The sequence below is a fragment of the Schistocerca cancellata genome, chromosome 2 (genome assembly GCF_023864275.1).
Source record: "Schistocerca cancellata isolate TAMUIC-IGC-003103 chromosome 2, iqSchCanc2.1, whole genome shotgun sequence".
Classification (NCBI taxonomy): Eukaryota; Metazoa; Arthropoda; class Insecta; order Orthoptera; family Acrididae; genus Schistocerca; species Schistocerca cancellata.
The window spans coordinates 897,572,216-897,860,573 of NC_064627.1; the positions used below are offsets into that span (position 1 = coordinate 897,572,216).

The 288,358-nt window shown below is 44.1% G+C and overlaps 1 protein-coding gene and 1 pseudogene across 1 annotated transcript; both read left to right on the forward strand.

The window, feature by feature from the left end:
• The first annotated feature begins 46,407 nt into the window (after window positions 1–46,407).
• Window positions 46,408–170,687, forward strand: LOC126159641 (segmentation protein Runt-like). Its single transcript, XM_049916565.1, has 5 exons — window positions 46,408–46,840; window positions 82,709–82,822; window positions 137,739–137,906; window positions 147,811–148,044; window positions 170,128–170,687. The coding sequence occupies exons 1-5, from the start codon at window positions 46,408–46,410 to the stop codon at window positions 170,685–170,687; spliced, it is 1,509 nt and encodes a 502-aa protein (XP_049772522.1).
• Window positions 170,688–204,056: 33,369 nt separating this feature from the next.
• On the forward strand, window positions 204,057–204,174 carry LOC126163771 (5S ribosomal RNA; annotated as a pseudogene).
• Window positions 204,175–288,358: the final 84,184 nt, after the last annotated feature.

A 288,358-nucleotide genomic window follows, 5' to 3' on the forward strand; every position in this document is an offset into this window, starting at 1 on the left:
TGTAATATTGTGTGTTGATAAGTAAAGTTTGTATGTTGACTGCAACTGACAGGGACTCAGTTTTCCCCCTTTCCATAACCTAATCCGCTCTGTCCTGCTAGCGCAGGCGTTTCAGTCGTTTCACCTATTTCCTGACGGCGGCACAAGACCCTTCAGAGTTGATCGTTACACCATGAGGGAGAAGATCATACCGCTTCAGAGTCCCAGAAGAAAATTGGCATGAGCCTGCCGGAGTGGCCGAGCGGTTCTAGGCGCTACAGTCTGGAACCATGCGACTGCTACGATCGCAGGTTCGGATCCTGCCTCGGGCATGGATGTGTGTGCTGTCCTTAGGTTAGCTAGGTTTAAGTAGTTCTAAGTTCTAGGTGACTGATGACCTCGGAAGTTAAGTCCCATAATGCTTTGAGCCATGTGAACCATTTTTACAACCGCTCGCTCATAGAAAGATCCGTACCTAGAGATTAGAAAATTGCTCAGGTCACACCAATACCGAAAAAGGAAAATAGGAGTAATCCGCTGAATTACAGGCCCATATCAGTAACGTCGATCTGCAGTAGGGTTTCCGGAACTTCTACTGTCTTCGAATATTATAAATTACCTCGAAGAAAGTGATTTATTGACACATAGTCAACACTGGTTCATAAAATATCGTTCTTGCGAAACACAACTAGCTCTTCACACTCATAAAGTAATGAGTGCTATCGACAGGATGTCAAATTGATTACATATTGTTAGATTTCCAGAAGGCTTTCGACACCGTTCCTCACAAGCGTCTTTTAATCAAACTGCGGGTCTGTGGAATATCGCCTCAGTTGTGTGATTGGATTCTTGACTTCCTGTCAGAATGGTCACAGTTCGTAGTAATAGACGGAAAGTCATCGAGTAGAACGGAAGTAATATCCGGCGTTCCCCAAGGAAGTGTTATAGGCCCTTTATTAAAAAAAAATGGCTCTGAACACTATGGGACTTAACATCTGAGGTCATCAGTCCGCTACAACTTAGAAATACTTAAACGTAACTAACCTAAGGACATCACACACATCCATGCCCGAGGCAGGATTCGAACCTGCGACCGTAGCGGTCGCGTGGTTCCAGACTGAAGTGCCTTGAACCGCTTGGCCACACGGCCGGCATAGGCCCTTTATTGTTCCTGATTTATATTAACGACATAGGAGACAATCTGGGTAGCTCTCTTAGAATGTTTGCAGATGACGCTGTCATTTATAATCTTGTAAAGTCAATAGATGATCAAAACGAATGGCAAAATGATTTAGATAAGATATCTGTATGCTGCGAAAAGTGGCAAGTGAACCTGAATTAAGAAATGTGTGAAGTTATTTACATGAGAACTAAAAGAAATCCGCTAAATATCGATTACGCGAAGTCACACAAATTTGAAGGCTGTAAATTGAACTAAATACTTAGGGATAACAACTACAAATAACCTTAATGGGAACGATCACATAGATAATGTTGTGGGTAGAGCAAACCAAAGACCGCGATTTATTGCGGAACACTTAGAAGGTGCAACAGGTCTACTAAAGACTGATTACAGCAAGCGTGTCCGCGCTATTATGGAATATTGCTGTACGGCGTGGGATCCGCATCAGGTGGGACTGACGGACGACATCGAAAAAGTTCAAAGAACGGCGGCTCGTTTTGTATTAGGGGAAATAGTGCCACAGACACGATATGTGAATGGAGTGTCTATCATTAAAACAAAGGCGTTTTTCGTTGCGACGGGATCATTTCATGAAATTTTAATCACCAATTTTCTCCTCCGATTGCGAAAACATTCTGTTGGCACCAACTACATAGGGAAAAGTGATCATCATGGTAAAATAAGAGAAATCAGAGTTCGAACAGAAAAATTTAAGTGCTCGTTTCCTCCGCCCGCCGCTCGCGCGTGGTATGGTAGAGAGACAGCTCGTAGTTGGTTCGTTGAACCCTCTGCCAGGCACTTTATTGTCAATAGCAGAGTACTGACATAGATGTAGATGTAGAAAATTGGCCGAGAAAAAAAAAGTTTTGTATTACTTATAGAATGTCCCTAGTCCTCCGTAGGACGAAAGAGGAAGGAGAAGTAGAAGAAGAAGAAGAAAGGGAAGAATATTAACTGAGTATGATCTCCAGAAATAGATATATTGCATATAGATACTTAATTGTAAATAGAGATCGGTCACTGATACCGAAACGTCACGTTAAAACTGTACATAAGGTAAGTATAAAGTACGTTTTTTAACAGTGCAGTGTATTGTTTCCTAAGGCACTCTAAAACTGCACTAACATTAGTTCTATTTGTATTATACGAAATAAGTTAGGTCTATCTTAATAAAACTGTCGTACCAGTAACACGTAAGTGTGGTGTCTGGGGTCCAATGGCTCGACGACAAGCGCCGTGATATTCATCAGCAAACATCAAGTTGGCGGCTCTATCATCTGTCCTATTTTCTGTATTTTTTCCTTATAAATTATCAAACAATTTATTTATATTACCAATTCATGAATCAGCTATTTTATTTTGAACGAGTAAAAAGCTGATTCAGCAAGAAAGAAAGGACAGTAAAAGAAATGGCGCGCCTGCAAGTGGCGGACACGGACAATGGAGCTTGTGGGCACACGGCTTGTTAGGTGCCAGCTTTCATTCCTCCATGCTCGGCGGACAAACGGAATGGTAATTCCCAAGAAGCCTTGGGTATCGAAGTGGTGCCCACAATGCGAACGATATGTATCGATCATTCGACTGTCTACGCGTCAGATTTGGACACTGATTTGTGCGTTGACAACTCAGACGACAAATGACGTGGTTTAAAATGAATATTACAAGAAATTAAACCTTAATACCACTACTCTCAGTTTCAGCAGAGTAATGAAGGTATCAGCAGATTGACTTATCTCAGTCGTCAGCGATATCCTCAGCATGGGGAATGTGGGGTGAGGTGCAGGCAGCTTGGAGCATTTCTTTCTTTCCATAACTGGGATAAACCCAATAACGTCTTTGAGTAATATCGCGAGAGTATCACGCGAATGTGATTGTTCTGAAAGTCTTAAATTTTAGAGATATAGGCATTAGAAAACGTATAGTTCATCTTTCTCCTCTGGTAAATCCTCTCTCTTAATGGGTGGATCTAGTGAGTTTTTTTGAGGTGTGCCTGGATGGATCGTCTGAAGATACAAACGTCACTGAGTAATTCACAAACCAGCCATCGAAACCCTCGTTTTTCAGTTTTTGAAACGATCAGTTATCACTTTTGTATCTGGAAGAATGAAATGCTTTTTAAGCGGCACCAAAGTGGTCTTACTCCGAGAGTAAACGCGAAGTATAAAACTAATTGCGGATTCCTTTTCTATCCCACCGAACCAGGTTTTAAGACGTTGCACTCTCTAGTATTCTCTAGTGGCCGCTACAATCTTGTTAACGTCACCGATGGGAACACTTTCTTTAGTTACAGTGACATAGCACACCTCCCAACAAAATCCACAATAGTTACAGACTATATTCGCAGGCAGTTCACTTTCTCAAGCTGTCACTTGCACTTTATAATCTCTTATCCAACACAAAACGACAGATAAGCTTTTCGCAATGCTGAACTTCGAGTTTTCGAGCCAAGTGTTTCTTCCAATCGAGGCCCTTTTTTGTGTTTCGCACAATACAGCAGGACCAGGAAGTCTAAGTCAGCGTCTTTTTATAGCGTTTCACGCATGATTCACCGCTACAATCAACGCAATTTCTCGGTTCAGCAGCAAACCATATTTCCAGGAGAATCGTAAGCATTTATCTAGTGTACATACGCGTGGAATTAAATTGCGCCACGTAAGAGTATTTGAACATAGTGTTACAAGAGATACGCTCAGGTTTCGTCACAACGTTAAACGATATTCCCTTGTCAACTCCCAAAACAGTACCAAACCTGCCGCCTCGACAATCGAACGTTTGACGTGTATTGCTGGTATTGCCGGTGCAACTTCGGTACCCAACGCCGTGGATACCCAAGGTTGGTTAGAAATTACCGACGCAGCGGCTAACTGTCGAAAACGCCCCACCATGAGAAACTAGACGGTGAGTCTTAAGCCGAGCAGCAAGCGGGATAAATGTGTTCTATCATATTCAGTCGCGTTCGCTCTGTTGAGATATCGTAGTTGGTCTTCTGTCCCTGAACCGTGAATTTACTTTGAAAACCTTTTCTTAAGAATTTACTTTATTTACTAGCGATTCATCAAGAACATTAAGACATTTAATCACACTATGTGAACGTGGAAGTAGTTGCCAGTGGGTAACTGATGAAAACAAATTAAATTTCTTTCAACAAATGGAAATTTTATTCCTAAAAGCCCTATTTTTAGCCCTTTTTTAAAAGAGATATAAAATTATTAATCAGAAAGCACCCTCTGTATATTAAGTTACAATTTATTCAGAGGCAGAAAGAACCAATTTGGACAGTATGAGCTTTGGGGGTGAGAACCTTGCCGCTCCCTTTTGACACGGCCGCAGTCACGACCGCTCACAACAACCTCTGAAAGACTACACTGGTGAAAATCTGTAACACACCAGATTACTATAAACTAAAAGTTTTAACAATTCACACAAGCACATAATCTATGCACCCCGTAGGGTGGATGGAAATGGTACAAAACGCTAACATGTAAAAAAATGAACTTGCCACCGAGGGTGCAACTTGATTTTAAAAAAAAAAACTCTTACGGTGGAAGGGTGGCAACTTTATATACTAAAATGACCATTTAAATAAAAACCCATCAAATGCAGTCTTACATAAAATATACAAACATGCTCTACATTACACATATACCGCCTCTCAAGATGATAGGCAAGATAAAAACATATTTCAGGAATTCGGCCGTTACACTTCAAGGAATAAATTCGTTAACACCGAATCCGACAAACATGGCAGAGGCAGCTGTTAACGTATGGCAGACCGACAGACAGACAGACAGACACTAACTGCGGACGAGAGGCAGACGAGCAAGCTGGCGAAGAGAGACTGACCAAGAAACACGTACAAGTTAACAAATAAATGAAACATATCACGAATCACTTAACTTCTAATAAACTGCGATGTCTGGCGAAGACCTGGCGCAGGACCCCCAAAACGCTCTCCCGCTGCCAGCCGCTTCAACGGACGCATGAAGGTGCGCCGATCGCCCGTCTCACGGCGTCGCAGCTCGCCCCGGCCAGACCGATGTCGTGGGTTGACTCCTGTTGCTCTCGTGTCGGTCGCGAAGCCACTACCCCTCGCTATACGGCGCGGCCCACCGGACTGACGTGGCGACATCACATGCGCCGACGCTGCAGACACACAAGTCATATTGTGTCTCAGCGCGTGACCGACCAACCGATCGATCCAACCGCCAATGACCATTGCCTGAACAAACTCGAGCAGACTGGCGGCCTAACACATACTAGCACTCCGGACGACAGACAGACACTGACTGCCCCACACTGACCCGCCTGACCAACTGACCAGAGTCGCCGCCTAGCGAGTTTTTTGGTTTTTTTCCCTTTATTTTTATTTGAACACCTTTACAAAAGGTGGGCTGTCAGAAGCATCCGACGCCGCTCTTCAGCCACAGGTTTCACATTGAAAATACATATAGAAGACACAGAAAAGACTGAACAAAGTGGCGGGCAAAAAACAGTAGACACAGAATACAAAAAACACGAAGCCGTTCACACTCGACAAAAAGCACACTATAAACCATCGGCACGGCGCACAAACACTGACGACTTCGACGGCACAGGTGAACGTAGGAGCGTGACGGCGAACACTAAACACAAACACGATGGCACACACACGAGAAACTGATGAAGGTGATCTCCGGCACGCGGTTGTCCACGTAACGTGTGCGAGTCCAGGGACGTGCCAAGAGGGGAAGAAGGGGGAGGAGGAGGGAGAGGGGAGAGCAAAGATGCCAATGGCAGAGAAGATGGTAGCAGCAATGGAGGCATGGGGGTCGGGGAAGCCTGGGGGACGGAGTGGGGAGAGAGGGAGGAGGGAGGGAAGGGGGAGAGAAGGGAGAGAGGGTGCCCATAGGAATAAACACAGGAAGAGGGAGGGAGGATCAAACTTGGTAGGAGGGGTAGATGGAGGGGAGGAGGGCATCATCAGGGAGGGGGAGCTGGCGGAAGCCACCTTGGGAGAGGTTATGGAGAGTGGAGACATGGAGAGCAGGTGAGACGTGGAAATACAGGCGCGGTTGCGGACGGGGGCGGGAGTGGATGGGAGAGACCAGTGGGTGAGGAGGATCGAGTTTACGGGAGGTGTGGAGGATCCGTATCCTTTCGAGGAAAAGGAGGAGGTGGGGGAACGGAATAAGGGCGTACAGTATCCGCGTGGGGGAGGGGAGACGGATGCGATAGGCGAGGCGAAGAGCATGGCGTTCTAGGATCTGAAGGGATTTGTAAAAGGTAGGGGGAGCGGAGATCCAGGCAGGGTCGGCGTAGCAAAGGATAGGGCGAATGAGGGATTTATAGGTACTGAGGATGGTGGAGGGGTCCAGACCCCATGTATGGCCGGAAAGGAGCTTGAGGAGACAGAGTCGGGAGCGTGCTTCGACTTGGATCGTCTGGAGGTGGGGGTCCAGAAGAGGCGACGGTCGAGGGTGACGTGAAGTTACTTAAGGGTGGGGGTGAGGGTGATAGGACAGCCATAGATGGTGATGTAGAATTCGAGGAGGCGGAAGGAAGGAGTGGTTTTGCCTACAATGATCGCCTGGCCTAGCGAGCTCATCGCGCCGCTTAAATGCACGTGAACAGGCTACCTTTCCCTTTTCCCACCAGAGGGAGACACCAAAGCTGCGATTGCCACAGCGGCACCACCCCCAGAAACGGAGAGCGACTGCTTCACACTACGCGCTGTGGTGCGCTTTTCAAAACAGCAAATCTTACCACGGCTCAGTTCCGTTGTCATTTATTTCGATACCTGTCTTTTGGAGATCGTGTGGCGACTGATACGAGAGACCGCAGGTGCACGGCTAGCCGCGACTGTCACCTTTATCTCCGGAATGGGGTGAGACGGCGCTCTGGATTACTACAGAGAGAACAGCTAGCGGAGGGCGTCGTTACGGCCACGTGTTGAACGGCAGCAGGCGTCACAAGCGGCGGTGGCGGCGGCGGATATCTGGAAGCCAAGCCGGTATCGACCGTGGCGTGCGAGGCGGCTCCCATTACCGTCGTAATGGGCCATCTGGCGGCGGCCGACGTCTCCAGGCAACGAGTCGAGAAGCTCCGGTGTCGGCGCGACCAGCTTAACGCTCATGGGCCCCGCCTCCAGATAAAGCCAAGCCAGGCGCCGGCAGCGGTCGCTGCTGCCTCTCGCCCAACCCTTGCTGCTTATACACCACCACCACACACCTCCCGGTTGATACAGACCGTCCCGTACATTCCACGAAGTCCAGTACACAGCCCCTCTCTCTCTCTTTTTCAAGTTACAGCTTTTCTGGTCGTGGTCACGTGCTAGTCTCATCTGTTACAAGTGTTAAGGGCATGCCATTTTCAGTGCCACCTGTTCTATCAGCCCTCCAAATCCTTGAACGTCATTCACTCCGCCTTGCTTCCCGCATTGGTTTCCATTTCACCACATGCATTCTTTACCATCTCATCATTTTCCTACCTCCCCTCATTCACATCGAACGCTTTCGAACAACCTCCCCCAATTCGACTCCAATAATCTCCCTTCTAATTTCCTATCATTGTATTCTGCAAAACCTCTACCGGCACATTCCGCAAACCCTCTATATTCCACGACCTTTTCCCACGAAATATATACTTAATGGCGTCTGTTCTTTCGGTCATAGTTCTGGCAATATCGGCCATGACATTCTTCTTCTGTGCGGATGCACACATATCCCCCGAACTCTTACGGGACTTGGTAAGATTATCTTCCACAGGTAATGAATGTGTTGGGGTGGGACACTACGAATGTATTGTGCGGACGTACAAGGTGAGAATGTGGGTCTCGCGGGAGGCGCGCGCGAGATAGTCGCTGCAGTCGCACTATCCTCTGTGCCTTCGGTGGCTCAGAAGGATAGAGCGTCTGCCATGTAAGTAGGAGATCCCGGGTTCGAGTCCCGGTCGGGGCACACATTTTCACCTGTCCCTGTTGATATATATGAACGCCCATCAGCAGCTGAAGGTATTAAATTAATTCTAATTTCTCAACTAAATGTCACCCGTCTCGCTATTCCAGACAATCAAATCCTCACAACGTTTACCCATCTTACCAACTACAAATCCACCTCATCAGGACTCCCTTTTCCTTACCGTCTCCGTCTTTCTCTACCCCTTTCCTCTTCTCTCCCCATTGTTCCCCACCCCATCTCCCCCTTCACATTGTGGCCTTACCGACACCTTCCTCTCTCACATCACCCACTCATTCTTCATTGATATTACCCATCAGCTTCAATTTTTTGTTCTTCGTTTACATTGTGTATTAAATGCATTTTTATTGTTTTCGTTTCACGTTTTCGTACTCCTTCCTTAAATTAAAACACTCTAACTCCGTCCGAATAGGCTTCGAAAATCCCAACGGTACTGACCGACCGCCGTGTCATCCTCATACGACTGGCTTCACTGGACACAGGTATGAAGGGACATGTGGTCAGCACACCACTCTCTCAGCTGTTGTCCGGTTTCGTAACCGGATCAGCTATTTCTGAATCAGATAGCTTCTCAATTGGCCTCACAACAGCTCAGTGCACCACGCTTGCCATCAGCTCCCGACAGACCCACACGGTCACCCGTCCACGTTTTAGCCAAGCTCGATACCGCTTAAGAGCTAATAAGATCAAGTTTCGCACGATTTTCAGGCTGTTGTCAACAGCGCAGATATATTTGACGAAGTCCATAACACAAAGCTATATGGGGTCCTCTTACTGTACTACTGGCCTCTTTTACAAACCATTATCTGGTACGAAACTGAAGAAATACGCCTACATATCACAAAAACTGAAACATAGGAAAGGCGAAATTACGTCAATAAGGATCAAGTTGAAATGTAACATGACAGTGTGTTGGAAACCGACAGGACGAGCTGCGTACGTCTAGGCATGTACCTACACGTATGCAGGTCGTCCTGTCGGTTTTTAGTACCATGTTATGTTATTTTTCAACTTGAGTCTGAGTGGTGTATTTTACTCAATGAGTGTGTCAGTACCGGCCGCTGTGGCCGAGCGGTTCTAGGCGCTTCAGTCCGGAACCGCGCTGCTGCTACGGTCACAGGTTCGAATCCTGCCTCGGATATGGATGTGTGTGATGTCCTTAGGTTAATTAGGTTTAAGTAGTTCTAAGTCTCGGGGACTGATGGCCTCAGATGTTAAGTCCCATAGTGCCACAAATTCGTTTTTATAACTTTTAAAATCTCCTGTACATATTTCACCATGTAATTTACTGATTTATGTTTTTATTTTGTCTTTGTGGACATTACATATCCTTTGGCTGAAGAGTGTATCGTTGATAGCCCACCTCTACCCACATGGAGTGAGGGGATGAAATAACTATAAACAGAAAAAAGTAGCTGTTTTCTTCCGTCTCCGAGATTTCAGCCACATCGTCAATAAACTTCCCATCAATCTTACTAACACAATAAAATACTGGGTCTAATTCTCGACTGCAAAGTAACCTGGTGGAGGCATGTAACAACCACTCAATGAAAAGCTTATCACAGATTAAAATTAGTGGAACTATTAAGAGGCTGTACATAGTATTAAATCCTTCCACAGTCCTCCAAACTCATCCTGAGCATCCTCACCTTTCACAATGTAGGCTGGATGCCCGCACCTCCAGAATTATATCAATTCTCATGAGTCCTAGAACGCCCTCTCGAGGAACGAGGGGGTTGGGGGAGGGAAGAGGGGGGGGGGTCTTTTGTCTTTTGACTATTTCGGTGAGGTCCGCATAATTTCCTCTCTTCTTTCAACCACTTTATTTCAGAACAGCACTGTTATCCTAAATCCACAATTACTTGTTGGCTGTCTTGCAAACTCGATCTTCCCCTAAAGTTTTTACCTTCTACAGCTCCCTCTAGCAGCGTGGAAGCTGTTCCCTGATGTCTTAACACAAGTTCTATCAAGTCCTGTCCCTTACTCATGTTAGGGTTTTCCACATACAACTTCTTTCGCCGATTCTGCGGAGAACTTCATCATTCCTTATTTTTTCAGTTTATCTAATTTTCGACATTATCTATTGCACGGCATCTCAGACGCTTCGTTTCACCTTTTCCCGCAGACCATGCTTCACTACCATTCAGTGCTGTGCTCCAAAAGTACATTCTCAGAAATATCTTCCTCAGATTACGGCCGATGTCTGATACTGGCAGACGCCGCGAGTGCCGTCTTTGCCGGTGGTAATCCGCTTTTTGATGCTTCCTTGCTTTATTTATCACTTGTTATGTAGCTTCCAAGATAGTAGAATTCCTTACCTTCGTCTACTCAAAAATGTTCAAATGTGTGTGAAATCTTATGGGACTTAACTGCTAAGGTCATCAGTCCCTAAGCCTACACACTACTTAACCTAAATTATCCTAAGGACAAACACACATACCCATGCCCGAGAAAGGACTCGAACCTCTACCGGGACCAGCCGCACAGTCCATGACTGCAGCGCCTTAGACCGCGCAGCTAATCCCGCGCGGCCTTCGTCTACTTCGTGGTCTCCAGCTGTGAAGCTGATCGGCAACTGCTCCTCTCTATTTTCGTCCTTCTTCGGTTCTGTACTCATTGTACTGTTCATTCCATTCAACACGTCCTATAATTATTCTCCACTTTCATTAAAGACAACAATGCCATCAGCGAATCTTACAGGTGTCCTTTTACTCTGAATTTTAATCCTGCTCAATAACCTTTCTTTTAATTTCGTCATTGCTTCTTCGCCGGCCAGGGTGGCCGAGCGGTTCTAGGCGCTACGGTCGCAGGTTCGAATCCTGCCTCGGGCATGGATGTGTGTGATGTCCGTAGGTTAGTTAGGTTTAAGTAGTTGTAAGTTCTAGGGGACTGATGACCTCAGAAGTTAAGTGTCATAGTGCTCAGAGCCATTTGAACCATTTGAACCACTGCTTCTTCGATGCATGGATTGAATAATATGGGCGAAAGGCTACATCCCAGTCTCTCACCCTTTTTAATCCGCAGAATTTGTTCATGGTCTCCCATTTCCATTATTATGGTTCCCTCTTGGTTTCTGTACATATTGTTCATTATGCGTCTTTCCCTATACCTTAATGTTATTTTTCTCAGAATTTCAACGATCTTGCACCATTTTACAATATCTAACGCTTTTTCCAGGCCATAAAATTCTATAAACATGTCATGATTTTTCGTATGTGATTCCTTTCAGCTACTTAGATGGATGAACCGAAAGCTGCGATAGTTTTCATACTCATCTGCCCTTGCTACCTTCGGAATTTATTCATCTGGTCAGAAATCGCTATCTTCTTGCGGTTGAGCCTCAAAATTTCCATTCTCAGAGTTTACAATTTCTTTACCACGTCCTAAATTATGCCTTTCGACGTTTGGCCTCGTAGCATCTTATCTTTTCGTTGCTTATTCAGTGTTTCTCTGATTGTTACCTCGCGTTTCACAGTCAGCTCTCGGAAAAAAGGGCGAGGAAATAATTCGGAATCTTTTGCCAGTTGAGAGAACATTATGACACTTTTTCACTTACAGGGCACGTGTCCTGCGGATATAGCCTGTGTGTCCTAAATGAAGTGGATTCTCTTGCCTTCTGCGTCCTCTTACCGTTGATAGTTGTTATTCTTCCGCCTTCTAGGTGCCGTTGCCCACCCCCAAGGAAAAAAATTTGCTCTGCAACTCTGTCCACTCCTCCGCCCACCTTGACAAGGCCGTGGGCCGAGCGAGGGTGATTCCTCATATTGGAAACGTTCACTCGCCACTGGTGACGGTTTTTATTCAAATTCTGAGCAGTGGCTGGGTTCGAACCGAGCACCAGACATACCTTCAGCAAATCCTATACGTCTCACAAACTGACTATATACCTTGCTCTGTAAAACTTAAGGGTGAGATAGATGAACTAGTATCACGTATTATCAACTCGGTGGAAGTAATGAAAGTACATGTTGCCAGAGATCTCCTAGTCGTGCACAGAAAGCTGTACGTCACATGACGTGATGTCAGCGTGACTATAGGCCTAAATGAGAACGGACCCGCAACACGAGACAGTTGAAGGAACGGGAAAAGAAAGTGTGTGTCAATCAACGAGCAGTTATTTTGCACTGTGATGGTGTTCTTCACTACAAACTGCACAGACAGAAAATTTGGATGACCTCAAAATGAAAAGAATAATCGGGAAACTGGAAGAAGGTGAAAGAAGACCGAGTGTAGCCCAGGAATAAGGTACTCCTAACATCACTGTTTTCAGGTGCTTGGGGAGCGTTCTGGGCCACAAGCACTGCTACACGAATGGGAGGATGTCGTCGCCAGCAATCAACGACGGCAACATATGACAGCTACATTGTGGTGTAGGCAAGACGGTACCCACGTCAAACATCGGGTGTAATTTTAACCGCATTTAACAGGACTGCAACGCTCACCGTCTTACGCTCCACAGTGGGACACTTCATGGGGGGGGGGGTCTCTTTGTCTAGCGTGTTGTGTTCTGTTCACATCCCAAGTCGGCGACACTGTTTGTTATCGTGCCAAGAGCATAATGGCTAAAAAAATGGCTCTGAGCACTATGGGACTCAACTGCTGTGGTCATAAGTCCCCTAGAACTTAGAACTACTTAAACCTAACTAACCTAAGGACATCACACACATCCATGCCCGAGGCAGGATTCGAACCTGCGACCGTAGCGGTTGTGCGGTTCCAGACTGTAGCGCCTTTAACCGCTCGGCCACTCCGGCCGGCCAAGAGCACAATGACTGAGTCGTCTGGGAGTGGCGTCGCTCTCAGATGAGAGCAGATTTAATCTGAGCAATGATTCTGACGTACCCTCATCCGTCGAGAGACGGGAACACGCATTGCGCCAAGGACCATTGTCGAACGTAATCGTTTTGGTGGTCTAGGTGAGATAGTGTGGGGAGAAATGATATTAAATGAACGCACTAACTTCCAAATCTTTGAACTCGGACACTCACCGATCAGTTTTATTGTGACACTGCACTGACCAGCGCAGCTGGAGGAGCTCTTGGAAAGAGAGAGTATTAGGCGAAAGGACTGATCTACCACTTAAATCCCACCGAGCCTGTGTCGGATGTGTTGGGGAGACGTACTGCTGCAGTACGTCCACATGCACCAAAGACCATCCAGCCCTTGTCAGCCGCTCTGGTGGAGGTGTGGAACTGCCTGGCACAGGAACTGCTTACCAACCTTGCGACCAACATGGGAGCACATTGGAGAGCATGCATTACTGTCTGCAGTGATCACACAATCTATTAAGGAAAATGTCCTACCTTTTGTAATGTGCAGGAAAACATCACAAATTGCGGTGACTTCAGTGTAATTACTGTCTTTGAGTAAGACTGTCACTTCTATTCGTTTCCCCACATATCTCTTTCATTCACTTTTGGGCTATACTCTAAAATTTCTTTTTGTGCAAGGTCCAAGTATCTTCAGGATATGTTACGTGGCAGTGACACATCATGAGAAAGTTATTTTCTTCCTTACGTTTTGCACACCAGTGTTTATTGGCGGGCTTCCTGGGGATCCTTGTGCATCCCGCATCTCATCCTCCGCAATAACCTATTTTCGTGTCTTCATGGGCCAAATTTCTATTAGCCATACTCCTTTCTACCATATGAAAACATTTAAGCCGCGATCTTCCGCTGCACCTTCTGCACTATGTGATCAAAAGTATTCGGACACCACCAGAAACACACGTTTCTCATATTAGGTGCATTGTGCTGCCACTTACTGCAAGGTACTCCATATCAGCAACCTCAGTAGTCATTTGACATACTGAGAGAGCAGAATGGGGCTCTCCGCGGAACTCACGGACGTCGAACGTGGTCAGGCGATTGGGTGTCACTTGTGTCATACGTCTGTGCACGAGATTTCCACATTCCTACACATCCCTAGGTCCTCTGTTTCTTATATGATAGTGAAGTGGAAACGTGAAGGGACACGAACAGCACAAAATCGTACAGGCAGACCTCGTCTGTTGACTGACAGAGACCGCCGACAGTTGAAGAGTGTCGTAATCTATCCATACCATCACACAGGAATTCCAAACTCCACCAGGATCGACTCCAAGTACTATGACAGTTAGGCGGAAGTTGAGAAAACTTGGATTTCATGGTCGAGTGGCTGCTCATAAGCCACACATCACCCTGGTAAATGCCAAACGACGCCTCGCTTGGTATAAGAAGCGTAAACATTGGACGAATGAACAGTGGGGTAACGTTGTATGGAGTGACGAATCACGGAACACAACGTGGCAAACCTATGGCAGGGGGTGAGTACGGCGAATGCCCGGTGAACGTCATCTGCCAACATGTGTAGTGCCACCAGTAAAATTCGGAGGCGATGGTGTTATGGTGTGGTCATGTTTTCCGAGCAGGGGGCTTCTACCCCTTGTTGTTTTGCTTGGCACTATCACAGCACAGGCCTGCATCGATGTTTTAAGCACCTTCTTTCTTCCCACTGTTGAGAGCAATTCGGGGTTGGCGATTGCATCTTTCAACACGAGCGAGCACCTGTTCATAATGCACGGGCTGTGGCGAAATGGTTACATGACAATAACATCCCTGTAATGGACTGATCTTCACAGAGTCCTGACCTGAATCCTATACAACACCTTCATGATATTTTGGAAAGCCGACTTCGTGCCAGGTCTCACCGACCGACATCGACACCTCTCCTCAGTGCAGCACTCCGTGAAGAATGGGCCGCCATTCTCCAATAAACCTCCCAGAACCTGAATCTACGAATGCCTGCGAGAGTGGAAGCTGTCATCAAGGCTAAGGGTGGGCCAACACCATATTGAATTCTAGCATTACTCATTAATGGCGCCACGAACTTGTAAGCCATTTTGAGTCAGGTGTCCGGACACTTCTGATCACATAGCGTATTTGGCGGTCTATATACACTCCTGGAAATTGAAATAAGAACACCGTGAATTCATTGTCCCAGGAAGGGGAAACTTTATTGACACATTCCTGGGGTCAGATACATCACATGATCACATTGACAGAACCACAGGCACATAGATACAGGCAACAGAGCATGCACAATGTCGGCACTAGTACAGTGTATATCCACCTTTCGCAGCAATGCAGGCTGCTATTCTCCCATGGAGACGATCGTAGAGATGCTGGATGTAGTCCTGTGGAACGGCTTGCCATGCCATTTCCACCTGGTGCCTCAGTTGGACCAGCGTTCGTGCTGGACGTGCAGACCGCGTGAGACGACGCTTCATCCAGTCCCAAACATGCTCAATGGGGGACAGATCCGGAGATCTTGCTGGCCAGGGTAGTTGACTTACACCTTCTAGAGCACGTTGGGTGGCACGGGATACATGCGGACGTGCATTGTCCTGTTGGAACAGTTCCCTTGCCGGTCTAGGAATGGTAGAACGATTTGTTCGATGACGGTTTGGATGTACCGTGCACTATTCAGTGTCCCCTCGACGATCACCAGTGGTGTACGGCCAGTGTAGGAGATCGCTCCCCACACCATGATGCCGGGTGTTGGCCCTGTGTGCCTCGGTCGTATGCAGTCCTGATTGTGGCGCTCACCTGCACGGCGCCAAACACGCATACGACCATCATTGGCACCAAGGCAGAAGCGACTCTCATCGCTGAAGACGACACGTCTCCATTCGTCCCTCCATTCACGCCTGTCGCGACGCCACTGGAGGCGGGCTGCACGATGTTGGGGCGTGAGCGGAAGACGGCCTAACGGGGTGCGGGACCGTAGCCCAGCTTCATGGAGACGGTTGCGAATGGTCCTCGCCGATACCCCAGGAGCAACAGTGTCCCTAAATTGCTGGGAAGTGGCGGTGCGGTCCCCTACGGCACTGCGTAGGACCCTACGGTCTTGGCGTGCATCCGTGCGTCGCTGCGGTCCGGTCCCAGGTCGACGGGCACGTGCACCTTCCGCCAACCACTGGCGACAACATCGATGTACTGTGGAGACCTCACGCCCCACGTGTTGAGCAATTCGGCGGTACGTCCACCCGGCCTCCCGCATGCCCACTATACGCCCTCGCTCAAAGTCCGTCAACTGCACATACGGTTCACGTCCACACTGTCGCGGCATGCTACCAGTGTTAAAGACTGCGATGGAGCTCCGTATGCCACGGCAAACTGGCTGACACTGACGGCGGCGGTGCACAAATGCTGCGCAGCTAGCGCCATTCGACGGCCAACACCGCGGTTCCTGGTGTGTCCGCTGTGCCGTGCGTGTGATCATTGCTTGTACAGCCCTCTCGCAGTGTCCGGAGCAAGTATGGTGGGTCTGACACACCGGTGTCAATGTGTTCTTTTTTCCGTTTCCAGGAGTGTACAAACACATTTTTGAGTGTTCTTCCTTGCTCGATTATCATTAAGTTTTCAAACTAGAAATGTTGTCTACAATCTATTTCAACAATTATGGTATCTTTCTTGTGTTTTATTTCTCGTACAGCCTCACTGTTCTTGTTACAAACAGGAAATACTTGATGACCGTTTTAGAAAGTCGATTGTTACAGATTCTATCTATTTGCGGTTATTCTCCGTAATCATACATAACTCGTGACCGTAGATGGTAATCGGCTCAATTTATATAAGGTATGACCAGTTGAAAAGGAGACCTTCCGTGTAGCGGCGTTGTATACAATTCCTGAGGGTGAAAGTGTTTGCTGAGAGATGACGTGGTGGGACTCCAAGTTGAACAAATGGAGTTACTGGCTTCCGCTGTAGTTTCCTGACATACGCACTTCGACGCATGATGGACCCCTTGCGATCCGCACAAACGGTGGTTGTCCAAAGGATCGAAGGATGGAAGTGGTGTACTGAGACCAGTGTCTCACATGATGCATAATTTTCCGCGTCAGAGTTATGAAGGAGAACGTGTAAAAACTGAAGACATGCCACGCCCAGTGCAGGCTTACGTTGTCACCAACTGTAGAACTGCTAATACGAAAAGGAACTGTGCCACACATAATCCACAAGAAGTTTCGATGTGGCAAAGTTTGTGCATTTGTGTACCCCAGCATCTTTCATAGTATGAGAAGTCAGCGAGAATGAGCGTTTACCTGAACCATTTGTTGAGATACATAGATCAAGGAATGAATTTCATTATTCGGCTTTTGGGGTATGATGAAACGTGAAGTACCACTTCGACCCTACCGGCATTCTAATGGGCATGGAATGTCGGCTTCTCGGTTCCCCTCGTCAAAGGAAAGCACAGACAGCCCCGAAGGCCGAAAAAGTGATGCTCAGTCTCCTTTTCGATGAAGAAGGACCTCTCTTCATTTACTGCCTAGCACTGCCACATCCAAATGCCATGTAGTAAAGCTATGCCCCACCTAATCCACTTTCACCTTTGTAATAGAGTTGCCTACACGCAGGGGGACGGGTAGTGACGTCATCAGTGAAGTCATCAGTCTTAACAGTGATGTGACACACTTATTACTAGGAGATAACGCTCTTTTCGCCCCCTCTCCTCTCTACTCATCTCCAATCAATCACAATACAAAATTAATTGCACTTATGTTAGAAAAGGATTTAAATCCCTTCCCCACTCCCTTCTACACTCCCCATCTCCCCCTCCTTATCTCTAGCGAATCGTAATACAGTATTAAAAATTCAAGAAGGTGGAAACAAACCAATTCTCCGTAGCTGAGAACGAAACGTCAGGAAGAGGAAGTTCTACAGATCGACCACGGCAACTTAGCCCGGAAGTGTTTACTGATGAAGACGCCGGCCGTGAAAGCCTACATGGGAGGAAACCAATTGTGGTTTACACCACACATCCCCTTCCCTGTATCTTCATCCAGTCAGAGTGTAGTATTAAAATGATATGCAAAAAATAAAATGGTATTAAATTTGCCAATCCTCTTCCCTCCTCCTCTCTTTGCCTTTGAGAGCCAATCAAAGCGTCCAAGATAATGTAAACAGCGTAGTACTGGAGAATAGCACAGCTGTGTTAACGTAAGATCTCTCTTCCCCTCTCTACCTCCAGCCATTCATAATTAAGTATTAAAAACCCGAAATGATATAAATAAGTGTTTAGTATATAAATATTGTATGGTTAGGTTATCGATGCAGCAAGACGTTGGCTCCAACATCGACCAATACAGCATTATCTTAGGGGCATACAGACCCTGTCAGTAAGGTGGCGTAAGACCGTCACATTGAATGTAGATTATGTTGATAATGTGAAGAATATTTCGGTAAAAAAAATTGTTGCATTACATACTGAAATTCTGAATGCCCCTCATGCAAGTGGGATACCCATGTTCGAGTAATAGTCTGGAAGAACTTTTCAAATGCCACTACTGTGTCAACGATCTTTACGTAAGACAGCTGATGTCAATTAATCTGCATTCAGCAAACTAATTTCGAATTAATGTCATACATCTGTGGCTCATCATCAGCGATGTCTGTTCTTTTAGATATGTATGTATGAACTGCAGCAGTAATGTGCAGGCATGTTTTGCAATTTAATAGAACATATCTGCACATTTTCATAAAAAAATACACGCAGTTTCTAATTTCTTTAACTTGAGGTAGAGAGATCAAACTAACCTGTAGGGTATTTCAGTTGTGCCGGTAAGTCACCTCGTGTATTTTGATAAGTAAAACAGCCACCTTGGATTTGGAGATATTTAATTTGAGGGTCTGTTATACCTTCCATAATGTGGTTCAGATATTGAGGCCTGGTCGTCGAGAAATGTAGCTTAACATTTTGGTGAACAGTACGCATAATTTCTGATTTCTTTAAAGTGCCGTACAGAGAATGGACTAAGCACCTCAACTAACCCATAAGTTATATCAGTAATACCAACAAGCAAGCCACATGTAATTTTATAAGTAATACAACCAACTTACATTTGAACATATGTATTTGAACGTCCACTGAGCCTTCGAAAGTGTGGTACAAATATTGAGCTTTAGTTGTTAACAAGTGTGCTAAACCTGTAAGTTACGTCAGTTGTGCTAATATGCTAGCAATTCTATATCAATTCATTAACTTAAGAGCAATTAAGTTACTAAAGAAATGCCGCATGCGTTTTCTACTTGAAATACTTATACGTTTTGATAAATAACACGGCTAATTTTATTTTGATGCGAAGATCGATTTTCTTTCAGAATCAAACATATGTAGTAGTACTTGTTTATTACAATACCCAACTCGCGTGTGTTTCTGCACTCAAAAGCTTTACTAATTGCGAATAATTTTATATTACTGGAAAGATCGAATTTTCGTTCACGGTCTGAGATCTGTAAGTGTTCTTGCATATTACGATAAGTAGTCTGCACCTGTTTTGTGCTCAAAATCTTTACATATTTTGATAAAAATTTTATTTTGGCGCAAAGATAGTATTTTTGACAAATTGAGCTTTCCTCTGTGTGTGTGTAACCTTATCAGTCACTGTCTTCCATCATGTTGTGCGTTTACATCACCTATTTTAAGAATTGAAAAGTTATGTTTACGTAGTTTAAGTGTTACAACAAATTAAGGATCTTGTCAACATGCTTTCTTCCACCTGAAAAGATGGATGGACAGTTTTTTTTGCCTTGGTCACATTGTGTGTTTGCATTGTACTTGGGGAATTACCATTAGATGTTGGTGTTGATTAGTAGTTGATTATAGAAAGGAAATACGTTCTGTAAGCTTTTTTGAGCCTTGGCACCTTAGTTCCAATTGGTGAAAGTCCCAGCTTTCCTAAAAAGTTCGTTTTAGTACATAAGTTCCAGAAGGCCTATATCACACGTAATAAAAAGTAATATAGGCCCTCAGCAACACTGATGACATATTTTTCTAAAGCAGGTGATGATACATTACCTTCTTCCCCCGGAGATGGTTCTTGGTGAGATGAAATATTACTGAAAAACATCCATAGTGATGATAGTGCTATCTTTGTACCACCAGGAACAAAGCCTTCTGTAGCCCTAAGATCAAAATGCCGATATCTTTTGTATTTCAATAAATATTATAGACAATTTAGACATGGAACAAAATTTCCTGGCTGTGTACAGAAACTTCTGCAACGTTTTCTTTTAATTTGATCTGCGTTTAAAATCCATATTTGGACCATTAGTATTGATCTCGGTATTGATTTAGATGACTTTTATGAAAAGCAAAGGAAATACAGTCTAGCAACTTTTATAGATCCTTGGAGCCAGAGCTCTGGGCGGTAAATATCGCCGCCTTCTTCAAAACTTCATGTTTGTACATAGCCCCATTTGGACCTCTAAAGAAGTGTCACGTCTCTGCTCGGCCTATTACTTTTACACACATGTGCTTGTGTACTGTTAGAGGAAGTAAGTATTACAGAAGAGATGAAATTTACTGATGTTTGACAAACACTTCTTTTTTGTGAAGTGTAAAAGAGATATAGAGATGAAATTTACTGATGAGGTGGTACATTATTTGACATTAACATTTTTAACGAAGTATAAATCAGAGAGCGAGAGCGCGAGAGAGAGAGAGAGAGAGAGAGAGAGATAATATTTGTTTATGAGGCAGAATTGTAGGTGCTTATGTGTTTAAACAAATAATATAGATTTTGAAATGCTATAAGACACCCTTTGGACAACGTATTTTTTGATGCTTTGTGTGCAGTATGAGACGATAGGTACAGTATTTGGCATGAACTTTTGAAAACAGCCCTCAGTTGAAGTGTGCGTGTTCGTGTGTGTGTGTGTGTGTGTGTGTGTGTGTGTGTGTGTGTGTGTCTGTGTGTGTGTGTGCGAGTGTGTTTGTATTTCTCTGTGCTGTATTAATTTAGAAATAATGCAAATCATTCAGATACTTTTGAAGGTTGCACAAGAATAACACGCTTTGGATACCTTTAAAAAAGGCGCCATCTTCGATTGCAAAGTGTAACGGAGCTAGTTCCAACAGCTTCGACTATTTGAAAAATTTGGGTACGTTTTGAACTTATCGTAATTGGGCTAATTCGATACTTTTAAATTTTATCACCACTTGCATCTTATGTACTCCTGTTTTTGAATTTCCCATCATCTTTGATTTAGTGACGACTGCAGTGCTGACTAGCAGTGGCCACTGTGGTCTGTAGCCACCATAGCCGTACTACTTACATGCTAAGCAACACCTACCAGACGGCTATGAATGTGTGCGCTTTAATAACGGTGTTAACTGAAAATGTAATAAATAATTCATGAACTGGGATTCTGACGCATTTGTATCACACAAAGGAGGAAACACAGGATACGTCTGGATTTGGATAACTATGTAAATCGATGTCAAAATCCCCGAATGGTCTACTGAAAACACGCAACGGACGAAACACAGGATACGTCTAGCTTTGGATAACTATCTAACCTCATGCTAAATCCCCGAATGGTCGACTGCAACCTCTTCTTTAGATTTTTGTGAGGTAAGTTATTCATGTAAATGAAAGATTTTGATAGAGAACAAACAATGTATTTACCTTAATAGTGTTCAAAAGTCATTATATATATATATATATATATATATATATATATATATATATATATATATATATATATATCAGTTCATGATATCCAGTATTACAAATTTACTCTCTCTGATGGACACAAGTCCAGATCATCCGCTCTTAAAATTCTGCCATCTCTCTCCCCACATCCACTACTGCTGGCGGCTCACCGCCAACTGCGCAGCACTACACGCTGGTAACAGCCAACTGCCCAACGCTACAATAGCGGATATTCCAACAATGCAAACCAGCCACAGACTGCAAACAGCACAGTCAGTGATTTTCATATAAAGCGCTACATGGCGTTACCAATATAAAAACCTAAACAGCCTACTTACAACTGGAAGTTGGCTAGCTGGCGCCAGATAACAATCAGATGTCAACACTAACCAATGCCCTGTTCACATGCTGCTGGACAAACTCCACCCCAACAGTCAGCAATGCTGATAAGGTAAAGGTTTCAGAATAGTGTCGGTAGCGATAGCCCGGGTGTGAAAATGGTCAAATGAAGGCTGTGTGTGGAGTGGGGAGAACATTTTACCAGATATACCTTTCCCATCCTCTTGAATACCATATCCACTTAGTCTGCTCGTGGAATCAACAGGCATAAATATAGCCATTAGTCTTTAGCAATAAAAATGGAGAATCAGCCAGTTATACAGTATGAATACTTTGTTGTTAGTACAACCACCCTTTTAAATGGTTGCTGCTTAAATTCTAACAACCTCTTCAGTGACCAGTATTAACAATACGTCTGATGGCTGTCATTTTCTTTTAGAATGTGGGTGGTTTGATTCCATGTGTATTATAATGTCTGTAGCTGTCTCCCTTCATTTTCTGACAGCAAAATTAAAAACAGTCTGTATATATCAACACATAATAGTAATTAACAATACACACTCACATCTGAAGACACATCCCTCAACTCAAAATGGATGATATCAAAACCAACTCACGCACAAGGTTAGTATACACTTTACAAAACATGAAAATATATACTTCAAGACAAATAGCATGACACAAATGAAACTAAAAGTCGGACAGAAAAAAGGATAAATACAACAGTACAGGAATTAAAATGTAATACTGCACCACTGAATATATTTCGATTACTGCAAGAAATTTTGACATCGGATACGAAGGACATATAATAGCACTGAAGAGTGTCATTCCCACTCCACATATGCAAAAAAAAAAAAAAATCACCACCACACTGGGTTAAAAATAGGCATAGCTATCTTATGCCATAACAGCAGAAGAAAGGGACTGCTCACTCTGCAGGAAAAGTATTCCATAGAGATAGCCAAAAAATAAAAAAACTGCTCATGGACCAAAAGAGCAATAACAGGAGAACAATATTCAAACTAATTCACTGTTTATAATAAAAATGGAGCCACAAGCACACACATTCATATACAGTGTTACACCACCTACCCTCCCTCGATCCCCATTCCCACACCCACTCACTTCTCACCATCAGTTCCCATTATCCCTCTGTTATCCCTAAAGCATATGAGTAAGAACGTGTGCAATGTCCTACAATAGAGGTTATTTGCAGAGAAAAGTTTAAATATAACATGTAACTTAGAATTAACCGGTATGATCTACAGCTTGTACATACATAACAACAAATGGGTGCACGAATAGAACATAAAATGAATTTAAGTGTAAAAAGCATAACCATACTGCTATAAATATAAATACTTGTAGTTGCATTTAAGTAAGCTGCCAAGAATCACTATAGACCTCCTATCAAAATACGTGCAGGGTGTATTATAATTAATGGTGTTAGTACTTACAGTTGAAAGTTCATGGTACTAGTAGCAAAAAAGTAGCAGTAAATTTGGGCTCTAAAACACATATCTGAAGAGCTATGAGCACATCTTCATCTTCGATACTGTGAAACAAATCTGTTCTGCTGCAAGCTCTTTGTCTTCCGTGTTTTGGAAGGATCAAAACAAGGGAAAAAGTCCAATGAATATGGGTTCTAAAATGCGTACCTTAGGAACTATAAGTGCTTGTTAGAACAGGTGTGTTTCATAATAGCAAAGATGAAGAAGTGCTTATAGCTCATAAAGGTATGCTTTTAAGAGTCCATGTTTACTGAGCGTTTCTTGCAACTGGATGCATTTCCGCCAGTTATTATGATGCCCGCATTGCATGTCCGCTGCTCGTGGTCTCGCGGTAGCGTTCTCGCTTCCCGAGCACGGGGTCCCGGGTTCGATTCCTGGCGGGATCAGGAATTTTTCCTGCCTCGAGATGACTGGGTGTTGTTGTGTCGTCTTCATCATCATCATTCATTCCCATTACGGTCGGAAGAAGGCAATGGCAAACCACCTCCACTACGACCTTGCCTAGTAAAGCGGTGCGGGTCTCCCGCATCGTTCCCCTACGCTCTGTAAAGAAGCATGGGACTTCATTTCCATTTCCATTTCATATAATTACATAATTTTCCGTCCGTTATAGACTGTTGAAGATGCCTAGCATGGGTAGGCGATACATGTTGGCACACACAAATAAATTCACTTGAAAAAGTGAGATTTTTTAATTACATGATAGGCATAATTAAGACATTTTCATATTCTTCCAGAACCTTCTTGCTTCTGAAGGGGACGAGAGGTGCAAGGCACACTACAGTGCAGAACTAGGTAGCGATTTCTGGCGCAGTGAGGTGACGATCAGTTGGAAGCTCAGCCAAACAAGCTTAAAGATTAACACACTGTATTATAGCTCATTATATTATAGCTGCAACTGCGGTATCGCTGCTCAATGAACACACCACTGTTTGCGCGGCTGGGATGGCCTATGCTAAGCGTCTTCTGTTGTCAACCTTCCCTGGGCTGCACCGATATGCCCACCATTGTGGACACCATTGTCGACAAACTTAGCAAGTGCAGCCTGCTTCCTGCTTTGCGGCTGCCTGCGTGAGGCACCAGCAGCATGAATGGTAGGAGACAGGGACTCTCATATTGGATGTCAGCCTATGACCAAGGAATTTGCCCATGCAAGTGGCAGGATGAGGCACCTAAACACCCTCAGGGACAGGGGAAAGTCAGCATCTGCAGTGCGAGTGGCCTGAGGTGCTACCGTCCAGGGCAGGCGTCCAGGACCTGTTATGTAATGCTGAAGGGTGCCCACCAGTGGTGAGCACTACGCCCAGGAAGTCGGACTTAGTACTCAGAGATGGTATGGCAGTGGCTAATACCTGTACCAGCTGAGCGCTATTTCATGTCGACCCAGTACCCAGTGTACCCCTTATATCATGGGAGGTACTGCCGGACTAATCGAATGCCTGCTAAAGCAGAAGGGCATTTATGGTCAGCTGTAAACTTGTATAGTGGTGCCATTTTATGTCATGTGCTCAAAACACGATAACAGCCCGTGGGTGTGGTAAGAGATTGCTGCTGTGAAGTCAGATCATTGTTTAGCTGATTCGACATTACTGGCCTCAATATAGGAACTGATGGGCCAGTGACCGTTGCAGTGAAGTTATGACTTCCTTTACACCTGTGGCTGTCTTGCAGCCACTGTGGCAGTGCCACTATTTTCTGTGGTCGTGCTCAAAATTTATTAGTTGCACTATACTTCTATCTGTATGATTAATGGAATTCTGCTTTTGTTATTGAAGCACCCACAATGGGATGAAGAACCAAAACAAAACTTCATGGTTTGAGAGGCTTTTTGTTATTTCAGTGGTTACACAATCGAGTCAAATTTACAAAGAACTTGGCAGTATGAGTCCACTTAACAGAATGAGGTTAAACCCTCTCTGGCCTGGATGCGTACGCTAACGTGGTTAGGAAGGTTGTCATAAAGCTGTTGTATTCCCTCCCGAGGCAAGCTGGCCCATATCTATTGTAACTGGTTCTCGGTAACATGGACACTGGCAATATGATGGAGCTGATGTCTGACCTGGTACCACATGTTCTATTGGGAACGGATCTGGGAGTCTTCCTGACCATGGAAATACGTCATCAGGCAGACTGTTCATAGAGACTCATATTGTGTGTCAACAAACATTGTCCTGTTGGATAATGGCACCACGTAGTTCTAAGTTCTAGGGGACTGATGACCTCAGATGTTAAGTACCATAGTGCTCAGGGCAAATGGTACCACAACACTGTCACATACATAAGAGGTCATAGCCACACCTTTCGCTAAAGCGGACCGTGAGAGTGCTCACTGTGACGTGTACTAAAATCACTTATTCACCTCACCTAATAAACTAAATAACTATGTTAAATGTCATCTGTTTTATTCCAAATTTGGTACATGACCTTTTGTTATTCAGACGAACTTTGTGTCAAAATTTGATACCGCTACCTATAATAATTTCGGAGATATGAAAAACCCATTAAAAAGTACTTAACCGACACTTACGAAAGTAAATTCTGATAGGAACAATAACAGTTTGAATTTCTTTTGTTACTTGAAAACAGCAGTAGCACTCTCATTATGCTGATTTATTTTATAAAGATTTTCAATTCTAAACTTTCGATAATTTTTCTTTCGTAATGGAAATAACAGTTTAAAAGTTAATATTTATGTTTTTTGCTAGGGTGAGAGTAAACGGTAGTGAATGTGTGTATGTGGGACATACGTCAAATTTCAATTCTATATTGTATTAGACCTTACGTAACTAGCAATCGTTATGCCACCAGGGTGTCATGAAAACTGTAAATCCTCCTAAATGGCGGATGACGTATGTCTACGAGTGTTTGCTTTTGTAACAAGGCAGCCAGAAAGGTAATAAGAGGATAATCAGTTCTAAAGTATATTTCAAGCATAGTTTTCTCTTGGTTTTCGTTTGGTTTGGTTTGGTGGAACATTTTGTTAATATTTGCAGAACGAAATGACGTAAATATATCTGCGAATGTTAATTGGAGTAAAACAGTTTAAGAGCGAATATGATCTTGAAAGATTGATCTGATTGGCGGGTCGTTTTGATCAACCAATCAGAGTAAAGTCTTTCCCGCGCACTGGAATGAGTTATATGCCCTGAAAGAAACGGCATTGAATCAGTAGTGGACTAGCTGTCGCACGAGAAGGTCCTGTTAGACGTGTCCGAAGAAAGTTATTTGTAAAGTGAAGAAGTGACTGTTATTTCGCGTTCGGTTTATATCACCGTGCAAGCAGATCCATTTACAGACAGTTCTATGAAGTATGGGATACTTTGTAGTGTTTGTTGTAGAGAAAACCGCATGTGAAACTGTCGGCTGGCGTGACGAGTTCAGTATGCATTTAAAGAACATTATTTTGGCGAACATCTTTTGAAGAATCCACTGAAAAGGACCGAGTGTGAAACTCATTTCGTAGCAGAGTATTGACTGTATTAATCTCGTAACATTTCGGGTTGACTTAGTACATTTTTGGCTGTCTTACATGTGATATAAGCTGCATGAACTAGTAGTAGATGTGCTATCGACGTAAATGTGGGCTTGCTGACACCATAACTAAAAGACAATAAAAAAACACTAGTATCGAGAGGCCGACATTTTCAATGAAGGAAGGAAGCATCTACTTTTGCCCGTTATTACTAGAGATTTACAGGTTTATTTTGTTAACTGAGTTACACGGACTATGCAATCGTAAATACGGACGATGGTTTTCTTCAACACTGCTTTTAACATCGTCTACATATAGAGGATCTATACAAGGGCGATGTACTTGAGGACAATATTATGGAAATGAAAGAGGAAGTAGATGAAGATGAAATGGGAGATACGATATTGCGTGAAGAGTTTGGCAGAGCACTGAAAGACCTGAGTCGAAACAAGGCCCCGGGAGTAGACAACATTCCATTAGAACTACTGACAGCCTTGGGAGAGCCAGTCCTGACAAAACTCTACTATGTGGTGAGCAAGATGTATGAGACAGGCAAAATACCCTCAGACTTCAAGAAGAATATAATAATCCCAATCCCAAAGAGACCAGGTGTTGACAGGTGTGAAAATTACCGAACTATCAGTTTAATAAGTCACAGCTGCAAAATACTAACGCGAATTCTTTACAGACGAATGGAAAAACTGATAGAAGCCGACCTCGGGGAAGATCAGATTGGATTCCGTAGAAATGTTGGAACACGTGAGGCAATACTGACCCTACGACGTATCTTAGAAGAAAGATTAAGGAAAGGCAAACCTACGTTTCTAGCATTTGTAAACTTAGAGAAAGCTTTTCACTAAGTTGATTGGAATGCTCTCTTTCAAATTCTGAAGGTGGCAGGGGTAAAATACAGAGAGCGAAAAGCTATTTACGATTTGTACAGAGAGCAAATGGCAGTTACAAGAGTCGAGGAGTATGTAAGGGAAGCAGTGGTTGGGAAGGGAGTGAGTCAGGGTTGTAGCCTCTCCCCGATGTTATTCAATCTGTATTTTGGGCAAGCAATAAAGGGAACATAAGAAAAGTTTGGGGTAGGTATTAAAATCCATGGAAAAGAAATAAAATGTTTGAGGTTCGCCAATGACATTGTAATTCTGCCAGAGACAGCAAAGGACTTGGAAGAGAAGTTGAATGGAATGGACAGTGTCTTGATAGGAGGGTATAAGATGAACATCAACAAAAGCAAAGCGAGGATAATGGAATCTAGTCAAATTATGTCGGGTGATGCTGAGGGAATTAGATTAGGAAATGAGACACTTAAAGTAGTAACGGACTTTTGCTATTTGGGAAGCAAAATAACTGATGATGGTCGAAGTAGAGAGGATATAAAATGTTGACTGGCAATGGCAAGGAAAGCGTTTCTGAAGAAGAAAAATTTGTTAATATCGAGTATAGATTTAAATGTCAGGAACTCGTTTTTGAAAGTATTTCTATGGAGTGTAGCCATGTATGGAAGTGAAACGTGGACGATAAATAGCTTAGACAAGAAGAGAATAGAAGCTTTCGAAATGTGGTGCTACAGAAGAATGCTGAAGATTAGATGGGTAGATCACATAACTAATGAGGAGGTATTGAATAGAATTGGGGAGAAGAGGGGCTTGTGGCACAACTTGACTAGAAGAAGGGATCGGTTGGTAGGACATGTTCTGAGACATCGAGGGATCACCAATTTAGTATTGGAGGGCCACGTGGAGGGTAAAAATCGTAGAGGGAGACCAAGAGATGAGTACACCAAGCAGATTCAGAAGGATGTAGGCTGCAGTAGGTACTGGGAGATGAAGAAGCTTGCACAGGATAGAGTAGCATGGAGAGCTGTATCAAACCAGTCTCAGGACTGAAGACTACAACAACAACGACAACATAGTACCTACGAATGCATAGCAACGGATGGTGAACGAATGCTGTACTGAGGTAGGTGTACATTAATTTGCATCTTGCTTCACTCAGTGCTGAAGCGAACTTTTTAACACTGCTCCGCCGCACCCTCTGTGTACATTTTCCATAACTGTCACTAAACCTCCCTCCCCCCTCCCCCTGCTCCTTATGGTAATGGCTGTCACTCTGTAAACTAACCATCGTTGCTCCCACCCTCTAAACTGACCATCACTCCCCAACCCCCTTTCCCTGTAAACTGATCACCATTGCCCACAGACTGTAAAATGACCTTCATTGCCTCCTAGGTGCAATCACAGATACCTTGTCAGTTGACCATCATTGCCCTCATCCTGCAAACAGACCATCATTGCCTCACCCTATATTCTAACAATAATTGTTCTCAACATATCAAGTAACCATCATTGTACCCAATTGCATTTGGTGTAATGGCAGTCACCATAATACGGCAGTCACCATAATTCTTCAGACCATCACTGCTCCCAATTACGTTTGGGTTAATGGTAGACATCCTGTAAGTTTACCATTATTGCCCCACCATATAAACTAATCATTATAGCCCCACTAGAGCCCATCTTCGCTGTAACATGTCAATGTACAGGGAAATTTGCTACAATTTTCTTGTAAGATTAAGTATTAAACAAATTGTTACAATTGTAATGTATGGAGCTGTTTGTTATAATTTTACTGGAACCTATGTCCGCCCCCGGTAGCTGAGTGGTCAGCGCGACAGAATGTCAATCCTAAAGGCCCATGTTCGATTCCTGGTTGGGTCGGAGAGTTACTCCGCTGAGGGACTGAGTGTTGTGTTGTCCTAATTATCATCGTTTCATCCCGATCGACGCGCAAATCGCCGAATTGGCGTCAAATTGGAAGACTTGCACCCGGCGACCGGTCTACCCGATAGGTGGCCCTAGTCACACGACATTTTCATTTTTTTTTACTGTAACTAGTAGTTCAAATGGCTCTAAGCACTTTGGGACTTAACATCTGAGGTCGTCAGTGCCCTAGACTTAGAACTACTTAAACCTAATTTAACCTAAGGACGTCACACACATCCATGCCCGAGGCAGGATTCGACCCTGCGACCGTAGCAGCAACGCGGTTCCGGACTGAAGCTCCTAGAACCGCTCGGCCACAGCGACCGACTTACTATAACACCGAGAGCAATTGGTTTTACAATTTTATTTTAACATGAGTGTTTTCGTTACGAGTTTCGTACAATATTCCAAGTTTTCTGTAACATGGTTAATGATTACGTGTGGGGGAATTTGCTACATCTTTGTTGTAACATGGAGGGCAGTTTGTTATAATTTTGCTGTACCTTTGGGAGCAATTTGCTGTAACATAGTGCAGTTTTGCTGAAATATGTGGTAATTTTTTACAAGCTTCTTGCAACCTAGTGATTTTTGCAGGAGGAACGTGTCATGTAGCCTCCATCCATGATAGCAGAAAACAGCAAACGGTTTGTAGTGCGAGACAGAGCTAATAATTGGGCAACCAATCCCAAGTATAACTCAGGTCACAATGCTGTGTTCAAAAGAATGTGCCCAAGTATGATCGAGGCCATGCTTTTCCCAATGTGCGAGCCACCTTTTACACGAAAACTAGACCACTTCGTATGAAAACGTTGTAAGAACGTCTCGTTACCTGTCCTTTGATCGTTGCTGACTTCTGTTGTCAATTTGAAGAATTGTTTCGAAGTAAACAGCAGTGAATGTAACGGCTGCTGTCACGACTAACTTAGCCAATGTGTGATCTTGTTGTCACGAGTTTGATGTGAAAACACATGGGGTTCCACAATTTTGTGCAATTCTACTACAAATATGTCTCGGTAGTTGAATGAGCAATAACTTTTGGAAGCTGACGAGAAAGAATGCAATGAGTCTGGATGGAGGTAAAAACATCTGAGTGGGAAAATACTGAAGAACTTTCATATTCAGGTAAACTACGATTGGCTACAACTTTTCACCACTAATATTGCTGCTACAGGTACTGCTGTTGTAACTACAATTTATCTATATTTTATTTAACTTAATCTCGTCTTTCTTCAGATTAATCTCATAATGCAGCAGTATCCAGTACGAGTATCCAAGATTTGTTTGGAAAAGACTGATAAGAGGAGAGGGGTGGAAATGGAGTGGAAACTGAAAGGGACAGATTTATTCATAAGGTATATTCCACATTTTATTGATAATTTTTTAACATACGGTTACAAAAAATTTTAATCACAAGATCGACAGGAATCCTTTAAAAATTAGTGAGAAAAATTTGAAAATTGTAACAGGAAATACAGAAGGAATAAAGGAATAAAACAGAAATACTAAAGCTGACGAAATGCCAAGGTTCAGTGAACTGAATGTTAAACGCCTTACATAAACAAGGGTAAAATAGTAAAATTAATTTTATTTCAACTGAAAGGACATTCAAAACTCAGCCAACAAAGATTTCAAGTGGACTACCTGACTCCCAGCCAATAGCGTATCATGATCTTATCTGCTCTAATAACATCAGATTACCGGTCCTAGGCGCTTCAGTCTGGAACCGCGCAACCGTTGCGGTCGCAGGTTCGAATCCTGCCTCGGGCATGGATGTGTGTGATGTCCTTAGGTTAGTTAGGTTTAAGCAGTTGTAAGTTCTAGGGGACTGGTGACCTCAGATAAGTCCCATAGTGCTCAGAGCCATTTCTACCATTTTTGAACATCAGATTAACAGTGGTTGAATGTCCGACCAGCAAAACCCTCAAAACAACCTCAATTACAGGCTAGACAACAGTGACCAGTACAACTGATAAGACCAGTACAACAGATAAAACACACAATTAATCACCGGCTTAAAACATACGCTTTTAAACACTACGGAATTAAGGCATATATCCAATAAGAACACGTAACTCTTATGAACTTGACCCAAAAGGGAACGGTACTATCACAATGACCGAACTGCAGTATTACCTTTTGCTTTAGTAACTTATCCACTCGATACTGAAGGTGAATCAACTGTCATTCCGGTGACGGCAACTAAAAAAAATGGTTCAAATGGCTCTGCGCACTATGGGACTCAACATCTTAGGTCATAAGTCCCCTAGAACTTAGAACTACTTAAACCTAACTAACCTAAGGACATCACACACACCCATGCCCGAGGCAGGATTCGAACCTGCGACCGTAGCAGTCCCGTGGTTCCGGACTGCAGCGCCAGAACCGCTAGACCACCGCGGCCGGCGACGGCAACTAAAATTGTTAGACGTGCCGAACATTACAAATCAGTCTCATTAACCACCTTCAACAACTCTTGGAGTAAAAAGTTCACAAATTGCTCACCACGCAATCTTTTCTCGGTGGCAACTTCTACATACGTTATGAAAGTTCACCAAAATTCGTAAGTTCATGCTGCCTCCCTTTCTGAGAGACAATTCCGTACAACCAGCGTCGCTTGAATTTTGACACCAATCTTGATCCAAGTCCGTCGCGCGGTCACAAACACAAACGCATACACACACACACACAAACTCACTCACACACACAAACACACACACATACACACACACAGATCTTAGACCTCACTATCATAAGAACTAGCACTAGAATACTAATTTGATTTTTTACTGCATGTTTTGCCAAGAAATTGTCTTGTCTTTGATCCACTTAAGTGTGCATGTCGATTGTAATTACACTCGCCTTTCTTTGCTCGCAAGGACAATTCCCCATTACAACCCCCTCAGATATAGTGGTAAAATGGCCCAGTGGATAGCCTGTCAAAAACTGAACACAGATCAAGAGCGAGAAGAAGAGGACGGTGTACTGAACCGGCGAAAAAAAAAAAAAAAAACACCGGCCAAACGGTTCTTGGAGGCAGAACGCTACCAGCCTGCCGCCGTATCATCCTCAGCCTTTAGGTGCTACCGGATGCCGATACAGAGGGGAACATGGCATGGTCAGCACACCGCTCTCCCGGCCGTTGACAGTTTTCGTGACCGGTGGCACGAGTTCTCAATCAAGTAGATCCTCAGTTGTCCGCACAAAGGCTGAGTGCACCCTGCTTGCTGACAGCACTCCGCAGACCCGGACTGTGACCTATCCAACTGTTAGTCAAGCCCGACAGCGCTTAACTTCGGTGATCTGACAGGAACCGGTGTTACCACTGCTGCAAGTCCATTGGCTACTAACCTATGACAAAAGAAGTGCAATAGGAACCATGAACAGCCTAAGATCAAGACGTGTAACATCGAGCGACTTCTTATGGCCACTGCGTTGTGTTCACGTGGTCACGAAAGGGGGATATCCGCGTTCATATCTACTCTGGGCCCATTGTTATGAACTGTCTGTACGGTGATTGACGTGTCTGTTCGCTATAGTCAGGATTGTGTCTGTGTCGTGGCGTGACGTCCGTTCACAATGGCGAGGTGTAAGGAAGGGTCCTGCGGGTACCTCCTATTTGTTCTACACTTGTAACGTGTTTTTACTCTTGGGTTCCGTTTTGGAAGTCTTGACTCATGGATTCCTTTGTTGTAACGTAGTTCACATCCGTTTATTTGTTGTTTTCATTTCTGTTCGAGGTCTATGCAGCATCTCGCCTACTCTCACTGTTCATCACATTCTTTTTTAATAGTTCAATACACCTTGTTCCTGTTTTCATGCTTGATCTGTGTTCAGTTTTTGACGGGCTGTCCACTAGCCATTTTACCACTAAATCTGAGTTTTCCTTGTGAGAAAAGATAGGCGAGCGTAATGACTATCGACATGCAAACTCACTTTGATCAAACAGAAGACAATTTATTGGCAAAACAAGCAGTAAAAAATCAAATTAGTATGCTAGTATTACTTCTTATGATACTGAGGTCGAAAGATTTGGAGGCAGATGTGGCCATGCAACAGTATGCCGTCCCACACCATAATATCTGGACCACCAAAATGATCACGTTCGATAATATTCCTTGCTGTATGACAGGTTCCCACCTGTCATCATATGAGCGTACGTCCAGCATTGTCAACATGAGCGCTTTGGTAGTCCAAGTATTACGGTGTACGGAGGCAAAATAATTTTTTATTAATATATTATTACTTTTTAAATAATCAATCCTCTGAGGTTTAATGCAGCGCGTGACGAATTCCTTTCCTGCCCTGTTCACTTCACCTCAGAGTAGCTCTTGCACTCCACATCCTTTATCGTTTGTTGTGTGTATTCTGATCTCTGTCTTCCCCTACGGTTTTAAGGCTGTACAGCTCCCCCCTGTACCATGGAGCATATTTGCCTGACGCCTTAACGCATGTTCTTTCATCCTGACCCTTATTGTCAGTGTTTTCCATTTGTTCCTTTCTTCGTCGATTCTGTAGACAATCTGCTTGTTCCTTATCTCATCAGTCAAACTAATTTTCAACATCTCAAGCGCTTCGATTGTCTTCTGTTCCGGTTTTCCCACTTTCTTTGATTCACTACCATGCAACGTTGTGCTTCAGACGTGGCCGAGCGGTTCTAGGCGCTGCAGTCTGAAACCGCTACGGTCGCAGGTTCGAATCCTGCCTCGGGCATGGATGTGAGTAATGTCCTTAGGTTAGTTAGGTTTAAGTAGTTCTAAGTTCTAGGGGACTGATGACCACAGATGTTAAGTCCCATAGTGCTCAGAGCCATTTGAACAATTTTTGAACCACACTCACTAGACTGTTTTTCCATTCAACATATCCTCTAATTCTTCCTCATTTTCAGTGAGGATAACAATGTCACCAGCTAATCCAGTCATTGACATCCTTTAATGCTGAATTTTCATCCCACTTCAGAATTTTTCTTTCAGCTCCGTCACTGCTTCTTCGATGTATGTGACAGTCGTACTAACCTCCAAATGTTTGAAAACGGTACACATACCGGCCAGCGTAATCGTAACACTGTACTTCCTCCCCATGTGCATCTTTTTGGGGTTGTATTCAGTCATGACTCCATTTTTGTGGATGACAGTGTGCGACCCTGTCGAATAGTGCAGATGGATGAGCTGTCAGAATTTTTATTTATTTATCGTATGGCAATACAGACACTTAAGAAAGAAACAGACAAATCACTAATATAACAAACGCTAATAATTGCAAACAAACATTACTGATATAACAAAGTTTAAGGATTACAAGCAAACATCAAGTCTATTAATATAATCTATGGACTCTGGAGCTGTGACCAGGAAGTCGTCGGGGCTCCTATTATAGGCTCTTCTGGAATACTCTTCAACAATTTGGCTGAAGGTCTGACTTTCTCCGCAGTCACACTGAGGGGATAGTATTTTACCCCATTTATACAGGGAGTAAGCACATCTGTCATGACGAATTCTAATCCTGTTTAGAGTGGACCACGTTTTACGTGGTAGGTCAAAACCAGGTGGTTTTTGTGTGATGCAAGGCATGTTATGATTGTGCCATGCGTTCCATTTTTCAGACCATGCGTTTGTGATACTGAAACCTTCTTATACACAGTTCCTTGCTGTTCTTGTTGGCGGGTTCCTAGATCGAAGCCTATTAGTGTTTGCAGCCTCAGTGTCTTGGTGGATTGGCAGGCTTCGATTTCCTATGATGTTTTTGTATTCATGAACAAGGGCGTCAGTACGTCGCAGGTGTGGCGGCGGGATGTGGCTTAATATTGGGAGCCATTGCGTTGCAGTGGGTTTAATTACTCCAGAGATCATCCTTAGAGTGTTATGCAACTGGGCATCCACCTTTTTTGGATGTGGGCTGTTTAGCCAAATCGGAGCACAGTATTCGGCAGCCGAGAATACAATTGCTAAGGCAGAGGTGCGGAGAGTGGAGGCCTTCGCTCCCCAGGTAGTACCAAAGAGCTTTTGAATAATGTTGATTCTTGTCTTTAATTTTTCGGCAGTCTTTGTGAGGTGCTCTTCAAAAGACAGTGTTCTGTCCAGCGTCATGCCCATGTACTTCGGAGTTTTATTATGCCTGAGAACGGTGTTTTCAAATCGAATGTTGAGTTCCTTTCCAGCGAGTTTGTTGTTGAGATGGAAGCAACTAACCTCTGTTTTCGAAGCATTTGGTTGAAGTGCCCACTTACGGAAATATTCACCCATTATCTTCAGGTCTTTCGTTAGGACATACTCAGATGCTTCAATTTTGCTACATCTTGTAGCGAGGGCCCAATAGTCAGCATACCCAAACTTTATTGATTGTGTTTCCGGCGGGTCTGCAATATAGAGGCTAAACAGCAGTGGTGCGAGCACTGATCCTTGTGGTAAGCCATTCTTTAGTTTTTTGTTGGAGCTGTAGTCAGTGTCCATACTTATTTGTAACACCCTATCATTGAGCATGTTGTCTATTAAGCGTGCTATAGTTTTGCAAGGAATTACTCGAAGAATTTTGTACATGATGCCTTCTCTCCACACAGTCTCGTAAGCTGCTGAGAGGTCAATAAAGGCGACTGAAGTTTTCAATTTTCTCTGGAATCCCGCCTCAATGTAAGTAGTGAGTGACAACACCTGGTCAGTACAACTTCTTCCTGGCCGAAAGCCTGCCTGTTCAACTGGGATCGCCCTGAACAATTCTGGGCTAATTGTGTTATACATAATCCTCTCTAGTAATTTGTAAATTAAAGACAGCAGGGCAATTGGTCTGTAGCTTTTTGGGTTGTCAGCTGGCTTCCCAGGCTTTAGAATAGCTATTACATTAGATCATTTGAGTTCTTGTGGGATATTGCCAGTTTGCATGATGTTTGTGAAAAATTGAGCCAACCGTACTTTTGTATACTTGCCTCAGTTTATTATGAATTCAGGGTGAACGTTGTCGAAACCTGGTGCCTTTGTTGGTTTGACATCTATCAGAGCTTGGAGTGTAAGGCTAGTACGCGTCCGTAGTATAACACTATACGTGCACCCTGGGTAACGCTAAGTGCACTAGCACATACTGGCAGTCAGATAAACTGAGGATCTCTTGACTATAAGACACTTTCAGTAAGAGCTGTCAGAAAGAGTGGCTATTTGGCGAATGGACTGACGTCTCCGCTCCCCAGACTGAAATCCCATCAAACATGTGTATGATGCGCTGGTGAGACGTTCTGCAGCATGTCCACATGCTTCAGCGACCAGCAACCACTAGTTGTCGCCCATCCTATTAAGAACCATGTTTCACCTTTTGTAATTTCCAGAGGGCCATCATAAGTCACAGTGATTTCAGTGCAACTGTTTTCTTTGAAGAAAAGTGTCATTTCAGTTTGTCTCATCGTGTAATTATCCCAGATAACATCTGTACCGTACTGTGGCAGCTCTTTCTATGTACGGTCTAAGGTTCAACGAGCTATTTTATTTGACGGTTAAAAGTCATGCGAAAATGACTTACGTCCTTAAGTTTTGCACACCAGCGTATTTCAGCGATTTCTAATCTCATTTTAGCGTTGTTGCTATTATACAGTGTTTCTTGTCCTTTTGCCAGACTTATCTCCAGACCAGTTCCTTTGTACTTCTCTACTGAAACTCTCTGCATTTGTTTGTGTTGGTCTCGTTGCTGCGGGATAATTCCTACGTCAAAAACATACGGTGAAGCAAATCTCGGTCGACCCAGTCAAACTATCGTAGCCAATTTCGCTACTTCCCTCGACGCTATTTCTTCGAACGGACTAAGCAAGGAAGGGAAAAAGAGCAGGATTCCCGATTTTGCCTTAAATTAGTCTAGCAGTTCTCCGTGGACGTTCGGGCTGCATTTATATTTTCCTCTGCGCGCTTTTATTAGCCTGTTACTCTTCACCGTCTTTAGCCATGTTATTGTTCCTTTAATGCTACGATATGCCGTACTGAAGTATTCTCAATTTTCCTCAAGTATCCGTCTTTCAATCTGTACGAAGGTGACTCAAAAGCTAGATTAACAAGTTCACTGAGAATAATGGTTTTTAAGGAAATCGAAGACATACACGACGTTACTAAGGCACTTGTACATATCACGTTTCCACCTAGTAACCATTGTCGTTGAAGCAACTTTTCCAGCTGTCAAAACCGTCATAAAAGAAATCAGGGTCCAAGTTTATTACCCATTTAACTGCAGTCTCAGAAAGTGGCGGCTGGCCAGGCACAAAGAGCTGAAAGTCGCTTAATGTGTGGTCCGGGTGGTATTGAGGGGTGTCCCAGCATATTTCGTTGGTAACGTAGCGTCAAATCACGAATAGCCGAGGCTGTATGCGGTCGAGCGTTGTCGTGCAACGCAGCACTTTCCGGAAGCGATCCCACCCATTTCTTCCGAATCGCCGAACCGTTCAATCGCGGCTCATTAACTGGCAGCAGTCACTGTCTGTCCATGAGTGAGGACTCTGACCAGCAACATATCCTACGTGTCTTACAAGACACGGATCATTCCCAGTACAACTTGTAAGATTCTTAGCTTGCTTATGCTGAAGCGCAGCACAACTTGCGGTGCATAACTCTTTTTGTACGAAGGCTTTATAAGACGAAATACGGCACGAAACCAACGACAAGATTAAGGTAATAGCATCTCTCACGGGCCTATTAGTACCCTGTGCGAATTAAATTCCATACCTTGATAGAAGAGACGGTCAAAGCTGCAGCTTAGTTTAGGTAGCTACGCGGTTGCACTTCGAAACACCTTTTCAAGGAAAGAATGAAGATTGAGTTTAACGTCCCGTCAACATAAAGGTCATTAGAAACGGAGCACAAGGTCGGATTGTGTCATGGGTGGGGAAAGAAATCGGCCTTATTCTTTGAAAGAAGCCTGGAGCGATTTAGGGAAATCACGGAAAACCTGAATCTGGATGGCCAGACGCTGGTAGTAGTCCCGAATGCGAGTCTAGAGTGCTAACCACTGCGCCATCTAGCTCGGCCAAACACAGTTTCAAGACGATGCTGATGAATACATGGTCTATAACTGAAGTGCTTAGTAATGTTTAGCACGATAGTGGTCCATACTGCCTTAAGTTCAGACTTCACCGGCAGTCAATAAAACTGAATTTCGTGCTGAGAGTCTTCAAGCAAGATAGATCTGTTACATTTTAGGTAAGTTTTATATTTTATTCATTTGTGTATCAAAAATACACTACTGGCCATTAAAATTGCTATATCAAAAAGAAATGCAGATGATGAACAGGTATTCATTGGACAAATATATTATACTAGAACGGACATGTCATTACATTTTTACGCAATTTGGGTGCATAGATCCTGAGAAATCAGTACCCAGAACAACCACCTCTGGCAGTAATAACGGCCTTGATACGCCTGGGCATTGAGTCAATTAGAGGTTGGATGGCGTGTACAGGTACAGCTGCCCATGCAGCTTCAACACGATACCACAGTTCATCAAGAGTAGTGACTGGCGTATTGTGACGAGCCAGTTGATCGGCCACCATTGACCAGACGTCTTCAATTGCTGAGAGATCTGGAGAATGTGCTGGTCAGGGCAGCAGTCGAACATTATCTGTATCCAGAAAGCCCCGTACAGGACCTGCAACATGCGGTCGTGCATTATCCTGCTGAAATGTAGGGTTTCGCAGGGATCGAATGAAGGGTAGAGCCACGAGTCGTAACACATCTGAAATGTAACGTCCACTGTTCAAAGTGCCATCAATGCGAACAAGAGGTGACCGAGACGTGTAACGAATGGCACCCCATAACATCACGCCAGGTGATACGCGAGTATGGCGATGACGAATACACACTTCCAGTGTGCGTTCACCGTGATGTCGCCAAACTCGAATGCGACCATCACGATGCTGTAAACAGAACCTGGGTCCATCCGAAAAAATGACGTTTTGCTATTCGTGCACCAAGGTTCGCCGTTGAGTACACCATCGCAGGCGCTCCTGTCTGTGATGCAGCGTCAAGGGTAACCGCAGCCATCGGCTCCGAGCTGATAGTCCATGCTGCTGCAAACGTCGTCGAACTGCCCGTGCAGATGGTTGTTGTCTTGCAAACGTCCCCGTCTGTTGATTCTGGGATCGAGACGTGGCTTCACGATCCGTTACAGCCATGTGGATAAGATGCATGTCTTCTCCACTGCTAGTGATACGAGGCCGTTGGGATCCAGCACGGCGTTCCGTATTACCGTGATGAACCCACCGATTCCATATTCTGCTAACAGTCATTGGATCTCGACCAACGCGAGCAGCAATGTCGCGATACGATAAACCGCAATCGCGATAGGCTACAATTCGACCTTTATCAAAGTCGGAAACGTGATGGTAGGCATTTCTCCTACTTACACGAGGCATCACAACAACGTTTGACCAGGCAACGCCGGTCAACTGCTGTTTGTGTATGAGAAATCGGTTGGAAACTTTCATCATGTCAGCACGTTTTAGGTGTTGCCACCGGCGCCAACCTTGTGTGAATGCTCTGAAAAGCTAATCATTTGCATAGCACAGCATTTTCTTCCTGTCGGTTAAATTTCGCGTCAGTAGCACGTCATCTTCGTGGTGTAGCAATTTCAATGGACAGTAGTGTATTATTTACTGTTGTGTATTATATTGCGCGTGGATTTGTAGATCGCCTATCGATGTGAGCATAGGACTTTGTAATAGCCGACTTTTTGATATTTTAACAATCGTTAGCGCCGTGAAAATAATAACTGGTGCCCTCCTTTGAAATTTCGGCTATGTTACATAATGATTTGCCTGAAACAGAATATTCGAGTAGTAACGCATTTCAAGATTTTGAATATGTATAACGAATTTTAAATGGTGCTTAAGTGGATGACGTGTTCTAGACAGAGACAGTAATGCCCGCATTGGCTATAGATAATGCGATTTTACGTACAATATCTCATGAAGAAGACGGTTTTAAAACCGTCGAAACCTTAGTCAAGGTTTAATAAATGGGTATCTTGCAACTGGTCGGCTATTATTTCTAATCCATTGAAGGTAATTCATTCCAGCCAACATTGCCTGATGAAGGTCCAACGCCTCACCTTTTACTACGTCTACAGAATACGAGCCCAGTGTATGAACTAACTGGCTTAGGCTCGCAGCCTGGACCCATTTGTTTGCTGTTAACTGGGTTGGCGAAGACGACCAGCAGAACCAGCCCTTCATCTGGTTCTGCACACATTTTTCATCAGAGATCGAAGAATTTGTAACCCTTGCTTGGTAAGTATGACTTCAGGTCAGTACAATTTACAGAAATTTGCGATATTTTCCGATGCCAAAAATGATTTAGGGAACCCGCAGAAAACCAGGGATATCATTGCCTCTGCGTCTTAATATGAATCCATTGTCTTAACTAAGTGACATAGCAACCTGGATCCACTGCTTTTTATTAACTGGGATCGCGGGTAGCATAGCCAGCCGTTCGTTTGGTTCTGCATTCATTTTTTCTCAACAATCGAAGAATTCGTAATCGTGGCTTGGTAACCTGTGGACGTGTAGCTACCAGTTCCATTTCTGGTATTTTAGGGCACTGTTGATCTGTGTCCCTCTGCGTTTTCTGTATGTATGGTTCGCTGCAAGAATGGTCCATTTTGTTCTAGCCAACGTACGACGTAACTCTTTTAGAAGGCTTGTTTCATGTCCCCCGCTGTTCTACAGAGAAAATATGTTAATCGGACTGATGCAGTCAATTGAACTTGAGCAGACAGAATCAGAACAAAGCAAGTGACAGTAAAATTTAGGTCTCAAAATGAAATGGACTCAGTGTTGTCCTCAAATGATGAAAGGAGATCAAACCTATGATGGAAACCATGACCTTTGGATAATTATGTCTTGAAAAATGACAACGTTCTATGGACTGAGCGTCATTTACTGAAAGGATAATAATGTGACTGAAATTAACGCATCCATTTCGGAGAACTGACATACCAAATAACATAGAGTAACTGTTAACGAATGATGTGAACGTATAGGATATTCCAAGTTTACTAGGCACTCAATTGAAAGGGAACAAAAATATGACATATTAATCAGATTCATCATTGCTGACAGTTTTGGAAGTTAATAGGATCGCTAAATTAATGGCATTTCCCCCTGTTTCGTCCTGCGACGTTTAAGTTCCATAATCGAACAATCCGTATTACGCAGCACGACGAAGGATACTTACCACAGAATCAGCTGTTTCTTGTCTTCGTGACAACGGAGTTTGTTCATTGTGTTTGACCATAAGATGATGACCCGTACATTTCCAAGTGAAGGGAGTCAATAAAATGTTACATCCTGAACCTACGTCTTTAAAATCTATCTGTCAAATTGCACTTCACCAGCGACAAGCTGTGCGTGCTTAAATTAAATACTCCGCGAATACCATTAGCGCAACGTCAGAGACAGTAAAAGCATGTCTTATCACAAATTTATGGGAGTTTACATTACTGCTGGTAGAGAAATATATTAATGTATTCTGAATGCACAGCTGACAATGAGCTGAAACTCTAAACGTTCGGTGTTGTACTAAACCAGTTATTATAACTCACATATCATAATTTACTACATGTCTGGCGATTGGATCTGCCTTTCAAAAAGCTATAACATCATGGCATCTGCATAACCTAATGGCCAGCCGATTATAAGCGGAAAAAAGAAAAAATTGTGATGCCAGTTTGGCTAAACAAGTATTGCAAGTATTGGTGACGAACAAAGAGAAGAAATAAATGTCTCCCCGTCAAGAGCGACATTCATATAGCTTACAGAATTTGACGTGGGAATAAATAATAAAAAGATTTATTTATGGTGGTAGAAGACTATTTAATAATCTATTGGTAAAGTAAAAAAGAGGCCGTACCTCAAAGTATGGATCTGATTTTATTCATATTAGCGATGAGCAGTAAAGAGCACAGTGGATTGTTAGTTAATGTAAAACCACTTTTATTCTTGTCATTCAAATAACTACGTTTACCTACAACGATTAATATTAAATTCTGCGCAATAAGATAGTCGTCTTCAGGACCCTCCAGGTATTGCAATCTCTGCAAGTGGCCCACATGTGCTATGTGAAGGCGATTATCACTTATCAGAAACCAGTGGCCAGATATGCACAGTTCTTTGTTAACGTGACTGCAATAAATGTGACTTAATGCAGTAGTGGCCAATAATTTTGATGTCCCATATACGATTGCTGATGCTTCCGCTCTCAATAATGTAAACTGTGATTTTTTTTTTTTTTAGATGGAAGTAATGTTGAAGTATGTATATGTGAAAGTATGTGTGAAAGTATTAAATGAACACTTTGATGTTCTGTACAAAACAAGCACATACTGTTCTGTTTTCGAACCGACAGGTTCATCCTCAGACGGCGGTTGATGAAAATTTAACTTACGCTGTATATGTGATATGGTCAAAGTAGAAGCGAGGCGTTACTCCAAAGGACTGATCTACTTTTATTCATATTTGCGATGGATAGTAAAGAGCATAGATTTTCGTAGTGGCAAAAGTCACTTGGGATAGTGGTGCTGTCGAAAATCCACCACCCCGCAAAAAAGGATCCGCCACCTCAACGAAAAACAGCCATCTTTGCCTGTACAGCACCAGCTAAATGTAATTTTAAAACTGTACAACCATCTGTAGATGTACCTTTTGGCTCTAAACCGGTAACGGTGCTATTTGTTTTTAATAACAACAAATGTTCGGCTGACTGTAACCGTGACTGTCTGTTTAGAATGCGTTTCGGGGACTTGCCTCCATTATCAGGTGGCATTACCCGTGTTTAGTGGGAAACCACCTCATGGAATACATCGTTAGTTTCCCTGGAGTTGGTTTCCTATCAAACACTGGAAATACCACATGATGATGGATTGAAGTCTTCGAAATGCATCGCAAAAGTATACGACGTCGAAATATGTAGACTTAAGTTACTTTGACTGAAGAATCCCTTTAGTGGATTAGTAAGAAGAAATGTTTTGGAAGTGGAGTGGCAACCTGTAGTCCCGTGTGTGTTCACAGTGTGCTTTTCACATGTTCAAATGTGTGTGAATTCCTAAGGAACCAAACTGCTGAGGTCATCGGTCCCTAGACTTACACACTACTTAAAGTAATTTGAACTAACTCATCCTAAGAACAACACACACACCCATGCCCGAGTGAGGACTCGAACATCCGGCGTGAGTGGTCGCGCAGTCCGTGACATGACGCCTCTAACAGCGCGGCCACTCCGCTCGGCACAGTGTACTTTTCTCAAGAGCACTGTATTCGAGCTTAAGTCATCCACTGTTTACAATCATTACGAGACATGTTACCAGTATTTAGCGTTTACTGGCTAACAGGCATGTTATATGTTTTTATTTTATTTCATAGGCAAAGATTATTGTAAGTCATACAATTGTGATAATTGCTTTTATTTTTACGCTAATGTAAACACTGGTCTTTTTTTTTTAAGAGGAACAACGTTGACACTTGAAGTGTGTAGATTTTCTTGTATGTACGAGTATCAAAGCGCTAAGAGAATCGCTTCTTGTTCTGTACAAAACAAGCACAAACAATTGAGATTTCGAAACGACAGTTTCATTTTCAGACGTTCATTGCACATGATAAGCCAAAAAAATACGTATGTCTCAGCCATACGTTTCACAGTGTTTGTTGTTATGTCTCTAGCTCAAATGCGATGCTCACGAGGAAAGTACACGTAGAAGATACACAACGCTGCAGGTATGAAACATCAGTTCCAAAAGAGATCTCTTTACCAATCCAGCGATAGATATTTCGATATCGTTAGCCTCACAGAAGCAACGCAACTGTGGAAATGGACCTGATGATGGAGACAGCTCTCCGAAACGCATAGAAAACAAAAACCTAAAATTCAGAGGTTGCTCACTCTGCTGTTTTTATTTCTATCAGTAACAGTGGACTGTTGCTGTTTTTACTGTTTTGTATGAATCAAACTCAGTATCCTGACGATGGCGCAATGACTGGAAAATCTGTTCGAAATAAACAGATATTAGTAGGACAAAAACGCTGTTTGTTTTTCAGCCTTAAATATATAATTGTTCTGCCAATAGGTGACGGAAGAATTCATACATATTGTGGAAAAGAATAATCGCAGATCAGTCGCCATTGGGAAAAAAAGAAGCATAATGTCTGTAAAAGAGAGTTAGAAATAACGACAAGAATCGCAGCGATGGTTTAATGTATAATACCACAAATGCTTTTTAACTGTTTTGATTACAACGGTGAAGAGTGTTGCGATCGAATATCGGTGTAGTACACAGAAGCTAATTAGCTCACTAGATACCGACAGAGCTGTTTAGTTGTTACGCCTGTTGTGTTCCCCATGTTTCGTCGCAAGAGACCTTCCGAGCGTGTGCGAAGAACCGACGTTACCTTCCGCTGGCATCGCGCCCGCGGTACTGAAGCAGGCTTCCCGCTAGAGGGCGGCAGTGCTGCCACAAGACGGTGCGGGGCGGCGAGGGAGGGGGAAGAGGAGCCGCCACCTTGCCCCATTCTTTCCCTCGCCCAACCGGATACGTGAGGCCGGCTTTAGTTCGCCGGTTGGCCGCAGAACGCGGGCGGTGGCCACCGCACTAACCGCGCCACGGATTGGAGGAGGGCGGCGGCTGCGGTGGGAGCACACCGGGTGGGGGGGCAGCGGGGGGGGAGGGATCCGGAGGGGAGGGGATTCCCCCGTCTCTGTCGCGCAGCCGGCGGCGCGCGGACTGCGCTCTCTGTCGCGCCGCAGCTGGCGCGCCCGCATCGTAAAACAGGTTTTTCAGTCACGTCCCGAAAAGGAAGAGAGGGGGTAAAAAGAGCGCGCGTGGGGAGGCCGACGCGCGAGGGTGGGGATGGCGCGGGGCGCGTGGAGTGCGGGGGGCGGTGGCAGCTCGGCGCGGGAGGGGCGATATTGACGAAGGAAAAAGTCGTCCCCTCACCCACCCTCCCAGTGCCGGCCTGTTTGGCGACACGGCAGCATCGGCCGGGGTGGGCGCGCGCGCATTTTTACCAGCAACAGGAGCAGGCGTGCCCGCTGTCGGCGGCGCCCGTGTGTGTCCGGCGTCGGCGGTTTCGGCCAAATCTCGCCCGTGCGTGCGTGCGCGCGCCAGCGTGTTCGATTTTTAGCCCTGTTCAGGGGGTCCGCGCGCGCATACCAGTCTGTCGCCCTCCCCGTCCGTCTCTCTCTGTCTCTCTCTCTGTCTCTCTCACTCTCGCTCCGGCGCGAGGACCACGCAGCGAAAAGCGCGCGCCTGGCTCCGGCTTCGGCCGACTTCGGAAAAGTTCGGAGGCGGCTAGTGTGAAAGTTGTGTGCCGCGGCGGTGTGTCCGAGGGGGCGAGCCGCAAGCGACGTCGCGCCGCGCACCCCGGCGTGGGTGGGGGGAACACCACCGCCACCACCACCGCCGCCGCCACCACGGCTAACAGTCTTTTTTTCGGTGAGACCCGCTGGGGATAGCGGGAGAGAAGGAGCCGCTAGGAGGGAAAAAAAGCGCTGGAGGAGGGGGAAGGGGGGAGGCGAATATTCTCACCACCCCCGCGGGGCGCGACGCGGCGACAGCAGCAGCAGCAGCAGCAGCAGCACCAGCCGTCAGAGAGCAGGCGGCGCGGGGGAGTCGGGAAAAAAGTGTCAGTCTGCGAGGACAAACATGCGTGGCCGGCGCGGGGACTAGCGGCCGGCGCGACACCCAGTGCACAGTGTCTGGTTTTATATGAGCTCGGGCGCGGCGCCGTGCCGACAGCCGCAGCAGCAACAGCAGCAGCAGCAGCAGCGGATGCATCTGCCGGCGGCCGTGGACGCCGCGGGCGACGGCGCCGGCTCGGCCGTCAGCCGGTGCGTGATGGCCGGCGAGGAGGCGCTCGCCAGCCTGCACGAGGCGCTGCAGGAGTACCACGGCGAGCTCGTGCAGACGGGCAGCCCCGCCGTGCTCTGCTCGGCGCTGCCCTCGCACTGGCGCTCCAACAAGTCGCTGCCCGTCGCCTTCAAGGTGGTCGCGCTCGACGACATCGTCGACGGCACCCTGGTGACGGTGCGCGCCGGCAACGACGAGAACTTCTGCGGCGAGCTGCGCAACTGCACCGCCGTCATGAAGAACCAGGTGGCCAAGTTCAACGACCTGCGCTTCGTCGGCCGCAGCGGCAGGGGTGAGTACGTCGGCTAGCGCCGGCGCCGGGTTTCGAACCTGGCCCCCTCCTCTGGCCCGCTGCGCGCGTGTGCCCCGCGCAGTCGCGAACCGCCGCCTCTGGCGTCGCTACTGCGCGCCGCACCTCCGTGCTACCTGCTGCCGGACGAGTCCGCCTTCACGTAGACTGCCAGGCCTCCGACAATAACACTGTGCTGACAACAGTCAACAATCGCGCGCACTAATCAGCTGATCACACTTTTTCCGCCAGGTTGTTGAAAAATACCTGCATCTACGCTCTGCTCACTGTAGTGAAGCGCGTGGCATACGCTTTGTAGCTTACTACTGATCAGGGCTCTTCGCGTTCTTTTCCTGTATGAAACGCGGCTTGAATTCCTCTGTGCGAGCTATAATTTTGTCTTTATGCTCCCCACCCAGAGAAGCGGCATGCAAGTGTTTATAGTATACTGATACAGTGCTTGAACTGTGTCGGTACGCACCCGTACGCCGAACCGCTACCTCTGACGAAAAAAAAGTCATAACCGTAGATTTTGAGATGCGGTATGATAGAACTTTCGCTGCATTTGAAGTGATGAAAACAAATATTGTATTCACACCCCTAAAATGCTCAGAAAAGCGTTAAAATAACGTTTTAAGAGCTGTAAACTTTCAACAGCACCCTCTGGAAGTCACAGTACCGCAACTCGATTCCTATATTCCTTACCGAACGTTGCTTCTAAAACTTGCTGAGTACGCTTTCATCATGCGTCAGATTAAGCTACCCCTTACGAAAAATAGTGGAATTCAAATGTCCGAACGGATTGCTTCAGCGGAAGAAAACAAAGTAATTTTAACGCAGTTCGTATGACTCATTTCTTAACTTGACCACTGAACAAAAAAAAAAAAAAAAAAAAAAAGAACCGTCCTGAACACTGTTCCAGAATTTTACGCAGACTTGACGTCGTACCTACTGAACGAAGATCTTTCGATAGTGAACAGTTCAGTAAAAGCTACAAATGATTTGCTTTTTACGCCTCTGTAGTTTCAATTTACAATGCAAAGAAGGTCGGCATAGTTCTTTACCAGAGCCGAGCCTACCTTGTGATAGCTTTCGTCACTGTTTCTACCGATACCTTACAAGAATAATAAACTCAAACATCACCTACAGGACGCACAGACACTAATTAGCGGGCAGATAAACCGTCACATGTTGCGTCTTATTTGATTCATCTGACTAGTTTCGGTCGTCAGACGCGAGCATCGTCAGGTGTTCGTTACCTCAGTGACTTTGTGTTTTCGGTGTCGGTGAGCGGAGCTTTGAGTATCTAACTATTATCGCTTATGCAATGAATAATTGAGGATGCACGTGTCTGATAAGCGAAAGTACTGAAATACCTCGAATAATACGCGACCTAAGGGGGTTTGTCTGTACATTTCTTCTAATTCAGATATCTGAACGAGTATTTTCAACGAAAGAAAACAGTGAATATCGATCGATCTGGTACTGAAAGTAATCCCGGTGCTGTTTGTGCTCCCAGTTTCTTAACTTTCGGTGCTTCACGCCCACCGATTCCTAAACGTTCGCAGACATTCGTTCATTTTCTCCGAAGAAGAGCTGTTTCGGACACCATAAACTTGTAAATAATAAATAATTTTTTCTGCTAGTGTAGGTTACAATCAAAGAGCAAAGTTCTTTGTCAGAAGTAAAAGTAGATTCTAGTTACCAGTGCTTTACAGCTAAATTTCTGGTTCCATGAAATGCTCGTAATGCGTCCCCGATTTGATTTTAAAGCACTACATTTCAGATTGTTGGTACTGAATAATTAAGCCATATCCTGCATGTGTTTGTAATGGTAATATCTTCTACGCATTTTGTATGTCCATTGTCAGTGATAAAATGCAAGATGTAGTTCAATATTCTGACGATAAATGCGATTGCAGTATTGAGTAGCTCCTTAGGTTTCTGAGATCGGAGTTGTTAGGCTACCGCTTGTTCACATAGCTGTTTGCGGATGAAAAATTCACTGAATTCTTCAAGTTAGCGTATATTGTGGAAAAAGAGTATTTCCACCATTCTTTTCGAGGTACTGTTGTAAACACAGTACTCTGTATACAATTGCAACTGATTCTCAAAAAGTAGGGACGTCTCAGTTCCTATATTTTTCCCATAAAACTTTCACCACTATTTCAGAATATATTCAGCATTTTCTGAATTTTGGTCGGACGATTACCATTGTCAAGGCAATGAAATTTAAAACACCAGAAACAGTTTTTTTTTTCATCATACCTTCGTGAAAACATTATTGCACTGCAACTCTCCTTCATCGGTGAACGGCAAAATATCGATAATTCTCTCAAAATAATTGACACATAGATGCTGGTAATGTACTTTCCGTTACAAAATTTGAGGCCTTGAGTCATATTATTGACAACTCATGAAATGGCTGTTATATTTTGCTGCTTTAGGTTTTTATATTTCATTGCCATCGCCCACCATAGTGATATCCTTACTTTTATTTTGTGGGAAAAAATACTGAAGTCTTCCTCTTAATCGGCCTCATCTGAATACTACATCTGTAATATTAAGTGTTATTGGATTGAATCTGGTTAGACCACAGCATCTCCCGTTATTATCAGCTGGAGCGTTATAATCGTAGACTGGAGATCACTTTCATGCACCACTTCCAATGTATGTGGAAGAAAACTATATTTCGTAACATACATTTAATTTTACTATGTGATGGTTAAATGTTTGTGTTGTTTGTGATGTTAATATTAAGAATGACTGTTGACTGCACCAGAAGAACGTGTTCGTCTGTCTGTTTGAAGTGGCGATTTTTGCGCCACGTTTTTGAAGCTGATAAAAATTGTACTTGTAGAGTTAGTTTTGTTTCTCGATGAAGACATAGGCAGTAACGGTTCTGTGCTCTTCAGCGTAAACATTGTTTGTTGTTTTCGTGAGAATCGTCGATAAATTATTGATAACAGAACTGACATTTTATATACATACACGGCCCTGAAATTCTGTTTATTACCCCTTCAAACGGTTAAATGACTGATTGATGCTGCACACCGCCATCTAATATTACCGCATAATTTCATAGTGCCGTCCGTTAATTTCATTGCTCCACGGCCGCACTTTATTAGTTTACAGTTTCTGTGACGTTGGGTCGTACAGTGACAACATTTGTGTAGTAACAGTTTTGAAGCCGTGGAAGAAAAGAGATGGAATGAAGGAAGGATGGAAAATTAGGGTTTAATGTCCCGTTGGCGATTAAGTCATTAGAGACGAAACACAAACTCGGATTGTGGAAAGAGGCGGAAGGAAATGGGTCGTGCCCCTTTCAGCGGAACCATCCGAGCATTTGCCTTAAGCGATTGTGATAAATCACGGAAAACCTAATTTTGGGTGACCTGTCATATATTTGACCCACCGTCTTCTAAAATCGAATTGAGTGTCTTACCACTGCGCCACCATCTTTATGGTTCATCAGCACACATACCATAATTCTCACTGCAGTTTCTTTTACGTTTCTGACATACGGGAAATAATATGCAATTGATAGAACTTCTAATTATTGGCACCTGGAAACCATCATTGTGCAGCCTCTTTCCTGCTTTTGTGCGTAATAGAGCTTTTGCAAATGTGGGCTTCTTAAAAGCGTCGTTCGCGATTTGTTGTTGCTCACAGTATCAGCTACAGAACTGAAGAAATTTGAAGAAGAAATCGAAAATGAACAAGTGCAGTTAGAACATGAACACTTGATCTGTAAACAATGTGCCTCAAAAAATTTGGGAACAGAACAAGAAGCAGTCGCTTGATGACAGAACTGATTTTTTATAACTACCTTACCAGGATAATGACACAGTACCAAGAAGAAGATTCACCGGCATCGATTAAGCTACAAGATCTGCGTCTCACCAAGCTTAAGCTACGTGCTCGCTGGTATCTCCTCACTTAGCTGAAGTTCAAAATTCAGTATTTCTAGCCCAGGGGATATTGTGTGTACTGAAATTTCGCAATATTTCGTCTTCTTCAGGCGATATTTTTACCGAAGAGGATGATCAAACAGCAACCAAAAACTCTGGTAAACTAGATTAAAAGGTAAGAAACTTTGTCACAATGAAATGGATAAGTTTTGTTCTGAGGCAACTATTCTACTCAAAAAAGAACGTCTTCTGTTTTCCTTTTGCAGTTCGTTTGGTGTTTCTATCACGAATTGACTTGCTAAATATCAGTTTACACCATATCCCCCCCCCCCCCCCCCCATGCTGATCATGTTATGGGTAGAAGACGTAGAACAAATAAAATTCCTGGTTGTGAAAACTCGGGGCTCCCATAATTAGATATAGTGATTTGGTCCACATTATGTATGATACCTTAACTGAGATTCCATCCTAACGTGAATGAAGCATTGTAATGTGCATTTTTTTCCCAAGAAGCAGACTAAACGTAAAGCTATTCCCGATATCTTTAAACTATTTGCAGAGGAGTCTAATTTGAATACCACTGCTAGTAGTCCCTTTATGCAAAGTGTCAGGATAGATGCGCATCAAAAACTGCTAATTCTACAGGCACTGTAGTACGTGGAACCGTAGTTTTGACTTGTAAAACGGCACTGAAGTAGTTCACAGTAATAAATTTGAGGCTGATGAATACAAGATGTGACGGAAACCTCGAAAAATAGGGGAGAATTAGTGGGAAAAGAAAGCACTCTATTTCCCATCACGCAAAAGCACGGTTACAAATCTCAAGAACCTGAAACATAATCCTACAACAGTAATTTACTTGGTGGAGAGTAAGAAAGTAGGCAGCTCCTCTCCCCTTGCAAACTGAACTTTTTCACTATGATTTCTGTAGCTGATAATTCTCACTAGAAGCGATTAATAACAACACTCTGAAATCATAAAGCGGAATAAACGATTTGAACTTCTGAATTATGATATTATTCCGATTTCCCATCTTGCAGGAGATGGTATTTTTTTCTTCAATAAGCCGCACCCCTCATGTCCAAATTTAATTTCTGTACAGGCCCAGCTTTTTCTCGATCGTTAATTTCTCTGCAAATATGGGAATTGCATTCTTATGCGTCTTCAACCATTTGTGGAAGTATAGGGGGTATGTTCTCGAGGAAGACATCACGAAAAGACATATCTGTAATACCAAAAGTACAGGAAAACGAAGAAAAAAGCAAGGGATTTTGGAAATTAGTCATAAATTTCGATGTACATCTTCCACGTAATAAGCCACTTCTCGTACAAATGGAGCGACAGACCGTTAACGCTAAACTGAAATACGAACAGTGTTCGAACATCTTTGATTGCGATGTTGCACCTCAGTTTGGCAAGAAAGGGAAGGGATTACTTAGGTTCGTCTAAGAATAGCAAATACAAACTGCGGTCTATTATTTGAAGATGGATACTCCGGGATTCGAAGGAAGTAACAGGATAAAGATACGACGATATTACAGACGAAGCAAAAGCTCGGCTGGAGAAGGAAGCGGGAGTGTGTGTGTATTGGGGAGGGGGGGGGAGCGCTACTGAGCCATTTTCCATGAACTTTCCTGCCCCTGCTGGCATTCCGTCTAAAACGATTTACGTGAACTGGGAAAAATCTTCATATTCTGGCCGAGTTTTGTTTCTGAAAGGAAAGTCTGTAAACTTTTGTTAAACAGCGCTGACAGCACATAATTAATGGGTTGGTCACCGACTTAAGTTGCAACGTCACCTTCAGATATTGTAATTGATTCTATAATAAATGACAAGATGTAGCAGTTTACTTCTGGGTGACAATTTGACAGTTACATTTTTGCGAAAAAATCATTTTCTATTTGGAAAGGAATGCAAATTGGATAATTTTCACCAGAAGAAAGGTTGTTCTTTCTAAAGAGGAGTTGAGATGAAAACGAGGAATGCTTCTGTTCGCAGAAATCAAACGTCAAGTTAACAACACAAGAGTAACAAGAGTATGCATTAAATCAAGAGGCGGTAACACTCAGCTTATGTAGTACATTACTTCTAAGAGGCTTTACATGTCGCCACACTCTCTATAGATTCTTTCACTAGCAGAGTCCTTGCAGTTAAAAATGTCTGCACACTGCAGGAAAAATTATCTCGATTCCACACTTGCATAAAAGACCATCACAGGAAACTGGGTGCCCCATATAAGTGAGTGAAATAGAAATCGTCAGCCTGGTTGGACAGACGAAAAATTACTGTCAATAACACCGGCAGATCCTCAATAATTACGAGATATTATAATGGCACTAAAAGATTGAACTGAATATCACGAAAGGAGTGCTTTGATTAAAAAGGGCATAAGGGAGACAGTCTTCCCCCCTCTAAAGTTCAACCTGTAAATGTAAGAAACGGTAAAGAAAATAAAAGAAAGTTTCAGAACTGGGATTGAAATTGAGGATGAAGGGAAGTATGATAAGAATAGCTATTGACACTTTTATGCTCTGAGAAAATACGAAAAATTTACAATACTTGTTGAATGCAGTGAACTCACATAGTACAGAAGACACAACAATGAAAGTATTGAGGAGCAGCAGAAACACTGTTAGCGACAAACTTATGAAAACTGGTGCCACGTAGCAGACAATGTACGAATTCACCTGTCTGTCAAACAAAATAGCTCATGGCAGATTGACTAAGGAGGACACAAAAAGAGTAGCTGCACGGACGAAGAGATTACTCCCCCCCTAAAAGAAGAGTGCTAGTATGAAAACATAGGACTTGATATGAAAAATAAATTCATGAGAAAATACGTCTGGAACACAGCACTGTATCTAAGAGAATCATGGATTGGAAAAGAAACGGAGAATACGAGAATCGAACTCTTTGAGATATGGTTTACACGAGGATGTTCAAAATTAAGTGAACTGATTCCTATAGAAACGAGGAGGTTCTCCGCAGATTGGCAAAGAAAAACATATGACGCGAAAACATTGGCTAGAAAAGGGTACATGATAATAGGACCTGTCTTAAGACGTCACAGTGTAGTGTTCTTGGTACTAGAGGCAAATATGGTAGAGGAAAGAAAAACATATGACGCGAAAACATTGGCTAGAAAAGGGTACATGATAATAGGACCTGTCTTAAGACGTCACAGTGTAGTGTTCTTGGTACTAGAGGCAAATATGGTAGGGGAATTCTGAGATTGGAATGCATAGAACAAATAGCTGAGGTCACCGAGTGTCGGAGCAACTATGAGAAAAATAGACTGCAACAGAAGAGGATATCGGGACCGTTCGCATCTAAGCATCCAGAAAGCTGACAGGCCAACGAAAGTAAATATTCGAAATTTTGCTCAATTTTTGGTGTAACAATCGTTAAGTAAAATTGCAACTTAGCTGTAATGTTCAATGGAAAAGGAAATGCCGCGTGGCTAGGGCCTCCCGTCGGGTAGACCGTCTTAGGTATGACATTGCGTCGCGCTGACCACTCAGCTACCAGGAGCGGACAATGTACAATGAAACAATAAGCAACCAATTGCATAAAGGAAATTTACTTTCTTCACCGGTTTCGGGCACCTAGTGCCCTTGCTCAGAAGGTTATGTCCATCACATTATTTGCGAGTGTCAATAATAAAGTACATGCAGCACGACGCCATGGTCCTAAAAGATATATGCAGGAGCTGTAATGTCTTTCATTGTTGTTGCAGTCTGCAGTCCGAAGACTGGTCTGATCCATCTCTCCAAGCTAGTCTGTCTACATTGTAGGAGACCCTTCATCTGCCGGCCGGTGTGGTCGTGCGGTTAAAGGCGCTTCAGTCTGGAACCGCGTGACCGCTACGGTCGCAGGTTCGAATCCTGCCTCGGGCATGGATGTGTGTGATGTCCTTAGGTTAGTTAGGTTTAAGTAGTTCTAAGTTCTAGGGGACTTATGACCACAGATGTTGAGTCCCATAGTGCTCAGAGCCATTTGAACCATTTTGAACCCTTCATCTCTGCATAAATAATACAGCCTTTGCCATTTGAACATTCTTAACGTAGTCAAGCCTTGTCTCTGTTGCATTCATAAATTACACACATAAATGTGGCAAAAAGAGAACCCCCTATTGTAGAAAGTACTTGCCGTCGCTGTTGCTTGCACTCAGCACCCACACAACCTCGTCACAGGAGCAAATAGGGTTAGGCAACACTGTGGCAAAAGGCAACACAGATTATAAACAATTCAGAATAATTTATTAATGGAAACTTCACAAATAGTTAATTGGTGCGTGGTAGAAGTGTTCAGAAGCACTAATCTGTCTTTACCTTTGGTCGAACCCAAAATCCAGTGAACGATAACTACGATTACTTGTAGAACGTCCAGTTGGGCTCTTCTTAGCGGCGACTGTCTTGAGGGTGTTAGGTGCTGTTCACAGTGCTGATATTGTCTGGGCGGAGCAGAGTATGAGCTTTTGGCGTTTGGAGTGTGGACGTTAACTTGAGGACTACTTGTGGGATGTACGTTCTGCTTAATTCGATTCAGCATCTTTTCGTCGGTACCCGATCTACCCAGCCACCCTTCAGCATTCTTCTACAGCACATTTCAAAAGCTTCTCCACTCGTTCTGTATTAAGTGTTTATCGTCAACTTTTCACTTCCATACAAGGCCGCACTCCAGACAAATACCTTCAGAAAATGATTTCTAACATTTAAATTTTTGTGCTACGTTAAAAAAAGTCTCTTTTTCTGAAACGCTTTCCTCGCTACTGTCAGTCCGCGTTGTATGTCCTATATGCTGCTCAAAGGGCGAAACTCATCTGCTACTTTTAGTGTCTCATTTCTTAATGTAAACCGTATTATTTATTAGCGTATTGTACTAAATACTCAATTTGGCAGGTCCATTTTTAATGAGCTCCTAGCCTGAAACTATCTGAAAGCCAATAGCAGGAAATATGGAAGGGCATTTCATTTGAGATGGTATTTCACTCAGATTCTTCCTCCTCCAAACTAAACGCTACAAGTGATCAGGAGTGTTGATAAATTATAAAGAAATGTGTTTTGGAATTCAAAGTTAAATCGGCTTCTACACACAGTGTTGCTCTAATACGTGAAAGCAAAGAAAAGTTGGAACTTAAGGACAAGTTCTCACAGAAATGCTGCAAGGAAAGCAGGGTTACAAATTAACGAGGACAAATCATAGTACATGGTGTTGAGGAACGCACTCATTGATGGTGTCCCATTGACAATGGATGAATTCACTCTTAAAATAGTAGACCTGTTTAAAAATTTGGGATCCATCTTTAGCGAACAGAATGAAATGGAAACTTGGATTAAGTCAAGGGTCGCAACAACAAAAGGACATATTTTAGGTTACGGAACTTGTTGTGCAGTAGAGCCCTGACGAGAAATTTTGAACTCAGGCTACGTTAGAGTGTAATTCTCCCTGCAGCTCTACACGGAAACATTTACATTGAGGAAAACTGATGAGCAAAAACTAGTCTTCGAGAGAAAGATATGAAGGAAAATATTTGGCCCCGAGGGAGTACTCCAGTCATAGGACTCGAGGATACTGAAAAATTAGAGCTACACTCACAAGCCGATTTTGGCCAGAGGTTGAAAGAAAGAAGACTGATGTGGATTGGGCACCTAATTAGGATAGAAGATAGAAGACCACAGCGAGTAGCTTTCTCAAGACCGCCGCGCGGGATTAGCCAAGCGGTCTCAGGCGCTGCAATCATGGACTGTGCAGCTGATCCCGGCGGAGGTTCGAGTCCTTCCTCGGGCATGGGTGTGTGTGTTTGTCCTTAGGATAATTTAGGTTAAGTAGTGTGTAAGCTTAGGGACTGATGACCTTAGCAGTTAACTCCCATAAGATTTCACACACTTTTTTTCTCAAGATCAGTGGACGGCGAAGGAAAGGCATGGATGAGATGACAGGGTGATATCAACATGGATGCGGAGGCGCTGGATCTGAAAAAAAGGAGAATGTATGACGAAAGCCGTGTACAGTAATGATTCGTGGAGGAATGTAGGTAACACATATGGTATGCCAGACCAAAGCGACAATTAAGAAATAGGAATAAAGATTTACCGGCAGGTGACTTTAAGTGGATCAGTCACTAAACTTACTTACGAAAAAATTATTTGTTAAATGTAATATTCAGAATCAATCACTGGATCGCAAAATTTTTTAGGAGAAAGACACCATTCAGCAGAAACTGTAAGCGCTCCGAGTGTTAACCACAATTCCCCTGGCACTGTCGGAACATTCATTGCTGCCAGGTTTCGGCAGAGAAGCGAGCGCGCCCGGTCCTTGTTTGATGGCTGCAAAATCGGGCATCGCGTCGGCGCCGCGCGGCACGCGGGGATCAAATATTTATCTAGAGGCCGCCCCGCCGGTGACAGCGCGGGGCAGAGGACATTGTTTCCAGTACTCAGTTAATACGGAGCTCGTTTGCCGGGCGCGGCGTGCTATTTATTTTTCTCTGCAGAAATCAGAGCGCCGATGGTCGCCGTCGCTGGCGTCCCCCCCTGCGCTCCGCCTCCCTGCCTCGCGCCCTCTCTGAATTGGGCAGATTAACACGGGCACAAAGTCGATCATTTAGCTCGACGTGGCGGCGCGCAGTCGATATCGATTGGGGGAGGGGGCGGCGGGCCGTCCGGGACGCCCAAATGACTCACCGGTGGGCGGCGAGGAGAGGTGGGTCCGGCGCGTTATGAGGCGAAGCGCGGCCCTCAAGAATCCAATAACACTCGAACCAACACGGCTTATATTTTATGCAAACAGAGCGCGCGCTCGCACAGTGGCGGGGCCCCGCCGGCTGCCGACTGCCGGCTGCGGCTGACAGCCCGGCCCCCGGGCGACAAATTCACTCGTCCGGCGCGACGGACCGCCTGTCAAGCGGACGCGTCGCGAATTAGCGGGTCTCGAGTCCGGCCGGCGTTCCCTGTCGGGCGCAGCGCCGGGCGCGCCGCCGCCCCCAAACACGCTGTCACGCGAGTGTCAGGCGTCGTTCTGCAAGGACCGGAGGCGGCGCCGATGGAGCGTCATTTCCACTGGCACGTAATGGAACAGATCGAATTGCGGAGTTCCTCTTCACTCTCTACAACGTGCTGCGCACCTGGAAATCACTTCGCCCGAATACGATTTGGTTGCGTACGATTTGTTTGCACTGTGCCCCAAAACTAATAAATATTTAAGTACGAGGCGTGGTTTTTTAAGTAAGTACCGTTTTGAAATTAAAGAAAGACGTGCTAAGATACCTCAATAATTTTGTTTTTACATGAGAGCCTGTATCTCAATCTAGACTACTGGCCATTAAAATTGCTACACCAAGAAGAAATGCAGATGATAAACGGGTATTCATTGAACAAATATATTATGCTAGAACTGACATTTTCACGCAATTTGGGTGCATAGATCCTGAGAAATCAGCACCCAGAACAACCACCTCTGGCCGTAATAACGGCCTTGATACGCCTGGGCATTGAGTCAATTAGACCTTGGATGGCGTGTACAGGTACAGCTGCACATACCACAGTTCATCAAGAGTAGTAACTGGCGTATAGTGATGAGCCAGTTGCTCGGCCACCATTGACCAGACGTTTTCAGTTGGTGAGAGATCTGGAGAATGTGCTGGCCAGGGCAGCAGTCGAACATTTTCTGTATCCAGAAAGGCCCGTACAGGACCTGCAACATGTGGTCGTCCATTATCCTGCTGAAATGTAGGGTTTCGCAGGGATCGTATGAAGGGTAGAGCCACGGGTCGTAACACACCTGAAATGTAACGTCCACTGTTCAAAGTGCCGTCAATGTGAACAAGAGGTGACCGAGACGTGTAACCAATGGCACCACATACCATCACGCAGGGTGATACTTGTTTTCATGCAAAAATGAAATTATTGTGATATATTAGCACGTCTTTTTTTAAATTTCAAAACGGTACTTACTTAAACACGCCTGGTAAAGTCGTTTTTACGTAACATTTCATTTATTGCACACTAGCTACTGCTTTCAAACGTATTTCAGATCAAAGTTTTGGTCTAAGGTACTATATTGGAGAAAAAGTCTATAAAACGTCAAAAGAGTTCAAAGTGAGAAACAGTACTTCCCAGACAGTATTTTGGTATTGTAGAGAAATGAAAGAAGATGAGAGACATATTATCCTGATTACCTGAAAGCAACCTTAGAGTAAAGAGAGTGTTGACTTTTCAGTAATTTTCAGACTTCCGCCTTTAGTTAGTCTCGTAATAGAAAGGTAATATACAGGGTGTATCAAAAAGAGTCATCCGATTTGGCACGTCTATATTTCTCAGACTAGTAAACACATACCGCGAATTTTGATTTTTGATCAACGAGAAACTCAAAATGTTTTTTAATACCTTTTCATACGTTTTCAATATGTCATGGTTAAGATGCACGGCATTTGTCAATTCGGTATTCTAATTGTTCCCACACCGCAGTGAGCATGTCTTGAGTTAGAGCTTCCACAACTGCTGTTATGCAATGTCTCAGTTCACTCACTGTTGTTGGTAATATAGCCACATAAAAAGGGTCTTTTATAAACCCCACAAGAAATAATCATATACAATCAGGTCTGGTCACCCTGGAGGCCAGTTATGTAAGGCTGAATCATTTGGTCAAGTGCGACCAATCCATCGTTCAGTAATCCTGTGATTTAATAATTCCCGCACTTCCAGATGCCAGTGTGGTGGTGCCCCATCCTGTTGGTAAATTAAGTCCTTCGAATCAGTCTCCAACTGTGGGAAAAGAAAGTTCTGAAGCATATCGAGATATGTGCTTCGTGTAACAGTGTTCTCGGCAAAGAAAAACGGACCATACACCTTTCCCGTGACACCGCACGAAACACATAAAATTTTGGAGAGTCCCTCTCAGTCGGCCGCTGTGGGCGAGCGGTTCTAGGCGCTTCAGTCCGGAACCGCGCGGCTGCTACGGTCGCAGGTTCGAATCCTGCCTCGGGCATGAGTGTGTGTGATGTCCTTAGGTTAGTTAGGTTTAACTAGTTCTAAGTGAAGGGGACTGATGACCTCAGATGTTAAGTCCCATAGTACTCAGAACCATTTGAACCACTTTTTAGTCCCTCTCACGCTATACAACTTCATGTGGTTGTTCTGTACCCCACTATCTCACATTATAACAGTTCACCAATCCATTTAAATGGAATGTTGCCTCATCACTAAATACTAAGCGTGGAAGAAAACCGTCAGCCTCCATCTCGCCAAGAACGAAATTACAAAACAAAACACGTTGTTGTTTGTCACCTTCACGAAGAGGCTTGTCGCAGCTGAATTTTGTATGGTTTCATGTGTAAACATCAATGCAACACACGCCAGACGGACATTGGGGGCATGTTGAGCTGTCGAGCTGCACGGCGAACGGATTTCTGCGGACTCCTTGTGAAACTGCAGCATATACGTTCGACTTCTGTGTCAGACACTCGGTGCGGCCGGGTGATTTGCCTTTACACAAACAACCTGTTTCCCGGAACTGTTCATGCCATCGTCTAATGCTCTGTGTTGTAGGAGGATCTACACCATAATCAGTACGAAAGTCACGCTCAACAGTTATTACTGACCCGCACTGCGCAAAACGTAGAACACAAAACGCTTCCTGTTGTCCCGACACCATTTTTACTAGAACTGAAGTGGGCGCACACTGCTGCTACCTAGCGGAACCATGTAAAACTCGAGACCTTGCTCTTACCTTGTTCACACACATATCTCAAATAACAAAGTAGTTGCTTTTTTTTATCGGATGATTCTTTTTGAAGCACCCTGTATTTTCTTACTAGCCGACAACCCAGGCATTGCCCGGATATTTATTTTGCCAATTTTCTATTAGAAAAGGACCAAAAAATGAACTGTGTTTGTAGCGAAGTATCGAAAAAGTTTCATTTCCGTGTATTTATGAGAACGCCTTTGAAATTGTGAAACACCGGTACAAGGAAGTATGCATAATGTACAAACGTAAAAGTGCAGTATGCATATTACGGAACATGATCCCGGACACTTTCTGTACGCTGGGAGCAGCTCCTTTGCGTGTCTGCAACGCGAGTTTGTAAACATCTTTATGGCAAAGTCTCTTTATAACTCATAGACGGTTACTGTTTTCGCATAGAGTCGTTTGCGCTTCGCAGTTGAAACGTGTCAAAAGCGCTGCCAAGTGACGGGGATTTCCTTAATTTGACGCAACTCCACAATGTCTTAGTAGTAAACAAGAAATTTATTAAAACTTCATGCATGATACTAATTTGCGCCCATCTCAGTAATCAGTAATGAAATGTCGTGTGGCGAGGGCCTCCCGGCGGGTAGACCTGATCGCCTGGTGGAAGACATTTGAGGTGACGCCGCTTCGGTGACTTGCGTGTCGATGAGGATGAAATGATGATGATGAAGACGACACAAACACCTAATCCCTGAGCGGGGAAAAACCTCCAACCCAGCCGGGAATCGAACCCTGGTCTTCTGGCATGACAAGCCGGCGCGCTGTTTCACTCAGCTACGGTGGCGGACAAGCACCTGATCCGTAGTTCAAGAGATATGACGTCACGCATCTCAGTGTAACGTCATATCTCTTGAAGTAAGTATCGGAAAGTATTTGTTGTAAATACATTCAGTGCCATAATTATGTGGACATGTAGATTTAAATGTCTTGCATCTCAGTGTCTATGACGTCATATATCCTGAACTATATGTCGTATCATGATATGCTTTTGTAGGATTTAGCGGCATATGTGGATACTGTCTGCAGAAGCTGTTACGAATACAATTAGTAGCACGGAAGTGATACGTTTAAATGTCATGCATGATGGGTCAGTTTTCACGCAGCTCATTGCTTATGACGTCATATCTGCTGGACCATGTTACGTGCGCGGTTGTTACCCGCACAACGATTTTTGCCTAGCAGTAAAGGATATGTATGTGAAATCGCTCCAGTGACTTCATTTTTATAATATGTATTGATTTAGAGACCCGTTTTCTGGTATTTTAGAAACAGCGAAGTAGGTAGGATGTAAAACCCAGACTGACAATAGCAAGAAAAGGATTTGTGAAAAAAGCCATTTTTAACATCAAATATAAATTTAATGGAAACTTATAAACAATCGGGCTAGCGGTCAACATGGATAAAACAGACTATCCTGTTGCTGAAAATGGACAGGGGAAGGATTTGCGATTTGAGTTTGGCCAGGTAAGAAATGGACAGTGTGAAGTGGATATATCCCGCAGAATAAGTCAAGCGAGGGTAGTTATTACACATTAAATGATATCTTTTAGAGTCGGCACGTAACCAAAGATCAAAGAAAGTAGTGCTACATGGTGTCGTTGAAAGCAGTCTGATATATGGTTCAGAGTTTTAGGATATTGGAGAGCCAAAGGAGGAAAATTGGGCCTGTCAAAATGGAGGATTTACGACGGAGTGTGAGAGCGACCCGCCTGGATCGGCTGAAGAATGAATGTGTAAGAATGGAGATGGACGCTGCGGAACCAATTGCAGATAAGACTGGTGTTCCAGTGCTGACATGGCATGGACATGTCTGACGGATGGAATAACAACGATGGCCGCACAACTGATCTTCGCTAGGAAGGAGGAGCCGAGAGAGGCCGAGGGTAACATGAGCAGAAACTGTAGTCAGAGCTGTAGAAAGCAGAGGTCTGTCGGAGGAAGACTGGTTCCGTTTACAGTGGCCCATACACGCTGTACATTCCTCACAAACGGACGTGTTACGTGCATAGCATTCCATGTGAGTCGAATTTCTGTCCTAGATTTTGAATAATTTTGGTTGAACTACCAATAGTAACTTTTGGTTTGGCTTTTAATCGGATTTACGACATTTAGAAACAAAAAGATGTCTTCTGATGACCTAGAGTGCGGAAAAATCTAGTTTCTCCATGAGTCTGATCGCATGTCAAGCTATACGTCTCCAAGTCACTTCTCAGATTAGATGATCAGGAGACTGGATGAATCTGTGGGCTTAACAACATATATAATAGCTTGATCGCAAAAAAGAAGTGGTTCGAGGATATTAGGTCAGGCACTACATCTTAGTTCAGCAGAGATGAAAGAGGAAGTAGAGTTTATAATGAAGAAATTTATGTAAACTACGAGTACTTCAGGACTGCAAGATGAAGATCTGAATGTAGGGTGGCAATGGGCATTGCATACTCACTGTCTCAAAATCGACTGTTGCTGAAGTCATCGACAAAGATCATCGATCTACACGTTCCTTCATTACGTGATGCATTGTATGTGCTCGCATATCATCACTGCACACGCCATTCCTACGATCCCAAAGTAAGTGACGTCTTTCTGAAATCGAAGAGACCTGTTTCTCTCTGTTTTGAGTAGTTTATCGTCAAAAAATACATAGGAATGTTTTTCGTGTGTCTTAAGATTATCATGGTATTTTATATATTTATTCAATCCAGATGGGTTTGTTAATTGAGGAGAATAAGGCGAGGTTCTGGAATGGCTTATAGACACGAAACATTCTTTCACGGATTTCACAGTCGAATATGAAGCAACAAATATAAGTTGAGGGTGTAACTGAGCGAACGAACACCAGTAAGAGCGCAAATAGAGGTGAGACAAAAGTCCATAAAAAACTTTTTAGTTCACAGGAGAAGATCGCATGTCCAAAGAAATAAGATGGAACTGAGTGACAGACTAAAGTAAACTAACTGTATTCATAGAGAACTGTTTCATAGAGAAGTAGTAACATAGAAACAAAAAGAACAGCAGCGATAGAAAAGGACTGTACATCAAGAACGGAGAAAAGAAGGAGTCAGTACATCTTTGTGAGTGTATTAAGACTACATCACAGAAAGCAAGACAAATGCATTCTGCGAACTGATTTTGCAGCAGTTATTGACTTATTCATATTCATATGGCGGATTTTTTATTTGCAAATAATATCTCGTATGGAATCTTTTGCTCATTGTTTCGATTTAGTAACAGCAAATTTTTGTTTTGTAAAATTCTTTTGCGCACTTACCCTGCAGAAGAACAGAGCTCTGATTGGCGATGTACAAGTGACTGTTTATATCGTGTGATACCTGAAAGAAAATGCACTACCTCATCCCATCATATCTGTAATGGCTTTGCCTCTATTAGTGCGCATTAATAGACAAACACCTAAACGATGGACATAACCAAACACCAAAAAAATCTCTCATTTTTTAAGCGACGCGTTTATAGACTTTCATTGTGTTATTCCAGGAGAAAGATGATGAAATGGAGGAAAAAGTCAACGATGTTTTCATGTTCAGGATGCGAACAGAGAGTACAGAATCTTCTTTCAGTTGGTGGCTTTTACACTATCGATATTGAAATACTGCACTTGTTGTCTTTGTATAGTACTTTTTGAGTGTTGCGTCTGATTCATCTTGTGAATCACTATTAGTCGAGCTGCACGACTTTTTTTGACATATGTCACTAATTCAGTATACTTTATTCCAAACAACTCATTTCATCGATGCAACATATATTCCACGAGTTGTTGAGTCAGAGGTGGATGGCTCGCGATATAAGCGCTTTCTGTTCATCATGATCGTTTAATAACGCAAGAAACTCTTGCTTAAGTGTAACAATAGAATAGTTTTCATTGCTCAATATGTTCGAGTCTCTTAAAGCACTACTTGGTTACGTTTTTAGGAGGATCGTGGCAAGAGGCGCAGATCTGTTCGTATTCAAAACATCTGAAATTATCTGTAGATCTGATCCCGTGATCTGAACATTTGCCGATTTCCTCCCTCTGACTCTCTCTCTCTCTCTCTCTCTCTCTCTCTCTCTCTCTCTCTCTCTCTCTTTGTGTGAGCAATAACGTATGACTGTGTTCCTTTTTGTCTAGGCCTTTGACATTTTAGGTAAATGCTCAGCTTTTCTTTCAGTAAACAACACTGTAAAAAGCAAGTTCAATGGTTCAAACGTCACTAGAGTTAGGACACGGTTTTCCCCTGCTTAGACTCCCCGACTCTCAAAAGTGACATCGCATTAAGTCTACACGCTACAGGTGGCGAGAGGGACAGCTGAAAAATAATTAAAAAAGGAACAACTAATGTCATTCGATAGAAATTAAGCACTGAAGATAAAGATGAACTTACGTAAGCAAGAACAAGTGTTTCACTTTCGCCTTCTTGCTGCCACAAAATGTATATACATCATGTGACTACATACGTTACTGTTTTACAAGGATCGAGGGGACCGTTCGCAGAGTATACTGTCTCACATATTTTTGATCTGAACAGTAGATACATATTTTCAGATCAAAATAAGAGTTAACAAGAAGTAACCCAAAAAGAAACGAAGACAAAGAATTTCAAAAACATGGCATACCGCAAACAACCTAGCTGTGATAGCCAAGTCTGATTAAATTATTGCCATTTTAGATGTATGCCTTGCTCCGGAAACGCATTTCCTTTTAAAGTCTGTCTAGAATTGTTTTTTGCTTCAATATTTTGCCTCGGTTTAAGAAGAAATATTCTTTATTTGCCAAAGACTGAGCCATTCATTATTCTTCCACAATAAATACAAAACATACTGAAACACGCTACAAAAAGGCAATTTACCGATCGTGCTGTCTTTGCTGGTTTTCTTACTTTACACACAATTAGCATCATTTAATAAGAGGAATTCATTCCGAGACAGACGGGCAAATCAGTATCGTTCGTCCGCCCGCCGTAACTGTACTTAGCAGTTTACGGAGTGTACTGAATAAGTTATTTCCAACTCATAATAAAGCTATAGCTACTGGTATGGCGTAGGAATCCACTTGCAGAGATTATTTGAGAACGTTTGGCTGTTTAACATTCTTTCCATCGAAAACTCACAGGGAATACAGACTGGCGATTTTGGAAGAAGTATTTGATTTATAATTATGTATTTTCTGCTCATATTACGTTATCACAAGCCAGTAATTTTGATCGTATGAAAGGTGTAAGTTGCGATAGAAAGTAGTATGTTGTAAATGTCATCATGAATATTTTGCAGAAGTGTATCCACTTCGGCATGGAGATATCGAAAGAAAATAGATGACGTCTTTAAATTAGGATCTAAATGTCATTTGTCCCGTAAGGGTCCTTCAGCACTCTAATAAGTTGAAATTCTACGAGCATGATCACACCTTCATAAAGAACCGAAAATAGGTGTTGGAGATGTCTGTGCACGAAATTAATCCTATACTGACGACTGTTGTCGGATTTGGGACGAAACCATCCAGTGCAGCACCTACTCAAATACTTCTTTAAAATGTAAACTTTGTACAACAGCACAATGACAGCTCCCGACAGAAGAATATCGGGATTTGCGGTTCTTACTACCATGCGCAATACTTATAATCACTGCGTCATCTAATTTCTGATTCGTCATGAAATCAAAATATATCTGGTGAGTTTTAACGAGCCGAAAGCGGGCCCATCTAGGTAAAACATGGTACTTCATCGATCGGTAGTCCAGTACAGGTTGGCATCCCCCATCTGATCGCTCACCCTTGTGCCACTCAGTGATGGTACACACATGTCTGGCTGGAACGAGTGAATACCAACCCCACAAAGTCTCCCTGTCCTCGGTTCAGTGTAGTACTATTCTGCCCGTGGCTGTGGCATGCGCAGACCGCTCTTGAGACGGGCTCGCGAACTTCTACTTCGAAGCAAGGTTTCTGGGTAAATCTTCTGGATGCCCAGCGTGTTATTACAACTTTTAGCACGTTCTACAGCCAAGAGGAGTACGGAAGATTCGACGAAATATTTCTGAGCGTAGCCGCGTGGCGTTATGATGTAAATTAAAACCAACAACGTTGTTGCACACAAACTACTTGTGACCTATGCAACTGTGAATGTCCTACATTCTTCTTGTGATAGGGACAACATAGCATTCCTAGCGTTTGACTGGATACAAGATCGAGAGGGAGGAGATGTAAAACTTCATTACAAGAAGATTGTAATTTTAGCTGTGACTGGCGAATAAGGGAATTGATGCTGTGACGGACCGACGTTTACGCAGACCTCAGTAACACCTAGAAGCTGTCATCATATTTCTCGGAGGATTAGAATGTTGCGTTTGCTTCATCACAGTTTGGCGAATCCAGCCGTCCCGTTGGCTGACAATGTCTAGCAATTAGGAGTTAAAAATTGGCGTCCCCATTAAGTTTTGCAATCGACGATTCCTCCAGTCCGCCACATGAATGTAGGGGTGAAACAATAGCCCTCTGGTCATCTTTGTTTAAATATCATCTGTTTACAACTTGACAGTGACTTCCCATCACGACTCCTGTGATATATCAAAATTCGGTGTCACTCGACCCATTCGGTCATCCTGGCCTTATTACAACCAATTGATAGACTATTATCAAAGATGTAACATTATTTTGATTACACGTGACGTGGCTGGAATGTTGCCCCGTTTCTGTGCACAACCAGAGTAAGTTTACGGCAGAGGGGTGGCGAACGATACGGTTTACGCGGTGAAGGTATTTGGAGACCTGAGGGAGAAAGTAAGTGACAAACTACAAGAGCTGTATCCACCTCGTAACCAGGAAAGTAACCCAGCAACTGACATAGGGCTGTGGGTGTATTGCAGCTTAATATGCCCACTGTGAAGATATGTTGCCAAATCGTATGTAAATAGCTGCAGACCATCCAGAGTAGACTCCTGAAAAGAGCCCTGCATTCCGATTTTACGTTCCTAACAGCAGATCTATAGATCGTCACAAACAGGGATAAGCTGAGAGAATTAAATGGTTCAAATGGCTCTGAGCACTATGGGACATAACTTCTAACGTCATCAGTCCCCTAGAACTTAGAACTACTTAAACCTAACTAACCTAAGGACATCACACACACCCATGTTCGAGGCAGGATCGAACCTGCGACCTGCGACCGGCCGGCCTGAAAGAATTAAAACGTTAGCTATAGCCTATCGAATTATGAACCATAAATTACAGGTTCAAAATACCCAAATCATTAATCTTAGATTAATGACAGAAACAGCTTATAGAAGACAGGAAATGAATAAACTTAAAGATATCAATAATCAATACAAACCAAAAGGCAAGTGACATAAGACAAAAGTTTTCGCTGGCTCAGTCTTAAGGCTAATAAAGAGGAGGGCGCAGGATGTCCTTGACGTACCGTTGTGCCGTCAGAATTTCCTCAAGCACTACCAACCATGACCTGAAGTCATATGCGGTGGCTGTCCACACCCTGACGCCAGTATTAACTAAGCCGTGCGTCTCCAAGTAATTGGAAGTATGGGAAATCTCGATCTCTCTGCACGTCGCCACGATCCTCGCCGATGACGGCCATCCGTGATGGTGCGAAACTGTGATTCGTCGTGAACACAATACGACGCCATTCATCAGCAGCCAATGTCCTCCGATAATGGAACCATTCCAAACGCAGCCATTCCTGTTGTGATATTACGGACAACCTACACATGGGGCGGTAATTACCCAGCCCGGCTGCCGTTAGTCTACCACCAACAGTGCGGAGTGACACGGGGTGTCCGTTACTTGTTTTCCGATTGAGGATTGAAGGGGGGGGGGGATGCAGATGTGAAGGAGTTATTATATACTTGGTGCACAGTAAGGCGATGCTCCCTTGTGATGGTCGACCGGAAACTTGACGAAGAGTGTGCCTACCTTTACTTTCTGCAGTCCCACATCGGACCATTGTCAGATGCGTATGCCCCGGAAATCTGGATATTTCATGAGTCGATCAGCCGGCCAAAGGGAGGCTCACATTGAGGTCTCTTTCAAACTCTGTCAGGCCCCCATGAAGCGTCCTTCATAGCGATCACCCAACGTTTTGTGCTCGTCACTTCCCTTATATGTCCTGCCAGGACAACAGTAAACACGAATAGCTCTAAGGTACCCTGGTGACCGTTGTACCTGCCATAGTGAATTGCAACTCTAATCATTTACATACCTACCAATGGTGAGTACTTGTACGAGCTTACATTGACATCCAAACACGTCTTCTGGGTGCTTCATTTGTTTTTTGTCAGAGAGTGTAGTTAATTAATCACCGTAGACCACCATAATGAAGTTCCACCCTTGTTTGTGGAGTGTACCCAGCATACTGAAAGCAAAAGATGTACTGGTTGCCCATGTAATCAGAATGGATGGGCAGCCAGTGCTTCATTCGACCAGGTCTTATGCACACCAGCTAAAATCAGCAACGCACTTACCATGGTAGAAACATGTGCAACAGAGCAACTATACTTATTTATTTAGTTATGAGTCAGTAGAAGTTGGCTAAGGTCGCTAACACACTTGCTGTTAATAATAATTTTGAAAGTGTGCGTTTAAATAAGACACCAGAAGGAAAGAAAGAAAAAAGGAAACTCCACCGTTCTGGCCACATAATGGACAACCGTGTCCGTCCGACCGCCGTGTCATCCTTTTCCAACTGCGTCATTTGGATGCAGTATGGAGGGTCGCGGGATCAGCACACCGCTCTTCCACGCGCAGTCGGGTTAGCAGACCTGGTGCCTCTGCCACTCGTCAGATGCCTACACTGGGCTGTAAGCACCCCATTCGAGTCCTCCTACAAAGGAAATATCCCTGGCAGCAACGGGTATTTAAGCTGAGTCCCGCGCAGGGCACTCACCGCTGCCTCGAGGACTTCATTCTAGGCTAATGCTTTGTAATTTTTCTGCAGTGTGGCGTAGGTATATTGAAGACAAACACTAGAATCCAGTGACTGTCGGCTGCGAAACGACATTATCTTGGGTGATTAGCGGACCGCGTAAGCAGACGAGGGCTGCAGTGTTGGAGCCAACCAGCCAGAGGCGGCGGCGGCGGCGGCGGCGGCGGCGTCGCCATTAATTTGGCGATCGGGGGCGGCGTCGACTGCACGGTCGGCGGCGGGCGTCGCACCTGGCTCCCCGCCCACAGCATTAACGGACACGCGTTATTGGGTTAAGCCTCCAAAGCCCCTCTAAATTAAGTGTTATAAAATATAGAGCAAGCGCCGGCAGCTCGGATAACCACGCCGCCCATAATGAGGGATGCTGATGGAAAATTGGAACGCGCCGCTAATTAAAACGTTCATTTCTGAGTGCGGGCCCGGCCTTGCCGTCCGTCGCTCGCCCGGCGCAAGTATTTAAACCTGGGCTGCGAGGTCGGCCGTAATTACCGCGATCGAAGCGACACTCTGCGAGCCGGCCGGCGCGAGCGGGCGCGCGCCTGCGTGCACGCAGATTTTTTTTATATTATTTATCCGAAACAAATTTCGTTGTTTTCGTTCGAGCGCGCTCGCGATCGTTTCACGTGTAACATTCAGGCCTTTCCACTCGATGCGTCTAAATAAAACACGAGTTTCCGTCCCCCAAGCAATTTCCAGGGAATTCCTGCTCGAAACCAACCTATAAACTACGGTGCTGACTGCCGAATACCTGATTTCAGTTGATTACGCGTGGTAGTCACCGTATTTGATCGAGGTTTTTGCGGTAGCATTCCTGCGTCAAAAAGTTTTCGTCGCCCCAGAAGTGCCATCCCACACAAAATCCATCGGACACAAACGTCTGCCCATTTCACTCTGCGTTGTTCCTCCTCGAGACCGTTTTGGTACAAGGGGACTTCAAAATGCTTCACATATCGACTCGCGCTAATACCACAGCTCAACAAGATTGGTGACGCATTGTCAGAAGAGGGCACATGTTCTGGGTTGTCAGCAGACAAGCCTCCGTTGCGGTACCTATAACAGGTGCATCACAGTGCTTAAGAGAAATGGCGCGGCAGCTGGAAACGTAATCTAAAGTTTATGTACATGGGACAGTACGCGTCTCATGAACAACACATCTAAATTGCACATCGGTTCTCCCTGAAATTCTGGCGGCATGTGGACCACAGGCAGTGTCGCTTCCAACCGTAAGGAAATTGTGCCGGCAAGTTGATAGAGGCCGGACAGACGTGGATAATGCTGATCTGGAGGAAAGGCCATCGATGTCGACCACAGATGACAATGTCCAGGCAGACGCAGATATTCCGACGATGAGGACGTTTACACAACGATTGTCGTATGGACCCGTGGCTATGGGGCGAATTTTAATGGTTGAAGAATTGAACAATTATACAACATTCCCACCGTTATTTACAGAGACTTTGTGGCTATGCTGGAAAATATTCTCGTATATTTGTATCACATTGATGTGTAGTGCAGAAATCAATAAAAGTAACCTTCCTGAGGCTACAGGGAAAGACAGCAAATCATTTGCATAAATGAAAAGTTTATTCAAACCCCTTCCTCTAGGTTTCAACGTCTTTAAAAATTTCTTCTTCAGAGGAATGAATGGTTACACTTTCTTACGTAATGTAGCCGAGGTACGTTAAAATGTAGCCTTAATGCACCAATGAAACGTATCTTATGGTTACAATTTTACCGGACCTCAACAACATTATGTAAACAGTGTAACCATTGATCCTTCTGAAGAAGACTTTTTAAAGACGTCAAAACGTAGGTGGAGGGGTTTAAATAAACTTTTAATTTTTGCAAATGATTGACAGCATTTCACTTTATACTCACAGTGATTTATTTTTACAGTTGATGACCCAGCCACGTTCGAGATTTTAAATAAAAATGTTTCTTGGGTTGCCCAAATAATGTCTTCTTGTAACGCACACTAGCGCCCAAACTAATTCCATGTTCTGCATCTGCTTCTACATGACTACTTTGCGGTTTACAAGTTAAGTGTATGATACAGGGTTCATAAAGCACTTCCAGATTATTTATCGACCCGTCCACTCCTGAAAATTATGTGGGAAACGTGAACACCTAAATCCTTCCGTCAGAGCACTGATTTGTTACGACTTATTACGATCGTCATTTTCCCCAATGTATGTGTGAAATAAAAAAAAAAATTCGTGTTCGGAGGAGAAAGTTGCTGATTGGAATTTCGTGAAAAGATCTGTCCTCCTTGGTTTTAATGAATCCCAGTCCATATCCGTGAAACTGTCTGCTCTATTTAGCGAAAATGCAAACCTAGCTGCCCATCTTTGAACCTAATCGATGACCTCTTTCAGTTCTGACTGGTAAGGATCCCGTACAGCACAGCGTTCGATACAGTTTCGCAGCGTGGCCTACTGAACAAAATACGAGTGTTGGATTGTCAGACCAGCCCTGTATCTACACTAACGAGTTTCCAGTGGACAGGGCAGAAAATATCATTCTTAGCGTCGCGCATACGTATGTCTGGACATACCCAAATGAAGTGTTATAGGACCATTTCTATTCACAATGTTTTTAAATTATCTCATGAATAACACCTTGATAAACAGGGGTCTCAGGGAACGGTGGTGGTGTACAGAGAAGTTACGACGCTAGGAAATTGTAGCAGACTTCGGAAGACCGTCGGAGTATCGATGCTCGGTGCAGGGACTGGCAATAGACTCTCAACATAAACAATAGTCGTGGCCTGAGGAAGGCCGTTGCAATTGAGCCGAAACTTCGGTTTTAGTTTATTATTGTTGTTAGTTTTTAGCAATGACGCGGCATAATACCCAGAAGAATTTTAATCACTTTGACACCGGCCGCGGAAGCCTACGTTCTTATAATAGAACTTGTTGCTCATTGACAGGTGTAGAGATCCGAAGAACAATAATGACAGCATCAGATCACGTCATGGCCTCTCCGTATGTTTTCATTTCAAATAATATTATCATACAATAAGAGCACAACACTACCCCACCGTGGTTTTTCAGTTCGACACAACTATACAAGACACATTTCTCCAAATCCAGACACACTACGGCCTCCTTGCGTTTCCAGCTTTACATCTCTGATAAACATTAATGACAGCAGAAATGCAATTACGACACACTCAGCATCACAAGTCATCTCATGTCGTGCTGCGGAATCGTTGTAACGGAAACAATCTTCCGCCCTTCAGCGTGGCTCACAGCTGCCGTATCACCTGCATGTCCACAACTACCGCCACAGCCATACGACATCCGCATTGCAGCCAGCCACACCCCGTCCAGTTGCGAACTGCCTCCCCGACTGCACAGCACTGTACTGCTTTTCCAGTCCACATGCTTCTGTCGGCATCAAGAAACTGCAGCTCTTCCAGTGCAACACCCTCAACTGACAGAGGTCCATCAGAGGTCCATCAGTAAGGACAAGAACGCACAAAGGGCTAACCCAGACGCCACCGATCACAACAAGGCTTGTCCACCACTGCCCACAGCCGCCCCGGCGCTGGCTCAAGTTTTTGTCGTCGGTTCCGCTTCTTAGTAGGGATTCTGAAGTCCAGTTGCTACCTGATGCCCGCAGCCATCATTCAGCCGTCTAACCAGGATCCGCTGTTCGGCGGCTAACAGATACGGCATCTCTGGGAGGTGAATAGGACCCTATGGCACGCCCTGCATGGCACGGAACCGCACCCAAGGTCCTGTCCGCAGCTGGTGCACACGGGACCCGGAGCCATCTTCAGAATATTGTTGCTTACGCGTCGTACCACTAGATCAGAGATGAGGTCCGTAAACTCACTTTAAACTTGCCAGCGAGTCTCGCGACGTCATCTCCGAACTCGGTCTCTCCGTTTGCCAGTAGACTCGACTCGAGATTCTCGGCCGTAGCACTCATGTCACTCGAGTCTGTTGTCGGGTGCAAGTGGACTCGATTCACTCAGGAAGACAGTGAGTACACGAGTTCACAAGTATAACCGCGGACACCTAGCATTCCCGCTAGATACGCAACCGTTCTGAAAGAAATGTCCGCCATTAATATTAAATTACTATTCATATATTTCAAACAATCGTGACTTCGGCAAGTTGAAACGTCACAAAATATCTGACCTGGCTAAATGACAGGTTGCTCCAAGACTTTAGCTCATATAATGCAGAGCACTCTTTTAAAAATTCGTAATTGACCACTGTTTTGATATTGTTAGAGTTTTTACATGTAACTGATTAGCTGCAGTCCTACAGGGTGGGACAAATGAAAGTGGCCTGGATGAGTGGATACCACTGGATCTGAATATATATCCCAACAGGATGGAGAAACTGCCTATACAGCTTGCTGAACCTTGGAGCATATTTGCACGATCATCACGTCTGACAGACAGATTTGTTACCAGAGGTCAGTATGGTCTCGGACCTGGCTGGCCACCCAGGTCACCTAATATGTGACTGTGCCATTACTCTTTGTGGACGCACTCAGGTCTAGGATGTATCGCAACAATCCTCATAGTCTTCAAGAACTGCAGCAGAACATGTTGACTGAGAGTGCCACAATTCCAGCAGTCCAGCTTCGATCCGCCTTCAGTAACTTGCTAACCAGGGCCCAAAAGTGCCAAGAGCACTTTTAACATCTGCTACTGTCAGGTTACTATTGTATTCCCTTTCCTCTGCTGTGTTTCTCTGTATCCTGGAACTCTGTTCTTCAGGTCACTTTTATTTACCCTACACTGTAATACAGCAAGTGAATAAGCAAGCAAATATGAAGAGTATATGATAGGTTTTCATGTTTCTCTTTAGTTGTTCCATAACATTTTCATTTCATATTAGTTTGCTTAATGAAATAGCATTCGACAGTTTTCAAAGTTAAATTAAGGGCCAAAACGTAGGTTGATGGTTGTTATTACTGTTGTGATCTTCAGTTCGAGATCTGGTTTGATGCAGCTCTCAAAGCTATCTAATCCTGTCCAATGCTCTTCACCCCAGCGTAACTACTGAAACCTATAATACATCCATTTGAACCTACTCACAGCACTCAAACCTTTGTCTCACTACAATTCAGCACCCCCACTCCTCTCTGCAGTACTTTCTTCTGTCATAAAATTGATGACCCCTTGACCTCACAGGATATGTAATATCAACAAACATATGCTTTTAGTCAGGTAGTGCCACATAATTCTTTTCTTCCGACCACCACTCAAGTACCTCCTCATTAGTTATCCGATCTTCCAATCTAACCTTCAGCACAGTTCCTTAGCACCAAATTAACATTCCATGGAAGTATCTTCAGAAAAGTGTTACTAATACTTAAATTTATATTCACTCTTAGCACATTTATCTTTTCCAGAAATGTTTTTCTTTCTAGTGCTGCTCTGTACCTCCTCGCTACTCTGTCCATCCTCAGTTATTTCGCTGGCCAAATAGCAAAACTCATCGGCTACTTTTAGTTTCTCAGTTGCTCATCTGTTTCTGTTTTAATGTGACCACATACGCTTTTGCTGATGCTCGTTTTATAACTTTTTTAAATGTTTTAGATTACCACAGTTTTCACTATCGCTAGGGCAGTGGATTAGCTGAGGTACCAAGTCTATAAGCAAGCAAACTATAATGATTATGTGAAAAGTTGCCGTGTTTCTCTTTAGTTGTGCCCTGAGGTTTGCGAAAGGGGCAATTGTTCAGTTCATACCATCTCACATTTGGATTGCACGTTCATTTGTTTAGCGGGGACACAATCGCCCGTTTATGAAGGTAAGACATGAAAAAAAAGGTGAAAGACAAAATTTGATGGCGGTATTTAACGAGAAATACAGCGGCACAGCCCTTCCTAAGAAGATTCGAGTTCGCGTGATGAGAAAATTGAGTTCTGAGACGGGGCTCACTGGAAACGAATCCGCCGCAGGCGTTCACGTGTAGCATTTAGCAACAGAAGCGCATTACCCGGTGGCCTCGCAACGCTTCTTCGTCGCCCTTTCAGGAGGTCACTCGATTACCGCGACCCCATCACGGTGCAGGCGTTTTTACACCAGTAACTACGTTTGCAGGCAGCGCCGGCTAATACATCGTAATATGGACAAAACAGAAAAAACACACACACACTCTCTCTCACGCACACAGGCACGACAAAAAATGCACAGCCGTCGCGTTGGGCTAATAATGATGTATTTGGAATAACACGCATCTCTCAAAAATCTGAAATAATGCGATTACGCAAAACGCTGTTCCTACTCTCAGTGCCAAATCTATGCATCGCTGTAATGGTATTCAAATTGGCATGATTGCGAGCGCTGTGGACTAGTATTAAATCAGTGCGACACATGCTAATAATCCGGCCCGAGGGGTGGGCGAACAGCGCTCGCCTCTCTCCAGGGACGCCGCTTCGACTCCCGGACGCAGTGCGTACCACCGCCAATTGCCCAGATCCATTGCTCTGTTAATGGTCGCTCGTTTCCTATCAGAGCTCTGCCGTTCGAGAACAACACGCTATGTAGCGAACTGCGAACTCACCAACACTCAGAACAATCCCATTTCTAGTTCTCCATTTGGTCTCGATTTCCAGCCACTGCTCTGACTAGCATTACGCTTACCTCGAACCAGAATAAACGAAAGGCAACAGTGATGCACTCTTTATCAAGGACTGCCTTGATCGTTCACAACATTTCGTATAAAATTACTTTTTTTTAATTTATTAACGTTCGGAACATGCCCATGCAGTTAACTCAGCACAGGAAATGTTAATTTACAATTGGTTTTGGCAGTTCATGGGAGGCATCTTTTATTCGTACGCTGGTACAAGGTGAGATAGGATTAACAAAGGACTGATTCGACATAAAACAAGATCTACAATCAGAATATACTAAAACGAGTAAACAAGACGAAAACGGAACACATAGTGGTAGTATGCCATAAAAGTGATATACGTAAATCGATAAAAATGATAAATTGATGTTCGCAGCATTTGCGCAGACATTTGCGATTGTCCCAGTTCAGCCCATATGAATGATTATACGTCTAAATTAACGATAAAATGTTCTTTGTGTGTCTTGTGAGAATAGTTTCAAAAGCTGCGGATAGAGAACTGAGTATTTGGACAGGTCTATAAGTACCATCTAAACAGAACGGGAAAACAGCTTCGAAAACCAGAGTCTGCAATCAGATATATATAAGACTACAGGAGGTACATAGTGGCATAGATTTAGAGGCTGACCGTTCCATATTCTGCAGAGTAGTACGTGGGGATACAATCATTCAGTTGAGCTTTTGGTCATCCCCTGTCGTTCTAAGTACCAAGAGACGTAGATTAGCAGCACTGGCACTGTTGACGAAGTTGGCGTCTGCTTGGGAACTGACGACCAAGAGAACTTGCAATGATTAAAGTTCATCCCCGTTATAGCTGTCGTGAAGCTCCTTGATGTTAGTACCTTATTTTACTGTGGTACTCTTGGAATCGTGGTATGAACTAGTGTGTAGTGACTACCTTTGATTTGAGATGTCCACGACCACTCTTGCCTGTCCGAGGTCAACCGCTTTCTGATCGTGAGTATTGTATCTATGAGTAAGTTTATCATATTTAACAGATCCAGCCAGAGATACTTGCTTCGCTAGGCATTTCCAGGTACCCTGACTGACCTTTCATCCATACCATCGCGATTTGCGACAGTTCCTTTGCAACAGAGACAGAACGTCAACAATTGCTGCAACTGTGGGGTTGGTACGACTAGTATAATGTTTCTAGTCAGTTGTAGGGCTGACATGCTATCGGAGATGATGAATATGTTCTGTGTTCTGTGTACTAACAGTAGCGCTTCCATCCAAAATTGCAATCACCTCCACTGTCATAATAGTGGAGTGTAAATCCAGTTTATATAGCCCTTTTTATTTGCTTCGCTGTAGAAGGGGACTTTTCCACACCTGATGCCTTAGTACCTGAATCTCCACATATTCAGCTGCGACTGGTGGAAGTTGCTTATTTATCCAGTATCTTCCGCACACACAGTGGGATGAAAATTAGTGGATTCTTTCGTCATGCGGCTCTTATTCATCGAAAGAGGATCGCAGGAGGAATTTCTTGCAGAGGAATATTCGTCGCGGCTTTAACGTTAGTTCACTCGCTTTAACCAGTAATGTGTTTGTTGGGGTTGAATGTATACAATTACTTCAGTACTGTACCACCACACAGCCGTCCGCTGTGGTCAAGCGGTTCTAGGAGCTTCAGTCCGGAACCACGGGGCTGCTACGGTCGCAGGTTCGAATCCTGCCTCGGACATGGACGTGAGTGATGTCCTTAGCTTAGTTAGGTTTAAGTAGTTCTAAGTCTAGGTAGCTGACGACCTCAGATGTTAAGTCCCATAGTGCTTACACCCATTTTAACCATTTTTGTACCACATACACCCGTTCTGTAAATAAGAAAACAATACTGCTGTCACTGTTCTGTTAAGTTAAAGTTTCTATAGATGCCTTACAGGTTCATTTAGTAAGTACAAAAGCGTCACGGAGATGCTCAGCCAACACGAGTGGCAGACGCAACTAGAGAGACGTTCTGCACCACGGTGTTTTACCGTTGACATTCCGAGATAACGTGTTCCTTGAAGAGACAGCAAATATATTGCTTCCTCCTAAGTATATCTCGCGAAAAGATCATGGAGATTCGGACTCACACGGAGGTACCAGCAAACGTTCTTCCCTCTAATCATTCGTGACTGAAACAGGAGAAGGAGATAATGGTAGGGGTAAACTAAGTACCCTCCACCACACACCGTAATGTGGATTACGGAATATAGATCTAGATTTATATTTCTAGCTTTTCTCCGCTGCTCTACACTCACACAACTCTTCAACTGAAGAGGGTCGAATGAGTGACAAGTGTGTATTTTCCTTGTGTTTCCATTTTTGTTTTTTACTTTCAACTCCAGCAAGTGGACGACTTAGTTATCCCTGATACCTGTATTGTGTGGTAGTACAGGAAACCCAATGTCGGTTTTCTGTTACGCTTCCACTGACGTCATGGTTACATGAATTGTACGCTGTGACACACGTGTTATTACAAAAATACTTACAGCTGGTGACAGCTTCGTAATGAAAATGTTGCAACAACGGCTATCAAGGTGGTTGATTACCCACTACTAGTCAAACAACATTCATTCGATACAGTTTTTTGGAACCGCACGACCGCTACGGTCGCAGGTTCGAATCCTGCCTCGGGCATGGATGTGTGTGATGTGCTTAGGTTAGTTAGGTTTAAGTATTTCTAAGTTCTAGGGCACTGATGACCTCGGAAGTTAAGTCCCATTGTGCTCAGAGTCATTTGTACCATTTGATACCGTTTTTATTTTGATTCTGGACAAAAAGCTATTTCGAGTGTTCAAGATAAACGGAACACCCTTTCTTCCAACATCTAACAGAGTAAAAAATTTGCATTTACATCTACAGATACACTCTTCTATCAACCTTATTGTGCACTACTGTCACTTCAACAAGCATATTAACTACTGCCGTTCGTAAGGGTATCAACGGATTATATTCTCATGTTATGGATCCAAAATCACAGATGTTAACCTATTGCGCACACAAGGCGGAAACGAAGTTCGACAAAATTCAGGAGGCTGTTCTGGAGTAATTTCTGGGTAGTTTGGTGTAAGGGCTATCAGATGGCTCTTTAGAGAGTTACTGCATTTCGTTTGATTTCTTACCCCCCATCTACCTTTTTATGTGTCTGAGATGAAAATATCTGCATAAAAAAGCCAATGCCGATGTTGTAGGCCTGCGCCGCATGTCTTGTTTGGAAACGAACTTGTCCCATTCATTTACGGACATTACTGTTGGCAACAGTAACATCTATTTTACTCTTTGCCCTCAAGTTGCCTTTTAGTGCTGCCCGGTTCTGTCTGGAATTTGTTTTCAGGCAGTGGTTGGTGTAAGTTTACATTGATGCACAGCAGTATGGATAGGTTTCTTGATAAAGAGTTGTGGTTTCACTAAAGATAACTAAGCTAACAAACCGAAAACTTACAATTACAGAACGTTACTAGGGACACGGAGATCATGAACACCTTATACCCAAATACTCGAAAGATATATAAGAAGAACTTTCGAAATTTAGTCGGTTGGTTCTCCTGCGTAAACTATAGTTTCTGTGGCCTCGTGCGTTACAAACGTTCTCATAATTTCTTTCTCACACCGCCGGTTGCAGTTGCGATAAATTTTTATCCAGCGCCAACGTTTTTCGCTCTCTTTCAAAGCATCATCAGCGTTCAGTGTTACAGCTTTCTACATATTATGGTGAATTTTCCCAGACATCAAAACAAACATGTCTTCTGTTACATGTCACCACTGATTCATTTTTACAACGCTTTTCGGAGGTTGAGCCCTCCATCCTCACGTGTATTTAAGTGGGTTAAAACGATATGTATGTGTTATGCTACAATTTTTGGGTGCCTGTGGCACTCACTATTGGAAGAAGACAAAAACTGACACTATCTTAATGCATGATTCATAGTTTTATGGAGTCGTTGTTCGAAAAGATGAACAAAAATATAAATTTGAAAGTAAAAATACCTCCAGTGTTCAATGACTCCTTTTCCCGTCGTCTTACATCACTTGCACCAATACTCTTGATAAACATTGAAAGGAGGAAGCTGACACCTCGATCTAATAAGTGGAAACAGTATAAGACAAGACGAAACACTATTTTGAAATGAGTGTTCGTACTGACATTTCTGAAACACATCCTAAACGCAGTATTAACAGAATTTATTTGAGAAGAAGAAACTTGCACTTTGAAGTCAATACAGAAGTATTCTCTGCTCCACAAACAGATCTTTCTATCCCATAGATAATTTGTACGGTTTATTCTTGAGTGAGTTCCAAATTTCAATTTTACTATTTTCCAAGAGGTGTGGATTGGTTACGGATTGTACGAACTAGATATATTCGATGGCCCTTATTGTTCACAACTGAAATAAAAACGGAGACCTCTTGCGTACACAGACTACGTAAGTTATTCCTCAAAACTCACCAGTTATATCTGACTGTAGGTGTCAATATACACTATCGGATTACGACGTTGGTCTAAAAACTAAAGTTACTGTGGGATATTTTCTGCTTGTGGCAATGACAGCAACGAATTGTAAATAAATATTTTTAAAAAAGTAATGCGGTTAAAAATGAATTATAGTACGATACTTATCGATTATAGCATCACTGAAGACTCTTTGTGGGATTGTATCAAGATCAAATATTTAGATAGACAACGTACAGTAGTAGCTAGCAATAAAACACACAATGCAGCGGCTCTACGACATAAGAAGCAACAAGAGAAATCATTTGAAATATATCCCTGAGTAGTAGATTTCATGATCCAGTTCTAAGTCGGCTAAATATGTGTTGGCAGTACAAGAGCTTAACCTTGAATGAGGAACTTCCATGGTATTGGTTCCGTGATTCACGTGAAGCGATACATCCAAATCTTCATAAAACCGGCTGGAATACGTTTAAAACGGACCAAACATGGCTCGGAAACTCGGTTTTCGTATTTCTTTTACCGCTGTCCAATAAATAAGGAACTAGCTTTCTAATAGTCAATGCTTCACCTAAACTGTAGGCTACTACATCTACTAATCTGCGTATTTTGTCAATTATTTTTTGCATCATTAATTGTTCGTAGTTTATATCGTGAACTTTCCAGTTGTTTTGGCTGTTGCTGCTGTTTCGGAACGTCTTGTATGAGTATCATCTTTGCGAGAAGTCAGGCTGTGTTTCAGATCAGTCACTCATTTCGTAATTGTTGAAAACATAGGTGTGGACTCCTTAGAAATCTTCACCAACTTTAGAAGAATTTCTTTCGGCGATAAACAGCCAAAAGCAGGGAATTGTACGAGGTCAAGAAATTTCAGTTAATCCATATTGACGAAATGCGGACCAAGTGCCTAATGGGCTGTGCAAACATATCAGGCAAATTTCTCGCTATTCCGCGTTACAAGAAAACCAAATTTTCATTGATATCAACGTACAGAGAACTAATCAACATATTTCAAACGCGTACACGTTTGTTCACTAACCCTCTTTATTGTAACGGTCCAAACGTTTCTTATAAAGCTAGTTGTTTTTGTTAAGAAGTGAGGCGTATTGTTGTAATACTAATCACCATAACACTCTAACACAAAAGTATTAAACCACGGAAGATCTTGGGATCTTCTGTGTGGGTCCCACACTTGTGGCGATTTTACACTCACGTGAACAGACAACCAAATTTTTTCAGATTTTTTCCTTTTAAACATATAATTTAATAAGATATGTTCCTCTTGTCTGATTACGTCACTTGATCATAGGAACGATACCAGGAGCGATTAAACATATAAACAAAAGGTGCCGCCGGCATTTCTGATCGCTGTCTTCATATTTCAATAAGTGCAGCCCCTTCTTTTATTTAATTTTTTAGACAATGTGCTTTCTGCAAACGCCTACTCGATACAACGTCCCTGTGGGCAGTACGCGGATGAAATTTTGTTTGCAGCACTGCGCTATAACAACGAATAACTCATTTGCTACCATGACTAATCAGAAGTCGTCCAAGTTAAAATCAGCTATAAGGGTGTATTCAGGTATACCTGTACAATAATACGAAGTTGTTTTGGAAACCTAATAAGTAAGCACATCTACGCAGACAAAAATCACCTTTCAAGCACAACACAATAGAGAAACGTTAGTTTGCTTCGAACGTTTAGCGTAAAAATAATCCTAGTTTTCTTATCATTGTCTTGCGAACTGCGTTATTTTGAACTTATTTCTTTTGTACGCATCAATAATATTAATAATACATATTTGACGTCCTAGGACCATTACGGCTGAAGAACAGAACGCGCAATAATTTCTCGATAATGGCTCTTTTCAGTTCTTTCCTCTCAGTTGTCATATCATAAAAAATAAGCGTGAAATGTACAGGTTCCGAAAAAAATGAATACTCATATCCTCAGCATTATCAGCCTAGGTGACAGTAGTTTCATTATTTACAAGTAGTTATTCAATCAATTTTCGGGCATGCAGACCGATAGTAATTAAAAATTCTCCCAGTATCTCGCATAAAAACTGCAAAATTATTGTACAGACGCGTTGTATTTCAACTTCAGCGTGAAATTTACGAGTCCCAATTCAATAAACTAGTAATCAGTAAATTGTCCAGTGTGATGCACAGCATGTAATAAGTTGTGTAAGTATTACAATAGATGTTGTTTTATGAAGTTATCTGATACATCTGTGGTTTTGTTGCAGGGAAGAGCTTCTCGCTGACCATCGTGATCAGCTCGACGCCTTTCCAGATAGCCACCTACAACAAGGCCATCAAAGTGACGGTGGATGGCCCCCGAGAACCGCGCACCAAGTCCAGTAAGTGCACCACTATTGTCATTTTAGGGATACTGGCGGCTTAGAGGAAAACAGGAAGCTCTTGTAATGACAGTATGTTATATCGAGAAGAGTAGTGATTCTCGACGGACACCTCTCTCCTCGAAATCTGAGAATAATCTTCGGTCAAACTTTCCGTCTCTGTATTAGAATTACAGTTCTCTGTATTTTAATTCAGGTTTTGAGTTTCATTTTCGGAGCTTGCTTCCGTTGTCAGTATCTTGATGCATACTGTATCTCATTTAACATTTTTACAGTTCGTTCCAGTCTTTTGCGTAACTATCCACATTTTGTGTTTTGTTTATTATTTTTCCCCTATGGCTGACATGACAAGTAAATGACGACATTGAAATCAAATACGGAATTATTTTCTGAAATTCCGTAATTTGAATTAGTGTTACGGAAGAAATACAAATTTCGGAAGCGTTCCCACATATCAATTTCCATGTTACATTATTGATAAATATTACGTTTTTTGTGAATTTTGTGACATCAGGTGGTAAACAGCCTCGTAAAGTTAACTGAGGTGTTCCATCTATTGATACAATTGATGTTTCATGTTTACGATATCTTCAGTAACTTCAATAAAGTCGCTGTGTATGGTGGTCCATCACTGACGTCAAAGTAGTTTCCGGTCACAATGCGCACACCATTTACATGTATATTATTCCGTTACTTCTTCGACTGTCAGTTGCTTTCCTGGCGAAGACAATGAGCGATGTCAAAAACTTTCATTTTCATAGAGAATTAAGGCGGTCACAGTTAATGCCGTAGAGTTTCGCTCTGATATTTATCTGTTTCGACTACTTCAGATAAAAGTTGACAGCATTTGAAGCCAACACAATAAATTCTTTGAAAATTCGAGTAAAAAGATAAAGTAAACCCATTCAGTTTTAGATATGCTTCTGTTCACTGACAAAGCGAAAGCTATAGCGCAAATGAAGATAGGGATGGATGAAAATAACAGAATACTGCAATTTCGTTAATGCTTTCTTTGTCCCATTCAAAATCTTCATATTTTCTATCTAATCAGAAGATTCGTTCATGAAACTAGTGTCTGGATTGCTCTGAACTGTTTTCCTCCGATTTTTTTCGTCTTTACAGATGCATTATGTTTCTTCACCCTCCAGTATACTAAGTGTAGCAAATCATGTTTCAACTAAGACAACAGGTATCTTAAACCGGTAGCAAATACTTGATGTTGTACCAGAGAAAGAAAATGTACTTGCGGCTTTCCAGATGTCTGAAATTGACCGAAACTGGATGAGCATATCAAACATGCCTCAAGTGATAAAGCGTCTACCAAAAATTAAGAAATATTCTCTTTTTTAAAATATGTACTAGAATGTTGGCTGCCGTATAAACATGCAACCAGCTTTATTCCAGTCGCAGACTACAGTAAAATTTCTACGATTTCGCCAGATTGCTCGTCTTTATTCTTGTGATCTCCACGTGAGATTTAATATTATGAAGGCCGTGCGACTGTTGCACTGTTTACCTTGACCAGCGATTGATAGAGTCGTCTTTCTCACAACGAATTCAATTTCATTTCGTATTTTTTTCTCATTGGCTGCGCCAGAAAGTTATAATCCTAGCAGTGCGTTTCTGTATTTCTTCTCTATCTTGGTAAGTTGCGCAAACAATGAAGTAGTAGTCTACAATTTCCTAAGGTTCCTTAATGGATGCACTGCGCTTCCCCTAATTGCTCCAATAAATCTAAGGCTTCACTTCTGATTTCCTATTAGTCATTTCATGCCTTAGTTAACTTTTTTATCACTTTATTGGGTTAGCCTGAGACTGTGAAACGATATGAGAGGCTCAATAAGTTTACCAGCAATGCCGTACACTTAAACCATTATATAATTTCCCTTTTTTATACCGATTATCCTACATTGATCCACATTTAAGCATTGATACCGTTAAGTAACGAGTAGTGTCGAAAATCGGATCAGCGATAGATTTAACATGAAAATTGGGGACTGCAAGGTAGACTAAGTGAAGAAATTCTGCTACTTTTGAAGCAATGCAACATATGTCGGACGATCGACGAGGACATAAGAAGAAGACTGGCGCACCAGTAGAGAAAATTCATCGTTAAAATAAGTCTTCTAAAATCAAAATTTGAGAAGGAATAATGTGAGAATACATATCTGGTGTGCAGCACTGTAATGAAGTAAATCATGGACTGTCGAGAACCGGTAAAGAAGAGTGTTGAAGAGTTTGAGACGTGGTGCTACTGGAGGAGGTCGACAGTTGAGTTGTCTGACAAGATCAGAAATGAAGACTCCTTCTGCAGAATCGGCGAGGAAATGAATATATGGAAGACACTAATTAGAAGAAGGGACAGATAACAGGACATGAGAAGAGCTTCAGTGGTACTTTCCAGTGCCATAGAGAGCAAAAGCTGTGGGGGAGAAGTTAGATTGGAATATATCCAGCAAATAACTGAGATCTTTGGGTGCAAGAGCTGCTCTGAGAAGAAGAGGTTGCTGAAGGAGTCTGACATCAACCGTGCGTTCCATTCTTCCCCCCTGCCCCTCCCTCCCCCCATTCTTGAAAAAGTAAGTTAGTCATGGTAGTAGATGACATAGTAGGAATTGTATGAATGGACGGTAACGACGACACAATACTTACTTGCTCGTCCAGTATAAAATATAAAAGCCTGAAAATTCAACCTGTGGGGTAGAGTACAAGTACTCAGAAAAAAGCAAAAAAACTTATGTATCACCCTCGATCGACTAATAAACTGGAGTAACAACACCGGACTGAAGACTGCGGCGGTAAACAACAAAACTGTCAAGATAGACTCATAGAGCCTATAACAGGGACGGAGGGTGAGGGGGGGGTCGAGAGGGGGGGGGGGGTAATTGCAGCAGGCGCCAGTGACCCTGTACATACACAAAATGTTCATGTGGGCTGTCCCGCAACACGTTGCACAGGAATGGATCGATCACGAAGCACCACTAACAAGGATCGTATCAGCAAACAGAAGAATGATGAAGGCTGGGTACTGCAGCAAAATTTAGATATGAACTAACAGCATCCGTACACATAGTACTAAGCGTCGAACGTATCCTAGACGTAGACAGATTGATCTGGCAGGCTGAGTACTCATTATTCCTCATGTTTTACTGTCCCTGTTAACGTATATCGGCAAAACGATACTTTTGGGTCGCTATGTCGAATGGCCCACGTACAATTCCACTTTAAAAATCATTTTGTTTGTGACGGGAAACAAACCGAAGCTTTCCATCGACATTGAGGTCGCACTAAAGATGCGATGAGTAGTAGGTTTTGGGCCGATTCCAGCTACAAGTTGCAGAAAGGAAACTACAGATACCTGCCGAAACACCAGAGAAAATGCACCTGAAGACTGTTAGGAGATGCACCCTGTATACCAGTAACAGCGTTAGAAATAAGACAAAGAATAATCTAGGAAACAGAGTCGCACCAAATGGAGGAAAACAGAAACTGGAACGTATCGAACAAATAATCGAAGACGTTAGGTGAAAGTTCTACTCTGAAATGAAGAGATTAGTAGGTAACTATTAGCAGTCCGGATCTCATTAGTCAGAAGACGGAGGATCTGAACGAAACACTGTTGTAGAGATTAGGCATTATTTTACAGTAATAAAGCGCCGAGACACTCCTGTTGACAACACAGTGGATGTTAGAGACTTGGTTGCCCTTCCTACCTGATAAATCATTTATGTGTATCGATTCCAGAAAGAAACCTCGGGTCTCATTACAACAACATCAAACGCCGCAGGGTAAGAGGCTCGTTTACGTGAGGGCAGAGCTCGGCCGGTAATAGCCGAACGTACAGGCTTTTGGAGGAAGCTGCGCGGCGCGCGATAAAAACACCCCGCCCCCGGCTGGTGGGACGCCGTGGGTCCGCGGGTCTGGCTTGGAGGCTGCCGTGTCGCCTCCACGGGGAAGCTCCCACGGCCTCCGCCCCTTCTGCGCCGCGGCGGAGTCTGCCGGAATGGCCCGGATTTCGCGCGCCCCTCCAATTGATCTCTCGATATTCCCCCTACCCCTCCCGCTGCCCTTCGCCGAGCGCGGCATCTCATCTGGGAGCGGCCGTATCCCGGCGGCCGATAGCCCAGAAAACTAACCTCCGCCAGCCGCGCATCGCCCTTGCGGAGGCGATCGCCGCCCGCAGTACCGCCGCCGCCGCCCGCACCGCCCCCACCGCCCTCACCGAGCCACCCTCCCTACGCCACACCCGGCGTTTCCTCAGCTCGTCTTCCACACCACGCGAACCCTAGCTGGGGAACCTGCACTGGTATCCCTAACCTAACGACTATTTATCTTTTGTTCCTTGCTAAAGGTTACTTCAGAGATCGTTCCGATTTTGAATCGAATAGTATATTTTTGTTTAGCGGTTGCCCACACTGTCTTCTAACATTGCGGTTTCCATGAACATCCGTCTGCTGTTGTGTAGTCTATACAAACGATGCGAAGAGACCTTTTGGCTCGTTTGCAGGTGATGTTCTCGTTCACCTCTACTAAAGCCATCAGAACATCAGAACGAATTACAAAATGATTTCGGCAAGGTACCTGTTATAAATGTTCAGATATGTGTGAATTCCTAAAGGGACTAAACTGCTGAGGTCATCGGTCCCTAGACCTACGCAATACTCAGACTAATTTACGCCAAGAACAACACATTTACCAATACCCGGGAGAGGACTCTAACCTCGGGCGGGAGGGGCGTGCAATCCGTGACATTGCGCCTCAAAACGTGCGCCCACTCAGAGCGGCCAACGTATCTCTATGGTGCGACAAATAGCAATTAACCCTCAACAATAAAAAGTGTGGGTTTCCGCCATGGGAGTACTGGAAAGAATCCCTTAAATGTCTGTTACACGATAAATAGTACAAATTTAAAGTTTGTCGATTTAGCTAAATATCTAGGGATTAAAATTACGAAAAACTTAAATTGGAAGCATTGCACTAAAAATGTAGTGGGGAATGCGAAGCAAAGTTTGAGTTTTATTGGCAGAAGACTTAGAAGACTCAACAAACCTGCTAAAGGTACTGCACACAGTGCATTTGTCCATTCTCTGCTAGAGTATTGCCGTACAGTACAGGATCCTTGCCAGGCAAGAATGACGGAGGACACGGTAAAAACTGAAAACAAGGTCAGTTCATTCTGTTTTATTGCGAAATGAGGTAAAAGAGTGTCGAGGATTTGACGCGCGAGGTAGTATGTCAGTCATTAAACTACAGGATTTTAGTTGTAGAGAGATATTTTCAAAAAATTTCCATCACCATCTTTCTCCTTCGAATGCCAAAATAGTTTGTTGAGTCTGTGTATGTCCATCTTTTCATAGATGATTTCCAGACTCGGCTGTTCAATACAGCATGTCAAACCATACACCTGTCAGCCGTCTGATTTTCAAACTGTTTTTTTGTTAGGTTACCAGTTTTTCTATTTACAACGCCATCTTCATCCCCATGACCGACGTGTAGGAAGACTCCAGCCTCGGTTCCGATCAAAACAGGGGCCAGATTTCTAACAGTCGGCAGATGATGGTTGAAGTGCTCGCTGTATCAAGCAGAAATCTGCATGTACCAGCATTTGAATTCTGGCCCTTATTTGACGGGAACCGAGGTCGGAATCATCCTACACGTCGGTCAGTGGGCCTCAAGATGGCGTAGTAAATCGCCGAAACTGGCAATCTAATAAAATAACTGTTTGGAAATTAGGCCGCTGAAAGGTGTTCGATTTGACATTTTATATTTCGTTGAGTCCAACCTACATAGGAAGAAATGAACAACGTAATAAAATAATGGAAATCAGGACTTGCACGAAAAGATTTTGGTGTTCGTTTTCCCCATGTGTTATTCGAAAGTGGAAAGTTGGAGATGTAATTTGAAAGTGGTTCGATGAACCTTCTGCCAAACATTTGGATGTGAACTGAGGGGTAGTGATGTAGATGTGGATTGTGGCTCCAGTCTGAATTTCCCGAATTTCTTAGTTGTGTACGTAACAAAGGAGCAGTTTACTATTGCTCAGGGTGTGATAGTAGTGAAAACATTTTATCAGAACGGAGAAAGTTGTGCAGCGACTGCGAGACGTCTTCGCGCTCTTCTAGGCCGCAATGAAGCACCGAATGAATCAATAGTTCGCAGACTTTCTGTACAGTTCAACGAAACGGGTCCAACCAAAGAAATAGAGTATGCATAGAGAGGCACTGGCAGGTTATTTAGCGCTCTCTGCGGTGCCACGCTGTATTGTTATGTGCCATATTTTCGGTAGTCATTCTGTGGTTGTTCTAAAACCGAAATAGTACGTGCGCGGACTTACAAGCTATTGCAAAATTTCTTTTAGAAGCCATTCTTAATGTCTGCTCAGCGTATAATGACATGCACAAAATCAATAAAATTACAAATACATCTTATTTCAAGTGACCACTGTTTGAAAATATTGTGTTAGTCGTTTCGTACGTTTTGTTACACAATCACAGAAAGAATTTTCACATAATTTACTTTGTGCGAACATGTGAATTTATTATTTTACCCAAGGTTTCGTAATTTCTTTACGCACTATCATTAACATGCTCCTTTGTTTGGACTTAGGAAAATATGGTGTAAAGTTACTCAGTTTACTTCATTCTTGGTCACGCTTCACGCTTTAGCCTCTCCATGGTATTTTATCTATTTGGGTTCAATAGTCAACATTAAGTGCCCTGGACGCCCTCTTTCTGGCCGAACTGTGCAAAACATTGCGATCGCTCATGACAGTTTGTTGTTCCACTGACGTCTGTTTTTCAACGTTCCCGAAAATTGGTAGTAGCATACCCTTCAGTACGGCGAATTCTCCAGCATTATCTCCATTACGGGTCTTATAGAATTCAGTTAACGCAGCAGCTGGACGGAGTCAACCGTGAGAACAGGCGACATTCTTGTTGACTGACTTCTGAGAAGACGATAGGAAGACGACGGCTTTGCGACGTGACATCTTCATTCACAGCGACTGACGATCTATTGCGGTTTTTGAAGGGGCAGCATCATCGCTCCTTATATTTTTGGAGAAGAGGCAGGTCAAGCTGTGACGTTTAATATAAACCGATACCATGCCACGCTAAGAGATTTTTTTGTGGCCTCATTTCAATGGAATGCACGTCCAAGGCTTGTGGTTTCAGCATTGTCGTTCCACCTGTCACGCTTCCCTCGAGACAATTAAGTCGCTCCATGAGCGGTTTCCAGATCAAGTCACCGCGCGCACTGGTGACTAACGGTACCCACTAAGCTGATGTGACTTAACTGCTTGCGATTATTTTTTGGACTATCTTAGATCATTGGTGCATCTCAATAAACCCTGAATTATCGGGGCGTTACCTGAAGTATTTAGATCCGTCGTTTGTTAAGTGCAAGTGAAATCTTTTCAGACAGTCGAAGCGAATATCTTATTTGTTAGAGCAGTAGAGAAGGCCATATGCCAGAAATAATTTTTCATACCTTAAATGGGAAGGTGTGATGAACATGTTTACTTATGATGTTAATGTTTAGAAAAAAAGAGTACATAATTTGATATATCAAAACTGGCGCACTTTTTTTGAAGAAAGCTATACTAGTTCCGAGGTCGCACTTGCAATCTTAAGCAGTCTTCCACCCATCAGCCAAGCTGACAAGATGTAATCCGGCATTACCACAGCCCATTCGCAGTGACAGGTGGTGATGCCGGATCCCACCCTGACGGCTTGGCTAATGGCTGGAATAACTGCTTGAAACTGGGACTGAGACCGCGAAACTAATGATAAAGAACGAAAGTTATTAAAAAAATCAGAGTTATTTCAAGAGAGCCTTTAAATCTGTAGACAGAGAAACAATAAACCGAATCGCCGTAGAATTTGGTGTTAAGGCAGTTTTAGCAAACACAAAAATGAATAACAAATACGATATAAAAAGTGAAATTTATGGCAGGAGTATGTAAGCCACTTCAATAAAAACAAGTGTTCGACAAGGGGTTTTATTCATTTTTGTGTTTGCTAAAACTGCCTTAACACCAAATTCTACGGCGATTCGGTTTATTGTTTCTCTGTCTACAGATTTAAAGGCTCTCTTGAAATAACTCTGATTTTTTTAATAACTTTCGTTCTTTATCATTAGTTTCGCGGTCTCAGTCCCAGTTTCAAGCAGTTATTCCAGCCATTAGCCAAGCCGTCAGGGTGGGATCCGGCATCACCACCTGTCACTACGAATGGGCTGTGGTAATGCCGGATTACATCTTGTCAGCTTGGCTGAAAAGTTTATTAGATCCTAGTAGGTCAATCAAAAGAGAAAAAAAGGGCAAGTACCTGGTCAGCCTTACGGACCCGGAAATTAAATTATCCTTCCAAAAAATTATAGTAGCCCAACTACTGCTTTTCGCGCCTGAGATCCGAAGTAGTCCTCTCAAGATTTGGACGTGATTTCCAATGTGATTACCGAGCGAGGATGGCGATTCTAATCCGCGTTCGTCGATCCAGATCTCGGCATTCCGGTATTTCCCTAATCCGTTCAAGATAAGTGCCGGGAAAGAGGCTCAAGCGATTCCCCTTCCCATCCTTCCCAATATGACGTTAAACTTCCGTCTATAATGATGTCGTCGTCAACGAGACTTCTAACGATAATACTGATTTCTCCAACGTCACTGGTGGCAGGTGAGAAATAATGACAAAGGACGTGCTTGCTACCGAGAACTGCACCCGACACCGGTAGTGTATAGCACATTTGAACATTACTGACGAAATAAAAATTTTATGAGCTATATGCATACTACACAAGCCATCTTACGATGTATGGAGGAGGATACCATCAGTACCGTTACACTGTACAGTGGCACCAAATTGATGTACGTTAAGAATTTGAAGACGGCAATTAAAATTTGGTAAAACTAGTCGTCCGTTTGCATTTTTCATGCGATATGGACTAAATAAAACTTCTCCAATGAAAAGATTATATTTTTCTTTTTAATAAGTGAATTATTAAAGAATGTTACTTTATTAGCAAGACACTTGGTCTGATGACGACTCTTAAAGATGGAAACCAATAAATTGTCGTGTATCCACCTAATGCGATCAAGGCAGATGAGAATAAACGTGTCGGGAATGTTCTGCTACGGGCACCTACCGAGATTAGGTTTCTTACACTTATGAGTTACCCGAATCTGGTGGTATTCTTGAAGAAGGTGTTCCGGTAAAAATGTTGCAGAATGCTAGGGACGGCGGAGGAAAGGAAGAAACGACCACCACGGGCGGCGGACGGCCGCTGCATTAACAAGCGTCGTGGGGGAGGCCGAGGGGATGGAGGAGGTGGTGGGGGTGGCAATTTTAGCGGCAGCAAGTAGCCGCCCTCACGCCGCGCCGCCCGTCTAATTGCCTTGTTCGTTGCCATGGAGATTGCTAACACACACACAGGCGGCGAGCGGCAGTAATTAGTAGCACATGAGGTGGTGGTGGTGGCGGCGGCGGCGGCGACCACCCCTCTGGTTCACCTCTCTCGCCCCCGGCTCGGCCCCGGCCGGGCAGTCGGCGGGGGGCTTCAAAAGAGAAATCAGTCCAAATTGCAGGGAGCTCCAGGGTCCGAGTTTACAACTGCTGTGCTCTCGCGCTGCCACACAGCGCAGAAAAGGGGGAGTCGGAGGCGCCGGCTCTGGCAAAGTAGCACCGGCGAGGGCCGTGCCAGATATTTTTTAATGCGCCGCAGAGGCGGAGGAACGCGTGTGTGTGCGCGCAGAGAGCGGCTAGCAGCGGAGGCAGAGAGAGCGAGAGAAAGAGAGCGTCGAGAGGGGGCGGAGCTGCTTGCGCCGGGGGCTTTTTACTTTGATGCTCTTTATTCCGGGCGCGGATTCTGTATCGCGCAGCTTTTAACACACACGCTAATGTAAACCGCGACCGGCGCGTCGCAAGGACAAGAAACGCGGCATCACACAGGGGCCCCCGCTGGTGTTAATAACACGGCGTCCGCGCGACGCGCTCGCACACACACACTGACGCGTACACGCTGACACACACTCGCGCACGAGAGAAAGAGAGTGCCGGGTAGATATTGCCGCAACAAACGGCGAGCATCGCCGGCCGCGCCCGAATTAATTGGAAACCGGGCTTTATTTGGGCGGCCAAGTATTGCGTATTTAAAAGGGCCCCCGACAGGCGCCTGTCGCTGCTACGTCACTTGGCGCGTCGAGAAGGAAGAGGAGGATGGGAAGACCGAGAGAGAAAGGAAAAGGAAGGGGGAAAAATTGGTGTCCGGCCGTTCCCTTTTGCGGCTGCTTTGACGTGCGAAGGATTCGTAGGGGGTCGGCAGAAACAGCAGTCTCGTGCGCGTTGCCTTGACTTGTCAGCTCCATTGACGTCTGCTTGGCAGACTTTGATGAGAGCCCGAAGTTATCTGTACTCCTGAAGGGTTGGAGGCGCATCCTCACTGAGTTTCCTTCCATCACATGATATGTAGCAGCGTAGAGTGATTAACGCGTAAACGCCTGCATGAGCCACCAGTGGCTCGCGCCAAATCCTACCATCAGGCGGCGTGTACCGCCGGTGGCTCACGTTAGACGCGTTGTGTACCACCGGTGACACACGCTAGACTACCAGTTATGCTACCAGCAATGCACTAACGTACAATGTACTACCTATCAGCCAGGCGTAATGTACAGACTTTAATTTTGCGTAACCCTCCAACGAGAGACTTTCTAAACAAATAAGATATCACATAATTTGTGATTAATTTAGTGTAAAATTATTTTATGCGATCTGTCGTTGTTTTAGAAGAATGGACTTGCGCTACTTTTAGAATAAAATAGTAACCTAAGGTTTTAATACTACGACAGTAAAAGCAGCGCCCCCCAGATGAAGGAAAGCGTGCAACACCCGCGCCACCCAGCAGCGAGAAACACAATTCTCAGCTCATTAACTTTTCATGTCGGGAATCACTGTCACCTAGAACTTTTTAAAGGGCATCATATTCGTCGTTGACTGTAGTAATTATTTATTTCATAACTGCAGTTTCGGCCTTTAAGCCATTTTCAAGAGCAGTGCAAAAGATTTTGCTTCAGCACATGCCAGTATTTAAAATCCTACGACATGTATGCATGTTATCGCCAAAAGCAGGCGTTTTCATTGTAGATATATAGTAGCATCAGACGAGTATGAAGCTATGTACGTTGTTACGATGATACGTATACATGACGGAGGATTTTGAAGTCTGACACGCGCTGAAGAAAAATCTTTTGCCGTACCACTTGAAAATGTCCCGAGGTGAAATAAATAATTTCGACATTCTGTGACGAATATCATGTCCGTTAAACAATTATACATATAGCCGGTACCCGAACTCCGCAACTAGAATCAGACTTGTGATTTTTCTATTGTCCACTCCTCACAAGACATATTGTAGCAGTGTAGCAATGTTAAAGTATAAAGTACTGTTTCATGAGTAGAAAAACTATCCTGCAATGTTCGGATAAAGTATTAGTAGGTTACTGCTTGACTCTGTCACATCGATTAGGTAAAAGTCCAGACGTAATAATGCAAAGCGACATGAAGGGGAACGGGAGCGTGAGGTCAAATTATTTCGAAATTTCTAGGGATGTACATTACACCTGTGTGAATCCATTAGTGAGTATTGCTATAGTGTTTAGGATTCTCACCACGTAGGGTTATGGAAATACGCAGAAGCAGTTCAGAGGCGTACCGCCAGATATTTTGTTACTGTTAGTTTGATCAGCACTCATATATTAAGGAAATTCTCCGCGAAAAATGTCAATTCTTAGAGGGAAGAAGCCGTTCACTTCGAGAACAACTATTGTGAAGGTTTGAACCAGCGTTTACGAGGCACTGCAAATGACATGTACTGCCACTAAGTGTCATCCCGCATAAGGATCTCAAAGACCAGATATATCTCGGTTATTACGGAAGGAAATATTTATTTCTCCCTCACTCCGTTTGCGAGAGGTGCAAGGAAGGGAACGACCAGCAGTGGTCAAAGGTACCCTCTGCCGTGCATCGTGCACCATGGATTGCGTAAGACGTATGCAGGTTTAGATGTAAATCATTTTTCTTAAAAAAAAAGAAGTAAATAAGTAGGTTGCACATATTATAGCAGGCCAAGTAACTGCAGTTAAATGCTGCGCTATATTTTAAATCGAAACAAATTATGATACTATTTTTCAACCTAGTCACCAAATCTCTATAAACAACTGCTTGATCGTAGGAATCTACACATTGCTTACGGAGCCATTCGGGAACTGCTGTATGAATGCCCTCATCGTTGAAAAATCGCAACCCCCCCCCCAATCCCCGTCAGAACGTCTTTTCAACTTCCCGAAAAGATGGAAATCTCATGGTTGAACATATGGACTTCCCGATCAGCATCACTCCTGTCCTGCGCGGCCTTCATCAAATTGGTGGCATCATTTCACCACGGATGCGACACTGCATTATTTTAGTCCGTAACCCGCCAAAATTTCACTGTCAGTCTGTCTCTAGTTTAGACGTTTTGCCCACAAGAATCGTACTGTCCGGCGTACTCTAGAATACGTTTGCACTTGCTGCGCCATTTCGCTGCCACACTGACACCCACCTGTTATTCGTACGGCAGCGAAAATGTGTCAGCAGGAAACTCTGAACACGTACCGTATTCTGACAATGTGCCACACTTTTTCCGCAGTAGTCTCAGAATGGGACGACATGTGTCATTTTCTTAAGTCCCCACGTATTGAATAACATGCTCCAATTGCTGTTAATCTGCGCTTTGTGCGAAGCACACTTCCTTAAGTGCAACTTGGCATTACCCACTTTTTCATTTCTTTTTACATTTTTTTATAAATACTTGTCGGTCCTTTTTCCTTGACAGATTTTGACACTCAACCTCTATTTAGCCGAATGTAAGAGCCCGTTTGTGCCCTTTCCGAGATACTCACAAACGCTAGGGTCAGCTGATAGCCACGTAGAGTTACAACGAGAAAGAAAAGTCTCGCACGCATTTGCTGTTCCCCAAAATGCAGAGGGTCCGACTGCCCAAATACATGAACTTGCTCTTCTACTTACTAAGTAAGTTGTGGAATTCGCATCGTGGTTTTTGGCGTTCCTAGACCTTTTCTAGATTGCTACTGAGTTTGTGTCTGCCAGTGGTCGGGGTGCAAGAGAGAAGGAGAATCAGCCCGTGCCTTTTCTAGTGAAACAGCTGCCATTAGACTGAAGGAAACCACCGAAAACCGAAATCGAAATAGCATTTGGTGATTTCAACTCCGCCGTTCAGATTGCGAGTCCACTGTCGTACCACTGCGCCACCTTAATAGGCAAAATAATTTTCCAAGATGTACATAGCATGCCATGCAATATTTTTGTTACTTATACGTATTGCTGCCGTAGCTTCAGATCTCTAGATGGTTTATTAAATTAACCGAACCCAGTAATCAGCATTACAATTTGTGCTTGTGATCGTGAAGGGCAGAAAGCATTATCTTGAAAAAAGTAGTGCTGAGTTGTCTTACTGGACACTGAGTCCTTTCTTATAGAAAGATCTGCTGACACAAGATGCACCTTAAAAATTTCCTAGGGAAACCTATATCTTAATGATAGTTGTCACCTAACGCCGAACGCCCTAAAGCACGACTAAACTAGAATTGTTGGCTGCAGCAAGTCGTAGAATGCACAAAGCCTAAACGTCTAGCCTTGTTACAAACTGCGCAAGATGGCAGAGAGGACGTGTGTGATTTTTACGGGAAGAAAAGTATTGGTGGTGTCACATGATCGATTAGATCGTCAACCAACGTGACGAGTGACAACGAGGAGCATGTGTGACAGATTCTGTCACAAAAGGGGCGACTGACGCCGAAATTTATACTAAAGAAATAGAATGTTAACTAGAATGAGGTTTATTCCATCATTCACAAAGATCTGGGAAAGTCGTACAAATCGACGGACGAACAGGAGGCACAATGAAGGGAAACTGCAGAACATTTCACTGACAGGGAAATCGTAACCAGGTCATTTGGGCACGGAATTAGGTAGGTAATTATCTTAGCAGTATTGTACACGTGTCATCATCAAATTTCGAAAGATATTCAAGGATATCTGATAATAATCCCGGAATTGCTTCAAATGAATTCTTCAGTTTCACGTGCGCAATAGTCAAGAGCGTATCTAAACAGTGAAGCTCACTTTGAAAGCAAATACAGGTATTTTCTTCGTATCTTTCATCTGCTTTATTTCGTTATACAATTAACCTAACATTTTGGACGCATCGTGTTAATACGCATTTATGGAGTAAATAGCCTACATTCCAACAAAATGGAGTGCTGAAGAGGACTATAAAATTTTTTGTCTGATTGGATACTACGTGATTACTCATTACGGCGGCCGTAAAATACTGTATTACTCATGGAGTGACCCCTTTCAATTTTATCCATGTCAAACGTGTTTATTATTCATTGTTAATGTCAGTCAGTTTGGGCATATGCCAGTAAGATATAATTCTGAGTGAATTGACAACTATGAAGAAAATGTTAAGAGTGCTTCAGTTCCTGAGTTTCTCTTGCAACCAAAGACATTCGAATGCCTTAATGAGCATCATTTCCGAAGCATTCACCTGAATTGGCACGAGTAAGTGGACGTTTCAAAAAGCTTCGAAATTTCCAGACTGTCGTACTACGAAAACGATGGGCACAAAAATCAGGTGATCATAATGATCTTCGATGCCTCAAAAATCCAATAACATCTTTTGACATTGAGAACTCACACTTCTATAGAATAAAGGCTGTAATGACGCCTCTCTTCAGGGATGAACAGAATGAGACTGCGACTCGAAGCTGTTTACGAGGCTTATTATTTTTACTGTGCAGTTTTTGAGTTTTCTGTCTCTTTGTCTGTCTGTCTCTCTCTCCCTCCCTCTCTCTCTTGTCGATTACTTTAGAAACTTAGCTCATACTTGGTGAAACTAGTTGCATTAATATCAACAAATATTAGCACTACACTTTTAGTGAGTGTTTCATAATTTCAAATAATCTTTTAAACAAACTACACAAAATGATATTACAATGTCACGAATGATGTCATATGTAGCAAGAGGAATAACGGCATTTCAAAAAATTTATCGGAAGAACTACGTCCAGAGCTCCGAAAAAGTGTATTTAAAGTTATTTTCTGATGTGTTCATCGTGTTACAAGGTTTACGCCTTATGCTGTCTACATTATTTGTGTCTTGTTTTTTTAGTAATGACAAGAGTGGACTAGGAAATCCTTATATTCAGACCATTAAAATCAGAGCACAGACATATTTTACTAAATAATATGTTTGTATGCACTTCGTTTCACGCTGTACAATTCAGCCGTATGGTGAAAAATACATTTCATCGTAGTTCTACTTTGTGTCAAGGGAAATTGGAAAAGTTACGAGTACTTGTTTGTGATAAATTTCAGACTCATTTTTCCTCTTTTGCCACTGCTCTTGTCGACACGAAAGAGTTCCAGAAATCCACTGCTTTATCAGCTTTAAATTCTAGTGTATTTTTGTACGTGCTTATTATGTGCTAGTGCATCCGACAAAACGAAGAGCTATCCGTAAAAACTAACGAGATCAAGTGTTACCTCGTACATTTGGCATTAATTCCACCTATCACATCCTGCTGCGAAAAGGTTTCTGATTAAGTTCGTGTAAAAAGCTCTAAATCGCAGGAATCCTGTTGGTACAGCATTTAGATTTTTAGATTATTGCATGAATTCTGTCTTACGGGCTGAATTTTTTGCCAAGTATTTCACAACATAATCTTCACACAGGGTAAAAAAAAAAAAAAAAAAATAATGTTTGGAACTGCATCGAAGGGCGCTCAAGTTATAAGCGCTAATTCGTTTGTAATATGTTATGAAACCTTATACGCTCTGACGTGTTCTACAATAGTGCTCGATTGTTTCGGATTAGAAATGATATCAAACGTGTTTGGAAAGCTTAGCTACATTTCAGCTTCTGGAAGGGCAAGTAGAATTTTTGCCTGCAGCAGTTCGCGAATCTTGCTGAGTGAATAATTTAGTTCACAGTCCTCCAAATTTCATTCATGTTAAGGTGAGGAGGATAAATTATAATACGTGCAGCACATATTCAGGCGTATAAATACTATTTTGCCCTCCCATGTTCCATCCCCGAGCGGAAGGTGAAAATGACCATCAAAATGGGAGACATGTTCTTAGACTTACGTCATTATTATTTACAAAATGGAATTCTAGGTCAAAGTTTAGATCGAAAAAGTATTTGGGGCCAGGTGACGATTATTGTGATTGGGGAGATACGTAAGCAGCTATTTGTCCTTACAGTAAATTTCAGTGCTGACTTCCATGCTAGTCGTTTCCAGCAACGTTGCGCTAACCGAACTGGAAAATATTTTATGAACAGCAGCACCGCACGTGTCTCTGGAGAGTGAAAAAAAAAAAAAAACGCCGGTTTACATTGTGTCATATTCTCGCAGCACTCCAGCATAATTTCCGCTGTCCGTACAGCACATGGCAGAAAAAAATCAGCCGTGTTAAATGAAGCGCGCACGAAGCATAATAATCACAGCTGGTAAAATTAATCTACGTAGAGCGTATCTACTTCCCGTGTTTGCGAAACTCCCTCGTTTCGATTGAAATTCCGTAGGCGCGACGCATTTGAGAGCATATTCAACAAGTAAACACAATTTACCATAATTCGGCGCGAGATAGTGGGAAACTTTTAATTCGTCCACCGATCCGAATTGATGTCCTGAATTATCCGCTGCATTTTTCACGAAAAATCAGTTGTTTCAACCCGCACCCACCCTCCTCTCCCCTCCCGTGCCCCTCTCCCTCCCGGTATCATTGAAAGCTTAACAACATTGCGAAATGTTACATATAGTACCTTGCACAAACGGAAAAAAATTGAATCTGTGTTCCATTCTGCGTGGGGAGGAAGCAGCTGCTCGCTCGCTATCCTAGCGATGCCACCGGAAATACGGGCTGACGGTTTCACCCAACGGCAGACGTTTTCACGGCTTACCAACGGTGGAGAATTCACGTATTTATTTTATTCCTTTACATGATGGGCAATAAGTCTGTTGTCAAAACTGTTTTTGGAGCATTAATACTAAACAAATGATAATACAAATTTAATATCAAAACAGAAAAAAATGTAGTGATCAGTGAGCCTACGTAAGATGCTCAAAGTCGTTTACTTGCTGTTCTCAGCAAACACTGAATCCTTTCAACATTAATTTACAGATTTTGTCGAAAATCTTCCAGGATTGTAGATTTTCAAATTATGATTGGATTCGTTCCCTCAAATGCTCAATCTTAAAGGAAGAAACCTTATTTTTAACATACCCCGGACTGAAAAATATGTTGGAGTGATATCTAGCGATCGTCTGGCAGTTCATTCATCAAAGTTTTCATTTAAAACGTCTCTCACAATAACTCCATATTTCGGGGTTGCTCCACCTTGTTCCTACATCAACATTTCCTTAACTGGCGGCAGATATTGAAAAGTGGACTACTTTCCAGTTCTAAAGACACTTCCTGAAGCTTATCTGGGTAATTTGCCTTAGTGACTGTAGCGTTAAAAAATAGTGCTTGTTTAGCCCTCCGCTGAAAATCACTGCTCATACATTCACTCTAGGTGAGTTTAACTCTGTCTCTATCACCACATGTAGATTTCTATAATCCCAGTAGACACAGTTGCCATTCACTTTAGAAGACGCTCCGCCGCTCCAAAGAATGCTTTTTAAAACTTGGCGTCGGCTTCATGCTGGATTGTGTACACATAGCAGAATTTCGTACGCCTGTTTGGATCATCTTCATTTAGGCCTTGAAGGAAAGCAGCCCTGCATGGTTTTAATTACAGATTTTTCTAAATCCTTCAGAGACTTCTTCTAGTTATTCCATATTCATAATTTTTCTTTGAGATTTAGTCGCACATAACAATGTTCGCCGACGTTGATATTCTCTTCTGTGGTAACATACTTCAATCGACCTGAAAGAGGAAGCTCCAGTGCTGATCCAGCGTCTTCAAAAATTAAATTAAATTTGCGAATATCTTGTGGAGATGGATGGCGGATGATTGGGAAACGTTCCCCCAATAAACAGCAAACATCACTTTAATTATTGTCATTTGCCCACCGGTTCTGCAAAACAAATACATACTGTTCTGGAGTCAACTCTCAATTATTTGTTACTCAGATAACTACAAACAAAACAAGCTCAAGCTGCTAGGGTCTACGAGTCAAGTTCACAACTGACTACCATTACGCTAGGCAAAACATAGTCGAAGTGTTATTAGTACAAAAAACTAGCCCCTGAGTTGAAACTTGTTCCATTTGCAACATTAATCTTTATTTAGGTAGTAACCCCCAAGAACAATTCCATTATCTGTGACTACGAATGCGAAAAAAATATTGGGCAGTCTAAAACTGTCTTTGAAAGTAATTTTAAGAAATCTTTTCTTATTGAACGTGTATTGATCTTAAGTAAACTTGCTATTAATTAACACAGAATATTTACTGTTGCGAGTTTGGAAAGAAATCTGGTGTTCTGTTACGGAAAAATGAGCACTTAAATCTTACTGCGCGAGATCTGATTTCTATTATTTTATTACGACGATCATTTCTCCCTATGTACATGGTCGGAACCGGAGGAGAAAGTTGTTTATAGGAATTTCAAGAAAAGATGCTGACGCAACGGTAAATGCCTTTGTTTTAATGACTGCCCTCCCAATTCACGATCATGTCCACAGCACTTTCTCCCTTATTTTACGATAGTACAAAACGAGCTGCCTTTCTTTGAACTTTCGATGATCCAGTTGCACAACTGAGGCAATACACCATAGCCACGGAATTTGATTGGAAGTCGTTTGTGAGAAACGACGTCAAAAGCCTTCCGGAAATCTGAAAGTATGGAATCAGTATGACATACACTGCTGATAACACTCATTACTTGATGATTATAAAGAGCTAGGTGTGTTTCCGAAGAACGATATTTTCTGGATCCGTACTGACTATTTGTCAATAAATATTTTTCTACAAAGTAAACCTCAATGTCTGAACACAGTACATGTTCCAAAACCCTATGCAGATCGACCTTAGCGATATGTGTCTGCACTTCAGCTGATTACTCGTATTTCCTTTCTTCGGTAATGGAGTTGGCTTTTTCAACTTTACAGTCTTTAGGTATATATCTTTCTCCGAGTGAGCGATTGCGTGTAATTGCTAAATATGGAGCTATTGTGTCAGTATACTCGAAAGGAACCTGACTGGTATACAGTCTGGGCCGGAGACCTAGCCTTTCTTAAGTGTTTTATGCTGCTTTGTTACACCGAGGAAATCTACTTCTGAGTTACTCATGTCAACAGTTCTTGGTTCGAATTCTAGCATATTTACTTCGTCTCTTTTGTGACAGGAATTTCGGAAAACCATGTTTAGTAACTCTATTTTAGTGGCACTTCCATCAATAACACCACTATTGTAATCGCGGAATGAAGATACTGATTGCGTCTTGCCACTGGTGTACTTTACTTTCGATCAGAATCTCTTTGGGATTTTCTGCCAGATTTTCAGACAGAGTTTCGTTGTGGAAACTGTTAAAAGCATCTCGCATTGAAGTTCGCGCTCAATTTCGAGGTTCTGTAAACCTAGGCGAATCTGGGGATTTTGCGTTCTTTTAAATTTGATATGTTTTTTTCGTTGCTTCTGCACCTGTACCTGACGCTTTCACTTTTACTAAACGAACTTGTGACGAAATGCAGTGTTCTTCTTTGGATCTCTGTTCCTTCAATCAATACGTTCCAGAAGGATGAGCAGTAATCAAGTAAAAATCGGACGAAGGTTTCGTAAGCTATCTCCTGTTATGAGCGGACAACACTTTCCGGGGATCCTTCCAGTGAGTCTCTGTCTGACAAGAGCTTTCCGTGCACATACTCCAAGATATTTGACGGATGTGCCTACTTCCAGCGTTTGTTTGGCAGCCGCGTAACCATTCAGTAAAGATGATTTCCGTCTATTTATGGCCATTACGTCTGAGTTGTTCATGTTGACTGTCAACTGCCAATCCCTGCACCAAGCGTCGATCCTCTTCATTTCTTTCTTCATTTCGCTACAATTTCTTATCGCTGCGATTTTATATACACAACAGCATCATCTTCGAACAGCCTCGTGTAGCTTCCGATGTAATTAATAAGGTTTGCAAATTTACAGATGTTGTGATCATTGTTAGAACTCCCTTGAGCCATTTTGTCACGAACTTCTCAGTCTAATCACAAAGCTAGTTTGGTATCCTATACTCTCATATTATACTTTATCATATTCATAAAAAATTCTTCTTAGACAACTGAATGTTTTATCTGTGTGCAGCGAACATATTTCGCCTATTCATGCTAGGCATATTCAGCGACCTATAATATAAAAATATTATTTAATTATACATGTTTTGACATTGGATCTGTAGCAATCGTTTGCAGCACATTTAAATTATCTGTTTACAAAGGGTGTATTGTTGTGTTTTATATACTTACATTCATTTTTATGTTCTTTTTACGTATCCATGCGTTTTTTTGTATGTGCTAAACGCACATAGGATTACTTTGGTACATACGTTCGCAGCGTTTTTCCACAAGTTTAATAAACACAGCAGATACAAGAAACAGAAACGTTAGTCATCAATAATGCATCCCCCATGACTCCTTACGACAGACTCTTAGACTCCGCGACTGTAGAAATGACATAGTTTTGAGGCGAAGAACTCGTAGAGCCACGTTCGGAGCTCATTTGTATCCGGAAAGAAAGTTCCTTGAGGATTGTTCGATAGAGAGAGGGAAAGGTGAAAATCTGAGGGCGCAAGATCTAATGAATACGACGGACGCGGAATGACTTTCCAACCCATCTCCTGTGTAGTGTTTTCTGTCAGACTAGCAGAAAGCGGTGGGCGTTATCGTGGACTAGCATAATTTCGCAGTCATCCGGATCGTTGTTCTTGGACTGCGTCAGCAATACGTCTCAGTTACCACCATGAATGTCACCAGTTGATGGTTACACTTCTCGGAAGCAATTCGTAGTACACCACAGCATCGGTGTTCCACCAGATGTACAACATTGTCTTTTGTGGATATGTACCGCTCTTTGTATCGGAAGCTGCTGCACTGTTTGGGCCCAGTCATTCGTTTCTTCTCCCTACGTTAATATAAAGATGTCATTTCTCGCCACCAGTAGCTATGCTGGATAGGAACGGTCTGTGTTGTTCACGAGCCAATTGATGACGAGCAAGCGGAGACGCGCATATGGCGGCGATTTGATTTTTGTGATTTTGGCTTAGAGCACCTTCCCCTTTTGCATGAAAATGTCACACGATCATGAAATGATCACAGTTCATCACATTTCCCAGTTGTTGCGTATACTCACGTGGATCGTTGTGGGTTAACGCTTTTAAACGATCTGCGTCAAACCCTGAAAGTGTTCCTGAACTTGGAGTCACTAATGCCAAACTGTCCTCCCTGAAAAGAGAATACCATTTTGTTGCTCTGCTCTGTCCAGAGGCGTTATCCCTACTTACGGCGCAAATGTTTCTTGCTACTTCCGTTGCTATCACTTCCCTGCTAAACTCAGCCTCAAGAATATGTCACAAATGTTCCGATTTCTTCATTTGGCACTCCATTTTCTAGCTTCCAGACCTCCACTATCTCCAAATGTGAAGAGGCTGATATGTAAACTCAAATAACAACAGTGAACTACAAATGAAAATGACAATCTATAAAAAGCAACCGAAGTACCTAGGTGCAAAACAAAAACCCTACGAACTTATGCACCATTCTGATACATACAGGTAACACACGGGTACTCGAAACTTAACGTAAGTGTAAAAAAAAAACTATATATTCGTAAATAGATCAGTTAAATGAGCAGCCAAGAATCTGAATAATTTTTCTGTTTTGTAATAGACCGTTGAAGATGCTTAGCCAAAATAGGCGAAACACGGTTGGTACACACCAATAAAACATTCAGTTTTAAAAAACGGATATTTTCTTATCTATATGGTACAACGTATGGGAGTAGCAACTGATAACACGGCAAGTATTAACAATATTACAATCTCGTATTCTGTTCACCATCTTCTCGGGAAAACACGTCAGAACGACTTCAAGCATGCCTATTCCCCGGCGGAACCTCAGCGGTGATGTGCTTTCGCTTCCCTCGTGAGGATACAGGCTCCCAGGTAGATGCCATTTTCCTTGACTTCCGGAAGGCGTTCGATAAAGTTCCGCGGTGTCGCCTGATAAACAAAGTAAGAGCCTACGGAATATCAGACCAGCTGTGTGGCTGGATTGAAGAGTTCTTAGCAAACAGAACACTGCATGTTGTTCTCAATGAAGAGACGTCTACAGACGTTAAAGTAACCTCTGGCGTGCCACAGGGTAGTGTTATGGGACCATTGCTTTTCACAATATATATAAATGATCTAGTAGATAGTATCGGTAGTTCCATGTGGCTTTTCGCGGATGATGCTGTACTACACAGAGAAGTTGCAGCATTAGAAAATTGCAGCGAAATGCAGGAAGATCTGCAGCGGACAGGCACTTGGTGCAGGGAGTGGCAACTGACCCTTAACATAGAAAAATGTAATGTATACATAGAAAGAAGGATCCTTTATTGTATGATTATATGACAGCGGAACAAACACAGGTAGCAGTTACTTCTGTAAAATATCTGGGAGTATGCGTTCGGAACGATTTGAAGTGGAATGGTAATATAAAATTAATTGTTGGTAAGGCGGGTGACAGGTTGAGATTCATTGGGAGAGTCATTAGAAAACAAAGGAGGTGGCTTACAAAACACTCGTTCGACATATACTTGAGTATTGCTCATCAGGTCGGGTTGACAGAGGAGATAGAGAAGATCCAAAGAAGAGCGGCGCGTTTCGTCACAGGGTTATTTGGTAAGCGTGATAGCGTTACAGAGATGTTTAGCAAACTCAAGTGGCAGACTCTGCAAGAGAGGCGCTCTGCACCGCGGTGTAGCTTGCTGTCCAGGTTTCGAGAGGGTACGTTTCTGGATGAGGTGCCGAATATATTGCTTCCCCCTACTTATACCTCCCGAGGAGATCACGAATGTAAAATTAGAGAGGTTCGAGCGCGCACGTAGGCTTTCCGGCAGTCGTTCTTCCCGCGAGCCATACGCGACTGGAACAGGAAAGGGAGGTAATGGCAGTGGCACGTAAAGTGCCCTCCGCCACACACCATTAGGTGGCTTGCGGAGTATAAATGTCGATGTAGATGTAGAGGTAAACAGCTTACGTAACTTCCTGGCAGACTGAAACCGTGTGCCGGCCCGGAATTCGAACCCGGATCTTTGCCTTTCACAGGGAAGAGCTCTACCAACTGAGCTACCCAGACACTACTGACGGCTGCTCGTCACAGTTTTACTTCCACTAGTACCTCATCTCCTCACTTCCAAACTGGTGGAAACGCAGCTGTGAGGAGGATCGTGATTCGTACTTGGGTAGATCAGTCACCCTCGGGGCCTTTCTTGCTGACTATAGTTACCTCCAGGTAGAACTGTCGAACATAGGACGTTCATAGTTGCATCCTACAACAACGCCCATTCAGTGAGGTTGAACAGAAATACCCAGCAATACGGTGGAGGAACGTTTGGTATGCGTTTCATCACTCCTCACTTCCTACGGCGATGCTGGCCCTGTGGTACAACGTGATGAACGGCAAAGTCCTGAACCGTCAACAACTGGAGGCCATCCATCTCGTAGACACGTCGCTATGCCGCCACTGCATGTTCACCTACACAGACGAATGTCGTTCGGTTCGTGATACAGCGATTGAGTGTTCACTTTTAACGAAGAAAATGTTATTCATGTTGTTGCGTACCACGTACACAGCAATTAGGTTCACCGCCCTGCTTATTCTGGAAGAGAACTGTCACCCCCCCCCCCCTCCCTACCCCAACCAGGACAAACGCTGTGAACTGGATAAATGAATAAAAGGGTTGGCGACACATCATTCTTATCAAAATGGTCATAAGGATGTCTTTGAATTTTGGTACTTACTAGCAGAAGGACATACAGAGATACGAACAATATAGAACACGTTCCGGCCATTATTGAGGAGCATTATTAGCACACCCTCCGGCTAGATCGACTGTCCCAGTTTCCAGACGAAGAATATGAAGATTTTATTTATTTAATCGTATGCTTAGGGTCCCCCGTCGGGCAGACCGTTCGCCGGGTGCCGGTCTTTCAATTTGACGCCACTTCGGCGAACTGCAGTCGATAGGATGATTAGGAGGACAGCACAACACCCAGTCCCTGAGTGGAGAAAATTCCCCGACATAGCCGGGAATCGAACCCGGGCGCAGGGGATTGACAATCCGTCACACTGACCATTCAGCTACCGGGGGCGGACAATATGAACATAAGGTTAAGTTAGAAGGCCTGAGTTACTCAGGGGTCTCTGTTACGACTTATCAAAAAGAGAATCTGGATTCATACACTGGCTCGCTGCAGGACCTGGTTTTTGTTTGCTGTCTGGTATAAGAAGGGAAAGGGCGCGGCATTTCCCCCTATTTTCCTTTCCGTTCAGATTTTTGGAAAGAATGTTTGTAACCATGAAATTTATTATGTCTAAAGTTAAAAAAAATAGTTTGCCGATTGCACAGTCGACTGCAGAGTGAAAAAAATGGTTCTGGAAACAGTCCATTTATAATCATCGCGTCGTCGACGGGTCACTAATTAATGATCATTCTTCTTTTCTAGGATGGTGATTATCGCACACGGTTGTCCGTCTGTGACTAACGGAGGGGGGCGGGATGGAGAGGGGTGGAGTGGGAGGGGGGGCGGTGCGGGGGCGGATGGCGCGGCCTCCGCCGTGGGTGGCTGCTGCGGCGGCGGTAGCGGCTGGTGTGAACGCCGCCCGCCGCGACGACTCAGAAACCGTAAACCGGCTTTAATTGTGGCGCGCCGCCTTTTGAAGTCGAGACGCGGCGATACTAAAACTCGGTAAACACGCGCTCGAGCACACACAGATACACACACACGAGCGCGTGCACACACGGGCGCGCCCGCGGCCGAGCCGCGCTCGCTTACTCGCAGCCAGCCAGCTACCGCCCTCGCCGTCTTCCGTTACTGGCGCCAGTCGCCGCTGGCGCCCCACCCGCAGCCTTATTTATTTATTTCCGCCGGAACGTGATTCGGCCGCCGGCTCCGGGCACCGGAACACAGCTTAGACACACGGCGCGCACGCTCTGGCGCCGAGGAATCCGGCGGCAACGCGTCATCCCTCAAAGGAAACACAGTGGTCTTACTTTGGCCTCCGATACGGATCCCCCTCGGCGAGGCAGGATCTACTTTTATTTATTCTTTTCCCCGATTCCATACCACCATGTAAGAGCCTGTAATCATTCCTCGTCCAGAGATATTCTGACGTACCTATTTTTCCTTCTTCTTTTTAAGTCAACAGTCTCCCACCTAGTTTCATGAAGTCACGTATTTGTTTCCTCCGTATGCCAACTTTCTCGTTCCTGCCACTTTCCTATTGCAAAACTCATTTTTCAGGGTTCCATACCTCAATCCTTGTAGGATAATTTTGTTGTCTGTCCGTCTGTCTGTGTGACCGACAGTTAAAAACCCTTCTTATCAAGTAGAAATTTATGTCACTTACCAAGATCAACGGTTCCTTAACGCTGTAAAGAAGTGAAGCTTCTGATTCAATGTGACCAATAGTTTCGGCTATTTATGCCATATCTTTTCGTACCTACAACCTCACTCATCACCACGTTAGTTCCTCGGCGGTCGAATCAAACAAGAGATACGGCCGTTTACGTCACATGAACCTGTAGGAGACTTCCTGTTGACGTAGAATCGTGGTTTGGCAAGATGGAAGGTTTCGCAGTAAAAGTACATGAAAAAAAAGATTGAGAATTTCCCATTGTATTACATGAAAACTTTTTTTTTGTAATCTCTTATCCGACTGTCTGTCTATTCGTCCATCTGTTAGGCCCCTTTTCCTCAGAAACGCGTAGACGTGTCAAGCTGAAATTTATGTCTCATACTGAGGTCCATGTTGGAAAAAGATTCAAAGTCAGTACTTTCAAAAGATACGGCCATTTATGTCACACATTTTGGTACTCTCTCATTAAAACCTATAGAGTACCTCCTAACGGTTTTTTCAAGAAGCGAGATTTTACTGTACAAGTAAAGGGAAATATCAGAAATTATTAATTTGTAATTATATAACTCGTAAAAAAAATTTTTGTTATCCGACGTCAGGCTTGAAATTAAAACATTCTCGAAAGTTTGGAAGGCCTGGGACCGATATGTTGCGAATATAGATGTCGTTAACAGGCAAAAATCATTAGGATTTTTTATTTCCGGAATGGATGAAATATCTACGCACATAATTAAGTCTGTACGGTACCATTAGTGCTCGAGTGCTACTCGCACCTGGCCAATTTTTTTCTTTCTGTCATCAGTTTATTAGCTCGTACCCATCTGGATACTCGCGCGCGTTAGCACGTCGCTTCCCGGGTTTTAGAGCCGAGGGCCGGCATACCGCCCAGCCTTGTTGAGGTTCCTAGACGGTTTCCCACATCCGACTAGGAGAATGCTGACTAGTACCCATGTCCTGGCCGGCCGGAGTGGCCGAGCGGTTCTAGGCGCTACAGTCTGGAACCAAGCGACTGCTACGGTCGCAGGTTCGAATCCTGCCTTGTGCATGGATGTGTGTGATGTTCTTAGATTAGTTAGGTTTAAATAGTTCTAAGTTCTAGGGGACTGATGACCTCAGAAGTTAAGTCCCATAGTGCTCAGAACCATTTGAACCCATGTCCTGTGTTTGAGACCATGTAGGAAACATTTACAAAACGTTCCCCACTTGCGCATTGGATAATATTAGACGCAGTCGGATGGTGTGCAAATAATCCGTTCCGAAGGAGAAGGGTGAAGTGGGAGGGGAGGCGTTACGAAGGGAGGGGCATTCCGCTGTCCTCTACCACGTTCATTGCCACATCAAGAATGTAATGCTGACCACGTGAAGACACTGGATAAGGCCAGCAGAAAGAACGAGCCGTTCAACTTGTTTGATGCAGCCCCCTTACCTTCTAGTATTCTAATCTATTTTACTTGAATGCAAACTGATCATAAGTGCAGATAACTTGTAAAATTTTATATCCAAAAAATAATTTTCGAACATTTATGAGATCATCTTCAGACATGGCATGCAGAATTTACACATCTACTTTCGTAGCGTAACGCCTGGTACTGCCTCTGTGACGAGATTAGTGGTACACTTTAGCCTCTCAGCATGAGTGATTATCAAATATCACGTTGTGTCGAAGAACTGATTTCATTTTGGAAAGAGCTGAAATTTTCACTTCCTAGAAACAGCTTCAGACTTAACACGTCATACCTCGACAAGTATTGAACTCAACCAGACACTTTGATATTTTTTTCTTTGTTTTTCAAAATACCTCACTTGGCGACGAATGTTTCCAGAGTTGCGTATCGTATGTGTTTGTGTGCTTGTAATAGTATAAGCTAACTGAAAACGGAACGTTTTGCAAACTTTGTCAATATTTAAATCGTAACAAGGGGGAAGTTTATAGTCTCTATCCCCTGCAAAAATTAAGTAAAAAGTCTGAAATTTACACATGCCAGCAGTCTACACAGGGTCTCAAAGCATTTCAAAAACCTGTTACGTCAACACTTTCCAGCCTACGTTCGACATCAACGTGTAGTAGCCACTCCCAGACGGCAGTTGGCAGCACTAGCAATGGAGAGTATATAAAGCGTGTCGGAGCGACGCAGGAAACAGTGCAGGCGATGTCGTAATGGGGAAGTGATTTATCTGACGTCCAAAAGAGCATGATTATTGGCTTTCGGGCTCAGGGAAGAAGCATTTCCTAAATGGCTAAGTTTGTTAACCGTTCGCGTACCGCCGTGGCTAAAGTATTCCATGCATGACAAAATGGCGCTATCTGTACCCGGCGTGGGGGCAACTGCGGTGCGCGTGAAACGCAGTAAAGTACATTCGTTGTCCAGGATCGGGTACGAAACATAATAACGTACGCGGAAGGTCATCAGCATCATAATAAAAAACAATTATGATCAGATTTCGAGTAAGTCCGCAGCCATATGACCGTGTCGTGCATAAGAAAAACTACGGACAATCAAGGGAGGATAAGGAGCACGGGTTAAAAAAACTGGTGTTTGCAAGTTTCAAGGATGCTCGATAAAATTTACAGGATTTGCATGATAGGGACCTACTATGTTATGCACATAAATTTGCGCGCGACATAGATTACAGTGATTTCAAAGGAATCAATGGATGGTTGCATAACTTCAAACAGTGCTGCAGAATTCGCAGACGTAAGATAACGAAATTTCAAGCACAGTGTCAGCCTGAAGATGCGTAACTGCGGTATCGGCCCGACGATTTGTAGATGGGATAAATTAACCTATCGCACGGCAAGGAATTTGTTTTCAACTCTGACCAATCGAGATTTGAAGGGGAAATGCATATGAAAGGAATCCTAGAAATTAGCGGTACCAAGAAACTTGTATCACGATCAACTAACATCAGTTTAGCCATTGATGTCAGTTGATCTTGATACATCCGTATAATTATGAGGCTGTGAATCTAGATGGTAAATGGGCTGTAAAGTTACATATTGTGCTCCGAGAACTTGGAAGTGCTCTGCCTCTGATTCTTTCTTGTGTGCGTGATATTGCAAAAATAGTACGGAATATTTACGTCATGAGAGGAAAAATGGTCATAAGAGAGCTACAGCCATGGTATGAACACTGCGTTTGGACAATAGCTGGTCAAAATAACGTGCTTTTGCTTGATTCCTGGTCTGTGAATAAAAATCATTCTTCTTTAGAGCAAACTATCCCTCCTGAAAGGCGTGTGACATTACAGTTCATACCACTTGGAACCATTGGACAAATTAGCCTCTGGATTTTTGTTTTTTCCATGCCTATAGAACATATTATCACACTATCTGCAGCTACACCTTAGAACATAGTCACTTTCACGATAAGCTCCACGAAAGACAGTTTTGCATTCGTTCCATGCCATCACATCCCACCAGTTCTCATCACCCCATTGCACCAATAAGATTCTATAAATATTCTTTAAGAGTGGATACCCAGCCGAATATCTTGCAGATTTGAAACTTCTAAGGAATTCGCCTTCGATCTTGATGGTGCGAACCTTTGTGATCACTGTGGCTCGGCGTTCTCCATTCGGTGTTCAGGGTACAAGTTAATGGTTTGTCGACGATGTCCAAAGAAGGTTGATCTCTGCACGTCCCGGACAGTCATTTTCTGTCGCCCTCCTGATGCAAATGGTGATTCATTAGCAGCTAATATATTTCCTGTCATAACTGTTAACACAATACTTTCAAAGGAGCACTGCTAAAGACTGAACTTGCGACCTCGTACTCAAGGGATTCCTTCTAAGTTGCGCGACTGTATATGTTAGTCTGTGACATTACCGGGTCGCAGTACTCGAGTAGTTCCGAGAGGTTCATTGCGCACGTCATCGCCACAGCCATTTGCCGCGCACCTCGGTGCCAAATTAGGGTGCCGATGGAGGTCTCAGTAAAGCGAACCAGCGATACGGCGCGCGCAGACGCCTCGCCGTGTCGGCCGCGGCGATAAAGGGGGGCCCAGCCTGCGCCCGCCGCCGTTTCGCCTAAACTGCGCCAGGCGGGGCGTGGCGTGGCAGATCGCAATCTCTGTCGAGGGAGCCCGCCTCCCGGCGTCACAATGACGGACGCACAGTGGCGGCTGCGCGGGGCGCGCTTTCAATTGCACAAAGTATATCGCGCCGGTCGCAGGCGGTCGAATTAATGTTGCAGTGGGTATCCGCATTCAGACCGCCGTCCGTGTATTTAAAGCGAGAGGGAGAAAAAAAAAAAAAGGAAATTGACAGCGAGAGAGAAAGGAGAAGAAAATGTTTTCATTGGGGCCACAAAAGAAGCCAGCTGCAGCAGAGGGAAACGGAATGGCGCCGCCTTTGAGTTAAAGGGCCGAATATCTGTGTGCTCCCCGGCCGCGAAGATTTGAATTTTAACTGCCCGCTTAGCGGGACGAGAACTGCACACGCGGCTCCGCACGGGGCGCTCACAGGGGGGAGGGGGGGGGGGGAGAAAGAGGTAATTGTCGCCGTCACAATACGCTGGACCCCAATTGCGGCAATACTCGTGACAAAACCTACTTCGACCGCTTGGCATAGCTAAATTGGTAAGGAAACCCCATACCGCAATTCACCCTTCCCTCTCTCTCCTCGACACGTGTGACAAGAAAATCGTATCTGCTAACTGAATAAAGTACTAGGTTGTTGTATAAGTTCGTAGCGTTTTAATTACTGCAATCAGAGAATGTGTGGAGGAGAATATGCGTAGGTGCTACAATGACCTCAGCATCTACCTCTATTCAGACAGCCAGGCAGCCCTGAAATCATTGGCAGCTCCTGCAACAAGATCTAAGATTGTTGCAGATTGCCACAGGGCTCTGGTGGAGCTAGGGGGAAGCAATAGGGTGAACCTAGTGTGGGTCCCTCAGGGATCTGTGGCAATGAACAAGCCGATAGATTGGCTAGGATGGGGGGCATCAACTCCATTTATTGGACCGGAACCTGTACTGACAATCACCAATGCTATGGTCAAATTAGAACTACGGAACTGGCTTAGGAAACAGCACGTAGAATATTGGACCAAGGTCCATAAACAAAAACATGGTAAGGTAATGATGCCGAAGCCATGTTTCAAAAGAAGCTCTGTAATCCTGGGATTGAACAGGAAAGAGATCAGACTCATGACTGGAGTGATGAACAACTATGGGAATTTCAAAAAACTCCTACACACAATGGGTATAACGGAAGAGGACCCTAAATGTAGGATCTGTTATGAGGGTGAAGAAACTGCATCACGCCTAATCTTCGAATGCATGGCATTGGAGAGTAAAAGATACAGAATCTTCAGGACAACTAGACCTGAGGAAATTGTGTCTAACAAAAAACTGGTAGAGTGACTCCGTGCACTATTTAATGGCACTGGTTGGCTTTACTAGATATACAGGGAGCGATACCGCACAATAAACCTAGTTTCGGTGCGGGCAGTGGCGAGTCGGACCTACGCTGTTTTAGCTCCCCTGTTAAAGTCAATCAGTCAATCGTAGCGTTTTTGTTTTGCATGTTGGTATTCCGGACGCTATGGGTTTATTCATCGATTGTCATTTTTTCCTTACAGTCTGATGTTGCTATTTGAGAATAGATATATCCAGTTTGTCATTTTGAGATAGTGAGCGGGGCCGTGGATTCTACAAAACAGTGTTCCAGGTGGAGAAATCGGAACATTTTCGAGAAATTCTTCTGTCTGAGTTCAGTAGAGGGGTGACAGCAGCGGAGGCAACCAGAAACATTTGCGCCGTGCATGGGGATAATGCCTTAGGACGTAGCACGGAAAGAAGACGGTTTTCCCGTTTTGAGGAGGATCATTTTGACATTGGTGACTCTCCGCGTTCAGGAAGACTTTCACGGTTTGACGAAGATAGTTTAAACGCTTTAATCCACAATGATCCTAGTCAGTGTACTGGAGAACTGGCAGATGTGATGAACTGTGCCGGCCGCGGTGGCCGAGTGGTTCTAGGCGCTTCAGTCCGGAACCGCGCGACTGCTTCGGTTCGAATCCTGCCTCGAGCATGGATGCGTGTGATGTCCTTAGGTTAGTTAGGTTTAAGTAGTTCTAAGTTCTAGGGGACTGATGACCTCAGCTGCTAAGTCCCATAGTGCTCAGAGTAATTTGAACCATTTTGATGAACTGTGACCGTTCCACCACCGTACGACATTTGCATGCAAAAATCAGTTGTATGGGTAGCCTGCTGTATGCTCTAAGCCAAAATCACTGAAATGATGAACATATGTGGTTCTCCGCTTGCTCGTCATCCATTGGCTCGTGAAGAACACCGACCATTTCTATCCTGTATCGTTATTGGTGACGGGAAATGGTGTCTTTATGCTAACAAAAGGAAATGAAAGGGATGGCTGAGCCCAAACAAAGTAGCAACTCCACATACACAGAACTACGCGAATCCACAAAAGATAACGTTATGCATCTGGTGGAACAGCGACGGTGTGGGCTACCACGAATTGCTTCCCCGAGCTGTAACCATCACAGCTGACATTTATAGTCAACAACTGAGACGTCTTGCTGACGCAGACCAAGAACAACGACCAGGAAAACTGCGTGAAGTGTTGCTATTCCAACAACGCCCGCCGGCTTTCTGCTGGACTGACAAACAACACATACAGGAGTTGGGTTGGGAAGTCATTCCGCACCCACTTTATTCACCATATCGTGTGCCCACAGATTTTCATCTTTTCGCTCTCTAGCTAACTACCTACGAGGAATTTCCTTTCCGGAAGAAAATGCTCTCCGAACGTGGCTCGACAGGTTCTTTACCTCAAAACCACGTGATTTCTACAGTCGCGGAATGGAGAAGTTTCGCCAGCGTTGGTAGACTGTTGTAAACAGTGAAGGAGGATATTTACTGATGATTGAAATCTCTTTTATTTGTATCTGTTGTGTAACTTATGGGAAAAAGCTACGAACTTATGCACCTGTCCATTAAATGGCTCTAAGATAGAGACATTCCTCTCTGCGGCACTCTGCAGTGACCTGAAGCAACTTTTCTATCCTTGACTCTCTGGCAACAAGTGACTACGTATCGATCTCCCGGCGGCAAGATTCCAATCTTAGCTGGATCTCCTAGCATAGACATCTCGCAGACCATTCGCAGCAGACCTTGTGAGTTTCGAACCATAATAATTTTACAACTAAGTTTAAATAATTCCTACTGTTGCGTATTTGGTCATAGTTAACAGCAATGGTCTGGCACGGAAAGAAACAAAAAATCTCTCCCACTACCTGACACGTTCCTAACACCGGTCAACTGAAAGGATTGCACATAGACAAGTGTGGGAAAGTGGACCTTCTACCGAAACAATTACTGTGACCTAGTTAGAGTCCCCGTTACTCAAATTTAAACGATCATTCCTTTGTGGCGTCACTCCCACGACCTCAAGTTCTGAGTGGTACAACAGACTTTTCAGATTTTTATCTCTCTAAAAAGGATCACTCCTAGCAAGCCTGTTGAGACTGAGGAAGCTTTACTGGGCAAGATTTCTCGCTGCCTGCGACACTGATCAAACGGAGCTGAAGATGTTAGAACAGGTATGACAGAACTTTGAGCCATGATGCCATGCCTGCACTGACGCTGAGAGACGCCATTTTGAAGAACAGTTTTAAATTAAGCAGCTTCTGAAACTTTTGCAGGTAAATGGAATTCGATGTTACCATACTGCAGATTTGTCGCGGCCTTTTATCAGTCCAGCGACAGGTGAAATTATCGGAGTGTATTGAGAAGTATTCAGCGAGAATTCTGTACGTCATTATCAGGGAATGGAAGTTGGGGCCCTTAATTAGGCGCTGCGCGAGGATAACGCGACAGTTAGCATATTTTTGGTTATACCTTTCGATTCGGTCGTCTGCTGACTTGTGTCCCTTACCTCAAATTGATACACTTATTCTTCGACATCATCCCAGAAAATTTGTAACATCATATGGAATCACCCTGCATAGTGTCCTTCCTCTTGCTTTAACAATCGCAGTCGACTAGAATGACTGGTTTCACATATCTTTGCTGTTATTTGCCTAATTTTCTCTCCAGAAGCTCTATGGTATCTGTCCGTAGGTCACTGTAGGGCGGCACTAACAAGGAGAGGTCCTAAGCGGTGGCACCGGTGTTTTGAAATCATCTATACGGTGAAGGACGTTAAGGGCCCCAGGTGTCTCACCCTGCAGACTTTCCCCCTGGTAGGCCCTTGACTGCGAGTAATTCATAGAAATAATTTCGTAATTTCTCATGATGCTCAACAGCTTTAAAAAATGGATGTTTAACAGACTGGTTCTGCAGCGTAATGGTTAATGCATAGGCCTAACACGAAATGTTGTGGGTTCGAAACTCGCTATGTGCTTCGAAATTATTTGTTTTTTAAATCTTTATCGAAATGGCTTTGGTCATTATTTTTACTAAATTAATTGGTTTAAACGTATTTTTTTTATTCCTGTTAGTTCGTCATGTGATTTTAATGATCAAATTATTGTTTTCATTTACTCTTATTTTTCTATCATTCTTTTTTCCACTACGAATCTTTGTTTCAGTGCGTTTAATTAAATCGAAGTTAATACGAATAATTTGTATTACCTTCGACTGAATTTCTTCCGTTTTATATTCCTATGTTTTTGTCCATGTTACTGCATTCATCGTTTCTGTTCCTCATTTTGCTTCAGTTTTGTTTTATTTGTAATACCCTCTTCTGTTTAAATCTTCATCCGCATTACTTTTTCTATAACCCGATAAGTTTTAAGTGTTTGTATGACGATAACCACCCAAAACAATGTACGTCTTGTAACGAAACATACATTTCTCACACCACTGACAGTCAACATAAAGAGATTATTTCGTCTTCTGATGTAAATGATATTTCAGCAGGTTCAAATATTTAACTATTACGATAATAAATAGAAAGAATTAACTTCATGTACACAAACATATCACGCGGAAAAAGAATGCTATCAAGAAATATGGAAGCAACTGAAAAAATTAATTCAGTGATTGACATAATGTGACGAAGGAACAGAAATAAAAAAGTTACCTGTAACCCTATTAATCGAATAAAAATAATGACCAAAGTAATTTCGATAAATATTTAAAAAGAAAAAGTATCCAAGCACCTGATGAGATTCGAACGCACGAAATAATGCAGATGGAGCCTGGACCTTAACCAGTACACTGTGCAACCCGTTTGTTGAACATTCCTCTCCCAAAGCTGTAGAACGTCACGCTAGATTCCGAAATTCTTCCCCCGTCGTTACTCGCAAAAGAAGGCGTACCAGGGTGAATGTCTACAGAATGTGATACCAGGGACCTTAACCTACATCACTGTGCAGATTATTTCAAAAAGTCGATCCCGCCGGTAGGAATCTCTCCTTATAAGAGTACACTACCTAACCAACACTGTGTCTAAGCTTCAGTTTTGCCTTACACTCTTCTTAATGCGAAATCTTGACTTTCCATTTCGTAAATTATAATTTGCTCCACTTTTCACAGGTCTGTTCATGGCTGTAAAAGCATATTGGATTTACTTTGCGATCTTTTAGCTACAAACCACAGCCGAAAGTCTGAGTGAGCGGTGGTAACTAGGTCCAGGAAGTGCAGGGCAACGTTAACCGCTGACAGGAGCAAGGGCGTAGCCCAGGCAGCCGCGTAATGTGGGTCTGGCGGGGCGAGTGGGGGAGGGATGGGCGGGGGGAAGGGGGGGGAGCTACGGGCCGGCCGGCCCACGACTAATTTTGGAGCTGCATTCCAGGCAGCGCGGACTGCGTGGCGTGCCGTGGTGTGGCGCGTGCCGCAGGCAGACGCGCGGCCGCCTGAAAACCCGCTCCTACACGACCTGCCCCAACAACAATTGCCGTGCTCCACCACAACAACAAGTAGTTCGCAGTACCTTAGCAACCAGGGAGCGAAAATCAGTATGGGTGGGCAGGCACACGATAGGAACGTCCTTGTACAGCTTACGCAACTGCTAACAAAAGATCTAATCCTCCTGTAAACATCTCATTTTACTGCATGTATTCGTTACTCTTCGTCTTCTAAAATTTCATTCAGATGACAAAAGTCATGGAATATCTCCAAATATCGCCTCGGATCGCATTTTTTCTGGTCAGGTGCGGCAACTCGACGTGGCATGGACTCAACAAATCGTTGCTATTCATTGGAATATATTACACTAGAACTGACATGTGATTACATTTTCACGCAATTTGGGTGCATAGATCCTGAGAAATCAGTACCCAGAACAACCACCTCTGGCCGTAATAACGGCCTTCATACGCCTGGGCATTGAGTCAAACAGAGCTTGGATGGCGTGTACAGGTACAGCTGCCCATGCAGCTTCTACACGATACCACAGTTCATCAAGAGTAGTGACTGGCGTATTGTGACGAGCCAGTTGCTCGGCGACCATTGACCAGACGTTTTCAGTTGGTGAGATATCTGGAGAATGTGCTGGCCAGGGTAGCAGTCGAACATTATCTGTATCCAGAAAGGCCCGTACAGAACCTGCAACATGCGGTCGTGCATTACCCTGCTGAAATGTAGGGTTTCGCAGGAATCGAATGAAGGGTAGAGCCACTGGCCGAAACACATCTGAAATGTAACTTCCACTGTTCAAAGTGCCGTCAATGCGAACAAGAGGTGACTGAGACGCGCCGGCCGTAGTGGCCGAGCGGTTAAAGGCGCTACAGTTTGGAACCGCACGACCGCTACGGGCGCAGGTTCGAATCCAGCCTCGGGCATGGATGTGTGTGATATCCTTAGGTTAGTTAGGTTTAAGTAGTTCTAAGTTCTAGGGGACTTACAACCACAGCAGTTAAGTCCCATAGTTCTCAGAGCCATTTGACTGAGACGTGTAACCAATGGCACCCCATACCATCACGCCGGGTGATAAGCCAGTATGGCGCTGACGAATACACGCTTCCAATGTGCGTTCACCGCGATGTCGCCAAACACGGATGCGACCATCATGATGCTGTACACAGAACCTGGATTAATCCGAAAGAATGACGTTTTGCCATTCGTGCACCCAGGTTCATCGTTGAGTACACCTTCGCAGGCGCTCCTGTCTGTGATGCGAGCTGATAGTCCATGCTGCTGCAAACGTCGTCGAACTGTTCGTGCAGATAGTTGTTGTCTTGCAAATGTCCCCATCTGTTGACTCAGGGATCGAGACGTGGCTGCACGATCCGTTACAGCCATGCGGATAAGATGCCTGTCAACTCGACTGCTAGTGATACGAGGCCGTTGGGATCCAGCACGGCGTTCCGTATTACCCTCCTGACCCCACCGATTCCATATTCTGCTAACAGTCATTAGATCTCGACCAACGCGAGCAGCAATGTCGCAATACGATAAACCGCAATCGTGATAGGCTACAATCCGACCTTTATCAAATGGTTCAAATGGCTCTGAGTACTATGGGACTGGCCGACCAAGGTGGCCGAGCGGTTCTAGGCGCTACAGTCTGGAACCGAGAGGCCGCTACGGTCGCAGCTTCAACTCCTGCCTTGGGAATGGATGTGTGTGATGTCCTTAGGTTAGTTAGGTTTAAGTACTTCTAAGTCTAGGGGACTGATGACCTCAGAAGTGAAGTCCCATAGTGCTCTGCTCAGAGGCATTTGAACCATCCTCTTCTGGTAAGTGAAGTATTGGGGGTGCGACATTTCTACCGACGCACCGCGTTAGCACCGCAGTCGGATGTGAGCTGCGGGCTACCGACGCAGATGCGGGTGAATGCAGAAGGCGGACAGGCCGCGGCGTCATCTGCCCGCCAGACGGCGCGAGGCTGGACTCAAAGCGGCCGCCCGCCCGCGGTAAACACAGCGCGAGGCGCGCCGCGTAAACAGCGAAAAGCCGACAGCAGCGTCTCCGGACTACTGTGCCGCGCTGCACGCTCGGCCGCCATCCTCACAGCTACACCTAGCAGCTTCCTGGCAGCGCGCGGTTTTACCATCCGCCGGTCAGTGTGGCGGGGAATTCTAGCACGACCTGCCTCGATTTATTTGCTTTTAATTTTTGTAAAATAGACGTCTTAACGAGGGATGTTTCGTTTCATGGATGTTAGTATGAGGACAGTTTCATGATTCATTTGCTCCTGCCTATGGATTTTATGCTACCCGTGATGCTTTCAAATACCACACACAAATTTTCATAGTCTCCCACTCGCTCCTTGCAAACTGTTGGTCGTACAGAAGAAATAAGCAGGACCCTTTTGTAGGAAATATAATGTAGTTAAATTCTGTACTGGGTTACATTTCCGCTAGAGGCTGTAGTTTTCGAATTATTCAAGAAAAACGTACAAAAGCGACCTTCAAAAGCGTTTTTTTTTAATAACTCGAAAACCGTGGCTTCCCGCGAAGTCGTGTCCCAGTAAAAGATTTCACTACGTTAAATTTCCTACCAAAATGCCGTGTACATTTTTTATGTGGGACTTATGATTTCCGCAGAGCGCGAGAGAAAATTAAAATCTCGCATGTGGATTTTGAATGCCCTGCAGATTGCGTAAAACCCCTAGTTGGGGGCAGCTGAATCACTCTCTGTAACTCTCTTGACTTTTGGGGCCGTTGTCATACAGGTAAAATCTTCCAGGTTGTTAGGCTCCTTGAATTCCGTCTCACACAATAGACATTTCGACCCCTCTTCTAGGATCTTTTTCAGGATCTCCTGGTGTTCCCAGTTAGCAGAATATTGACAAAGATTTCCTTGCATTCTTTCTTCAGAATACGTACCACTTACCAAGACGTTGGGTGCTATGTGTTACCCGAACGTATTGCATGTCAGGTCTGGTGGTGGGTGCTCTTGGGGTTGGGTTGGGTTGTTCTGGGGAAGGAGACCACACAGCAAGGTTGTAAGTAGGCTGTTTATATTTTCTTATTGGCAACGTTACGTAGCGCTCTGTATGAAAATCACTGGCTGTGCTGTGTGCAGTCTGTGGCTAGTTAGCATTGTTGTCTGCCATTGTAGTGTTGGGCAGCGGCAGCTGGATGTGAATAGCGCGTAGCGTTGCGCAGTTGGAGGTGAGCCGCCAGCGGTGGTGGATGTGGGGAGAGAAAGGGCGGAGATTTGAAATTTGTAAGACTGGATGGCATATTATGATTATTAAGGTAAATACATTGTTTGCTCTCTATTAAAATCTTTCATTTGCTAACTATGCCTATCGGTAGTTAGTGCCTTCAGTAGTTTGAATCTTTTATTTAGCTGGCAGTAGTGGCGCTCGCTGTATTGCAGTAGTTCGAGTAACGAAGATTTTTGGTGAGGTAAGTGATTTGTGAAAGGTACAGGTTAATGTTAGTCAGGGCCATTCCTTTGTAGGGATTTCTGAAAGTCAGATTGCGTTGCGCTAAAAAAATATTGTGTGTCAGTTTAAGCACAGTCCTGTATAAATGTTCAAAGGGGACGTTTCAAGGTCATCGGTCTCATCGGATTAGGGAAGGACGGGGAAGGAAGTCGGCCGTGCCCTTTCAAAGGAACCATCCCGGCATTTGCCTGGAACGATTTAGGGAAATCACGGAAAACCCAAATCAGGATGGCCGGACGCGGGATTCAACCGTCGTCCTCCCAAATGCGAGTCCAGTGTCTAAACCCTGCGCCACCTCGCTCGATCGTGGGTGCTGTACTTAAACTTTTGGTTTTGAATGTGTCTTCTTTTGGGCCATACTTTAATTTTTAAAATTTGATCTGATTTGGGCTTACTGCCTGTCCACTAGGGCCACGGAGAGCTAAAAGCAATAAGCCTTCGTTGCAGTTACCTAAGCGTTGTTTTCGGTGAATGTCGCGATATACTGTACGAATGTTCTGCGTGTTCTTGAATCTCTGTATCACTTATTTCTCCCCCGCAACTTTTCGAAGACAGGAAACGGGAAATTACTGTCGACGTTGCATAAGAGCCTGAGAGCATTATTCTGGATGCGTTGGACTCTATTAACAAGAGTTTCATTTCAGCTGCAGTTAGTTCCCCATATAGGACACGTGTAGGTTTTGACTGATCAAATCTTCGCTCTCTTTAGTCCGCTGTCTTCAGAGAGAGCTGCTCTATCAATGTTGGTGGGTAAAGGGCTCCCAGGGTGGCAGGAGTTTTCTTCCAGGTGCCGTCCATATGAGCTAGGGATGAGGTGTGACTCCTAGATATTTTGCTGTCGTGTGCATCGTATGGGGATGTCTAGGAAAGTGGTGTCTCCTATATTCCGTTAAAGACCAATATCGCGTTTGCTTATTGATTGGAGTTTTCCCGCTCTTGTTCTGAAGAAGTGCGGTTGTTGTTGATGTGGTCTTCAGTCCAGAGACTGGTTTGATGCAGCACTACATGCTACTCTATCCTGTGCAAGCTTCTTCATCTCCCAGTACCTACTACAACCTACATCCTTCTTAATCTATTTAGTGTATTCATCTCTTGGTCTCCCTCTACGATTTTTACCCTCCACGCTGCCCTCCAATACTAAACTGGTGATCCCTTGATGCCTCAGAATATGCCCTACCAGTGGGGTTAGTGGGTGAAATTTTTCCGCCTATCCGGTGAGCCATCGTCATCGGATAGGTAGTGAAAGAAGCAGAATAAGAGACATGGAATGTTGATCAAAATGTGATTGGTTGGTTGTTTGATTTGGGGGAGAGGCCCCAACAGCCAGGTCATCGATACCACCGGATTAGGGAAGGATGGGGGCCTTGCCCTTTCGAAGGAACCATCTCGGCCTTTGCCTGAAGCGATTTAGGAACATCACGAAAAACCTAAATCAGAATGGCCGGACGCGGGTTTGAACCGTCGTCCTTCCAAATGCGAGTCCAGTGTGTTAAAGATTGAGCCACTTCGCTCTCTAAACTATGATTGTCGTACCACTGAGGTGACTGTCTGGTAGTTGTTCCTATTCCTCGCACACCCTTGATGGCGGTAAGCCACGAAGCTGGAAGCGAATTGCCGTCATCTCTATTCAAATTACATAATTTCTTAGAAATCTCTATCATTTCTCGGACTTCAATTCCCTAAATGGCTCTGAGCACTATGGGACTCAACTGCTGTGGTCATAAGTCCCCTAGAACTTAGAACTATTGAAACCTAACTAACCTAAGGACAGCACACAACACCCAGCCATCACGAGGCAGAGAAAATCCCTGACCCCGCCGGGAATCGAACCCGGGAACCCGGGCGTGGGAAGCGAGAACACTACCGCACGACCACGAGATGCGGGCAATTCCCTAAATGAAGGATTCCTAAGCTCGCATTCGTACGTTGTTGAAACCTATATCTAGGACGCAGTTCTGCTGCTCCGCTACCGTATATTTCACACTTTAACGGTGTGTAGCATTCGTGATCCCTAATACGTATTTTTAACCCAAATAAACCCACATTTGCACAACAAGCACGGGAAAACTCACTTCTATAAGTGAAGCTGCAATGACCTTTATTACATGTAGGTTTCGCTCACTGGAAAATCTATAGTTACGTACAAGGACCTATCCTCAAGCATCTGTATGATTTTCTATTATTTTTGAAAAGAGATCGCTTCTGAGTAAATTAGAATTTAGGTCGTAAAACATGTTGTATCTGAACAGTTAATCTTCGAGTCTATGTAAATGAATGATGTCTTTAGAGAAGAAACTTCTCCTAACCGGCAGGACCTGCTCACCTACTCTTAAGTAAATGTGTACTAGCTGTCTGTTTCGAATATCTGATCATCTTCAGTTATCATTTACAACAGCCTGAATGGAAAAATATTTAATGTGGCGTCAGATAAAATAAACAGTATCTTGCATAAATGCCAGAGCAAAAAAAAAAAAAAGTAATCTACAACCTGGTCTAAACGTTTTTTACAATTCATGAATGTGTGCTCATGACAGAAACTGATGGTTAGAGATTTATTTACTTGCAGCTCTTGGTGCTTCTGAAATGTCAAGTTTTCAAAATGGCTCTGAGCACTATGGGACTTAACTTCTGAGGTCATCAGACCCCTAGAACTTAGAACTACTTAAACCTAACTAACCTAAGGACATCACAAACATCCATGCCCGAGGCAGGAATCGAACCTGCGACCGTAGCGGTCGCGCGGCTCCAGACTGTAGCGCCTAGAACCGCTTGGCCACTCCGGCCGGCCTGTCAAGTTTTCAGCTACTTACGAGCTATGGGCACCATCTGCACAAAACATATTAATAGGTGTTGTCCGATTATCGGTTAAGAAAAAGTTCAAAATAGACACGTTTGAAATTATTCTCCGATTTCGTGCACACTGCAAACGCCGTTTATTGCACCGGAATTAGATACCCGAGATACCCGCTGCTTAGCACACTACCCATTTTACAAAAACTATCGCGGTTACAAAAGAGGGTGGCAATGAATGGTCGTTGAGCACTATCTGCTCGGGAAACTGGCCGCTTCCTGTACCACGCTGTTTCCATTATTTTGTCAGTCCACTACAGGTACAGAGGGCGTAGCCACTACAACAAAAATGTAGCACCATAGAGAGCGTCACTGCGGGCTTGTCCGCTCGCGGAAATCGAAAGAGTTGTGTGCGCGGATATGGGAGTCAGACACGGAAACTGGCGCCGTGCCGGAGGGCGGAATATTATACCGCGGCGGACCAGCGCGGCGGGCATTTGTAGTCAATCGCAGCGGAAGCGACCGTTTTGTTTGTGCGGATGGCCACCAGATGGCTGCCCGTAATGCGCAGCGCAGCTGTTTTATAGGCGGCGGAACAATTTGTTTGGCCGTTGTTTATATTGATGACGGCGCGTATCTTAGCGGCCGAATCGTTCACAGCTGCAACGTAACACTGTGTTTAAATTCAATCGGAGTGAGGGCGCTACAGTTTGTAAAGCGTTCCGTCGGCCTGCGCGTAATTAATTACGAGTGTACGTTTCCCGCAGCACGGCCGCTCGCTACAGGGACCACACCGCGCCTCGGCTCTGCCGCGCGAATAAATTTGCAATCGGGACGCGATCTACTTGGCAACGGTTTGCAGGGCAAGAAATACGTGTCACTGTTAAGAGCTGTGAGCGCGGAACCAAGCGATGACGCCGAGTCCGCATTATGAGTTAATTTTCTGACATGATACCAAATTTAACGATAAACAGCTAAACATTGATAAAACTACGGCGTCTATACTGACGGATTTGTTAACTCACCATAAAGGATATCCTTTCTTCCAGGAGTGCTAGTTCTGCAAGGTTCGCAGGAGAGCTTCTGTAAAGTTTGAAAGGTAGGAGACGAGATACTGGCAGAAGTAAAGCTGTGAGGACCGGGCGTGAGTCGTGCTTCGGTAGCTCAGATGGTAGAGCACTTGCCCGCGAAAGGCAAAAGTCCCGAGTTCGAGTCTCGATCCTTTCTTTCAGGAGTGCTAGTTCTGCAAGGTTCGCAGGAGAGCTTCTGTAAAGTTTGGAAGGTAGGAGACGAGATACTGGCAGAAGTAAAGCTGTGAGAACCGGGCGTGAGTCGTGTTTCTGTAGCTCAGATGGTAGAGCACTTGCCCGCGAAAGCCAAAGGTCCCGAGTTCGAGTCTCGGTCGGGCACACAGTTTTAATCTGCCAGGAAGTTTCATATCAGCACACACTTCACTGCAGAGTAAAAATCTCATTGTGGAAGTACGTCGCAGTTCTCAAAATTACGACTTCTGTTTGATCCTTCGATAAACCTATGATGAAGTGTTTGATTCTGGTACTCTTCACTAATATGTAATTTGTTGCTTGTTCTAGGGGACTGATGACCTCAGAAGTTAAGTTCCATAGTGCTCAGAGCCATTTGAACAATTTTTTTTTTGTGCTTGTTAGTGCGCTGTGGATCTTAAAAAACACGGACTGAAATATCCTTTGGTCGTGCGTACAACGGTAGCTAATAAATAAACGAAAGATTGCAACCATGATTCTGTCCAATTCTCGAGCTTTCGCTTGTCCCGCGATCAAGTGAGGTGCGACGGTACTGTTACCAATAGGGCTCTTACCACTGTGATTCATTCTGTCGATAACAATTACAGTCACTTTATTACGATATATTTAGTTAGTTTGGCTTTTAATTCTTGATTAAATGTCTTGATCGTTTCACCTTAATGTTGATGTCTTGTTTCCAAAAAAATGTTCAAATGTGTGTGAAACCTTATGGGACTTAACTGCTAAGATCATCAGTCCCTAAGCTTACACACTACTTAACCTAAATTATCCTAAGGTCAAAGACACACACCCATGCCCGAGGGAGGACTCGAACCTCCACCGGGACCAGCCGCACAGTCCATGACTGCAGCGCCTTAGACCGCTCGGCTGCTGTCTTGTCTTCGAAGTGATTAAAATCTTGTAATGTTTTATCTATTATTTTAAAATGTGAACAGGGATTGGGTTTTTCATTTCCAAATCTCTACCGCCTCTCCTAAGCAAATAAAATGTTGTATTGAGTTCAGTCAAGTAATATTTTAATATTTTTGATTTTTTTTGGGGTGGGGTGGGAGTGCGGCATTCTCATCTTTGTTACCTTTACTTAAAATCAGCACAAATTATATCTATATATCCCTCTATATCGGTACTGTTTGAGAACTAGTGCTCTAAATTTGTTCAAACACAATAGCAGTTCGTGCGGTGGCGGGATTTAATTACCATTTCCTCAAGTGTTTTACCAAACTGTCAGATTAGAGTCATAGTTTGTTGTTGTGGCTAGCTCGTAGTTTCTTGCGTATCCCTTGTATTCGCGCCTCCTGAGTTAAATGTCACGTGATTGTTCGAACAAGCTCGATAATGTATCGAAACCTGCAGAGTATCATCAAATCTAGAGCCGTTCGAAAGCGAGTATCGTTTGTCCAGTCCCTACGCGGGACATTCTCCTCCACTATTTCGTACAGTAGCACGCAACACAAAATATTCAATACACGTACAGAAAATACTAAATTTTGTCCTGACAATAAGGATATGTTCCAAGAAGTCAATTAAAGTAATTCTAATGCCTAATTCCTACAAAGGCTTCAAAAAACAATGCTGTTGACATATGTAACGACACACCTAAGCGTTGTGGAGGAGAATGGACAACATTGTGCCAATAGCAAAGTAACTCTTTTCTGTCTAGCGGAACATCTATGTCACATAACATTCTGCCATTGTTATCTCTTTTTGCCAACAATTAATGTTTGGTGTACCAATTGTTGTAGGTCTCTCAGATAAGAAAGTTTTATCGCTGATATTTAGATGGTTTTCTGCCAGTAGAAAGCAGAAAAAGGACAGTGTCCAATGCTTTAAATTCTTGAAGACTCTTTTGAATAGGATTATGTTTTGGAATAATGAGTAGGTGTTATCTTCTCTCTCAATGAATAGCACAAATTTTAAATTCTTTGCTTGATTATGGTGTCAAAAGTTCCACAAATTTGTAATACAGGTTAGCCACAAAATGAAATTCATTGTAATGGTTCCTAATGCAGTTTTTAATTGTGTGTTGCACATATGTTACGCAAGGCAGAACAGTCAGTATAATAAATTCCTTGTACATTAGAGGCCTATCTCTTAATGACATCCTTGCTGTTCTTGAGAAGGAAGAAGAAGAGGCTGCCACAGATATATTTATTGAACCTCCGGAAGCTAATATGGAGACGGATGAAAATTCTCGTGAAGAAGATGGGAGGGGGAGGGGGGGATGGAACAGAAAGATAGTTTTGGACCAAGCAACTTCATGCTGGTTCAGAAGCGGTGTTGACCTACAAAAACAGGTTAGGTGGTTAACCTGAGACCAGTTGTTCTCATTACGATAAACCAGCCATGACATCTATCCAGTGAGATCTGTGAGCCGTAATACCAGACAAGAGAAGAAAAAAAATCTCTTTGCCCGAACCAGAAGTAATTGGCGAACATAAGAAAAACATGGGGGAAGATGACCAAATTGACAAAAATATAACTTTCTGTAGGTTGAGTATAAGAGGAACGGGGGTGGCTAATTTTTACGTGCTTACTGGATGTGTCTGTACAAAATGCGTGGCTTCTTTACAGAAGGATAAATATGGCACAGCTGCAGTTTCGGTGCGAAATGTCAAATGTTACCCGAGTTTCAATGCAAAAATCCCTTTAGGGCCTGGTCATCCTGCAGGATTTTTGGAAATTTGTGGTAAACTCCTGTGGGATCAAACTGCTGGGGTCATCAGTCCCTAGGCTTACACACTACCTAATCTAACTTAAACTAACTTACGCTAAGCACAACACACACTCCTATGCCCGAGTGAGGACTCGAACTTCCGACGGGGTAAGCCGCGCGAACAGTGGCAAGGCGCCTAAGATCGCGCGGCTACCCCACTCGGCAATTCGTATCAAAGTAGAGTGCTGCATGACATGAGGCATGACAAGAAGAATCGTGTGGTAGATATGGTGCCACAGAAAAAAGAAAGACGACCCGCCGCAGAACCTGCAAAGGATCTACAATAACAATGTGCTGCAAATGTGATGTTGGTTTGTGCATAGAGCGTTTTGTACTATATCACAAAAAATTAGTGCTGTTGCCTAAACACAGTATACTGTAAGTGGCATACACTGCACTATTTTGTTTACTGACATGAATTTCACTTGAAATGTATGTTATGCCTAGCGTGACATATATGTTACACCCCTTTTCCTTAAATCAGTAATCACTTTTTTGTTTAGCTTGCTGTAGCACGTTCCATTGCTGACATTAAACAAATAAATACCTGATTTGTTAAAATCAGAAGTGAAAATTAATTCAGGCAAAAATGGGTTAAATCTATGGCCAAACCCCCGTTTCTGGTCACAATTTTCCGGAAGTTTCCCTTAGTCATCAGACGAATGCTGGAAATGGACATCTCCTCCCAAATAAAGATTCTTCCAAAATGATCTTTACAGTTTCGATCACGTACATTTCAGAAATGGGGATAGGTAGAAAAGCTGTTTGCGACATAATCGTCACACTCACCAAATGTCTTCTTTTGTCAGTTTAGAACTGACAAATATGGCCATCCTCAGGGGATGGTAATGTATGTAGAATGTTGGATTGAGATCTGACACACAGGTCCAGCAGAACGTCCGTACACGTTACAGAATCACACCACCATCATGTACGACTGTCAGGCAGGGATAGACAAGGTTCAAGGAATCCGTAAGTATCATGGAGAGGACGAGTTCTGGGCGTCCGAATGAGAGTGATGTCTATGAAGAACGGGTGAGAGAGACATTAACTATCCACAGCCCAACCAAATCAATCCGTGAAGCGTCTCGACAGTTGCAGCTACTCCAAACTTCTGTACAAGGGGTGCTACACGAGAGACTGAAGCTTCGTGCATACAAGGTGCAGCTGGTACATACGCTTCAATCTGATGACACATAGTTTGAATATGATGATTCTTACGCACGAGGTGTGCTTTCACGTGTCCGGGACGGTGAACCGACACAGTGCGATGGCCTGGGGCTCTGAGAATAGCCCTCTGCAGTGCGTGAGTTTCGCGCAAGAGTCCAAACGTAAACGTGTAGTGTAGTTTGCTTCATGTTCGTGTGGTGGGACCATTTCTCCTTGTAGAGGCTTCAGTAACCTCTACTGTTTATCTGGACGTGTTGGAACAGTCTGCATTTCCATACGTGGAACAGCTGCAACCTTACATCATGCTACAGCAGGACGGTGCTCCTCATCACTTAGTCTCGATCGTTAGGAGAGTTTTGGACGGCACATTTCCCGAATTAGCAGAGTAGGACCCATGCCCCGATCCCCAAAGTCTCCATACATAGCCCCATTAGATTACACTCCTGGAAATGGAAAAAAGAACACATTGACACCGGTGTGTCAGACCCACCATACTTGCTCCGGACACTGCGAGAGGGCTGTACAAGCAACGATCACACTCACGGCACAGCAGACACACCAGGAACCGCGGTGTTGGCCGTCGAATGGCGCTAGCTGCGCAGCATTTGTGCACCGCCGCCGTCAGTGTCAGCCAGTTTGCCGTGGCATACGGAGCTCCATCGTAGTCTTTAACACTGGTAGCATGCCGCGACAGCGTGGACGTGAACCGTATGTGCAGTTGACGGACTTTGAGCGAGGGCGTATAGTGGGCATGCGGGAGGCCTGGTGGACGTACCGCCGAATTGCTCAACACGTGGGGCGTGAGGTCTCCACAGTACATCGATGTTGTCGCCAGTGGTCGGCGGAAGGTGCACGTGCCCGTCGACCTGGGACCGGACCGCAGCGACGCACGGATGCACGCCAAGACCATAGGATCCTACGCAGTGCCGTAGGGGACCGCACCGCCACTTCCCAGCAAATTAGGGACACTGTTGCTCCTGGGGTATCGGCGAGGACCATTCGCAACCGTCTCCATGAAGCTGGGCTACGGTCCTGCACACCGTTAGGCCGTCTTCCGCTCACGCCCCAACATCGTGCAGCCCGCCTCCAGTGGTGTCGCGACAGGCGTGAATGGAGGGACGAATGGAGACGTGTCGTCTTCAGCGATGAGAGTCGCTTCTGCCTTGGTGCCAATGATGGTCGTATGCGTGTTTGGCGCCGTGCAGGTGAGCGCCACAATCAGGACTGCATACGACCGAGGCACACAGGGCCAACACCCGGCATCATGGTGTGGGGAGCGATCTCCTACACTGGCCGTACACCACTGGTGATCGTCGAGGGGGCACTGAATAGTGCACGGTACATCCAAACCGTCATCGAACCCATCGTTCTACCATTCCTAGACCGGCAAGGGAACTTGCTGTTCCAACAAGACAATGCACGTCCGCATGTATCCCGTGCAACCCAACGTGCTCTAGAAGGTGTAAGTCAACTGCCCTGGCCAGCAAGATCTCCGGATCTGTCCCCCATTGAGCATGTTTGGGACTGGATGAAGCGTCGTCTCACGCGGTCTGCACGTCCAGCACGAACGCTGGTCCAACTGAGGCGCCAGGTGGAAATGGCATGGCAAGCCGTTTCACAGGACTACATCCAGCATCTCTACGATCGTCTCCATGGGGGAATAGCAGCCTGCATTGCTGCGAAAGGTGGATATACACTGTACTAGTGCCGACATTGTGCATGCTCTGATGCCTGTGTCTATGTGCCTGTGGTTCTGTCAGTGTGATCATGTGATGTATCTGACCCCAGGAATGTGTCAATAAAGTTTCCCCTTCCTGGGACAATGAATTCACGGTGTTCTTATTTCAATTTCCAGGAGTGTATTTTCTTTGGGGCTTAGCGAAGAATGCTGTCTACCAGACCGCTGTGCGGGACCTGCAGGAACTGCGATCTTGCAAAGAGAAGCAGTTGCACACGTTAATACGGATGTGTTAAGTCGGATATCGGAGGAACTGGGATATCGCTTACAAAGTCTGCTTGCTGTATTTGGAGAACACATTGAAATCTGTTAAACGGCTAGTAACATTTCAGATGTGTGTGAATATTATACTGCAATGTACCCCCATTCGACCAGTTCCCATTTGCGAAATATACATGATCAAAGTTGTAAAGATCATACTGGATCACCCTATATTCTCAGCTGAGTCTCCCTCTGACCTACCACTAGCCACCTGGGATATCGTGCTGAAAATAACAACACTCTACAACGACCCGCCAACTCTGGAGGGAATGAATGATATGCAAAAATATGCGCAGTACATATCGAACAAGTCATGAACTGTATATGCGTTAAGATGTATACTTTTACAGATACTAGCTTTTGAAATTTATTGCTTGGGAAATGACGTTCCAGAACTTACATAAAATAATTCTCATCTCCAGTTTTTTTCTGGAGGTTTCCCCAGGCTGTAAGGAAATACTAGAACTGTAAATCCCTTCCCAAACATACCCAATTATGACTCCCTCTGTACCTGGCACGTAGCTTTAAGACGAGGCATTACTAAAACAGGTACCCCCCACCCTCCCCCCCACCTCCCAGGTAGAATATGAAAAGTAGTAAAATAATGAACCATTACAGTCTCTTGGTAAACTTCCTGCATTGCTCAGTGCGAATCCAGTATCTCTGTTAAAATAGTTCATGCGTTTGAACAGCCGTGATGGTTGCGTCCCTGTAGCTTGAGTTATGGATTGGAATCAAGCACAAACATCAGCGGCACAGTGCAAGAATGTAGAAAAATCTATTGTTGTCCAAGAAAATTGTAAGAATAAGCACAAAATCTTGCTTTTAGCCCCCAGTACCATGTGATTATATGAAGCACTCACTTTGAGTTAATTTGTTACGACAATAAATTTAAGTAGAAACTACAAAAATGTTGAGAAATTTTTTATGAAATAAATTGTAACTAACTGTAAATAAGTTACCGTGCTCCCTGTGAGGGAATCAGTCGATGAACGAGCGTCGTGTTTCGATAAATTTCACTATAAATAGCTTTCAGCTAAATGACAGCACCGGAATATCGAGGAATTGAATCTCATCCAGTCGTTGCCACGATACTGCAAGATTGCAGGTTTGTAAACATCTGGCTAGATAAAACACGCTCTTTTTTCGCGATGAACGCGTTAAAAGCAATGAATTCAGCTGTCGCAAACCATCCACGGAAAAGCGGACATATATTCTCTGGCGTAGAAAAGAGAACTCCAGGTATTGCACAAACATGAAAAAGAACGAATGAGGGATTTGTGTGAATGATTAACAATGTGTTCATCTATAAACACAGAGAAAGGACCGGGAACCACTAAATTAAAATTCAGAAATGTATCTACGCCGTTCTTCGAAAGATTCTTCAAAACATATGACAAAAGCGACAATGTTGCAGCTTTAATTCGTAAAAAACGACGTCAAGCAGCAAACATACTGGAAAGTACGTACAAGCAATAACCTGTATTTGGAATGGTTTCTGTAACACATCTTGTTGTCTGCTATAAGCAACATTCTTACAACTCGTGTTTACATAATTAAATTCTGTAATAACTTTCGTTATTCTAGAACATAAACCCACAGTTAAATCCGAAAGCTGAACTAAATTTGTTGATGAATTTTGAGCCTCGTTACAATTTTTTACACGTAGTACGCAATAAAAGTAGATTTAACAGCCCTGTCTTCCACAAAATACCAAATAACGCTACTCATTTTTTGTTTCCAAGACATTTATCGGCAGCTGTGTGACTTCATCTGTAAGTCTCACTTCAGTTCATGATATGTAGTTTACCGGCGTGAGTGATTTGCTACGTTATTGTTTTAGGCCCGGAACTATAATACGTGTGTCCGTTCTTTAGTGATTGCTCAGCCTAAGGTTTATGATTTTAGACTTGTACTTAACATGACGGTACTCTGTTGAACACTTCCTCTAGTAATCTGAAATTTACCACCCGGAGAATGTAAATGGCACAGGTGCTTTACCTCACGTACAGCAAGTTGCGCGTGTAAAAGAAAAACGCATATCATTTTTCATAATTGTCTCAAAAGAAGTTTTTTGATTTCCACTTGCACAGCTAACCGGTGTTGCTGATTTCTCGAACTTATCTGCAGTTGACCAATACGTTCTGGTGTTCGGCCTGATGTCGGATAGTTTATTAAAGACCCTTAATTTTATCTTTTAGTATTTACTGTTTTGGAAATTATAATTTTTTCTTGTTTTAGCTAATTCATGTAAAATATTTCTTTTAGTTGGTATTGTTTCTAAAATGTAGTATTGTAGTATGAGTATTCAATCATTATTTGACTATTGTTTATAATAATAATAACAGCCCAACACTAAAAAATAACTTTTGGTAACAGTTACATGGCAAAACAGGTTCTAAGAATCTTGCGAACACACCCTTTTATATAAGTGTAATCAGTATGGCTGCAAACGGGTTTGTAAATTCACGTCATCGGAATAGGCCTACCATACGAGGGAAAAAGTAAGCTACACATTCAAAGTAACTTTCATTGAATGCTGTTCTCCATTTCAAAGTGACAAAGACACATGACAGTCTTATTCAGCATTATCATCAAGTCTGTGTAAACAACGATCTGAACGTTCTACCACTAGTTCAATTTCTCGACCACAGAAACCCGTTCCTTGGTAGCGGAGCCATTCGAGAAACGCTGTATGAACGTCTCAACGCTGGAAAATCTGCAACAGCTGCGAATCATTTCCTCCATGGCATGGACACTGTCTGTGCTTGATGTTGATAGCCGTCCTTACCGATCACAACACCCATGGCTATGCGGCTTCGGTCAAACTGCTCGCACCACTCTACTATGGCTGGGTGCGACATTGCATTTGGTCCATATACCGCCAGAATTCCACTGTTAATCTGCTTACAGGTTAGACATTTTGCCCACAAGAACCCTACTTTGGAGTAGGTTTCCAGTTTCCACACCGTTTCATTGGCACGCTATGATATACACGATAATCGCAACGCAGCATACTTTCTTCTGCAAAGGAATCCAATGCCTTAGTCTGATCGAACAAAGGTCTTAGCGTGTGACGACATCTTACAGGGGCTGGACAAAAATACCAAAAAGAAAACACATTACCATGTCTAATGCGATGTAGGAAACCCTCTGGCATTCAGAACAGTTTCGAGTTGTCTCGAAATGTAAAATACAGTTCCTGTAAGATTCTTCCAGCAAAATATTGTCAAGGAAGTTACCGATGATGGAGAAGGATAGGGACCACTCACCCTTCTCTCCAAAGTGGACCACAAAGGATCAATAACATTGAGACTTGGTGGCTGTGGAAATCAAACACTGTACCATGTCACGAAGGTGATCAGCTAAAATTGTCACATAATCCTTGTCAATAATGCGACCTTGCAGGGTAACCATAGAGCCCGTGGAATATTACGATGTGGTTGCCAAATCATCACCGAACCTCCGCCTTATTTAGCTCTTGGATCGTAAACTCGACCAGAAGTTGGAAACAGTGTCAGACAATACACATCCGACCAAATGTCTTTCCATCAGTGCTCCCTTGTCTAGGTTTTATGGCTTCGGGACCACGTTTTCCTGTTAGGGGCATTTGTATTACTGATGAGTCTTTTCTGAATTCCAACTAGCCCTGCATTTCCCTGTTTATGGAGCTGCCTCCCTCCGGCCTCCGTGTTATTTTGGTGCTGACAGGGTCCGTGAATGTGACATTCATTTCTGCAGTGACTTTTGCAGCTTTCGTCCTTGTCACAAGCCTCTTCATTGACTGTCTGTCACGATTACTCGACACACACTTTTGTTTGCATTGTGACTTTGTGGATGTGTTTTTCCTGTTTCCCCGTATGATTTTCCTCTTGAAGCACCAAACACTTCAGCAACTATGCTTACTGAAGCACCCACCATGCGAACATCAACAATTTTCACACGTTCGAATTCACTTAGCTGCGACATAATGCACTCAAAACTACGCACTGACGCTTGCTACGTATAGAGGACAGTATGCAATTATCTTCCATGGTCGAATAAAACAGCTCAACTTGCAGGCTTGGTTAACAATTCCATTCATGTTCAGGCATGCATTTCTCGCAGTTTTCCATATTTTCGTCCAAACCCTGTATGTTCTGAAGTCTCCTCGTAAGACTAAAGATATACGTCTGACTTTTAGTAGTTTTTAAAATTAAATAAGTGCATCATGTGCATTTGACCAGGTAGTGAAAATACCACTTTAAATGCACCTAACTTTATCTTCCTACTTGTGAGAGTCATTCGATTAATATTCGTTATTTTACATAAAACACTTTCATATAGTATATCCACGGTAATGATATACAAAGGTTGGCGTTGTAATAAAATGTTGTAACTCATTCCATAAAAGTGAACATCATTTGGTAGTGGCCAAGTGGAGACTAATTATTTTTTACAGACTTACATGATCTACTTTAGTCATTCAGTTACTTCATTGTAAGATTGTAATCGCCGTGAGAGATATCCACATCTACATCTACATCTATACTCCGCGAGCCACCTTACGGTGTGTGGCGGAGGGTACTTATTGTACCACTATCTGATCCCCCCTTCCCTGTTCCATTCACGAATTGTGCGTGGGAAGAACGACTGCTTGTAAGTCTCCGTATTTGCTCTAATTTCTCGGATCTTTTCGTTGTGATCATTACGCGAGATATATGTGGGCGGTAGTAATATGTTGCCCATCTCTTTCCGGAATGTGCTCTCTCGTAATTTCGATAATAAACCTCTCCGTATTGCGTAACGCCTTTCTTGAAGTGTCCGCCACTGGAGCTTGTTCAGCATCTCCGTGACGCTCTCGCGCTGACTAAATGTCCCCATGACGAATCGCGCTGCTACGTTATAGTTTCAGGTTTCTTCACGTATCGGACGGCCGTCGACCACTTCGGTATTGTACTTTGAAACGTCCCCTTAGAAAAATTATTGAATTACTGTACTGGTAAACCCCTTACGTTATTTGATTTTCAAACAGCTGAGCAGAACTGGACGTACTCAGACATTTCGCTCTTTACTTACTCTAATCAACACTAAACTGACACACAATATTTTTAGCGCAAGGCAATCTGACTTTAAAAAATCCCTAGAAGAGAATGGCCTTGCCTAACAATAACCTATACCTTTCATGAATCACTTACCTTACAAAAATCTTCGTTACTGTAACTACTGCAATACAGCGAGCGACACTACTGCCAGCTAAATAAAAGATTCTAAGTACTGAAGGGACTAACCACTGATAGGCATAGTTAGCAAATGAAAGATTTTGATAAAGAACAAACAACGTATTTACCTTAATAGTGTTCAAAAGTCATAAAATATATATGACATCCAGTCTTACAAATTTACTGTCTCTGATGGACACACGTCCAGATCATCCGCTCTCAAAACTCCGCCATCTCTCCCCCCACATCCACCACTGCTGGCGACTCACCTCCAGCTGCGCAACGCTACGCGCTGTTAACAGCCAACTGCCCAACACTACAATAGCAAATTTCAACAATGCAAACCAGCCACAGACTGCACACATCACAGTCAGTGATTTTCATACAGAGCGCTACGTGGCGTTACCAATATAAAAACCTAAACAGCGTACTGACAACTTGCCGAGATGTTAAACTCGAACCACGAGATTTCTTCGGTGTATCTGTAAAAAAGTAGAAAAACTAGGAAACACTTTTTAGTTTATATTAAACGAAAATATGATAGTAATTGCACTAGATTAATGACATACAATACCATGCATCGTTTAGGGCCAAAGTTCTCTGTAAGAGTGTGCAACATAATTATCACAACAGCTTTTCTGATTACGTAATCAGAAACTCTTTTAGCATCTGCAGCGTCCGAACTACGCAGTACATGAAGACGACGTCACCGCAAATTACTCACGGTGGCAGGAGGTACCAGCTGATCTGACGAGTGTGTGGCGTTTGCTTGCAGACTTCCACTACCTGCCGGGCCAGCACGCGTTCGGACCTTTCGGCATGTTCCCGGGCGCGCAGTGGCTCGATTCAGCCGCCTACCTCGGGTACCCCTGGCAGGAGTACTTCCGCCGGCCAGAACTGTGCAAGCTGCCTGCAGCCGCCGCCGCCTGCTCCATGCTCAAAGGTGAGTACCACTAAATCCAGCTGCCCTTGTCACTCTCCTGCAGGCATTTCGCGATCTTTCCAACTGTATACATGCTGAACTGTAACATCGAGTTCGGAACCCTCTCTGGAATGAAGTCCCTTGAGATCAGAGAGATTCTCCTTCGGTCATAAATTATCCCCATAATAACATATAACCTGCAAAGTAACCAAACAGGTCGACAATAAACTACAAATCGCGAAATGAAGTTCTTACGAACGAAGAAAGTATTTAGGTTAGGGCAAATCAGATGATAAGCGAAGACCCTGGAACGTGCACATCCTTCAAAGAAAACCTGACAAGGATCCCCTTGAGAGGATTTGGCCCTGTCAAACTAATGGAAGAGGGTAGGATAGCAAAACCGGAAGGAAGACCAAGAAAGAGATGACTGGACCAAGTGAAGGAGGATATAAGAACAAGAAAACTATACTGGGATACAGTTCTGAGAGAACCACATCCTGGCACCTGGAGTGGAAAACCAGCGACGACGATGAAGAACCTTAACCACATCCGGGCACCTGGAGTGGAAAACCAGCGATGATGATGAAGAACCTTGTAGCTCCACAGTCTCTGCTACAAGTTAATTGCCGGCCGCTGTGGCCGAGCGGTTCTAGGCACTTCAGTCCGGAACTGCGCTGCTGCTACGGTCGCAGGTTCGAATCCTGCCTCGGGCATGGATGTGTGTGATGTCCTTAGGTTAGTTAGATTTAAGTAGTTCTAAGTCTAGGGGCTGATGACCTCAGATGTTAAATCCCCTAGTGCTTAGAGCCATTTGAACCATTTTTACAAGTTAAACCACTTGACACAATACTGTGAAGTAAGCGCTCGAGCGGCAGTAAATGTTGTGTCTGACACAGACGACTGGTACACCTAAGGGAAGAACTCAGAAAAAATGGAAACGGAAAACATCAGATTAAGAAAGCTCTGTAAGTCAAAACTCCGGCGAAACTGAGTCAAAATGGAAAGACACTTAACAATATGTTTATAGAATCGAACAACGGCTATTACGAATATGGAATGAAGATAAATTTGAAGACGAATAAGTCAATGATACTTACAAGTCAATCAAGGCAGATAAAATTGAATATTTGGTCCTTACTTAGTAGAACATGTCGACAACTCCAGCTAATAGGCAAAATTATCAATAACATAATACTTACTCAAGAAATAAATACAAGGATAGTTATTACATTCTCTGTGGTGCAAAAAATAATTAAGGCAAGTGTTTCGTACAATAGGTTGCCATGTATTGGGTAGAAGCATGGACACTGCGGCAGAGAGATGAGAGATTAGAGGCTTTTGAGGTGTGACAATAACAGAAGGCGTGGAACAGAGAGGTAAAATAAGATGAAATCGTCTTACAATGGTCGAAAGCGTAAAGAAAGGTACTGGAAACTGTTAAGATGATGAAAAGATATTGGTAGTTTCATAGGACACTGGATGAGAAGAGACTCCACAGTACTGGATGCACTGGGAGGAACGGTGACTGGAAAGAGGACCAGAGGTAGAAGAAGGTAACAGTTACTTGACAAACATCAAGTTAAATACATCGTGCGCAGCTATGAAAAGGACGGCGGGAAACCTAAAGGAGTGGAGAATGCTGAACGGCAGTCAGTGCTGGACCTGCCTAATGGGCACGACGCATAATTATCGATCTGAGCCAAAACGTCACAGTAACCGAAGGAAGAGGACGAGGAGAAAATAGCAGGAAATAGATCTTCCACCCATCGGCCAAGTTGATAGCTCTTTTGGGATTTGTGAAGGATGATCCGTATTCAAGAAAAGAGTGGATCTTTGAAATTATTGTCAGCACAGGTTAAGAAATCTAGAGCAAACGAAACGTACTTTGGAAGAATGGTGCATCGAATACAAAGGCACCTGTACCTGTTACAGCCTAAAAAACTATTGTGGCTGAACATTGTACTTCTACTTTTTGACTACATCCTAATCCTACTGTGGTTCAGTGATCAAGAAAACTGTGGAAACGAATTTGGTGGACAACCTATTCATCCGGGCCAAGTCGTCTACCTTCATAATTTATGAAAATCTCAACACTAAAAAAAAAGTTTTGTTACAAACCTTCATTATCCGACATTGCGATAGCTGCCACCAGTTTTAATGAGTAAGCCGTGAAATATATTTATTTCATTAGTACTGTGGATTTGCAGCTGCTCTACGTTTGTTTAGACTCCGGGCCTGCAACATTTCCATCTTTGACGCATAATTTTGTCTTTAATTATCTCTGTTGTGCCGACTGTATTATCTGCGAGGCATGCGCATTTTAGTTGAAAGTACAGCTTTCTGTCATGTGGTTTTAGCGTTACCGTATAGTATAGAGCTCATTCACCTAATCTCTTGCAGATGTTTGTACGGTTCACAGCTGAAACATAGAAAGAAGAAGTGTTAGTGTCTCGGATGCACGCCCGGAAAATTGTGGAATATTCTGTCAGCCGGGAAGAATTACAGACACACTTCCTAAACGTTGAAACCATTGTTTCGTCTGGGATGTAGGGCTTCACAGAAAATTAGAATTTATTTCTACGTCACGACTCACCAGTTTCGATTCTAGGGGGATACTTCAAGGAATAATAATTGGCACCAAATACGTCGACTGCAGCAACTATGGAAAACAGTATGCAGTAGATGTCGCGTCGATGCTGCCAGATATAATAGAGAGAAATACGACAGAAGTAAATCGAACAGCAGTGTGTCCTCCGTTTTTTTATAATCAATATCTTACCTTCATTTACGTTGAGGGTCAACTGACAGCTCCGGCACCAAGCTTCGATTATCTACAGATCTTCCTGCATATTTCTCTACAGTTTTCTAGCGCCGAAACTTTAGCATACACAACGTCAGCCGCAAGCAGCCTCACGAAGCTCTCGAAGTTAAGAACGACGTGTTCAGATTCATGTGCTAGGAAGTCCGGAAGGTTTCATTCCGTTGCGAGGATACTGGGAATTAGTGTTTTGACCAAGGTGGCCGACTGTATCTCAAGGGCAGCATCCAACTGAAGAATAAGACACACAGAGCAGTAGAGCAGACTGCCATAAACTGTTCTTTCTTACAGATACTGTGTTTTGTAATAGTTTACCCGGTGAATGAGAAGCTAGAGTAGTCCCCTTTTTTGCAAAGTTAGTGTTTCTCCTGTCGCGAACGACCTCACGCCAGACTGTCGACTCATTTGCATTTATTATCCGTTTCTTTTCACAATGTGATTCTTCTGTCATATCGTCTTTCTTTGGCTTCATATTGTAAAGCCTCCCAATGGGCGGTAAATAAGAAAATGATGTTTCTTGCAGAACGTTGAAATCTAATTCTCAGTCAGAGTCAGTAAATAGTAAGTACAGGATTTCGGAAATAGTGATAATAAAAATATTCTACAAATTAGTTAAAATAGTCATTCATGGTCGAATAGTTAATTAAACTGCGTAGAATTTCTTTCCAGCCACTAAACGGAGTGAAAAAATACCAATGCGGGCTCATAACTTCTCTGACTCAAACGTATCAAAAAGCAAAGGTACAGAGGTTTTCTCCCACGCCCATTCGAAACTAGAATACCGCATTGTAAAAAATGTACACTAAGAGGTATTTTCTGTGCCGACTGCTTATGGATTTAGTGATCAAAGGTACAACAAATGTTCTTAGGATGTTGCTAATTGTTTTCAAAGTATTCCCTGTGTCCAGTGCATGTACATTCACTTGAACTGACAAGCGATTTCGCGACTAGCATGCAAGACTCGTGTTCCACGCCACCTACAAGTTACGGACTTCGGTTCGCCAGCGGGAGAATCCCCTCGCGAACGTCGCCCCCCTCCCAGGAACTCTTTCATCAGGGCATTACGCTGACCGGCCATCTTGGTTTCCTGGTCTGCCTATTGTGGGCAAATCTGCACACCATGGCTTGTCCTCTCTGACTCATCCCCAGCATCATTCAGCCACCCCTCGCCACCCCTAAGAAGCTGGAATGAGGAGGGTGGTCCGCCCCTCCCAGTGGAATACGCGAACGCATGTGTGCGTGCGTGTGTGTGCGTGCGTGCGTGTGTGCGTGTGTGCGGGAGTTCGCCTCTGCGTTGGCGGCCGGGGGAGCAGAGGTGGGTGGACCAAGCAGTGTTTCAATTCAAAGGGGCGCCCCTCCCCTCTTCCTCCTCCAGGACCACCCCTTGCCAAACTCCCTGGCGCCCTCATTGTACATACAGTATAAGCTCGCTCAAATCGGATTAAGGGATGGAGGGGCGAGAACGGAGGTCCGACCGAAAGGGTGAGGAGAGGGAGAGAGGGGGATGAATTTCATACGATGACAGTCAGTGTTGCAGCTAATTCCCATAAGACTTTAAAACCGACTGAGGCTCAAAGAGCCACCAGCAGGCTGCTGGACGCTGCGGGGGAATCTGAATGCTGGCGATAGCGAGTCCCCAACCCCCTCCACCCGCCCGCTACCGCCCCTTCTCTCCCCGGCAGATTCCTCCTCAGCTACATTCGTCTTTATCTTTCTGTCTTCGTCGCGCGTCTCATGAATTCGGAAGCAGCGTGCGGGATCCCCGGTGCTGGCAAGACGTAACAATGATGGCGCGAGCGCCCAATGAAGCGAAAGCCCGCCGGCAGACAGATGGCCCCGCGGAGCCGGCGAATTCCCGGGCGGGAGACCCTTCCGCTGCAGCCGAACGCTTCTTATGAGTGCGCGGGACCCAGGCAGATGCATTAGCCGCGTCCTATAAATCTCGCCCGCCGCCCTGGATGTGGGCTGTATTGGTTATCTGGTCATCCATCTGCCTCTGGCCTACTGTTCTGTTTTTGCACAGAACAAAAGAAACGAGATGTCCCCCCCCCCCCCCTCTCTCTCTATCTCTCTGCCCCTCTTAAGAACAGTGAAGAACGAGGGACAAAATTTTCGGTTCTTCCTCTTTTTCCTCTTCCTCCTTCTTCACCACATCACGTATAAGGCTAACTGCCTTTTTCGGTATAGGCTTTTTACGTTTCTTCTTCCATTGCATTTAAATTGAGTGTGTAATGGGATGATAACGCGAATATGCAGCCTTTCTCATCCAGCTGTCAACTTCACCTGCCGGTGGTGTACCCTTCCAAGCAGACAAGGCGCTTACGTCCGAGTATTGGCGGTATAACCATGGCATCGAGTACAGAGGAAATGCTGTGCCATACATGAGTTACGACCTGTAGTTGGCAAAGCTCAGAGACGGCAATCCCATCACCTGTCTTACTGCAACGGTCCTGTACCTAATTCAGAACTCACTAAACGTACTTGCAGTACTTAGTCTAATCACGAAAACGGGACGCATTACCGGGATACGAAATGGGCAATAAACAACAAGACAAAAATTTTAACTTTTCTCAAGAAATTACTCGTATGTAGGAGGAAAGTGCAAAGAACATCGAGGGAAATCTGTGTGGTTCAAACAACGTTACGGTATTTCCCTGACACTGCATAGCTACCGAAATTGCCTCTGCGTACTATGTGATCACACCATCAAGCAGCTGCGTAGTGGGAATTACTGAAAAAATAAAATGATGTGCACCAATTGTAACCTCCCCACAAAAATATTTATATTATGAACCATGAACTAGGTGTAACCCCCCCACAAAAATATTTAATATGAAACCAAAAACCATGTGTAACCTCCGCACAAAAATAATAATTAAATGAATTTTTAAAGCATTGTAACCTCTGAACAAAACTAATTTTAATGTAACCTCTGAACAAAATTGGCTCCCATTTATAATGTCTGTGCAGAAATGCATTCACATTTAATGTAACCACAAAATTCAATTCCTAAACCCGGAAATAATAGAAAAAAATTCAGTAATCTGGTAAATTTTATGACGACAGCAGCGCTGCGCCTCGGCCCTGTATTCTGAATAAAAAAAAAGGAAAAATTCTTACCTCAATAAAAACTGCAAATATATCTGCTCTTATGTAAAAAAATTTCGGCACAGCTTCATGCAATGCTGGCGTATATTTTTTTCTGATTCTTGGAAGGAATGATCATGCATTGGAAATATTCTTTAAATTGAAATGAATGCTTTTTTTTAAAGAAAAAATTACTTTATATTATAAAAATTATTATTGGGGGCATTTTTATAAAGAAATTAATGACAGTTAATATACATTACTAGATATGCGCAAGGCTGCTTCTTTACCTTCTACAATAATACTCATCCTCCAGAGTCCCGACCAGAGCAGACTGCCGAAACGCGCAGGCACGCGCCGACTACTGTCGACCACCGCCGACTACTGAAGACTACTCAAGACTACTGCTTACTAGCACGGACTGAAGACTAATGCCGACTAACGCCGACTCGCGACAAGCAACAACTAACTACATACTACTCTCTGGTCAGAGACTCTGCCATGCCTCGCCCATCGCCGGCAACGCATACGTCTTACACAATCTTTAACGGTCGACGGCACTTCAACAACAAGAAGAGCCTGGTTTGCCAGCATAGTGAGAACTTGTGGCTGGTAAGAAGCCGCTGCGTTATACACTATCTGATCAAAAGTATCCGGACACCTGTTGCTGGAGCCGGCCGCTGTGGCCGAGCGGTTCTAGGCGCTTCAGTCCGGAACCGCGCTGCTGCTACGGTCGCAGCTTCGAATCCTGCCTCGGGCATGGTTGTGTGTGATGTCCTTAGGTTAGTTAGTTAAAGTAGTTCTAAGTTCTAGGGGACTGATGACCTCAGAAGTTAAGTAAAACAAGAAGGGCGGCGACATGTAGCGGAACTGACACGAGACCTTAATGCTGGGCAGAGAACAAGTGTGTCTTAACACACAGTGCACCGAACATTGCTGACGATGAGCCTCCGCAGTGGACGACCCAAGTGTGTGACAATGTTAACACCAGCACTTCGGCAACTGCGACTGAAATGGACACTTCACCATCGGCACTGGACGTTGGTGCAGTGGCAGCGAATTTTATGGTCTCAAGAACCCCGATATCTTCTTCATCAATCCGATAATAATAATGTCGTGTGACTAGGGCCTCCCGTCGGTAGACAGTTCCCCGGGTGCAAGTCTTTCGATGTGACGCCACTTCGGCGACTTGCGCGTCGATGGGGATGAAATGATGATGGTTAGGACAACACAACACCCAGTCCCCGAGCGGATAAAATCTACGACCCAGCTGGGAATCGAAGCCGGGCTCTTAGGACTGACATTCTGTCGCGCTGACCACTCAGCTACCGAGGGCGGACATGAAGCCGATGCGAGGGCGCGTCTTCCAGCGGAACGTTCCTTGACAAGAGTGCTGCGTGATGGAGATAACCTGGCGGCGGCTGAATTATGCTCTGGAGAAGATTCACGTGGGCTTCCATGGAACGAGTGGAGTTTGTGCAAGGCACCATGGAGTATCGTTTAGTGGTTGCAGACGACGTACACCATTTCATAATGATCACCTTTCCCGACGGCTGTGGCTTTTTTCAGCAAGATAACGCGCCATGTCACAAGGCCAGGAGTGTGATGGAATGGTTCGAGAAACTCAGTGGCGAATTCCATTTGATGTGCTGGGCCCCCAGCTCATCAGATCTGAAACCGATTGAACACATCTGGAAGGTGATTATTGAAAGTTGCGTCAGAGCCCTCCCTCCCTCCCTGGAATTTTCTGGAATTAGGTAACGTGGGTGCAGATGTGGTGCAAACTCCCTCCAGCGACCTACCAAGGCCTCATTGTTTCCATGCCACGACGTCTCGCCGCTGTTACTGATGCCAAAGACGGATATTGGCTGTTAGGTAATTGCTCATACTGTTCATCACACAAATCTAAAGACTGTAAATTCAACTACATACTTGGGGACTGCAATTAGGAATAACTTAATTGAAACGATCACATATATAATTTTGTGGAGAAACTAACCAAAGACTGCGATTTATTGCTAGAACACTTAAAAAGTGTAACAAATCTACTAAAGAGACTGCTTACACCACGCTTGTCCGCCCTTTTCTGGAGTCATGCTGTCCGATGTCGGATCCACAGCAGACAGGACTGACGGACTAAAACGAAAAAGTTGAAGAAGAGCAGCACGTTTTGTACAACCGCGATATACGGGGGAGAGTGCGACGGATATCATACATGAATTGGTGTGACAACCGCTAACACTAAGATTTTTTTCGTTGCGACAGGATCTTCTCGTGAAATTTCAATCACTAACTTTCTCCTCCGAATGCGAAAATATTCTATTGGCGCCCACCTACACTACTGGTTATGAAAATTGCTACACCAAGAAGAAATGCAGATGATAAACGGGTATTCATTGGACAAATAATTATACTGGAACTGACATGTGATTACATTTTCACGCAATTTGGATGCATAGATCCTGAGAAATCAGTACCCAGAACAACCAACTCTGGCTGTAATAACGGCCTTGATACGCCTGGGCATCGAGTCAGAGCTTGGATGGCGTGTATAGGTACAGCTACCCATGCAGCTTCAACACGATACCACAGTTCATCAAGAGTAGTGACTGGCGTATTGTGAAGAGCCAATTGCTCGGCCACCATTGACCAGACGTTTTCAATTAGTGAGATATATGGAGAATGTGTTGGCCAGGGCAGCAATCGAACATTTTCTGTATCCAGAAGGGCCCGTACAGGACCTGCAACATGCGGTCGTGCATTATCCTGCTGAAATGTAGGGTATCGCAGGGATCGAATGAAGGGTGGAGCCACGGGTCGTAACACATCTGAAATGTAACGTCCACTGTTAAAAGTACGTCAATGCGAACAAGAGGTGACCGAGATGTGTAACCAGTCCCATACCATCACGCCGGGTGATACGCCAGTATGGCGATGACGGATACACGCTTCCAATGTGCGTTCACCGCGATGTCGCCAAACACGGATGCGACCATCATGATGCTGTAAACAGAACCTGGATTAATCCGAAAGAATGACGTTTTGCCATTCGTGCACCCAGTTTCGTCGTTGAGTACACCATCGCAGGCGCTCCTGTCTGTGATGCAGCGTCAAGGGTAACCGCAGCTATGGTCTCCGAGCTGATAGTCCATACTGCTGCAAACGTCGTCGATCTGTTCGTGCAGATGGTTGTTGTCTTGCAAATGCCCCCATCTGTTGACTCAGGGATCCAGACGTGGCTGCACGATCCGTTACAGCCATGCGGATAAGAAGCCTGTCATCTCGACTCCTAGTGATACGAAGCCGTTGGGATCCAGCACGGCGTTCCGAATTACTCTCCTGAACCCACCGATTCCATATTCTGCTAGCAGTCATTGGATCTCGACCAACGCGAGCAGCAACGTCGCGATACGAGAAACCGCAATCGCGATAGGCTACAATCCGACCTTTATCGGAAACGTGATGGTACGCATTTCTCCTCCTTACACGAGGCAGCACAACAACGTTTCACCAGGCAACGCCGGTCAACTGCTGTTTGTGTATGAGAAATCGGTTGGAAACTTTCCTCACGTCAGCACGTTGTAGGTGTCGCCACCGGCGCCAACCTTGTGTGAATGCTCTGAAAAGCTAATCATTTGCAAATCACAGCATCTTCTTCCTGTCGGTTAAATTTCGCGTCTGTAGCACGTCATATTCGTGATGTACCAATTTTAATGGCCAGTAGTGTAGTTAGGACGAAATGATCATCATGATAAAATGAAATCGGAGCTCGCGGAGAAAGATTTGATTGCTTGTTTTAATCCCCACGCTTCGTTCGAGGGTGGAACGGTAGAGAAATAGCTTGAGGTGGTTCGATGAACACTCTTCCAGGCATTTAGTTGCGAATTCTAGAATAATCATGTATATGTGGATGCAGAAGTGAGTGACCGTACAGTCGTTTGAAGTATCGCATTCCAAGAAGAGAACTGATTCTAGACAGTTATGGGAGCAGCATTTGGCACTCTGGCTTCTTGTTTGGAGGCCTACTGGATGTACAACAATGCGCTGAAAAGCTTGGTCCTGTTGGACAACGGCGTGGCATCCGCACAACTGCGCACCACCGGGTGCACCTGACGTCGGACGGCTCGGAAGAAGAGCTCCTTGCCGTGCAGCGGCGCGGGGGCGGACGTCGCACGGTGTCCCGTCCCTTTGTTTGCGCAGGAGCATTAATAATGCCACCGACCAGCCGGCCGCGCCCCGCACGAGGAGCTGCCAGTACAAAGAAGAGCTGTGCAAGCCTCATGGTCTGAGGTTTACGGCTTGTGTACACACACGGGGCGGGCCTACAAAGAAGGACAGGACAAATACCTCATTTGTTCCTCGAGGGGTTAAAAAGGGGATGGTGGAGACAAGGGTGTCGGGGCGCCTCCAAGGCTTCATCACAGGACGAAGCAGTCAGCAGGCGACGGGTTGGTGCTGAGCCTAACCTGAGAAAGCCCAATACCAGATGAAAATACTATAGAAAAGTGTGATTCGATTGAGGCAAAAACCAATTCGTATTTGTGCAGGGTATTCAAGAAGAGGAAATAAACACTTTGCAATTTGTAGACGCAGATGACATTGTAATTTTGTCAGTGATGTCAGAGGAATTGCAAGAGCAGTTGAATGGAATTGATAGAGTCTTGAAGAAAGGTTAAAAGATAAATACCAACAAAAGTGAAACAACAGTAATGGTATGTAGTTCATTTAAATCAGAGGATGCTAATAGAATTAGATTAGAAACTGTGATACCATTAGCTATCGTTGAGTTTCGCTTTTTGGGCAGCTAAATAGCTGACGATGGCTGAAGTAGAGAGGATATAAAACGCGGAATGGGGATAGCAAGAAAAGCATTTATAAGAGAAAGAAATTTACGATGTGTGTTCAATAAGTAATGTAACACATTTATTTCTGAAAACAGATAGGCGTCATTCAGGAATCCAATATATCATACTATTCCAGACTCTTTTGGCTACAAAACTCTATATTTCAACATATTTCTTCTTCAATGCGACAGCATTACGCCAACGTACTGGGAGGGCCTGTATACCTCCATGGTACCACTCTATTGGTCCACGTCCAAGCCATTGTCTTGCTACGTCAGTAACCTCCACATCATGCATCATGGGTGTACTGTTTCCCTTGGAGTGCATCATCCGTTGGGCCAAACAGATGGTAGTCGGAAGGTGCGAGATCTGGGCTGTAGGGTGAATGAGGAAGAACATGCCAATGAAATTTTGTGAGCTCCTTTCGAGAGCGCAAACTTATGTGAGTGCCTGCGTTGTCATGGATAAGGAAAAGTTCGGTAGCATCACCTCAGATGGGAGGGTCCGCACGTCCGGTTACAGCTTTGTGTGGCCGCACAGCCCTCAGGAGATCGAACACGTTTGCACGATCACATTGCGATGATGACAGACGCCTCGCCCGACGACTCACCGTGCTTCTGTTCACTGCCAGGTCTCTGTAGACATTGTGCAAGCGCCTATGAATATCTGCGATGCTCTGTTTTTCCGCCAAAGAAACTCAATGACAGCTCTCTGCTTGGAACGCATCTCTGTTACTGAGGTGATGTTGAGGGCTACTTATAGCGCCAACACCTATCGGAACCTCATGAAACTGTAGGGGCTGAAGCGGGAGTATTCCACGATGACTCACAACAAATTCCACATTTTTCCAACCGAAATTTTTCCGAGTAAAAAATGTGTTGCATTACTTACTGAATGCCCCTCGTGTTATAATCGAGTACTTTTTTCTGAAGGTATATGTGTGGCTATAGAGGTTATCAGCCAATGCTCACACATATTGTGAATTAGATAAACCGGTTTGATGATTTAAGTCATTTTCAATAGCCCTTATTACTTCTTAGCTGATGACCGTTGAAAATGACTTACGTGTCAAAATCTTGTTAAGCAATAAAAATGTGTATCAGTATTGACGAATAACCGCTATACTCACATTTGGAGTATTTATTGATGCTCTACACCATCATGGAAAATATGAACAAAATATTTCTGCGGAGCGTAGCCTTGCACTGAACCAAAAAGGGGTTAAGACAAGATGAGAATAGGGGATTTTGAAATATGTTGCTACAGAGTGATGTTGAAAAATGGACGGCTTATCTATTAACTAACGAGGAGGTACTGAATCGAACTGGAGCAAAAAGAAATTTGTGGCACTACTTGACTAAAAGATGAGATGTATTGATGGCAAACATCCTAAGGCATCAAGGATTCGTTAAGTTGATAATGAAATGAAATGTGGAGGATAAAAATTGTAGAGAAAGGCCATGACTGGAATACACTAAACAGGTTCAAATGTTGTAGGTTGTAGTAGGTTTTAGGAGAGATCTGCAAAAGTTAAAATATCGTGCAGACTTGCTTCAAACCAATCTTTGGACTGAAGACCACAACAATATAAACAACATTTGCTTGGCACCGCATTACACACGTCCGCCCTGAAAAATGACATTAAACGAAAAATTTTTCTTTGACAAAGAGCTAACGATTGCATTTAAGTCAATATTATTTGTATTGGTAAAACAAACCTCGTATTCGAATATTCCCGCAGTTCCGAGAAGTAATGGTCATAAGCATGTGCAGGTATATTAGTGATTACAGATTGTTTGCCAGTGGACGCACTGGGCCTCGTTTCGATTCCCAGTGTTAACGTCAGACGGTTTTCAATACTTGCTGGAAGTATATAGAGATATACAAACAGAAGTAGACTATTTTCTTCACTGATGCGTTGCAATAATTGTTTTGAAGAAGTTTTAATTTTCATAACAGCTACATGTCTCTTTCTCAGAAATAACCGGTTTAGGTTAGATGCCAGACCATTCTAAGGTATTTGTCAATGTTAGTAAAATTCACAAACAGCTGTATACTTTAAGATATTATTTTATTTTATTGTGAAGGCAACCAGTTTGGGCGTTCCATTATGCTATCTTCAGGCCCCATACGCATCTATCCAAATAAACGAACTTTACGTATAGCACCATATACACTCCTGGAAATTGAAATAAGAACACCGTGAATTCATTGTCCCAGGAAGGGGAAACTTTATTGACACATTCCTGGGGTCAGATACATCACATGATCACACTGACAGAACCACAGGCACATAGACACAGGCAACAGAGCATGCACAGTGTCGGCACTAGTACAGTGTATATCCACCTTTCGCAGCAATGCAGGCTGCTATTCTCCCATGGAGACGATCGTAGAGATGTTGGATGTAGTCCTGTGGAACGGCTTGCCATGCCATTTCCACCTGGCGCCTCAGTTGGACCAGCGTTCGTGCTGGACGTGCAGACCGCGTGAGACGACGCTTCATCCAGTCCCAAACATGCTCAATGGGGGACAGATCCGGAGATCTTGCTGGCCAGGGTAGTTGACTTACACCTTCTAGAGCACGTTGGGTGGCACGGGATACATGCGTACGTGCATTGTCCTGTTGGAACAGCAAGTTCCCTTGCCGGTCTAGGAATGGTAGAACGATGGGTTCGATGACGGTTTGGATGTACCGTGCACTATTCAGTGTCCCCTCGACGATCACCAGTGGTGTACGGCCAGTGTAGGAGATCGCTCCCCACACCATGATGCCGGGTGTTGTCCCTGTGTGCCTCGGTCGTATGCAGTCCTGATTGTGGCGCTCGCCTGCACGGCGCCAAACACGCATACGACCATCATTGGCACCAAGGCAGAAGCGACTCTCATCGCTGAAGACGACACGTCTCCATTCGTCCCTCCATTCACGCCTGTCGCGACACCACTGGAGGCGGGCTGCACGATGTTGGGGCGTGAGCGGAAGACGGCCTAACGGTGTGCGGGACCGTAGCCCAGCTTAATGGAGACGGTTGCGAATGGTCCTCGCCGATACCCCAGGAGCAACAGTGTCCCTAATTTGCTGGGAAGTGGCGGTGCGGTCCCCTACGGCACTGCGTAGGATCCTACGGTCTTGGCGTGCATCCGTGCGTCGCTGCGGTCCGGTCCCAGGTCGACGGGCACGTGCACCTTCCGCCGACCACTGGCGACAACATCGATGTACTGTGGAGACCTCACGCCCCACGTGTTGAGCAATTCGGCGGTACGTCCACCCGGCCTCCCGCATGCCCACTATACGCCCTCGCTCAAAGTCCGTCAACTGCACATACGGTTCACGTCCACGCTGTCGCGGCATGCTACCAGTGTTAAAGACTGCGATGGAGCTCCGTATGCCACGGCAAACTGGCTGACACTGACGGCGGCGGTGCACAAATGCTGCGCAGCTAGCGCCATTCGACGGCCAACACCGCGGTTCCTGGTGTGTCCGCTGTGCCGTGCGTGTGATCATTGCTTGTACAGCCCTCTCGCAGTGTCCGGAGCAAGTATGGTGGGTCTGACACACCGGTGTCAATGTGTTCTTTTTTCCATTTCCAGGAGTGTATCACTGGATATCGTGAATTCAATCGCTATAGAATTGCTTCTTTATAAGTCGTGAGTTGCTAAAACTACTCAGTGGTCAAGTGTCTGGTGCATAAGAAAGGAGATCAATTAGAATGCAGCAACTACAGAGGCAGAACACTCTTAAATATCATATATAAAGTAATATCAAATATCGTGTCCAGTAGACTTTCACCTAAAGCACAAGACATTATTGGAAGCTATCAGTGCGGGTTCAGACGTGGAAAGTCTACTATAAACCAGATTTTACTCCGCGACAAATAGTAGAAAAGACCAATGAATTCAATGTTGGCGTGTACCATCTTTTATTGAATTTAAATCTGCATATGATACACTAAACCGGGCCAAACTTTATGGGACAGTGCGGGAATTTCGAGTGCCTACAAAATTGGTGCGTGCGTTTAATAGAGGTCACCCTAAAGTACCCCAGTGTGCCGTACGAGTGCAGTCCAGGCTATCACCTCAGTTTCCCACTCGAACTGGGCTAAGGCAAGCAGATGGGCTTTCCTGCCTACTTTTCAAACTGGCACTTGAAAAAGTGGTACGCGAATCGGGGATTCAGACAAGAGGTACTATCTACTATAAGGCTGTACAATTGTTGGGGTATACAGATGACTTGGATTTAATGAGCAGAGCACTTAGGGATCTACAAAGTGCATTTTCAGATCCAAAACTGAGTGCAGAAAAGATGGGCCTGAGAATTAATGAGGGAAAGACGAAGTATATGTATAATGGCACTAAACCAAACCTTACGGCCCACAATAACCCTTGATGGAATACATTTGAGCGAGTGGAATTTTTCACCTTTTTGGGCTCAGAGATAGAAGCAAATGGCATCACCTTTACTGAAATTAAGGCTCGCATAAGTGCTTCTTTGGAATGATGCGACATTTTAAATCCAAGTTTCTATCACGAGGGACTAAGTGCCGACTTTACAGAACGCTGATACGCCCAGGACTTACTTATGTCTCAGAAACATGGACAATTACGAAGCAGGGTCAAAACAAACTGAGAGCACATGAAAGAAGTATATTGAGAAGGATTTTTTGACCTGTATATGAAAATGTGATCTGGAGAAGTACCGGAATGACGAACTTTGTGACTGCTATAAGGAGGATGATGTGGACAAGTTCATAAAGCTGTGTAGACTGAGGTTGGGCTGGACATGTAATGCTAGTCGATGAGACAGAGCCCGCAGGGAAAGCCTGCTACAGTGAACCTGGAGGAAGAAGAGCAAGAGGACGACCTAGGTTGCGATGGAGCGACGAGGTTGGAGAGGACGGTGCCCGAGTTGGTTGCCGTTACTGGAGGACCACGGCGAAGTCCAGAGGGGAATGACAGGAAATTATTGGGGAGGCCATGTCTCACCCTTGGATGTAGTGCCAATGGACGAAGATTTCTCCTTCTCCATGACAAGGCAAGGCGTGACACAGACCTGCGCACACGAGGGAACTCACAAATCTTCGTTAGACGGTTCTTCTTCATCCATCTTACAGCCCAGCTGTCGTACCTTCAGACTTCGATTTTTTGGCCCCAATGAAGGACACACTCCGCTGGAAGCAGTACGTGGATGATAGGGAGGTTGTTGATGCAGCAAGACGTTGGCTCCGACGTCGACCAGGAGAGTGTCACCAGGGGGCATACAGGCTCTCCCAGTACGGTTGCAAAAGGCCGTCGCATTGAAAAGACATTATGATGAAAAAAATGTTTTTGTGGGTAATGGAGTAGGAAGTGATACGGTTTTTTGGAATTCTAAATGAAACAAAACTCCTTTCAGAAAGAAAACGTGTTGAATTATTTATTGAACTCCACTCGTTATATAATATTTGTCGCCTAGTGTCTATATTGAGCAGTACTTACCTTGTATTGCGATTTGCAAGCAAAGTAATCTACACTACTGGCCATTAAAATTGCTACAACAAGAAGTAATGCAGATGATAAACGAGTATTCATTGGACAAATATATTATACTAGAACTGACATGTGATTACATTTTCATGAAATTTGGGTTCATAGATCCTGAGAAACCAGTATCCAGAACAACCACCTCTGGCCGTAATAACGGCCTTGATACGCCTGGGCATTTTGAGTCAAACAGAGCTTGGATGGCGTGTACAGATACAGCTGCCTATGCAGCTTCAACATGATACCACAGTTCATCAAGAGTAGTGACTTGTGTATTGTGACGAGCCAGTTGCTCGGCCACCAATGACCAGACGTTTTCATTTGGTGAGAGATCTGGAGACTGTGCTGGCCAGGGAACCAGTCGAACATTTTCTGTATCCAGAAAGGCCCGTACAGGGCCTTCAACATGTGGTCGTGCATTATCCTACTGAAATATAGGGTTTCGCAGGGATCGAATGAAGGGTAGAGCCACGGATCGTAACACATCTAAAATGTAACGTCCACTGTTAAAAGTGGCGTCAATGCGAACAAGAGGTGACCGAGCCGTGTAACCAATGGCATCTCATACCATCACGCCGGGTGATATGCCAGTATGGCACATTGAATACACGTTTCAAAAATGGTTCAAATGGCTCTGAGCACTATGGGACTTAACATCTGTGGTCATCAGTCCCCTAGAACTTATAACTACTTAAACCTAACTAACCTAAGGACTTCACACACATCCATGCCCGAGGCAGGATTCGAACCTGCGACCGTAGCGGTCGCGCGGCTCCGGACTGAGCGCCTAGAACCGCTAGACTACCACGGCCGGCAATATACGTTTCCAATGTGCGTTCACCGCGATGTCGCCAAACACGGCTGCGACCATCATGATGCTGTAAACAGAACCTGGATTCATCCGAAAACACGACGTTTTGCCATTCGTGCACCCAGGTTCGTCGTTGAGTACACCATCGCAGGCGCTCCTTTCTGTGATGCAGCGTCAAGGGTAACCGCAGCTATGGTCTCCGAGCTGATAGTCCATGCTGCTGCAAACGTCTTCGAACTGTTCGCGCAGATGGTCGTTGTCTTGCTAACGTCCCCATCTGCTGACTCAGGGATCCAGACGTGGCTGCACGATCCGTTACAGCCATACGGATAAGATGCCTGTAATCTCGATTGCTAGTGATACGAGGCCGTTGGGATCCAGCACGCTGTTCCGTATTACCCTCCTGAACCCACCGATTCCATATTCTGCTAACAGTCATTGGATCTCGACCAACGCGAGCAGCAATGTCGCGATACGATGAACCGCAATCGCGAAATGCTACTATCCGACCTTAATTAAAGTCGGAAACGTGGTGGTACGCATTTCTCCTCTTTACACGAGGCATTACGACAACGTTTCACCAGGCAACGCCGGTCAGCTGCTGTTTGTGTATGAGAAATCGGTTGTAAACTTTCCTCATGTCAGCACGTTTTAGGTGTCGCCACCGGCGCCAACCTAGTGTGAATGCTCTGAAAAGCGAATCATTTGCATATCACAGCATCTTCTTCCTGTCGGTTAAATTTCGCATGTGTAGCACGTCATTTCGTGGTGTGGCAATTTTAATGGCCAGTAGTGTATTTCTGCTTACCTGCATTGGAAGAATTAGAATATTTGTTGAAATGATAAGGGAGAAATGATGATTAGTTTTTGATTTTCTAACGACGACGGGGGTCGCTGACGATGGAGCACTGCGTCGGATTGGGGGGGGGGGGGGGGGAATTAAATCTCTCCTTTTCTTTCAAATGAGATTATCCCAACATTTTCCTTAAATGATATACGAAATCATGGAAAGCTTGTCTAGATTGCCAGATATGGTTTTGAATCCCCGTCCAATAGAATGCGAGTCCACTGTGCTAAAACCTGCGCCACTTCGCTCGTTATGGTACTCAGAGAAGCGTTCGTATTTCAGCACGTAATTTGACGCGACGCAGCCCACATTGCCAATAGATGACGTTGACCGATTCACACAATACACAGGCCGCATGTGTAAGACAGTGACGCTTCAGAATTGAGCTGTCATTCACTGCTGATTCTGTCAGTCTATACAGCTCGGAATATTGCGTGACTGTTGGAAGTAGGTCATAGTATCATGCGAGCACGTTATTCGATGCGATTCTGGTTGGTGTAGGCGGTAAATCAGTGTACCTCCGTCAGTTACACGCGGTCAAAAACCGCCATTTCCTTCGTATTACTTGCGTCTTCAATAGCATATACGAGAAAGTACGCTGTTACGATTTTACAATAGTATCATATATTCTGTTGTTGAATGGGCTTAGAAAATTCACTCATCCCTTTTCTCCGCCAATCTGAAATTTGTAAATCTCTCAATAAAGCCTTTGCTTTCAGCATCTGAGAGGAGTGGAAATTTTCTTTTATGATAATCTCTTCAGTGCAATAAAAATTTGAGTTTTGTTCAAGAAAGGAATCATAAATTTGCCACATCCTCGCAGTCTTTTATACTTCCTGTAGCAAAGGAAATTGAGGATATGAGTCCAAAATCAGAAGTTCTGAACTCTTTTTCCCTACTGTTGCTTTACAAAGGAAGGTACAGCAGTACTGGCACAGTTTAGTTCTCGTTCTGCTGCAAAGATTAGTGATGATGGTGCTAAGGATCAATGGTGCGAACAGACCATTTCCCACAGATTCTCGACTGGGCGTAAATCCGGGGATTTTGGTGGCCAGGGGAGTACGGTCAACCCATCCTGGGGCTCTTCGAACTACGCACGTTCACTGCAATCTGTGATACCTTGCATTGTTCTGCTGGTAGATGCCGTCGTGCCGTAGAAAAACAAACTGCATGTGGGTGTCTAAGTAGTCCGCAAGGATAGATACATACTTATGTTGATCCATTGTTCCTTCCAGAATGACGCGACCAGCAAAGGAATGACACAAAAATATTCTCCAGACTATAGTCATCCACTGGACATCCAGTTGCGGTATTGGCACGCAAATGCCAACCTTCGTCGCCGTTGAACAGCAGTGAACAGCAGTTTCAGAGGACATCATCTTACCATGTATGGTATACTTTACCCACGGTACCGCGAGAGCAGTTTACAAACTTAGCCGTTTCGCAAATGCTTCCAGCCCTGCTTCGAAATCCAATGATCATGCCCTTCTGGATGTAAGATAAATCGCTCCGTTTCCGCATTACGACAAGTACTGCAGCACTTTCCCCGTTCCCCGACACGCTTTGTATACCTTCCATTGAGCCGGCCGCGGTGGTGTAGCGGTTCTGGCGCTGCAGTCCGGAACCGTGGGACTGCTACGGTCGTAGGTTCGAATCCTGCCTTGGGCATGGGTGTGTGTGATGTCCTTAGGTTAATTAGGTTTAAGTAGTTCTAAGTTCTAGGGGACTTATGACCTAAGATGTTGAGTCCCATAGTGCTCAGAGCCATTTTTGAACCTTCCATTGACAGTGATGCCACCTGCTATCTTGAGTAGTTGCTGCACATTGACCTCCTACGTAGACGGTGGTAACGTTAATGTGACTGGATCGTGTATGGCATACCCATTAGAAACAACTGAAGTCGCAGAAACCGATCGAAGTTCCAGATTCCGGTGGAATCAGTGTCAAGTCCAATACAAAACTAATAATTAGCTCCCATTTTAATTATGATGCGCTGGTGCCAAGATTGGCAACTTGCTTTAAATGTAAAATTGCAGACTACGCAAAATGCGGAAAAACAGTCTAGTAATTCGTGATTGCAATGTCAAAGGTCACAACTAGAACCAATCAACTAATACACTGTGCGAATGTGAAAAGGGAATGATGTCAATGGGTTTATCGTGGCATATATTGGTTTATTGGTTGGATACTCAGGAAATGCATTCGACCTACAGAGCAGACTGAAACTCCCTGGCAGATTATAACTGTGTGCCTGACCGAGACTCGAACTCTAGACCTTTGCCTTTCGCGGGAAAGTGCTCTACCATCTGAGCTACCCAGGCACGACTCACTACCCCTCCTCACAGCTTTAGTTCTGCCAGTACCTCGTCTCCTACCTTGGTAGAGCACTTGCACGCGAAAGGCAAAGGTCCCGAGATCGAGTCTCGGTCCGGCACACAGTTTTTATCCGCCAGGAAGTTTCATATCAGCGCACACTCCACTGCAGTGTGAAAATCTCATTTTGGATACCGAGCAGACTGCTTACTAAAACTCGTGCTAATCATCCAGCCAAATATTACTAACAAGGGATATGGAGCGTATGCAAAGAAGGGCGGCACAAGTGGTCACAGGTTTGTCTGGGACTCGGATAGTCATCGCAAACAAGTTGAAAAACTTGAATTGGCAGACTATTGCAGACACACCTCAACTTTCTGCGAATATCTTATTAGAAATGTGCTAGAAACACTGTTAAATAAACTAGGAATATACCTCAGCCTCTCCGGTGCCCCTCCCTTAGGGAAAGTAAGGAGTTATTACAGTGCTCACCGAGGCTGTTTTGCAGTTATTTTTCCCGTCTTCCACGCGCATGTAGAACGCGAAGAAACCCTCGAACTTGGCAGAGCGGCAAGGGGTACCATAGACTTCGCAGTGTTTGGCAGAGTATGTATGCAGATGCAGATTTTCATTACAGTGGTGCGTTAAATTCAGGTGCCTTTGCCGTCCTGTTATCTCCTGTTAGGGAAGTGCGGCAGCTCGGACAATCAGAACCGTATGATAATGTTCTTAGAATGTAAATAGCACAGCCCCAAAAAAAAGTGGTGTGCTCCATTTCCATATAAAACGCAACAGTTGTCTGCTAGAGTCTTGCCTCGTCAGGCAATAAAGATTTTTACTCTTTTTAGGTGAAAATGTTCCCGAAAAGGGTGCTATGCTCAGTTTTGATATTGCCAATGGAGACGAACAAATATTGCGAACCTCTTGATGTGTACTTCATTTGGTAATATAAACACTACAAGAGTACGATCGTTAATCTTGTAAGACTCATCATCTTCGTATTGCGAGTACTCTCCGTTTGACACAGTATGTCGCTTCAAGCATTACACTTCCTTCGATTATACAAGTTTCCTTCTTGCAGTGCTCTGGCATCAATCGTGTCCCGGACCTCTCGGCTTCAGCTTCCTCTATTTCGCCCACACTTTCTGCTTTCCGTTTGGAGCCCAGAGCCACACTTTGTTTGGCCATAGATGTCCTTTCTAGATGTCAACAGAATTTCAGACTTTTAGTCTCTATGGCGAATGTTGTTTATTTACTGATACGCACAGCTTCCATTATGTTACTTTTTGGCACATGTAATCTACCTCGTACTTTATGTTATTTTATTATTCCAAGTGAATGTGGGAAACGTTCGTTAAATGTACATGATTTCATCATTAGATTACACTAGGACCGGTTCGATAACATTTTTCGATGCAAGCTCACTATTAACTGTGATACACAGTGTATACAAATCTTGCACTTTCTCACCCCTCTCACGCGGAGAACATGGAAAGTGCCATAACTTGATCTCCCAGAAACTTCATTCAATGTTAGAAGAGTGCATATATGCGAACACATGTCTCAACTTACCCGTAGGTACTCGACCGTTTCTGAGTGAACGACAGTCGAAGTTTTCAAGGTTCTTTATGTGCCTTTTTGTTGGCAGATCGTTCAGTCAGAGTGGCTAGGGTCGTGGCTTTACACTTTTCCATCCTGTGTTAGAAATCCGATTATTAATTGTATTGATGTTTTTCATCTATGTACCCATGTCCGTAGAATATTACTAGCTGAGTGTTTTCCAGTGAATACAGGAACTGCATTGTCCTTATTCGGCTACTAATTGTACGTCTGGTGAAGGAAGTTAAAAGAGAAAGAACAACGAAAGAATGAGAAAAGTACACTCCTGGAAATGGAAAAAAAAACACATTGACACCGGTGTGTCAGACCCACCATACTTGCTCCGGACACTGCGAGAGGGCTGTACAAGCAATGATCACACGCACGGCACAGCGGACACACCAGGAACCGCGGTGTTGGCCGTCGAATGGCGCTAGCTGCGCAGCATTTGTGCACCGCCGCCGTCAGTGTCAGCCAGTTTGCCGTGGCATACGGAGCTCCATCGCAGTCTTTAACACTGGTAGCATGCCGCGACAGCGTGGACGTGAACCGTATGTGCAGTTGACGGACTTTGAGCGAGGGCGTATAGTGGGCATGCGGGAGGCCGGGTGGACGTACCGCCGAATTGCTCAACACGTGGGACGTGGGGTCTCCACAGTACATCGATGTTGTCGCCAGTGGTCGGCGGAAGGTGCACGTGCCCGTCGACCTGGGACCGGACCGCAGCGACGCACGGATGCACGCCAAGACCGTAGGATCCTACGCAGTGCCGTAGGGGACCGCACCGCCACTTCCCAGCAAATTAGGGACACTGTTGCTCCTGGGGTATCGGCGAGGACCATTCGCAACCGTCTCCATGAAGCTGGGCTACGGTCCCGCACACCGTTAGGCCGTCTTCCGATCACGCCCCAACATCGTGCAGCCCGCCTCCAGTGGTGTCGCGACAGGCGTGAATGGAGGGACGAATGGAGACGTGTGGTCTTCAGCGATGAGAGTCGCTTCTGCCTTGGTGCCAATGATGGTCGTATGCGTGTTTGGCGCCGTGCAGGTGAGCGCCACAATCAGGACTGCATACGACCGAGGCACACAGGGCCAACACCCGGCATCATGGTGTGGGGAGCGATCTCCTACACTGGCCGTACACCACTGGTGATCGTCGAGGGGACACTGAATAGTGCACGGTACATCCAAACCGTCATCGAACCCATCGTTCTACCATTCCTAAACCGGCAAGGGAACTTGCTGTTCCAACAGGACAATGCACGTCCGCATGTATCCCGTGCCACACAACGTGCTCTAGAAGGTGTAAGTCAACTACCCTGGCCAGCAAGATCTCCGGATCTGTCCCCCATTCCCCCATTGAGCATGTTTGGGACTGGATGAAGCGTCGTCTCACGCGGTCTGCACGTCCAGCACGAACGCTGGTCCAACTGAGGCGCCAGGTGGAAATGGCATAGCAAGCCGTTCCACAGGACTACATCCAGCATCTCTACGATCGTCTCCATGGGAGAATAGCAGCCTGCATTGCTGCGAAAGGTGGATATACACTGTACTAGTGCCGACATTGTGCATGCTCTGTTGCCTGTGTCTATGTGCCTGTGGTTCTGTCAGTGTGATCATGTGATGTATCTGACCCCAGGAATGTGTCAATAAAGTTTCCCCTTCCTGGGACAATTAATTCACGGTGTTCTTATTTCAATTTCCAGGAGTGTATTCCGTGCGGTTCTGAGTCTTCGAGGTAATGTACTTCCCTTGTTAGTGGCGCTGCTGACACCTTTGACGCTGACGCATAACACTCTCCCGTTAGCAAGCCGTGTATGTAAGCATAGCGCTCCGTCCATCGCTCACAATGGATGTCGTGACTGTCCACTGCCACACACCAGATTTCGTCGCGCTCACTGTTCAGCGTTGCTGTCGGCCCATTACAGAGTTGGAGCACGGTACGGGTCGCCTCTAAAAGACCTAACTCACCGCAACGCCCTGCTTTCAAACACGACCATTTTTCAATAAACGGACGTCAGTGGGGTGGAGGGGGGGGGGGAGTGCAGCGGGCGGACAGGGAGCGGAAGAACTCTGGGCAGCACGAGTGACTAAAAATTTCATATTCTGTGTACCTTTCGTCAGCGGCGGTTGTTTGCAGTGGCAATAAAACTTCCTGCTAGTTACTTTTTCCCGCACCGCGGAATCCCGACAGGACATGCGTGTTTTTTTATGTGTGTCAGAGCCATAATGCACCGTCATCAAACACGCCCGGTGAAAAATAGCGACACAAAGCAATTCAATCACTGGAACACAGCGCGTCGCATCGGCCGCTGGTTTTCAGCGACAGATGGGCAGCCAGATTCGCCCGCTGCACAGGTCGCTCTACTGCAGTAACAAACCCTTTTGCTCTTCAAAGAATCCGCTGTTTAGTTATTGCAACCCTTAACCCCGTAACCTGCAGTCAATCGCGTTTTTGAGAAAACTGCATTGCTGATACTTTCAGTCCACTATTAAGTTATCTGTGGCCATAACAACTAATTGTATGCACCACTACTGTTATCAGGAGACTGATTAGTAAGGCTACCCGTCACTTTAATTACTTCGTTTATTGTAATAAAGTACTACGCTCTTCGAACGTGTTTTTCTGATCACCAGGCGTTCTATTTCATATACATGAGAACGAAAATTGTTGTTGTTGTTGATGATGTGATGCACAGCTTCATTTAGTTGATTGTGAAATTGCACAATACAACCTGTGGTAGACGCATGAGGGCTATCCGGAAAGTAAGTTGCGATCGGTTGCAAAATGTAAAGCACTGTGAAAATCCGATGAAGCTTTGCGCAGATGTGTTGGGCAGTGTCAATCGCGTCACCTCACTCTTCTCACTTCAGAACACACAGTGAGGACGTAAAGAAGCCTACGAAATAGTTTCTCCCGACAAGTACGAGGGCCCGGTGAGAAATTTCGCCTGAAGCTATGCAGCCTACATAACATAACTGTCACGCGTGGCCTTCTTCAAGTGAATTCTCAGGCCGCACTCTGCAAAGGCAATGAAGCTGCTTGTGCACCTTTTTCGATCGGAAGTGTTTGATCACTCGTAATACAGCCCATAAATGGCTCCCTTTGAGTTTCATCTCTGCTCACATGAACCGCTGGCTAGGAAGACCACAATTTGGCACAGACAACGAGCTGTAGACAAGCGTAAAAAATTGGCGGTAAGTACAGGTGGCTGCCTGCCATGACGAGGTTATTGGAAAGTTGATACAACGCTACGACAAACGTCAGAGTCGGAGTTGCGACTATGTAAGTAGCTAAGAGTTGTGGACAACTGTTGCAAACAAAAAATTTTTGATTTTCACAGTAGTTTCCATTTCGCTGCCGATCGGACCTTTCTTTCCGAATACCCGTTGTTTTATGATAATTTGGGATCATTTAGCAGGATAAACTAACTGTTTAACATTTTCCTGTTTGCCAGAGGTTTTGTTTGCGATTGCTGCGTTTAGGTTTTATTTGTCACCTGTTTCCTGACGGAACCAAAAAATGGTTCAAATGGCTCTGAGCACTATGGGACTTAACAGCTGCGGTCATCAGTCCCCTAGAACTTAGAACTACTTAAACCTAACTAACCTAAGGACATCACACACATCCATGCCCGAGGCAGGATTCGACCCTGCGACCGTAGCAGTCGCGCGGTTCCGGACTGAGCGCCTAGAACCGCGAGACCACCGCGGCCGGCCTTGACGGAACCACCACACTGTATTACAGAATTGCATCGCTACACTGCAAGTAGCCAGAGTAGTGTCAAATAGAGGGACTTGCACGTGGTCGCCTAACCGAATGTGGTGGTCGAACAACAACAGTCGTGTTGTCGCGGCGAGCGATACGAAACGTTCATTTGTTTCATCACAACACTGTTAGCACTGTGCGTCTGAGCGATTCTCTTGGAAGCAGTGAAACTCTAGGAGCCGAAAGAGATCAGAAACATGTTATTTCGGAGTGCACAATACACACGGTCTAGTCAAATTAATGTCACCACTGGCAATGTTCGACGTGCAATAACCACTCGCAAACAGCTGTTGGCAGCACTAGCAAAGGAGGTTATATTAAGCATGTTGAAGGAAGGGGTGACTCGGACATCTGTGCAGTCGTCTTCGTATTGCAAAAAACGGAACGATTTCTCTGACGCGCCGTCGGGCTGGGCTAGCACTTGGATCGGTGACCATCCGGTCTGTCGAGCGCTGTTGGCAAGCGTTTTTTACTCAGCCCTTGTGAGGCATACTGAGGACTTACTTGATTGAGAAGTAGCGGCTCAGGTCTCCTAAACTGACATATGGCTGGGAGTGCGGTGTGCTGACCACATGCCCCTCCATATCTGCATAAAGTGACGCCTGTGGGCTGAGGATGACCCGGCGGCCGATCGGTACCGTTGTACCTCCCAAAACCATTTCGGATGGAGGAGCTACAAAGGATGGTGCGTTGTCGTTGTTGGCTCTAGTTGCCTCCTGCCCTGGTCACGGACAAACTCTCGGTGTCTCCCGCTGCGCCGTCCTTGCACCTGCGTCCTAGCGAGACGTCGTTCCTCTTGTGTCGATACGGCTGCTTAGCCCAGCCTCGTTCAGAATTTGATAGCTGCTACCGGCTGAGGGAGTCTACTCAACCTCACTCCGTGCCTCTTCTTCCCTGGACCACCCCATCCGCAGTGTGGTGTAGACGGCAGGCGTTGAACCCAGTACTACCGGCCTTGTCGTCGTCTCCAGTCCCGCACTCAGAGAGTACTGCTGGTAGTTCATCAGCTCTCCCATCTGTAGTGATTGGTATGACACAGCATTAAGTTCGTCAGTGGAGTTCAGCTCTGTGGCACTCCAAGACTGGCTGGTACTGCGCTGGTTGATCTGACGCAAGACTTACTAAAACAACATGGTCATGGAACGTAATGTCGTCAACACGAACTCCATCGTTCCCATTGACCTAACCCGTTCTCTCCTACTTGGAGTTGGGTCTCCTGCATTTAAAGAGCTCTCCGTAGTTCCGTGACGTGCGGGTTACTAACGATGACCGAATGCGGTCTCGTTATTCTGCTAGCCTTGCTTTAATTCACTCTAAGCAGCTAGTTAAATTGGTCTATGAATGTTTTCTCTAGCCGTGACTATTACTTCTTGCGGAATTCCGCAGCGCGAACGAGCGTGCTTGATACACACATCAAAAAAGTTTTGCATCACCTCAGTTCAGAGAGTTCCAGAACCAGTACAGAAAATTGGAACAGAGATCAACATAAACATCATTTCCGTTCTTTTTCTTGCTCATGTAAACCACTCATTGAATGTTGTACCAACATGTTGCGAGACCTTCAGAGGTGGTCATCTCGATTGCTCTACATACCGGTACCTTTAATATCCACTAGCACATCCTCTTGCATTGATGCATGCCTGTATTCGTCGTGGCATACGATCCACAAGTTCATTAGGGCGCTGTTGGTCCAGATTGTTCCACTCCTCAACGGCGATTCGGCGTAGATCCCTCAGAATGGTTGGTGGGTCACGTCGTCCATAAACAACCTGTTTCAATCTACCCCAGGCATGTCCGATAGGGTTCATGTCTGGAGAACATGCTGGCCACTCTAGTCGAGCGATGTCGTTGTCCTGTTGGAAGTCATTCACAAGATGTGCACGATAGGGACGCGAATTGTCGTCCATGAAGACGAATGCCTCGCCAATATGTTGCCGATATGGTTACACATCTCGTATCGTGTACAGCTGTTACGGCCCCTTTCATAACCACCAGCTGCGTACGTCGGCCCCACGTAATGCCACCCCAAAACAGCAAGGAACCTCCACCTTGCTGCACTTGTTGACAGTGCGTCTAAGGCGTTCAGCCTGATCGGGTTGCCTCCAATCACGTCTCCTATGATTGTCTAGTTGAAAGCATATGCGACATTCATCGGTGAAGAGAACGTGATGTCAGTCCTGAGCGGTCCATTTGGCATGTTGTTGGCCAATCTGTACCGCGCTGCATGCTGTCGTGGTTGCAAAGATGGACCTCGCCATGGACGTCGGGAGTGAAGTTGCGCATCATGCAGCCAATTGCGCAGAGTTTGAGTCGTAACACGACGTCCTGTGGCTGCACGAAAAATATTATTCAATATTGTGGCATACCTGTCAGGGTTCCTCCGAGCCATAATCCGTAGGTAGCGGTCATCCACTGCAGTAGTAGCTCTTGGGTGGCCTGAGCGAGGCATGTCATCGGCACTTCCTGTCTCCCTGTAACTCTTCCATTTCCGAACACCATCGTTTAGGTTTACTCCGAGACGTTTGAACATTTCCCGTGTTGAGAGCCCTTCCTGGGACAGTGCGGACGCGATCGAACCGCGGTATTGACCGTCTAGGCATTGCTGATTTACAGACAACACGAGCCGTGTGCCTCCTTCCTGGTGGAATGACTGGAACTGGTCGGCTGTCCAACCCCCTCAGCCTAATAGGACTGCTCATGCATGTTTGTTTGCATCTTTGGGCGGGCTTAGTGACATTTCTGAACAGTCTAAGGGACTGTGTCTGTGGTACAATATCCACAGTTCACATCTATCTTCAGGAGTACTGGGAACCGGGGTGTTGGAAACTTTTTTAGATGTGTGTATTTTGCTTAGTCGCTGCCCTTTTCTGTTTTCCCGCTACGTGTGCTCTCTCTTACTCATCTACTGCAGAGTTGCAGACTGTGCTGCCTGACTGTCTTGCATCAACGTGCTTCCTGGTCCGCCGCTAATCGTGGAGTAACAGGCCCACCTTACGTCAAGGTGGTTGAACTCTGTCAAAATTTTTATAACTCTGTGGCGTAACAGTACATTGCCGCGTACCAGCAGGCGTCTGGTTCATGCACCCATGCTGCCCGCTGCTGATCGGCGGTGGAGGCTGGAATTTGGACCCCAGTACAGCAACTGATTGCAGACAGATGGCCTTCTCAGATGAATCACGTTTTGTCCTCCGTCAGTCATATGGTCGTTGGCGTGTACAGTGCTGCAACAATCATCCGAAGGGTCCAGGCCGGAGGAGGGAGCTTTATGGCCTGCAGAATGTTTCAGTGGCATTCCCTGGGACATCTAGTAATACTGGAAAGCACAATGGATCGACACAAGTATGCATCTATCCATGGAGACCGTTTCCACCCCTATACGCAATTTGTTTTTCGTCGGCACGATGGAATCTACCAGCAGGACAATGCAAAGTGTCACACAGCTCGCAGTGTACTTGCGTGGTTCGAAGGACACCAGGAAGAATTTGCTGTACTCCGCTGGTCACTAAATTTCCCGAATTTAAGCCCAGTCGAGAGTATGTGAGACTACCTCTCACGGACTATTCGCGCCATGGAACGTCAACCTAGAGACCTAGCGCAGCTGGCCGCGGTAGTGGAGTCGATATGGCTCCACATCCCATTCGATACCTTCCAGAACCTTATTCATCCTCTTCCTGCACTTCTCGTCGAGGTCTGGACTGCAAAGTGTGCTTATTCAGACTTTACATAGGTAGTCACATTAATCTGAAAATATGAGAACAACTAGCGATATCCCACAGGACTAGCACTTCTGGAACAACCGATGTTGAGGAGTGCTAGTCATGCTCGGGCATGCAGAAGTACTTTGTGAAGTTTAGAAGGTAGGAGATGAGGCGCCGGTGGAATTAAAGCTCTGAGGGCGGTTCGTTGGTCGTGTTTTGACAGCTCAGTCGATTGAGCAATTATACGCTAAAGGCAAAGGTTCCCTGGTTATAGTCCGGCACACAGTCTTAATCTACCAGCACGTTTCAATACTACCAGGTATTTAAAATTATGAACAAGTGTCTAAAGTGGGTCTCTTGAATAGGATTGAGTGCTCAACGCCAGATACAGGGGACACAACAGCCTTTGTTATTAATACACAAATAAAACGATGATAAGTTGTTTATTATTTGGTGTCCTGACTAGATTCGCTCGACAGACACTAGCATCCTTAGAAATTCATTGTCATGGTGGCAACACTTCACAGCAGTGGTTCCCAAGGTAGGGGTAATTCACTCCCCCGAGACAGGAAAAATAAATTTTTTTGAAAAAACCAACTGTATTTGCTGAAGATGTAGTGACCACTCTGAATTAAATGATTAATCCGTACTATCAAAATTCTGTAGCCTTTAATATATAGTACATTATAATTGTGAGCAGCAGCTGTTTGATATCCACTGTTGGATAAAAGATTCCTCTAGATATTTCCATACATTGCTATATTCAGCTCTGAGCTTATCTTCTAATGTCATCTACTTAGCTTTCATTTGTTTGTCTTCTCAGCCTTTTCTTACTTCTCGGAATCAACAAAATAGCTTCCTCTGGCCATCTAATATTAGCCTTCCTTGGTACTGTTCAACCGCCTTCCACATTTTTTCCATCACTGTCGTCGTTGTATCCCATTGTTGTCTGTCCCCTAATCCATTTCTTTCCTTTCCTGCATTTTATAATAATTTGTAATATGCACCTTTCCTTTAGTCAATGGGCCACCGTCCAATTTTCGGTGGCCTTCGTGTCAATTTCCTACATAATTACAGCTCCAATTTGAAAATTTATCTGGCTTACCAATAGCTCTCGAGGTCAGCTATACTCATCTCTTTATTGCCTTTGCTGTCCACACTTGCCCTCAGATATAAATCATGATAGTGACTAACTTTTTCAGATTTTGATAATTGATCCAGGTTCTAAGTGTTGGGTATGAATGCATACACAACGCTAAGGAGAGGTAGGCTACGGAGTGAAGCAGCAACTGTCGGAGGAGGAAAGCTTGACAGGAGCACAAATGACTAGTGAACAAGTTAACGTAATAAGTAGAAGATTTAGTAGTATTCCTCCAAATGAACGAAGACTCATTACAAATAATGAAGCAAGAATTAGAGTCCAGCTCATACAAGAGCAGCTATTAAGGGGCTCTCTGTACTAAGCACCACAATTGGTATCGTAGCGATGAGGTCCCAAGTGTAAGAGGTGTGAGTCACTGTCGCTGGCCGTCCTATATAGTGGCGGCAGAGAGCGGTCGTAATCCAGAGCTGCAAGATGTGTGGCTCAGTGGGCGCGCACCATTGGGTCCACCAGAACTGTTATTAGCATCAGACAGGAACTTGTTATTCCGTTGCCAGCTGTGGAACGCCAGTGAGGTGGTATCGATACGAGACACCACGCTAAGACTAGCTGCAGTGAATGAAGGAATATTTTCAGGTAGTGAAATACAAGGCGAAGTACTGTTCCTGTGACCTTGGAAAGGAAACACACTATAAAAAAGATTTTCATTAAACAGAACTGGTATTGCTTTGTGAAAGGTCTGTCGCTAATACCTATTATTATTGGCAGAACTCTTAATAACAACGGTTCCATTGGTATAGGGGCGAAAATTAGTATCTGAAATACTGTAGCCACGAAAACAGAAGTAAAGAAATGAATGAACTTGGTACATGACTTCCGATGTGCAATGGTGGGCACCAAACCAAATTTATAAAAAGTATTGTTAGAAATAAGCAGAACTTAACACACCATTGACCCATTATTGTTTGGTTTATTGAAAAATATAGAAAACGTGTAACTTTCACTTATTTGAACATGAACGAAGTATTATGCAAGGGCTTTCCAGAAAATAAGGTCCGATCATTCGCGAAATGGAAACCACAGTGGAAACCAAAAATGTTTTATTGCAAAATTTTGCTACACCCTCTAGCTACTTCTCCACATAGTCACCGCTGCGATTCGGTATTTGTCGTAGCGTAGTACCAACTTTCCAATACCTTCGGCATAGAAGGATGCCCCCCTGCGCTCCCTGCCACTTCTCTACGCTGTCTGTGCTAAAATGTTGTCTTCGTACCCAGCGGCTCACGTGAGCCAAGACGAACATCATTTGGGAAGCAAATCCGAGCTATATCGTGGGTGATCAAACACCGCATATCGGAAACGCTGCAGGGATGTAATTTTCCCTGCCTTGTGTCATGACTAGGTATAATTAAATGCTTGACAGATACGTTATGTGGGGTGCATGAAAGGTCAACGTCACAGTGGGCATCCATACTTGGCGGGAGACGCTATTGTTCTAGGCATCTTTACGTGTTCCGTGTGTGCTCATAACTGAAAAGAGCAGTTGATAGAGATTCTTCGGAAACTGTTCAACACATCTGTACAAACCTTCATCGGATTTTTACAGTAGTTTTAAAGAGAGGAGTGTTAATGTTTAACACTTCAGTGTTTAGTTAGATCTCAGACGTTATTTAGGCTATTTTGCGACAGTTCATCAGGCCCTAGCAAGGTTGGGAGTCACTGCACGAAAAGTTTACTGCATAGCAACGTACCACCACTACGTACGCTCCCCACTCTGTGGCGGGCACTTTAGTTGTGACGCAGTGAGGATCAGCGGTCGCATACTTGTCGGCAGGTTCTCCGCTGGGCGCGGGCTCGCCGGCCGAGTTCTACCTGCCGCACGCGGCGCCCGCGTTCCCCGTGGTGCCGCCGCCCCCGCACGCCGGCCCCGGCGCGCCGCCCGCCTTCCTGCCGCCCCCGGTGTCGCTGCTGGGCTACCCGCCGCCGCTGCCGCCCCCGGCGGACCTGCTCGCCGTCACGGCGGGCGCAGCCTCCTGCTCGCCACCCCTGCTGCCAGTGGGCGCCGGCGTCGCGGCGACCGCCGTCCCCGCGGCGTCGACGGCCGACGACCTCAAGCTGACGACGTCGTCGTCGGCGAGCAGGGCTTCGGCGTCCCCAAGCGGTCGCAGCGACGACAGCGACTCCGACGACAGAGCGAGCGCCGGCACCGCCGCCGACGAGAAGCCGGTGCGGTCGGCGTTCCAGCAGGTGCGACCCGCCGCCGCCTCCGCCACCGCCTCCGCCGCCCCCGCCAAGGATAAGGAGGGCGCCGCCACGACGGTGCTGGCCGCAGCCTGTTCCACGGGGGCCGTCCGGCCTTCGCAGACTTCCAAGCCCGTTTGGAGGCCGTATTAGACGCGACGTTCGCGTCGAGTGTCGGTGTGCACCCGTTGATTAAGCTGGAAAGCCACCGAAGTGGGACTACTCAGTCGTGTCTTACTAAAACTCATCAACCAAATATCTGAACACTGCTTGAAACAGTGACAAGCTACAGTAATTGTGGTTATGACTTCTTAGGAGTGACGCAAAACGTGCAAATCAATTTTGCGGAAGCCTTGCAGCTTCATATTTGTTTATACTCTTGCCTACTTTTCAATCGTTTCTTGTAGTTTATTAGTTGCAGCTTTCCACCAAAATATTTTTGCGGGCATCTCCAATCCCTTACAAACGCTGTCTTAGGTAATGTCTCTGGTTTCACTAAATCATGTGAAACGAGGGCCGCACGAATCCTTCAAGACGATCGCAACCATTTGCGGCATGATTACTACATCTACACTCTGCTGGCCGCCTCATGGTGTGCAGAAGAAGGCTACTTTCTGTACCACTGACAAGTCTCCTCTCTCCTATTCGAGTCGCGAACGACGCAGGGGAAGAAAGGTAGTTTGGAACCATCCGTGCGAACTCCTGTACCTCTAATTTTACCTTCGTGGTCTTTCCGCGATATATAAGCAGGTGGAAGCTATCTCTTCTAGAAACGTACGCTCTCGGAATTTTAACAGTAAACCGTACCGTGATTCACAACGCCTCTCTTGTAGCGTCTGTCATTGGAGTTACGTGAGCATCTCCGCGACGCTTTCGCCCTTGCTAAACGACGCTGTGACAAAACGCGCTGCTCTTCTTTGGATCCTCCCTGTTTCCTCTGTCAGTGTTAGCTGATAATGGTTGCAGACTGTCAAGCAACACCCACGTATCGCTCTAACGAGAGTTTTGTAAGCTACCTTCCTCGTGGTTGGAAATTATTGTTACATTCGCTGTGTAGCAAATGAATTTCCAACGAAGCGTTTGTGGGAGAAGTAGTGGTTTGCTATTCGAAAGATGGGAAAAAGTTGTGATAGATACATGTGCTTTCAATTCCACTCCCAATGATGCCTCCTGCAAGAATATGTTCCAGCGATCGCCGGAAACTCGTGGCTCCATGTCGATGCCTGGAGTTACAGATTTTTATTTAATATTGATTCCTGATGGCAAGCGTAATGTTCTTTGTTAGTGTAGTTAATTAAATTTACCAACCATCTAGAAGCTGCTGACAGGACGGACTTTCTAATATTGACACTATCCGTTGTTTCCTGTACAACACACACTATACACTGCATAGCGCTGTTACTGATGCGTCAATAAAATTTTCTGGTGGAAGGTTCACAATGAGCTAAAAGAATCGACTTTAAAACTGTAAAGATTATGAACAACTGATTTACCGGAAATACGCGAAAGTTCATAAAAGATGCTATTACATTGGGACTGACACTATATACCGCTTGCCAGACTTTTCTAGGCTCGACGACACATAAGCGCCTTTAAAGTGAGGCCTGAAAACTTAAGCTGTTCGTTTTCTGTAATAGTGAGAAAAGTTGCGTCTGCAGCCTTGTTGTCAAAACGGCCTTAGTGACTGTGAACTGTTTTATTGATGTAGATGAGTACTTGGAACTTCTGTGTATAGAGTTTACGTTCAGTATTAGAACCAAAGATACGTTTCTCAGTGACAGTATAGAAAAAATATTGCGTTCCTTGTTTAATTTAAGCTATTGCCACTTTGTGCTAAAAGAGACTACTACCAACTTTGCTAGCAAACATAACTTCTGGACTTAATTTTGTTGTCAGTTTGCAGGCAGTTGTGTGAGCAGTGCTAACAACAAAAAGTGGGACTAACTGTATATATGTTGACATTCTAAAAATGCCTGTAATGTCCTATTGTAAACATAACTTTCCTTTAACTCGAAGAGTATTTATTTTATTCAAATGAAGGTTTCATCAGCGATCTGACGCTTCTAAACAGTGGATCAAGTGCTACCCTAGACATCTCCTTTAGGACACTGTAATTTTCTGATTCTTATTGTGATAACAAACCGAGTAATGAAATGGTAACTGCGATCACTCTTCATGTATTTATGTTCCTTTAGTGACTGTCTATTTAAGTGCAGTGTCATGTTTTCCGTATCCCACAGCCAAAGTTGTACGGATAGAAGCTTTTATTCGAGTCGCTGTTCCGTTCAGAGAATGTTGATGACACAGTTTAATTTTCAATAACTTATGAACGTTTGTATACGTCGTGGTATATTTCTTGTGTTTACCTCTGTGTATGTAATTGTAAATAAATAGATATACGCTTGTAATGAGAAAATATAAATATATTCCAAAGTATATAACAACACTGATTGAAACATTTCTCTTTACAAAGAGTAATGTTTATAGCACGTGAAGGAAATGCAAAGTATGTGCTGTAAAGTTCTTTCCGGTGACAATGGCCAGTATTAAAAACGTTGGAAATGAGTGTCACTCTAAAGTGACGTCATTACAATAAGTAGTAGTTTATGTCCAGTGATATTGGAGTAACTTCCAGGAACGTCCAGGCATTTTGTATCAGATGTTTTCGTGTTTTCCTTTCCTATATACTGCAGCACATACCTGTCGTTTGGAACGACTCGCTTACTTAATGACTTCTCCACGTTTCTGATGATTTCAGTTTTTGAAAAGAACCAGTTAGTAACATAGAACCACACATGCAAAACATTTAACACCGGGGCACAGAAACAAAAGTGAGATACGACAAGTACTGAGTTCAGATTCACAAAACTACCAAACAAAACAAGAAATTTCCTTCGTAAGCTCTGTTTTTTCACACATTGTATCCGTTTTTTGTACTTTGCTGTGTATGGAATTCCCGAGGTTGTGATCATCTGATCTAGTGGCTATTTTTGTACTTTGATTGTTGTATAAGTGTGTTACATGTATGTCAAATGTCAGGCGATCATAGTACAAACTACAACTTAAATAAAAATCTATCTCTATCAATTGAAGATGTTCTCATTACTTAATGCATTCCTAAAATTTAAATAGCTTTCGCCCTGTAATTAAAACAACACAAAACGAATAACCTGTGAGAAAACTCATGTGGAAATGATGCTACGAAGAGAAAGTAATGTATATATTAAATCGCCTGTCTATTAAATTAGATAAGCTGAAAATAGTCTTATAGTCAAGTGCTGTTTTATCCGTGTCATAGTTTATTGTGCAGAACTTGTATCGATGAGAGAAGTTAGTGAATCGCTGCTATCAGAAGTGAACAGCAAAACACATTTCCAGTCGAAACTTCCTGGCAGATTAAAACTGTGTGCCGGACCGAAACTCGAACTCGGGACCTTTGCCTTTCGCGGGCAAGTGCTCTCCTGGCAGAAGTAAAGCTGTGAGGACGGGGCGTGAGTCGTGCTTGGGTAGCTCAGTTGGTAAAAAAAAAAGAGGTAGTGCTAATTTGCCCGCGAAAGGCAAAGGTCCCGAGTTCGAGTCTCGATCCGGCACACAGTTTTAATCTGCCAGGAAGTTTCACATCAGCGCACACTCCGCTGCAGAGTGAAAATCTCATTCTGGAAACATTTCCATTTGTTCGTGCAGAGCAGTACCTTTTTCTGCATTTTTATCTTGTAGACTATTACGGGCTGCCTCGATGTAGAATACAATTTTTTTATTTATTAGTCGTTTCATAGGTTTGACTTGTACCCTAGAGGCTACTGCAGTCCATATTTCACAATTATTATTAATATGGACATCGCATTAAAAATACGTAACCTTCTTTTATAGTCTGTACAGATCCGAAATCGATCAGATTACTTAACTATTTAAAAAATGGAAACAAGTGTTCTAGAGAAGGAGAAAAGATTGAGGGGAAGGTGAGACTCAGTATGAGAAAGGCTAGGGACAAACTAGGTTGAAAAATATGTTCTTATAAAAACAGGTTGCCAGCGAAGGTAATAAGAAAACTGAAGAAATTAGTGAGATAATGATAGGCGCAAGTAGTAATTGTTCCTGATCTCATTCTTTTATCTGTACTTTATGAAGGGCATTCAACAATCGGTGTCCTTGAATCCGTATTTGCAATACTGGTACTCTGTGACGGACTCAAAAAGCGTGCTCTCCTTCGTTCCGCCAGGGTTTCACTTTGGTCTCTTGATGTTTATGGCACGTAAGGTCTCATCAACCAGATGTAGCTGAGGTCCTCTCCTTTGGTCGGCTTTTCGGACCCTCTTGAAGTGACGTAATGTGTTCGACCGTTGTGTTGCAGTGAACACAACAGTGCCACAATCGTTGGTACTGATGACTCCTGGTAATTCGAAGGAATATCAAGCGTCCCATGCCAACTGTTGACGGATGAGATTAGTATTTAACGTCCGTTCGACAATGAGGTCATTAGAGGCGAAGCAAAAGCTGGGATTAGGGAAGAATGGAGAAAGAGAGTAGCTATGTCCTTTCAAAGGAACCATCCCGGTTATTGCCTTAAGTGATTTAGGGAAATAGCGGAAAACATAAATTTTTGACGTCAGTCATAATTACTCCGCACGGTCCTCTGTGACACTGTGCTGTTAGACATTACGAAGCTTCGCGTTCTATTCCACTTTGAAGTTTAAGACACTTTGGTGCTCGATTCCGGATGTACAGTATCCGTATAGCACTTATGATATAAATAAATATATCACTTGGATATTGTTATTGAACATTTGGAAAACTTTTGATTCCTGAGCCGTAGTGTCTGAGGCCATAAAAAGGTCGTATATTCTATTTATTTCTCACTTTATCTTTCCAGCTATATTTTGTCCTTATACACCCTCATGTACTCTTTTGATTATTTCCTATCGAGCCGAAACGCCGTGATGAAAACTCTAACCCCAATCTGGTTCATGTTATTTATATTTTTCACTGTTTCCATCACTGCATTCCGTCCCTAGCCACTACCCCCTTCTTTTTAACTGTACCATTCAAGATATGAAATGAAATCGAACCTCGTTGCTAGCAATGGTTTGTAAGTTTCGTCACCAGATTTTCTTTCGCGCATTGAATCCAGAGTCATTCACGCAGTTGTCGGGTGGTAGAAAAAGTTTTAACGATGACAATCAGGCTCAGAGAGGCTGCAGCTTATGTTTACGATAAAATTAGAGGATCGTGTTCACCTTGGAACAGTTTTCGGGCTTCCGGCTCTAGCCAGGCCTGTAACAGAAGTTTATTCGTTATTCCGCTTTGAAATTATAGCATTCACTTTCTACGTGCTGCAGTCATTTGCTAAAATTACAAAAGTTACTTCAGAAAAGAAAGGTTTTTCCAAATGTGAAAACTATTTCAAGGTGCATGGTCAGGAAGAAATTTAAAAGTGTTGCCACCCAGATGATCTTGTCAATACTGTGCTAAACAGTTTAGGTGTTATTACTTTACTACGTGTCAATATACAGTGAGGGAAGTCAAATTAAGAAAAAGTCTTACCAAAAACAAATTACAAGCTGAAAACATTTTGAAATATAAGCTGTTAGCAACTAACACAAATTTTCATTTTCGAGACGGGGAAAATTCTTGAGACATTGAAAAGACTCAGTTCATTTGCACAGTAACAAGGTGTTCTGTTTCAAGGTACAAAATGGTGATCTACTGGCGAAGTAAGGCTTGAACGTCCATATATTATTAAACAATTTTAAAAATATACAGAATTTTACTCACCACAAAAATCTGTAACGGTAGAATTAACAATATAATCAAAATAGCAATTAAATGCGTAGAAGTCTTAATATTTACAAACGCTGCACAAAACACAGTCGCATGTCTGACAGCAACAAAGACAGTAGAATGAAACAGAAATTTTCAAACCTCAGCTATATATGTGCACTGCATTAAGTTCAACGGTGACTTCTGAAAATTTGTAACTCGCCGGGACTCGAACCCGAATGCTGCGCTTCTCTAAAACGGTAGTCTTAACCGCCTAGGCCATCCGACAAGGCCTGTGGTCCAGACCAAACTCCCATATGCCCCACAATACAGACGTAGTGTCCCCCGTTCTTTATGCCCTATTTGCTCGCAGATATCCACGTGAGTCCCGCGAGGGTTCGCACGAGTGACTGCCTCAGCTCAGAAGATATCAGTGCGCGCCTATGTGTATATATTTATAAGTTTGTTCATTCGGACATGTCCGAAAGGATAGATACCGCAAAGATATACGCAAAACAGCAGAAAATGGCGTCTACTGCTAACAGTGAACTCTGATTTCCGTTCCTTCACGTCGTTGTGAAATCAGCCACTGCACTGAACACCGGACCAGGAAACATGATGTGTTCCTACGTACTCTATCCTCCAGGTACAACATTCTCCCCTGCTTAAAAATCATTCATGGTGTAAACACTTAAGGCATTAGTAAGAGAGAGGTCAGATATGGGCGTTTAAGTCTACAATCGTTTTGATGCTGTTGGATAGTGGGCTCTCACCATGCTCCACTTCTTCCCTTCTCCCGTTGGATAACATTACCACAAATATACAGTACATACTGCAATAATCTGCACAGTAAAGTTAACAATTAGGACAGTGCATTCACTGTTCCCTAATAAAATATGATTCTCCGATTAGGTGCCTGAATCACCCGTTGGTGTCTCTATACTAGTAGGGCCACATGATTTTACTTTATTTTCAGTTGTTTGATCATTTTAAAATATCCTCGAATTTCTGCGTACGTCATCATCCCTTTTCTGCGGCGTAGAAACCGAAGCTGCTTTCGATCCATACTTACGTTGCTGATGTCATCTACCTTTCTAAGCCATATCTTTGGAGTTCAAAGCTCTTGCTAAAAATATGCTAATCATACATAAAAGTCATATGACACATATTCCCCAAAATGTTTAACGGAAACCGTCAATTCGACATAAAGGGAAAATAAGGGTATTCATTACATGTTTTTTTCCCAAGAGACTAAATTGTCCTCTTTAATTTGAGAGTATCCAAGCTATTTGCCAAACGCCGTCAAGCGAAAGCACACAGAAGACTGAAGTGGGAGAAAGACTTATTGTTAGAGCACACAAAGACAAAATGATGAAGACTACACCGTCTTGGAAGATCGATTCGGAAAACATGGTACCCTTCATTGCTTATACTGGTCGTTACTTCTTCGTCATCATCATCATCATCATCATCATCATCATCTTCCACAACTCTTGTAGTATTTAACTTATGACATGGTATGTATCTTTTTCTATGCAACCCTGGTTAAATCCATGTTTTCTTCGATTTCTTGAATATCCCTTTTCTTGAAGCGCGGGGTAGCCGCGTGGTCTCAGGTGTCCTGTCACGGTCCGCGTGGCTCCCCCCGCCAGAGGTTCGAGTCCTCCCTCGGGCATGGGTGTGTGTGTTGTCCATAGCGTGATTTAGCTTAATCTATATTTAGTAGTGTGTAAGCTTAGGGACCGATGACCTAAGCAGTTTGGTCCCATAAGATCTTACCATAAATTTACAAATTTTTTCCCTTTTCTTACTATACAATTATTTATATTGCTTTCGAGTCTTATCCCTTTGTTTACGACATTGTCACTGTCGTCACATTCAGAATAATGTCTCCTTTCTTGCTTTCTATGTTCGTCTCCAACATCGCTTCTGTAATACCTTTCCTTCTAAAATGAAGGTGGTAGCATCAAAGACTTTGTAACGGCTACTTTCTAAACCACAGACTTTAAGTGGATACATTTAACCCACCTCGTACCCGAACCGGTGATATTTTCGCGCCTACACCTTCATTTGCTTCATTCCTGGGAATAAGAAAATAGATCTAATCTCATCTACCACTGATTATTCAAACATGTTCCACTTTATTATTAATTACATACCATTGATATGTGGATTGATAATGGAAGACAGGGGTCTTTGTAGAGGTCACTGACCATGTTTACATACCTATACAAAAAAAAAATTTTCTGTGTAGGTCACGTTTTATTATTCCTGACTTGCGTTATGGCACTCAGCAATCCTCTGATGAAAAACGTTGAATCAGTACGAAGTATTGTGTCAAATAGTATAAGGTCATACCAAATGTAAGTTCATACAGGCCAAATGCGCTGTATGTATACTATCTGAAGTGGTACTTGTAGTTCGTTGATGTTTTCTTCATAGGGAGCCATAATCAAATATACCAGTATCTGGCTATATAATATGCTTTATTACATGATCTACATTTCAGCTTAATCCATTTTCAAGTGCTATAACTGGAGTAAATGAATACACATTAAAAGTACAAGCAGCAGAAAATTAGGATAAAAATATGATTAATGCATAAGGTTGTCTATATGATCTGTTTTCTTACTTTTTTTTTCTTTATTGTAATTTCATTCTCCTGCCCCACATGGGCAGGGGAGGGCTGGCAGCGGCACAGTCTGCTGCTCTTCAGCCAAATGGCTTTATAAAATACAGAAAGGGGGATTCTTACTTAAAAAGGGGGATAAAAAGGAGACATAAAAAACACTGAAAAGGGAGATGAGGGAAGTTAAAACACACAATAATATGGGGACACACACTGGGGAACAGTTAAAAGTAGACATAAAGTTAAAAGAACACAATTGGCAATTTGAAGTGCGCTTAAAAAAACACTCGAGGCAAAAACAATGTAAAAGGCAGCCATAGTATAAAAAGCACACGAACAAGCATGGACTATATACAGGTCGAGCACACAATTAGAACCACATTACTAGATGACACTGTCTAACAGCACCCAACACAACACTAATGCAGGACACTTGATAATGAATAAAAACCTGGGAGGATCTACTGGGGGAGGGGGGGTGGAGGGGAGGGAATAAGGGAGAAGAGAAATGGCGGCGAGAAAGAGCGGAGACAAAGTGGGATGAGGTGGGGCTCTGCCAAAGGAGGGCTGGGGAGGGAAGAGACAGGAGAGGAAAACAGCTGAAGAGGGGGTGCAGGGACTCATGGAGGGAAGGAGGAGAATCCGCTCTGAGAGAAGGAGTGGAGAGGAAACGAGCCCTGTGGAGGCGGGGGTTTTTAGGTTACAGTTAGAAGGAAGGATAGATGTCATGGCAAAGTTCAACATCCGGGAGAAGGAGTTGCTGGAAATTGCCCTGATGAATGAGATGGAGGGTGTGGAGATGCACAGAGGGAGGGATACAGTGATAGAGACATGGCAAGAGGCAGGGGGTGGAGAGGAAGGAGGAAACCTGAGGGTGGGGGGGTATCAATCCAGCAGACAGTGTAACGTCCCCTTAGAACAATTATACAAGACTGTGCTTAAACTGACATACAATATTATTTAGCGCAACGCAATCTGACTTTCAAAAATCCCTACAAAAGAATGGCCCTGACTAACATTAACCTATACCTTTCACAAATCACTTACAAAAATCTTCATTACTCGAACTACTGCAATACAGCGAGCGCCACTACTGCCAGCTAAATAAAAGATTCAAACTATGGAAGGCACTAACTACTGATAGGGATAGTTAGTAAATGAGAGATTTTCATAGAGAACAAACAATGTATTTACCTTAATAGTCATAATATATGATATCCAGTATTACAAACTTCGAAACTCCGCCATCTGTCTCCCCACATCCACCACTGCTGGCGGCTCACCTCCAACTGCGCAACGCTACGCGCTGTTCACATCCAGCTGCCGCTGCCCAACACTACAATGGCAGACAACAATGCAAACTAGCCACAGACTGCACACAGCACAGCCAGTGATTTTCATACAGAGAGCGCTACGTAACGTTGCCAATAAGAAAACATAAACAGCCTACTTACAACAGTGTAAAGGGTGTGGAGACGTTGGAGGAAAAGGAGAAGGTGGGGGAAGGGGATGAGGTCATACAGGAGTCCTGTGGGGGAAGGAAGGCGGATACAGAAGGCAACGCAGAGTGCATGGCGCTCAGTGATTTGGAGGGCTTTTAAAAGTGGGGGGGGGGGGGGACGGAGGTCCAGGTAACACTGGCATAACACAGGGTAGAACAGATGAGGTGTGGAGGATGGTAAATGGATGCAATCCCCATGTCCAGCCAGACTGGAGATTCAGGAGGCGAGGGCGGGAATGGGCTTTCTGCAGGATGGTCAGGAGGTGAGAGGTCCAGGTGAGGTGACGATCGAGGGTGAGGCCAAGGTATCTCAGGGTGGGGGTGAGCTGGATGGGACGACCATAAATGGTGAGGTAGAAATCGTGGAGATGGAAGGAGCGGGTGGTGTGGCCTAAGATTATTGCCTGGATTTTGGAGGGTTGATACCAAGAACCACTGGTTACACCAAGTAGTGAACTGGTCAAGGTGGATTTGGAGGGTGTTTTGGGGCCATTGAAGGGTCGGATAGAGAGCCAGGAAAGTGGTGTCATCAGCATATTGGAGGAGATGGACAGGAGGGGCTGGCTTGGCCATATCGGCGTTGTACAACAGAGAGAGGGGAGGGGGGAGGATGGGGCCCTGGGGGCACCAGCAGTGGCATAAAAGTTACAGGAGTTGGTGTTGTGGAGGGTGACATAGGAAGGACGGCGTGAGAGGAAGCAAGCGACCAGACCGACAATATTGATAGGCAGAGCCTAGGTTTGGAGATTAAAGAGGAGACTGGGATGCCATACGCGGTCGTAGGCATTTTGGAGGTCGAGGGAAACAAATATGGTGGAGCGACGGGAATTAAGCTGGAGGAAGAGAAGATGGAGGAGGTTAAGAAGTTTGTCTTCGGCGGAAAAGGAGGGTCGGAAGCCACACTGTGTAAGAGGGAGGAGGTGGTGTTGAATAAGGTAATGATGGATTGTTTCCTTATTTTTTTTTCTTTATTGTTATTTTTAAACCTGTTTACAGGCAGGCCAGCAGCAGCATACTACACCACTCTTTGGCCTCAGAGAAACACAAAAGATACAAATGAAGACAATTAGAGAAAAAAAATATGGTGGACATAGAAACGGAGACAAACCCTTTTTAAAATACATGGATTCCAAGATAAAATTTGTTCAGACACTTGGACACATACATAGACGAAAATTGTCACACGTGAACGTAGGTGCACAAAACGAGTAACACTGAACCACTTAAGCACAAAACGACGGCACACACAGAAACACGAGGCATTGATCTCCAACGCGCAAATGTTCACTAACTGTGTACGAGTCCGGGGACCTGCCAAAAGAAGAGGAGGGGGGGTGGGAGAGGGAGAGGGGAGAGCAGATGCCATGGGAAGGGGAGATAGGGGGAAGGGAGGAAGGGGGAGGGGAAGGGGAAGCCCGGGGGAAGAGGTGTTGAGGAAGGGGACAGGGGAAAAGGAAAGAGAAGGGAGGGAGGGTGCCTAAAGGAAAGGACACAGGAAGAGGGGGGGGGGTATGATCAGAGTTGATAGGAGGGGTAGATGGAGGGGAGGAGGATTGTTTTCTTATAGGTCCTCTTCGCTTATATAAACCTGATGTTTCGTAAGTAAAACTGAGAACATTTTTGTAATTTGTTAACCGCCTTTTGACTACCATGAATTATTAACGGAATGAGGCTGTGAGATAAAACGGATGAACAGATCACAGGTTTTATACTTCTTTTTACTGTGTCTATGGAGAAACCAAAATAAACGTAAGTGAAACAGCGGTCAGAGATCATCACAGAGACATCACAGTCTGCATCATGTAATCTATGATATGTCACTGAAGTAGGAATTGGAACTGTTTATTTAAAAAGCGGGTTACATTATCTTTGCAATACCTGTATTTGCACTGCATGGAATGGAGAAACAATTTCACAATGTCTATGAAAAGATCGCGAATACAGTATAGTAGTTCAGAAGACATAGTTGTTCAACCTAATGAGATGGTTAATACTTGATACATCGTGTGTAGTAAAAATTAATAGTTAAAAACATCGTTAATGATTACAGCTAGCTTACACAAAAGCATTTTTCATACATGTTCCATAATATAAAATAAATGATTAAAAAATCGTTAAAAATTACAACCTACTTTACAAAATGTTCAAATGTGTGTGAAATCGTATGGGACTTAAGTGCTAAGGTCATCAGTCCCTAAGCTTACACACTAATTAACGTAAATTATCCTAAGGGCAAACACACACAACCATGCCCGTGGGAGGACTCGAACCTCCGCCGGGATCAGCCGCACAGTCCATGACTGCAGCACCCTAGACCGCTCGGCTAATCCCGCGCGGCAACCTAGTTTACACAAAAGCTTTGAAGAGTCTCATAAAAGACCAAGCATTCAAGAAGACAAAAGAGGGACGGGAGTGAGGAAAGTGATGGCAAAGCGGGAGAGCGTACACTGCAGATTAGAATTAACAGAAATAAATCACAAGAAAGGGATAGAGAATGGTTGGACGATTGTGTGTGTTGAGGGAGAAGGTCAAGTGGGGTAGGCTGATTAAATAGGTGATAAAAGGGGGGGGGGGGTGAGTGGCTGGAGAAGGAGGAAACCAACGGACACAATGTTCACAGTGGCACTGATATACAGCCTACACTGCTATATTGTTTAAGCATGTACTTAAAATAAAAAGTAAGCTTCTTACTGTATGACTGTTAACACATGTAGTAAATGTACTAAAACCACCTGTAGTAAATGTGCTAAAACTAAAAACATAAATTGTATGGAACAGTTCTTCCTACGTAAATAAGGTAATGTAGTCTGAAGCCTTAGTAGTCCCAGTTTTTTTAAAGTAATAAAGTATAAAGGACAGTCCTCAATTTTAAACATTTTTTAAAGTAATAAAGTGTAAAGGACAGTCTTCAGTTTTAAACACAGTTTCATACAGAAATATTGGTTCTATTGTTTTAGAAAACTAGGCTAAAAACTGGACAATATTCCAGAGTTAATTATTGAAGATGACCCCCCTCCCAAAAAAAAAAAAAATGTACCTATTCTGAAGGCCAAATATAACATACGTTTCTGAAGCATCTAAGAGGAGACATGTAAAACAAACTATGTGAAATAGAAATAAGTATGTTCCCAATACAAAAGCATTAGAGAGACAGAGCAAGTAAACCACATTCCATTCAGAAGTAATCAAACAAAACAGGGAAAACACAAGCTTCACAGAACAGTCGTACCATACATTTAATCCACAGTCATCTCTAATTTTCCTCCGCACAGTTACATTCTGAAAAAGACGGAAAATAGCCTCCACACCAGTTACTTTACGGAATTAAAATACATGTATAGAGTGTAAAATTAGTATACGATAGTCATCCATCCTCATAAAACTCATTTTTAATCATATCAGCTCTACTTGTACTTACACACGAACATAGCCCAGTGCTAATTGCACATACATAAAGATCTTGACTTATTATGTGCAAAACACAAGTTAGGCTTTTTCTGAAAGGAGAAACCTTTAATTTTCAGCACAGGCTAATCGTTGAAAAAATTAACAGATACTATTTCCAGCAAAGACTTGTTTTAATGTACGCCCAGCGATTCTGTCTCTTCCAATAGTTATATTCCTTCCTAGGTTTTTTTGTGGTTAAGTTGTCGCAGGACGTCTTTATTCTTCACTCGAACAAACCATCGGAACTCCGACAATGAGCTGTTACGCTGTATCAATCTTCCTCTAAAATTATTACTTCTCACTCATTTTTTCACTGTCAAACTGAATCTGTTTTGATTTTAGTCGAGCTGTACTCTAAAACACTTTTTTCCTGTTATATACAGTAACCCTTCATCAGATATAGGATCTACTCGTCTAATCTTTACCAATCTTTCGTAGCACCACGTTTTAAAAGCTGCTATTGTCTTCAAGTACATACTCTCATTTCCATGGTAAGGCTAGATTCAAGACATAACCGAAGGACCGAATCTTGATTGTAGGTTAAAATAATCTGCGAGTATGATCTGAACACCTAATCTTCGCCATTCTTCTGTATTTTAAGTGCCCAAAACATTTCGTTTACTGGGGGTAACTTTGTGTTACATACCCTGTCTGATCAGAAGTAGCAGAAAACCTATTAGCGGACATTAATATGGCGTGTGTCCACCCTTCTCCTTTATGAGAGCTTGATCTCTGCTGGGGACACTTTCAATGTGCTGTCTGAACTATTGTAGATGAATGATAGCCCATTCTTCCTCAGGCTCCGAAACCTGAGAAGATAGTGATGTTGGACGTTGGGGCCTCGAGCAAAGTCGACGTTAAATCCGTCCTCTGTTACTCAGTGGGTTCAGGTCGAGACTCTGAGTAGGCCAGTCCATTTCAGCAATGTTATCGGCTAAAAACCATTGCCTTAAAGATACTGATTTATGACAGAGTGCACTGCTGTGCTGGTACAGCCTCCGTCCCCTGATTGTTTCTCCACTGGACGTAGTACACAGTGCCGTGAAATGTGTTCATATCATTCTTCAAGAAGCGTTTTCTTTAGTTCATTAACGGGAACTCGCCCGAACCACGAGAAACACCACTATACTGCACCACCGCCTCCTCAGTACTTCACACATGATGGCAAATAACGCTTTTCTGGCAGTCTCCAAACCCAAAGCCACCCACTGCCATTGATTCGATCTTTACACCACGTCAAGCGCCGGTTATTACGGCAATGTGTGAAGAGCTGTTCGACCATTTTACGCCACTCTTTTAACTCTCTACGCACAGTCATCGTGCTAGCTAAACCACTGGCAGCACTGTGAATCTAACAGGTGACATCTTCACGTTCATCTTATGAGACTTTTTATAATTGCCTTTCACAATGTTCGACGGTTCCTGTCCGTCAATGAAAGAGGTCCGCCTTTGTGTTATAGTATGAAAATTTGTGGTAAGGTTCAAATGGTTCAAATGGCTCTAAGCACTATGGGACCTAACATCTGAGGTCTTCAGTCCCCTAGACTTAGAACGACTTAAAACTAACTAACCTAAGTACATCACACACATCTATGCCCGAGGCAGGATTTGAATCTGCGGCCGTAGCAGCAGCGCGGTTCAGGTCTGAAGCGCCTAGAACCGGTCGGCCACAACGACCGGCTTGTGGTAAGGACTGTGGGACTAAACTGCTGAGGTCATCGGTCCTGTAGGCTTTACACACCACTTAATCTAATTTAAACTAACTTACGGTAAGGACAATACACACACCCCGAGGGAGGACTCGAACCTCCGACGGGGGGAGCCGCGCGAACCGTGACAAGGCGCCCAAGGCTGCATAGCTACTCCGCGCGACCATATTATGGCTTGAGAAGTGGCAGTTTTTTCATGATACATTGGCCACCGTTTTCCCGAGTGCATTTATGAATTTTTTATGTTTCCTTGGATTCCAAATATTATATTCTTGTCAAGCAGCCAGTCCACGTGAAAAAGAGAGATGAGAATGCTGAGAGTGGTCGGAAGCAGACGTGGGTATCGATGCGGAGACGTGATTTCGGGCCGGCCTGTATGGCCATGCGGTTCCAGGCGCTTCAGTCCGGAACCGCGCGACTGCTGCGGTCGCAGGTTCGAATCCTGCCTCGGGCATGGGTGTGTGTGATGACCTTAGGTTAGTTAGGTTTAAGTAGTTCTAAGTTCTAGGGGACTGATGAGCTCAGATGTTAAGTCCCATAGTGCTCAGAACCATTTGAACCATTTTTGAACCTGATTTAGAAATACTTTTGCCTTCACTTGGAATATGTTAAAGAAGTTAATATCCAGCCCCTTACGCTAGCTTAGTAGAACTTTGGATGCCATGTTTAAGGAATACTTTTAGTTTTGGGTTTGTAGTTCACATAATTTGCAGTGTTTGAATTCTGTGACGGTAGTGACTAAACTTATCAAGAATATGCTTGGACTCAGGAAAAAATCATATCATTCCCAACCGCTTTTTCCTTAAAGTAATAATTGTAAAACAATTTCTGTTTCAAATTATAATATTGCAGAGTTTATTTTCAATATTCAGAGTCATTGCGAGTGTCTGTAACTTGTTCACATTCTCTGTTTTGGTTTAAGAATCCTGAAAACTAACTTTAAACTCTTTAAATTATTCGACAAGAAGCCTCTACATCCCTCTTGTTATTCAAAGGTTTTTTAAAAAAGAAAAGTAGTTCGTTCTCGCATTGCAGCTCGCGAGATCTAGTTGTTAATTTGTAATCTGCTGGCACTTGGCACATTTGGATTGTCCTCCGCAAGTTGTATTTTTTAGTACTGGCAAAAGTATCGTGATTTCTTTCAGCGTATTAGCAACAGCCTGATTATCGGATTATTAGGGGCAGCAATATGTGCGCTTAGGGAACAGTGATTCTCTAGTCAGATTATATGCAGTGAAACAATAACTGATTTGACATAATTTATCATTTTTTACGCAGAAACAGCCAAAGTTGCAACATTCAGTTTTTTATTTAATATATGACTAGTTTCAGGTTACCTGAACCCAATATTCAAATCACGCACACAGAGAAAATAGAAAATGGCATGAAAACCATGTAAAGATTCCACATACATGTAGATCAGTGTCAAGTTTTTCTATGAACACTGGTGGGACAAACGTACTTTCCGATGTTATTTAGTTCAATGGTGTGTAATTGTTTTTCGCTGGAAATGTAAGAATTCAGATTACGTATAAAATTTTTGCAGAAATATAGGTATCACATGTGGTGGGTCAGAAGCGTATTGTTCATAAGAATTGCATAGGGCGTACGTAATTAAGGATGTAGGTAGTTTAAACACAGAAGTTTTATGTGCAGTACAATTGATGGTATCATACAGCCACTAGTGTGCATAGAGTTACATCACGTTCCCAGTCAGATTTAAGTTCAAATTTTTACTGGGAAGCAAAAGTAAAAACACACTTTTGAAAAGTTGAAACAGAATATTGGTCTCTTTTAGAAAACTTGAACTGAATATTGACGCAGATTGGAAAGTTAAATCATGAAACTTACTGTTTCAAAACTGAAAAGTTACACATCAGTACAAGCATAAAACACACATATTGTTTTGGTTTAGGTGTAGTCATTCCTTCACGTTTCCATTCCACATCAACATTCCCAACAGTCGACGTGGGCTCCTTTAGAATGTTGAAATGTCCCTGATTTCCCTACTTCTAAGATGACCGTCACCCGAACAAAAATACTGCGTGACTACTACATAGGAATCATCGTATTTTCACAGATAAACGTCAGTAACAGTCCCATGCTAATGCATCACGACAAATAGTCCCCACCAATGTGCAGCTTCGTTTGTTTTCTATTTGATCCATTGTTTTTTTCAAACATTATTGATGGTATGGTTTCAACAACTGCCTCGTCTTCATCGTTTATATTTACATTACCAGTTTCTCCATCTCCTTAAAGGGCTAATTTCAGATCAGTTTGTGGCACCGTATGACAAAGCATGCGCTTCCTGTATGCACACTGATCTGACTATCACCAATTTAGACGATGGAAAAACCGGTAATCAAAAACACAAATGTGATTGTGTGTGTGGTAATAAAAACTACTCTAACAAATGTAGCTATCTCGGTCATCCAGGCTGGCAGCTGTGGCCGAGCGGTTCTAAGCGATTCAGTCCGGAGCCGCGCTGCTGCTACGGTTGCAGTTTCGAATCCTGCCTCGGCCATGGATGTGTGTGATGTCCTTAGGTTAGTTAGGTTTCAGTATTTCTAAGTCTAGGGGACTGATGAACTCAGATGTTAAGTCCCATAGTGCTTAGAGCCATTTGAACCATTTTTCGGTCATCCACGAAACGAGTATGGATGAAACAAATGTATAAAGAGATAATAAAAGCAGTAGTAAAAGAAAAGACAGTCACCAGCTACGCACCCCCACCACCCAAAAATAAAAAGAATGAAACAAATAAAACTGTCGTCTTGCAATAGGAAATTCATTATTAATTACATAAAAAGCGATGTTAGATACAACATCATTGTTCAACATGTAACAGATATCACACCACCAAAAAAGTTATTTGTAATTCGAATTACACTGAACTAAGTATAAGGACGTGTAGTGAATAGTAGCTTCCGAAATTTAGTGCTACAGAAGAATGGTGAAGCTCAAGTGAATAGACCTGATAGACTGATGGCTAGGAAAAGGCAGCTTTATTCACAACTTGGCTAAAATCGATGTGTAGTTAGCTAACGACGAAAAGCATTTATGGGAAGTAGTAATATTAGAGGAAGACTGATATTGTAGAACAAGACATTGTCGGGAATCGGGTGGATTGAGCAAGTAAAGATTTAATCACAAAAATTGCCTTGTAAAGTATATATTTATTCGAAGAGGCAGAATGGTTAGACATGTTTAAACGAATCTTTGCTGAAAACGGCACCAGAAGGCATGGTGGTATCATCAGCTAATCACTGGGTTAAATTAAACTGCAGAGTAAAACTCAATTTCATTATGGTTTGACTTGACTTATGGCTGAAGAGCTGTTAATATTGATAAATGGGGTATCATAGAGCGATACCACTCTACTGGCGTTCCTGAGTTACATCTACATCTACATCTACATCTATACTCCGCGAGCCACCTTACGGTGTGTGGCGGAGGGTACTTATTGTACCACTATCTGATCCCCCCTTCCCTGTTCCATTCACGAATTGTGCGTGGGAAGAACGACTGCTTGTAAGTCTCCGTATTTGCTCTAATTTCTCGGATCTTTTCGTTGTGATCATTACGCGAGATATATGTGGGCGGTAGTAATATGTTGCCCATCTCTTCCCGGAATGTGCTCTCTCGTAATTTCGATAATAAACCTCTCCGTATTGCGTAACGCCTTTCTTGAAGTGTCCGCCACTGGAGCTTGTTCAGCATCTCCGTAACGCTCTCGCGCTGACTAAATGTCCCCATGACGAATCGCGCTGCTTTTCGCTGGATCATGTCTATCTCTTCTATTAATCCAACCTGGTAAGGGTCCCACACTGATGAGCAATACTCAAGAATCGGACGAACAAGCGTTTTGTAAGCTACTTCTTTCGTCGATGAGTCACATTTTCTTAGAATTCTTCCTATGAATCTCAACCTGGCGCCTGCTTTTCCCACTATTTGTTTTATGTGATCATTCCACTTCAGATCGCTCCGGATAGTAACTCCTAAGTATTTTACGGTCGTTACCGCTTCCAATGATTTACCACCTATGGCATAATCGTACTGGAATGGATTTCTGCCCCTATGTATGCGCATTATATTACATTTATCTACGTTTAGGGAAAGCTGCCAGCTGTCGCACCATGCATTAATCCTCTGCAGGTCTTCCTGGAGTACGTACGAGTCTTCTGATGTTGCTACTTTCTTGTAGACAACCGTGTCATCTGCAAATAGCCTCACGGAGCTACCGATGTTGTCAACTAAGTCATTTATGTATATTGTAAACAATAAAGGTCCTATCACGCTTCCTTGCGGTACTCCCGAAATTACCTCTACATCTGCAGATTTTGAACCGTTAAGAATGACATGTTGAGTTCTTTCTTCTAGGAAATCCTGAATCCAATCACAAACCTGGTCCGATATTCCGTAAGCTCGTATTTTTTTCATTAATCGTAAGTGCGGAACCGTATCAAATGCCTTCCTGAAGTCCAGGAATACGGCATCAATCTGCTCGCCAGTGTCTACGGCACTGTGAATTTCTTGGGCAAATAGGGCGAGCTGAGTTTCACATGATCTCTGTTTGCGGAATCCATGTTGGTTATGATGAAGGAGATTTGTATTATCTAAGAACGTCATAATACGAGAACACAAAACATGTTCCATTATTCTACAACAGATTGACGTAAGCGAAATAGGCCTATAATTATTCGCATCTGATTTATGACCCTTCTTGAAAATGGGAACGACCTGCGCTTTCTTCCAGTCGCTAGGTACTTTACGTTCTTCCAGCGATCTACGATAAATTGCTGATAGAAAGGGGGCAAGTTCTTTAGCATAATCACTGTAGAATCTTAAGGGTATCTCGTCTGGTCCGGATGCTTTTCCGCTACTAAGTGATAGCAGTTGTTTTTCAATTCCGATATCGTTTATTTCAATATTTTCCATTTTGGCGTCCGTGCGACGGCTGCAGTCAGGGACCGTGTTACGATTTTCCGCAGTGAAACAGTTTCGGAACACTGAATTCAGTATTTCTGCCTTTCTTCGGTCGTCCTCTGTTTCGGTGCCATCGTGGTCAACGAGTGACTGAATAGGGGATTTAGATCCGCTTACCGATTTTACATATGACCAAAACTTTTTAGGGTTCTTGTTTAGATTGTTTGCCAATGTTTTATGTTCGAATTCGTTGAATGCTTCTCTCATTGCTCTCTTTACGCTCTTTTTCGCTTCGTTCAGCTTTTCCTTATCAGCTATGATTTGACTACTCTTAAACCTATGATGAAGCTTTCTTTGTTTCCGTAGTACCTTTCGTACATGATTGTTATACCACGGTGGATCTTTCCCCTCGCTTTGGACCTTAGTCGGTACGAACTTATCTAAGGCGTACTGGACGATGTTTCTGAATTTTTTCCATTTTTGTTCCACATCCTCTTCCTCAGAAATGAACGTTTGATGGTGGTCACTCAGATATTCTGCGATTTGTGCCCTATCACTCTTGTTAAGCAAATATATTTTCCTTCCTTTCTTGGCATTTCTTACTACACTTGTAGTCATTGATGCAACCACTGACTTATGATCACTGATACCCTCTTCTACATTCACGGAGTCGAAAAGTTCCGGTCTATTTGTTGCTATGAGGTCTAAAACGTTAGCTTCACGAGTTGGTTCTCTAACTATCTGCTCGAAGTAATTCTCGGACAAGGCAGTCAGGATAATGTCACAAGAGTCTCTGTCCCTGGCTCCAGTTCTGATTGTGTGACTATCCCATTCTATACCTGGTAGATTGAAGTCTCCCCCTATTACAATAGTATGATCACGAAACTTCTTCACGACGTTCTGCAGGTTCTCTCTGAGGCGCTCAACTACTACGGTTGCTGATGCAGGTGGTCTATAGAAGCATCCGACTATCATATCTGACCCACCTTTGATACTTAGCTTAACCCAGATTATTTCACATTCGCATTCGCTAATAACTTCACTGGATATTATTGAATTCTTTACTGCTATAAATACTCCTCCACCATTGGCGTTTATCCTATCCTTACGGTATATATTCCATTCTGTGTCTAGGATTTCGTTACTGTTCACTTCCGGTTTTAACCAACTTTCCGTTCCTAATACTATATGCGCACTATTTCCTTCAATAAGAGATACTAATTCAGGAACCTTGCCCTGGATACTCCTGCAGTTTACCAATATTACGTTAACTTTTCCTGTTTTTGGTCTCTGAGGACGGACGTTCTTTATCAACGATGATAATGTCCTCTCTGGTAAGCCGTCAGGTATTTTATCGTTTCGCCCAAGGGGGGGTCCCTCTAACCTAAAAAACCCCCGTGTGCACGCCACACGTACTCTGCTACCCTAGTAGCTGCTTCCGGTGTGTAGTGCACGCCTGACCTGTCTAGGGGGGCCCTACAGTTCTCCACCCAATAACGGAGGTCGATGAATTTGCAACTATTATAGTCGCAGAGTCGTCTGAGCCTCTGGTTTAGACCCTCCACACGGCTCCAAACCAGAGGACCGCGATCGACTCTGGGCACTATGCTGCAGATATTAAGCTCAGCTTGCACTCCGCGTGCGATGCTGGTTGTCTTCACCAAATCAGCCAGCCGCCGGAAGGAACCAAGGATGGCCTCAGAACCCTAGCGGCAGGCGTCATTCGTTCCGACATGTGCTACTATCTGCAGCCGGTCACACCCAGTGCGTTCACATTACGGACGAGACCCCCCGGCAAGCACACCGAGTGCACACTGGCATTCTTCCCCGACCTACCCGCTATTTTCCTGAGGGGCTCCATAACCCGCCTAACGTTGGAGCTCCCTATAACTAATAGGCCCGCCCTCTGTGACTGTCGGGACCTTGCCGGAGAATCGGCCACTGGCCCAACAGGCGAGGCATCCTGTGGTGGCTCGGAAACGATGTCATCACCACTAGGAAGCACCCCGTACCTGTTGGAAAGGGGTAAGGCAGCTGCCACGCGGCCAGATCCCACCTTCGCCTTTCGGCCAGGCACGCGAGAGCCCACCACTGTCCGCCATTCACCCTGGAGTGATGGCTGACCGGTAAGATGCTCACTGCCGGAAGACGCAGCGACATCAGGGGTTCCATGTGATTCCAAGGCCACCGGAGTAGGCATAGGTCTCACCACAGTTGCCCCAACGCCACTACGAGCCGACGCCTGCGCCTCGAGCTCGATGAGCCTAACAGACAAAGCCTCCACCTGCCCCCGAAGAGTGGCCAATTCTCCTTGCGTCCGCTCACAACAACCACAGTCCCTACACATGACTATGTTTACCCTACCCTATACGGTGACAAATTCCCAAGATAATCTTCTGATGAGCTACTCTGATAATCAAGAAACACTCACTGAAATACGAGACGCGAAAACTACGCTAGGTTTTCCCAGAAAAACTATTTAAAAGCTAAGCGCAGCAAATAAGTACAAAAACGCTTTATACAAACAGTACTCGCTGCTGCTGGTGCTCTCGCTCTGGCTGTCACAAGACAACTGCTGATTCAAGTGACTAGTGGCTAACGGCCGCGAAACAAACAAAGACGGTTTTAGGGCGCTTTCTGTTCTAAACGATCAAGAAAACACTAAGAAATCTAACACGAAAACTACGTAAAGTTTTATCAAGAACTGTTAGTTACTATGCAGAGCAGATAAACACAAATAGAATCCCTTCCTTAGTGGAAGGTCGTAAACAAAATGCAAAATAAACGCTTTATACAAACAGTACTGTGCTGCTGCTGGTGCTCTCGCTCTCGCTGTCACAAGACAACTGCTGATTCAAGTGACTAGTGGCTAACGGCCGCGAAACAAACAAATGACGGTTTTAGGGCGCTTTCTGTTCTAAACGATCAAGAAAACACTAAGAAATCTAACACGAAAACTACGTAAAGTTTTATCAAGAACTGTTAGTTACTATGCAGAGCAGATAAACACAAATAGAATCCCTTCCTTAGTGGAAGGTCGTAAACAAAATGCAAAATAAACGCTTTATACAAACAGTACTGTGCTGCTGCTGGTGCTCTCGCTCTCGCTGTCACAAGACAAGTAGTGGCTACTCAGGTTTCGATGAGATGCCGATAATGGTCGTGCGGGATTCCCATAAATTACGGACCGTTAGTTCGTGGGATCAGAACTGGCACCCGATAGCATCCCTGATTTGTGCCATTGGCTTCATATCCGGAGGATTCGCAGAGATGATTGATAGCCGTCCACTTGACATTTATCCTCTAAGGGGTGATACGATTGCAAAATGGGGTAATACTTGAAAAATAACAGTGGAAAACTTGGAGCAACGTCACCCAAAGTTTTCATCCATATGACTTACTATTTGTATATAAAGTACTGAGAGACTATCGTAACGCTGTGAGTAATCTGGTGGCCAGTTGGCGGGTGGTGGATTAAATCGATAAGTGAAATAATTCACTTTCAATAACAAGTAATTGAACGCAAACAATGGACCTGTTCTGTATACGGATGCAGCTAAATGACATTATTAAAAATCCGTCCATAGAATTGAGACAGAAACCCTAATACAGTATTTCGAGCCAAGGGTAACATGTTCCCCCTAGAAAAAGCAACGGGAAGTAGAATCCCAGGTAGTGTTACATATGTCATCTTCTCAGCGACGGAGCAGGTGGTTAAGACACTAGACTCGCATCCAGAAGGAGACTGGTTCAAATCGCCGTCAGATATGCCGGGACGGTGCGGCATTAACGATCATGTTTCGTCGTGCTATATCAAGTTTCATCTCATTAATCGTAGACTCCAACTCTGAGTCTAGTAGACTAAAATTGGATTCAAACTTTGATGCCATTTTTTGTTATAGCCTACTGTTGAACCCTGTATTCATATTTGTCTGTAATAAAAACACATTTCTAATAGCCGAAACATTCTCGCTGACCCTGCATTTGACTCACATATTTTACTGATTAGTGGTTCCTTCTTGTTGGAGTACACTGAATGCTTATCTGTGTAGTTTCCTTCACTCCTGCTTTCCACGGTCTCTCACCAGGTCTAAAATTTATCAGATTCACCATATCTTTCATTCAATTTTCTTTTACAGTTTACTTCTCTTTCCATGGATTCAAAATCAGCTGTTTCAAAATCTTTGACTCTTATTGTCGTCTCATTGTTTACACATTCTCTGCCAAGCTGTGCTCTGACCTCAGCGCGGTCTCTTCGATCATCGATGTCCTCATCCATGATGTCCTACTCTATTGTCAATTCATTCAGCAGTACTTACAGTAAGCTGCACGCTGCACCATGTCGATGCTAATGGAGGCTGCCAACGTGGCTCAGAGGGTTACCAAGAATTCCGTGGTTCGTCAGTTAGGTTGCGGGCAATGAGGATACTGGACAGGGGATCCTACGAATGTTGTGTGCAACATGTGGGAATTTAGGTTGGACGGGAGAATGCTCGGATAGCCGAAATGGTTAATCTGGGTTCGACTCCCGGTCCGGCACAAATTTTCATTAGTCATCATTGTATTTATTTCAGTGTCCAATTGCAGCTGATACGGACTTTCTCTTTCGTCATTAAAATAAATCATGATAATCGATATAGGTTATCTTTCACAATGGTTTATATCAGAATAGCCAACTTGTTTCCTTATTTTTCACTATTTGGAGTTATTACTCTGTCTTTAACGATTTCATCACCAACAAGACTAGCTTCATTCCATCCTTCCTTCTAATCAGCAATAAATAAATAAATAAAGGGAGTCCAATAAGCCTCCGTGCCCTTTCAGGAAAGGCGAGAGGAAATTTGACCGTCATCGCTCAGTCAATTGAGCAGCGTCCTGTGAAATTTATTTGCAGAAGAGCAACTGAATTTAAGTACAATTTATAAATGTCATATCTTACTCAAGAGCGATATTTTCTGATGAATGTACAATGTATCGGTGCCATAAAGAAGGAATGTGGATTTCAGGTCTTAGGAAAGAGTGCAAGGGCTGTAAAAGAACATGCCTCGTCCTATAATATGGGCCAGGATTTCATCGTGATATCTGCCTGAAACTTACCATATCAGGCAGCTCACTATGGGGAATAATCAAGTCCCATGTCACTCAACGTCGATATAAAGCTAATGAAGAAATCTACTACTGAAGCTTGTCGAAGCTTAACGCGAGAGATGTTCCACAAGATGTTGAGGAGACACGGGTATGCATACATCATCCCGTTTGGCGCGATGCAGAGTATTTCAGCAGGAATAGCTAACATTTAAGGAGCTGGTAATGAAGATTAATTTAAATAAAACATTAGCTATAACATGCGTCAATTTGCTATTGGTTACAGAGAAAATTAGTTTTCATTTCACGTGTTCTTGCTCAGTAGCCCCGTGTTCTTCTCTAGTAGCTATGGGCTTATTTATCAATTGGCATTTCTGTTTTGAAGTTATGAAGTTTTGCTTGAGATTATATACTTGAATTTTTGCACTGTATTCGTGATTCTGAATTGTTGGCAAATTTTACTGTATTGTTTAAGGATGCCGCAAGTTTTATACAAGCGCTGAGTATTCCGATAAGGTATTTACTTATGGGTTTGGTAATGGAAACACTGCTGCAGCTTGTAGAGGATACGGTAGATACTTTACAACTGCAAAGTACCAGATTCTAGAGCATTTTATAGTATTACTCTGAACTGTTTGAGTCTGCTGCAGCGTCTAGTAAACATATTTTATCTGAAAGTGCAGATGAACCAAATGTGCGAGACACAAAAGACGTTATTTCGCTTGTATGCAGAATTTATACACATACGCGTGACTTTATGTATGCATGGCCTCTATACCTATAATTTACGAGAGATTCAGCACCTACAGAAAAACGCCGAGTAATCTCACTAGTACTATCTTCTGATGAAGGTACATACACTCGTGATGGTATCAACAACGCTCTTGACTCACGCTGATGGTCCGGCGAGAATCTACATGCCTATGTGGAGACACTTTTTCAAGAACACTCAAGTTAACGCGTGTGGTGTAGTGTGGCAGACAATTTACTGAGCCAGTTATTTTACTGTATCGTCGCAGAGATCCCATTTATCTACAGTTTCTTGAAAACGAGCTACCAGAGTTATTGGTTACGAGGACGGGTATGTTCCCCCAACACGATGAGGCCCCTACGCATTCTAACAGTCAAGTGACGTCATCATCTAAACCTAACACTAACAGGAAGTTGGATCGACAGAAGTGAGTTCGTAGCTATCAAGGTTGCCAAATCTTGCTCCCTTTAGAGTTCTGAATGTGGGGATAGTTGAAGGAGAAAATCTACGAAGAAAAATGAAACACAAGAGAGGATTTCAACGTTCGTATTATGAATTGTTCTGTCCTCATTAAAGAACACCAAGATCACCTTAGCATATCTACAAGTAGTTTTGTCAAGAGAACTGGAAATTAAATTTTTTGAAGTGATTCTTGAGTTTCTCCCGGCGTATTTGATAATCAAAATATCCACGGGTATGCTGCCGGTCTATAGTGTCCAACGGGCACAATATTTCGGCGATCAAACATGTCGCCATCATCAGGTGAACTGACGGACTGAGCTCCTGTGAACGTGCCGGCACGGAGATCCGTACGCTATGGCTGCTCAGAGGGAACTGGGTTTGGTCGCGGCGGCGGCCGATTTAAATACACTCCGCCCGCGGCGCGCTCCCTCCGCCGTCCGCGCCCAGCGCCACGGTCGCGCGGTGGAACAGATTGCGACGGCGTCTGAGATGACGTCGGTGTGATGGCTCTGTCCGCCGTGGTCGTCACAACTATACGTCTGCTCGATTTACTCTTGATTAACCCGATCGCTGGTTCCCAAGCCTTGCTAAGATTATAGCCACAGTCCCGGTTTATGAGGTCGTCATTGGTGCGAATTTCGATGGCCTCTTTAACAACGCTGTCCCAGTATCTCGACGTCTGTACCAGAATCCTCGTGCGGTCATACTCCATGGCGTGATTTTCCGACAAACAATGTTCAGCGACCGCCGACTTGCTCGGATACATCAGTCGAGTGTGCCTCTGGTGTTCACGGCATCGATCCTCGACGGTACGCATCGTCTGACCAATATACGACTTGCCACATTGACACGGAATCTGGTACACGCCGGCCTTCCTCAAACCGAGGTCATCTTTGGCGCTCCCCACCAGTGCACGAGTTTTATTTGGAGGACAAAACACAGTTCCGACCCGGTGTTTCTTCAGAATGCGGGCGATTTTCCCCGAGAGTGCGCCTGTGTATGGAATAAATGCAATGCCTACCTCCTCCCTCGTGACTTCATCCATCTCAACAGGTTGTGCTGCAGTGGGTGGGCGGAGAGCACGTTGAATCTGCCACTCTGAGTACCCATTTTTTCGAAATACAGTTCTCAGATGTTCCAATTCCTGGGGTAGACTCTCTGCGTCAGAGATAGTGCGCGCCCTATGTACTAGAGTTTTAAGTACCCCATTCCTCTGTGAAGCGTGGTGGCAGCTGTCTGCATGCAAATACAGATCAGTGTGCGTAGCCTTCCGATACACCCCATGACCTAGGGTGCCGTCAGCCCTTCTCTTGACCAAGACGTCAAGGAAAGGTAATTTACCCTCCGTTTCAGTCTCCATAGTGAATTTGATGTTGGGGTGTATGGAGTTTAGATGTGTAAGGAAGTCAAGGAGTTTATCCATACCATGTGGCCAGATGACGAACGTGTCGTCCACGTAACGGAAAAAGCAAGTAGGTTTCCATACGGATGACGACAGGGCTTCCTCCTCGAAGTTCTCCATGTACAAATTCGCTACCACCGGTGAGAGTGGGCTACCCATGGCGACTTGTTTACGAGGGTACCCCTGCGAGAGTCACTAGAATTGATTAGTCAGAAGTTTGATGAGAAGACCACTGAACTTTTTAGGCATGTCTTGACTTCCACGTATTTTCTTTTTAATGGAGAATACTACGAACAAACGGAGGGAGTCGCCATGGGTAGCCCACTCTCACCGGTGGTAGCGAATTTGTACATGGAGAACTTCGAGGAGGAAGCCCTGTCGTCATCCGTATGGAAACCTACTTGCTTTTTCCGTTACGTGGACGACACGTTCGTCATCTGGCCACATGGTATGGATAAACTCCTTGACTTCCTTACACATCTAAACTCCATACACCCCAACATCAAATTCACTATGGAGACTGAAACGGAGGGTAAATTACCTTTCCTTGACGTCTTGGTCAAGAGAAGGGCTGACGGTACCCTAGGTCATGGGGTGTATCGGAAGGCTACGCACACTGATCTGTATTTGCATGCAGACAGCTGCCACCACCCTTCACAGAGGAATGGGGTACTTAAAACTCTAGTACATAGGGCGCGCACTATCTCTGACGCAGAGAGTCTACCCCAGGAATTGGAACATCTGAGAACTGTATTTCGAAAAAATGGGTACTCAGAGTGGCAGATTCAACGTGCTCTCCGCCCACCCACTGCAGCACAACCTGTTGAGATGGATGAAGTCACGAGGGAGGAGGTAGGCATTGCATTTATTCCATACACAGGCGCACTCTCGGGGAAAATCGCCCGCATTCTGAAGAAACACCGGGTCGGAACTGTGTTTTGTCCTCCAAATAAAACTCGTGCACTGGTGGGGAGCGCCAGAGATGACCTCGGTTTGAGGAAGGCCGGCGTGTACCAGATTCCGTGTCAATGTGGCAAGTCGTATATTGGTCAGACGATGCGTACCGTCGAGGATCGATGCCGTGAACACCACAGGCACACTCGACTGATGTATCCGAGCAAGTCGGCGGTCGCTGAACATTGTTTGTCGGAAAATCACGCCATGGAGTATGACCGCACGAGGATTCTGGTACAGACGTCGAGATACTGGGACAGCGTTGTTAGAGAGGCCATCGAAATTCGCACCAATGACGACCTCATAAACCGGGACTGTGGCTATAATCTTAGCAAGGCTTGGGAACCAGCGATCGGGTTAATCAAGAGTAAATCGAGCAGACGTATAGTTGTGACGACCACGGCGGACAGAGCCATCACACCGACGTCATCTCAGACGCCGTCGCAATCTGTTCCACCGCGCGACCGTGGCGCTGGGCGCGGACGGCGGAGGGAGCGCGCCGCGGGCGGAGTGTATTTAAATCGGCCGCCGCCGCGACCAAACCCAGTTCCCTCTGAGCAGCCATAGCGTACGGATCTCCGTGCCGGCACGTTCACAGGAGCTCAGTCCGTCAGTTCACCTGATGATGGCGACATGTTTGATCGCCGAAATATTGTGCCCGTTGGACACTATAGACCGGCAGCATACCCGTGGATATTTTGATTAAATTTTTTGAACATTGTTCCAGGAAAACAGCAATCTTATAATACTATGATTTATTTAAAAACACAATCGTGATCATATATGAGTTGTTACTTTTTATTTTGATGACCCTTTTCTATCTACTACAGAGATCATCATCACACCTATATTCATTGGTGATATCAGGACCCACAGGCATGGAGCAGGCTCGTACGTGCTGGCGTGGAGAACAACGTGCAGTTAGAAATTACATTAAAGCCGGAGGTGTAATTTATGAAAATCAACTCTGAACCTAATTGTTTGCCTGTGCTTAACTCGTTTATGGGTATTTGTTTGTAACATCTTACAACAGAGCTCAGTATCTCTCTAACTAATAATAACCGAGCACATGTTACTTTGAATGTTTTACTCCTATCAGTCTATACTACCTCCTCCCAAAATATGTATTGTTCCCCTGTAACACCCTATACACACTGCAGTGTAAGACACCGAGTGGAGGAGGAGGAAACGAAAAGAAACCTAATACAATTGCGTAGGCTTCCGCGGCCAGAGTCTAATTAGACCCCAGAAGAAGGCCGCTGCAATCGTGGCCGAAACGTTGGCTTTTCTATAGCAGCAGTAGCTTTTACATTATTACGCGGTACCAAACCCAGAAAACTTTTATGTCGAAATGAAACCTCACGGGATAAGAAGTTATGTGATATTATTTCAGTGATTACAAGATCGAATCGAATTCGCAATGAACTTGGCAGTATAAACCCACTTACCAGTATGATATTGCACCCCGATCCGCTTACCCCTCCCCAGCTTGCATGCATGCACTGATTCGGCTGGGAAGAGTGTGATAAAGCTGTTGTATACTCCCCTGAAACAATATGTCCCAAAACTGTCGTGAGTAGTCCACGAGATCCTGGACACTGGCACTGAAATAAGTGTCCAAGGAATAGAAAAGCAACTGGAATCACTCAACAGAGGAAAGTCCACTGGACCTGACGGGATACCAATTCGATTCTACACAGAGTACGCGAAAGAACTTGCCCCCCTTCTAACAGCCGTGTACCGCAAGTCTCTAGAGGAACGGAAGGTTCCAAATGATTGGAAAAGAGCACAGGTAGTCCCAGTCTTCAAGAAGGGTCGTCGAGCAGATGCGCAAAACTATAGACCTATATCTCTGACGTCGATCTGTTGTAGAATTTTAGAACATGTTTTTTGCTCGAGTATCATGTCGTTTTTGGAAACTCAGAATCTACTATGTAGAAATCAACATGGATTCCGGAAACAGCGATCGTGTGAGACCCAACTCGCTCTATTTGTTCATGAGACCCAGAAAATATTAGATACAGGCTCCCAGGTAGATGCTATTCTTCTTGACTTCCGGAAGGCGTTCGATACAGTTCCGCACTGTCGCCTGATAAACAAAGTAAGAGCCTACGGAATATCAGACCAGCTGTGTGGCTGGAGTGAAGAGTTTTTAGCAAACAGAACACAGCATGTTGTTATCAACGGAGAGACGTCAACAGACGTTAAAGTAACCTCTGGCGTGCCACAGGGGAGTGTTATGGGACCATTGCTTTTCCAAAATATATAAATGACCTAGTAGATAGTGTCGGAAGTTCCATGTGGCTTTTCGCGGATGATGCTGTAGTATACAGAGAAGTTGCAGCATTAGAAAATTGTAGCGAAATGCAGGAAGATCTGCAGCGGATAGGCACTTGGTGCAGGGAATGGCAACTGACCCTTAACATAGGCAAATGTAATGTATTGAGAATACATAGAAAGAAGGATCCTTTATTGTATGATTATATGATAGCGGAACAAACACTGGTAGCAGTTACTTCTGTAAAATATCTGGGAGTATGCGTGCGGAACGATTTGAAGTGGAATGATCATATAAAATTAATTGTTGGTAAGGCGGGTACCCGTTTGAGATTCATTGGGAGAGTGCTTAGAAAATTTAGTCCATCAACAAAGGAGGTGGCTTACAAAACACTCGTTCGACCTATACTTGAGTATTGCTCATCAGTGTGGGATCCGCACCAGATCGGGTTGACGGAGGAGATAGAGAAGATCCAAAGAAGAGCGGCGCGTTTCGTCACAGGATTATTTGGTAACCGTGATAGCGTTACGGAGATGTTTAACAAACTGAAGTGGCAGACTCTGCAAGAGAGGCGCTCTGCATCGCGGTGTAGCTTGCTCGCCAGTTTCGAGAGGGTGCGTTTCTGGATGAGGTATCGAATATATTGCTTCCCCCTACTTATACCTCCCGAGGAGATCACGAATGTAAAATTAGAGAGATTAGAGCGCGCACAGAGGCTTTCAGACAGTCGTTCTTCCCGCGAACCATACGCGACTGGAACAGTGGCACGTAAAGTGCCCTCCGCCACACACCGTTGGGTGGCTTGCGGAGTATAAATGTAGATGTAGATGTAGGTTGAGTTCATGTCCGAGTTGCTCCCACATATGTTCGTTCTATCGGGGACGGTTCTGGGGAACTTCCTGGCCATGGGAATAGCACAATATTACGCAGATAGTTCATAGACCACGATACTGTCGCATGAGACGTCACACATGAGGAGGCAAGATGTCGTTGACGTATTGTTGTGCCAGCAGATGTCCCACCATCTCTGCCATCTGTGATCTGAAGGCTCCTCACACCATGACACCAGCAGATCACTGGAAGAATTGGACATCTTTGCAAGTCACCACCATATGCGCTGACGATGGTATTCTGGGGTAGTGAAGAACCACGATTCAGCGCTGAATACAATACGATGACCATTAATCAGCAGTCACGGCTCAACTGGAAATGCAGCCGTTTGTATTGTAGTGTGAATGGTAGCATACGCATGGTCCCGTAATTTCCTTTTCCGCCTGCTGATAGGCTCTGATGAGTGATGTGGAAGGCACAAAATCTTACAGAGAGTCCATTAATTGTTCTCGGATGGTTCTCAGATGGTGAAGGGGTTACGATGTACTACATGCACAAATACAATGATCCTCCGTTGTGTTGGTCAGACATGGTTGGCCGGAACACTGACGTCGCATATGTGTGCTCGCTCGTAGCCCCTGCAGTCCAGCGTAAGTCCACTGTCACATCTGATTGCTCCAGAAGTCTGGATACTGCACGACTGGACCACAGTACCAATGGAAGACCAGCAATGAGACCCTTTTTCAAACTCTGTCTGGTACGCGGTAACTACGTGTTCTTCACAGCGATCACTCAGCGTGTAACGCTGTTGACGCCCCCTATATAGGTTACCAGGCTTGATAACAGCTCTGAAAATGAAAATCGGTAATACAATCTGGTGGCGTTCTAGACAGAGAAATGTAGCCCCAATCATTTGCGTAACCGCCAATGGTATGTGCGTATAGGAAGTTCCATTGACCTGTCACAAAGAACTTTTGCTCCAATCATTTACATACCCGCCAATGCCATCTGCGTATAAGAAGTTCCATTGACATCTGACCACGTTCTCTAGTTTGTCAGGCAGTGTACTCCAATACACTTTCAAATCCGTATCTGATAAGTGAGCATGGCTGACTACCATATGGGGGACCGGGTTTCGATTCCCGGTAGTGACAGGCTCTGAGCACTATGGGAGTTAACATGTGAGGTCATCAGTCCCCTAGAACTTAGAACTACTTAAACCTAACTAACCTAAGGACATCACACACATCCATTCCCGAGGCAGGATTCGAACCTACGACCGTAGCGGTCGCGCGGTTCCAGACTGAAGCGCGTAGAACCGCTCGGCTTACCGGGCCGGCGGTAGTGACAGGGTTCTTCTTGATGGATGGAGTGGAACGGGGTGCGCTCAGCCTCTGAGGCCAGCTGAGGAGATACTTGACTGAGTAGTAGAGGTTGTTGGGTTGTTTTTGGGGGAGGAGACCAAACAGCGAGACCATCGGTCTCATCGGATTAGGAAAGGAAGTCGGCCGTGCCCTTTCAAAGGAACCATCCCGGAATTTGCCCTGAGCGATTTAGCGAAATCACGAAAAAACCTAAATCAGGATGGTCGGACGCGTGATTGAACCGTCGTCCTTCCGAATGCGAGTCTAGTGCGCTGACCACTGCGCCACCTCGCTCGGTAGCAGTAGAGGTTCAAGGTCAAGAAACCCGGAATAGTGAAAGCGATATGCTGACCACAAGCCCCTCGATATCGCGCTCGGTGAATAGCACCTCCTAAATTATTATGCCCCCTATAACTACCGCTGGGCAACGGCCTTGCCGCAGTGGATACACCAGTTCCCGTCAGATCACCGAAGTTAAGCGCTGTCGGGCGTGGCCGGCACTTGGATGGGTGACCATTCGGGCCGCCATGAACTGTTGCGATTTTTCGGGGTGCACTCAGCCTCGTGATGTCAACTGAGGAGTTACTCGACCGAATAGTAGCGGCTCCGGTCAATGAAAGCCATCATAACGACCGGGAGAGCAGTGTGCTGACCACATGCCCCTCCTACCCGCATCCTCAGCTGAGGAAGACACGGTGGTCGGATGGTCCCGGTGGGCCACTTGTGGCCTGAAGACGGAGTGCTTATAACAACCGTTATACCTACCTGACTTATGTGATGTTGTTTCAGCTCGTACAAAATCGAATGAAATTTACAGTGAACGTTGAATTATTATCCCAGTTGTCAGTTAACGTTGCAGACTCAGCCGCGTCCTCTCTCCCATGGCAGAGGATGACATGGCGATCGGTCGGTCCTGATTAGGCCGTCTAGGAGCGGAACACGGAGCCATAATTCATTGCATACAGTTCTGACACAAGGAAATGGAATTTTTCGTTATATTAAATTGTGGAATTGTGGAATACAAAACTGGTTATTGCTCTGACAGCAAGTAAACTCAAACGCGGATTCCGTAGATACGTTGTCGTTGACGTTACACACCACGAGGGCACGCCACAAGGGTGCGCCACGAAACGAACAGCTGCTGGCCATACAGTGCGCAGCGGTGTAACCAAGCGTCTATTGAAAATCACATACGCGAGCCCGTTTTGAACGTCTCGCGCGGGGCGGTGGCATCGCGGTGGCGGCGCGTAACACGTCCATTATGAGGTCCGCCGTGCGGCATTACCATACGAATGCGAGGACACGCATGAGAGAATGCGCAACACGCGGGTGAGGCGAGGCGAGGCGTACCTGTGCTGCGGCTGCACGCCTGTGCCGGCTGTGGGCGCAGCCGAGTGGACTAATCTGAGGAAAGACCGGCAGCCGCCGCCGGCTTTGTCGGCGCCTCCCGCGGGCCAAACACGGCGCTCCGCCGCGAACCGCGCCGGCAGCGCGTTCTGGGCACAGCGGCCGCCTTCCCCCAGCCCTCAGACCTCCTCACCGAGGAAAAAATATGTCAGGCCGGAATCACACACCCGTTATTACCGTACAGTAGCTGCTTCAGACGGAATCGAAACACAACTTCCCATTTTTTCAAGTCACATCCTTTGACAGCTGCCTTTTCTTTCATTCTTTTTCTTATCCTTTATTGTATTTCGATTCCCCCCGAAGGGGGCGGGCTGGCAACAGCTTATTACGCTGCTCTGCAGGCTACAGACTTTTTAAAATGTAAGGAGAAGTTAAGAAACAATAAAAGCAGGCGATGAAACGGGGACTTAAATGGTAAAATGGCGGAAAATTGGGGAAAGGTAAAACATAAAGCAAAGGGTTGGCAAAGCGAATAAAAATACACAGGATGCAGACAGGTAACATAGTAGACAGACAATTAAAAAACATGGCGACAGTCTGGTTTCTGTTCGCAAGAGATATAAAATCACACCCAGCGACTGTATGATGGCCGTTCGCAACACTTCGGAAAAGACACACAACACTGAACACTCACTGTAAACCCTGCCCTAAAATGTCGGCACAAAGAGGAAACACCATAGCCTAGGGCAGATGGGGGAGGGGGAAAACAAGGAGGGAGGAGAGGCAAAACGAAAGTGGGGGGGAGGGGACCAAAGGAGGAAGAGGACCCATAAGGGGGGAGGGGCAGGGCAGACACAACAGGGAATGGGAAAAGGCAGGGGAGGGAAATGCAAAAGGGGGAGAGAAGGGGAGCAGAGAGAGGGTAGGTGGGGAAAAAAGAGGATGGAAGGGGGTGAGAGAGAGCCCAAGAAAAGGATGGAGAAAAGGAGGGGGTGAGGATCAGAGTTGATAGGAGGGATAAATGGAGGGAGAGAGGGCATCATCCGGGAGGGGGAGTTGATGGAAGCCACCTTGGGAAAGGAGATGAAGGGTGTAGAGATGGAGGGTACAACAGTGAAGACGTGGCAGGGGGTAGGGATGGGAGAGGAGAGGAGCAACCAGGGTGTGAGGGGGACTGCCTTTTCATTTTCAGTCTCTTTTTTCTGTTCACTACACTTTTGGTTTTCGTAAGGAGACCTGGATCTCATGAGGGTCCAAATATTACAACTTTTTTATTTAATACAATTCTGTGATTCTACCTAACTCTACAAAAACGTATATAGGCTGGTCCATTGATACTGACCGGGCCATATATCTCATGAAATACGCATCAAACGAAAAAACTACAAAGAACGTAACTTGTCTAGCTTGAAGGGGGAAACCAGATGGCGCTATGGTTGGCCCGCAAGATGGCGCTGCCATAGGTCAAACGGATATCAACTGCGTTTTTTAAAATAGTAACCCCAATTTTTATTACATATTCGTGTAGTACGTAAAGAAATATGAATGTTTTAGTTGGACCACTTTTTTCGCTTGATGATAGATGGCGCTGTAATAGTCACGAACGTATAAGTACGTGGTATCACGTAACATTCCGCCAGTGCGGACGGTATTTCCTTCGTGATACATTACCCGTGTTCCAGTGGACCGTTTACCAATTGCGGAAAAGGTCGATATCGTGTTGATGTATGGGTATTGTGATCAAAATGCCCAACGGGCGTGTGCTATGAATGCTGCTCGGTATCCTGGACGACATCATCCAAGTGTCCGAACGGTTCGCCGGATAGTTACTTTATTTAAGGAAACAGGAAGTATTCAGCCACATGTGAAACGTCAACCACGACCATCAGCAAATAATGATGCCCATGTAGGTCTTTTGGCTGCTGTCGCGGCTAATCCGCACATCAGTAGCAACCTCAAAAACGTCGGTGTTGAGAATGCTGCACCAACATCGACTGCACCTTTATCATATACCTATGCATCAGGAATTCCATGGCGACGACTTTGAACGTCGTGTACAGTTCTGCCACTGGGCACAAGAGAAATTACGGGACGATGACAGATTTTTTGCACGCCTTCTATTTAGCGACGAAGCGTCATTCACCAACAGCGGTAACGTAAATAATATGCATTATTGGGCAACAGCAAATCCACGATGGCTGCGACAAGTGGAACATCAGCGACCTTGGCGGGTTAATGTATGGTGCGGCATTATGGAGCTGAAGGATAATTGTCCCCCTTTTATCGAAGACAATCAAAATGGTGCTATGTATGCTGATTTCCAACGTTATGTTCTACCGATGTTACTACAAGATATTTCACTGCATGACAGAATGGCGATGTACTTCAACATGATGGATGTCCGTCACATAGCTCGCGTGCTTTTGAAGCGGTATTGAATGGCATATTTCATGAGAGGTGGATTGGTAGTCGAAGCACCATACCATGGCCCGCACGTTCACCGGATCTGACGTTCTCGGATTTCTTTCTGTGCGGAAAGTTGAAGGTGCTATAGTGATCCACCGACAACGCCTGGCAACATGCGTCAGCGCATTGTCAATGCATGTGCGAACATTACGGAAGGTGAACAACTCGCTGTTGAGAGAAATGTCGTTACACGTATTGCCAAACGCATTGAGATTGACGGACACCATTTTGGGCATTTATTGCATTAATGTGGTATTTACAGGTAATCACGCTGTAACAGAATGCGTTCTCAGAAATGATAAGTTCACAGAGGTACATGTATCACATTGGAACAACCGAAATAAAATGTTCAAACGTACCTACGTTCTGTATTTTAATTCAAAAAGCCTACCTGTTACCAACTGTTCGTCTAAAATTGTGAGCCATATGTTTGTGACTATTACAGCGCCATCTATCACAAAGTGAAAAAAGTGGTCCGACTATAACATTCATATTTCTTACTACGTGAATATATAATAAAAAATGGGGGTTCCTATTTAAAAAAACGCAGTTGATATCCGTTTGACCTATGGCAGCGCCATCTAGCGGGCCAACCATAGCGCCATCTGGTTTCCCCCTTCAAGCTAGACAAGTTTCGTTCTTTGTAGTTTTTTCGTTTGACGCTTATTTCATGATATATTTGGCCCAGTCATTGTCAATGGACTACCCTGTATACTTCACGTATAGTACCTCACCTTTTTCTAGTTTAAATGCCTTTCTAAAGCAGATGCGGGGGCTAAATGACATCCTGTGCAACTGCTGCAAACAAAAAACCTTGCCTACAATATTACGTTATTTAACTGTATCGCAGATATTTCCATGGCAACTCGTTTGTCTAATACCCTTAAAGAACATATCGACTGTGCTATGAGCAGACATTTATTGCAAACGATCTGTCTCGCAATACAAGTGAATTGCTTAAGTTTACGCTTGCCAAAAGCTGTTTCTGTTCAGATTGGTGTGACGGATACCATTATATGTTTTAGTTATAGAGCAACAAGGAGATTGAAAACCATGGTCAGACTAGACATCAAAATTGCGGACAACAAGAAAAAGTGGGCTGATACGAGTGGACAGGCAATGTGTCGCTGAAGCTGAAACAGCTGCTGAAGTCATGACGGGCCAGAATAACAGAGAAAAAGAAAGAAAAGTAAATAATATGAAAAGGATACTTAGAATCAACAAGCTGGAGTATTTTGGCATTTTAACATTGAGAAGAAAATGACATACAAATCTTTAGTTTCAGTTTAGCGTAATCTACGTTTTTGCATACTTAGATATCATTACATCATCCAACCTAAAAAATGCAAAAGCAAAATTTTGCGTGAATAATAATATAATTCCTGCTTACACAGTGAACCACCTTATTCAACAATGTATTAAATATTTTAAACTGAAGCATGTCATACGTTTTTAAACTATTAGAGAAAAAAATTTACTTCTAAAAATTTTTTTTAAAAATACAGAAAACCGGAAATTAGTAAATATCCCTGGTTTACTGCTTTAAAAAGTTAATAATCAAAAGAATAAAATTTGTTTCGAACTTTTATTTTGAATAGTGTGGAAGCACAGTAACAAAAAATAAAAATTACAAGTAATTCAGTACGTAAGATAATAATCAATATTCACTCCACTATGTATTCCACAGTTTTTTCACATACAGGTCACAATATACTAATTAATTGGTTTAAGTTTCTTTCTAATTCTACTAAAGTTTTTGGTTTCTTAAATTTCACCATCCGTTTTGCCGAGCGCTGTTGGCAAGCGGGGCGGCAGTGCGGTTCTAGGTGCTCCAGTCTGGAACCGCGTGACCGCTACGGTCGCAGGTTCGAATCCTGCCTCGGGCATGGATGTGTGTGACATCCTTAGGTTAGTTAGGTTTAAGTAGTTCTAAGTTCTAGGGGACTAATGACCTCAGATGTTAAGTCCCATAGTGCTCAGAGCCATTTCAACCATTTTTTGAACCTGCAACGACAGCCGTGTGTTCGAGACGGTCGGGGCAGTCACCTCCCACAGTAAGTCCACCTTGTGAGTGCTGGCGCTACACTCACCACAGCCGACCTGCCTGTTCCCACCACACTCCTGCGAAGGGCAATGGGTTGTGTACCGTGCACGGCGGTCATCTCTCGTCACTGCTGTGGATACAAGCTGGGCCTGAATCGCCTGGGAGCGGGCGTTCTGCTGCAAGAATAGGAGCACCGCTGATGTAAGAGCCTTGGCCGACAGAAGGCCCACTGGATTGTCGCTGGCCTGAAGTCAGCATCGCAACGTGCTGATGCATGTACCCCTACGTCAGGATGGTAGCTAGCCGTCTGCTGGGAGCAATCTGCTTCTCCAGAGTGATGCATATGTGTCTCGCGTTGCCAATGACGAGATGTGTATGTTAAATCTAATAAAAATATTTCTCTGGACCACCAGTCTGTCATTGGGTACCACTCCACCTCTCACCCTATAGAGTGTTGTCTGAAGTTGGCGTCACCCCTACAATTATAATATTAGGCGGAAATTACATTCTGAACTTTTCTTCTGACCTTAAAGGTTCCATAAATTATTGGTTCGCTTATTCTCTCAAATTCAGTCAATTATTACATCTGAGGAAACGTCCTCATGTGCACTGCTGTGATATATAGCCCGAAAGCAAACACATACTCAAGTTTTGGATAACTGTTTCATGAAGCATTACTCATTGTTTGATGTTTGAATAGTAGCTATGCAACGTTCATTTCAGATATGCTTAGATTATGCAACCGTATGTGTCTGCGACTCTGTTTAATATCTGTGGTCAGATAGCGTTTCTAGTTTCTGTTCTGGGTCATAAAGGATCATATTTTACTGTGTAGCTTAATAGTTCACGCCTATAACTAACTGTACGATGTAGCAATTCAGCTTTTACCGCACGCTAACACACACACACACACACACACACACACACACACACACACACGCCACACACGTGGGCTTAGATTGAGAACTAGAAAGTTGCCTGTAAAGCCGCAATTTTCAGTTTTCAGTTATTTTATCATGCTATTTCTCTAATCATTTATTGCTGAAGCTATGTGAAAGTTGGGTTCTTTACCGAGCATCGACTGCAAATAATTCGATTAGCTTGTATAGTACGAGGGTTATTCGGAAAGCAAGGAACGATCGGTCGCGAAATGGAAACCACAGTGAAAATCCGATAGAGTTTTGCACAGGTGTGTTTGACAGTGTCTCTAGTATGCCCGTAGATCGCATTACGCCGTTCTTTTTAGCTCTGAGCACACAGGGAGCACATAAAGATACCTAGAACAAAAGTGTCTCCCGGAAAGTACGAGGGCCTGGTGAGAAATTTCGCCTGAAGTTATGCAGCCAACATTACGTAAATGTCGTGCGGTTTTCTTCAAGACAATTCTCAGCCGCATTCTGCAGGGGCAATGAAGATGCTCCTGTATCGTTTTCAATTGAAAATGTTTGATAACCCACAATACAGCCTGTAATTATCTCCCTCTGAGTTTCATCTCTGCTCACATGAACCGCTAGCTATGAAGACAACATTTTGACACAAACAACGAACTGTAGGCCATCGTCGAGAACTAGCGGAAAGCGCTGGCGGCTGCCATCTATAACGAGGGTATTGAAAGTTGGTACAACACTACCACAAACGTCTAAGTCGTATCGGCGACAATGGAGATATGTAGCTGGAAGTTGTAGCTAAGTGTTGCAAATAATACAGTTTTGATTTTCACTGTAGTTTCCATTTCGCGACCTTTCGTTCCTTACTTTCCGAATAGCCCTCGTACTTGAAATATACAGGAAGTCATTCGGTTTAGTTGCGGCACTGTAGACCAATCAGTAGCTCAGTCAACGTATTCCCTCTCCCATTCAGTTCAGCTCATCAGACGTTTCATATTAAGTAGACAATTGTTTCACGTTATTCATGCAGATCTGGTTTACTTAGCATGTGTTTTCTGCTGCTAATAGGTCATGAGGTCATGTGCACTGAGTTCATTTGACTTTGAATTATTTATATGACATGAGAGAGAGAGAGACAGAAGGAATCTTCGTCTCTAGGTCTTGCTCGGTGGGTCCTGCGATAGAGCTCTTGTTTGGTACGCCGCCTCGTGTGGAAGTGTGCAGTGGCGCAACACATACGCACTAGACAGCTTGTACTGCTTGTCATTGGGATGTGGTGTGCCGTGTGGAACGGTATTATGGAGCAGTGTCGTCCAGAAGGTGTTGTGTAGCGTCCCTCGCATTGAAGATATATATGCAGCCAAGGTTTAAACTTGTCTACGAAAAAAAAAAAAAAAAAAAGAAAATGCTCTAAGCACTATGGGACTTAACATCTGAGGTCATCAGTATCCTAGATTTAGAACTACTTAAACCCAACTAACCGAAGGACATCACACACATCCATGCCCGAGGCAGGATTCCGTGGCAGCAGCGCGGTTCTGGACTGAAGCGCATAGAACTTCTCGGCCACAGCGGCCGGCTACCTGGCTACAGATCGCTGAGGTATATTCACTGGTTGTTTACGGCCACCTCATCTGCGCAGCAGAATTGTGTTGAATCTGGTAAAATTTCATTTGTTGATCTGAGTTAGTATGTATTATTGTGTAGAAGATCAGTTTGGATTGTAGTGTCCCTCGAGTCGCTTTGGCCATATTACAAGTTTCTGTTGGTCATGATTTTAAGTGGCTTTCCTTATCCTGAATCCGGTTTGTATTCTGGTTAGTTTTCAGAAGCTATTAACTTAAAGTTGTAAAGTGGTAACACCGGTTCCTGTCAGATCACCGAAATGAAGGTCTGTCGGGCTTGGATGAGTCATTGTCAGGCTCTGCCGAGTGCTGTTGGCAAGTGGGGTGCACTCAGCCCTTGTGAAGACAATTGAGGAGCTACTTGACTGAGAAGTAGCGGCACCGATCACCAAAAATGAGAGCGGCAGGGAGAGCGATGTGTTGACCACTTTCCCCTCCTTATCCGCATCCAGTGACGCCTAAGGCCCGAGCATTGCACGGTGACCGGTAGTTGCCGTTGGGCCTTGAAGGCCTGTTCGAATGGTGATTTTCTTTGTTTTTCGTGAAGTACGAACCAGTTATCCACTGATGTTACGGAAAGAACTGATGGTATTTGTGTCTCCGGATAATTAAGCAATTAAACTGAGTGTACTATCAAGTATATCTTAACTAGTAATTCTCCTTGACACGCATTTCAAGTTTTAATGTTGTATTTCTTACGCATCCAGCTGTACAGCAATTGCGGAACTTCCGTTTCTGTATGTTGTAATCAAGCGGCCCATAGCCACTAGCAGTATTCTCAACTAGTAGGACACACACAACACCTGCACAGACCCGATCTCATCTGGTATGTTGATTGGGTGTCCTTGTTACAGAAGTGCTGATAATGAATTGTTATTTTATAAAACTGTCTGTGTATCAATCATGTTAGTAACCAAATATTTAGCGCTGCAGTTGAAATGTGTTACTTCATGCTTAATTGGTTTAAAAGTGCCTTGTTAATTACTGTAACTACTCAGTTGAAGCTGTAACATTAATGGCGACGATTTTCCATTTTTTTTAATTTAATTTCAATTGATGATTGGTACAGAATGCTTTCTTTAAACTGCATTGAATCAACTGGTATATGTTATTTTAACACTTTACCAAATTTGCTTTGTGAGGACCTCTATAAAATAATGGCAATTATTGTTTTAAAACTTTGCTCTACTAGAACCCAAAACCTGTCGCTCCCCCGCTCCGTGCAGTTGCTACCGTGGTAAATGTCATTTACCACATCAAGTTGCTCTGTTACCTCAAGAGAAAGTTTCCTGTCATGACGATGACAGCATCAGACTTCTCGTCGTACTGCAGATGTTACGGCACAAATCTGCTGTATGAGTATTCTGGGACAGATGGGACGGTTACAGTAAAGAAACAGTTTGAGTGAATTTAAAACTAATTGTGTGTCTGTGTGTGTGTTTTTTTCTGTGTTTTTGGTCGAAACTTGAAGAAAAGTTCTTGTAATTGTATGTCCGGGAATCAATACTTGTTGAAATATGGGCAAAACTGGTCTCTCAGTCCCATCTGTCTATTATGTAGACGTAGACCCTACAGGCTGCACGTGGCTACCACGCATCCTGGCAGACCCTTCAATCTTTCTCTGCAGTGAATCACTCGCTCTTTCAAGTACACCTGGCTCCATTCGGACTACGTCACACTCTCCTGTAACGTTTGCACATTGTCGATTGTGTTGGGCACACATCAATGTCCCTAAACGTCTTCATAGCCGGAAGTCCAGCCGATTTAGGTCCGATGAACGTGGAGGCTATGTTACCGGACCTTCTAGAGGAATCCATCGGCGCTTCAACTGAATCGGTTTTATACAGTAGTTTCCAAGATGCACATTCGCAGCTGCGGTTGTCCTGACTCTACAAGGTGTCCACCTGTCTCTGTCATCTTGTATATTTACGAAAAGAAATGTGAGAAATGCAATTGCCAAGGGGTGTCCCTGTTCCAGGGGCTTACAGAATGGGCAGAATGAACAATCCAGAAATGTAAACAAATCTCACTTTCGTAACAAAGTTAGGTTATTTTAAATTACACGTGCTTTTTTTCTACGGATATGGAAACGAGAGGTACAGTTAGTGACAGCAAAATTGTTTTGACTCTTCTACACGACAGACCATAGAGTTCATCGAGCAACAGTAAATGAACGAGAAACGAATGAGACAAGACCGAGCAACGAATAAGTCAGAGAGTGGTATCTTCGACCGTTTGGTAGCTAGGCTAGTATGCTTTCGTGGCTAAAAGTATAGACTGCCTCGCTATCCCTGCAAGCAGCCTGCAGTGATCCATCCCTGTCAGTCTTTATGGTGGAGACAAGAATTTATTGAGCTGTGATGTTGTCCTGCTCCACTTGGTCCATTGCGATAAGTTGATAAACGTCCCTCTCGACTCAATGGACCATGAGCAGAATTTTGAAGGAAAGCATCGTTTGGTATTTTTAATGGAATGATTTACGCCAATCACATAATTATTCTGACATCACTGATAGCGGTATCCTTATACAACGCATCAGTAGTTTGAGAATTAGTTCATTGTGAGAGATTCGCGTATTATGTACTTTCTTAACATACTGGTAGCCAACCAGTGACTGCAGTCACTCGATCTGAAACTTCATCAGCTATCAGAACCTATGATCAGAATTTAGGCGAATTGATTTATAACATGCACTTACCTATTACGGACTGGATGTAACGGTCGACCTGGCCTCGCAGACGTGAACGTGAATCGCTGTGGAAAAGTATGTGATCTGCATCCTGGAAACCATGTGGGCTATCAACTTAATTAGGAGGATGCAGAATGAGAGGTAGTCAAAAAGTGTAATTATCATCTCGAAAAATTTAGACTGCGACCGTGAAACTTAATGATGGAGTTAGCCCTTCTCCACACAGTCAACCTTCAATGGGACACGTGTTTCGTAACAATGTACTTGACAGTGACCTTGGTTGTAGATGCCTGCATTTCGGCTGTTCAAGAAACGATCCAACTCGAAAATAACTTCGTCATTCTGGAACTGTTCTTCACGAAATGCTTCATCCAGGGCAAGCGGTGGAGGTCACTAGGTGCCGTCTCTGGAGATTACCGAAACTGCAGAAAAATTTGATAGCCCAAAGAAGCGGTGTGTGTGACTGTCTCCTGACATGATGACCTGCGGCGTTCGCCTGAGCAAAAAATCTACCAGAGAGTTTCTTTCCACTCTTTGTCTTTACAACCTCCAGTGGTCCCTTAAAAATATTGCGGTAGTACACCTCTTTTAACACCACACACCGGCACTACAAAATCTTGCCTTTTGACATTTGATGTTCTCCTTTCCGACGGTGATTAATTCACATATTTCCCCTGACTTCTTTGCTCCTTTATCTTGGGTCACAATGACATACCCAGAACTTGTGTGTCGTGCTTAAGTGGCTAGAGACGTTCTGAGGATTAGCCTAACGTAGCTGCACTTTCCCGCTACTGCCGCAGTTTGGGGGGTTGGACCGCACTTTTGAATAGGACCTAGCAAGCCGAAATCTATATCATGTTAAAAAACCTTGAAAGATGAAAACTGATTTATGACTAAATTTCACTTTTTACGCTATGGCCTCGATTGTAATACGCCGTCTTCCTTTGAACACTAAGGCATCCGCTGTCGATTCACTATTCTTCGCTGAAGTATGGCCTGCCAATACTTTCTTCGTTATTCAGATTCTTTTGATCGGACTGGCATCGTCTGCGCCACCAAATGACTGTTCATACGATGATGCATTGATACAATGCACTTCTACCATATCAGCAGGGATTGTGTAAGAGTTATTGCTCCACAAACGCAGAAACAGAATTACCACACGAAACTCCGCTTTTTCAACGAGTTGTATCATTTTTTTGTCTTCTCTAAGGCTTTTAAATTTGAATCTGTAACTAAAAAATATACTTAACTTTATTTTTTCGCATTGACAGTAAAAACGTTATGACTAACAAGAGCAGTTCTTGATCAGCTTTTACTAACGAAAACAGGATAATATGTGAAGTGACAAGCCGATCTCGTTGCCAAAACTACTTGTGCCCTGTCGGGACGGTGCGTGGGTTCTAAGGTAGAATAAAAGGAATGAGAGAACACTAGCTCTAAAATTATATATATACTCCAGTACAATTACCACTTGACAAAACCGAGATAAGTGAAACACTTCAACTGTTCACAATGAAGACATAAATATAAGTCCTGAGGCCAGTCCTGAAATATTACTTTCGTGAAAAAGTTGCAACTGCACTTGTCGATACTAGTCTGATTTAGAATGGAGCTACACAACGACCCAGCAAGAACTCATCTACCACTCCGTCACTGGGCACAACTGCAATAAGGCGGTCACTTTACCCTCGTGACCCATGGTGCTGCTGGCACACCAGCTAAGGGGGAGTGGCATCCATGTAGCCGCTGCCGCCGTCGGACGTACACGGAATTTCCAGTGCCAGCATCCAAACCTGAACGATGCCCCTTCCGTGCATGGTACCAACTGGCTATGATATCACAGCTACAGTGCCACGCTGTAGTTATAACATGCTTCAGGATTTCTTGGTAGGAAAGATGCAATACGTTATCCTGACTGGAGAGTTGTCGATTCAAAGCTAGTAGCAGTAATGTGTGGCATGCCTCAAGCAATTGCCTTGAGACACTCGCTGTCTGTGTGTCATATTAATGAGGTGACATAGCTCAGTATTTTCTGACACAGTCATCATTTCTGAAGTATTACCTGAAAAAAGCTGCGCAAATATTCAGACAGCTCTTATTCAAATTTCAAAGTGGTGCAAAGAATGGGAACTTGTTTAGTACGTTCAGAAATGTAAAATTATCTATTTCAAAAATTAATAGGGGAGACTATCCTCCTTCGAACATTTTTCACACTCGCCACTGGCTGGCCTTATAATAGAAATTTAATATACACAATGACATCAAAAGTATCCTAACACCTGGCTGAAAATGGCTTACAAATTCGTGGTACCCTCCATCGGTAATTCTGGAGTTCAATATGGTGTTGGCCCACCCTTAGCCTTCATGACAGTTTCAACTCTCGCAAGCATACGTTGAATCAGGTGCGCCGGCCGAAGTGGCCGTGCGGTTACAGGCGCTGCAGTCTGGAACCGCAAGACCGCTACGGTCGCAGGTTCGAATCCTGCCTTGGGCGTGGATGTTTGTGATGTCCTTAGGTTAGTTAGGTTTAACTAGTTCTAAGTTCTAGGGGACTAATGACCTCAGCAGTGGAGTCCCATAGTGCTCAGAGCCATTTTTGAATCAGGTGCTGGAAGGTTTCTTGGGGAATGGCAGCCCACTCTTCACGGAGTGCTGCACTGAGGAGAGGTATCGATGTCGGTCGGTGAGGTCTGGCACGAAACCGGCGTTCTAAAACATCTCAGAGGTGTTCTATAGGATTCAAGTCAGGACGCTGTAAAGAACAGTCCATTACAGGGATGTTATGGCCGTGTAACCATCCCGCCACAGGGCATGCATTATGAAGAGGTACTCGATAGTGTTGGAAGATGCAATCGCCATCCCCGAATTGCTCTTCAACAGTGGGAAGCAATAATGTGCTTAAAATATCAATGTTGGCCTGTGTTGTGATAGTGCCACGCAAAACAAGGTTTGCAAGCCCCTTCCATGAAAAACACGACGACACCATAACACCACCGCCTCCGAATTTTACTGTTGGCACTACACATGCTGGCAGATGACGTTCACCTGGCATTCGCCATACCTACACACTGCCGTCGGATGGCCACATTACATTGTCTACCGTGTTGTCACTCCGCACCAAGTTTTCCACTGTTCAATCGCCGGCCGGAGAGGCCAAGCGGTTCTAGGCGCTACAGTCTGGAACCGCGCGACCGCTACGGTCGCAGGTTCGAATCCCGCCTCGGGCATGGATGTGTGTGATGTCCTTAGGTTAGTTAGGTTTAAGTAGTTCTAAGTTCTAGGGGACTGATGACCTCAGAAGTTAAGTCCCATAGTGCTCAGAGCCATTTGAACCATTTTTGAACTGTTCAGTTGTCCAAATTTACGCTCCTTACACCAAGCGAGGCGTCGTCAGGCATTTACCGGCGGGCTCATGAGCAGCCACTGGACCATGAAATCCAAGTTTTTTCACCTCCCGCCTAACTGTCACAGTACTTGCAGTGGATCCAGGTGCAGTTGGGAATTCCAGAGTGATGGTCAGGATAGATGTCTACCTATTACACATTACGGCCCTCTTCAACTGTCGGCGGTCTCTGTCACTCAACTGACGAGATCGGCCTGCACGTTTTTGTGCTGTACGTGTCCCTTCACGTTTCCACTTCAGTATCACATCGAAAACAGTTAACCTAGGGATGTTTAGGGGTGTGTAAATCTCGCGTACAGAGGTCTGACACGAGTGAGAAGCAATCATCGGACCACGTTCGAAGTCCGTGAGTTCCTCGGAGAGCCCTATTCTGCTCTCTAACGATCTCTAATTACTACTGAGGTCACTGATATGGAGTACCTGGCAGTAGGTGGCAGCACATTGCACGTAATATGAACAACGTATGTTTTTGGGGGTGTCCGGATACTTTTGGTCACATAGCGTATTTTTCTGCTCCAGTTTGAAATAATAGCATCCACTTATGTGTGCTCTAGTCTTTTTCTGAAATTACGAAACTTATCCCGGAAAAGTAAGGTATTTATAAATATGTAAGAATCTTCCGAGTTATATATGTAGTGTCTATTCTGTCGGCCATGTCCAAAAGAACAGACACCACTTATATAGTTAAGATGACGACGGCCAATGGTCCCTTCGCTTTCAAACTCTTACGGAAATCGGCAAGGCGCCGCGAGTAGTAAGGATAATGCGCTTCAGCACTAAATTGGTAGAGTGTTTATAGATCCAGAATTTGGGTCTGAAGGACGTCGCGCTAGGGTGACGGGTGCATCTGCGATGACCACTGTGTACGGGTGACTCGGTGGTCACATCATCTCCTTAGTGAGCAGGATACTCGGGTTAGAACCCCGGTCATCGCAGATGCACCGATCACCCTAGCGCGACGTCCTTCAGACCCAAATTCTGGACCTATAAACACTCTAACAATTTAGTGCTGAAGCGCATTATCCTTATTACTCGCGGCGCCTTTCCGATTTCCGTAACTCTTTGCCGACTGGCACCTAAATGTCATTAATTTCTTTGTGTCTTCTTCCAAGGTACAATATGGTCATGTTAGTAAGAACAGATAATCTATTCAAATTTAAAAGCGTTGCAGTGGAGAAATTCTTGTCAGAGCTGTATTTAACATTCTATGTGTTACCTTATTAATCTAACACACACCAGTAATCAGTAAGTGAAATCAAATTAAGAAGAAGTGTTATCAAAAACCAGGTAACGTCACAAACCTTTTGAAACAGAAGCTGTTTTCAAGATAGAAAATTGTTGAGGGGTTAAGGAATCTCAGATACTTTGCAAATATAACAGGTTCCATGTAAGAAGGCCATTTTGCATTTCAAGATACAAGGTGGTACGCGATCGACGAACTATGTCTTAACCGTCCACACGTTATGTTACTGGTTTTAAATGTATTCAGAATTTGACTCACCATGAAACTCTCTGGCCTAAGAATTAAATAACCTGAAAATAGCATAAAAATATATTGCACGGCACTTAAATATGTGGAATTTATATAGTATTTACAAAGGCTGCACGAAACGCACCCCAACGTCTCGCAACAATCAAAACAGTAGAAAATGGCGGAAATTTCTTATGGGTATTTCTGGTACAGATTCCTTCACGTGACTCTAAAATCAGTCACTAAATTGAAACACAGTACAGGAAACGTCATATGGTCCTAGGTACTCTGCCCTACAGCTCAGACACGTACACCCACCGACAGGTCAGACGAAATGCTTGCCTACGCAGACGAGCTATTAGTTGTCGTCAAAGCGAACAACAGAGTCCAGCTATAAGAGAAAGCCAGTCGAATACTACAATTACACAGCGGTGTCACAACAATAAACACAGGATAGCCGAAAACAAAGCAACATACACATAACCGAAAGAATCGCTTCAAAGGAAGCCTTGACTTAAAATAGGGGACACATACATCAAACGAGCACGTCTTACGCGCTATCTTGGGGTGCACATAGATGAGAAATTGAATTTTCACGAACAAATAAGGCTAACAACAGATAAATCGCAAAAACGCTACGCAAACTGATGATTCTAAATTCAAGACAGTACAGAATACCTCTACCATTCTTACAGACATGCCATTGTGCGCTCTTCAAATCTTTACTCAGCTTCGCAGATAGCACTTGGCCACACAGACTGAACCTCGTCAACAACAGTCAGACGACGGCATAGAAGTGATGTACTTAGGCTATCTGGAGCCTTCGCCACCACCTCAGTCGATGCACTGTGTGTAAGGTACTCAAATGTGTCCCGTATATATCACGATCGAATACACAGCTGCAAGGTACTGGTTGAAGGTTGGGAGACTAGATAAGGTACACGCAATAACTGGTGTATCGATACAGACGACTTGTCATCTTAGAAGTTGGCGTTTGGATACATGGGAAGGTGAGGGGGATGTAAGTGATAAGGGACGTAGATTGCACAACTTCCTCCCTGGCACAAGGGAGCGATAGAGAATGAAACATATAGATCCCAACCACAGTATGGTACATTTCTTAGCTGGACACGTACCTTGTCCCATGCACTTAAGCCGCGTGAGTCTGAGGCAGACATTTACATGCACATGCGAGGAAGAGTGCTCCTTGGAACACACTGTCTTCTTCTGTGGGCAAAATGCAAACATTTAGAGTATACAGAAAGAGACATACATGCCTGTATATACACAGTAATAACAGACAAAGAACAATCGGCACAAATAAATGCATTGACAAAGAGTGTTTAAAAAACTACACATGAAGAGTACCTGCGGACAGGACATAATAGACACCCCAATACGCAACGTCCAAAGGGTCGACAGCCCAACTCACAGTGACAGAGAAAACAGTGACACTGAAGAGGAGCAGGTGGCGGAATGCGAAATACACTCCTGGAAATTGAAATACGAACACCGTGAATTCATTGTCCCAGGAAGGGGAAACTTTATTGACACATTCCTGGGGTCAGATGCATCACATGATCACACTGACAGAACCACAGGCACATAGACACAGGCAACAGAGCATGCACAATGTCGGCACTAGTACAGTGTATATCCACCTTTCGCAGCAATGCAGGCTGCTATTCTCCCATGGAGACGATCGTAGAGATGCTGGATGTAGTCCTGTGGAACGGCTTGCCATGCCATTTCCACCTGGCGCCTCAGTTGGACCAGCGTTCGTGCTGGACGTGCAGACCGCGTGAGACGACGCTTCATCCAGTCCCAAACATGCTCAATGGGGGACAGATCCGGAGATCTTGCTGGCCAGGGTAGTTGACTTACACCTTCTAGAGCACGTTGGGTGGCACGGGATACATGCGGACGTGCATTGTCCTGTTGGAACAGCAAGTTCCCTTGCCGGTCTAGGAATGGTAGAACGATGGGTTCGATGACGGTTTGGATGTACCGTGCACTATTCAGTGTCCCCTCGACGATCACCAGTGGTGTACGGCCAGTGTAGGAGATCGCTCCCCACACCATGATGCCGGGTGTTGGCCCTGTGTGCCGCGGTCGTATGCAGTCCTGATTGTGGCGCTCACCTGCACGGCGCCAAACACGCATACGACCATCATTGGCACCAAGGCAGAAGCGACTCTCATCGCTGAAGACGACACGTCTCCATTCGTCCCTCCATTTACGCCTGTCGCGACACCACTGGAGGCGGGCTGCACGATGTTGCGGCGTGAGCGGAAGACGGCCTAACGGTGTGCGGGACCGTAGCCCAGCTTCATGGAGACGGTTGCGAATGGTCCTCGCCGATACCCCAGGAGCAACAGTGTCCCTAATTTGCTGGGAAGTGGCGGTGCGGTCCCCTACGGCATTGCGTAGGATCCTACGGTCTTGGCGTGCATCCGTGCGTCGCTGCGGTCCGGTCCCAGGTCGACGGGCACGTGCACCTTCCGCCGACCACTGGCGACAACATCGATGTACTGTGGAGACCTCACGCCCCACGTGTTGAGCAATTCGGCGGTACGTCCACCCGGCCTCCCGCATGCCCACTGTACGCCCTCGCTGAAAGTCCGTCAACTGCACATACGGTTCACGTCCACGCTGTCGCGGCATGCTACCAGTGTTAAAGACTGCGATGGAGCTCCGTATGCCACGGCAAACTGGCTGACACTGACGGCGGCGGTGCACAAATGCTGCGCAGCTAGCGCCATTCGACGGCCAACACCGCGGTTCCTGGTGTGTCCGCTGTGCCGTGCGTGTGATCATTGCTTGTACAGCCCTCTCGCAGTGTCCGGAGCAAGTATGGTGGGTCTGACACACCGGTGTCAATGTGTTCTTTTTTCCATTTCCAGGAGTGTATGAATATAAATAAGCGTACGTTGCTGGCTATCAAGCCAAGAAAGCATCAGATGTGCACGGATGAGCACCTAATTTTGATGCATAAGAGTAGGAGTACTATTTCTCTACTACTAGCTAATCTTTTTTTGTTATGACTAACGGCCAAAATCTCGAAGAAACCATTCCAAGGCATTCACCGCCAGCCACAATCGGTGACGGCACTAACAGATCTTTCCTCTACCCTATCATCTTTCTATATTCTTCTTGAAACATCAAAATTTTACTTGTATTTAAATCTTAAATTGTTGTATTTTTTTAAAAGTATTGTTCTTTGTAAAATGTTGTAGATAAGAGAAAACAAAAACTACAAAAAATGACAAACGAAAACTGTAAGATTTGCCACTTAATTTAAAACATCAGTTAACGGGTCTATAATTCTGCAGTAAATAAATAAGTAAAATACACTACCCTCTGGGTACAACACATTCCCCTGCTATACCGATGAACCGCAGTTGGATTCAGTTAATTGGTACAAAAAGCTGGGTTTAACGCTTCCCATGGACATGAAATGGAGTGATCACTTAGCTCCTGTGGTAAGCAAGGCAGTTGACAGACTTTTGTTCATTGACAGGACACTATTGCGGAAATGCATACTACAAAGTAGGCTGCTTACAAAAAACTTACGCATCCCAGCGTAGAATACTGTCCAAGTGAGTCTGACCATGCCATTTATGTCCAAGAGGAGATAATGGGCATGTACAAGGAAGATGAGTACGCAAGGTATTTGTTTGAGTTACGGGAGAGGTGAACGCTAATTATCGTGCAAGGTCTGTTTACAAAGTATCAAGAACATGTATTAAGCGACAAATCTAGATTCGTACTTCAGTCACAATGTATCAGTCTTATGGTAACCACGAAGATACTTTTAGACCGATTACAGCGCCAATCAAACCAATTAAGCAATCATTCTTCACACTATCCATTCGTGAATGGAATGAAAATACGCGCTTACATGTGGCTCAGTGTTAGGTATCCCCTATCATGCACTTCACAGTGGTCTGCAGAGCAGGTATGTACATGTTCATTCGATAAAGTTTGCGACAAATCCACGGCATATCATCTTGTTTCGGTACCAATCCTAGCATAGGCCTGAAACATACTTGTCACTTCCCAGTTACTCTCTACGTTTCAGCACGAGTATCTAACATTATTAACGATCTGCCTTAAGTAATCATATCTACGAATGTCCCATAGACGTGTTCTGCCACTAGGCCTTCGACCTACGGCAAAATGCAACAGGGAATAACAATATTAATGTGCTAATAGTAAACTGCAGGAGCGTCTATAGAAAGGTCCCAGAACTGCTCTCATTAATAAACGGTCACAGCGCCCATATGTAGGGACAGAAAGTTGGCTGAAACCAGACGTAAACAGAAATGAAATCCTAAACTCAGACTGGAATGTATACCGCAGAGACAGGCTGGACAGTGAAGGGGGAGGCGTGTTTATAGCGATTAGAAGTGCAATAGTATCGAAGGAAATTGACGGAGATCCGAAATGTGAAATATTTTGGGTGAAGGTCACGCTTAAAGCAGGCTCAGACATGGTAATTGGATGTCTCTATAGGCCCCCTGGCTCAGCAGCTGTTCTGGCTGAGCACCTGAAGGATAATTTGGAAAATATTTCGAGTAGATTTCCCCACCATGTTATAGTTCTGGGTGGAGATTTTAATTTACCGGATGTAGACTCAAACGTTCAGAACGGGTGGCAGGGACAGAGAATCCAGTGAAATTTTTTTAAGTGCTTTATCTGAAAACTACCTTGAGCAGTTAAACAGAGAACCGACTCGTGGCGATAACATATTAGACCTTCTGGTGACAAACAGACCCGAACTATTTGAAACAGTTAACGCAGAACAGGGAATCAGCGATCATAAAGCGGTTACTGCATCGATGATTTCAGCCGTAAATAGAAATATTAAAAAAGGTAGGAAGATTTTTCTGTTTAGCAAAAGTGACAAAAAGCAGATTACAGAGTACCTGACGGCTCAGCACAAAAGTTTTGTCTCAAGTACAGATAGTGTTGAGGATCAGTGGACAAAGTTCAAAGCTATCGTACAATATGCGTAATCGCGAAAGTGTTACGGAGATGATAGATAAACTCCAGTGGAAGACTCTGCAGGAAAGACGCTCAGTAGCTCGGTACGGGCTATTGTTAAAGTTTCGAGAACATACCTTCACCGAAGAGTCAAGCAGTATATTGCTCCCTCCTACGTATATCTCGCGAAGAGACCATGAGGGTAAAATCAGAGAGATTAGAGCCCACACAGAAGCATACCGACAATCCTTCTTTCCACGAACAATACGAGACTGGAATAGAAGGGAGAACCGATAGAGGTACTCAGGGTACCCTCCGCCACACACCGTCAGGTGGCTTGCGGAGTATGGATGTAGATGTAGATGTACGGTTTTCAGTAACTTATCTTAAAATGTGCCTAATCTTTCTGTCTCTTCGATTAGTTATATTCCTTACTAGGTGGGTTTTGTAGTTAAATTGTCACAGGACTACTTCATTGTTTTCCAATAAAGTCACCTGATCTCTTTACTATCAAAATAACTTTTGATGTCTCAGGATGTGTCCCAACAACTTATCCTGTCTTTTAGTCAAGGTGTACAATAAATCTCTTTTTCACGATTCGATGCAGTACCTCCGTAGAAGTTATTGGATCTACTCATCTGATCTTGGGCGTTGTCCTGTAGCATTTAATTTCGAAAATTACTCTTCTCCTCGCGTTTGCAATGTTCAATGCATCTTTCAACCCATGTAAGGGTACAGTCCCGACATAACAGAAGATCTACCTTGTAGTTTGAAACTGTCTGTAGGTCTTACCTTACTTACATGACTCGTTAATATTAGATCTTGTTAAGCACTTGTCTACATAAGAATGAATTTCGTCATCAAGAAACACAATGTTCATTGCGTTTTTGCCATGTTGTATGCTGTTGCTTCTTTCTCATCTTCACTAAGAACTACGAACGGTATATTTGTTCATCACTTGTAATTCATGTTACATATTGATCAACTATGTTCTGTTTACACCGTTTTATGTAGTGAATAAAGATTTTTCAATTACAAGTTGCTGCTTTCCTTCATGTTTAATTTTTCGGGGATGATGTTTAATGTCCCCGTACCTAATGGTCATCTTTTCGCTGCTACTTATTTTACCGATTCTTTCACTCATTCTCATTTCGGAGGCAAGCTGAGGTTACTGCGTTTCTTAATTTTTGTTTCCACACACAATCACATTTGTATTATTAGATTGCCTGTTTTTCCTACATCGCAAAAAACAACTTCAGACCAATGCTCTGCCCAGGAAAAAAAACGTAGGTTTGTGTTAAAAAACATACTTCCGTGCATTTTTATACGGTTTGTATTAAACAATTACACTAGCCCCTCTCCTCACGTTCGGTCTGTGGAATCGGTTCGTCAGTATTTGATGTGGTCTCTGGTCTACGCAATCCCGGTACCAAATGTAGAGACTCTTCGTGCTCGTATTGTGAACGGCTGTGATACAATACACCATTCCCCAGGGCTGCATCAGCGCATCAGGGATTCCATGCGACGGAGGGTGGATGCTTGTATCCTCGCTAACGGAGGACGTTTTGAACATTTCCTATAACAAAGTGTTTGAAGTCACCCCTGTACGTTCTGTTGCTGTGTGTTTCCATTCCATGATTAATGTGATTTGAAGAGAAGTAATGAAATGAGCTCTAACATGGAAAGTAAGCGTTTCCGGACACATGTCCACATAACATATTTTCTTTCTTTGTGTGTGAGGAATGTTTCCTGAAAGTTTGGCCGTACCTTTTTGTAACACCTTTATATATATATATATATATATATATATATATATATATATATATATATATATACAAAGGTGTTATATATATATACACAAACTGACACACATGCTTGGAATTACATGGGGTTTTATTAGAACAAAAAAAATACAAAACTTCAAAAAATGTCCGACAGATGGCGCTTCATCTGATCAGAATAACAACAATTAGCATAACAAAGTAAGACAAAGAAAAATGATGTTCTTTACAGGAAATGCTCAATATGTCCACCATCATTCCTCAACAGTAGCTGTAGTCGAGGAATAATACACTCCTGGAAATTGAAATAAGAACACCGTGAATTCATTGTCCCAGGAAGGGGAAACTTTATTGACACATTCCTGGGGTCAGATACATCACATGATCACACTGACAGAACCACAGGCACATAGACACAGGCAACAGAGCATGCACAATGTCGGTACTAGTACAGTGTATATCCACCTTTCGCAGCAATGCAGGCTGCTATTCTCCCATGGAGACGATCGTAGAGATGCTGGATGTAGTCCTGTGGAACGGCTTGCCATGCCATTTCCACCTGGCGCCTCAGTTGGGCCAGCGTTCGTGCTGGACGTGCAGACCGCGTGAGACGACGCTTCATCCAGTCCCAAACATGCTCAATGGGGGACAGATCCGGAGATCTTGCTGGCCAGGGTAGTTGACTTACACCTTCTAGAGCACGTTGGGTGGCACGGGATACATGCGGACGTGCATTGTCCTGTTGGAACAGCAAGTTCCCTTGCCGGTCTAGGAATGGTAGAACGATGGGTTCGATGACGGTTTGGATGTACCGTGCACTATTCAGTGTCCCCTCGACGATCACCAGTGGTGTACGGCCAGTGTAGGAGATCGCTCCCCACACCATGATGCCGGGTGTTGGCCCTGTGTGCCGCGGTCGTATGCAGTCCTGATTGTGGCGCTCACCTGCACGGCGCCAAACACGCATACGACCATCATTGGCACCAAGGCAGAAGCGACTCTCATCGCTGAAGACGACACGTCTCCATTCGTCCCTCCATTCACGCCTGTCGCGACACCACTGGAGGCGGGCTGCACGATGTTGCGGCGTGAGCGGAAGACGGCCTAACGGTGTGCGGGACCGTAGCCCAGCTTCATGGAGACGGTTGCGAATGGTCCTCGCCGATACCCCAGGAGCAACAGTGTCCCTAATTTGCTGGGAAGTGGCGGTGCTGTCCCCTACGGCACTGCGTAGGATCCTACGGTCTTGGCGTGCATCCGTGCGTCGCTGCGGTCCGGTCCCAGGTCGACGGGCACGTGCACCTTCCGCCGACCACTGGCGACAACATCGATGTACTGTGGAGACCTCACGCCCCACGTGTTGAGCAATTCGGCGGTACGTCCACCCGGCCTCCCGCATGCCCACTGTACGCCCTCGCTCAAAGTCCGTCAACTGCACATACGGTTCACGTCCACGCTGTCGCGGCATGCTACCAGTGTTAAAGACTGCGATGGAGCTCCGTATGCCACGGCAAACTGGCTGACACTGACGGCGGCGGTGCACAAATGCTGCGCAGCTAGCGCCATTCGACGGCCAACACCGCGGTTCCTGGTGTGTCCGCTGTGCCGTGCGTGTGATCATTGCTTGTACAGCCCTCTCGCAGTGTCCGGAGCAAGTGGGTCTGACACACCGGTGTCAATGTGTTTTTTTTTTCCATTTCCAGGAGTGTATTATGAACAGCACTGTAAAGCATGTCTAGAGTTATGGTGAGTCATTGGCGTCGGATGTTGTCTTTCAGCATCCTTAGAGATGTCGGTCGATCACGACACACTTGCGACTTTAGGTAACCCCAAAGCCAATAATCGCACGCAGTGAGGTCTGGGGACCTGGGAGGCCAAGCATAACGAAAGTGGCGTCTGAGCACACGATCATCACCAAACGACGCGCGCAAGTGATATTTCACGCGTCTATCAATATGGGGTGGAGCGCCATCCTGCATAAAAATAGTACGTTCCAGGAGCTGTTTATCAGCCAGGCTGGGGATGATGCGATTCTGTAACATATCGTCGTACCTCTCACCCGCCACGGTAGGAGTTACAAAACCAGAATCACGCATTTCCTCAAAGAAGAAAGGCCCGATAACGGTAGATGTGGTAAATTCAACCCATACCGTGAGTTTCTCGTCGTGCAATGGAGTTTCCACGACAGTTCTAGGATTTTCGGTAGCCCAAATTCTGCAGTTGTGGGCGTTGACAGACCCTCGGAGCGTGAAGTGAGCTTCGTCGGACCACAACACGTTGCTCAACCAATCGCCATCTTCTGAAACGCCCACTCCGCAAATGCCCTCCGCTTCACTAAATCGCCTGGCAACAGTTCATGATGCTGATGGATTTTGTACGGATAGCATCGGAGGGTACACCTAAGTGCCAACCAAACCGTAGTGTATGGAATGCCGGTGCGACGTGCGACTGCACTAGCGCTGACTTCCCCGTGCATAGACGAACCCGCTACAGTCTCCATTTCTTCCTGAACTGTCTCAGCAGCATTACGCCTTGCGCTCGGACGGCCACTACGGGATCTATCGTTAAAACAACCCGTGGCTTCGAACTTCGAAATCAGTTTCGCCACAGCTGCATTTGTCAACGGAGCTTTACTCGTTCGAATCCCCTTCCTGTGGCGATAGGATCGTAATGCTGAACTAGCACATTCCCCATTCTGATAATACACTAAAAGCGCCTTTTCAGGTAACGTCAACATGCTGCGACTGCTGGCGCATCTAATTCTCTCTCTCATTACAGCTGCTTTTATACACGATTGTCATGCGCAGTCACTGACGTTTTGCTGTCCAGCGCCATCTGTCGGACATTTTGTGAACTTTTTTTTTTTTTTTTTTTTTTTTGTTCTAGTAAAGCCCCATGTCATTCCAAGCAGGTGTGTCAATTTCCACCTCTCTATCTACATTATACCGTGGTTTATTAAGTTTTCACATTTATACTGACCTTTTGATCATCCGTTAAAAAGCTTAAAATTGCAACATATTTGAATTAGACTTTGTTGACCGTGCACATTTACGTACAGCGCCTCAGTGTATGAGTCCGTTGGCTTCAGATGCTGCAGCTCAGTACATCGTACAACTGACGCCGGCAACCACTTGTCGAGGGTAGTTATACTCCCAGTCATTTGTACGATAATGGGCCAGAACACCGTGGAGTCGCTGTCACGTTGTTGTTCGCCGCAGAGCACAGGTATCGTCGCAAAGTGTCTGCGAAGACAGCGCTCCTCTACAGAGACAGGTCTTCGACTTCCCGGAGGCTGGCGTGCGCACACCAACATGTGACGCCACCTCGCCCCGACACGGGCGCTCTGCGGATATCGGATTTTGCGCCCCTTTCCGGGCCCGGCCGGGCGCCGCGCGCGTCTGAACGCACGTGCGTCGGGCAGGCGCGCGCTGCAGCCGGCGAGAGAGAGACACAGTGGCGGCACCTGCGCCAGGTGTAAGCCAATTACACGTCCTAAAAGAGAGCGGCTTGATTAGGTCGGCTTGTAAAGCTAATTTGATAAGCCGAGTTGTAGACATTCCCATTTGTCACGTCAGCGGCGCGCGTGCCCACGCCCTCGCCATCGGCCGGCCATTGTGTTTTCTGTTACGTAACAGATTTCAGCAGGAGGCCCTCTCACTGCTGCGGCCGTCTCGCTCAGTATTTTTCGCCCTATCTCCGTACACCTTTTCCCGTCCCTGTCCCTCTCTCTCTCTCTCTCTCTCTCTCGACCGAACGCATACTGTTCGACCTTTTCAGGGGATGAAAAGGGAACAGCGGGCAGGAGCGCCGAGTGGCGGCGCAGCCATTTGAGATAATTCGCGCTCCTGCTCCGGCGCACACCTCTCTATTTAGCCCCGCGGCGCCGGACCCCTCGCCTCGCCGTGTCGAGCTCTCGCCCGGGACTGCCCTGGCCTGGCCTGCCCCTTCATTCGAGGGCTCTCTTTTTAAAAAGCCGGCGCTACAGCGCCCAAGGAGGGCACAAAGGGCGCAGCGCGCCGTGTGATGCGATGAAATGTGATGCCGGGCCGCGTAGGGCCCGGCGGCCTTCAAGTGCCAACATGGCGGCGGTGGCCGCGCAGCCACGGTAGCCCGCCGGTCGGCACCGCCGCTGCCACCGCGGAAGACAATCGGCGACATCCGCGGGGTCGCAGCGTGCCCGCTATTGTGCCCCGCGATGTCCTTTTACGTCGCTGCCGAACCGGGGGGCACGACTCGGCTTGCGTGTGTAACATTCCTCAGCGACCAGTTCCTTTCCGCTCCGGCGAGTCCGACAGACACTACACCCAGCTGCCTGCGACTTCATTATCGCCGGGAACTTTTCAACGTACCTGTTTCTGGAGCACAGCTATAAAACCGCTCTGCAGCAGCTCAACAAAAAGATGACATCCTCACATGGAAACTTTTGTCTCTATTCGTGAGGTGTTCCAACAGGAAATAGTAAAACAGTTGGGAGACTTCAGTTCATCGGAAGGGCGCTGGGGAAATGCAGTTAGTTTGCAGAGCAAAAAATGGTTCAAATGGCTCTGAGTACTATGGGACTTAACATCTGAGGTCATCAGTCCCCTAGAACTTAGAATTACTTGTTGTTGTTGAGGTCTTCAGTCATGAGACTGGTTTGCTGCAGCTCTCCATGCTACTCTATACTGTGCAAGCTTCTCCATCTTCTACTGCAACCTACATTCTTCTGAATCTGCTTAGTGTATTCATCTCTTGGTCTCCCTCTACGATTTATATCCTCCACGCTGTCTTCCAATACTAAATTGGTGATCCCTTGATGCCTCAGAAAATGTCCTACCAACCGATCCCTTCTTTTAGTCAAGTTGTGCCACAAACTCCTCTTCTCCCCAATTCTATTCAATACCTCCCATCTAATCTTCAGCATTCTTCTGTAGCACCACATTTCGAAAGCTTCTATTCTCTTCTTGTCTAAACTTTTTATCGTCCATGTTTCACTTCCATACATGGCTACACTCCATACAAATACTTTCAGAAACGACTTCCTCACACTTAAATCTACACTCGAAATTAACAAATTTCTCTTCTTCAGAAACGCTTTCCTTGGTATTGCCAGTCTACATTTTATATCCTCTCTACTTCGACCATCATCAATTATTTCGCTCCACAAATAGCAAAACTCCTTTACTACTTTAAGTGTTCATTTCCTAATCTAAGTCCCGCAGCATCACCCGACTTAATTCGACTACATTCCATTATCCTCGTTTTGCTTTGGTTGATGTTCATCTTATACCCGCCTTTCAAGACACTGTCCATTCCGTCCAACTGCTCTTCCAAGTCCTTTGCTGTTTCTGACAGAATTACAATGCCATCGGCGAACCTCAAAGTTTTTATTTCTTCTCCATGGATTTTAATACCTACTCCGAATTTTTCTTTTGTTTCCTTTACTGCTTGCTCAATATACATATTGAATAACATTGGGGAGAGGCTACAACCCTGTCTCACTCCCTTCCCAACCACTGCTTCCCTTTCATGTCCCTCGACTCTTATAACAGCCTTCTGGTTTCTGTACAAATTGTAAATAGCCTTTCGCTCCCTGTATTTTACCCCTGCCACCTTCCGAATTTGAAAGAGAGTACTCCACTCAACATTGTCAAAAGCTTTCTCTGAGTCTACAAATGCTAGAAACGTTGCTTTGCTTTCCTTAATCTGTTTTCTAAGATAAGTCGTAGGGTCAGTATTGCCTCACGTGTTCCAACATTTCTACGGAATCCAAACTGATCTTCCCCCAGCTCGGCTTCTACCAGTTATTCCATTCGTCTGTAAAGGATTCGCGTTAGTATTTTGCAGCTGTGACTTATTAAACTGATAGGTCGGTAATTTTCACATTTGGAATTATTATATTCTTCTTGAAGTCTGTGGGTATTTCGCCTGTCTCATACATCTTGCTCACTAGATGGTAGAGTTTTGTTAGGCCTAACTAAGGACATCATACACATGCGTACCCGAGGCAGGACTGGAACCTGCGACCGTAGCGGTCAGTTTGCAGACCAGATTCCTTATACAACACTCGTCTCACCCATCCTAGAACAATGCTTAGAAGTTGTGAGGGTCCACCTATTGCCGAGATGTCATTACGTTTCACGTAACATTCTACCGAAGGAATCGGTTGAATGAGATGAGTGGAAATGGGTAGCCGAGTATACAGTCATGATCCCAGAGGGGGCATTTTCTTACTTTACTTTTGAACAACTCTGCCAACCACGACCAGGTCACTGAGTACCCGGCAAACTGATTGCCGGCGCTGGCAGAGGATGCTACCGACGCCAGAGAGTAAGATTATCGACGACCGCCGCTGGAAATTAATATGAAATAGCCAAAAGATGATCACAGTTCTGTTACAACATTTCATTTAGTGATCGAATAGCATTGATTTTTCTTTATGTGAACTTTGATTGATGTAAATGGATTTTAGGGTAGTTACGGATCTAACTTCGTACTTGTACGACTTATACGGAAATGTAACTGCGTTATCATGAATTATCTCTGAACGTGATTTAGTAGTTTACTCCATATTGATGTGGCTGTGTGACTTGTGTGGTATTTTACGTCACTGTATTTCAGTGCGACACTAATGAAATTATTATTTTATCCATTTTGTTTCGCAAGCACCGTAGCTGTTTTTGTAAATTACACTGTAGGAAGTACTGCAACCAGTCACAAGTTTTTTTGAAATGAATTTTTTGTGCCATTAGTAGTTTCGGGCCTGAGCCCATCATCAGATAGTAATATTGAATTCTTTGGAAGTTTTACATTTTTATTCTAAAATATAACTTAGTTTTTTTGATTGCATATTTCAGAAGAGGTTTTATATCTGCATCCTTAAATATAACAATTTTTTTGTGATTAGATAGTTTCTCACTTATATACGCATATATAATTGTAAAATTATGTAATCACAAAAGCTTTATTATATTATATATGCAATACATAAGTGTAAGATTATGAAATCACATAACTTTGTTATTTCTTAGGACGAAAATGTAAAACCTTTTGTTAACTATGCATTCACGAAAACTTTGCTTCTCATATTTTAGGACGCAAATGTAAGATTTGCAGAGAAGTCAACGCTACCATCTGAAGATGGGCTGAGATCCGAAACTAGTAAAGGTACAGTAAAATCAGTTCAAAGGAACTTGTGGCTGGTTGCAGCATTTCCTACAGTGTGGTTAACTCATGAATTGACTCATCGTAAGTGAATGAATTATCTATTATGTGAATGCGTGCTGTCTGTTCTTTCGGACATGTCCCAACGAACAGACACCACTCATTCATGTAATTGATACATCTAGTTGGGCAGTGGATCCACCTACTTCAGTCCGACCTCCTGTGCTGTGTCCTGGGTGGTACAATGATCAACACATCTGCCTAGTAAGCAGGAGATCCCGCGTGCGAATCCGGTCCCGTACACATTTTCGCTGGTCGCCGCTGATTCCGCATAACGTCCCGCAGCAGCCGATAGCAGTGAGCCCTCTTAAATTTGCATATATTAGTTGTCAGCTTACGAACTGTATTTGATTGATTCTGCGAAGATGAGCTATTCCTTGACTTTTGTGAATTTCTCCTCACATGTGATTAAGATTCTAACTTATTATACTCTACTTCTTATTACTCAGAGTATTCAGGGACAGTTCACGATAACCCAAAAATCGTTTACGTGCACGGGACTATATTTTAGTATTTAGCCCCTGTTTATGTGGGTTCCCCCTGAGGCGGTAATTCCAACTAGAAGCCCTCAGGTTTCAAGTAGGTCGAACGGTGGAGAGAACAACTACTCCCTAAGCTAATACAAGACCAGCAAATAAAGAAAAACACTTTCTGAAATCCATTTGCATCAACGTTCAGATAAAGAGAAATCGGCGCTGTTCCATCATCATTACATTAATATAACGTAACAGAGCTGTCTGTCTCTCTCTCTTTTTTCGGTGTTTCTATTCATTTCCAGCGGTGGCTCGCGATTATTTTTCTCTCTTGTGTCAGTAGCATCCTCGAACGACCGTCGGTTATACGCCGCCTGATACTCAGTCCCCTGGTCACAGGTTGACGGCGTTGTCCACGATTATCTCATCACTATGTAACGTATTTCATCACGTTAACACAAAGAAATTCCCCCTCTTAGACCACGTCTGAAGAGTCTGCTGCCCATTGGCATTCATCTCATTCAATCGATCTCTTCATTAGAATGTTACATGGAACGTAATAACGTCTCGGCAATAGGCAGATTCCCACAGAGTGCAGGAACCGTACCAATAAGACGTTGTAGCTAATACAAGCCAGTACGAAGTCACGGACGGCAAGTGTTCATCAGAGCCAAGGATATCGTCAGGACTGGCCCAGCAAGTGTGACAGGATCGCTCTTGTTCTTCATGTACACAAATGAAAGTGCCGTCGTTGAATGAAGGAAGGCGGATACAGGACGATTTCCACAGAATTTATCTTTGGTTTGATGAATGAAAACTTGCTGTAAAAGTGGAAAAATGTAAATTATTACGGAAGAGGACGCAAAACGACATTATACTTTTCGAATACATTATTAGTGGCGTGCTACATCACACAATCCTGTTGATTAAATATGTTGGCGTAATATTGCAAAGCGACATGAAATGGACGAGTACTTGAAGTCGACTGTAGGAAATTCGAATGGTCGATTCCGGCTTGTTGTGGTCGATTCCAGCTCGTCTCTAAAGGAGGCCGTGTACAGATCAGTCGTGCGACCCATTTATGAGTACTGCTCGAGTGTCTGGCGTTCCTATTATGTCGATTGAAGGAAGACATCGAAACATTTCAGAGGTCAGCTACAAAACTTGTATTGCGGATATGCTCTGCGAATTCTGATGGAAATCTCTGGACGTAATTTTCGCGAAACACTCGCTCTTTAGAGAAGCATCTCGCTCTTTAGAGAAAAATACAGCATCTAGTTGCTGTGCGACAACTTCAGCTAGGAAGGTTGTCATCTCCCTCAACTGTCGAGTCTCACGCGAGAGTACTAATAAAGGTAACTTCAGGTCTAGGTTTTACAGTGGAGATTCGAAGTCAACATGGTCGAAAATACTTTGACATCATTGTCATGTCTCAAAGTCGTGACGGACAGCGTCATATCAGGCAGAAAAAAAAAAGACGGAGTTAGACATGTCACAGCGTGACTTGTTCCTGTTGTTCGGAAAGACAGGGGCTAAACGATGGTTATCAGATGTATTCCATTGCCTTAATGCCGTAACCAACCTTTCAGCGCGTTAAAGGGAAGTGTTGGTAATTCCATCATCATTTACACTCACTTATCTGTTACACCGTTTTAATCCAGTGTAAGGCCTCCTGACTGTAATCTTTCTGGGACGAGTACTCAGTATTAAGACTTCATTAATTAAACGTTTTAAATGTAAGCTGATGTTTCAGCCAGTATCAATAACACGTAGAATTCCACTGTACCTATAGCACTACCTTTCGAAATGATTGGATCGTTTCGATGTCATCAAATACGAGCGTATTTGCTGCTTATAAGTTAAGATTTTTCAGGTAAGTTGTAACGATTTCCGAAGATGTTCCACTAACGAATACTGAAGTAAAATTTCTCCTTTTGCTCATCCCATGATCGCAAAAATCTAAGCAGCCGATTAAACTTCGACCTCAAGCGCCACGTACAACTACGAGAAATGTGTTTCCTTAGGCTGTTTAATACTGTTTTAACGGTAGAGCTATCATACATAAACATTTCTTGATTTATTAAACCATCGTTCACCATATTGCGTTTAACGAATCTGAAAATGGATAACCATGAAGTCTAACAAAAAAATAAATTTGGCGTCTCCGAAAGAAGATCAATATGGCAACTGGTTGGGACTTTCGAAGATGGATCTGCGAAGAGACAGCTGATGAACAGTACGGTAAATTATATGATGGGTGAACTTTGGGTAATATGCAGCCGGCCGGTGTGGTCGAGCGGTTCTAGGCGCTTCAGTCCGCAACCGCGGGACTGCTAAGGTCGCAGGTTCGAATCCTGCCTCGAGCACGGATGTGTGTGACGTCCTTAGGTTAGTTAGGTTTAAGTAGTTCTAAATTCTAGGGGACTGATGACCTCAGATGTTAAGTCCCATATTGCTCAGAGCCATTTGAACCATTTTTTGATAACATGCAAGGCGAGGATCAAAAACGCCTAGTGAGTTGGTCGTCTGATAAAATACTGTATCTAAGAAGATAATGATCATCGCTATTGTGGAGGCTTGCCCACTTGCTTGCCTGAACATGGTGCTCAACAGCAAACGAACTCTGTGTGGTCTCACTGTGAAGCGACGGCAGACATCGTCAATTACCATACTGGTGAGTAAAGGATTACCCAGATTGGATCGTAAATCAATGGAAACGTGTGCCCACTTTTCTTGTAACGCCAGGTCGATTGTCATATGATGATATGCCATCATCTAGTTGAACGGCTCCTCGAGACATCGAAACATGAATCGTGTCTGGGGAGCAGGTCACTGGGGGCAATATTATACTAAGGGAGACATCACTCAGAGCTACCACTGGACGTGTAGCAGAAATCAAAGGCGCCGTGACAGGTGTGGGATATGTTAACACGGTTGGAGACCACGGTCATCCCTCTCCCAAAGCGATGACATATTGCATCCAGATAACGGTCCGTGTCACAAGACCGGGATCGAGCTAAAATGGTTTCAGGAGCACCGGTATCTTGGCCACCAAATTCGCCTGTTCTGAACCCGATGGAACACATCTGGGACACTGTCGAGTGTCAGTTCCACACCCACAAACGACTGTCTTGTAATGCACAGGAACTGCCTCACATGTGCATAGACATCTGATGTCACATACCTCTAGAAACCTACCACAAAATTTGGCGAATCACAGCAAACAGAATCGGTAATGCATTGAGCTCTAAAGAAGCATGAAACGCTGCTAAGCAGGTAGTCAAGACGTTTTGGCTCTTCAGTGTATCTCACAAGCAATGTTTATCATAAAACTACTGGAGCTTGAACCCGTGGTCTAGGGATAGTGTCTTTTAGTAGTAACGTCCTCGGTCCCAGGTTAGAATCCCGCCTCTGCTTAAATGTTGAATAAAAATTTATCAGCAATGGCGACCGAAGACTTCTGGCTTAAGAAGTCCCCTCCCTCCTGCCAACGGCCTCGTCCAAGAGAGCGGAGGTTGGGACAGACGATCGTGGCAGTCTCTTGCCCTTGGGGTGGGAAACTGCCCATAAAAGGCGAAATAAATAGCAGTGATCAACGGCATGAGGATGTACAAGGCAAGGAAACCACTCCACTAAAGTCACATAATGAGTATCTACACGACATGTGACCTGCAGGCCTGTAACTGAGAAAGTATCGTGATGATCTCTCCATTGGCTAAAGATTCCAGAATAGTCCCTCATTATGATCCCCGGTTGAGGTCTGTCAAGGTGGAGGTAAACATGAGAAAAAGTTTAAATAGCCAAGGAAAATATAACGTTCTACAAAAGGGTAAGGTTCTACGACTCGGGGTGTGGAATGTCAGAAGTTTAAATGTAGTAGGGAAGCTAGAAAATATGAAAATGTAAAGCCTACGGTTCAGTATGGACATAGCGGCGGCCAGTGAAGTCTACATCTACATCTACATCTACATTTATACTCCGCAAGCCACCCAACGGTGTGTGGAGGAGGGCTCTTTACGTGCCACTGTCATTACCTCCCTTCCCTGTTCCAGTCGCGTATGGTTCGCGGGAAGAACGACTGTCTGAAAGCCTCCGTGCGAGCTCTAATCTCTCTAATTTTACATTCGTGATCTCCTCGGGAGGTATAAGTAGGGGGAATCAATATATTCGATACCTCATCCAGAAACGCACCCTCTCGAAACCTGGCGAGCAAGCCACATCGCGATGCAGAGCGCCTCTCTTGCAGAGTCTGCCACTTGAGTTTGTTAAACATCTCCGTAACGCTATCACGGTTACCAAATAACCCTGTGACGAAACGCGCCGCTCTTCTTTGGATCTTCTCTATCTCCTCCGTCAACCCGATCTGGTACGGATCCCACACTGATGAGCAATATTCAAGTATAGGTCGAACGAGTGTTTTGTAAGCCACTTCCTTTGTTGATGGACTACATTTTCTAAGGACTCTCCCAATGAATCTCAACCTGGTACCCGCCTTACCAACAATTAATTTTATATGATCATTCCACTTCAAATCATTCCGCACGCATACTCCCAGATATTTTACAGAAGTAACTGCTACCAGTGTTTGTTCCGCTATCATATAATCATACAATAAAGGATCCTTCTTTCTATGTATTCGCAATACATTACATTTGTCTATGTTAAGGGTCAGTTGCCACTCCCTGCACCAAGTGCCTATCCGCTGCAGATCTTCTTGCATTGAGACCCAACTTGCTTTATTTGATCATGAGACCCAGAAAATATTAGATACAGGCTCCCAGGTAGATTCTATTTTTCTTGACTTCCGGAAGGCGTTCGATACAGTTCCGCACTGTCGCCTGATAAACAAAGTAAGAGCCTACGGAATATCAGACCAGCTGTGTGGCTGGATTGAAGAGTTTTTAGCAAACAGAACACAGCGTGTTGTTCTCAATGGGCAGACGTCTACAGACGTTAAAGTAACCTCTGGCGTGGCACATTGGAAAGAAGACAAATATTTCTGGTCAGATAAGTGTAGGGTAATATCAACAGCAGCAGAAAATGGAATAACGGGAATAGGATTCGTTATGAATAGGAAGGCAGGATAGAGATTGCGTTACTGTGAACAGTTATGTGATACGGTTGGTCTCACCAGAATCAACAGCAAACCAACAGGGACAACAATAGTTCGGGTAAACACTCTGGCGTCGCTAACAGAAGATGAATAGGTACAGAAAATATATGTGGATATTAAAAGGGTAATTCTGTGCGTAAAGGGAGTTGAAAATCTGGTAGTCATTGGGGACTGGAATGCGTTGTAGCGGAAGAATTATAGGAAAGGGTTAAGGAAGAATATAGGCTCGGTAGCAGGCATGAGAGAGGAGAAAGACTTATTCAGTTCTGCAGTAAATTTCAGCTAGTAATAGCGAATACTCTGTTCAAGAATCATAAGTAGAGGGGTATACTTGCAAAAGGTCGGCAGATACAGAAACATTACATTTAGACTACATATTGGTTAGGCAGAGATTCCCATGTTAGATATTGGATTGGTAGACGTAATCTGTAGCAGATATAGACTGAAATCACAGTTTATTAATGATGAAGAGTAGGCTGCAGTTTAAGAGACTAGTTAGGAAGAGTCAGTGTGCAAAGAAGTGGGATACAAAAATACGAAGAAATGAAGGGAAATGCTTGAACTTCTCCAAAGCCACAAATAGAGCGATACTGAATAACTCAATAGGCACATCTTATGAAGAGTAATGGACATCTCTGGTAAGGGCAATCACAAAAGTTGGCAAGATAAACATAGGTACAAAGAAAATACCTGTGAAGAAACCGTCGGTAACAGAAGAAAAACTTCAGCTAATCGACGAAGGAAGGAAGTGCAAAAATGTTCAGTGAAATTCAAGAATACAGAAATACAAGGCACTTAGGAATGAAATAAACAGAAAGTACAGGGAAGCAAAGGCGAAATTGCTGCATGAAGAATGAGAAGAAATCGAAAAAGAAAAGATTGCCGAAAGAACTGGCTATGGATATATAAAAGACAAGACAGCCTTCGGTGAAATTAATGGCAAAGGCGGTAATATTAAGAGTGCAATGGGAATTCAATTACTAACTGTGGAGGAGAGACCATATGTGTGGCAAGAGTAGATTGAAGGCCTCTATGAGAGGAGGACTTGCCTGATGACGTGGTAGAAGAAGAAACAAAAGTTGATAGGAAAGCGATACGGGATCCACAATCAGAATCAAAATTTAAAAGAGCTTTGGAAGACTCAAGATCTAATAAGGCAAAAAGGGTAGACAACATTCCATTGGAATTTCTAAAATCATATGAGGTAGTGGCACCAAAATGACTTTTAATGTTGGTGTGTAGAAAGTGAAAATAGTGATTTACTATCTGGCTTTCGGAGAAACACTAGCCCCACAATTCCGAAGATTGCAAGAGGCAACAAGTGCGAGAATTATCGGACAATAAGCTTAACGCCTCATGCATCCAATTTTCTATTAAAAGAGGAATGGAAAAAACTGAGAATATGTTAGATGACGATTATCTTGGCTTTAGGAAACCAAAAGGCATCTGAGGGCCAACTTGTGACATTACGGTTCATAATAGAAGCAAGACTGAAGAAAAATCAAGACAAGTTCATAGGATTTGTCGACCTGTAAAAAGTGTTTGACAATGTAAAACGCTGCAAGATGTTCGAAATTCTGAAAAAGTTGGGAAAAGCCAAAGGGAAAGACGAGTAATATACAATTTGTACAAAAACCAAGAAGGAGCAAAATAAGACTGGAAGACTATGAACGAGGTGCTCGGGTGAGAAAGGGTGTAGTCCTATTGTTTATTCTATACATCGTAGAAACCATGATGCAAATAAAAGAACGTTCACGAATAGGATTATAATTCAAGGTGAAAAGATACCAGTGATAAGACTCACTGATGACACTTCTATCCTCAATTAAAATGAAGAGGAGTTCCAGGATCCGTTGAATTCAGTAAACAGTGTAATGAGTACAGAATATGGTTTGAAGTAATTCGAAGAAACTGTGCATGTGAATTCCTAAGGAAGCAAACTGCTAAGGTTGTCGGTCCCTAGACTTACACACTACTTAACCTAAATTTTGCTAAGAACAACACACATACACACATGCCCGTGGGATGACTCGAAACTCCGGCGGGAGGAGCCGCGCAATCCGTAATTCGAAGAAAGACGACAGTAATGAAAAGTAACAGGAACGAGATCAGGGAGAAACATCACAATTGACGATGACGAAGTAGATAACGATAAGTAATTGTACCCAGGCAGAAAAATAACCTATGACGGACGGAGCAAACAGCACGTAAAAGGCAAACTAGAACTTGTTAATAGCTCGTTCGCGGTCAAGAGAATTCTCCTAGTTTCATACATAGGCCTTAAATTAAGGAAGAAGGTTCTGGGAATTTACGTTTGGAGCATGGCGTTGTATGGCAGTAAACCTGGGCTGTGGAACAACCGAAACAGTAAGGAATCTAAGCATTTGACTACAGTAGAAAGTTTAAAATTAAGTCGACTGATAAAGTAAGGAATGAGGAGGTTCTCCGCGGAATGGACGAGGAAGGGAATGTATGGAGAACACTGATATTAAGGGGGTTAGATGACAGGAAATCTGTTAAGGAATTAGAGAAGGGAATAACTTACATGATACTTACTAGAAGAAGCTGTAGAAGGTAAAAACTATAGAGGAAGACAGATTGGAATACATTAAGCAAATAACTGAGGATGTAGGTTGCAAGAGAAATGGAAAGACTAGGACAGGAGACGAATTCGCCGTGGGCCACGTCGAGCCAGTCACAAGACTGATGATTCAAAATAAATAAACCTGTCAACGTTCCACTTAACTATATTTACAAGCGCAACGCTTAGTGCATCGAGAAGTACAACATATTAACATGATTTAACATCGTGGTGAATTAATGCTTGCTAGACAGGCAAAAAATGGTGTACTGTAGACAATAAGGATGAAAATTCAGATCGTTCGGCACTAGCAGCAGAAAAACCGGACTAGAGTGTGACGTAAGGCAGAGAAAATGAGCAATTTATTCGGCAAATGTGAGGTATCTGGCAGAGAGAGGATGCTTAAGAACACGCTCGCACACACACACACACACACACACACACACACACACAAAGGATATAAGAGAGATTTTAGAGCACAGAGACGCATGAGCAGTGATTAATTTAGGCAATTTTTGATCCGTGAGGACTGGACAAGTTACTTGTCGGGTATAGTCATTCTGTAGAAACTATAAGTTATGTTTCTAGCTCTACAGCTTTTTCTGGCTACTGAATGCATAACTTACGTTGTTATTTAGTGGAGAGGCGTGAGACTCTATGGTGGTGGATTACAGTAGTGATTGTTGATCGGTAATTTTTTAGTTCGAAGTAAAGTGCGTAGAGATTTAGAAGAAACTGATGTTATTAGTACAGGCCAACGTTATTGTGTAAATAATGAAGGATCGGAAGCTTCTTAAAAAGGAAGTGAACAACATTTGAACATTGTTCCTGAGAATTTATCTTTGCTGGGTGTTTGGTGACGCTGCAGTGTTTCATTTAGGAGTTAAGTGGAACGTGGTGGCGATTTTCGTTTCCAGGTCAGTAATAGGAATTATAAACTTAAAGGTATGTAATCGGATGCTACAGTGCTGATACATTTTTTCCAGCCTCAGCTCGTGGGTAAAGGTGAGACTGGTGAACCTCGTCTAAATTATTTACTATTTCGTTAACACCTGGATAAATAATTTTTAGCTCAAAAAACAACTATTTTATATGATGCTCATGCTGCACAAGAAACATAAAATCTACACAATATTATTGCTTTGAAGCTTCAATCACAGATACACATAAGCAAGTACGAATTAATCACGTGCTAAAGAGGCATCAAAATATTTATCAAACTAGCATTAATGCACACAAGTAACAATGAGCAGCTGTTCTCGGGCAAGTATTCAGTGCATTAAAATTGTCCATACAAGAAAGCTGCAACATTTGGAAAGTCATATATAACGTACAAACAGATAAAGGATGGTTGGTTGGTTTGGGGAAGGAGACCAGACAGCGTGGTCATCGGTCTCATCGGATTAGGAAAGGATGGGGAAGGAAGTCGGCCGTGCCCTTTCAGAGGAACCATCCCGGCATTGGCCTGGAGTGACTTAGGGAAATCACGGAAAACCTAAATCAGGATGGCCGGACGCGGGATTGAACCGTCGTCCTCCCGAATGCGAGTCCAGAGTCTAACCACTGCGCCACCTCGCTCGGTAACAGATAAAGCGTAAAAATAAAAGAGCTATGCAAAACAGACAACAAGACTATTTTAGAATTCAAAATAAAAAATATATATAAATCCACAACGATAGTACCATCAACGCTATATAAAAGCAACGTTATATAACAGTAAACAATGATAGCACCCTTGTATCTAGTAATGATGAACGTGATAGCGGCAAACCAGTGATAATTCAGCATATAAAACCTTTCTTTTCGTTATTCTGGCGGGGAGCTGTAGAACTGAAAACACCACCAAGAGCAGGCAGTCCTGTAATGACAGGGACAGATCCAGAACGTTGAAATTGCCAACCAGAAGATACGCGATATGTTGTAATTTTATTTTGTCATATTAGGGATTGAAAACCAATCAAGTCAAGATCGTGCGTGAAATATTTATTTGTATGGAATGTTTTATAATCTGAAGACAGCTAGATTGTTAGAAGAAACTGCTCATCCATCCAAATAAAGAAGATTGCAGTCGTGTTCTTGACTTCATGGGTTTTCTATACCCAACATAAATAAACCAATGGACAGATCGAATGATGTCTAATAATTTAAACAACCGTTACCTGAGAACCACAAGTCATGGTGGTAAACATAAAGTTCAAAAAAGGCGTTTTAAAACATTTCTCACTGACTTCATTCTCCTTCTGTATTCCATTCTCAGTGCGGTGTATGAAAGGTCACAGCAGCATTGCATGGACAGATGCCAGCAGTATGCGACTAGCTTCACCCGTCAAACAACAACATGTTCAGGCTGCGGTCTCCTCAGTTGCGGCCTTCCCAGAGCGTCTCCTTCATTGGTGCCTCAAGTTGACAGAAGACAAAACCAAATTTCCAAAAAAAACATTCAACAGCCTAGATCGCATAAAATATTTCTTTGAATGATTACTTGAAGCCTTCAGCTGCCATTTTCTTTATTTCCTGCACGATTGCACAATTTCGGCCTTAGGCCATTTTCAAGTATTTTATAGATGATTATTTGGTAACAGATTATGGCATATATATCGTTGCTCCTATGACATCATGTTATGCTCATAAATCGAAAGTAACGTGCTCCTAAAATAGAGTGAACACCTCGAACTAATTTATGAGCGTAACATGATGTCATGGGAGCAAGGATGTATGTGTCATAATGTCTTACTAATAAATCATCCATAAAATACTTGAAAATGGCGTAAGGTCGAAATTGTACAATCGTACAAGAAATAAAGAAAATGGAAGCTGAAGGCTTCAAGAAATCGTTCAAAAAATTCATCGCAGCTGCGGACCCTATCGCACTGAAAATATGACTTTGTTTAACATAACCCGTTTCGACAGAATTTACTGTCATCTTCAGGTCTTAAAAATCTTTTCGTTATGAAATATTTTCATTTTACATTCAACCTCACGTCAGGTTGTCATGTGGATAAAAATCAGCACATTGTAAAACATTTCTCATAACTAAAATGTTTAAAAACATAAAGCATCTTGTTTAGAATATGTCCAGTTCATGTAAACAAATGTGATAATGCATATTGTGTTTTTGTGATGTAACAAGCATCTGCGAAGTATATAAGTGGTGAGGCTTGTCATTCACATGCCTTCCGACCTTGGCTAGCACCGAACTTATTCCCTTCTAGCGCAGTTTCAGTTGATGGTTAATTGATACAATCAATAGGACAACAGAGGGGAGCTACATACCTGAGAAAATGAGTCTGCTGTGCAAAAATCTACTGCATTGTTTTTCCAATAACACACAATAAATTGGTGAGGTAGCCCGATATATGAATGTGACGGTAAATTTGGAAACGCCCGGACAAGAATATAAACATTCAATCATGTGAGCAGCATTAGGTTACAATGGTCCAATTCTTATCTACGAGAGAGTACGATGAGAGAAAACACAGAGAACTTTGGTCCCTAGCATGAAAGCTAGAGGCACTTTAAACAACTAGTCCACTATCGTCTCAAATAGCGCCTGATCTATAGCGTACTAATCGATTAGCAGCATAGCCATGAATTCCACTGAAAGTGAGCGGAACATTTCGAGGCGGCAAACTGTCCACAATGCGTGCTCAGATGGTGTCTAGTCTCGAACTAACCACTGTCGTAGCTACACCCCTTCGTACAACTCAATCAACTAGTCACAACTGTCATTATAACGGCGTCTCTCGACACGTTTGTGACCGAGGAGCCTTTGACACAGTAAGCTTCCGATGACGAGAAGAGGGTCGTACAGCCAACCTAACCAACTCCCTGCAATGGTTAGAGGTCACGGCTCAGTGGTTTGGAATGTCGAAGAGGCGGCAGCTTCCGCGAAAACGGCGGTCACTTCAGCGTCTTTCGGTGGCAAGGAGCCGTGGCCTGAATTTGAAACTGACAGCTGACCAGCCTCTGCTAGTATTCGCAATCTTGCGACATTGTGGAATTAATCAAATTATGACCCAGAAAATTCGTTCATCCCACAAGACCATAGTCCGCTCTTTAAGAAAGCCGACGGTGATCTGAATACATCGGGGAAAATTAGTCTGACACCAAATAATTAAAGCTAAATTATGACGAGTTTTGAAATAATGTGTCAATCAATTCGAGATGCGTATCAAATTAAACGTATTTTCTGAACAACCCAAATCTGATTTCAGAGGTATTGATTTAATTTACTTAGTGTCCTCTCATTTTTTCACTGAGCTGGACCATGATGCTGTAGAGGCTGGTGGCAGATCCATGGAAGGTCTGCACTCTGCAGAACATTTACTGGACAGACAAAAGCAAACTTTTATGTCTATGTTTCCTGGCAGTCCATACGACGTTTGAAAATGTTTTGAACTTAAGGGTGCCTGTGTAGAGAAGGCTAATACTATTGACAAATTTCGTCGTTACAGCTATAGTTTTTTTGGATTCGATAATGAGAAATTTATGAACGCCCTTGTAGTCAAGTTACTGAGTAAATGATGGTAGCAATGGTAACGTATTCATAGTTTCTGTCATTTTACGATGTACAGAGCTTCACACTCATATGATGTTACCGTATTTCTACAGTGAAAAGACCTATTTTTGGTGATGACATGTATACATGTCGGAGAATTGTAAAGTCTGACATGTGCCGAAGAAAAATCTGTTGCAGTACTACTTGAAAACGGCGGAAAGGCCGAAATTGCATTAGTGAAATAAATAAATTTTACGGTCAACGGAGAATGTGATATTCTGAAAAAAAATTGGGAGTGTGTGATCCATGGACCAATGAATTTCTTAGCTTAATTCTTAGAGACAAGAGGCTACAACCAAATGTAGGGTGGGTAGATGACATTAAAAATAAGCAGGTGCAGCGTGAATACGATGACGAATGGAGAAATCTGGAGCGAAGATTTATCCTGTAGCAGACGTCAAATGGTTGATCATGATATGATAACATTTCTTTTTCTTTTGTTCCTGTGTTACCACATAGAAAAACTCAGTAACAAAACACAGTAACAGTTAATTTAAATACAACACACCGAACTCCTAGACGGGACTGAACCTGCGTATTGCGGATGTGACAGTTGAAACCACCTTTGCGTCAGACAAGTCAAAATGAAGTCAATCATCATGATCATCAGTGTTCAGCCCTAGGGCAGGTCTTTACATGTAGCTCCCCACCCAGTACTGTCATTTCCTACCATATTAGGTTTTCAATAATTGTTTCCTTTCCTTATACTATCCACAATCCCCTGTGACCTCTTCTTCTTCTTCCACTCGCCGTTCCTTCCATAAAATTGAAATCTCTCTTACAAAATTTATGAATGACTGTGCTGATAAGCCCCTTACGTTATTTGATTTTCAAACAGCTTAGCAAAACAGAACGTACTCAGACATTTCTCCCTTTACTTATTCTGATCATTACTGAACTGACACACAATATTTTTTGCGCAACGCAATATGACTTTCAATAATCCCTACAAAAGAATGGCCCTGACTAACAATAACCTATACCTTTCATGAATCACTTACCACACAAAAATCTTCGTTACTCGAACTACTGCAATACAGCGAGCGCCAATACTGTCAGATAAATAAAAGATAAATAAAAGAAGATTCTAACTACTGAAGGCACTAACTACTGATAGGCATAGTTAGCAAATGAAAGATTTCGATAGAGAACATTGTATTTACCTTAATAGTGTTCTCTCTCTCTCTGTATATATATATATATATATATATATATTTTTTTTTTTTTCATGACATCCAGTCTTACAAATTTACTCTCTCTGATGGACACACATCCAGATCATCCAGTCTCAAAACTCCACCATCTCTCCCCCCACGTCTACCACTGCTGGCTGCTCATCTCCAACTGCGCAACGCTACGCGCTGTTAACAGCCAACTGCCCAACACTACAATAGCGAATATTCCAACAATGCTAACCAGCCACAGGCTGTACACAGCACAGTCAGTGATTTTCATACAGAGCGCTACGTGACGTTACCAACATAAAAACCTAAACAGCTTGCTTACACCTAAACAGCCTACTTACAACATCCGTCAGTAAACAATGTCTTCTCATCTAATGTCCAAGCCAATTATGATTACTTTTCCTTTTACTTCTAAAATGTCTCTCTTTTTCCCCACTCTCCTCAACAACTCTTCGTATCTCGCTTTGTCTACCTCTTTTACCCTTTCCTTCCTCTTTCAAATCATCCTGTTATATTTCTAGACTTCTTTCTTCCACTTTCCTCACTGTTCATGTCTTAGTGCCGTATAATGCCAGGCTCCATATGAAGCATATCACCAGTGTCTTCCTCTTCCATGGAGACACATAGAAGCCTCATCTTAATAAGAATGCCAACTTGGCAATTTCTATATGCATCAAAATGTGTCTTTTGAAGTCCAAATGTCGTACAAATATGTCGCCATGTGTAATTAATATGTTGTAAACGGAACAACCCCTCAGTAAAATGAACTCAGCGTCCTCAAATACAAAGTATGTGAAAGTGAATTGCAATGAAATAACCATAAACTCCAGGTCTCGTTACAGTGCCTCAGGTTATTGACTGTCTGCTCACTGACCCTCCACCAAAAGAAACAAGGCGCAGGGTTCCCACAGCTTTGCGGCGGCTCCAGACAGCTTTAATTGCGGCTGTATCCGCCGCGGCCAGCCATCGCGCCGCACCCACAGTCAATTTCAAGCAGCACGCGACCCGTGCATCGCGTGTGGCCGCTACGCCAGGCGCCAACTGCCGCGGCGGCTAGCGTGCAGCAGCTACTGCAGGCTCCAGGGGTGGAGGGGCCAACCGTGACGTACAGCCTATGACGTGACATATCCAGAAATGTAGATGTGGCAGGTCTCGTCCAATAGCTTGTCGATTGTATTTTAGGAAAATGTCTCTGTATTGTTTTCGTGTCTTTGTTGCGATTTGCTATAGCAATAGTGGTATAGTGCATACAGCACTAGACTCCGGTTCTGGAGGTCCTGGTTTTTCCTTGGTGCAGTCCCTCTAGAACACCACCGGGTTCACTCACCCTGCTGTCAAATTAGAAAGCAGTTGAGCCGATGGGCATGCCATCCTCCCCCTTTTAGTGCTGCATTGAACAAAGGATGCACTGTACCTGCAGTCAGGCCAAAAGCCCAGACACGGACTTGCACCTCAGATATTCTTATTATGACGTGTTTACCTTGCCTCGATAGGAAACTACACGATATCGTATTACCCCCTCCGACCACAGGGCATCATACGACGAATGGAGATGGTGCCTTTCTGTCCTACATTTGGAAACTGAATAAGGCTATTCTCGGCATTCTACGAAGAAGGGTAAAGTCGACCCCACAAAGCGTAAAACAGTCTACACAGTAAGAAAACTGCTGCTCAAAAACTAAAACCCATACAGAAGATAGACACTTATCCATGGATACAGCATTTCTCGAAACTTTTAACTCACTCTGCAAGTGCTAAATATTGTTAGTGAGACGCAAACGTCAGTTGGCGTGTGCAGTTCATTGCTGCTCCTACATGGGAAGGAGTATCTAGAGCAGCGTACTTTGGAAATCGGAATGTTGGGTTGCCTATCTGCAGACGCAAAGTAATTCGAATCATAATACGGATAAAATCGTTGTAATACTGGCGGAATACCATCACACATCATCGGCACAATTCCAAAGATAGAAAGATCCAACAAATGCGGGAATTATCGCACAATCAGCTTAATAGCTCATGCATCCAACTTGTTGACAAGAATAATATAAGCCGGCCGGTGTGGCCGAGCGGTTCTAGGCGCTACAGTGTGGAACCCGCGCGACCGCTACGGTCGCAGGTTCGAATCCTGCCTCGGGCATGGATGTGTGTGATGTTCTAGGGTTAGTCTGAGTCGATTTTTGACGCCTGCTTGGCTTCGTATGTTTGGCGGATGGCTATATAACTGCGGCGCCCGCGCTCTCTGGGCCTTCAGTTCGGATATCAGCTGTGTCAGCGACAGTCACGTGTGGCGTGGTGCCTGTATACAGCGTGGCGAGTGGCCGAGTCAGTTCGACGAAGGAGCTTGGGCCGCTGCAGCGGCGTGTTTAGTCGTTGTAATGCAGATCCGCTGCCGACGGTGATTGGGGTTTCTTGGATATGTGAAGGACAGATTTCCTTGGTGTCTCTTGCATGTGATTCAAAGTCAATGAACTGGAGTCGTCGAAGTGTTCATCGCTGGGTTCTGTTTATGATAATTGAATACCCCTGTGCACTGTCTTGGCTGTTTCAGTTACCTTTGATCTTGCTGCCTGATATGTTGACGACATTTAACGGAGTGCTAATGATGCACAACCAATATACATCAAGCTGTGTTTAATGCATACCAAGTAAGTTTGTGCCTGGCGTTCAGAAGCGGGCCGAAATATTTTACCTAATTCCTTTTCTATTTTATTTCTTTGTTTGTTGTTTTAGAGGTTGTCTAATCAAATCTTAAAAGCCACTGTCACGTACGTTACGTCTGCTTAAAGTTCATTTGTGCCGTGTAGAATTAAGGTTTATTGATAAGTGATTGGGTTAATATCCTTGTGTATCTGTTGCGTCGGAATGTTGTCTGGCGCTGATGTGTTTGTTTCAGATAATTGGCGGTGGTCGACGCGAGCAAGCTCTGATCGGGATATCACGGTTGAAGAGTGAAAATTAAGGACCTGGATCGGTGTCTATGTTTACGTTGTTAACGTGCGGAAATTCCATCTTGACGGTAGAGCGTTGTGGTTTTCCGCAAGCTTACTTGTAGATCAAAGTTGAGTATATTTTTATTTCACCTTCTAATCCGTGCATCTCCTGTATCTATTAGAACCTTTCGGTTTGCTCGCGTCCATCACCAATTTATCTTAAAGTTGAGGCGATCCCATGTTAAGACGATTTCATGTGTTATTACGAGGGCTATCCACACAGTACATTACGTTTTGGAATTAAAAATAAATAAAGTATTGGAAATTTTTTTATTATATACAGGTGAAAGCCACACTTAAATACTACTTTTCTACATAGTTGACATTTAAATTAAGGCACTTATCGTAGCGATGGACGAGCTTGGAAATTCCTTCGTCGTAAAATTCGGCCGCCTGCGCCTTCAACGACGTGGTTACCTCTTCTTGAAGCTGTGCGTCGTCATCAAAACGCTGCATAGCCAACCACTTCTTCATTGCTGGGAATAAGTGGAAGTTGCTCGGTGCCAGGTCGGGACTGTACGGCGGATGAGGAAACAACTCCCCCTTAAAAGATTCGAGAACTTCACGAGTGGCATTTGCCGTGTGGGCCCGGGCGTTGTTGTGAATCAGCATGATCTTTGAGCCCAACTTTCCCCTACGCTTGTTTTGTATTGCTCTTCTGAGGTTGTGCAGAGTTTGGCAATACCTTTGAGAGTTTATTGTAGTGCCTCTTTCCAGGAAATCCACAAAAATCACACCTTTTCTGTCCCAAAAGACAGTCGCCACGTGGTTGAAGGCGCAGGCGGCCGAATTTTACGACGAAGGAATTTCCAAGCTCGTCCATCGCTACGATAAGTCCCTTAATTTAAATGGCAACTATGTAGAAAAGTAGTATTTAAGTGTGGCTTTCATCTGTATATAATAAAAAAAATTTCCAATACTTTATTTATTTTTAATTCCAAAACGTAATGTACTTTGTGGATAGCCCTCGTATTATACTGAATGTATTATAATCCTCTTAATTTATCAGAAATTTTAAGACCAATTTTGGAAAGCTCTGAGCTTATTGGACTTAAGTTGATTAATGTTCTTAGCCAGGTCCTGAGTTGCATGAAAACCAGTGTCTATGTTAGTTGAAGCATGTTTGAGATTTGATATTAATTGTGGTTTTATGAACATAGTTTTAATTATGAAAGTTGTCTAAGGAAATTTTAAAAGATCTGTATTAATTGGACTTAATGCACCCCATTAGTTGTGGAAGTAGTCTTAGTTTTGATGTGAATTATATGAAAAACTGTTTAAATGTAAGTTATGAAGCTTGTGAGGTTTAGTTATGGCTGTTATACTTTATTAATAATGGTTTTATGAATATTGTTTTATTTAAGGAAATTTGGTTAAGCAAATTTTGAAAGATCTGTGTTTGTTGGACTTAATGCATTCTTTAGTTGTTGGAAGTAGTCAGAGTTTTGATGTGAGTCATGTGAAAAACAGTTCCATCTAAGTCATGAAGTTTGCGTGATTTAGTTGCTTCAGTCATATTTGATTAATGATGTTTTTATGAACATTGTTTTAATTAATGAAATTTGGTTGAGACAATTTCGAAAAATGTGGCAAGCGCCTATCTATAATCGTTGCTACTGTTAATTTGATAAGAGAAATTTGTTTGTAATAAAGAAGTGTGTGGGAACAAACTATTTGGTTTTGTGTTTAATTTCGATGTGTCGAAAGATTACCACACATCAATGACCAGCAGTGCATATTGCGAAGGTGTATTTGGCTGTGGCTCGTAAATGACGTGAGTTGATTTTAACATTTGCATACAAACACCGCAACATTTTGCAGTTTTCATAGTCACCATTCGGAGAACTAAAATCGGCTTTCAAAGTAAGTTTCATATTGATTGAGTCAAATGTGAAAAGGAAGAATCGTGTTAGAAAGCAAGATTCACAGAACATCCCTTTGGCTGATCCCACTAGCACATTAAAGCTATCTCTTAGTGACATGTGGGTTGTGTGCTGTCACAACAACATTGTTAGCCACACGTCTCTCATACGTTGCTCTTCTTTCCCGTCGTCGTGGTTTATTCTTCACACTTGCAGAGTCTTGAAGAATTTTTATAATATTTTTAAACATAGGTGGCTTGCCACGATGAGAAAAACTTTCAAGATACAGTCGTACTGCTGCTCTAACTGTTAGACATTATTCGCTGTAAACGGAAATCCTATCCACTTTTCCGACTGTCTAGTACATTGCGATAGTCTGAGTAGCTGGTGGCTACAACAGCAGAATACGGACGGATAGGCTTCAAACGCAAAGATAGGATGAACACATGATTGGAACCTGAGTTACATGTCTCGTTACATTTGGTACTGTAGGGAAGGCGTTTTTGGGACATTGTTTGTCAATGGCGGTACAGTGATCTGTACGACTCTTTTCTTGATACTCATGTTCAAGTCCCTCGTACGTTAAGCCGTTGGCCCTCTCCGGTGCCTCTGGAATGTGCTATTCGAGTCCAATAATACGACAGGAAGCAGCAGAGTCATAATTACCAAACATACACAGCTTATGTTAAACAGTGTTTATTAGCTTGCATAATTTAAATACAATATAATCGATAAATTTAACAAGCACAATAAAAATTTTTCTTAAACCCCTGTGAAATCTGCATGACACATAAAACAGTAATAAAATTTCTGTTGGTGTAAATACTAAATACTATCAAAACTCACCAAACTCTGAACCTTCAAGATTATCGTGCACAAGCCTGCCCGGCTATCCGTGCGGTCTAACGCGTTGCTTCCCGATCGGGAAGGCGTGCCGGTCCCCGACACGAATCCTCCCGGCGGATTAGTGTCGAGGTCCGGTGTGTCGGCTAACCTGTGAATGTTTTCTAAGGCGGTTTTCCATCTTCCTAGTAGAATGCGGGCTGGTTCCCCTTATTCAAATGGCTCTGAGCACTATGCGACTTAACTTCTCAGGTCATCAGTCGCCTAGAACCTAGAACTAATGAAACCTAACCAACTTAAGGACATAACACACATCGATGTCCGAGGCAGGATTCGAACCTGCGACCGTAGCGGTCGCTCGGCTCCAGACTGTGGCGCCTAGATCCGCACGGCCACTCCGGCCGGCGGTTCCCCTTCCGCCTCAGCTACACTGTGTCTGCGACTGCTGCGCAAACACCGTTTCCATGTACGCCATAATTATTCCACCACGCAAACATTTATAGTTACACTCATCTGGTATGAGACGTTCCCGGGAGATCCAATGGGGGCCGAACTGCACAGAGTGGGGCGGCGGTGGGATGGGTGGACTGCTGTGGCCTGTTCTGGGGGTGTGAACCACTGAGGGCTATGGCGCAACGAAGTCTCTCCGTCGTTTCTAGGTCCCCGATTTAATACATAATACACACTCCTGTACAATGAGTTCTCTTTTGCAATATAAATTCATACCAAGGTATAACATTAAGGCATAACATAATGCACACAAGTAACAATAAGGCAACTTCTAAAATTTGAACGCTCGACAATGAAGACAACAGGCACACGAACTTCTGACTAACGAATAATCCAATTGATTGCAGTACAGGTAGGCACTAACTAAGCAACAAACAACCGATAAAAACCAGCGCCTCAGCATCTGAACATTCCCTGAGAACATACGAGGTGTGGCTAGAAAAAAACCGGACTAGTACTGGTGAAACAATAAAACGAATGCAATAAGGCTGAAAGCCGCGTGGCCTGTCACGTGACTCTCGCTCCGCCTACTGCTCGAGTTTCATCTGCCTCCTGCACTCAGTCTGCCCGTGGCGTCTGTTTTAAGTAGTTGACGTTTTGTCTGTGCGTCGGAAAATGTTGAGTGTACAGAAAGAACAGCATGTTAACATCAAATTTTGTTTCAAACTAGGAAAATCTGCAAGTGAAACGTTTGTAATGTTACAACAAGTGTACGGCGATGATGCATTGGAAAACTCCTGGATCTCCACGACAAAAAAAAGCACGAATGTCAAAATCGAAATTCAAGGCAATGATGATTGCTTTTTTTTGACATCAAAGGGATTGTGCACATTGATTGGGTACCAGAGGGACAAACAGTGAATCAGCATTGCTACATTAGCGTCCTGGCTACCCTACGTGAGCGAGTACGGAGAAAACGGAACGATTTGTGGAGAAAAAAGTCATGGATTCTTCACCAAGACAACGCCCCAGCTCACAGTGCGTTGTCAGTGAAGACGTTTTTGGCAAAACACAACATTCCCATCTTAGATCATCCACCCTACTCACCTGATTTGGCCCCCCTGTGACTTTTTTCTTTTCCCTAAAGGCAAGTCAGCTTTGAAAGGACCTAGATTTGAGACTGTTGAAGCAGTAAAAGAAAAAGCGACGGAAGTAATGTATGGACTTACCGAAAATGATCTGCAGCATTGCTATGAACACGAAAATTCGTATGGAGCGGTGTAGAGACCGAGGAGGAGAGTACATTGAAGGAGATAACATGACATTGTAAATAATTGTAAATAAATGTTTTTTCCAGCATCAGTCCGGTTTTTTTCTAGCCGCACCGCGTATGCACATGAAACCCTCCTTTATAAGAACTAAATTTCACAGTCAGCGTACAAGGTACAAATATGATACAAATGGCTGATAAGGAAATACAGAATTAATAAGATGGAACCTCCAGCAATCTGATCGGGCACTAATTACAGAGTGGCCCAGTTTAACAAGTTTAAATTCATATTTCGAGCGAAAGGTGCATCCGCCAAGGCGGCCGGGGGACGAGCTACCAAGCTTAACGACCCGACTGAGCGACCTGACAGAGCCAGGAACAAAGAGAACACCAATTCTCAACTTGAGGACGAGATCGAGACAAAAGGCCAGGAACATGGTGCCCGGTCTAACGAGAGACAGTTCCCCTGGCAACGGCCAAGTCGTCAAGCCTCGGGCCACGTCCCCCCCGTACCGGAGGAAATACACTGCGCTCCGCCCAACTGAAACATAACTACAACAGCACACATGCAATTGCACATTCATATCATATAAAAGAATAAAACATAACATTAAAACAGGAAGGCTCGTCAAATTATTTTTCCTTTTAAACTCAACCCTTAAGAATTGATTTAAACATTGAAATACACTCGTAAATAAGACAGTTCCTTGAAACGTAACAGCAACAGCTGAGTATTACCTTAAGCGGGCAAGAGCCCACCAGAACTACACCTTCATGAAATATGATGTAGTTTTATAAATAGTATTACGTTATTCGTTAATTAACGTGAAAATTTTGGATCTTAATCACCAAGGTTACAACAATTTTAGATTTACCATCACTCAGTTATGAGGACCTCACAGGGCTTCCTTACGTATAGCTGCAGCTCCGTCATCAAGTGGTAGGAAACCAAGATGGAAAGCCCACGCCCCGTTGTCATGTAGCATGTGGCATAACTTTGACATGTCAAATTCGTCACACTTACCCAGGCGAACGGTTAATGCCAGGCTACTCGCCGGCAAGCTCTTCTTCTCAACGTGCACTGAGTGGCGAGAAAAGTCAAACACTACGCTTTGTGCCGTAACCCAAAACCTTTCCGACGTATCCGGCTCCAGCACACCAGTAATACCACGCGTGCCGTCCGGTGTGGCCGAGCAGTTCTAGGCGCTTCAGTCTGGAACCGCGTTACCGCTACTGTCGCAGTTTCGAATCCTGCCTTGGGCATGGTCGTGTGTAATGTCCTTAGGTTAGTTAGGTTAAAGTAGTTTTAAGTTCTAGGTGACTGATGACCTCAGATGTTAAGTCCCATAGTGCTCAGAGCCATTTGAATACCACGCGTAATGAGCATGCGCACCAAGCAAGGGCCCATCTCCCGACCGTGTTGTAACCGCAACCGACAGAGCACACAGAGCTGCTGCTTCGACGCTGCAGACTTAAAATAGCTGAACCCGCGACGAACAACCGACACGTGGTCTGCGAAAGCGAAATCGATGGCAAAGATGACACTACAAGAAAGGGGTCCTGGTGCCAGCCACGTAGTATATCAGCCTCCTAGAAAAGTATGTAGTTCAATTTAAAAAAGTTGTTTCCACAATAAAGCAACTATGAATGTTAAATACTACTTCCGTATATCAAAAAATTCGCCATGTTGATCGTTATAACCTAGTGTTAGTCACGCCTCGAAACATTTACTCCTTCTGGACATTCAGGGTGGTCTAGTTTGATGCCTCATCGTCTATACCGGCACAACTGAATCATAGTGCGTGGACGAGGGTACTTCTGGTGCGACAATCATTTCATCCCATCCCTGCTCCATTCACAAGCTGTAAACGGGAAGAATGGTGCGCGATGAGTCCTGTATAAGCTGGAATATCTATTGTTTTTATCATAATTTCACGATATGCACGTGGGAAGACATATGTTGGCTGACTCTTCTTGGAATGTGCGATGTCGGAATTTCAACAGCAAACCTCTCCGTCATGCACGCATATCTTGCACGGTCTGCTACTAGATTCTGATGAGCAACTCTTTAACACTCTTGCGTTTGCTAAACAAATCCACTACGAGACGCAACATTTTCCATGGCATCTTCTGTATAGTTGTTAATTCCACATTGTTAGAATCCTACGCAGAAGAGTAGCGTTCAGGAGTCCGTCAAATGGAAAACTGTAAGATGCTTCTTTCGAAACTGAATTACTCTCCCTTAGGACACTTCCTATGGTTCTCAGCAACACGTTTGTTTCTCCTACAGCCAGTACACTGATGGTATTCTGTGGTATCATCCAGAGACCGCGGTGTCACACCAGAGTCGGCAACACATTTCGATATCAAAGCCTTAATCGATGTCTCGCTGCAGTCCACAACGACGTTTTGGGAGGAGTCTTGAATATCACGCCTTCCCTTTCAGAATAGCAGCGGCCTCTCACTAAAGTCATTATAGTGCCGAGCATACAAGAGTTCTGCTCCAGTTCGAGACGTCAGCTACAGTGATCAATATCACCGTTTAGGACAGTGACAGTTAAAGTTTCTAATGAAAAGTAAATGTGGCGTTCTGTGCTGCAAGACAACAGTTTATTAGTAAGTGTATCAAGTATGTGATGGTATGCTAGTCAATGATAGTTGTAAATTATCCACCAATCCTGCCGAAAATAAGTGTGTCAAAGTAATAAGAGTAATAAAGTGAAATAATATTTCATGTGTTCTAGTTTGATGAGCCTTCTGCCAGACCAAAGAATCCACAGTTCTGGCTAGACGAAAGTAGTTTCGCCTGGTCACAACACATTCCACTTTAGATCGCCCTGGATCTACGGTATCTGGACAAATTAATACGATCATTTAACAAAATCACGAAAATAATGGATAATTCTATAAATAATTTCTATTTTTATTTTTAATATGTAGAATACGATTGCGCTAGCACAAACACATGTGTCAGAATACAACAAATCACACAACGAAGGCATGTAGCGCATGTTTATGATTTTTATCAACATTTAATCACAGCACCCTTTTCATCATCACCGTGCTGGGCATGCTGTCTAAGCATCAGAAAGACATGTCCGTCAACTCTTGGTTATTACAGTGAATTCTGAGCCTTTCAGTGAAAGTTACTTTATTTGTGGCTTGGTATTTCCTTATTAGCAACTCCCAAACGTTCTATAATGGATCCAAGTCAGGAGAATTTCATAGCCAATCCTGTAGTGGTACATTTATAATGTTTAGGAAATATTTTACACGCTTTCTTATGTGCTTGTTCAATCAGTCTCATAGTTGTGGAGGCAGATCACTCGTAAACTAGGGTATACTGCTGCTGTCTAATTGTCCATTGAATGGCGTAGAGTAATCTCAACACCTTATCACAAATTACAGACCACATCATCACTCAGGGTGATGATCCACAGTCTTTTATGACAAAGTTTCATTGCATGTTTCTGAAGACTTCCTTCTGTCCTTTTTAACGAAAATTTTCATCGACTTCCGTCACTGAAAAGTACTCGTAAAACAAAATTGTTATCGTGTACAATGAAAATGATGTATTTTTTTAAGACAAAGAGAAAATACTTAAAAAAATGGTGATCTTCAGGTCTGTAATTTCTGTACTCCAAGTCAGTCAGTCTTCTACGAAACTTTGCTGGTAGAGATTAACGCCAGGGCATCTTCAGGTTTATTTGTGATGATGCTGTTTGTTACAGTACAATCTTCTAATACCATCTTCCGCATTTGCACATCAAACGAGAGGATACATTTGTTTTTCAGCCTCTTGTATTCTTTAGATGGTTGTTGTTGTTGTTGTTGTTGTTGTGGTCTTCAGTCCTGAGACTGGTTTGATGCAGCTCTCCATGCTACTCTATCCTGTGCAAGCTTCATCATCTCCCAGTACCTACTGCAACCTACATCCTTCTGAATCTGCTGAGTGTATTCATCACTTGGTCTCCCTCTACGATTTTTACCCTCCACGCTGCCCTCCAATACTAAATTGGTGAACCCTTGATGCCTCAACACATGTCCTACCAACCGATTCCTTTTTCTAGTCAAATTGTACCACAAACTTCTCTTCTCCCCAATCCTATTCAATACTCCTTCATTACTTATGTGATCTACCCATCTAATCTTCAGCATTCTTCTGTAGCACCACATTTCAAAAGCTTCTATTCTCTTCTTGTCCAAACTATTTATCGTCCATGTTTCACTTCCATACATGCCTACACTCCATACAAATACTTTCAGAAATGATTTCCTGACACATAAATCTATACTCGATGTTAACAAATTTTTCTTCTTCAGAAACGCTTCCTTTGCCATTGCCAGTCTACATTTTATATCCTCTCTACTTCGACCATCATCAGTTATTTTGCCCCCAAATAGCAAAATTCCTTTACTACTTTAAGTGTCTCATTTCCTAATCTAATTCCCTCAGCATACGACATAATACGACTTAATACGACTACATTCCATTATCCTCGTTTTGCTGTTGTTGATGTTCATCTTATACCCTCCTATCAAGACACTATCCATTCCATTCAACTGCTCTTCCAAGTCCTTTGCTGTCTCTGACAGAATTACAATGTCATCGGCGAACATCAACGTTTTTATTTCTTCTCCATGGATTTTAATACCTACTCCGAATTTTTCTTTTGTTTTCTTCACTGCTTGCTCAATATACAGATTGAATAACATCTGGGATAGGCTAAAACCCTGTCTCACTCCCTTCCCAACCACTGCTTCCCTTTCATACCCCTCGACTCTTATGACTGCCATCTGCTTTCTGTACAAATTGTAAAAGCCTATCGCTCCCTGTATTTTACCCCTGCCACCTTCAGAATTTTAAAGAGAGTATTCCAATCAACATTGTCAAAAGCTTTCTCTAAGTCTACAAATGCTAGAAACGTAGGTTTGCCTTTCCTTAATCTGTTTTCTAAGATAAGTCGTGGGGTCAGTATTGCCTCACGTGTTCCAAAATTTCTACGTAATCCAAACTGATCTTCCACGATGTCGGCTTCTACTAGTTTTTCCATTCGTCTGTAAAGAATCCGCGTTAGTATTTTGCAGCTGTGACTTACTAAACAGATAGTCCGGTAATTTTCACATTTGTCAACACCTGCTTTCTTTGGGATTGGAATTATTATATTCTTCTTTAAGTCTGAGGGTATTTCGCCTGTTTCATACATCTTGCTCACCAGATGGCAGAGTTTCGTCAGGACTGGCTCTCCCAAGGCTGTAGTTCTAATGGAATGTTGTCTACTCCCGGGGCCTTGTTTCGACTCTGGTCTTTCATGGTCTGTCAAACTCTTCACGCAGTATTATATCTCCCATTTCATCTTCATCTACATCCTCTTCCGTTTCCATAATATTGTCGTCAAGTACATCGCCCTTGTATAGACCCTCTATATACTCCTTCCACCTTTCTGCTTTCCCTTCTTTGCTTAGAACTGGGTTTCCATCAGAGCTTTTGATATTCACACAACTGGTTCTCTTTTCTCTGAAGGTCTCTTTAATTTTGCTGTAGGCTGTATCTATCTTACCCCTAGTGAGTTAAGCCTCTACATCCTTACATTTGTCCTCTAGCCATCCCTGCTTAGCCATTTTGCACTTCCTGTCGATGTCATTTCTGAGACGTTTGTATTCATTTTTGCCTACTTCATTTACTGCATTTTTATATTTTCTCCTTTCATTAATTAAATTCAGTATTTCTTCTGTCACCCAAGGATTTCTACTAGCCCTCGTCTTTTTACCTACTTGATCCTCTGCTGCCTTCACTACTTCATCCCTCAAAGCTACCCATTCTTCTGTTACTGTATTTCTTCCCCATTCCTGTCAATTATTCCCTTATGCCCTCCCAGAAACTCTGTACGACCGACCTCTGGTTTAGTCAGCTGATTCAGGTCCCATCTCCTTAAATTCCCACCTTTTTGCAGTTTCTTCAGTTTTAATCTACAGGTCATAACCAACAGATTGTGGTCAGAATCCACATCTGCCCCTGGAAATGTCTTACAATGTAAAACCTGGTTCCTAAATCTCTGTCTTACCATTATATAATCTACCTGAAACCTGTCGTTATCTCCAGTCTTGTTCCATGTATACAACCTTATTTCATGATTCTTGAACCAAGTGTTAGCTATGATTAAGTTGTGCTCTGTGCAAAATTCTACCAGATGGCTTCCTCTTTCATTTCTCTCCCCCAATCCATATTCACCTACTATGTTTCCTTCTCTCCCTTTTCCTACTCTCGAATTCCAGTCAACCATGACTATTAAATTTTCTCCCTTCACAATCTGAATAATTTCTTTTATTTCATCATACATTTCATCAATTTCTTCATCATCTGCAGAGCTAGTAGGCATATAAACATGTACTACTTTAGTAGGCGTGGGCTTCATGTCTATCTTGGCCACAATAATGCTTTCACTATGCTGTTTGTAGTAGCTTACCCGCATTCCTATTTTCCTATTCATTATTAAGCCTACTCTTGCGTTACCCCTATTTGATTTTGTGTTTATAACCCTGTAGTCAACTGACCAGAAGTCTTCTTCCTCCTTCCATCGAACTTCAGTAATTCCCACTATATCTAACTTCAACCTATCCATTTCCCTTTTTAAATTTTCTAACCTACCTCCCCGATTAAGGGATCTGACATTCTACGCTCCGATCCGTAGAACGCCAGTTTTCTTTCTCCTGATAACGACATCCTCTTGAGTAGTCCCCGCCCGGAAATCCGAATGGGGGACTATTTTACCTCTGGAATATTTTACCCAAGAGGACGCCATCATCATTTAACCATACGGTAAAGCAGCATGACCTCGGGAAAAATTACGGCCGTAGTTTCCCCTTGCTTTCAGCCGTTCGCATTACCAGCACAGCAAGGCCGTTAGTGTGACAAGGCCAGATCAGTCAATCATCCAGACTGTTGCCATTGCAACTACTGAAAAGGCTGCTGCCCCTCTTCAGGAGCCACACGTTTGTCTGGCCTCTCAACAGATTAGGTTTCAAAAATTCGCTGGTACACAACTTAATAGCCAATAGCCTTCCTAAATTCCACTTTTTTTTCTATTTCTTGTTATGAGAGATTTATTTCAGGCAGGAGTCTTTAAAAAAAAGCCCATTTCGTTGGGGAAACGCTCTCAGCTAATCCCATATCTGAAAATGTTACACCTTAGGTTAAATTAAAAAGAAAATTGCCAGTGTAGATACAGCAAACCCGCTCAGAAGACGTTAGAGAATATAAACTATTTTCCTTACATACCGTGAATAAAAATATTTCTTTCCAACAAATTTATTATTTCATTTTTAATAATTTTAGGTGACAACAGGAAATACTGGCTGATGTCTTTTCTTCTAGAAACACAAATTATACCAACAGGTGAACAATGACAAAATCAAAGTATTATTTTATTTACCCTTTATAAGAATGTAACTAGTCATGAAAGATATTAGATTGGTGTATAAGTTCGAACCATTTTATTGTGGCATGTTGGTATTCCGGTTGATATGGGTTTATTTATCGATTGGAAGTTTGTATTTTACTATTTGAGTTTACATATTGTCATTCTCTCACTTAGAGGTAGTGAGTGGAACTGTGAACTCTAGAAATGGAGTGCCAAGTGAAGAAATCTTAAAATTTCCGACACATTTTTCTGTTTGTTTTCAGTAGAATGGGGACAGCAGATGAGGCGTTCAGAAACATTTTTTCAGTGTATGGGGATAATGCCATTGGACAGAGCACTGTAATAAAACCGTTTTCTCGTTTTATGGAGGATCCTTTTGAAATTAGTACTCTTCGTGTTCATTAAGACCTTTGGGGTTTGATGAAGATCGTTTAAACACAGTAATCCATAATGATCCACGTCACTGTACTCCAAAACCGGCAAATGTGATAAACTGCGATCATTCCACAATCGTGCGACACTTGCATGCAATCAGAAACGTTCAAAAATCGGGTGTATAGGTACTGTATGCACTAAGTCAAAATCACAAAAATCAGTGTGTGGCTGTACGTGCATCTTTTGCGTCATCAATTAGCTCGTCAACAACACCGACCAGCGCCACCCTTACTGTTACTGGTGACAAGAAATGGTGTCTTTCTACTGACATAAGAAAAAAAAAGAAATGGTTGAGCCCAAAGAAAGCAGCAATTCCCCGTACACATTCCTGTGCGCATCCGTAGAAGACAATGTTATGGATCTGGTGGAACAGCGACGGTTTGGTACTACGAATTGCTTCTCCGAGGTGTAACCGTCACTGATGCCATTTACTGTCAATAACTGGGATGTCCTGCAGACACTGTTCAATAACAACGACCAAGAAGACTGTGTAATGGGATGCTACTCCATGATAATTCCCGCCCGCATTCTGCTAGGCGTGAAAACCGTATACAGGAGTTTGGTTGGGAAGTCATTCCGCACCCACCTTATTCACCTGATCTTGCGCCTTCAGATTTTCACCGTTCCCGCACTCTACCGAACAACTTGCATGAAACTTCCCTTGTGCATGAAAATGCGCTCCGAACATTGTTCGAAGATTTCTTCGCTTTATTTCCACGGATTTCTACATTCACAGAATCGAAAAGTTACCCCAGCTTTGGTAGACTGTTGCAAACAGTGAAGGATAATGTATTGTTGGTGAATAAAATCTCTGTTATATGCATCAGTTTTCTTTATTAAACTTACGGAAAATTCTACGAACTTATGCACCAACCCAATACCTACACCCTTCCTAAAAATATTTTTTGCATTGAAGTTAGATAATATTGTGTCATATCATTAATTTTCTTAAGTGGTCATGTTAATGTGGTCAGAGACTGTAGTAGTAGTAGCAGCAGTAGTAATAGTGCTAATATTAGTATTCAGTCATTGATAGCTAGTCATATAATACAGCAATAATAGATACTGCTTGTCTTTAGATTCAACTGCCAGTCCCTGGAAGAAGTTTCGATGGCTGCCTTTCTTCCTGGATTTCAAAGCAATTTGATGGTCTATAACTTTCCCACGTTCAACATTATCGTCCATAGGTAATCTTCATCCGCCAGATCATGTATATGCATAGTTGGAGTAAAGTCCTGTGTAATATTTCTTTGACAAACGACTGAAGCTAGTTGTACATTTTGTATTTGATGATCAGTACTAGGGAAGAATCGAGCCTCTCCAGCAGATGACCGGTGTGTTACCACTGCACCTACAAGAGAGCACCGGCGCTGGACAATGGGACAATGGAAATTAATTACGTGGTCGGGTGAACCACACTGGTGTTACACTGTACCATCGATCAGAAACCCTACACAATACACAAACCGCACGAGATAAACAGGGATGTGGTGCCAATATTACGTTATGTACACATTCGTCTCTCTAGGGCGTTTCATTGTTAAAGAAGACGCTGACCACATGCATAATCTCGTCATCTGCCGTGGGTATCACATTTTCCAGTAAGACAGCAAGATGCTGTTGATCGTCCAGTCAAATGAGTGCAATTACGAGCGAGATCTAATAGTACATCTCTATAATTTATACAGCCTACAGTGTAACATTTTGGCTACACAATGTGCTTCATTCTTATGAAAGCTATGGTGTTAGCACTTGTACAATTCTTAACCTCGACTTGTGATAGGTCTAGCCGGTAAATATAAATGTCGATGATTACTTGTAGCTTGATGAGATACTGGACGTAATGTGGATGCACTGAGAAAACCAAGGTCCCTCAGAATTTAGCTTTAATCAATAAAGTTTACCTTCGCCTACAAGTCTGTGCTAATTAACTTATCACTTCACTGCCCATTCAAACTGAAACTACCTATTGCAACACAAGTCAGAATATTCACAATGCAGATCCGGAAATAAACAAGACGTTGAAATATAGCTGACGCACTTACTCAAGCATTCACGTTCCAAGATGCTACTCCAGGGAGGTATAAAATGAATGTGCGCAACGGAAAATACTGAACGCGAAAATGAAGATTTGGCCCTGTCTGACTACCCCCTGAAGCAGATCTTACGATCTCTTAATGGTGATATCATCTCCTCCTTCTTGGTCTTTATTATATAAATTACAACATAAATATAAATGAATGATTAAGGAGACTAGAAACAACAAAAAGATCAACGCTGTTTCTGCTTATATATTTACTGTAGACTGAGACCCTTTATATATCACAAATATTTATATATTAAAGTCGAATGGACATAAAGAGACACAAATTATTTCCTAACTAATATTAGTGATCAATTTCCCAAATCTTCCCCTTTTTATGGCTGCGCGATCTAATATAAATAACGCGAAGTGACCGTCAGACACGAGCGCTCAAAACGGAAGACCTGATTCTCTCCACCGCTGGCTTCCCAGCAAAGCTCGTCTCCCCTCCCTCGTAACTGCAGAAGGCGAATCATATTCTCGAAACCACGAAATATTCTCCTTCTCTACAGAATCTTCCGAACGCCGGCCAACCATATTTTAGTCTTTTGTCGTCCAGCACGGGAGGTTTGCGAGGAAATACCTATCCCCGCTAATTAGGAATTCGTACAATGGTACGCTACCCCCATGAACCATGGACCTTGCCGTTGGTGGGGAGGCTTGCGTGCCTCAGCGATACAGATGGCCGTACCGTAGGTGCAACCACAACGGAGGGGTATCTGTTGAGAGGCCAGACTAACGTGTGGTTCCTGAAGAGGGTCAGCAGCCTTTTCAGTAGTTGCAGGGGCAACAGTCTGGATGATTGACTGATCTGGCCTTGCAACACTAACCAAAACGGCCTTGCTGTGCTGGTACTGCGAACGGCTGAAAGCAAGGGGAAACTACGGCCGTAATTTTTCCCGAGGGCATGCAGCTTTACTGTATGGTTAAATGATGATGGCGTCCTCTGGGGTAAAATATTCCAGAGGAAAAATAGTCCCCCTTTCGGATCTCCGGGCGGGGACTACTCAAGAGGATGTCGTTATCAGGAGAAAGAAAACTGGCGTTCTACGGATCGGAGCGTGGAATTTCAGATCCCTTAATCGGGCAGGTAGGTTAGAAAATTTAAAAAGGGAAATGGATAGGTTGAAGTTAGATATAGTGGGAATTAGTGAAGTTCGGTGGCAGGAGGTTCAAGACTTTTGGTCAGGTGAATACAGGGTTATAAATATAAAATCAAATAGGGGTAATGCAGGAGTAGGTTTAATAATGAATAAAAATATAGGAGTACAGGTAAGCTACTACCAACAGCATAGTAAACGCATTATTTTGGCCAAGATAGACACGAAGCCCATGCCTACTACAGTAGTTCAAGTTTATATGCCAACTAGCTCTGAAGATGATGAAGAAATTGATGAAAAGAAATTATTCAGGTAGTGAAGGGAGACGAAAATTTAAATGTCATGGGTCACTGGAACTCGAGAGTAGGAAAAGGTAGAGAAGGGAACATAGTGGGTGAATAAGGATTGGGGGAGAGAAATGAAAGAGGAAGCCGTCTGGTGGAATTTTTCACAGAGCATAACTTAATCATAGCTAACACTTGGTTCAAGCATCATAAAAGAAAGTTGTATACATGGAAGAATCCTGGAGATACTAGAAGGTATCAGATAGATTATATAATGGTAAGATAGAGATTTGGGAAACAGGTTTTAAGTTGTAAGACATATCCATGGTCAGATGTGGACTCTGACATCAATCTATTGGTTATGAACTGTACATTAAAACTGAAGAAACTGCAAAAAGGTGGGAATTTAAGGAGATGGGACCTGGATAAACAGAAAGAACCAGAGGTTGTATAGAGTTTCAGGGAGAGCATAAGGGAACAATTGACAGGAATGGGGGAAATAAATACAGTAGAAGAAGAGCAAGATGTATGAGAGAGGCGAAATACCCTCAGACTTCAAGAAGTATATAATAATTCCAATCCCAAAGAAAGCAGGTGTTGACAGATGTGAAAATTACCGAAATATCAGTTTAATAAGTCACAGCTGCAAAATACTAACGCGAATTCTTGACAGACGAATGGAAAAACTGGTAGAAGCCGACCTCGGCGAAGGTCAGTTTGGATTCCGCAGAAATGTTGGAACACGTGTGGCAATACTGACCCTACGACTTATCTTAGAAAACTGATTAAGGAAAGGCAAACCTACATTTATAGCATTTGTAGACTTAGAGAAAGCTTTTGACAATGTTGACTGGAAGACTCTCTTTCAAAAATCTTAAAGGTGGCAGTGGTAAAATACAGGGAGCGGAAGGCTATTTACAATTTGTACAGAAACCAGATGGCAGTTATAAGAGTCGAGGGGCATGAAAGGGAAGCAGCGGTTGGGAAGGAAGTGAAACAGGGTTGTAGCCTCTCCCCGATGTTATTCAATCTGTATATTGAGCAAGCAGTAAAGGAAAGAAGAGAAAAATTCGGTGTAGGTATTACAGTCCATGGAGAAGAAATAAATACATTGAGGTTCCCCGATGACATTGTAATTCTGTCAGAGACAGCAAAGGACTTGGAAGAGCAGTTGAACGGAATGGACAGTATCTTGAAAGGAGGATATAAGATGAACATCAACAAAAACAAAACGAGGATAATGGAATGTAGTCGAATTAAGTCGGGTGATGCTGAGGGAATTAGATTAGGAAATGAGACACTTAAAGTAGTAAAGGAGTTTTGCTATTTGGGGAGCAAAATAACTGATGATGGTCGAAGTAGAGAGGATATAAAATGTAGACAGGCAATGGCTAGGAAAGCGTTTCTGAAGAAGAGAAGTTTGTTAACATCGAGTATAGATATAAGTGTCAGGAAGTTATTTCTGAAAGTATTTGTATGGAGTGTAGCCATGTATGGAAGTGAAACATGGACGATAAATACACTCCTGGAAATTGAAATAAGAACACCGTGAATTCATTGTCCCAGGAAGGGGAAACTTTATTGACACATTCCTGGGGTCAGATACATCACATGATCACACTGACAGAACCACAGGCACATAGACACAGGCAACAGAGCAATGTCGGCACTAGTACAGTGTATATCACTTTTCGCAGCAATGCAGGCTGCTGTTCTCCCATGGAGACGATCGTAGAGATGCTGGGTGTAGTCCTGTGGAACGGCTTGCCATGCCATTTCCACCTGGCGCCTCAGTTGGACCAGCGTTCGTGCTGGACGTGCAGACCGCGTGAGACGACGCTTCATCCAGTCCCAAACATGCTCAATGGGGGACAGATCCGGAGATCTTGCTGGCCAGGGTAGTTGACTTACACCTTCTAGAGCACGTTGGGTGGCACGGGATACATGCGGACGTGCATTGTCCTGTTGGATCAGCAAGTTCCCTTGCCGGTCTAGGAATGGTAGAACGATGGGTTCGATGACGGTTTGGATGTACCGTGCACTATTCAGTGTCCCCTCGACGATCACCAGTGGTGTACGGCCAGTGTAGGAGATCGCTCCCCACACCATGATGCCGGGTGTTGGCCCTGTGTGCCTCGGTCGTATGCAGTCCTGATTGTGGCGCTCACCTGCACGGCGCCAAACACGCATACGACCATCATTGGCACCAAGGCAGAAGCGACTCTCATCGCTGAAGACGACACGTCTCCATTCGTCCCTCCATTCACGCCTGTCGCGACACCACTGGAGGCGCGCTGCACGATGTTGGGGCGTGAGCGGAAGACGGCCTAACGGTGTGCGGGACCATAGCCCAGCTGCATGGAGACGGTTGCGAATGGTCCTCGTCGATACCCCAGGAGCAACAGTGTCCCTAATTTGCTGGGAAGTGGCGGTGCGGTCCCCTACGGCACTGCGCAAGATCCTACGGTCTTGGCGTGCATCCGTGCGTCGCTGCGGTCCGGTCCCAGGTCGACGGGCACGTGCACCTTTCGCCGACCACTGGCGACAACATCGATGTACTGTGGAGACCTCACGCCCCACGTGTTGAGCAATTCGGCGGTACGTCCACCCGGCCTCCCGCATGCCCACTATACGCCCTCGCTCAAAGTCCGTCAACTGCACATACGGTTCACGTCCACGCTGTCGTGGCATGCTACCAGTGTTAAAGACTGCGATGGAGCTCCGCATGCCACGGCAAACTGGCTGACACTGACGGCGGCGGTGCACAAATGCTGCGCAGCTAGCGCCATTCGACGGCCAACACGGCGGTTCCTGGTGTGTCCGCTGTGCCGTGCGTGTGATCATTGCTTGTACAGCCCTCTCGCAGTGTCCGGAGCAAGTATGGTGGGTCTGACACACCGGTGTCAATGTGTTCTTTTTTCCATTTCTAGGAGTGTAGTTTGGACAAGAAGAGAATAGAAGCTTTTAAAATGTGGTGCTACAGAAGAATGCTGAAGATTAGATGGGTAGATCACATAACTAATGAGCGGTTGTTGAATAGGATTCGGGAGAAGAGGAGTTTGTGGCACAACTTGACTAGAAGAAGGGATCGGTTGGTAGGACATGTGTTGAGGCATCAAGGGATCACCAATTTAGTACTGGAGGGCAGCGTGGAGGGTATAAATCGTAGAGGGAGACCAAGAGATGAATACACTCAGCAGATTCAGAAGGATGTAGGTTGCAGTAAGTACTGGGAGATGAAGAAGCTTGCACAGGATAGAGTAGCATGGAGAGCTGCATCAAACCTGTCTTAGGACTGAAGAAAACAACAACAACAATGGTACGCTTCTCAGAGTAAAAATCCTCGGAAATAACCCAACTAGCGTGATTTCCGAAGTAACGCTTCGTTGTTCCTCTCTGCTGCATCCAAGATTTTCAGAGTTTCCGGTTGTCCTTCCGGCCCCACTACAACACTGGCCAGACGCCACTGTACTGTGCTTCAGCGCTCAGGTGACCCGACAGTCCGCCTTGGCTACTTCCTTTGTTAAGCAGGACCAACACACCTGTGCTGGCTTTTCCACCCAGGGCTTGAGTTACTCCTTCCGCTTCATTTCCGCTGTCGTTCCAACCTCTACTAGTATTGGCAATCATTCATTACGCCATTTTGATAATAAAGACACTCCATCACCTTTCATGAAATAAGCGTTAACAACTATTTACAAGGTGTACGTGACAACGTCAGTCTTCTTTAAATATTCATATATACGATGTACAACCTATCAAATGATACCTAATTCCGATTGTAAATCACGGCAAAGTATGTAGATGAGTGCTTGTAAGGTGCTAAATTAGAGCTACCGTACGATGTTAACTTCAGACTCACATGAAAATGTTGTGTGGTCATTTAATATCATAATACTATGAATAAACGTCTGCTAGCTAGCCGCAGGTTTCCAATGTGGCATTTACGAACAAAATCAAATTGTTTTCGAAGCCACGTAAAAGCGAAGTAATTGTGTTAAGTGAACTTTACATAATGATCTTCCTTTGTATAGTAAAGGAATCAATGTGAGACACCTTCTTCGAAGAAAATATTATTCACCTTGATAGAAGAGCCTACTGGTCGCTTTGGAGCCCTGTAAACGATGGAAAACTTGTACCCGACGGTTATACTACCCTACACCGCTGACTTCAAATGGTAGGTATGTACTATCTTTGTATGGAATCGCCATAGTAAGATGGGTCGCCGTCGATGGAGGTACTGTGTTTGAACATGTCCATGACCTCACCGTGAATGAAGCTGCTGGATTTGTTGGTATATCTACTGGGACTGTCCAAAGTGTGTATAAGGAGCGGTGTGCTACTATAGGACATATAACATAGCGTACGAACAATGGCCATAAAAAATCCTGACAAGGACTGTCAGTGGCACTCGGTGTGATAGGAACTGGTAGAAACTGCTGCTGTCAGTGAATACAAGTCAATCTCAACCAGTTTCTTAGTGAAAATTATCAAGTGAGCTGGATGCAATGGTCGTTTGGAGTCAGGTACCTCGAAAAAGCAGTTTGCTCACACCGTCACATTAAGCACCACATCTTCAGTGGATCACATAACACAGAAACTAGGCAGTAGCTGGCTAGAGGTGTGCAATGTGGCCTGAGAAGTCACGATTTTGCCTCTTTTAAAATAATGCGTCGAGAATACCGATGATCCACCAACAGTGTGTGGATGGTGTATTTGTGGCTGGGATGGTTCTGTGACGTTATTGTAACTTGTTTCACACCGTTAATTGGTCCCACTCATTCCACTTACCATGAACTCACTTACCTTGAACATGGTTCAGGATGTTTACTTCGCTGTTCTCGGTGACCAAGTGCCACACTTCTTTTTGTATTTGGATACTTGTCATTGTAGATGACAACAGTCGTCCACACACTGATGCATGTGCCTGAAGATACTTGTGGACTCTCATCCACAGTGATAGTAGTAGGGGAAGTGTTCTCATACAGTCTACACTGCTGCCAGATTTCCAATGACATTACAAATGACATCACCCGATGATGTCATCCAGTGACATCATACGACATTGCGCATTTCGCCTCCCCCAGTCCTCTGACATTGCAATCCAAGATGGCGGAACTTGCCAAATTGTATTACGTTTAAATAGGGTGGAAATCATAAAATTCCGTTTAAATGGATGGGAAAATCAAAAATCCTTAAGTCATGGCTTACTGGCGCAGCCTGTATGTTTAAACAATTTCCTTCAACCCAGTTGCCCTTGCATAAAATGGCATAGCCCTATGAGCTACAATATTTAAACAATTAACCCCACCATTGTGCATGTAGTGGCATGTAATAGCAACATTTGTTTATTTACGCAATTGTATCTTCATTTTAACATTTGTATGGTGGAATCCACACCCATGTGCCACATGTCTGTAGCTGCACGGGGTCGAGTGGTGTGCTGAGACTAGAGCCACTATGGGTGCCTTTTGGGTGTATTCATACTTGCAAATTGTGTGAGCTGATCACTCCCTTGACCTACTCTTTTCCAGCAGACCCTGTGATATCTTGCCCCATGTGTGCCCACTTTGTCTCTAATTGTCAGTCTATGCTGTATAGCAGATGAATTTACATTGCCTTCATCATAGGAATGGAGTGGGAGCTATTTCTGGTGGCATCCCAATACGAGACACCACTTCAGTGTAGCTGTATATCTACGTAACGTTGTTTCCTTGTCCACAAATACGCTTGGTGAACCAACTTGCACCAATGTTTTCAATCGTCAGGAATGTAGCAACATTAAAATGCACTAAAGCTACACCTCTTTCCATGCCTCTGTCTACAGGAATATGCAGTACCAAGCCAGCATTAGAATGCACGAACTTTCAGGCTTCTACTGAGATAGACAAGAAGTATTCGAATTATTTAAACAACTTTTTGCGATACTCCATGCCTTGCAGATGCCAGGACAGGCAAACTCATGAAGACCACACTACTTTTTGCTATGTGACAGGATTATTCTGTAACTATCACTGATTTTTGCTGCAGGTACGCTTTTGAGCGATAGAATTTGGTCAGTATTGGCATCTGAGGAAAGTTGCAGGTAGTTAGCACGAGTAGTAGCGCAAGTGAAGAAAGAGATGTAGCATTTGTCCACGGGGTACCGAAGAAAGGGACTGAAATGTGCGATTTTTGAACCAGTAGGCTGTTCTTCGCCTTTCTTGAGTGAAATATATATCAATGAAAAAGTTTTATGGTGAATCTGATGGATGCACATAAGCTGAGTATGTTGCAGTTAAGGAGCTGCTGGTGACATTGCTACGTCTTGAATTTGTCACAAAATGTGGAGTTCCACCAGTAATGCATTATGTTTTCCAATAAGACTCAAACACCACTTCCTTCGTGCTTACAGTGAAGTCTTGGTGATGTACAATGCTTATAGTGAAGACTTGGTGATGTACATTTCAAAACTCTGTAAACACCGACAATAGTACCAGCTTCTGAGGTTGAACATCAAGAAGATCTATGTGGCGAGAAGTTCCATGTCATCATAAGAGAGATGAACGTAGGTAATTTACTCACGAGAGTAAATCTACCGCTTTGTCTCGGTTAACACTGTGGATCCATTGAGATGGAGGTGGACTGTTTGTGATTTTGACCACTTGATTGCTAACAAAGGTTTTCCAGGGGCGTGGATGGCTTTGCATCTAACCTAAAGTAATTGGTGAACTAATCCACATAGGACCTTTTCTGACGTCACAATTAGCAGCTCAGCAGAAGTAACGTAAAAGCCTTGTACCTGCAAGTGCCGAAAATAGTTCTAGATGTGACAGAGTAACCTTTTCGATTGGTGAAGTCTGGCCTGCATGCGTATCAGATGGATGATAGAAAGTGTCACAGGTTTGCGATAGAAGAAAACTGGATGCTCTGTATGCCCATTCGGAAGTGCTGCAGAAGACATGCAACGATTTGTCAGGTATAGCCAATGGACGTGATTTCTTAATCATTCCTGTCGAACACAGATGTGTTACCTTCAGCATAGCCACTGTCGACTTATACCTGCATCAGTGTGAACTAGCACTATGTACCTTTCATATATACATAACTGCTACACACTATATTCAATGACTTGCTGTTGATGTACTGAATAGCAGGAGTGGCATGACATTATGCATTATATTTGTATGATAGTAAACTATGTACAGCCTCTAACCATTGTCGTATGACTTGGGCCTTGTGTCACAGACAGCTATCCAGCTATCCAGCTGGGTGTGAACATCACGATGGAATAAAGACATCCCCCGTAGGAGTGAATATAATTACTCATAACGAAACAGTATTACACAGTATAGTGTATTTTATTACAAATTCTCCCTACTTTATTGCAGTGGTATTTTACAGATTTAAGTACAGAACTCTCTAAATCAGGTATCATTAATACGCATCTCAGTGGCTGATGTTATGAAAGTGAGCTCAGTGTTAAAAAGAACAATTGTACATCCTGACTTCCTGCAGTAACTGTCGAGTGACTGTGTAGAGACATAGGAAAATAGCACTGACAGAAACTCATCATGCACACAAATTTATCGGTTTACTTCCTACATCAATTTTGGATAAAATTACAAGCTTTCGATGCTTGCCACCATCATCGTCGTCAGAGGCTGAGACTACCTGTCGTGAACTGGCGTCGCTCCCACTTTTATGCCCAGAGAACGGCATTCGATTGGCTGATTTATTTCATGATGAAAAGATGGAAATGGTTCATACTGAGGTGGCACCCTCTACATCCATAAATATTGTTTGCACTCTCTATACAGTGCTGCTTGGAATACTATCTCTTATATGAGGCAGTAAATTGCGCTCTTTCTTTATCAAGTGCACGCTTCTACGCGTTGCTAAGTGCGTAGCCAGTGTCTCTAATGAATTTGTTTTCACGACGTCTGATTTCAACTGCTTCCCTGATCACAGAACCCAATAGGACTACGTGTGAGCTAGTTTTCTCGTTTGTTCATACAATATCTTGTGCTTCTTTAACAGCCTGTGCTCTGCCTCCGCTGACCTATCCACCTGTATTTAAGGTGATACTGATACCTAACACAGCGATTGGCAACTGTCCATATAGATTGGCCCACATAACTTTTGCACACTCGCCAGGCATGTTTTGAATGCCAGGCATTCTCAGGCCGAGATTATTCTTGACAGATCGCAACATTTGTTTAATTTTTCTGGGTGGACAGAAGACTGGTCTGATGCTTTGTCTGTTTAGGACTCTACATACCTTGTTAGTTGTTGCACTCCAGAATGAAAGCTGCAATATTTTTTGGTTCTCTTGGTTTTTTTTAACGGCATCGTATCTTGTTTTCCTTGACAATCAAATGTCATCCTATGGGTACAAAAGAGGCAGCCTCAGCCCCTGACAGTGATGATGGAGGCAATCACTGAAGGCTTGAATTGTATTTGAATTTGATGCGGCAAGTAAATCAACAACCTTTTATGCAAGTACTCCAACACCAAACATTTTGCAGCCAGAAACTCACCATTTCTGCCACAGGTGTGTTAGGTAAAGTAAGAAGAGATATGAATAATACCTCTTATCTCAAGAATAATTCCTGATTAACTTGATCCTGTAGCTGTCAGTATATCTGCTACTGTTATGATAATGACAATAAGTCATAGTATCAGAACTAACAAATATTGAACGATGGAAAGCATTGGAAAATTTGAGACAGTCATTGCAAACCTACTAGAGAGGTTTAGAGGTATGATATCTAGCGTTATGGAACCACACATAGTTCATGGGGAAACTTCATCTGCTAAATTGTAATATGATAAGCATAACTAAATCAAGTTATAGAAGATTGTGACTGATCTATGTCATGAACGTGATGGTTAATTTCAGTATACTTCTAGAGAAAGCTGTCTACAAAAAGAGTGGAACAGGAAATGCAGGTAGCATACAATGACTTATAGGACAATGTGTTACAATTTTGCTGTAATATGATACTGGATGGGGTAATTTGTTACACATTTTCTGTCATATAGTGATGTACATGTTTATTGCAATAGACTAAGGTACGGAGCATTTCTTTTTTTACAATTTTGCTGTAACATGACAATGTATAGGGTAACCTATTACAATTTTGAAAATTTCATAGTGATTTGTGGAGCAATGTTTTACAATTTTGCTGTGATACATCGATGTATGAAGTATTTTGTAAGAATATTTTGCTTTAGCATGATAACATATGGGGATAAGTTATTATAATTTTACAAAATTGTTAAAGCTTTCGTGGCTACTTGTTGACAAACTGCCTATTGGCTCCTGTCTCGGGTTCTTCGGCCGACGTTCATCAAATGATTTTACTGACGTTTCGCCAGCACGAGTGGCTGGCATTGTCAAAGCTTCACCCTCCATTGCCGGTGGTGAAGTGGAGCCGAGTTCGCGGCCGCAGACTATGTGTACCTGGCGCGCCTACGTCCGAGGGCTTCTCCTCGGTCATTTCCGATGCGGTTCTCCTCTTGCTACCTGTGATGGTCGTTCGCTGCAGTATGGGAAGCCAGGATCCGTTTACCTTAAGGCTTTCCTCTTTCTTGTTGAAACTTCTCTGAACAAGCGCGTGTGATAGTGCTTCTCTACAGCCAGAACTTCCGTGTCGGCGAATTTTATAACGTGGTCGGTCCCACTCAGTGCGTGCTCTTCCATAGCCGATTTCTCCACCTGCCCCAACCTGCAATGTCGCTTATACTCTTTGATCCTGGTGTTAATTGATCGTCCAGTCATTCCGACATAAGCTTTCCCTTCATGTGGATGGTGTACGGTATATTCCCGACATTGCAAGTGGGTGCCTTTTCTCCTTCGCCGATCTAAGACACTCGTTGATCTTCTTTGTCGGTTTGAAAATCGTCTGTACGCCATGTGTGCGCAATGTACGGCCGATTCTGTCCGTCACTCTGGGAATGTATGGCAGAAAGGCCATGCCCGACATTTCTTTTTCTGATTCCTTACTTCACCGAGTGTTTGGCTCTGTTACACTTCCAATATAATTTGTGGAGTACCCATTGCTCCTCAGAACACTTTCCAGGTGTTGCACTTCTCGTCTGAGGTGCTGCGGCTCACATATTCGTCCTGCTATCGTTACGAGCGTATTAATTACGCCTCTTTCCTGGCTCGGGTGGTGGTTTGGTAGTTTGTGTAAGTATCGATTCATGTGGTCGGTTTTCGATCACGCTGTGCCCCAGGTTTTCGCCATCCCTTGTGACCAGCACATCTAGAAATGGCAGTTTCTTGTCCTTTGCTACTTCCATGGTAAATGTTATGTTGGCATGGAGGCTGTTCAAGTGTCTTAGGAAGTCACCGAGCTATTCTTCACCATGGCTCCACACCACGAAAGTATCATCGTCGTACCTGTACCACACCTTCGGTTTGCAAGTCGGCAATTGCAGTGCCTGTGCTTCGAATTGTTCCATGAAGAAGTTGGCCACCACTGGACTAAGAGGACTATCCATGGCGACGCCTTCCAGCTGATCATAGAAATCGCCATTCCACGTGAAGTAGCTCGTGGTGAGACATGCATGGAAGAGCTTCTCGATGTCCTGCGGGAAAATGGAACCGATACTCCAGAGAGTCACTGAGTGGCACTTTCGTAAACAACGAAACAACATCAAAGCTGACAAGGATGTCGTTTGGTGCAAGTTTCAGTTTCTTCAGCTTCTCAATGAAATGTCCTGAGTCCTTTATGTGTGTGTCGTTCTTCCCCACGTGTAGCTGGAGCAGAGAGGCCAAGTGTTATCCAGTTTATACGTCGGTGAGCTAGGAGCGCTAACGATCGGTCTCAGTGGAACGTTGCTCTTATGGACCTTAGGTAATACATACATCCGAGGTGGTAGGGCTTCTGTGTTGCACAGGTTTCTCTGTAATTCCGCCGGCAGAGAAGACGCTTTGATTAATCGATTTGTATTCCGTGTGATACGCTGCGTCGGATCTGCGCTTAGTTTTCGGTACGTCGTCGGATCTAATAAGTCTCGGATCTTTTGCTTATAATCTTCGGTCTTCATTACGACGGTCGCATTTCCCTTATGGGCAGGCAGTACCAATATACTCTTGTCGGCGTTGAGGTTCTTAATGGCTTGTACCTCATCTTTCTTAAGGTTGCCAGCTGGTGGTTTTGCTCGGCGCAGTATCCTGGCTGTTTAGTGAATATTTCTTCTGCCCTTTCACAAGGAAGGCTCCGAATGGCTGCTTAGATGTTGGCAATGATGTGCTCCATAGGTATAATTCGCGGGATGATAGCGAAATTCCCTCCTTTTTGAAGAACAGACACTTCCTCTTCAGTCAATTGTCGTTCAGTGAGGTTGACCACTGTGTGTGACATGTCGGGAATCGCCTTGTCGGTCTGCTTCCGGCATCTTCCAAACTTTTTCTTTTCTCGCTCGGTGCAGCGCTCGAGTTCGTTCTGCATGCTCCTGTGAGTGGTGCTGTCGATCTTGTCCCAGTCGTCTCGATGCATTCTGCTACTTAGTTGATAGAAAATGTCCAGAAATTCCTGATCCGTTCTTGCCAAGTCTCTCCGTGTTGTATAAATTCGCTCACGAAGGAAAGCTCGTTCCATTCTGTCGTAGATACGATGTGCTTGGGCGGTGGTGAAAAGGCGCTTACATCTCAAGAACTTCGGTGTAGCACATTCATCTCGGCACCGTGACAGAAAGGCGAGAGAGGACATCGATCGCGCTTTTTTCTTCCGTCGTTGGTCTCAGTGTCTTGATTTCTCTTTCTCATATCGCGTCGAGTCTTGGGTTTAAGCTGTTGACACTACTGGACTTCAGCAAAGTATTTGATACTGTCAGCTTCGACATAATTCTAAAAAAAAAAAAAAAAAAATGAAACGCTGAAGTCGTTTGAAAGTTACTTGAAAAACGAGATAGCAACGTGCTGTCTATGGGATAGGAAATGTGTCCTGGTGAGGAGTGCCTTAAGGGATCAGTCCTGGGCCGACTATTGTTTTCCTTGTATATCAATGGTCTCTTTTGGGTCCTGCCCTCCTATAAATATCATTTTTGTACTGACACTCCTCCAACCTTACCTAAATGGCAGGCCTGAAAATATCAGTATTGTTATCGTGTAGATAAGTGATGATATATCTTCAGTGGTAAGGTAGCTGCAACCCTGGGACTTAATCTAAATGCGATTAAGTCCCAAGTAATCTGTAGAAAGAAGAAATTGTAAATTGTACTGGGATATAGGAAATTCGTTCTCTCTAAATAGTAACACGACAGGGCCTGGCTGGTTAAAGAATGCATCGGAACCAGCTGAAGGAAGGTTTCTTTCAAATAAAGAGAGAGGTGGAGGGGATAGTGCTTAGGGAGGGATGGAGGGGTTGGAAAGAGCCAGAGAAAGAAAGAGAGGTCTCCGTTGTATTTGAGGAAGAAGTTTCTGAAGAGATAAGTGTACGGCATGCTATTGTATGGAATTGAATGATGTTTTTGAGTACAATGATGAAGAAGATACTGGAGTCATTTGAAATGTAAGTGTGCACTTAAAATTTACTAATTACATCAAGTAAGAGGTGGAGAAGCACTAGAAACAGTGTGGTGTATAGAAAAGATAAACAAGACGAAGGACAGTTGAGAGGTGGCAGGAGACCCCTCTCATATTTCTATCTTACTCTAATTCGATTTCCCTTTCTAATTGCATGCGGTGAAAAGTTGCTATTCCTTCACACGCGGACTGCCCACGCAGCGTCTCTCGTCACCTGGGTGGTCCGGTGACAGGCGAGTTCTCCTGAGCTTGAAAGGGTTAAGCCCACGGGTGTGAGGGAGTCGAGTGGATGCTTTCCAGACGCCGACATTGTCATAAGAGCGGGAACGACACATCCAGACGGGCCTGAAAAAGCGGCTGGGCTAGAGATTCCGTTACTTCGCAGAAACTTAGTGAAAACACTTTCTGGCGGGCTACCAGCGAGGCGTGGGAATGACTTGTGTTCCCAGGCAGTCTTGCCGGGCAAATTCCCGCGTTTATTGCAAAATCGTAACTGTGACTGGCTTGCCCAGGGCATAGCTCCGTGACGTAGCAAAATCGGCGCAGAAATTGGCGCCAAGTATCTCCATTAGTGGAATGGTAGTGCTTCGGCAATAGAGTGGAATTTTCCGCCGGTTTTCGAGTTGCTGATTGGAACGTTTAACCACGACAACTGTCGTGGGGGCGGGTATGTTCTGTGTTCGGTTTGTACAGGTGCTCTTGTGGTAGTCGGCTCTCGCCTTTCGGTCGGAGTGGGTTACAAGACTGAGCTCTCACTGCTCTGGGCAGCCTGTCTTCCGTTGGCTGTCTAATATACTTTTATTTAATTGTAACTGTTTGACGAAGTTGCTGAAGTTTCGACTTCAACGTAACTTTCCGAGTACAGTTGGCAATTGAGCGTTCTGCGTACAAGCGGCCTATGTTGTCTGTCTTGAGCAGTTTTGGCTAAAGTTGATTGTATCGGAGTTACTGTATGACTTCGCTTATTAAAATCAATCACTTTACCGCCAGTGATTGTGTGGCTAGCCTTCTTCGTCCCCCTCAGAGGCGCATTTGTATTGCTAGTAAGTCTTTAGTCTGGAACAACCAGACCAGGATAATTTGTTTGGAGCTATACTCGCGGCATTATCATCACCACGACGGGACGTCAAAGCAACCAGCCATCGCCTCCAGTACGCCAGATCGTATTCTTGCAGTTAAGAAGACAGTTTGGTAATGTATGTCCGCAGCACCGGCACATAGGGATTTTCCTAGGTGATAATCAGAGCTCAGCAGAGCGCACCTGTTCGTCTTTTTCTAACTTTGTTCTGCCTTAAGTGTTCATTGTCTGAGTTCTCACTACTGTAGCAGCAATTAATGTTGAGTTGGCTGTGTGTTTCTCCTAAGATTTGAGTTGCAAGGAATTGGCTCCACATACCACTTCGTCATCAATGTCACAATCTAGTTAGGGACAACTTCACCTTCACAGCATTTATTTGAGTATCCAATTTGAGCCAATTTGATGTATTGAAAATGTTTCATGTGTTTTGTTTATTATTTTGATATTAGTCATAATAAATCATGTTGTTACACTCCTGGAAATGGAAAAAAGTACACATTGACACCGGTGTGTCAGACCCACCATACTTGCTCCGGACACTGTGACAGGGCTGTACAAGCAATGATCACACGCACGGCACAGCGGACACACCAGAAACCGCGATGTTGGCCGTCGAATGGCGCTAGCTGCGCAGCATTTGTGCACCGCCGCCGTCAGTGTCAGCCAGTTTGCCGTGGCATACGGAGCTCCATCGCAGTCTTTAACACTGGTAGCATGCCGCGACAGCGTGGACGTGAACCGTATGTGCAGTTGACGGACTTTGAGCGAGGGCGTATAGTGGGCATGCGGGAGGCCGGGTGGACGTACCGCCGAATTGCTCAACACGTGGGGCGTGAGGTCTCCACAGTACATCGATGTTGTCGCCAGTGGTCGGCGGAAGGTGCACGTGCCCGTCGACCTGGGACCGGACCGCAGCGACGCACGGATGCACGCCAAGACCGTAGGATCCTACGCAGTGCCGTAGGGGACCGCACCGCCACTTCCCAGCAAATTAGGGACACTGTTGCTCCTGGGGTATCGGCAAGGACCATTCGCAACCGTCTCCATGAAGCTGGGCTACGGTCCCGCACACCGTTAGGCCGTCTTCCGCTCACGCCCCAACATCGTGCAGCCCGCCTCCAGTGGTGTCGCGACAGGCGTGAATGGAGGGACGAATGGAGACGTGTCGTCTTCAGCGATGAGAGTCGCTTCTGCCTTGGTGCCAATGATGGTCGTATGCGTGTTTGGCGCCGTGCAGGTGAGCGCCACAATCAGGACTGCATACGACCGAGGCACACAGGGCCAACACCCGGCATCATGGTGTGGGGAGCGATCTCCTACACTGGCCGTACACCACTGGTGATCGTCGAGGGGACACTGAATAGTGCACGGTACATCCAAACCGTCATCGAACCCATCGTTCTACCATTCCTAGACCGGCAAGGGAACTTGCTGTTCCAACAGGACAATGCACGTCCGCATGTATCCCGTGCCACCCAACATGCTCTAGAAGGTGTAAGTCAACTACCCTGGCCAGCAAGATCTCCGGATCTGTCTCCCATTGAGCATGTTTGGGACTGGATGAAGCGTCGTCTCACGCGGTCTGCACGTCCAGCACGAACGCTGGTCCAACTGAGGCGCCAGGTGGAAATGGCATGGCAAGCCGTTGCACAGGACTACATCCAGCATCTCTACGATCGTCTCCATGGGAGAATAGCAGCCTGCATTGCTGCGAAAGGTGGATGTACACTGTACTAGTGCCGACATTGTGCATGCTCTGTTGCCTGTGTCTATGTGCCTGTGGTTCTGTCAGTGTGATCATGTGATGTATCTGACCCCAGGAATGTGTCAATAAAGTTTCCCCTTCCTGGGACAATGAATTCACGGTGTTCTTATTTCAATTTCCAGGAGTGTATTTTCAACAGAACTTTCATTCTGTTAATCAGTAGAGCAACCCTTTTATTTCTCACTACGTTAATGAAACTTTCCTTTATTTAACTTATTTATCAAATGAAATTATTGCAGGTGCCAAACTCTTTTCTACTCCACTTGCAGGGTCGATTGCAGTCAGTTCGCGTTACTTTTTAATCCATGTGCAACAGCAAAAGTCGGAGTTAGAGTAGGGGGGGGGGGGGCGGGCTTAGAGCATCATTTATATATGAAGATTCTAGAAGAATGTAGTGTTAAATACACTACTAGCCCTGGCACCTCGCACAGTTAAGTCGATCAACTATTACGGCAGCGATAAATAGATAATTTAGGATTAGGAGGAGAGACAGAGTGTAAAACTTCTATGGAAGGAAAAAGACTAGACCATATTAAACAGATTATGGTGGATATTGCGATTATGAAAAATGTAGATGTCAAATAATCAGAATTAGATGGAAATATGAGGTGTTCAAAATTAAACCAATTTAATAGATATAGTATTAAAACTTCCTGCAGATTAAAACTGTGTGCCGGACCGAGACTCTAAATCGGGACCTTTGCCATTCACGGCAGGTCCCGAGTTCGAGTCTCGGTCCGGCGCAGTTTTAATCTGTCAGGAAGTTTCATATCAGCGCACACTCCGCTGCAGAGTGAAAATCTCATTCTGGAGATATATTATTATTTTCCTATCGGGATTAGAGCCATAGGCCACCTGCCAGACCTAACCAGACAAGTGATTTAACGTCCCGTCGACAACGAGGTCATTACAGATGGAGCACAAGTTCGGATTAGGGGAGAGTGGGGAACGAAACTGGACGTGCCCTTTCAAAGGAACGTTCCCGCCATTTGCCTGAAACGATTTCGGGAAATCACTTAAAACCTAAATCACGACGGCCGGACGCAGCTTTGAAACATCGTCCTACAGGAAGCGAGTGCATGTGCTAACCACTGCGCCATCTCGCTCGGTCAACAAAAGTTACAACAGCATAAACAGTAAATAGCATAAGTTGCTATGGTAGAAAAAGCAGAGTAGATATTCGTTCATGGAAAACAGATGTAAACTATGAGTATACAATAACTTCTCCAACAAGTTAAATAAGTTTCAGATGATATATGGCACTATACATACTAAATTAGCCATTAAAACCAAGAGAGACACAAAGACAAAAGTAGAGAAATTAATGCCAACACCTATGCTCACATATGGAAGTAAGATGTGCACAAAAACTAAGAAAGACCAAAGAAGCTGAAATGAAATTTTTAAATAAAATAAAAGGATACAGTCTGAGGGATCAAGAAAATAGCATGAATGAAAGAATAGAAAGCGAGTTAAAGTGGAAGACGCACATTGAAAGAACAGGGACAGAAACAACAGTCAGCCATGTAATTGACCATAGAGCTGCAGGAAAGAGAGATATAGGAAGAGCAAGAAATCGATGAATTTTGTGAAGATGGAACAGGTAGTGGAGAAGAAGAAAAAGAAAAGTAGAACAACAAAAGCAGATCGTAGTCACAGAAATTCAAACTCAAGGTACAAGAAGCAACGGATGTGAGAGAAGAGATGGTAGAGGGAGAAAAACAGAAATGTGGTGCAGCACAAGTAATGAAGAGAGGAGAAAAACTGTGAAAAAATATAAACAAAACAACATGTGATTAGCGATTGAAGCTCAGAATCAGTCAACCTCGGTTGAGGAACCTAGACATAGTTTTCTAGTGACGCACCAATAAGCGAAAGACTTCCTCGCAGACGAGAAAGTCGTAAGAAAATTTCACGGACACTTAAGACGTCCGAAGCCCTTAGGTCTCGTTATTTAATTTGAGGGCAGCGGCTGGGATTTTCCCCCTTAATGCGTCGTCTATCAAGGTATCAACAAGTCCATTACGGACCAAAGAGAGCTGCGTCCCTCCGCAATTTAGCGGCAGTCAGCTCGGCGGCCCGTGTTCCGCGGGGATAAGGCGTTTAAAGGCAGTGCCTTTTCCCTTGAAGACTTCTTCGCTCCGGCGGGACTCAATTATAAGCCCATAACAAATCTTGCGGTGACGAGCCTCCGGTCCTCCCCGGCACGCCTCCTCCCTACCTGCTGTGTCGCCCCCCTGGAGGAAGAAGAAGAAGACGACGGCGACGTCGGGCAAACAGTGGGGGAGCCGACGAGACAGACGCCCGCCACTTCCTTCAGAAGCGAAGGCGCGCGGCTTTCTTTTCACTTAATTTAATCCAATTTGCTTCCTTTCCTCCCTACTTACTGGTTACCGACCGCAGAATTTTAAGTGCTTTTTCGCCCACCCCGCCGGCACCGCCCGACCCTCGGCTGTTTCTTCGTCGCCGAGGAGGAGGTGGGGCGCGCTCGAGGCGACACGGATTTATTGCCGAAGACGACGGCTGCGGCGGCGGTGGTGGAGGTGGCGGCGGCGGCGGCGGGGGCGGGAGGGGGTGGAGACGCAGGCAGCCCCGGGGGCGGCTGGCAGGTGCCGACGCGCATAAATCCGCCTCCGGCAATAAGCGGGCCCGGACCGTAAATTAGCGGCACACTCGTTAATAGTCTTTTCATTAGCGCGGGCAAACGGGCTCCTCCAGTAACGGCGGCCGCCGCTGTCGGCTCCTGCGTTTCCCCCACGGCTCGATTCTCTGCCTTGAATAACAGCAAGAACTCAGATTAATAACCCGAAATAAGGAACATCAAGTGGAGCATGGTTACGCACTCTATCATCTGCGGTTAGGGTAAGTCCTTGAAATATGGTACTGCAGCTAAGTGTTCCCACAGGTGTATCCTTCGAGCGATTGATTAACAAGGTTGAGTGAGTAAACAAGGGAAAAACTATGCTATGCCTTCCCCAGGGTTCTATGAAGGTCCCGATACTGTTCTCGCACTATAATAATTACCTATCATTTTCATCCAGAACAGAGCAATACCAACATACAAAATAATAAACGATGCCTTTATTAATGTCGATTTTCTCATAAGACTATCAATAAAATTTGAGGAAAGCTGGCAATACTGTTACAACTGAATGTGTTGTATTAAAGAGGCGTATCAACATCAAATGAACTATTTATTGCTCGTACGTGTTTAAATACCCTCCAGATAACCATGCAATGCTATTTGGGTTTAGCGAGCATACTTTTACAATCTAGCTTCCCACACCACTCTGTCCTATGAAAATCTCTTATTCTGTGAAATATTAATATAACTAGCACCCTTTTGAACCTGTGTACTGTAGTGAAAACGTGGTATTCCTCTACAATTTTTACCCTCACACTTTCCATTTGTATGTAACGTAAGTGGAAATTTATTGTCAAATGTGAAAGAACTTCCACGATGTGAATTTCAACCAACTCAAGATTCTGTATCCAAAGACTTGTGCATTCGTTTGTGACACCATACTTGAGCCTTACATACAAGACACTGGAACTGAATTGAGATCTTATTTAAATCATAAGTAAAGTTGTAAACATTGTTCGTTGATATCAGTTACCAAACTGGGAATATTATTCGGCATACTAATACGTAATCATCTCTTGCCTCAAGGTGACGTCACAGACAACATCTATGGCAGATCAAAAAATATCTGTGACAAGTGAATGTTTAATTTTAATTAACTCAGTTACATGAAACATTACGAAAACATACTTCTTACAGCACAAACACTGTGAGTACACAATAATTTTTGTTTAACAGTCACAAAGGTTTGCCGGCCAGAGTGGCCGTGCGGTTCTTGGAGCTACAGTCTGGAACCGAGCGACCGCTACGGTCGCAGGTTCGAATCCTGCCTCGGGCATGGATGTGTGTGATGTCCTTAGGTTAGTTAGGTTTAATTAGTTCTAAGTTCTAGGCGACTGATGACCTCAGAAGTTAAGTCACATAGTGCTCAGAGCCATTTGAACCATTTGAACCACAAAGGTAAATTCGGGAGTAAAAACTAATAAATGTGTGATGTGTGTATCTCGTACGAAGTTCGAATCGGAATGAGAGTTTTTAAGTGTGAGGCACACGCCTCTTACAACAACAAACCAAATGATGTAGTGCATCCGACACAATATGCTCGTTCATCATATCAACTAATGGTAAAAACAAAAATCTGAAGGAATAAAGCTAGCGTGAGTAATGGTAGTGATAAGCCACACTTTACCTCTACAGAACCACACACGTCTGCAGCAGCAAGTCAGTGGCGTACCCCATTCAGTGTTCAAAAGCGAAAACAATTGTTAAAGTTTTTATTTTTTTTCTTTCTGAACATTAATTCTCTTTTCAGGTTTCTCTTAGATTCGTTTTACTGCGTTCTCCATGTACAATTTAGTAACAGGGGTCGTAGTTTACAAGCCTTTCTCACTCCTTTCTCAGTTACTGTCTCCCTTTCTGTATTCCGTATCATTCAGTTCTTTATGATTGCAGTCTCGTTTGTAGACACCGTTTCTCTTCGTGTTTTCGAAAAGTGTTCATAAAATAACTACTTGTTGTGCTTCTGCAGCCAAATTTCGTTTCTTGAAGCAATCTTTAGCCTAACTGCATTTGAAATCTTCATAGATGGGCAAAGAAAACATCTCATTGTTTAACTGATTTCCCACTGTCCAGTGGAACGCCCAGATTTTTAAAAACTGTCGTCGACGAATGTACTGTGTATTACAACATTCACAATGACAATTTAGACCTTAAATAATTTTCAACTGGTAATAGCTGCTATCAATTTGGACATACCAAAGACAAAACAACATATTTCTCAGTACAACCACGAAAAACCTGGGTAAAAATAAGTGACCTAAAGTCGATAATATCATGAAACTAAATTCGTGCTTACTACGGAAGTCAGTGACGAGCGACATATGGTGTTCTTTACTGAAATGTAAAGTAAGCGCGAATTTAGATTCATGAAATTTTACCTCATCTGTCACATATGGGTAAAATTAGTTAAGGGTGCTTCATTTATCTGTGTGCTTATGTCTTGTAGTGATTCAATGGTGCATGTTAGATATTATTCAGATGGTGCATGTGACAAACGCTGACTTGAGCCATAAGGCTCGCATAAATTTTATTTATAATGGCTGCGTTATTGTAATTTTTAATTTATTTTAACCAATATTTTTCATGTCTGTACTGTGAACCACATATATATTTTAGTCAGTGGTATGTCTGACCTTGATGTATATTCTGATCGCAGCCAATTGGAAATGACCTAAAGTCAGTATTGTAATAGTGGATATTGTAATAAATATTACAGTCGGTAGCAAATACAAGTCATTTATCTACAAGTGGAACACTTCTTTCCGCGCCCCGCGCACCCACATCCTCCAGTCTCCTCCCTAAAGCAGCTCCTAAAAACATTTCGCTCTACGGCAACGTACTAAGAACCAACGATAATCACTCCAGAAAGAGTAAATATCCAAACAGCAACTGTAGCTACACCATCACCTACTCCATCAGCGACTCATCTCGTGGGACCGACAACACCTTCAGGTAACCTCGAACACCGACGCATTCCACCATCCCAAAGCCGACCCAGCCAATCTTACGGTAACTAAAAAGCCTTCTGAACGACACACAGACATCTCTCCTGACGCCACCCTCAAGAACGCTCAGACCACACCAGATAGCACTGAAAACATGTACGCAACACCTAATCCTCTTTTGCCTTCTCCTGCCTCACACCTTCGTCCTCTCTCACCCCAAATCAAACTTCTTGGGCTTCAAAGCTTTACGCCAACAAATAAATAAATAAATAAAGCATCCTCATCCCCTCCGTTCAGCAAATCATCCCCAGGATTTTGTCCTGGTCAAATCTCGAACTTCCAAGCCAAACTCTATTGCCTTCGGTCCTAATACCCACCTAGTTCGTCTCACTACCTCCACCACCCAGACCGGACAACCGCCACCACCATCTCGTTCTTCGATCTGATTGCTGTGATCACAAAGGTCGACCCTGAGATCACAGATGAGGAGCTGGAAGCTCATCTTTCATCCTAATATTAGAATCCGTAAGGCTCTTCGATTCAATAATAAGCATGATCGAATCTACCACGTGGGAATTTTCACCAAATCCGCCTCTACGACAGACCTTATATGTAAAGGGAGCGACATTATTTAACACAATACTCGAAGAATTGAACCGTAAAAACTCCAATTCCGACACTAATTCTACGGTTGCCATAAGTACCTATTGTACAACAGTCACTTCAGCGCCGATTGTAAAAACACGTCCACCTGCACCCCAATAGCAAATTTCCTAAGTTGCTAATACAGCACGCCAGTGTTTCCTCCCGTACCATCTGCAACAATTGTGACGTGTCCCATTCTATCTATTCCTCCAAGTGCAAGGCCAAGCTCCCACCCACAAAACTAGATTTCAGTGTACCGAATGCCGGACATTTGCCACGCCGGACATTTGCCACACTTGCCCCTTCGCCAGGTAGCGAATCTCAGGTAAAGGCCGCCCTTTCTCGTACTTCTTTAGTCCGCTTTCAAACCGCCGTCTCCACATCTTACTCGATACAACCAGTATGTAAGGGTTCTTCTTCGAAATCTTGGCGAAATACAGAGCTTCTTTTTGGAAATCGAAATATTTATATCTTTTGGGAAACGAAAGCGATTCCGACGATTATGTCAGTATGTAATTAGTTCAGCCAAGTATAAATATAGATCCCTCTGTTTGTACATGCGAGCAACAAGAAAGGAACGCT

Coding starts and splice junctions, on each gene's coding strand:
- LOC126159641 (XM_049916565.1), top strand. CDS start 46,408: ATGAGCTCGGGCGCGGCGCCGTGCCGACAGCCGCAGCAGCAACAGCAG. Junction 137,907..147,810: donor CGCCTGCTCCATGCTCAAAG/GTGAGTACCACT, acceptor TCTTGTTTGGAG/GCCTACTGGATGTACAACAA. Junction 148,045..170,127: donor CCCCGCACGAGGAGCTGCCA/GTACAAAGAAGA, acceptor ACTTGTCGGCAG/GTTCTCCGCTGGGCGCGGGC.